Source organism: Musca autumnalis, unplaced genomic scaffold (genome assembly GCF_047663935.1).
Source record: "Musca autumnalis isolate F117 unplaced genomic scaffold, ASM4766393v1 scaffold_4, whole genome shotgun sequence".
Lineage (NCBI taxonomy): Eukaryota > Metazoa > Arthropoda > Insecta > Diptera > Muscidae > Musca > Musca autumnalis.
In genome coordinates, this window is record NW_027411977.1 from 21,516,276 (window position 1) to 21,804,633 (window position 288,358).

The 288,358-nt window shown below is 36.5% G+C and overlaps 1 protein-coding gene and 1 long non-coding RNA gene across 3 annotated transcripts; both read left to right on the forward strand.

Moving 5' to 3' along the window:
- The first annotated feature begins 62,987 nt into the window (after positions 1-62,987).
- On the forward strand, positions 62,988-201,562 carry bab2 (bric a brac 2). 2 transcript variants are annotated; one of them, XM_073987677.1, is made up of 5 exons: positions 62,988-63,540; positions 88,300-90,489; positions 194,116-194,176; positions 194,418-194,845; positions 200,416-201,562. In XM_073987677.1, exons 2-5 carry the CDS (start codon positions 88,441-88,443, stop codon positions 201,415-201,417), a joined length of 3,540 nt encoding a protein of 1,179 aa, XP_073843778.1. In that variant the 5' UTR covers positions 62,988-63,540; positions 88,300-88,440; the 3' UTR covers positions 201,418-201,562. The 2 variants fall into 2 exon arrangements, with proteins under 2 accessions (XP_073843778.1, XP_073843777.1); XM_073987676.1 differs by having other exon boundaries at positions 194,415-194,845; positions 200,416-201,561.
- Positions 122,550-126,629, forward strand: LOC141404264 (uncharacterized). Its single transcript, XR_012412979.1, has 2 exons — positions 122,550-125,375; positions 126,316-126,629. It is a non-coding gene; the product is annotated as an uncharacterized lncRNA (long non-coding RNA).
- Positions 201,563-288,358: the final 86,796 nt, after the last annotated feature.

Here is a 288,358-nt window from a genome sequence, read left to right on the forward strand (position 1 = left end):
TATTTGCATCGTTTTTGTAGTCTGGTACTTATTGCCGTTTTGTTATGGAGAGTCCAGAGTATGAGTGAAAAAAGATGATGGTTGTTTGCCATTTGTTTTGTTCATGAGAGAAGCAAATACAAAAACTACTCTGAGGGTTAACGCAATATATTCTCTTTGGATGATGTTATTGAAAAACATCCTCTTCCCGAATTGAGAAAACTGATTGACTGCCCAAAAACGTTGTAAGATATTTTAAACACTCGGAGCTAAACAACAAATTGTTGAAAATGTTAAAACAAGATATAAGAACACGTTGGAATTCAACATATCGTTGGTGTCATGCTTAAGTGTTCCATACCCCATTTTTGACATTTTGAGATAAAGGTACCTTACAAGGTTTTGAACCATGCTCTTTCAGATTTTTTGGTCGGTTTTTCTCTATCTCCTATAGTTTCTGAGATATTCAGATGCCAGTATGTTCCATATCCGCTTTGTGACCAAAAAAATCTTGTCGTTTTGTTCCATATCCATAAAGCCTGGCGTATGGAACAAAACAACTTTGAACTTTATAGTTCCATATCCATGTCGTTTGGCGTATGGAACAAAAAGGGACAAAAACGAATTGTTCCGCACCAAAAATGATGGCGTTTGGAACAACAAATTGCCCCTTTTTGCCAAGTTACGAATAATGTGGCGTATGGAACAAATTGTTTTAAAGGACTTGGTTTAAAAACTGAAGAATAATAGTTTCTAAATCAAAATATTTTTGAATATTTATTGTTATAAGAAAACGAAAATTTACCAATCGTTTAAACAAAAAAATCCCTAATTTAAAGACAAAATTTTAATGTAAGTCAAAAAAATTCCATTCGACTTGAAGCAAGTGTGGACACCGACTACAGAAACGGTATTATAAGAAAAACGCGTTTAAATGTTTTATGTTACCTTAGAAATGCAAAATATCAATCCGTTTTGTCCGATCGAAATTTTTACCACAAAAATAGTGATAAGTGGAGGCAATCCCTTAAACAAATGTTAAGGAAACCTATAATAATGGTCCTTATTGTATTTATATGAGAAAAATAAATGTTTCATTTAAAGTCCTGATTTTTAAACTCCACAGCAGCACTTCATATAAGGGAGGTGGAACGATTGATAAAAAGTGTTTTGGTTAAAATGTGACAAAACGTGTTCCATTTGACACAAACTGCCAAAAACATGAAAAAAAGATTGCATGGAACAATTCAGCAACTTTTTGCAATTATAAAAATTGGCCATAACTTCTAGACTATCACAGATATATGACTAAAATAAACTACTGATATATTCTATGATTTTAGTTAAGTAGAACTGAGCTCTTAAACTATTGGATTATTGCACCATTTTTATCCCGTATGGCCTTAAACATTAACTTAAGTTTTTCTGAAATCAGGCAAATTGCGTATGGAACACTTAAGCATGACACCGACGATATATTATGAGCATATACCAAGTCCAGAATGAGATTAAGAGTATTTTGCAAGAAAATAATGAGTTGGATCGTATATCTGACTTAAAGTTTTCATTTCTAGAACTTCTATTGGGTTTTCATAAAATATTAAAAGAGTGTTCCGATGCATTAAGCTCGAAAAAATACCCTACTATGCACAGTTTTGCCCTTTGGTCTAAAAAACTTTTGAAAGTCTGCTCAATTGATACCATTGACTCTTAATCCATGAAAGATTTGAAAGCTAAAACAAAACAATCATTGCTTAAACGCTTTGTACCAACAATGACACATCTATTATGGACGCTTTCATCTCCGTCGTTTAAGAAGATGATTTTTTATTAGCTAATGTAAAAGCAATGTTGCTTGATATACAGAGTGAGAACGAATTACACTGTGCAACAAAATGGAGATGAAAGTCTGGGACACGGAAAATTCCTCTTGGGGAAGAAATGCATTGGTGAGTATATTAAGAACTCCGAAGGACAGATCTGCCTTGAGTCGAACTTCCGCGTTATGGCGTGATGAGGGTTTTGCTAGAGACCCTGTAAGCCGTCAGGAATTAGCGTTATATCTTTGTTCACTGTTGCTCCAACTTATTTTTGAGATGACATGTCTTCAGTCGAATCGAATGAGGATTATTTTCGTAGAGCATTTCGTCCTTTATTTTAAGAGACGGTATAAAAATACCACTAGATGACGTTTTTCAGCTTCGAAATGTTCTGCAAAAATGTCGCTCCGAAAATTTTAGGTACGGCTCTCATTGATAACTAATCGAGTTTGTCGCGTTTTTATAGTCATTCTTGACATTTACCCCTGTTTGCTCAGAAAAAAACTGTGTTTTGTGTTTTTGTATGTTCTGTAACCAATATACATATGAATATTTTTTAAAAACTAATAAATGTACACCTAATCGATTTCTCCTTTTTTATAATTTCGTGCGTGAGTGTGCGTGTTCGTGTCTTCTCGAAAAACGCCGTGTTTGTGCGTGAATGTGCATAAAAATGTTGGTCCGTGTTCGTGCCTAATTTTTTAGGCACGCGCCCATCTCTAGTACAGACCCAAAAGGCAATAAACCCTAGTTGGGTTTTGTTGTGTCAGATCCAGCTCGGATTTTATGGCCCCATCTAAACATGGTTAAATATTGAGTTTTTAAAGAAATTCGGCGCTATATCTGTGAAACCAATGCGAATCTTCTTCTGACCTCTGAAGCAAATTTGTAGATAAGCACAAGAATGAAATGTTTGGAGAAATAATGAACTCGAAAAACAACATTTATTGCCTCAAATTTCAAAATATATACAAAAATGCCACAATTTATATACATTTCGCACCGTATCTCCAAAACCGTTAACTTTTTCTGAATATTTTCTTTTTGAAAAATATTCGCTGGAATGTAATACACAACTATTCAGAAAATGTCATTGTTGTAAAATGCCTCTATACCGTTCTTTTCAGTACATTTTTCTACGACGATTTAACAAAAATGTCAATAATATAGTGAAATCCGAAATGCGAGAATAAACTGTTGGTGTGAACTGTATTTGAAATACGTGTTGTAAAAGATATGATGCAAAATACCGCTGAAACAACATGAAGTTAGCATTTTAGAGTTTCAGAATGTTCTAAAGAATTGTTGAGAACTTTATTTGGAAGATTTTTGCGAAAGATTACTTGGTTCAACTCCCAATAGTTTAGCCGATACTGACCAGAATTTCAGCTATTATGTAAAATTTTCTATATTTTATAGATTTTAATGCCCTGGATGGAGTTTTTCTCCTTTTTTTAAAAAAAGATAAGTTCTACTAGTTTAGGGCTACAATATTGCTAAAAACAGCAACGCCAAATTCCTATTCGTTTCTGAGATAAAGGCCTGATAAATGCAAAAAAGTGTAAATTTAGCCCGGTTTAGATGAGGCCATAAAATACTGGATTTGACAGGACAAAACCCTACTAGGGTTTTTGCAGTCTAAATATGTACTTTCAAATAATGCATACTAGAAGTTGTTTGCATTTTCAGTGTTCCACAGTGTTAGTGAAAAAATTACTATATAAAAAAAAATTTAGTTCCCGTGCTCGAAATTAGCTCCTGTCCATAGGAGAAAGTCTTAAATCCCCGGCCGAAGGACGGCTATTTAAGAAAAATTTAAATTTTTAAAGAAAATTTTGTTCGCGTAGTGCGTAAACTCGGCTTCTTCCGAAAATAGTAAAACCCTCAAAATACCGAAAATCGGGAGGTGGCGTTATATGGGGAATATACCTAAACATGAATTTATGTTGGCAGTTTTTAATAGAGCAGTGTTGTGACCTCTAAGAACCTTAAATGTCAAACTACAGATTGTTCCATTAAAATTGTAGTTAAAATCGTCAAAATACCGAAAATCGGGAGGTACCGTTATATGAGGACCATACCAAAACATGGACCTATGTTAAACATGTTTAGGGAAGTTTCGTGACCACTGCAAATGTCAAATTACAGCTAGTTCCGTTATATGGAAGCTTTACCAAAACATGCACCGATATAGCCCATCTTCGAACTTAACCTGCCTATGACAAAAATACACTCGTGCAAAAATATAGAGTTCTGTCACAATTATTGCGGACGCTATAGTGTTTACAACAGACGGTCGTGGCTATATCGACTCAGAATTTTATCCTGATTAAGAATATATATAGGGTGACCCAAAAATAAAATTTATTTTTTTCGGATTTCCCACCCCCAATTTTTCCATTTGAACCGGATCAGATTTTGATGTACCTCCAATATGCAAATTTGGCTGATTTTGGGTATTTTGGGTCCCACCCAATCCGATCCGATTTTCAAAAATTTTTGTAGAAATTGGTTTTTAGCCACAATAAAGAACTGGTAAAGTTTTTATCTATCGGACCATAATTGTGGCGTTTAGAGAATTTTGGTGAAAATACGCCTTTGGTCCCATACAAATTACTATGGAAACGGGTTAAACTTAACCGATCGGCATAAACTTTCATATATAAGGTTTTTTGGATCAAATGGAAAAAATTTGAGGGGTATGAAATAAAAAATGTGTTTTTTTGGTCCCCGTAACATGTATACTATATAAAGTCGCAAATAATTATTTCACTGCGTTACAAACGGTAAAACAAACTTAATATACCCTATATACTATGGTGGAGGGTATAAGAAATCATACTGGGTTTGCTTCTTTTCATAATGCCAGAGGCTGAGGGTATACATATCTCTGTCGGCAAAGTCGGCTGATTGATTGAAATACTTCTTTTCCAAAAAAAACTTACGTATTTAGTGGGTTTTCTAAACAATATGGATAGGATTAAAGCGCAAAATTTTGCGGGGATATCGATAGAAAGGGCTTTTTTTAAACTGAGTTTCGAAAATATTTAGAGTACCATTTAGTGAATATTTTCGAACTTTTGTGGGGGAGGTTTTGGAAGGTCCACTCCTTCCACCTTCGAATTTCATCTAATATTCGGCAGCGAATGTATGTTGCTTCAACAAAAATCAAAGTGATCCGAGAGCAGCTCTTAAAGTGAATTTATCCAAAAATGTGTGTGGGAGGTCACCGACGGAGTGGACAAACATAGTCCATATTCGAACCTGACCTATACCTGGTAGATATGTTAGGATGTGTAAAGTATGGACCAAATCTGTTACTCCCAGAGTTATCGTACGCACAATTTTTCCGAACGTTTTTCAACTTTTGTGGGGGAGGTACCTGAAGGAGTGGACCGATATGGCTTATCTTCCAACTTAAACTAAGTTTGCACAAAATATTACCAAAGCCACATTTTGGACCGAAGCAGATCCGTTCGAGAGTTATCTTACGCTCCAACCACTACACACGGTGTCATAGGAGTTTTTTGCACCTTTCAAGCTATTTTCTCAGGAGGTATGGACTTGCCCCTGATGAAACTTGTATCGTTGTACGGGAGCAGTGAATACAAGTTGCTACAACAAAAATCAAAGCGATTCGATAGCAGGCCCTAAACTGAACTTTTCCGAAATGTTGTGTGGGAGGTACCCAACGGAGTGGACCGATATTGAAACCTTATCTAAGCCTGATACACATTTCACGATGTGCAAAGTACGGACCAAATTGGTTACTTCCTTCAAGAGTTATTGTGCGCACGGACCAAATTGGTTACTTCCTTCAAGAGTTATTGTGCGCACAATTTTTCCGAACATTTTCGAACTTTTGTGGGGGAGGTACCTGAAGGATTATACCGATATGGCCCATCTTCGAACTTAAACTAAGTTTGGACAAAATATTACGATAGCCAAATTTTGGGCCAAATCGGCTCATCCGTACGAGAGTTATCGTGCGCACCAGCCAGCCAGACAGACGGACGGACATTGCTAAATCGACTCCAAATTGTCTGAAACGGATATCGTACAAACATACTTGGGGTCTTAAACCATTATTTCGATGCGGCACATTTTGCCCGTATGATAGTGTATATACCTTTTCTAGCCTAAAGGCTGAGGGTATAATGAACGAAGACATTTCGTCGTCAAAGTTTTCTATTGGTCTCAAGTCAGGTGATTGGAGCCTTTGGGTCGGTCTATTCGTCCTGACACTTTGACATCTCCATGTTTTCTCATAACCTTTCGAGCGAATATCACATTTGCCATGAAAATTTGAGGCCTTCATAGGCGGCAATCACGAACATTCTTTGTATAAAACCTATAGAATTGTTTATCTGAAGAAGTTCTTTTTAAAAAAATCCAGAAAAATCGTTCATCTTTAGAAGACCTTACAAAGTGTTGTCTTGCACCTGAACTAAAACTGTCTTGACACATATAATATGTACGCCTGCGCCATCTACTGGTATAATTTGTTATTAATTTACAAAAATGGTTGTTGTATTAGCTGTACCATATACATTTTCCCAAATTGTAAAACTTAGTTGTCGTTTAATACAAGAGATGGCGCATTTAAGGGATATTTAATGAAAATGGGAAATTATTTGTTAAGTATGTACGGGGTGTTGCTTTCATTTCTATGATTTCTTGGAAATGCAGTGGGAGATTAAAACAGTAATCAATACAACAATACAAACAAATACGTTTTCATATCCTCAGTGTTTAGGTTGATGCGACACAAAATATCCAAATAATGGTTTTAGACCACATGTATGTTTGGATGAAATTCATTTCTGGCTGGCTGGAGCGCACGATAACTCTCAAACGGATCAACCGACTCGGTCTATAATTTGGCTTTCGTAATATTTTGTCCAAACTTAGTTTAAGTTCGAAGCTGGGTTCTATCGGTCCGCTCCTTCCGGTAACTCCCCCACAAAAATTCGGAAATGTTCGGAAAATTTGTGCGCACGATAACTCTTGAAGTAAAAAACCGATTTGGTCCATACTCTGCACATCGTGAAATTTCTACTAGACTTAGATGAGGTTCCAATATACACTCAATCGGTCAACTCCTTCGGGTACCTCCCACACAACATTTCGGAAAAGTTCAGTTTAGGACCTGTTCTCGAATCGCTTTGCTTTTTGTTGTAACAACTTGAATTCACTGCCCCCATACGACGGTGCAAGTTTTATCAGGGGCAAGTCCATACTTCTGAGAAAATAGCCTGGAAGTTGCAAAAAAAACTCCTATGACACAATGTGTAGTGGTTGGAGCGCACGATAACTTTCGAACGGATCAGCCGATTCTGTCCGAAATTTGGCCTTCGCAAAGCTCTATCCAAACAAAGTTTAAGTTCGAAGATAAGCCATATCGGTCCACTCCTTCAGGTACCTCTCCCACAAAAGTTTATAAATGTTCGGAAAATTGTGCGCACGATAACTCTTTAATGGTGTGATCGATTTAGCACATCGTGAAATTTCTACCAGACTTAGATGAGGTTCCAATATGGACTCAATCGGTCCACTCCATCGGGTACCTCCCACACAAAATTTCGGAAAAGTTCAGTTTAGGACCTGTTCTCGAATCGCTTTGATTTTTGTTGTAACAACTTGTATTCACTGCCCCCATACGATGGTACAAGTTCCATCAGGGGCAAGTCTATACTTCCTGAGCAAGTCCATACTTTCTGAGCAAGTCCATACTTTCTGAGCAAATAGCCTGAAAGGTGCAAAAAAAACCCTATGACACCGTGTGTAGTGGTTGAAGCGCAAGATAACTCTTGAACAGATCTGCCTATTCGGTCCAAAATTTGGCGTAATATTTTGTCCAAACTTAGTTTAAGTTCGAAGATAAGCCATATCGGTACACTCCTTCAGGTACCTCCCCCACAAAATCTCAAAAATATTCGAAAAAAATGTGCGCACGATAACTTTTGAAGGGAGCGACCGATTTGGTCCATATTCAGGTTTGAATATGAACTATATTTGACCGCTCCTTCGGTACCTCACACATAAAATTTCGGATAAGTTCACCTTAAGACCTGGGCCCTATTCCACGAAACAACTTATCGCTTTTAACTTTGCACTTATCCGAAAGTAGTTATTTTGAAAAGTGATATTTTTTTTTGTTCCACAAAATTACTTTTCAATTTCCCTTGCAGTTAGCAAAATTGTCTATCACTGTTCTTTTACCACAGTTATTGTGCTCTCTTGCTTAATTTTTCCGCCACCTTGTTAAGTCTCACAGTTCTCTTGCAAATTGTGAATGCTATTTGTTCCTCAGAACATTTTATCATCTTTGCATTATTTTTTACTTGGCAATAATAAATAAGACATGTAAAATTGAGACGAGAGAAAAAAATGAAAAGAAACTAAAAGTGAGTAATGAAAAATAAAAATAAAATAACATAAAATAAAATATACTAAAATGTAATAAATAAAAATAAAATAAAGTAAAATAAGATCAAATAAAATAAAATGAAGTTAAATAAATTAAAATAAAACAAAATAAAATTATGTGAATTAAAATAAAATAATATGAAATAAATTAAAATAAAATGAATAATGAACAAAATAAAGTAAAACCAATTAAAAGAAGTGAAATAAAATACTCTAAAATAAAATAAAACAAAACAAAATCAAGTGAAATAAAATAAAATAAAGCAAAATAAAATAAAATAATGGATTGAAATAAAATAAATGAAAATAAAATAAAATAATGGATTGAAATAAAATAAAATAAAACAAAGTGAATCGAAATAAAACAAGTAATAACGCGTTAAGTTCGACCGGGCCGAACTTTATACCCTCCACCCTGAGCTAATATAGAACAAGTAAAAAGTCGTTAAGTTCGGCCGGACCGAACTTTTTATACCCTTCACCATAAAATAGTCTTAATTAAAATGGAATAATTAGGGTCCTTTTACAATTTTAGGTGGAACAACTTTTCGACAATTGATAGACTCCTACTGCCTCCCACTATTGCTTAAATTTCACTGTGAACACAAATGTTGGGGCAGAGATAATTCCTTTTGGAGATGAAAGCTCTTGGTGTGTGTATATTAAAAACCCCGAAGGACAGATGCGCCGTGAGTCGAACTTCCGCGTTATAGCGTGATGAAGTTTTTGCAAGAGACCCTGTAAGCCTTCATGAATTAGCATTATATATTTGTTTGTTGTTTTTGTAGAGCACTAAAGCAACAGTGAACAAAGATACAACGCTAATTCCTGATGGCCCGCGGAAGTTCGACTCACGCGGATCTGTCCTTCGGGGTTCATAATATACTCACCAAGGCCTTTCTTCCCCAAGAGGAATTTTCCGTGCCCCAGACTTTCACATCCATTTTGTTCCACAGTGTTATCTAATCTAATCTAAAAAAATGTGTTCAGCTAGGTGAAAGGTACCACTTACGGGGCTATATCAAAGAGTCAACTTATCTTTAAATGTTTAAGCGGAAAAGTTTTATAGCTGCAGGGAACTTCAAGAGTCAAATTGAGGGTAGTTTCAGCAAAACAATGTAGACCCTCAACAATGGACCCATGTTGACGAATTTTAGTGAAGAAATTTCGTGACCACTGAATATTACCGAAAATCGAGGGGGGGATATACCAAAACATGGACCTATATTGACGATGTTTCGTTGGAGATGTTTTATGACCACTGAGAACTTCAAATGTCAAATTACAGCTATTTCGGTTAAAAACTGTAGCTAAAATTCTCAAAATACCGAAAATTGGGAGGTACCGTTATATGGGGGCTATACCAAAACATGGACCTATGTTGACGATGTTTGGTGGAGATGTTTCATGACCACTGAGAACTGCAAATGTCAAATTACAGCTATTTCCGTTAAAAACTGTAGCTAAAATTCTCAAAATACCGGAAATCGGGAGGTACCGTTATATGGGGCCTATACCAAAACATGAACCTATGTTGACGATGTTTGGTGGAGATGTTTCATGACCACTGAGAACCTCAAATGGCAAATTACAGCTAGTTCGGTTAAAAATTGTAGCTAAAATTCTCAAAATACCGAAAATCGGGAGGTACCGATATATGGGGGCTATACCAAAACAGGGACCTATGTTGACGATGTTTCGTGGAGATGTTTCATGACCACTGAGAACCTTAAATGTCAAATTGCAGATAGTTCGGTTAAAAATTGTGGCTAAAATTCTCAAAATATCGAAAATCGGGAGGTGCCGTTATATAGGGACTATACCAAAACATGGACCTATGCCCATATCCTTTGGGATATAAGTTTGTTGATCACTAGGAACCCTAAGTGCCAAATTATAGCTAATTCGGTCTGCAAATGTGGCGAAGAACGTCAAAATACCTCAAATCCGGAGGTACCGTTATATGGGAGCTATACCAAAGAGTGGACCGATATAGCCCATCTTCGAACTTGACCTGCCTATGGAATAAAGACCCTCGGGTGCAAAATTTTAGCACTCTATCTCGATTATTGCGGACGCTATAGTGATTACAACAGACGGACAGACAGACGGACAGACGGACATGGCTAGATCGTCTTAGAATTTTACGCTGATCAAGAATATATATACTTTATAGGATCGCAAATGATTATATCGATGAGTTAGAAACCGAATGACAAACTTAATATACACTCCATATTATGGTGGAGGGTATAAAAATAAATTAAAAATAGTCTCTCAAACAGTAAAATCGAGAAACATCGACTTGTGGGGTGGTTCGCGGGTGGAACTTCGGAATGGATTTGTTCGCAGGGTGAAATTTCGGAGAGTGGGAGTTCGAAGTAAGATGGTTGATTCAGAGGAGGTAATTCGGAGGGTGGAAGTTCGGAAAAATTAATTCGATCCTTACAATTTCTTGTCATAACCGTGTTTTCAATATTTCCGAACAAAATCTCCCGTCGTAACGTTTTTAAAATTGTACTTGCTTTAACAATGTACACTGGCAAAGAGTACGTTTGTCTCGCAAGTTTAAGGCAAACTTATCAAAATTTGGTCTGCAAAAACAAAATGCAGAGTTTTCTGTGGAACGAAAGATCACATTTTTTTAAAAATCTTAGCAAAATACACTTTGCAGTTACAACTTGTCACTTAGAAGAAATAACGTTTGTGGAACAGAAATCAAAAAGAGACCTACAATTTTTTGAAAACTAAGCAAACTCACCTTATCATTAGCAACTTATTACTTATCGAAAATAAGGGTTCTGTGGAACGCAAGAATTTGCTAATTGTCAAAAATATTGCTAAGTGCAAAATGAAAAGTTGATAAGTTGTTTCGTGGAATAGGGCCCTGCTCTCGAGTCACTATGATTTTCGTTGAAGCAACTTGCATTCGCTGCCTCAATTACGACGGTATATGCTTTTTCAGGGGCAAGTCCATACTTCGTGAGAAAACAGCCCAAAAGTTGTCCAAACTTAGTTTCAGTTCGAAGATTGGCAACAACTTCCTGTACTACCCTTCAATATTTAATGGTATGCACGATAGCCCTTGAACGGGGCAACCAAATTGGTCCAAACGTTGGATCTCCTAATATTTAGTCCAAATTTAGTTTAACTTCTCCTTATGGTGCTACCCCCACAAAAGTTCAACAATTGTGTCGATCTGTCCGTATATGAAAGTATAAATTCAAATTGACTAAGGGTATATCTCAGTATACCCTCAGCATTTATGCTAACGAGGGTATATACACTTTTGCACGGGCAAAATGTGTCTCATCGAAATAATGGTTTTAGACCACAAGTATGTTTGGACGAAATGTGTTTCAGACAATTTGGAGTTGATTTAGCAATGTCCGTCCGTCTGTCTGTCTGGCTAGTGCGCACGATAACTCTCGAACGAATGAGCCAATTTGGTTCAAAATTTTGCTTTTGTAATATTTTGTCAAAACTTAGTTTAAGTTCGAAGATGGGTTATATCGGTCCACTCCTTCCGGTACCTCCCCCATTAAAGTTCGAAAATGTTCGAAACCTTTGTGCGCACGATAACTCTTGAAGAGAGTAACGTATTTGGTCCATACTTTGCACATCGTAAAATTCCTACCAGACTAAAATGAGGTTCCAATATGGACTCAATTTGGTCCACTCCTTCGGGAACCTCCCACACAAAATTTTGGAAAAGTTCAGTTTAGGACCTGCTCTCGAATTGCTTTAATTTTTGTTGTAGCAACTTGTATTCACTGCCTCGCTTACGACGGTACGTGTCCCATTAGGGGCAAGTCCATACTTCTTGAGAAAATAGTCTGAAAGGAAAAAAAACCCTATGACACCGTGTGTAGTGGTTGGAGCGCAAGATAACTATCGAACGGATCTGCCTTCGTAATATTTTGTGCAAACTTACTTCAAGTTCGACGATAAGCCATATCAGTCCACTCCTTCAGGTACCTCTCCCACAAAAGTTCAAAAATTTTCGGAAAAATTGTGCGCACGATAACTCTTGATGGGAGTGACCGATTTGGTCCATACTTTACACATCCTAATATATCTACCAGATATAGATTAGGTTGGAATATGGATTATATTTGTCCTCTCCTTCGGGTACCTCGCACACAAAATTTTGGATAAATACACTTTAAGTCCTGCTCTCGAATCACTTTGATTTTTGTTGAAGCACTTGCATTCGCTGCCTCAATTACGGCAGTAGAAAACCCTATGGCACCATATGTAGTGGCTGGAGAGCTCGAACCGAATACTGCGTTCGTCCACACTTTGGATATTGTAATATTTCATCGAATATTACATGATGGCGGTGCTTCTAAGTCCACTTCTTCCGGTACCTCCCCCACAAAAGTTCGAAAATATTCGCTAAAATGGTACGCGCTATTTCTCATAGACGTAGCAGCTGAGTTGGTCAAAACTTTGGATCTCTAAATATTGTCGAGTTTATGTTCAAATGTTGACCCTATCTGTCAAATCCTTGTGGTACCACCCACACAAATATTCAACATTTTGGTGTGGTTAAGGATCTGTTCGAAGATCCTTTGGACATGTTACCCAAGGTTTTCCTAGTGGCCCTGTTTACAGCGTTTGTTATGTTTATCGTAGGCTAGTGTGATAAAAAGATCTATCTACCGATATCCCCGCAAATTTTTGAGCTTTAATCCTATCCACACTTTTGTCGATTCATACGCCCAACATTTTAAAAACCTCCCTAAATACATAAGGTTTTTTTGGAAAAAAGTATTTCAATCCACACAGGCTGAGGGTATATCTCTGTCGGCAAAGCCGAATGATACTTTTTTACTTGTTTCTATTTATTATTATTTAAAAATACAAAATTGTTTTTTTTTTATTTTATAGGGAGTATAAAATAGAAATCGCTAACACAGAAAAAAATTATTTATTTGAATACGTTCTTATATTTATTTTCACTACCGAAATGCATTCCACATATGTCACTTTGTTGATTTGATTGACTTTTATTTATTAATATTAATAAGCGTAAGCTTTTGAAATTATGCTTTTCACTCACATCAAGCAGTCACTTTCCGGATAAGAGGTAAACTAAATACGTAATGAGCTTAAATGCCATGGACTCTAAAACACATTTAGAATGTCATTTAAAAATGAATAAAAAACAAAGATAAGAAAAACACTAACATCCCGAAACAAAACTCTTTCGCTGCACCGAAAAGATGGTAATTCTTTCATACTTGGCATTTCTATTTCGTTATAATGTCCACTTTAGTCTGCGTTTGTTTGTCAGTCAGTTAGCCACTCCAGTCAACATAAAATTGTTATTTGTTGTCTAGCTAATGTCGGAACATCAGACATACTTTCATCCATTTTCATAACTTCAATCAAAATAAAAAATAAAATTTTCCTAATTTAGTTACACTCCAAATCAAAAGAACAAAAAAGTCGCATTGAGCCAAATTTAGCAACAAAAAAATAAAACTAAGAATGAAATGAAGTCAAAAACTATTCAATCTGCCCTTTAGAAGCATCACAAAATCGTTTGTCAGGCATTGTGATATATGTATACCTATTATATGACGAAATTTTCAACTTTAAATATTTCAATATGTGCTTCTCTACATAGTGAAGTTCTGTAACTATTTTTCGTTAGCGACAAAAATTGGTAAAACTTAAAACATGAAAATTGTTAATTAAAAGTTTAAACTATAAGAACGCCCCTACCAGAATTATCGGAGAGTGTCACAGTTTGCCACACATAACCATCATGTCATCTGGTCTGACAAATGCCCTCACCTGGCAACCTTATGTTCCTCTGGGATCAGACCATCTCCCCATAATTGTCTCCATCAGCAGACCGCCCGATTTCATCAACCCTGAACGGTGCACTTTTATCAATTATGGAAAAGCTAATTTTCCGAGTTTCAGAGAGTACACTAATCACCGTTTCAGAGATCTGCCCAACCTTTCTGATGTTCGGTTAGCAGAAATCACGTTCCGAGACATCATTATTGCTGCAATAAATCACTATATATCAGCTGGTCGAATACCCGAAGTGAGACCAAACTTCCCAGCAAAGGCTTCAAATGGATTAGCAAATGAGAGTAATGAGCTTCTTCGTGCCAACTCCAATTACACCAGAGTCAGGGAGCTGACGCTGGAAGTTAACAGGTTGCTCGATGAGCATAAGTGGAACAAGTGGCTAAATCATCTGAAGAGTTGCAACATTGCAGCCGGAATAAGTAATTTGTGGGCAATGGTTAAGTCACTCTCAAACCCTGGAAAGAAGGAAGATAGGATCTCAGTCACGTTTGGCGACGTTACGCTGCTCGATCCGAAGAAGTGCAGGAGTTATTTCCATCGACATTTTGTCGAGAACCCCGGGTGTGACATGGCGAAAGTTATTAAACTTTCGCTAGCCACCCATATTGTTCTCGAAGTCTTGAAAATGGACAGGATGGTCCCGCTATTGAATCCAGGCAAGGCTGCCAGCAAATGCGAATTATACAGACCGAGTTCGCTTTCGTCGCCCGTAACAAAGAGCCTTGATGTTTTAGTCCGTAAAGCGTCAAAAATAGCTATCCAGTTGCCGATCATCAACATGGTTTTCGTAAGCAGCACACGCACTCCATCTCCACACATATCAATCGAGGACTCAACCAGAGCAAGTCGTGTAAAGGAACTGTGATGGTGGCGCTTAAGTTATCAAAAGCCTTTGATACTGTCACTCCATGTCGTTTGAGGACATCGAACAGACAACGCTTCCGACAAGTTTGAAACGTTGGATAACACTATGCAACACTGAAAATGCAAACAACTTCTAGTATGGATTTTTTGAAAGTACATATTTAGACTATAAAAACGCTAGTAGGGTTTTGTCCTGTCAGATCCAATTCAGATTTTATGGCCTAATCTAAACCGGCCTAAATCTACACTTTTTTGCATTTATCAGACATTTATCTTAGAAACGAATAGGAATTTGGCCTTGCTGTCTTTAGCAATATTGTAGCCCTAAACTAGTAGAACTTATCTTTTGAAGAAACTACATAAGAAAAACTACATCTAGGGCATCAAAATCAATAAAATATAGAAAATTTTACATAATTGCTGAAATTCTTGTCAGTATCGGCTAAACTATTGGGAGTTGAACCAAGTAACCTTTCGCAAAAATCTTCTAAATAAAGTTCTCAACAATTCTTTAGAACATTCTGAAACTCTAAAATGCTTACATCATATTGTTTCAGCGGTATTTCGCATCATATCTTTTATAACATGTATTTCAAACACAGTTCACACCAACGGTTTATTCTCGCATTTCGGATTTCACTACATTATTGACATTTGTATTAAATCGTCGTTGAAATATGTACTGAAAACAATGGGATATAGGCATTTTACAACAATGACATGTTCTGAAGAGTTGTGTATTACATTCCAGGGAATTTTTCTAAAGATTTTTCTAAAAGAAAATATTCAGAAATATTAACGGTTTTGGAGATACGGTGCGAAATGTATAAAAATTGTGTAATTTTTGCATATATTTTTAAATTTAAGGCAATAAATGTAGTTTTTCGAGTTCATTGATTCTCCAAATATTGTATTTTTGTCCTTATCTACAAATTTGCTTCAGAGGTCAGAAGAAGATTCGCATTGGTTTCAGAGATATAGCCCCGAATTTCTTTAAAAACTCAATATTTAACCATGTTTAGATGGGGCCATAAAACCCGAGCTGGATCTGACACAACAAAACGCAACTAGGGTTTCTTGTCGTTTGGGTCTGTACTTTCAAAATATCCTCAGTTCGAATTGTTTGCACAAGATCACCTTAAAAATGTTGCACAGTGTAATCAATTATATGTATGGACGCCAGTGTTACGTGGAATTCAGGAACAAGAAGTCCGAGTCCCTTAAAATGAAAGAAGGAATTTCTCTATCTCTTCTGCATCCCATGTAACAGTGTATGTTTGTGTGTTCGTTCTTATGCTGGGCCTATCTCCAGTTCTAAGAATGTGGCTGCTTCGAGGGGATGAAACCACAGATTCACTGGAAATAGATGAGTATGTTTGGCGGGACCCATGCCGCATACTGGGCAGATGTCTTGCACTGCGCTCAATAAGAATTTATGCGACTGCAATATTCCGAGCGTAGTTGAGCCAAAACTGCTCTGGTTTGTCGTGGCAGCTATCACTCCTCAGCTGCGATTGATGGGGGATATAGTACGAGGACTTTATTCTCAGGTATATTTGCTTATGGCCTTAGCAACTGCGTCCGTGTGAATGCTATTTAAACCTGCTTGATATGCTTGTTAATCTAGGGTTATCTCCTGTATCGTTGGACCTCTCCCTCTAGAGCGTGGATATCCTTCCTGATGTACCTGAATGTGTCGGGCCTACCCACCAGATAGTGATTGGGATGGTTCTCGCGGTAAAACCCGAGCAAGTAGTGCAACGAAAGCATCTCATTGTGTTTCTGTACTGGAAAAATCCTTGCCTCTTCATGTATATGGTCCACTGAAGACTTGATCAGGCACCCTGTGGCTGCTTTCAGGGCGGCATTCTGACAGGCTTGCATCTTTTTCCACGTACCACATAATCCCCAGGACCAAACTGGAGCCGCATAGCTTACCACAGCCCAACCTATTGCGTTATATGTAGTCAGAAAGGTTTCCTTACCAAGTGCTGCCGGCTATGGGCTTGAAGACCTTGTTCCTACTTTTCAGTCTGTCGCAGAAAGCTGCGGCAGCGCGGACGTAGTGTCTAATGTGACCCCTAGAATTTTTGGGGCAGTTTTGGTCAGAATGCTGCTACCATCGACCACGACATTTAACTCTCTTCTATACTGCGCCGTCCATGTGGTGAACAGAGTGGCCGTAAATTTAGTGGCGGATATTTATATAATGTGGTAAGATCAGTCACACATTTGACATGAGGGAAGGTATCTGACGCCAAGATCGTAAAATCATCCTCATACCTTACGATCTCGATGCCGTCTGGATGGGGCTGAATATAGGAGAGGTAAACGTTAAACAGTTCCGGAGATATCACCCCACCTTGAGGAACTCCCTGTTTCACTCTAGGGGATTTGGACTTCTTGTTCCTGAATTCCATGTACGACTGACGTCCTCACATATATTTGACTATCCAACGTTTCAAGCTTGCCGGAGCATTGTCTGCTCAATGTCCTCAAACAGCGTGGAGTGCCTGACTGTATTAAAGGCTTTTGATAAGTCAAGCGCCACCATCACTGTTCTATTACACGGCGGTCTCTGGTTGAGTCCTTGACAAATATATTTGGAGATGGCCTGCAGCGCTGTTGTCGTGATGTGCTGCTTACAGAATCCATGCTGATGATCGGCAACTGAATAGATATTTCTGATACTGGGGAAGACTAAGGCCTCAAGGGTCTTTGAAGCGGGTGACAAAAATGAAATCGGCCTGTACGATTCACTTTTGCTGACATCCTTGACTGACTTCAGTAGCGGAAGTACCCAGCCCAACGTCGCTGAACGTGACTGAGATCCTATCATCTCTCCTTCTAGGGTTCAGAGTGACTTAACCGATGTCCACAATTCACTTATAGCGGCTCCAATGTTGCAACTCTTCAGAAGATTTAACCATTTGTTCCGCTTATGTTCGCCGACCAGCCTGTTAACTTCCAATTTCAGCTCCCTGACTCTGGGGTCATTGGCGTTGGCTCGACAAAGTTCATCACGCTCATTTGCTAATCCCGTCGTCTATGCTGGGAAGTTTGGTCTTACTTCGGGTATTCGACCAGCAGGTATATGGCGAGTGGCTGCAGCAGTGATGATGTCTCCGAACGTCCTTTCCGCTACCCGAACATCAGAAGAATTGGACAGTTCTCTGAAGCGGTGATTTGTGGACTCTCTGAAACTCGGCCAATCAGCTTTCCCATGACTGACGAATGTGCGGCATTCAGAGGTGATGAAATCGGGTGGTCTGCTAATGGAGACAATTATGGGGAGATGGTCTGATCCAAGGGAAATTACGGGTTGCCAGGTATCGTCATTTGTCTGACCAGGTGACACGATGGTTATGGCGAACTGAGACACTCTCCTCTTATTCTAGCAGGGGCGTCTTCATTGACCGAGCAAAACGTAGAGCTATTAATCTGCTCAGCCAGCGCTGTACCCCTCTGGTCGTTTCCGAGGGCCAAATGCCACATCTCATGATGCGCATTAAAGTCCCCCAGGAGCAGACGATTATGAACTTCCAAAAGCGGGCTCGTAATCTAAGATACAGCTATTACTCGGTGGGATGTATACATTCGACAACCCTATCTCGGCAGTTCCACACCTGACTGCTACCCCCATACATTACATGTACAGGTCATTAGAGATAGGCTCAAGCAAGGTAGGTATTTATTGAACAGAATGGTGCAATAGGAAAGCTAATCCCCCAACTCCACTTCCGCTGCGATTCTTCCTTAGCACATTGTAACCACCACAACGGTGCAAGCTACAATTGTTTTTGAGGTTGGTTTCATGCGCCGCCGTGACCTTTATATTCTCCCGACCGATGAAGTACACTATTTTCTCGATTTGGACCAAAAGAATCCGGAGCAGGCATTTACAAATACAAACATATGTGCACTGAGGTGGCAGCCGCTGGGCGGAACTCTGGTGTTGTGGTTCTGGGTCAATCCGGTACAAGAGAACCCGATGTCGAGGAATTGATTGAGATCGTAACGTATGCGAATGATCGTACGATCTTGGCGTCAGGTACCTCCCCTGATGTCATTTGTGTGACTGATCTTACCACATTTTTCCACGTAAGAATATGGAAATATCAGCCACTAAATCTACGGTCACTCTGTTCACCACATGGACGGCTGAGGTGAGAACAGAGTTGAATGTCATGGTCTGGGGACACATTCGACAGCATGCCACAGCTATCTGCTACAAGCTGATATGTAGGAACAAGGTTTTCTAGCCAACAGATAAAGAAACCTTGTTGACCATATATAACGCGATAGGCCGGTATGTGGTAAGCTATGCGGCGCCAGTCTACTCTGCGAATATAAGTGCAATGCAATGGAAAAATATTCAAACTTGTCAGGTTGACACCTTGAGAACTGCAACAGGGTGTCTCCTCAGGTCTTCAGTGGATCATCTACATGAGGGGGCAAAGATTCTTCCAGTACAGCAACACAATGATATGCTTTCGTTGCTGTACTTGCTCGTGTGTTACCGTGACAGCCAACCTAATCACCATATGATAGATAGTAATCGCACACCCAGGCATGTCAGGTGGGATCTTCATGATCTAGAAAGAGAGGTCCTACGTTACAAGAGAGAACTCCTATATCAACAAGTCGACAACAAGTGTAGTCGTAGATGCCATAAACTACTATTGTGTGAATACGAACCTCGGGGAACATCCGCCATCTATCGCAGCTGAGAAGCATCTGTTGCCAAGACAAACCAGAGTAGTTTTGGCTCAACTACGCTTGGGACCGAGAGACCGCGCATCATGTCCTTGTTAAAATAATGGGTTAGTAAGGGGGTTTGTAATGAGTATTTGGGGTATTGCCCATTTTTGATGCTTCCAGCTTTTGGGAAGTTATACGAGTCGTGCATTCTGAAACCCTTAACAAAATACTTAAAGTCAAATGAATCCTTAAGAACTACCAGTTTGGCTTCAGACTGGGACACTCGAAGTCCCTTGCCTTTACGATATTCTCCTCTATTGTGATGAGGGAGTTTGCTCGGGGGTTTGGAACTTTAACCGTAGGGCTTGACTTCGTCAGAGCTTTCTACACAGTGTGGCACGACGGGATATTGTCTAAAATGAAGAAATTCGGGTTTGATGCCCAGAAATCCAGATTAGTGGCTTCTTCAAGGGCAGGAGCTTTAAAGTTAAATTTGGCGAATCCTGCAAGTAGAAAATGTGATATTGGCGGTGTCTGGATCCAGAGCAAACACTGTGACTTCTCGCCTTAAAGCTTGGTTTGAGCACTTACATTGATATTTTACTAGGTGGGGTCTCAGACTTAACGTGGGCAAATGCTCAGCTATCGTGTTCACAAGCGAACCTCGGGTCGTACATGCGAATTTAAGACCATTTTACTATACAACTCGAAGATAAAGTCCGGTACTTCGAAATGGAGACCTATTGTTTGCTACACGATTTCGGTCTGGTTCTTTATCTCTTCGTGTCTGTTTGAAAGGCTTAGGTGATGGAACAGATCGATGTGAACTACTGGTTGAGTGTTAGACCAACAGTTCCGTCAAGTACATCATGTGAGACAACTTATGATGGAGCAAACTTGGAACGAATCGACTGTTATATATAGACTGATAGGATCCATCTTCGAACTTGAACAAAATTTGGAATCCTAATAGTTTAACAAGTAAAGTTGGGAAATATCGGGTACTTCATTTGAGAGTTATCTTCCGCACTAGCCATGTTAGTTGATGGTATATAAATTGGAAGAATTCGATTGTTAGCAAGCTAGATTTCCATTGTAAACAACCGGTAAAGTTGCTCCCATATAAATATCTGTACTTCCCGGTTTTTGGGTGACTTAGGGTATGAAAGATGCCACACAACAGTCCTGATCGAAATTAACATCACAAAGTCCAGGACTTATCTTGGTCCCTCTCTCATCTGAAGTAGACAGTGCCACATGTAACATGTGGAACTTCCTTTAACGGGTTAGCTAGCATATGCCGAACGTTCACCCATAAGAACGATAAAAAACTTAGGTCTGGGTGTCGGGTTAGTAACCCACCCCTGGAAAAAACATCGTGCTATGAAAAAACAAAGGAAAAGAAAACAAACCTTCTAAAGTTGATGAACCTCACAAACGTTTTAAGGACCGTGATCTGTGAATCTGCACCTGGAATGTTCTTACTCTTTATGGAGATAGTGCATCTTCTTCAAAATTAGCTTTATTTGCGCTCATGCTCCAACCGAAGACAACTACGAACAGACCACAGATATATTCTACGAGCGCTAAGAAGAAACATGTGACCGTAGATATTATTATTCATGGCGATTTTTATGGCAAAATTGGAAAGGAGAATATCTTTGGCGCACCAGTCAGGAAATTCAGTCACAGTGAAACATCTGAAAATTGAGTGAGGCTGATAGTCTTAGCAGCGACAAAGAAACATATTTGAACTACCAAATTTAAGCATCTTTATATTCATAAGGGCCCAGGCTTTACAATCAGTAGCAACGCGTAGCGTAACGTCTTTTCCGCAGGAGAAATGGAACAGCGGAAGTGTGAAAAAATCTAAATGTACAGAATTAAGTCCGAAAATTCTACCAAAGAGTGTAACAGACAACTGATGGCTTTGGTACAAGAACATCCTCCTGTAGAGAACAGCAAGGTAATTTCGTAGCTGACACAGTGTGCTCGGGATATGGAAATATCACTTTTCTGTTGGTATACAATACTAGCGTGAAGACGACGAAGATACCACAGGTCCAATCCCAGAAGATGGTATTGAATGTATACCGCCCTGCCGAGGTGAGGTAAATACAACAATAAACCGGTTAATAAATTTGGTACAATGTACAATGGTACAATCAAATGCCAAACGAAAGGCATGCCAAGTTAAAGAAAAAACAGGAAAAATTCTTACGTTTTACTAGGGTGTTAACTTTCTTTTGACTCGTGAAATTGTGGGTCATTCTGTTAAATCCTCATTTCCAAAACTGTAGAAATGGTAGAAGCATGCAACACTATTTTGGTTTCTTGGTATTTTGGCAAAATTGATACCGATATTTCTTTGGTATGTAATGCAAATAGAGATTTCATTTCTTTGGTGACTTATAGTGAAATTAATCTTTACAAATCGTTCAACTTTATTACGAAAATTCGCGTTTTGTGGAGAGTGTGTTTCTAGCCTAATTTTGTTCAGTGATGAGGCACATTTCTGGCTTTTTAGGTATGTAAAGAAGCATAATTGCCACATTTGGGAAGAAGAGCACCTTAAAGAGATTCAAGAGCTGCCACTTCATCCAGAAAAATTAACGGTTTGTGGGTCGGTGGAATCGTCAGACCCTATTTCTTCAAAGTAATGCCGGTTAGAATTTAATCCTCAATGGCGACCATTATTGCGCCGTGATAACCGACTATTTGATGTCTGAAATTAAAGTTCGGAATCTCGGCGATATTTGGTTTCAACAAGACTGCGCCACACTTCGGTGAGCACGTTTTGGACCAGTAAATTGGCCACCAAGATCGTCTCATATCACTCCGTTAGACTCTTTCCTGTGAGAATATTTAAAGTCAAAATTGTATGCGGATAAAGCCGCTTCGATTCCGCTCTTGGGGGAAAACATCAGACGCCACGAAAGCCACTTTCGCCAGTTACCAGTCGAAAAGTTTGAACGAGTAATTGAAGATTGGACTCAACAGATGGACCGTCTGAGACGTAGCCTCGGCCAATAGTTATTAGACATAATCTGCAAAAAATAAATGTCATCATAAATGTTGTTTCAAATGATAATAAACATTCCCCATTCAATATGATTTTTCTGTGTTTTATCTTTAAAGAAAATAGGAACCTCTAAATAGATCACCCTTTACAAATAAATGCTAGTTTCCAAGCTTAGCCTTTGTTCACCTACAAAAAATAACATTCTAATGTGCCTGATGATCGGACATAACCACCCGTGAAACGTAGCATAATGGTTGAATGTGACTCCGAATTTTTCAATGCACCTCTTAGGTCAACTCTAAGCTCAACTCGAAAGAGAACAAGTAAAAAAGTGTCAGTCGGCTTTGCCGACAGATATATACCCCCAGCCAATGTGAAGTGAAACTCTCACCTACGGACAGATCGAATGTATTTAAGGTCTCTTCAGAATTTTGTGACCCTTTTTGAACATTTAAAATGTGGATTAGGAATTAACTGCACTAAGACACAAATTTTGAACTTTTGTGGGGGAGGTACCCTTAGGGAGGACCGATATGGGCCATTTTAGAAGTTAAACTAAATTTTGACAAAATATTAGGAGATCCAAAGTTTGGACCAAATTGGTTGCCCCATCAGCATTTCAGTGAAATTTTGTAAATATTGGGGAGAAGTACCGGAAGTTGTGGACCGGTATTGCCCCATGAAACTAAGTTTGGATATAATATGACGAAGATCAAATGTTGGACCAAATCGGTTGAACAGTTCGAGAGTAATCGTGCTCTCCGACCGCCACATATGGTGACATAGGGGTTTTTTTACACATTTTGGGCTGTTTTCCGAAGAAATATGGACTTGCCCCTGAAAAAACTAGCGAATGCAAATCGCTTCAACAAAAATCAAAGTTATTCGAGAGCAGGTCTTAAAGTGAACTTATCCGAAATTTTGTGTGAGAGGTACCAGAAGTGTAACGTGACAAAATGATCACGTACATATTAGCAACAACATTACGGCCCACCACCTAACAACGCAATGGCATCCACACTGTTAAAACCCATACCTATACAACCAGTACACATTCACTATTGTGGGGACGGTGCGTTACAATGCATGTTGATTAATCACCAACATGAGAACAGCGGAGTAATTCTCAATCGCTTTGTGCGACCGTTCATTTAAGTATTTCAGTTTGTGGTGGGACTGTGAGACTTTCTACTACAGGGAGCCAGCCATACGGGCTTGAGTACAGTTGTGTGTTCGTAGTCCGACAACCGACACGGGAGTGTAGAGTGGTTGGGAAGTATTTTTCAGAGCTACCCCTTTTTGCGCGGTGGCCAATACATTCACTCCACCTTCGGGTGTTGTTCCACTCCACCTTCGGGTGCTGTTCCACTCCACCTCCGGGTGTTGTTCCACTCCACCTTCGGGTGTTGTTCCACTCCACCTTCGGGTGTTGTTCCACTCCACCTCCGGGTGTTGGTCAACTCCACCTTCGGTGTTGGTCAACTCCACCTTCGGTGTTGTTCCACTAGTCAGTACTCGTAGTATACTGTAGAGGTTAATTTAGAACTAACACTAACTAACCGCGACCCGAACAACCGAACCGAGTGCTGAATTACCGAGTGGTCGAACCCCTACAACACGAGAGTCGAGGGCCAGAGCAACCATACGAACACCGAGTGTCCGAACAGCTACAACACGAATCACCGAGTGGCCGAACTCCGAACACTGAATCACCGAGTGGCCGAACACATACGAACCCCGAGTGGCCGAACCCCTAACACCGAATCACCGAGTGGTCGAACACATACGAATCACCGAATGTCCGAAAACTGAACACCGAATCACCGAGTACCGAGTTGCCGAACACACACGAACTCCGTGTGGCCGAACATCTACAACACGAATCACCGACTGGCCGAACCCCGAACAACGAATCACCGGGTGGCCGAACACCGAATGGCCGTACACATACGAACCCCGAGTAGCCGAACATCTACAACACGAATCACCGAGTGACCGAAGACAGACGAACCCCGAGTAGCCGAACATCTAAACACGAATCACCGAGTTCCCGATTATCTTCAGATCGCCTACTACCGAACGACGAATCACAGAGTTCCCGATCATCATCAAATCATTTACTGGATCCAAGTAGCCGATCCCCCGCCAAGTATCCTTCTTATCGTATTTAAACATCAGTAGATTATACATTAGTTTTACATCAATAAATATTCGATTTAACCCCCCAGGAAAGGGAGATTACTCGTCTTATTATTCCGTAAGGTTTAGTGAGCCCTTATAGCGACCCTGGACTTGACTAAGTCTACCCCAGCCTACGACAAAACCACGTTACAGAAAGAGTAGACAAATATAGTCCATATTTGAACCTGATCTATATCTGGTAGATATATTAGGATGTGCAAAGTATGGATTACATCGGTCACTCCCTTCAAGAGTTATCGTGGGCACAATTTTTCCGAACATTTTTGAACTTTTGTGGGGGAGGCATCTGAAGAAGTGGACCGAATTTGAACTATGCTTGGACAAAACATTACGAAGGCCAAATTTTGGACCGAATCAGCAGATCCCATCGGAAGTTATCTTGCGCTCCAACCACTACACACGGTGTCATAGGGGCTTTTTGCATCTTCTAGGCTATTTTCCAAGGAAGTATGGACTTGCCCCTGATGAAACTTGTACCGTCGTATGGGGGGCAGTGAATACAAGTTGTTGCAACAAAAATCAAAGCGATTCGAGAGCAGGTCCTAATCAGAACTTATCCGAAATTTTGTGTGGGAGGTAAACGAAGGAGTGGACCGATTGAGTCTATATTGGAACCTCATCTAAGTCTGGTAGAAGTTTCACGATGTTCAAAGTATGGATCAAATCGGTTACTCCCTTTAAGAGTTATCGTGAGCACAAATGTTCCGAACATTTTCGAATTTTTGTGGAGGAGGTACCGGAAGTAGTGGACCAATATAGCCATCTTCGAACTTAAACTAAGTTTGGGCAAAATATTACGAAAGCCAAATTTTGGACCGAATCGGTTGATCCATTCGAGAGTTATCGTGCGCTCCAGCCATCCAGACAGACGGACGGACATTGCTAAATCAACTCCAAATTGTCTGATTTCGTCCAAACATACTTGGGGTCTAAAACCATTATTTCGAGGCACATTTTGCCCTATGAAAGTGTATATATACCCTCGTTAGCATAAATGCCAAAAAAACTTTACAAAACGCTGATAGTATCAGAGCTAATGTATGTTTCCGAAGTATAGGTACTTTAGCAAGCAGATAAGGTAGCGCTTGGTGTGTTTGAGAGAGAATATCAACGTCGTATTAACCGCGAGCTGTATCTGCTGTACAACCACATCAGTATAGTTAAACATATCGAGATACAACGATTGCGTTGGCTAGGCCATATCATTAGAATGAGCGATGATGAATCCGCTAAACAGGCATATAAATACGGGCTGCAAAACTGGAAGGCCAAAGCAACAATTAGAGAGGAATGGAGATCTTTTCTTAGTTCGGCTTATGGAACAAATTTTCTGTAGATGGCCAGATAAGTAACTAAGTACTCTGTACCACCGAATCGTTGTAATTTGCTATTTCTTAATGAAAATCATGCCTTTGATTGGAATCTGTCTTCCGATTTGGAATCTTGATTTAGATGGCAGTTAAGGTAAACCATAATTAGACTTTTGCAGATAGTTGAATTCTCTGAAGTACACTTTCTCAAAGGTGTATTTAAAATTAGCCGCCACTACTAGCTGTACACCTCACTAAGAGCAATTTATTACCGGAATATTGCAACAAAACAAATTTTAACATTTCTACAAATATTTCATAGCAGAAATGCATGTTTCGGTGCAGTTTTGAATAAATTGTTGGTAATTAACATTAAAAGAGATATCGTAACTTTAAAATCTGACGAAGACAAAAAGAAAACCAAATGAAGACAAATATAAGACAATATTCTGTAGAAAAAAGAAAGAATAACTGAAGACAAACTGGTCGGCTAGTCAACCATTGTGGCCACTTAAGTCGTGCATTTTTCTCCTAGTTCAATGTTCTGGTGCTGTACGGCATATACATGTGTACGTCTTTGGCCCACAACTCTTCTCATTCTCACACAAAAGGGAAATGAAAACTGTTTCCGCCTAAAGAATGGCTTCCGAGGAAATGTTAATGGGTAAAATGACATACAAAGCAATGGAAGAAAAAAAAACAACAAAAAATTGGCCGCAAATCTATGCAGAGCGGAGAATGGTACAAAGCGACATTTGAAAATTTGCATCACACAACCTGCAATGGACAAATTGAAATTCGACCAAAGGAATGGATGAAAGAATAGAAAAAAAAACCTCCAACTTAAACATTCTGAGAAAATATGTTTGCAACGTTAGAATAAAAGAAGAAGAATGCATAAAAAAACATGAAAACCAATCGACCACCTAACTCAGAGCGTAAAAAAACTAAAGAAATAACTTAAAAAAATGCTACAAACGAAGGACATCCGTTTCAAGAAGGAAAGAGTTAAAACTAAAAAAATAACCTAAAACAAAACCACTACAAACTGGATGAATAGAATAAAAAAAAACAACATCTAAAAATTATATAAAGGCAACACACTTAGGAGAAATAAAAAGACAGGATGTGGACAACGCTTTCACACACACACACATACCAAGGAAGCCAAATAATTTTCTCATTTTGCAGTGACGTGATTTCTTCACCGTTTTTCGCTAAACCACAGCAGAAAAATGCATCGCAGTTTGTGGTGCTGTAGGATGTGGACAAAAATTACAGTTGCATTCTCGTCCATGGAAAATAATGAGAATAGCGAATCATTACAGGAAGTTGCAAACAAATTAACGGATATTTTTTCTTTGCACCTTTTCCATTTATGCATTAAATTCTTTAGATGAACATCGTAAAAAGCATTTCTGTTTTTCATAGATTTCGAATAAATTTGCTTAAATGCTTTATATAATGTTATAGAATTAAGGTTAAACCGTTTCTTACCTGTATACTATACTAGCAAAGTGCCCCCTACTTCGTATGTGGAAAGAAAGTGGGGTACCTCCCACACAAAATTTCGGAAAAGTTCATTTTAGGGCCATCTCTCGAATCGTTTTTATTTTTGTTTTAGCAACTTGTATTCACTGCCTTCAATACGACGGTACAAGTTTCATTATGGGCAAGTCAATACTTCCTGAGAAAATAGTCTGAAAGTTGCAAAAAAACCCTGTGACACCGTGTGAGGTGGTTGGAGCGCAACATAACTCTAGAACGGATCCGCCGATTCGGTCAAAAAGTTGGCCTTAGTTATATTTTGTCCAAACATAGTCTAAGTTTGAAAATAAGCCATATCGGTCCACTCCTATAGGTACCTCCCCCACAAAAGTTAAAAAATGTTCGGAAAAATTTTACGCACGATAACTCTTAAAGGGAGTGACCGATGTAATCCATACTTTGCACATCCTAATATATCTACCAGATATAGATCAGGTTCGAATATTGACTATATTTGTCTACTCCTTCTGGTACCTCTCACACAAAATTTCGGATAAGTTCACTTGAAGACCAGTTCTTGAATGACTTTGATTTTTGTTGAAGCGATTTGCATTCGCTAGTAGAGGTGGGCGCGTGTCGTGCCGTGAGTAGTGCGTGTTCGTGCCTTCTCGAAAACCGCCGTGTTTGTGCGTGTCGTGCCGGAATACATTTTTGGCCGTGCGTGATCGTGTTTTTTTGTTCGACACGGTTTTGCACGACACGACCAAACACGATATGCACTATGTGACACGATCGTGCTAAATTTTTGGTCTCCCTTTAGAAGTCGTGCAAGAGACCATAATAACACGAAAATCGAACAAAAAAAAATTATTTGCTTCGTTTTTGTAGTCTGGTACTTATTTCCGTTTTGTTATGGAGAGGCCAGAGTATGAGTGAAAAAAGATGATGCTTGTTTGCAATTTGTTTTGTTCATGAGAGAAGCAAACGCAAAAACTTCCCAAAGGGTTAACGCAATATACTCTCTTTTCATAAAATATTCAAAGAGTGTTCCAAAAATTTTGCCCTTTGGTCTAAAAAACTTTTCAAAGTCTGCTCAATTAATACTATTGACTCAATTCATGAAAGATTTGAAAGCTAAAACTAAACGGTCATTTCTTATACGATTTGTACCAACAATGACACATCTTATATGGACATTTTTATTTCCGCTGTCTAAGGAGATGCATTTTTTATTAGCTAATGTAAAAGCAATGTCACGGTGCTCTTGAAGCAAATTTAAATGGAAGGTGCTTACACCTCGGATGTTTTTGCGGATTCTGAAACTACAATGTTCATAGATGAGAAAAATCAAAAAATTAAAAAAATTGCCGGAGCGCTTTTAAAATAAATCGCGATTCAAGTTGGCATTTTTAAGGGTTGTTTAGGTTTTCACGATTTTGCTTGGAAACCGCAGATCCTATTGAAATCGGACTAAAGAAGATGTTGTAGCCAAGAATTCTCGACAAAATTGGTCTTTCTGGTATTTTCGTATGTTTTACCGTTATTGAGATCTATAAGTTCAAATTGGGTCAATACATTGACTCTATCGCTTCCTTACAAAAAATGTCATACATGGTGCGCCTTAATTAACTTTAAGTGAAAACCGCATACACCTGGGAAGTTTTTACTGATTTTGAAACAGCAATGCTCATAGGCGAGAGATCAAAATTCACATTTTTAGGTTTTTTTTAGGTTTTCGCGATTTTGCTTAGAAACCGCAAGTCCTATCGAAATGAGGCTAAAGAAAATGTTGTAGCAGTGAAAATTTCCTACAAAATTGGCCGACTAACATTTTCCTATGTTTTACAATTTTGGAGATAAAGAGGTTCAGATCAAACTTTCCGATTTTTTTTAGGTCTTCAGGATTTAGCTTGAAAACTGCAAATCCTATCAATTGTAACAGAGAAACTTCTGTACAAGATTGGCTTTTGTAATTTTTTCCTAGGCTGTACCATTTTTGACATATATAAGTTTAATATGAGAATTTGCCGTCTTTACATTGTTTTATAAGGAGGCGATACAGACAATACATTGTCCCAATTTGAACTTATATATCTCAATAACGGTAAAATCTACGAAAATTCCATAAAGGCCAATCTTGTAGAGAATTTGCATAGCTACAACATCTGCCTTAGTCCGATTTAGATAGGATTTGCGGTTTTTAAGCAAAATCGTTAAAACCTAGACAACCCTTAAAAATTCCATCTTGAATCGCGATTTATTTAAAAGCGCTCCGGCGATTTTTTTAATTTTTGATTTTTTTCATCTATGAACATCCGCAACAATCCGCAAAAACTTCCGAAGTGTAAGCACTTTACATTTAAATTTGCTTCAAGAGCACCGTGATGTTACTTGATATACAAAGTGAGAACGTATAGTTTTCTAATGATGACCAGGAAATTACAATGCCACATTCACACGTATTTTCAGAGTTTTTGGATCAAAATTGCAAAAAGACGAAAAATGAAAAAGGCTCCAATTGATACAGAAATTGATACATATTATCGAGTGCCGTATCTGGCCAGACTGATGTTTTAAACTTTTGGAAATATTATTATTAAAGAAGTTATGAGTATTTCTTCGCATATTGTTTTTACAGAATTCTACTTTTTCAAGGCGCGAAATCTCTGGATCCGTTGGTCGAAAAAAATTCAGAAAATATACTGTAATGTCTTGTTGATGAGCAGCATCACCACAGCAAAAAAAAAAAATAAAGGAAATCCAATATCTCATATTGAAAAAAGTGTCCGATTTCACTCAGAAAACCCCATTGAATATTTTTGAACAAATAAATGTACACCTATACTGATTTCTCCTTTTTGTAATTTCGTGCGTGAGTGTGCGTGTTCGTGCCTTCTCGAAAAACGCCGTGTTTGTGCGTGAATGTGCATAAAAATTTTGGTCCGTGTTCGTGCATGTTCGTGCCTAATTTTTTATGCACGCGCCCATCTCTATTCGCTACCTCCATTACGACGGTAAAAGTTTTTTCAAGGGAAAACAGCCATATTTCTTGGGAAAACAGCCCGAAAGGTGTAAAAAACCCTTATGTCACATATATGCGGAGAGCACGATAACTCTCGTACTGTTCAACCGATTTGGTCCAACATTTTCGGTCGGATTTGGTCCAACATTTCCGCTTTACAACTTTCGGTACTTCTCCCCAATATTTAAAAAAGGTCACTTATGATAGGCCGTTATCACTTGAATGGGGCAATCAATTTGGTCCATACTTTGGATCTCCTAATATTTTATCAAAATTTAGTTTACAGTAATCTTAATTCCAAATTTCTGGTTTCCAGCTCTATCCGTACACCCAAATTCAAATTGTACTAAATTTAGTACTTTTCGAACACATAATTACGATTTTCCAAAACCACCCTCACATCTCAATCCTACTCTTCAATAGTAATATCCCAGCAAAAATTCGGATCCAGTAGTCATTACGTAACCCATTACAAAGTAATGTAAACAAGCTTCTTTTCCCATTACAAGTAATCTGAAAAGTAATGGGATACTTCTTAAAAAAATTACCAGGCTAACCTACTTACTTTGCTCCTCACTAAGTAATGAGGACGGTGGCACAGTGAGTGTGTGTCTGACTATAAATCCTAGGGTTGTGTGTTCAACGCTCACTGTCGGCACACGAGTTTTTTTTAATTAAAAAATACCAGTTCGTGGTGCACATGTGTACTGCACATTTAAGTTCTTAAGCAACCCTTAATGTTCGTGTGCGTGGCATAGTATGTAGTGTCTTTGGCTAGAAATCAGAGGGTTCGTGCGTTCAACTCGCACAGAAATCGAAATAAAATAAAATAAAATAAAAGTAAAGAAGTGTGATGAAATTAAAAAAAAAATCTCTACATCAACTGTTCTAAAAATAGAATTTTTTCAACTTACTTTTCAACTTCTAGTGGCCACAGAATAACTAGTTATTCTAGTGGTCATAAAATAACTACAAACTGAGTGCGACATGCCCTTGTAAAAATAATGGGGAAGAAAGGGGGTTTGCGAGTAGTTACGGCTGCCAAAAATCCCTTACAAAACCCATGATTTTGGGAGGACTTTTTTTGCTGGGATTGATTCCAAATTTCAAGTTTCCAGCTCTATCCATTCACCCAAATCCAAATTGTACTAAATTTAGTACCATTTAGTACTTTCGTACACATGAGTACGAATTTCCTTTCTTCCTTTCTATTTATAAACTCTTATTCCCAACCTTGCTTCCCATACCAAATTCCAAGATTCTAGTTATAGCCTTTCAAAATATACAATTGGTACTAAATTTTATAACTTTTAGTACTTTTCGTACACTTATCTTCACTTCATCTTTCTCACTCACTCACTCACATCCATTCCATTCCAAATTTCAGAATTCTAGCTCTTTCCGTTTGCCTAATACAAAGGGTACCATATTTAGTACTTTTCGTACCCTTCTAGTTCGAATTTCCAAAAACCCAGCCTTATCTCACCCCTACACACCAACATCAACCCACGCTTCAAGCTTCTATCTTCAGCCGTTTCGTCTTGGCGATGATCTGTCAGTCACTCACTCATCACCAAGCTCTTTTATATATAAATTGTAATTATAATATTTTACTACTTGAATAAATATATAAACAAATTAATTAATACATAAAAAATAACCGGATTTAATAAACCCACTGGGTTTCATATGTCAATTCCATTGCGTATACATCATATTATAGTATGTTTAGACTTTTAAATCCACTCCAATCCAAATTTCAATTCCATAGCGTTGGATATTATTTGACGTATACGCTATGAAATTGAAATTTGAAATCGAGTGGATTTCGTTAGTAGTTTAATCCTCATACAAAAGGTTAAACCCCGTTTGCACTTAACCGGATTCAATAAAACACACTGGGTTTCAAATGTCAATTCCATAGCGCATACGTAATATAAACCCTCATAAAGAAGGTTAAACGGGCAAAAAGCTCTAATGCAAACGCCGTTTTAACCCGACCAAAAGGTCTAATAAGTACGACGTTTAAAGTTTAGGAAATCCACTGGATTTCAACTGTCACTTCCATATACATACGTCGAATAAATCTATGCCAATAAATCAAGTGGATTTAAGTTGACGTATACACTATGTAATTCACATTTAATATCCACCATTTTGGAAAGCTAACGATAGTATCGATACTATCGCCATTTTTATAAGAAATATCGAAACTATCGAACTATCGATAGTTTGCCAGCTCTAATATTTTCCCCATTTGCACGACATTGATCTTATTCGGCATTGATCGGCGATTATTCCCCCCGTTAATTTCTGGTCAGAATTACTCATGGAAAACAGAGAAGATGTATATAGTTTTTCACTTGGCGAGGATGGGGTGCACTCATTGACGTGAGAGAGACGTCTCCCCTGTCCATTCTAGAATGTTTTTGAAATAATTATTATACTTTTAGTCAAGTTAATTAAAATTTTGTTTTTGTGTTTTAACTTTTTGGTTTATTTTCAATTTTGTTTTTCCTAACATTGGAACCGGTGCGTATGACTGTTATTTTAATATTTTCAATTAATAATAATCATACGCACAAAAACCCAAAACAAAATTTTTTAAAGTGGTTTTAAAAACTTCAACTATGTACTATAAACTAGCCATTTGACAACTGATTGAAAAAATAAATATGGTTTAAAAACAAAGCCACTTCCCTCTAATAATGTATGGCTCCGAACCCTGAGTACTTGGGCAAGTAGATAAGCAGTGGGTGCATGGTGCTTTAAGTTAAAAATTATTCGATAGATATAAAGAATGGTTTTGTCTAGCACCAGTCCCTGCCAGGGTCGACCTAAGGACCCACAAACTTTAAGAGAAACTTGAGTGCTTATAATTTCAATATTTATTTTACTACTCTGGTGTCTATAATACTACTATATGGATTGAATATGAATATGCTGATCAAGTAGTTGAATATGGATATGATGATTAAGTAGTTATTGCCTCGTCGACAATCGGATGGTCGTTGTCGCCTCGTTAGTAATCGGGTTGATGGTATCGGCTCGTTAACAATCGGGTGGTTGTTGTCGGCTCGATTGTGATAGGGTTGATGGTAATCAGGTTATCACCGTTAGTGTTCGGGTTGATGAATAGATTTGTCGGCAATCTTATATTGAGCTCAGTTCTGTGTTAGTCGGTGGCTGTTCACGGGGCAATCGGGTGGCTGTCTGCTCGTCAGTCGTCGTCTGTATTTTTTTGTTGTAGCAGCATTTAAACCTACGTAGAAGCATAGGTTTAATGCTGGGTCGGCAGCCGCTGGCCGAAACACTGTGGTTCCGGGTCAATCCGGTACGAAAGAATCCGCCGCCGTGGTATTGCGTGTTGTCATCGGGTGTATGACTTGGCTCTGTGGTTTTCGGGTTGCTGTGGGGTGGGGGGGGGGGGGGGGGAAGATATAGGTTAATGGAACTGATGAGTTGGGAGAATGCTATGAGCTAGGAGGTTGCTAAGAGCTAGGGGCGTGTAAGCGCAGGATCGAGTCGTGGCTAACTATTATAGTAGACTGCGGGCGTGCCACACGTCGCTTCCATACAAAAGTGAACAAAAATAGAAGGCGTTGATCTAGGTTGATGATTTTTTGCACAAGTACTTATAAGGGCACAGGAATGAAAAATATCAACTTTGGTCCATATCGGTTCAGATTTGGATATTGCCCCCATATATATCTTTTGCCGTTGATCGAGTAGCCTTCAAATTTACAACGATTTTTACCAAAATCGGTTCTGATTTGGATATAGCCTCCATATATAACGTTTTGCTATAACTCGGACAATTTTAATCGAAAAGCTTCCAAATTTAATATGAGATATTTTTTATGCTGCTGAGCAGTTTCACCAACTGTCGAAAAAAATATATGTATATATATATATATATTGCTATAAATCGCTCAATTTTTGATGACCACCCTTTAAATTTAACATGGGATGTATCCTCAGGGCCCTGTTCAGTTTTACCAATTTTGATTTGATTTCAAAAAAATCGGTACAGATTTAGATATAGCCACCATATATACCGATTTTGCTATAAATCGGTCAATTTTTGAAAAAATAGCATTTAAATTTAACACGGGATGTTTTCTTAGGACCTTTTTTAGTTACACCGATTTTGACATAATCCCAGCAAAAATTCGGATCCATTAGTCATTACGTAACCCATTACAAAGTAATGTAAACAAGCTTCTTTTTCCATTACAAGTAATCTGAAAAGTAATGGAATACTTCTTAAAAAAATTACAAGTCAAACCTACTTACTTTGCTCCTCACTAAGTAATGAGGACGGTGGCACAGTAAGTGTGTGTCCGACTAAAAATCCTAGGGTTGTGTGTTCAACGCTCACTGTCGGCACGCGATTTTTTTTAATTAAAAAATAACAGTTCGTGGTGCACATGTGCACTGCACAATTAAGTTCTTAAGCAACACTTAATGTTCGTGTGCGTGGCATAGTATGTAGTGTCTTTGGCTAGAAATCAGAGGGATCGTGTGTTCAACTCGCACAGCGAGCGAAATAAAATAAAGTAAAATAAAAGTAAGAAGTGTGATGAAAATAAAAAAATCTCTACATGAACTGTTCTAAAAATAGAATTTTTTCAACTTACTTTTCAACTTCTAGTGGCCACAGAATAACTAGTTATTCTAGTGGTCATAAAATAACTACAAACTGAGTGCGACATGCCCTTGTAAAAATAATGGGGAAGAAAGGGGGTTTGCGAGTAGTTACGGCTGCCAAAAATCCCTTACAAACCCATGATTTTGGGAGGACTTTTTCTGCTGGAAATATAGTTCTCATATACATTTTCGCCCGATTTTATATATTTAATGCACTAAACAGGAAATGTATGTGAAATATTGATTAAAATAGGAAAATGTGACGTAATTATTCGTAATTGAGTGACATCGGGCGAAATTATATATGGAAGCTATATTCAAACCTGAACCTATATGGACCAAAGTTGATATTTTTCAATTTTTCATTCCTATGCCCTCATAAGTACTTGTGCAAAAAAGCATCAACCTAGGTCAACAATAAAACTGAACAGGACCCTGAAGAAACATCCCATGTTAAATTTGAAGGCTATTCATCAAAAATTGAGCGATTTATAGCAAAATCGGTGAAATATATATGTGGGAGCTATATCCAAATCTGAACCGATTTTTGCGACAATTGGTTAAACTACTCAGCGACATAAGAAAATATCACATATTAAACTAAGAGCCAAGGTAATCAAAAGATATACTCTACGAAATATTAATAAATTATATTTTTTTTTATCAAATTTGAAACGGATCAACTTTATTATAATTAATTATTTTACTGAAATCCACTTATGTACTGTGAGTGTCAAAAATATTCGATTTTAAATTTCACCAATAATAACACCTCAGTATTTTAGAAGCCCATGCCCAATATCCAAAAAACTAAATACTTAAAAAAATTTTGGTCCTGTGGCAATTAGAAAGTGTATGTAATATGGATCCATGGCAACCCTATAAGCTAGAATAACAAAGAAAACGTTGTTAACCCTGATTTCTATGCGTCAAAAAAATACGGTTTTTGTAACTTTTGTTAAATATTTCGCCATTATCGAACTTTTTATTTTTTTATTTTTATTTTATAGCAAACGGATCTGTTGATTCGGTCCAAAATTTGGCCTTCGTAATATTTTGTCCAAACTTAGTTTAGGTTCGAAGATAAGTTATATCGGTCCACTCCTTCCTGTACCTCCCCCACAAAAGTTCGAAAATGTTCGGAAAACTTGTGCGCACGATAACTCTGGAGGAGAATATCCGATTTGGTCCGTACTTTGAACATCGTAATATTTCTACAAGACATAGATCAGGTTCGGGTGCCTCCCGCACAAAATTTCAAAAAAAAAGCAGTTTACGGCCTTCTGTTGAATAACTTTGATCTTTGTTGTAATAAATTGCATGCGCTGCCACCATTACGGCGGTACAAGTTTTTTAGGGCGCAAATCCATTCGTCCTGAGAAAATAGCCCTAAAGTTATGGAATCATGTAAAGTGGCTGAATGAAGCGCACGATAACTCTCGATCGGATCAGCCGATTCGGTCCAAAATTTGGCTTCCGTAATATTTTTCCAAGCTTTGTTTAATTTCGAAGATGGGCACTATCGATACGCAACTTCCGGTATCCCCCCAAGTTAAAAAATGTCACTAAATAGCTACGCGTTATATCTGTTGAGCGGAGCAACCGTACAAACTTTGAATCTCCTAACATTTTGTCCAAAGGTAGTTTTACTTCAGAAATGGTCCATATATTTCTTCATCCACAAAAGTTCAACATTTTTTTAAGGACAGTTTAGGATCTGTTCGAAGATCCTTGGGAAATGTATGTATGATATTGTAAATCGAAGAAAGTTTCAAGTTTACCATTTTTGAGATATAGAAGTTCAAATTGGCTGACTGTATCGTTTCCTTATAAAACAATGTCAGAACTTTTATTTTCCAACTTAAACATATACAGCACCGTGGCCTATATTCGTATTTCTAGTCTATTTTCTCTACTATTACCTTATTGAATGAAGCAGTTCAGTGCATTTAGGAAAAGTGCACTCTGCGTAATTTTAAATTAAAGCAATGTCGAATCAATTAACTTACATTTTATAAAAGTTATAAGCAAAGTGCCTAAAATACTAAATTTTTTGCCGGTAAAAATAATAGCACTATTTCTTAAATCAGGGTATTTGATGAATGTATTGGTGTAAATATTGATTGATTTCATATAAAACGTTAATAAATGAATACTAGACATTCAAATATTAAATGTAATATAATTTATTAACAATAACAATATTAAATCTAGAACAAACCGAGACTCCATGTCCTAACAAAGTTTTTGAAGATATTTTCCTAAAATGTTGTGAGAAATACTAGACCATTTTTTTTATCGTATTTTAATCGAATCTATCATTTTCTGTTGGTCAATGTCATAAAAACTGAAAAGGACACGCCATTACCTTAACTTAATAGCCCTTGAATCATTTCGCAGCTCACAATTTCTCGTATTTAACGACATTATCCTGGGTCTCATTGTCCTGAAATTTAATAAAAATCACGCTTTCTATTCCCTGTTGTATTATAATTACTATTTTGTGCGAATTTTACAACAATAGTTAGATCCAAAGACGTTTTATACTTCAGTTTTACATCCATACCAAAATGGGTGTGTGTAATCTGACTGATACACCAAATCCTCCAAGCCTGGATTTTTTTGAAAGTGAGAAATAAGTTATAACCAGAATTTATGGGTCTTCCGCCGTCGTTATGAGAACCTACTCTGAACTATAAAATAATTTTTACGCCCCATTCCCGAAGATATTATTTAGTTAATTCGTAGGCAGGATTACTTGACATTTTATAAAAGTTATTTTTTTCGTTATACCATGCAGTAAAGATAAGATTGGACGCTTTCATGGAACATACGGGTGCAAATATGTTCTATTGACTGTTCCCTAAAATTGTCCACGCAAAACTTTATTTCCATGTCCTTATTGGAGCAAGATAGCTGATCTTAAATATATCTCCCCTCGCCTTTCCAAATAATAGTTTCAATTATTTTATTTTTTTGAGGGTTGCGACATGTGCCAAGGATATCCCTCATCGGATTAAAAAAGGATATGCTCACACTAAATGTGTAATTTGACTTCATAAACCATCCTTTTACCGTGGTTTGGTAGGCAAATCTTAACATTTTTGGTCAATTTTTTTCTGTTTAAAATTAATTTTTTAAAATGTAATACAAGCTTGCAAAGAAAAAAGTTTTACTGATAAACCCTTCAAAACGCTAGTTAACTAATGGAAACTAAGATCGGTGCTATTATTTTTACCGCAGAATTTTCGAGTTTCATGAACTACTTATCTTATAAAATTACATCAGGTAGTAATATACAGGAAATATTATTTTCCTCAAAGAGTATACCCTCACTACGAAGTTTCAACGACGTGTCAACAAAATAATTTTAATAATATGAGAAATATAACAATATTATTGGAAATATGCATAGCGGTGCTATTATTTTTACCGTCACTGTATATCTAGAAAATGCTGCAACCTAGGAAAAACAAATTCGAAAGCCAGTTTTGTAGAGAATTTTCACTGCTATAAGATTTTCTCTAGTCCCATTTGGATAAGTCATACCGTTTTCAAGGAAATCGTAAAACCTAATAAAAAACCTGAAAATGTGACCTGAACTTCTATATCTCAAAAACGGTAAAACCTAGGAACAAATCATAACGGCCAATCCTCCAGAGAAAAAAAGGTGAAATTTGACCGCGATTTATTTAAAAATATCTCAAGCGATTTTTTCTTGTTTTTGGATTTTCTCATCTGTTTCAGAATCCGCAAAAACTTTCCAGGTGCACCGTATATGACATTGTTTTATAAGGAGGCGATACAGTCAGTGCATTGTCCCAATTTGATCTTCTGTATCTCAAAAATGGCAAAAATTATGAAAACATCATAAAGGTCGATCTTGTGGAGAGTTTTCACAGCTGCAATATTTTTTCTAATCCCATTTTCATAGGACTTGCCGGTTCCAAGCAAAATCATAAAAACCTAAAAAACCTCTCAAAATGTGAACTTTGATCGCGATTTATTTAAAACGCGCTTCGGCGATTTTTTTTCACAATCTGCAAAAACCTCCCAGGTGTAAGCACCTTCTATTTAATGTTGGTTCAAGAGCACCGTGTAACTTTTAAAGTGGAATTTTAAATCCCACTCAAGATCATTGGGTTCAGTTTTTTATACCCTACACCACTATGTGGGGAGGGTATTATAAGTTGGTTTGTAACGCATCGAAATAATGGTCCTAGACCCATACTTCTATATACCAAAATAAATGTCTCGACGAGCTGAGTCGATCTGGCTATGTGTGTCCGTCTGTCCATCTAAACCTTGTAATCACGCTACAGGGTGCAATTTTGATCGGATCGTCACCAAATTTTGGGTGTTGATGAGGGTCCCGGAGGGGAAGAAGCCTATTGATTTTGGTGAAGGTCGGATAACATTTAGGAGTCGGAATCGGCAAAAAACTTATTTGGGGAAAAAGTCAAAGTTTTTCTTTTATTTTTGCGATTTGAGTTATAATGACGAATATTACAGCTTTGGTTGGGGATCTTGCAAAAGCAAAGCCTGACTATGAAAGAAGATTATCCCACCTTTTCAATGATTCAAAGCGGGTTGGCGTACGTGGCCAAATAACGGAGATATAGCAATAGTCGGTAATACATCCCATTTTTCAATTATTTTCAAAATCGCGCTACAGGTCGCAATTTTGATCGGATCGTCACGAAATTTTGGGAGTTAATGGGGGTCCCACAGAGGAAGAAGCCTATTCATTTTGATGATGGTCGGATAATATTCAGGGGTCGAAATGGGCAATAACTTATTTGGAGAAAAGGTCAACGTTTTATTTCAAAGCCAATATCTCTGTTTCTTTAAGACGTATATCAAAAGCAAAACCTGGCAAGGAAAGTAGAAAATATCACCTTTACAACGATGTACATACAGTAGGCTATCGTAGGTGGTCAAACAACAGAGATATCGCAATAGTCGGTAATGCATCCCATTTTCCTTGTAATCACGCTACCGGTCGCAATTTTGATCGGATCGTCACGAATTTTTTGGGAGTTGATGCGAGTCTCACAGGGGAAGAAGCCTATTAAGTTTGGTGATGGTCGGATAATATTCAGAAGTCGGAATAAGCAAAAAGCTTATGTGGAGAAAAGTCAAAGTTTTTTTCTTGTGCGAATATCTCCGCTTCAGGTAGGAGCATTCCAAAAAGAAAACCCGCCAATGGTAGAAGAAAAGATCTCCTTTATATTGATGCAAAGTATGTTGGCGTAAGTGAGCAAACAACCGAGATATTGCAAAAGTCAGTGATATATCCATTTTTTTTCATTTTTTGTAATCACGCTACCGGTTGGAATTTTGATCGGATAGTCACTAGATTTTGGTGTAAAGTAGGTTGGCGAAGGTGGCCAAACAAGGGAGATACCACAATGCATCCAATTCTTCCGTTTTTTGCAATCACGCTACAGGTCGCAATTTTGATCGGATGGTCACGAAATTTTGGTTGCTTATGGGGGTCCCGAGAGAAAGAGGCATATTATGTTTGATGGCATTCGGATTATATTCCCTAAAATAGTGTGGTAATAGTGGTGTAGGGTAACACATGGTCGGCCCCGTCCCGACTATAGCCTTTGCTCACTTGTTTTTTTTTTAATTACACAATGACACAAAATAAATATTCAATCCATTATCCTATTCTCTATGACATCATATCAATAAAGAATATTTTCTTGTATTCCTTTTGAAGTGTTTTTCTTTTCCATAGCAATAATGGACGGGTGATGATAATGGTAGCAAAGTGCGTAAAATTGAGTTAACCCTTTTTCTTTTCTCTTTTTTGAATGTTATGCTTCTCTATATCATTGACTTGAGTAATGCGTCAGTTTATTTAATTACTCTATATTAACATTTATAAGAAAATAAGTAAGAAAAAATAAAATAACAAACGACCAGTAGGTATATAAACAAATTTCAGAGTATATAATTCAAATCTGTGGGTTTTTAACTGCCAATGGCAAACAAGTGGGCTGGAACATTACAAAAATGTGACACCAGAAATGTGGTGGTGTGTGTGTGCGTGCGTTTGTGTATAGCCGATCTAAAAATACGAATGAATATTTTTGTGGATAAATGCATATATTTATGTATGTGTGTGTGTGATTGTGCTAGGCTCCGCACAAACAAATATAATAAACACACACAAGGACATAGTTCTAGCCAACCTAAACGTTTTTATAAATATAACAAAAATATGTATGCCTATGTTTGTTGGTATGTGTAGAGAAAATCCAATGTGCAAAGCGTTTGTGTGCCTTGTATTTTACATTTATTTATTATATATATGTATATGGACACACAGCCGTATAAACATCATATAATATAAAGCTCTTTTATTCTGTGCCCTATGGCCTTGAGTGAGTGTTTGTGTGTGCGTGTGTAGGGGCTGCCTATATTTTTTGTACAAAATTGTTGTTGTTTGCATTTGAACACTTTTTTCATTACATTTTGTGAGAATGAATCACATGAGGGGGGAGTGTGTATATTGGGGGGCCAAAAACATTTGCATGCGTTCAAGAGACATTTCATTCAACCAAACACTCAGCAGAGTAGCACATTTCCTCTTTCCATTGGATTTTGAAACACACACACATCCACTCAAGTTGATAACTGTCTGTCCCATACAAGGCTCCCAATGAGACCCCCTATAATACAAAAACAATGCCATGACACAGAAGAGAAAGAAAACGAAGAAAAAAATAACAACAATGTGGCTCCACCTCTTATGTGACGTCACAGCACCAAGTATAATGCCTTGGTATTGGTTGTTGTTGTTTTTACTAAATAATTGTTGGTGTTTTTTAGAAATGGCTCCTCACTCATTCTCCAATTAAGCTCTCCTAATTTAACAAATTTGAAAAAATTCAAGAGAAATATAAACCTATTCTGCTCTCTTTATATGTCCCATATTGAGAGTCCCATAATGGGGGCCACTGGAAACTATTAAGAGAATTTTAATGACAAAGAGCAAGCAAGAATCCCAACACCCCACTCCACCCATATCAATAGCCAGCAATTGAGAAAAAACGAAACAAAATAATAACAACAACTAAAAAGACGACACACACTCTAAGCAAAGTCGTGTAAGTCGTGTGACTGACTGACTGGACTGGTATGGCGTGCAAGAAGAAATAAGGCGGAGCTTATTTCTTCAAATTGTGTGTGAGATATTTTCTTTAGGAACATTTCTTTACTCCTTTGACATTATTATTGCATATGAAGAAGGAAAAAAACGCACCAGGCATCAGAAAAAAACATTGGTCCGACGCATTTTCTCATAGGCTTGCATGTTGTATATAATGCATTTTTACATACATTTCGACTTGCGTTTTTTCCCATTCTGATAAGAAAGAAAGCCCACCAAAGCTGTCCAGCCACCCATCCAACGAAATATTAATTCGTTTGGCAATATGCAGGACATGCATGATTTTCAAAGAAATCAACAGCATGGCTGACTGTGTAGAATATGGACTTTCCAAATCCATCCACCACCCTCCTTCGCAACTCTTAAGCCTTATTTGATGCGCAAAATTTACGCAAAAAACTATTTTGAGAGTCATTTTTCCAACAGCACGTCTTATCACCGTTATTTGTTCTTGTACTTTCTTTTTTGCTTCCATACGCTTAGGAATTGATAAGAAAAACAAATATTAAAACATGTCAATGTTTTAAAAAGAGACTCTAAATTGATTGAATTTTATAGATAGTATAAATAGTGCGGGACAATATAAATTTATCTTATAACTTGTCGTTAATTAATTAAAAAATCGTTCATCCATAAGAACGTTAAAAACGTTAAAAAAGCAGCCTACTATAAAAAACGAAAGAAAAGAAAAACAACCCCCTCTAAAGTTGACAACCCCCGATCTGATCTGTGAATCTGCACCTGGAATGTTCGCACTCTTTATAGAGAAGCTGCAGTTTACAAGACCGATATAACTGCCATACAGGAAATACGATGGATTGGAAAAAAGGTCACAACAATACCTAAAGGTGACGCACTGTATTATAGCTGCCATGACACAAAGCACGAGTTTGGTTGTGGTTTTGTAGTTGGTCGGAGGTTAACACATCTGGTCTCCAGTTTCACCCCAGTAAATGAAAAACTTGCTACAATACGGATAAGAGCAACATTATTCAACATTAGCTTTATCTGCGCTCATGCTTCAGCCGAAGACAAGGACGAACAGGCCAAAGATATATCCTATGAGCACCTGGAAGAAACATATGACCGTTGTCCTGCCCATGACATTAAAATTATTCTAGGCGATTTTAATGCCAAAATTGGAAAGGAGAATATCTTGGCCCAACAGTCGGGAAATTCAGTCTCCACAGTGAAACATCTGACAATGGAATGAGGCTGAAAGACTTCGCAGCGGCAAAAAACATGGTAGTTAGCAGTACCAGATTAAAGCATATCGATATTCATAAGGGCACCTGGCTGTCTCCAGGTCAAAGAACAATAAATTAAATTGATCACGTTGTGATAGATGGAAGACATCCATCGAGCGTGTTGGATGTACGTTCGTTCCGAGGAGCAAACATTGACTCCGACCACTACCTTGTTGCAGCAAAGGTGCGTACCCGTCTAAACCACAGCCGACCAAAAAGAGGGCAAACACAATTCTGAATATTGGCAACTTTTGACAGTGTGTTAGTAAGGTTGTATGCACGCATGCTGCAAAACAGGAGGAGGCATTGTGACTCACAAGAGAGCCCATGTGCTCTAAGTGAGCGTAAATTTGTTATCGCTCACAGCCTGTGTAGATGCTAACACGTTGTGAACAACAACAAATTTACGCTCATTGAGAGCACAAGAGAGACCCAAAAATGTTCTCTGCCTCACTCTGCTGCAAAACAAAAACAAATCAAAACATTTTCTCTCTTCTGTGTGCTCTTTTGTTGCGTTCGGGACGTGTGTGTGTGAATTGCCGAAAAACTTCGTAACTTCAGCAGTACCAAAGAACGGCTTTGGTCTAAACGTTGCAAATAAAGCACGAACAGACACAACACGGTAGGCCGCAAACACAACAGATAGCCACTGCATATTCCACTCAACTGGCCCAATTGCTTAATGAAAGCACTCCTCGTCCCGATAACATATCGCAAAATCCATATTTGGATACCAGAGACCTTCACCAAAGAACCCATGGTATGACCAGGAGTGTCGTGCTGCTACCGATATAGGGCTACTCTGCAATCAGTAGCAACGCCTAGCCTACGAGAGAGGTATAGGGAGAAAAGGAGAGAGGAGAAATGTCTTTTACGCAGGAAAAAGAGAAAAATGGAGAAGCGGGAGTGTGAAAAAATCGGGAGTGTGAAAAAATCGAGTCCGAAAAACCTACCAAAGAGTGAAGTATCAAACTGATGGCTTTGGTACAGGCACATCCTCCTGTAGAGACCAGCAAGGTAATCTGGTAACTGATACAGATAGTGTGCTAAGGATATGGAGAGAGCATTTTTCCAAAATGTTGGTATCCAATAGTAGCGAAGTCAACGAAGATACCACAGATCCAATCCCAGAAGATGATATTGAATGTATACCACCCGGCCAAGATTAGGTAAAGACAGCAATAAACCGGCTGAAGAATAATAAGGCAGCAGGTGTCGATGGCCTACTAGCCGAGCTGTTCAAATCCGTAGGCGACACGCTGATAAGGTGTATGCATCAGATAGTTAGTACCATCTGGCAGGAAGAACGCATACTAGGGTTATGACATTTTTACAACTTCGTATCCCTGTATGATATTTTGATGAATTTTTCCCTAAGGTTCCATCAAATCTTAATAATAATGTGATTCGATAAAAAAGCTTTAAAAATGTTATGTTTCAGAATTTTGGAAAAATGTTTGAAGTCACTGGGAGCCTATATTCATCTTAAAACAATGTATGCATATGGGCACACAACATAACCTGTCACCTTTGGTTTTTCACTAATTATACCCTCAGCATTTATGCTAACAAGGGTATATGGGAAATGTTTCCAATTATTTCATATTCCATTTCCAAAAAATTGAATTTTTTCCTTTTCGCGCTACATTAACGATTTTTGGTACATAGGTTAAGAAAAAATTCCCCAGTACAAATCCGCTCGTGAGCAAATTTTTGGTTGTTGCGGACAAATGTTTCGCGGTTTTATTTCTGCTTTTAAGAAAAAATTATTTTAAAAACGCTAAATATTTTATTGAGCACAATTGTCACTAAAAAGTTATCACGAAGTGACGTCTTAAGTAGATTGCATAATATTTGTAAAATGTTACTTAGCATTCGCGGAATTAACAAATAATTGACAAACTCTTAAATGTAATCCGAATTTTTTGAAAGTATAGGTCCATTTACCCGTCAAAAATTGCAAAAAAATAACAGTTTTAAATAAAGACTCCACAGGGAATCAATTGAGACCAAACTTATAATCATCGGGATAGTAGTTAGGATATTATAGCCAAAATGAACACATATTTGTGTTACAAAAAACAAATTTTGGTTTGGAATAATAGTTTTCACATGTATTCTAGAGTTGAAAATATTGGAAAAATTCTATAGGAGTACTTATTTTATTTTTCTTGAAACTCCCAAGAAAATGGGCGGATTTTGCTTTATCTACATTCACATAGAAGGTTTCCCATTGAGGAAAATTATCGGGTTGATGAAATAAATCTTTAGAAATAGAGAAATAGAAAATATGCATTATTAAAATATGTGTAAATCGCATAATTATAAAAATCGTTTTGTCCGCATGAGATTTTCATGTACAGCAAGACCATATCTTTTAATTTGTATATATTTTTCAAAATATAACTTGGATGCTTAGATGTAGCATCGGATGCATCTAAGCATTAAAAAACCTATAAAACATCTCTAATTTGCGCAAGATACAATAAATTTTGTTCCGCATCCGGTTTCAGTGTCACCACGAAAGTCTACATCGATATATATCTATATCAAGGCGATCAATCAGGAACCGTGGATGTAGCATCACACACTATTTTTTGGGATAAAATTAATGTAGCTCCCTTATCAGTCCAGTTTTTAAATCTCTGTTTGCAAAAAACGAAGATGCTGCATTACTTTTTTCATTGCAGTAGAAACGGACCGCAGAATACGCGATAAAATGCGCGATATTTTCGAAAACAATTTTAGGTGATTTTCCTACCTTGGAATTTCTCGTATCTCGCGTTTTAGTACATGGAATTTCACGAGTAAAGATTTATTAGATTCGCAACGTAAAAATATAAAATTTGCAATCAAGTACGAGTAAATCGAATGACAATTGTAAAAATTAGGCCTGAAAAATATGATTTTTAGAAAAATGTTCGCACAAAATTTTCGTATTTGGATGCAGATTTCTGTGAAGCTGTGTAGGCTACATTCACGACACATATATCAAATAACTCAGAATCGTGAGATCTACAATCCTATATACGATTTTTTGAAAAACCTGTTTGCGGAACGAAATTAGAAGAAAATTTCAAAAAACACTTAAAATCTGGCTTCAAAATGTCAGCATCATTTAATGGTAGACGCAGATCAAATTTTGAGAAGTTATATACAAGATGTTCCTTATTTAGGGGTAGTTTACACTATATGTAAATGTAAGTATGTTTGGAAGAAATGTGTTTCAGACATTTTGGAGTCGATTTAGCAATGTCCGTCCGTCTGTCTGGCTGGCTGGTGCGTACGATAACTCTCGAACGCATGAGCCGATTTGGTCCAAAATTTGAATTTCATAATATTTTGTCCAAATTTAGTTTAAGTGTGAAGATGGGCCATATCGGTTCACTTCTTCAGGTACCTCCCCCACAAAAGTTCGAAAATGTTCTGAAAATTTGTGCTCACGATAACTCTCGAAGGGAGTAACCGATTTGGTCCATACTTTAGATGAGGTTTCAACATGGACTCAATCGGTCCACTCCTTCGGGTACCTCCCACACAAAATTTCGGAGAAGTTCAGTTTAGGAGCAACTCTCGAGTCGCTTTGGTTTTTGTTGTAGCAATTTGTACTAGCTGCCCCCTATCATCAGGGGCAAGTGCATACTACCTGAGAAAATAGCTTGAAAGTTGCAAAAAGCCCCTATGACACCGTGTGTAGAGGTTGGAGCGCAATATTGCACTCGAACGGATCTGCCGATTCGGTCCAAAATTTGGCCTTTTTAATATTTTGTCCAAACATAGTTTAATTTCGAAGATAAGCCATATCGGTCCACTCCTTCAGGTACTTCCCCCACAAAAGTTCAAAAATGTTCGGAAAAATTGTACGCACGATAATCCTTGAAGGGAGTGACCGATGTAATCCATACTTTGCACATCCTAATATATCCACCAGGTACAGATCAGGTTCGAATATGGACTATATTTGTCCGCTCCTTCTGGTACCTCTCACACAAAATTTCGGATAAGTTCACTTTAAGACCTGCTCTCAAATCACTTTGATTTTTGTTGAAGCGATTTGCATTCGCTACTTCCATTACGACGGTAAAAGTTTTTTCAGGGGCAAATCCATATTTCTTGGGAAAGGTGTAAAAACCGTCTATGTCACCATATGTTGAGGTCGGAGAGCACGATAACTCTCGAACTGTTCAACAGATTTGGTCCAACATTTGGTCTTCGTCATATTATATTCAAACTTAGTTTCATGTGGCAATACCGGTCCACAACTTGCGGTACTTCTCCCCAGTATTTAAAAATGCCACCGACTGACACTTTTTTACTTGTTTCATTCTCATATCATTACATACATATATGAGGAAAAGTCAAAATTTTATACGCAAACTATTGTAGTTTACCAGTAACTATGACTATTGCTGGATTAATTTAGATGTTTTTGTACAAAGCTCAAAAATTTAGCAAACAAATTTAATTTACGTGGTAGTTACGACCGCGTAAAGGAAAAAACAAAGGTAAAAACACGTTGAAGCTAAACATGTTTTTTACATTGCTATTCGATTTCTGATTAAACCATTCAAATGAAGGACATCTGTCCAAAGTAAAAGTAGGAGAATACAAAATGAAGATTACACTTCTAATGTATCACTTTCCAAAATTTCCACTGCATCCACCTTTTATGGATGCTGACACTTTGAAGCCGATTTCAGGTGTTTTTTGTATTTTTTATGTAACTGGGACGCGCATTCGGATATTTCGAAAAACCAATTATAGGATTAAAGAACTCGCGATTTCGCATAATCTGATATGTATATTGAGTATGTAGTCCACACAGCAGCAGAGTAATCTACTGCCAAAGGCCAAAATTTAGTGCGATATTTTTTCTAAAAAACCTATTTTTGGGTACAGTATTTACAATATCGTTTTGAGTGTGCTGGTACCCCGCGATATTTTAGTTTTTCGACGATCCGGATAATATGAATCACAGATCGTAAAAATCCATCTACTAGAACGGCGGAAATGGCTACTGCAAAAATTGAAAAATTTGCGAAAAATGTTTTTCAAAATATCGCTGACTAATTCGCGTTTTATGTGGATCGTCTCCATTTCAATGAAGAAAGTGAATCATCACTCGCGTTTGTGCGAAAACAGCGGTTTGAAAAATTTAGAGGCATGGGAGCTGTATCCGATTTATCCAAAAAATACTGTGTGATGCTACATTCACGGTTCTTGATGGATTTTATTGAAATATGTTTAGATCGATGTATTTTTTCACGGTTGATAGTGAAATCGGATGCGCATAAAAAGTGTATGCACTTTGTGCAAAATATAAGCGTTATACAGTTTGTTGCACACTAAACTGCAGACGATGCTACTTCTTAGCGGCCAAAGTAAATCCTGGCAAATGTGTACAAATTAAAAGAGAAGAATTCGCTGTATTGGTAAACCGCATGCGCATCAAGTGATTTTGAGGATTTCGCTATTTACACGCATTTCATAATGAACATTACCCGATACAATTTTATTTCAAGATTATACCCCATTTAAAGGAACCCAACATTTATTTGTAAGATATCCATATCTTCTGCTAGATGTTAGCGTGTTTTCGAGAAGTGATTAGAATAAAAAATGTGATTTATTGCGTAAAATTTAACTAAAATAGAAGAAAAACTCCGACCTATTTTTCTTACATTTTGATCAACTAACTCACAAAATAAATTTTAATAAATATTTTCTCTTAAAAAAATGTTATAAATTTCCTCAATATATTTTTTGTTTTTTGCTATAATATGCAAACTGCTAAACGGATTTGTATAGTTTTGGTTTCATTTGAATCTTCGCGATGTTTAGATAACGTACATATTTTTTATATATTTTTCAGATGCATAAACAGCTTGAATTTTATTGGAACAAGTTGTAAACTACCAATTGTTTTGAATGCTTTCCTAATTTCCGCGAAAATTTACAACTTTTTCACTAAAGTTATGGGACCTCAGTAAACATATAGTATTGTTACGAATGTAACTGATAGGTTTAAGTTAATTTAGTTTAATTTCCGTTAATTTAAAAATTTGAATTGTAACGTAAAGTTTTATTACGCAGTTACTTTATTTAAGCAACAACAACAAGTACCATGTAGAAATCTCTTCATCATTCCAGTTCTTTACCTTTCATTAATGTGCTTTTGTTTTGTTTTGCCACAATCATGTAATTATTGTTTAGTTTGTTACTTCTTTATTTCTTGCATTTGTTTGTTGTTGTAGTTACGTCATTACTTTGCTTGTCGTCCAATTGTATTCCCCCCATGTATGTATGTGAGTATGGTTGTTCGCTTAGTGCGAATGTGCGTCTGTGTGTTCGCTGCACAGATTCGAGGTGTTGCCATATGTGTCTTGAGGACTCTAGAACAGGGAGATTTTGGGGTATAAATAGCGGTAGGAAAGGCAAAATTGAGTTAGTTGTGTTTTTAGCGTTGAACTGAATAGATCGGTTAAAGAAGTGCTGCGTGCTAACTAGAGACAAGCTGTGCGCTTAGTAATTAAAGTCGATTACGAATAAGTGTAATAAAGTAAATAAAGCGTTGTAGAAACGTAATCTAAAACGAACCCTGTTTTATTTGGTACAAATCGTACTGGGGAATAAAACAACGTCTACACGGAGATTAGTTAAATCTAATTCCGTAACAGTATGTAGGGAGCCCCTAATTAAGAGAGTTTCTCAATATAAGGATTAGAGTCTTTTAAAGATTTTTTTCTTATTATCAGAATTGAAACCGCCATAACTTTTGCGCGCAACAACCAAAATTAGTATCTCGAACAGATTTAAGAATGGGATTTTTTCCCAATATATGTACCAAAAATGTTTCATGTAGCTTAAAAAAATTTTTTAATTTTTTTTTTATGGAAAACTAAAAAATGTTGTCTTTTCTTCATATGTATATTATTTATATTATATATAACCTTATTTCATATATCACAAAAATTAAATGGTTTGTGTGGGACCTTTTTATCTTTGGCAATCAATTTTCAATAACAACAATATTGTTTTTGTAAATTTATTAGTTGTTGTAATTCATGTATGTATATACCTTATATAAATTTGCCTTGTATATACCTTATATAAATTTGCCTTGGAATAAAGGTTATTTTAGCTATTAATAGGCAAAAGGTCATTCATTTGTGCAACAGGAAATAATTTTTTTGAGATTTTTTTTTTCGTTTCATAGTATTAAAAAACAAAAAAAAATTCAAGGTATAATAAAATGGATTTAACGTTATTTTAGGTATTAATATTCAAAAGTTCATTCATTCTCACTACAGGAAGTCAGTTTTGAAAAAAATGTCAAAAAGTCATAACCTTAACGCGTACCCGACGATTGTATTGGAACGTGAGCATCCTATGTCCAGTCCACAAAAAGGGAGATGAGACTGTGTGCTCCAATTACAGAGGCATAAGTCTGCTCCCTATTGCTTATACGATAGTATCTGGCATATTGTGTCAGCGACTAAAGCCTATGGTCAATGAAATAATTGGACCCTATCAGTGCGGCTTTGGACCAGGTAAATCCACCATTGACCAGATATTTACATTGAGAAACCAGATATTTATAAAAGAAAGAAATGCAGATCGACACCTTCCATCTTTTTGTCGATTATTAAGCAGCGTTCGACAGCCACGGTGCGCTTTAAGTAAATTTAAATGAAATGTGCTTATATTTTCTTTAGTCCCATTACGATACGACCTGCGGTTTCCAAGCAAAACCGTGAAAACTTAAAAAAAACCCTAAAAATGCGAAATTTGACCGCCATTTATTTGAAAATCATTCCGGCAATTTTTTTTGTTTTTTGATTTTTCTCATCTATAAACAATGTAGTTTCAGAATCCACAAAAACTCTCCACGTGTAAGCACCTTTCATTTTAATCTATACGTGCAGCCCTATACGTTCAAAGGTGTTCCAAGCCATGTCTGATTTTGGTATTCCCGCAAAGCTCATTAGGTTCGGTTAAAATAAGAAAAATCTCTTCAACATCCTGCTGGAAAAGGTCATACGAGACGCCATGTCATAAAAATGAGTGATGATGAACCCGCTAAAAAGGCGTATAAGTACAGGCCACATGGAGGTCCACGCAGATCTGCAAGGCCAAAGCTTCGTTGGAGCGAACAAGGGAAACGAGACATCAGAAAGCTACATATACCAGATTGGTTGAGAACAGAAGAAATCTTCAGTCTAAGAACAAAGTTACACGCAAAAAAAAATGTTTGGATCCAAACATATTTCTAACATAAATTTGTCTGCGTGTATCAACATATTTCTGGAACACTCTTAAATTCTTACATTTTACAATGGTAAAATTGTTATGGACCGAAATAATTTTGATCGCTAGTGGTCTATGTTAGAAAAAAATCAAAATTACTTTGATAGTGTATACTTTAATAAAAAAATCATTTCAAGGTGCGATTCGTTGCGATAAATGATTCACAATTTTTTCAGGCTACATCAAATTCCTAAATATTTCATATTCGGCTGGTACAAATTTAATTCTAAGAAACACAATTTTGAGCCGATTTTCCTGAAAACTTGGTATTTTTATTTTCAGAGTCCAACGAATATTTCAACCAAAAATTGTCAACATAGGTCCACTTAGGGGTATGAACCCTTTGCACCAAAAATTATAAACATAGGTCGAAGTTTTAGTTTAGACCCCATACAATGGGTTCACCCTGTTTAATATATTTAACGGTTTTTTTTTGGAAATTCAGTGTGAAAATAATTCTGAATATTTTGTGACAATAATTGTAAATAAAACTAAATATCAATACAAAAAGGACATACAAATAGTTTTGGCCCGAAAAATTGGATTTCAGACCAGTGTGCGCTGGTGTAATAGGAGACCCAGAAGCTTTAGTGTGTAAAACACGTGTGTTGTTGTTGTTAACCAACGAAGCAAACGAATAGGAAAAGAAAAAAATTAATGATGTTGTTCTTTTTTTAAGTTGTCTAAATAAAATCGTTGAGTAAAGACGGTAATGTGAGTGAATAAATCAGTGTTTTGTGTTTTCTTTAAGTAAACGTGCTTTTTAGTAAATTAAATGCCCGATACATTTTATAATTTGACATTTTATAATTGAATGAAAAAGGTGAATGGAAATATTTTATTGGACTAGGAATAAATCGCTTTTATATTGGTAATTACATCAATACATTTTTCATATACATACATACCAAATAAGGTACGACAGCCATGCACGTTCAAAAACGATCAACAACCGGGAAAGCAATAAGCCGATCACTAGAGGCGAGCAGTGATCGGTCTAGCAAAACGAATCGCCTATTCATTTATGACAAGTCTCTATGAAAACATTTCCTTATCAGCTGCTGACATTTCATACCCGTGGATCATAAGAAAGGAAACAGTCGTCCAGACGAATATTCTTTTTTGCTGCGAATGGTACGTCAATAAAAACCTACGGAATAACGATAATATCTCCTGCACTTGCTGATGTGTCTCATTCTATCATCGGAGCCGAAGTTTTCACGCATTATGAATTACTCGTGGATATAAAACAATATTAAAGGAGAAGTGAAATCAATTCCAGGCTACGGGGAAATTAAAACTCCGGTATATAACTACAAATATGATTTACTGTCTCAATTTCCTGACATTACGAACATATCGAGGCGCTCCTGTTTCGACAAAGCCTCGTCGGATTCCTCCTGATAAGCTAGCCATTGCAATGCAAGGAGGAGGTTTGGACCCACCCTTCGTCAATAACCTCAACGAAGAGGGAGCCTGACTCACCTGAGTTTATGAATTTGGCGTTATAGTTTCGCTCACCGGTTTACTAGTTTTATCTTCCGCTTCGTTGGCCGCCGGTTTAGAAAGACGGATTCGGTCAGTTGAAAGAATTATTTTTGGTTTATGAGGATACATGCCCTCAAATTTCCCCATAAACCCTAGTTTCATCCTAATCTCCGTAAAATCCTTCTCAGTCATCGTGTTGGGGTCCCTATGAATCTGTATATATACGAGTACACAGAAAAAATAATTACTGCATTTCAGGAATAGTGTTCAAAAAGTCTTGCCAAAGTGCAAATTTCTGCATTTCATAAACGCCTTTCATAAAGCAAGAAAAACAACAAAAACAACATCACCAACCAAACCAGAGACACATTTTGCTGTTTTTTATTACAGTGTTTTATTTAACTTGCTTTGGTGTGTGTTTAGTTCAAATCTGGTAACTCATTTTTAACACGGTTGCAGCTGACCAATCGAACTAAAACTTTGCACACTTTTCAAATTTGGATGACAATACACGAATATGAAATCAAAACCAATATTGGTCCATTTTTACACTGTTTTACAGTGTTTTATCTAATTTGCTTTTCAAATCTGGTAACTAATTTTTCACACAGTTGCAGTTGACCAATCGAACTTAAAATTTGCACACATTTCAGATTTGGATGACAATACATGAATAAGAAATCAAAACCAATATGGGTCCATTCCTACAGTGTTTTTACGGTGTCTAACTTAACCCCCTTTTCAAATCTGGTAACTGATTTTTAAAACGGTTGCAGTTGGCCAATCGAAGTAAAACTTTGCACACTTTTCAGATTTAGATGACAATACGTGAATATGAAACCAAAATCAATATGGGTCCATTTTTTCCTATATCCCCCATATAACGGTACCACCCGATTTCCGGTATTTTGCTTTTCAAATCTGGTAACTCATTTTTCACACATATGCAGTTGACCAATCGAACTTAAAATTTGCACACTTTTTAGATTTGGATGACAATAGATGAATATGAAATCAAAACTAATATTGGTCCATTCTTACAGTGTTTTTACGGCGTCTAACTTGACCCCCTTTTCAAATCTGGTAACTGATTTTTAACACGGTTGCAGTTGACCAATCGAACTAAAACATTGCAAACTTTTCAGATTTGGATGACAATACATGAATATGAAATCAAAACCAATATTGGTCCATTTTTACAGTGTTGTACAGTGTTCAATTTTACATGCTTTTCAAATCTGGTAACTCATTTTTAACACAGTTGTAATTGACCAAGCGAACTAAAACTTTGCACACTTTTCAGATATGGATGACAATACATGAATATGAAATCAAAACCAATATTGGTCCATTTTTGCACCTTTTTACAGTTTTTTTATCTAATTTGCTTTTCAAATCTGGTAACTCATTTTTCACACAGTTGTAGTTGACCAATCGAACTAAAACTTTGTACACTTTTCAGATTTGTATGACAATACATGAATATGAAACCCAAACCAATATGGGTTCATTTTTTCCTGTAGCTCCCATCCAGCCCACTACGATTTAAGGTATCACTCGATTTAAGGTATTTTATCGTCATTTTAAGCCCGTATTGGCTGTTTTAGGGTTCCCAATGGCACAGAAACGTACACATTAAAAATTATGGACATAGGTCCAGGTTTTGGTATAGCCCCCATATAGCGGTACCGCCCGATTTCAAGTGTTTTAAGGATTTTATCTTCATTTTTATACCGAATTGCGTGTAACTTGCCATTTGGATATCCCAGTGGTACAGAAATTTCTCCACCAAAAATTGTGACATAGGTCCAGGTGTTGGTATAGCTCCCATATTACGGCTCCACCCGATTTCAAGTGTTTTTTGTTCTAATTTTGGGGCCGAAATGGCTGTAACTTTGATTTCGACTTCCCAACTTCTTCACAAAAAATTGTGGACATAGGACCAGGTTTTGATATATATAAAGTTTGTTTCTACATTTTCGGCCTAAATTGGTTATGGGGTTCCGTTGAAAATGGAAAGAGCATGTTGAGAGGGGAAAGTTCGGAGGAGGTTGTTCGGCGGTGGTTTTGCGGAGGTTCGGTGGAAGTTGTTCGGAGTTAATGTGAATGTTGTTCGGAAGTTCCGAGGAGTTTGTTTGAAAGATCGGATGAGTTTGTCCGGAGGAGATTTTTCGGAAGTTTGGATGAGGTTGTTCGGAAGATCGGTGGAGGTTGTTCGAAGGGATGGTGTTACGAAGGTGGATGTTAGGAACTTCCACCTCCCTCCGAACTCCCAAACAACCTTCTCCGAACTTTCCCTTCTCAACTTGCCTTTTCCACATTCAGTCTAACCTGTTCACTACTACACACATCCACACACACACAAGCACACAAACGGTCAAAAAATAAATACTTTTTTCAAAATCTGAATCATGTACACAATTTTGGTGGGGAAGTCTCTGTACAACTGGGAACTGGAAATGCTAAGTTACTACCACTTCAGACTAAAAATTAAGACAAAATCCTCAAAACAACTTCAATCGGGTGGTACCGCTATATGGGCACCATCATTAAATATCATTTATAATCTCAAGTATATACAAATAAAATTGAAAATCTTAAAAATGTATTTACAAAAAAATTAAAAATAATTATAAAACTAATAAGTTTCAGTGTTCTATTTTTAAATGCACTAAAAACTAGAAAATAAGTATATAATTAAAAAAATTAAGTAACAGTGTTTTATTTATAAATGCACTTAAAAGTAGAAAATAATTTTTCATGATGGAATCTCTTAAATAAAACGCTTGCCGTTCAATATTGTCACCATTTTTCATTCAAATGCAAGCGTTTTATTTGAGAGATTCCATCATGAAAAATTATTTTCTACTTTTAAGTGCATTTATAAATAAAACACTGTTACTTAATTTTTTTAATTATATACTTATTAATTAATGTTTTTATTTTATTTTGTATTATTGTAGCTTACCGTTTCTACCGTATGTTTGGACAAGAGTCGGAGAAAAAAGTATAAAAAAGATTTTTGCTATTTTTACCATTAAGAACCGATCATAGATATTTCGCATGTTCCAGAAAGTTGTTAGTTGATGCCTTTGCTACACTATTGTGGTTGATTGTTTTCTTGAATTTTGAACGGTTTAGTATCTATGGAGCAGAAGCCGAGAAAAGAGCATAAACATCGAAATTGTTTTGCTATTTTGACCATTAATATCCGTTTCTACAGAGTTCGTATATTCTAGAAACATGTTTATTGAGATCTGAGGTAAATTTTTGTAGTTGGTTGTATGCTTTAAATTTGATCGGTTTAAAAGCTGTATAACAAAACATGAGACAACATTTAAAAAAAAATTTGACCATGGCGGTTTTGATTTTGCAGATGAAGTTTGATAGATTATATGAGTTCACAATTTTGTTCTTTAAGACAAAAGCTACAACTTTGTCTCTGAGATGAATTCAAATTTCCTAACGGTTTGGAAGATATAGCCTTGACTACATGACCCATTTTACATCAAAGCCTCAAACCTTTGGAGGTCTATAACCGCGAAAGTTGATGAGTTAGGGAAAAACGGCGAGACACGTGTCTTCTCGTTTTTTGTGTTCTATCACACTGTGAAGTCAGAATATGGTTATTAAAACATGACTCAAACAAGTAAAAAAAAGTATCAGTCGGCTTGGCCGACAGAGATATACCCTCAGCCTGTGTATATTGAAACAATTTTTTCCCAAAAAACGTACGTATGGACGTATGAACCGACAAAAATGTTGATTAGATTAAAGAGCAGAAGTTTTGCGGAGGAAGTACTTAAAGGAATGGATCGACATTGACCATTATGGAAATCGATCTCCAGCCACTACATATGGTGCCATAGGGGCGTTATACTCCCTTCGGGCTGTTTGCTTAAGAAGTGTGGATTTGCCCCTGAAAAAACTTTTACCATCATAATTGAGGCAACGAATGCAAGTTGCTTCAACAAAAATAAAAGTGATTCGATAGCAGGTCTTAAAGTGAACTTATCCGAAATTTTGTTTGGGAGGTACTGGATGAAGTGGACAAATATAGTCCATATTTGAACTTGATCTATATCTGGTAGATATAATAAGATGTGTAAAGTATGGACCAATTCGGCCACTCCCTTCAAAAGTTACCGTACGAAAATTTTTCCGAACATTTTTGAAATTTTGTGGGGGAGGTACCTGAAGGAGTGGACCGATATAGCTTATCTTCGAACTTAAACTATGTTTGGACAAAATATTCCTAAGGCCAAATTTTGGACCCAATCAGCAGATCCGTTGGAGAGTTATCTTGCGCTCCAACCATCTCACACGGTGTCATAGGGCTTTTGTGAAACTTTCAGGCTATTTTCTCAAGAAGTTTGGACTTGCCCCTGATGAAACTTGTACCGTCATATGGGGGGCAATGCGAGTCGAGAGCTGGTCCTAAACTGAACTTATCCGAAATTTTGTGTGGGAGGTACCCGAAGGAGTAGACCTATTGAGTCCATATTGGAACTTCATCTATGTCTGGTACATATTTCACGATGGACAAAGTATGAACCAAATCGGTTACTCCCTTCAAGAGTTATCGTGCGCACAAATGTTCCGAACATTTTCGAACTTTTGTGGGGGAGGTACCGGAAGGAGTGGACCGATATAGCCCATCTTCGAACTTAAACTTGGGCAAAATATTACGAAACCCAAAATTTGAACCGAATCGGTTCATCCGTTCGAGAGTTATCGTGCGCTCCAGCCAGCAGGACAGACAGACAGACAGACGGACGGACATGGCTAGATCGACTCCAAATTGTCTGAAACACATTTCGTCCAAACATACTTGGGGTCTAAAGCCATTATTTCGATGAGACACATTTTCATCGTATCAAAGTGTATATACATACCCTCCTTAGCCTAAAGGCTGAGGGTATAAAAATTACACACAGTGTTAGTTTTTAATATGGACTATATCGGACCACTCGTTAGGGTACACAAAATTTCGGGAGGGCAGTTTGAGATATGCTGTCAAATCGCTTTGAATTTTTTGCAACAACTAATATTTGCTGAACCTATTACGGCGGTACACGTTTTTAGGGCCAAGTCCATATTTACTGAAAAAATGGACTGAAAGCTTTAAATAAAAAATAATTTAAAAAAATTAATTTTCAGTGTTTTATTTAAAAATGCACATAAAACTAGAAAATAAATTGTCGCTTAGCCTCAATAAATATATTCTTTCTCATGATGGAATCTCTCAAATAAAACGCTTGCCGCTCAATTTTGCCACCATTTATAATTTAAATGCAAGCATTTTATTTGAGAGATTCCATCATGAGAATGAATATATTTATTGAGACTAAGCGACAAATTATTTTCTAGTTATAAGTGCAATTCTAAATAAAACACTGAAACTTATTTTTTTAAATTATTTTTTATTTTTAACTTTTTAGTAAATAAATTTTTTTTACCACTGAAGACAAAATTATGTTCAATTTAGGCCGAAAATTTAGATAAAAACTTTTAAATGTCTGAAATCGTGTAGTACCGTTATATAAATACTATACCAAAACCTGGACTTGTGTCCATAATTTTTGGTGGAGAAGTTTCTGTACCATTGGGAACTCCAAATGCCAAGTGACAGCCAATTCTGGCTAAAAATGAAGATAAAATCCTTAAAACACTTGAAATCGGGTGGTATCACTATATGGGGGCTATACCAAAACCTGGACCTATGTCAACAATTTTTGGTGGAGAAGTTTCCGTACCATTGGTGACTCCAAATACCAAGTTACAGCCAATTCGGCCAAAAATGAAGATAAAATCCTTAAAATACTTGAAATCGGGTCGTACCGCTATACCAAAACCTTGACCTATGTCCACAATTTTTGGTGGGGAAGTTTTAGTATCATTGGAAATCCCAAATGCCAAATGACAGCTAATTCGGGCAAAAATGAACATAGAATCCTTAAAATACCTGGAATCGGGTGGTACCGCTACTTGGGGCTGTAGGAAAAAATGGGCCCATATTCATGTATTGTCAACTAAATCTGAAAAGTGTGAAAAGTTTTAGTCCGATTGGTCAACTTCAACTGTGTCAAATTTGAGTTACCAGATTTGAAATGCAATTTAAATAAACTACCGTTAAAACACTGTAAAATGGACCAATATTGGTTTTGATTCCAAATTCATGTATTGTCATCTAAATATGAAAAGAGTGCAAAGTTTCAGTTCGATTGGTCAACTGCAACTGTATTAAAAATGAGTTGCCATATTTGAACTAAACAAACACCAAAGAAAGTTAAAGTAAGTTAAAACACTGTAAAAACGGCTTCGGCCACTTTCGAACTGGATACTGAAGTTGTTCCAAAATGTGCATAACGTAAGATTTCTGTAAGTCCATTCAAAAAATTCAGAAAAAGGGCAAGTGCGATATCTCTTGAACCGATCAAACGATTTGATCCATACTTTGGATCTCGTAATATGTGGTCCAAGCCTTGATCCCCTACAAAACTGTGTAAGTGCAATTTAAGGTCTGTGGGATCCTTTGCAAATTTTTACCGAAGCTACACTTTGTGGTCCTGTTCATAGCGATATTATGTTTTTCGTGGACAAGTCCACGCTTCCTCATATTGTGGTCCAAAAACTCTATATTATAGGATGACCAACTAAAATGACTGTTGTGGGCAATATCTATCGAAAGGAATGACTTCCAAAATAAGATCAACTTTGGAATGGGCAATACGGTCCATTCCTTTAGGTACTACCATCTCAACATTTAAGATTAAATCCATGTCGGTTGTATTGTGGACAAAATTATATGTTTAAAAAGGGCCAAAAAGCTCTGAAACCTCCCTCAATATTTAGTTTGATATGGTCCCCTTAGAAAGGGATCGCCCGAATTCCGGTATTTTAAGATGAAAATAATAATAATAATAATAATAATAATAATAATAATAATAATAATAATAATAATAATAATGATAATAATAATAATAATAATAATAATAATAATAATAATAATAATAATAATAATAATAATAATAATAATAATAATAATAGTAATAATAATAATAACAAGTATCGGGTGTTTTTTTAAGGCCGATAGAACTTGAAATTGTAAAAAATAACACAAAAAATTAAATTGTAATCAAATTTTTTTTTTGTTCGAAAGATCAATACGTGACATTAACATTTGAAAATGATTTCTGGCATATGGGCACCGCGGCTGTTCTTGACGAGGTGAATTGTGGACGTCCAATTTTTGGCCACTTTTTCGAGCACTGCTGGCCGTATGTCACGAATAACACGAACAATGCCAATGCCAGAAGAGGCCAATTGACAGGTCCACTTCTCGAAATCAACTTATCGCCAAATTTTGATTTCAATAAGTCGATGGTTGCGTTCGCCGTATGGCACGTAGCGTCATCCTGTTGAAACCACATCTCCTCCGGATCAATGTCATCCATATTTTCAAACAAAAAATCATTGATCATGGTGCGGTAACGATCTCCATTGACCGTAACGTGAGCTCCGGCCTCATTTTTGAAGAAATAAGGTCCGATGATGCCACCAGCGTGAAAACCGCACCATACGGTGCATTTTTCTGGATGTAATGGAGTCTGTAGGGTCTCTTGTGGATTGGTCTCACTTCATATGCGGCAATTTTGCTTATTAACAAACCCGTTAAGCCAAAAATGCGCCTCATCGCACAATTTTGCCCCATACAAATGACGAAGTCGTCTATAAGTTGCGCGAATCGACGACTGATTTTCAAAGTAAATTTGGATAATTTCGTAGCGTTGTTCAAGCGTGAGTCTATTCATGATGATTTGTCAGAGTATTCTGAAACAAATAAAAAAAAAGTTTCATCAAAATTTAAAAAAAACACCCTTTATGTAAACATTTTATGGTAGAAATGTTTCTTAGCCTCTTGAAACGCAAAATGCAAAGTTAAAACCGACTCTGTGGTCAAATGGGACTAATATGTACATTTAAAATATCTTAACATGGTACAAATATTTTTTAGCCTCTGGAGACACAAAATACCAAATTACAACCAATTCGGTGGTCTAATGGGACAAATATCCTAAAATTTTCATAAAACGAAGACGCGTCACGCGTCACTTTGTATGGGGGCTATACGAAAACGTGGACCTTCATCAATGATGCACAAAATAATACGTGTGACTGTAGTATTTGTGCCATGAATCGACGTTAGAGTAATGCTTTGTTCATAGCTGACCTACATAGCCCGCTTTCAATACCAAAAGTCCTACATACATATATCCGTTCGGAAGCTAGAGTAATTTCCACAGACGGACGGACATGACTATATCGATGTAGAATTACACGCTGATCAAGAATATATGTACCTATATAGTTTGTGGTGCCTACAATGATTATTTCGAGTAGTTACAAACGGAATGACAAACTTAATATACCCTCCATCCTATGGTGGAGGGTTTAAAAAACTGTCATACCGTTAAATTACCCTGTCCTCAAATAATGGTGATTCTATTGTATTATTCTAATTTACGTACATAAAAATAATATTATTAATACAATAATGAATTAAGATTTGCTAGAAAATTTAACAAAGGGTACAATTAACATAACACCACTTCATAGAGATCTGTGACCCCACAATATCTCAGAAGATATAATTAAAACAATTACCTATTACACTCTCCTATAGAAATTTCCGCTGTCTTTGCCTAATGAAACACTTAACTTTGACTAATTAATTACATTAATATCCGCTTGGCTACCGGTTCATTTAATTTATTTTTCACATAGACACGCCCCCTTTCTATACACCTTGAATAAAAAAAAGAATTAAACATTTTAATGCACGAACACGAAATGATAACGACACGAACGATCAAAATTATACACAATTGATCTCATAAATATATATAAAAGATGAGATAAAATTGAAAATAAGTTGATTTTTATTTAATTCGCTCTCTTTAGGGAGTAGAGCAATTTCTCTTTGTCATGTGTTAACACAAGAGAGAATTTTACCGTAACTATGTGTTTCATTTTCCATAATGTCCACAATGTAACGTTATGAAAAGGGAAACAGGAACCAAACACACACACGCAACAATATTCACTTGTTCATTTGTGGCGCAAATTCTTACAGGGGGAGGGCATGGTTGATTGCATGGATGGGAAAGAAAATGCCAAACAAAACAAAGATTATGAAAATATAACCAAAAAAAAAAAAAAACATGGACTGGTGCATGGGGCTTGTCACCCGAGGAATGTGTTACCCCCGTGTTAGAGAGAGAGTGAGTGTTGTGACTGCACTGGATTTGTGATGAGAGCCAGAGAGTGAATGAGAGCACATTTACTGAGACGCCATCGTATACATTGACGTCGCCACCTGGCAGCGAAGCCAGAACACACTGTGTTTTGACCACAATCGAGTTTCATTCATGGCACACAACGTCAGTTCACATTCAACCGTTGTCTCCGTCGTGTGTAACAGTTCTCTTTTGTAAGACTGTGTTGTGTGTATTTTGAATGGTGTTTGGTGTCTAACAAAATTAAGCCGCCTGCTGCCACACACAGAGCTCTCGAAGTAGCAAAGCGAAAACAACAAAGTAACGCGAGTGCAAGTGCAGTAAACAACAACAATTTTTTTGTTATGTTATTTAATTGACAAAACTAATTTGAAGAAACAACAACAATTGAATAAATAAACAAAAAAATAAAATAAAAACTAAATATAAACAATTGCTGAAAAATTATAGTTTTTCAAAGAAAAATATAAAAACAACAAACAAGAAGAAAAAGAAATTAAATGTTTTCAATGGAACAAAACAGAAAACACAAATAATTAAAATAAAACTGATATTAATTAAAAATAATTAAATAATAAAAATTACTGGGTGATTATTACATGTGAGGTGTGTTTTGTAAAACAATAAAATAAATAATTAATTAAAAAAAAAAACAAGGAACAAACATTGTCAAGGCGTTAAATTACAAAGTTGAGATGTGAGTGTTGAGTTTTCATTTCAAAAATTAAATTTTAAAAAATTATATGAAAATAAAAGAACAATAAAATTATTTTTTATAAAATTATATAAAAATAATAAAATTATATTGAACATAAAATGTTCAATTATAAGTGGTTGTTGTTTTGGGAAGTCCATTTTTTCCCAAAATTGTTTTTTTATGAAAATAAAATTTTCAAAATTATAAGTGGCTGGTTCTTCTTTTGCAAAGTCCTCTTTTTTCCCAAAAATTGTATTGTGTTTTCCATGAAAAAATTATTGTTTCAATTATTTTATGCATTTTTTATAGTGGGTCTAATGTGTTTTAAAATGGTTTAGTTTTGAGTTAACCATAAAATTCGAAATTTTTTGCAATTGTGCTGTTTTTTGTTTTGTGTTCTTGAAAAAAAGAACATCATTAAAATATTTTATTTATTTCCTTCTGCCTTTAAACATTAATTAATAATGAGACCATGGTTTAACTGTGTGTGTTTGTGTGTTTGTGTGCCTGCCTATGTGTGTGTGTTTTGGTGTCTTTCCTCATTTCCTACCCAGTATACCCATCCCTTGCTCTGCCAGTGGAACAAAAGTTCCTTCAAGAATTCTTTAAGAAGCAACGTAGAAGAATATGCAATGTGCGAAAACTGTAGCAACAACAACAACGAAGACGCGGCGACGATGATGGCGAAGAAATAAATTGTTGTTCACATAATGAAAATTTAATTTCTCCTGTACGAAAATCGATTTTAATGTAAAAACTCTGAAAAGACGCCAGCTAAACCAACCAACCAAGCAAGCACCCAACCAACTCCCCCCTCCAATTTAGTGGTGGTGCCATCATCATCAGGCAAAATGACGAAGAAGAAAAAAAACTTTTATTTTTATACTGTAAAATTCAGCTTCAGCAGTTATACATAAATTGTAATTTATTAATTTATAACACTACTCTGTGTAGCGCGCGAGATCCTTACCACCCAGCCATTTACACTAAGACACACAATACATGTACTATGTGGCGCCCAACGTGGGGCCCTTTTCTGCCACAGCCACACATTGCCTTAAAAATTATAAACTTTTGCCTTCTGCTCTGCCCAAGAAGTTGATGACAAACAACCGGGAACAACAAAGACACACTCAAACACACAGCATTTGTGCTCCCATCATTCCTCGCCTCCCTCCCCCTACCCCACAACAACCTTCTTAACATAACTCCAGTTATCAATTGAAGTATAACGATGTGCCCGCAATGTGTAAATAAATGTGGGTGGTAATAAATATATGTATATATGTAACAACAACAACGGCAGGACACATGAAGCAGCAGCAGCTGGGAGTTTGGGGGCGAAAAATAAATGTGCGTCTTGTGTTGGTTGGCTTTCCTTATTGTAAAGTACCTAAACTAAAGGAACAACTTTGTTATTCTTTTTTTTCATATTCAAGCCACAAGATGTAGCAGCAGCAAATAAATGAAGGAGAATATTTTCTTTTTTTTTTGACTGCTTGCTTCCTTCATTATTGTTGTACATCTATCTACATACTTAAACAAGCTTTTGTAACAGGAGCCCAGTTTTGTGAAAATATTTTCCCAAAAAAAACTGTATGCTGCCATCAAGGCCATGAAAAAAGTCAATGGCAGAAAAAAAAGCGCGCGCAAAAGTCGCAAATAAATGTCTTTATTGTTGGCATCCTCAATCCTTAAGAACAAAATTTTTAGCAGACCCATAACTTGTAACTTGCTGTAAACTAAGATGTTAAGTGCGTGTCATTTGCTTTGTGTGTGTGTGTGTGTGTGCGTGTGATTCAGGAAAAAGAAAGTTTTAGGAAAATTGTGACTCTCATTCTCCCTCCCATACCCTTATTAAGTGTTGACAATTAAGTGATTTTGATATTTTTATTGGAATGGTAAGCAAATAATTTATTATTTCGGCACTACTAGCGTGTCACCGATTATTGCGGATATTGTAATGGAAGAGTTATTGGATGCTTCTATGGAAAGATTGACGATCAAATCGAGATCGTGAAGAAAACTGAGATAGACAATACATTAAGTATTCTGAACACCTTTGACGAAAAGCTAAAATTTAAGCACGAAGAAGAAACTTAATGACGTCTATATTTGAAGGCAGTGACAATAAGACAAGGCAGCGAAATTACATTGGTATCCCAAAACAGATGGCATATGGACAATTCATTGATTTTTACTCTAAACATCCACAACAAATTAAAATAAATATAGTGCACACAAAAAAAATCACTTGGAAAAAAAAACATCTCACATTAAGCTCGACTTCAACGAGAAATTAATTAAAATTAATATTAAAATGGCAAAATTTTCAAATAAATAAAAAAAATCAGCTTGAGTTTGAACCCATGTCCTTGAAACACATTTGAAAAAAGTCTTATCGCGGGGTGTTGGTGTTCAGAACCAAACTCATAACTTCGTTGGAAGCCATACAGATTGAGGGGACAAATATTCACCACTGTAAAAACAAATTGCATTTGAAAGAGAAAAAGTTCGATTACAGAGCTGCCACTCCACAGCCGATATGTCTGATGAGCCGCTACCAACGGCGTAACTGGTGGTTGTGTGGGTTCGAATCTTCAGCCTTCATTTTTCACTTGCAAAAAACAATCGATCCTTAAGCTCGACTCCAGCGAAAAATTAATTAAAAAACTAATTTTTTCGTAGAAACTAACAATGCTTATTTTTCGAGTAATTTATGGACGGACTAAGAGGTACTATTCTTTTTAAATACCTTAATGAATCTTAGACCCAAGAAATTCGAAGGGCGTGAGTGAGAGATGAAGTGTGTCTCAAAACACGCCCGAATATAATTCCAGCAATCGTATGCATCTTTTTGAGATGAATTGGCTTTCTTCCTTAAATACCCTACTATTAGTCCACTTTATTTTTAACCCGAATCCTTTCTTTAATAAGTTTTTTTTTATTTTTGATATTCCATTTTTTTGAAATTTTTGATAATCCCATTGTTGTTGTTTTTATACCCTCAGCCATTAGGCTATGAAGGGTATATACACTTTCATACGGGCAAAATGTGCCTCATCGAAATAATGGTTTTAGACCCCAAGTATGTTTGGACGAAATGTGTTTCAGACAATTTGGAGTCGATTGAGCAATGTCCGTCCGTCTGTCTGTCTGTCTGGCTGGCTGGAGCGCACGATAACTCTCGAAGGGATGAACCGATTCGGAAGGGTGTAACCGATTTGGTCCATACTTTGCCCATCGTGGAGCGTGTACCAGACTTAGATCAGGTTTTAATATGGACTCAATCGGTCCACTCCTTCCGGTACCTCCCACACAAAATTTTGGAAAAGTTCAGTTTAGGAACATCTCTCGAATCGCTTTGATTTTTGCTTTAGCAACTTGTATTCACTGCCCTCTATACGACGGTATAAGTTTCATCAGGGGCAAGTCCATACTTCCTGAGAAAATAGCCTGAAAGTTGCAAAAAAACCCCTATGACACCGTGTGAGGAGGTTGGAGGGCAAAATAACTCTCGAACAGGTCTGCCGATTCGGTCCAAAGTTTGGCCTTAGTAATATTTTGTCCAAACATAGTTTAAGTTCGAAGATAAGCCATATCGGTCCACTCCTTCAGGTACCTCCCCCACAAAAGTTCAAAAATGTTCGGAAAAATTGTGCGTACGATAACTCTTGAAGAGAGTGGCCGAATTGGTCCATACTTTACACGTCCTAATATATCTACCAGATATAGATCAGGTTCAAATATGGACTATATTTGTCCACTCCATCCGGTACCTCCCACTCAAAATTTCGGATACATGTTCACTTTAAGACCTGCTTTCGAATCACTTTGATTTTTGTTGAAGCAACTTGCATTGCTGCCTCAATTGCGATGGTAAAAGTTGTTTCAGGGGCAAGTTCATACTTCTTGAGCAAACATCCCTGAAGTTCTAAAAAACCCCTATGGTACCATATGTAGTGGCTGGAGATCCATTCTTTTTAGTATCTCCTCCGCAAAACTTTTGATATTAAATCCTAATCAACATTTTTGTCAGTTCAAACGCCCAAAATTTTTAAAACTCCCTAAATACATGCGTTTTTTGGGAAAAAAATTGTTTCAATATACACAGGCTGAGGGTATATCTCTGTCGGCAAAGCCGACTGATACTTTTTTACTTGTTATATTTTAAAATAACGAATTTATTAGTGGAGAAAATTTGGCATTGTTCGCCCGAGTTTCGATCCTCGCCACGGGATGTCATCAGTTCCGTTGCTTTTTGTTTGTGTGGGGCATATCCACAAACAATTTTTATATAACTTCTTCAACAAAAATATTTTTATACCCAAACATCAATTGTCGGCTCGAAATATACGAGTGACCAATGAAAAAATCTCAATGAGAAGTTTTTCCTCGACAACCTCATATAACCCTAACGGAAGTTTTTGCAAAACTAGACAAATTTAGAATTTTCGCAATGGGGTAAGGCAGGGAAGACTATAGTTTCGATCCTCGCCAAGGGATCTCATTATTTTTTTCTGGATATTTTGCACGAATAAATTCATTGCTTTAAAATATAACGAGAAAAAAGTATCAGTCGGCTTTGCCGACAGAGGCATATCCTCAGCCTGTGTAAATTGAAAAACCTTTTCCCAAAAAAAACGTATGTATTTAAGGCAGTTTCTGATTGGGCTTATGGATTAGGATAAAATCTCAAAAGTTTTAGGGGAGTGAGTCTTGGAAGTGAGTCTTATTATGGGAGCCATTCCTCTCGATAGGACATTGTTAGGAAAAATAGACTTGCCAACGAAAAATATCATATCGCTAAGCAGGACTACTAGCAGTACTGCACCGACTTTTAACCGCACTTTAACAAAAATTTGTACCACCCTAACGAATGGACCGATAGGGCCTACTTTTGAACATAAATTAAGTATGGACCAAATATTTCGAGATCCAAAGTTTGGACCAAATCGGTTGCTCCGTTTATCAGATATTGCGCTTACCATTTTAGGGAATATTTTCGAACTTTTGCGGGGGAGGTACCTTCAGGAATGGACCTATAAGCATAATCGAATTAATCTAATATTCTAAGAAATATTAGGATTTGCCAATCTTGGACCAACGCAGTATTCGTTTCGGGAGTAGTCGTGCGCACCAGCCACTACACATGCTGGCCGTAGAGTTTTTTTTTACTGTTTTCGGGTCATTTTTCAAGAAGTATGGACTTGCCACTGGAAGAACTTGTGCCATCGTAGTAGGTGCCCTGGTGTGGGAGGCATCCCAAGGATTTTAGCGAAAAATGTTTAACTTTAGTGGGGGTGGTACCCAATATTGTCCACCTTTGAACTTAAACTACGTTAGGACAAAATATTACGCATGCCAAATTTTGGCATAAATTCTGAGGGTACAACAACAACAACAACAATGGAGTTAAGGCAGCCAATGTTCTAATATTATTTTCCATGAAAGGCTTTATCGTCACGATTTTTTGTAATGTAAGTGCATATTTTCTATCTTCTGAAAGTCATTTAGGACTCTGTGACCAATTTCAAGAAAATTAAGGGCGGTTTAGCCGTAATTTTTCAGGAGATTCCTCTGCCTTCCCTCCCAGTTCTTGGTTTTGGCTGGCTTATATGTTTCACGGAATCGATTATTTCTATATTTTCGTGACTTTTGCACATTATTTCAACCATATTCGACTAAATATTCAAAAATAAGCAAAATTTCCTTTTATATCTGCTGTTTTTATAATGAAATATGACCAGTTTTCTCTTTTCTGGGATAGCGTTTTTCCTTAGCGCTAAATTTTAGTAATTTACTATAAAATACAATATTTTTGCATACAGGGACAAAGATTCTGTTCGGAATTATTAAAATGTATACTAATATTGCAGAAAAAGTTCGATAATGACCAGTTTTTTGGCAAAATATTTAACAAAAGTTACAAAAACCGAATATTTTTGACGCATACAAAACAGGGTTAACAACGTTTCTGTGTTATTCTCGCTTATAGGGTTGCCATGGATCTATGTCACTTACACTTTTTGATTGCCACAGGACCAATATTTTTTTTAAGTATTTGGTTTTTGGATATTGGGCAGGGGCTTCAGAAATACTGAGGTGTTATTATTGGTGAACTTGAAAACCGAATATTTTTGACACTCACTGTATATCGTTATGATCGATTTTTACTTTGGAATTTTCAATCCATAAATCGGTACCGTTTTTTCTTCGTAATCCGTAAACTAAAACACATAATTTATGATCCGATTTCCTCAATGCTAAATATATTATGTCCCCAGCGAATTAAACGGAGGTAAGAGAAGATGCGTTGGCATTAAGCGGGGTACACACGATCAGTATTGACTGTCGATTTTTTCGGAATTATCGATAACTGTCCAACCGTCCAGCAACCACAAAATATTTTGTGGTTGCCTGATGACTGACAAAAGTGAACGGCCACACTTGCAAGCAACAGATTATTTGAACAAAACTGACAGTCAAAACTGATCGTGTGTACCCCACTTAATGAAAACGGTCGATTATAATCAATTACAACGGGCTTTCGGTTGTTAGGGAAAAATAGAAAGTCGATTTTTAGAACACTCTTAAATAAACGCCCAGCAAAAATTCGGATCCATTAGTCATTACGTAACCCATTACAAAGTAATGTAAACAAGCTTTTTTTCCCATTACAAGTAATCTTAAAAGTAATGGGATAATTCTTAAAAAAATTACGTGGCAAACCTACTTACTTTGCTCCTCACTAAGTAATGAGGACGGTGGCACAGTGAGTGTGTGTCCGACTATAAATCCTAGGGTTGTGTGTTCAACGCTCACTGTCGGCACGCGAGTTTTTTTTATTTAAAAAATAACAGTTCGTGGTGCACATGTGCACTGCACATTTAAGTTCTTAAGCAACCCTTAATGTTCGTGTGCGTGGCATAGTATGTAGTGTCTTTGGCTAGAAATCAGAGGGTTCGTGTGTTCAACTCGCACAGCGAGCGAAATAAAATAAAGTAAAATAAAAGTAAGAAATGTGATGAAATTAAAAAAAATCTCTACATCAACTGTTCTAAAAATATAATTTTTTTTAACTTACTTTTCAACTTCTAGTGGCCACAGAATAACTAGTTATTCTAGTGGTCATAAAATAACTACAAACTGAGTGCGACATGCCCTTGTAAAAATAATGGGGAAGAAAGGGGATTTGCGAGTAGTTACGGCTGCCAAAAATCCCTTACAAAACCCATGATTTTGGGAGGACTTTTTTTGCTGGGCGACTAACCGAAAATCGAGTTTTAAATTGTGCATGAAAACCGAATAATCGAAAACCCCAATATTTGCTTAAAAACAGACTCAGATAGAAATGTGTACCTTCCCCTTTATTTTTTGTCTATGAAACGAAAGCGACGGATGGCATATGTACGTACTGTGTAAGCTAAAATAATGCCTTGATGACTAGGACTACTAAGATCATATCACTCGTTGTCTAACACCTTTATCGGCACGCCCAACAAATATAGCCTGGAAGTAGGCTTGAAAATCAAATTTTGATAGGTTCGTAACCGAATAACTTTTAAACTGGAGTTTATTATGTAAAATTATTTATTATGTAAAATTACAATGCGCGATGTGACTAGTTCCTCAGCTGATGTTTCCGACATTAAGAAATTTCGATCATAAAATTCAACTAAAAGTTTGAATTTTTACAAAGCGATTTTCAAGTTTTTTTCCTACCAATTCAATGTCGACTAAAATCAGTTGTTATTATTGTTATATTATTAGGATGATGGCCATCATCCTAATTTAATAAATTTTTGAATTATTATTGAAATGATATCTAGCGGAGATTTTCTCCAAAAACAAAGCTCAATATGAAAAAATAGATTGATCAAAAATCGTATATCGATTGAAAATTAAGTTAATCTAGTTTTGGAACTTTTAGCCAAACCCTGATATATGAAAAAAATTTTTGCTTTTTTATCTGACTAGTAAAATTTGTATATTTAAGAAAAGTTTTAATTAAGAAAGGTTTAGAAAATAAGAGATATCCATATGTTGGCTATTTTGTTGCATATTTTTCGCACAGGTGGCTGAGATCATTAGGAGTATTCGATGCCGTCGGTATAAACGATTTACCTAGTCACTGTAGCATTCTAAAATTAGTAAATACCTCGGTACTTGTCCTGTTATTCATTAAAAATTACAACGTTTAAGACGCAAAAATGCTCGGTTCTGAATTTGTAGGTTCGTGTTGCTAAAAAACAACAACCATATGAAGCGCTGCTAACCTTTTTTTTTGTTAAATTTTGCCTGTTAGGGCGAAGATTATTTTTAATGATTTTTTATTAATTTTCTCGTTTAGAGTTAATCTTGATGATCGGAAATTATTTGCAAGTGAAAAAGGAAAGCCAACATGTAATGGCTTCTCTGTCCTAGAACTTTTCGTTTCTCAAATGCAAATGTGTTTTATAGATTTACGCGGATGTTTGGCCGCTGAAATGTATTTTCTTCACGACAAATGCTTTTTGCGCTGCCTTTGAAGTTATGAGGTTTGGCTTTGAACGCTAACACGCCGTGACAAAATTTTTTGATATGTTTTCAAGGACGTGGGTTGAGGTTTTTGTTTTTTTTTGTTTGGAACACAAAAAGGCAATCTGAAAACCAAGGGCTTATTATATATCCCGCTTTAGTCTGTAATCAAGAAATAGCTGATCTTGTGAGGCAAACTATCGAAATTAGTGACATTAGATAGTTTCGATATTTTCTTTTCAAATCATCGATATTTAGCGATAATATCGCTCTTTTACTGGTGTTTTTAATTTTTGAATACTTTATTTTTTATTCTTTCAATACAAATCGGGTTTAAATGTGGGGACAATAAAGAACTCTTCATAGGCTGCACGCTATCACACGGCTGAAAGAACTTAAATTGAATAACGACATATAAGGGTTTCCGCCTTGGTCAGTTAAAAATCGACTTTTTAACTGAAAGTGGACCAAAATACGCTTGCTTCCTGATCGTTTTTATGGCCGTTTTAATAAACATTGTTCCCAACGGAGGGCGTCATTCCAAAGCGTATCCTTTAAAAACGGTTGTTGAGAAAATCGATCAGGAAAATTCCACTTTTCGATTTTTCTCATAACCAAACATCGACTTCTAAAGCGGAGTACACACGATCAGTTTTGACTGTCAATTTTGCTCAAATAATCGATTGCTTGCCAGTGTGGACGTTTATTTTTGTCAGTCATCAGGCAACCACAAAATATTTTGATGTTGGTGGACAGTTTGACAATTATCGATATTTCTGAAAAATCGATAGTCAAAACTAATCGTGTGTACCCCGCTTAAACTGTTCAACCAAACATCCCAATAATCGATTTTTCGAAAGTCGACTTACACATACTCTGGGGGAGAATAAGTGATAACATATCAACCAATAATCGGCTTCGAGGGGCTCAGAGCACTCATGAACCCAGTAGATAAGCATGGACCCACAGTACTCCACCATAAGTCGGATGATACTAGAATCATTTTGTTGGATTTAATTTCCCATTTCTGTTACTTGTAGTACTGATAAGTAGACAGCGGAATCCTATGCAAATGCATATATGGTTAGGATGGTCGTAGAGAAAATCTGATTAGACAGAAACTAGTTTTATTACAAAATAAAAGGAAATAGGCCCAGACATTTTTGCCATATTTTGCATATCGTGCATATTTTGACATATTTGTATATATCTGCATAAAATGACCATATGCAAAAATATATTCAAGGATTTGTGGTCTAAATATCCCACCAAAATAGCTGAAATTTGGTATTAAGTCTTCGTTAGGGGTATGCAACTTTACAACAGAAATATGTCCGCATAGGTCGACGTCTTCATATTGCCCCCATAGAACGGTACCTACCGATATTCTGTATTTTGAAAGTTGTAGCCTCAATATCCCACCAAAATGACTGAAAATTGGTATTTAGTCTTCGTTGGGGGTATAAAACACTCCACCAGAAATTTTTCGGCATAGGTCCACGTCTTCATATAGCCCCCATAGAATGGGACCTCCCGATTTTCGGTATTTTGAAGGTTGTAGCCTCAATATCCCACCGAAATGACTGAAATTTGATATTCAGTTTTCGTCTTCATATAGCCCCCATAGAACGGTACTCCGGATTTCTGGTATTTTGAAGGTTGTGGCCTCAATATCCCTCCGAAATGGCTGAAATTTGGTTTTAAGTCGTCCTTGGGGTATAAAACTTTCCACCTGAAATTTCTCGATGTAGGTCCACGTCTTCATATAGCCCCCATAGAATGGTACCTCCCGATTTTCGGTATTTTCAGGTGGAAAGGTACTCCGGATTTCTGGTATTTTGAAGGTTGTGGCCTCAATATCCCTCCGAAATGGCTGACATTTGGTTTTAAGTCGTCCTTGGGGTATAAAACTTTCCACCTGAAATTTCTTGAATAGGTCCACGTCTTCATATAGCCCCCATAGAATGGTACCTCCCGATTTTCGGTATTTTGAAGGTTGTGGCCTCAATATACCACCGAAATGGCTGAAATTTGGCATTTTGTCTTCGCTGTGGGTATAAAACGTCCACCTGAAATTTGTAGGTCCACGTCTTCATATAGCCCCCATTGAACGGTACCTCCGGATTTCTGGTATATTTAAGGTTGTGCCCTCAATATCCCTCCGAAATGGCTGAAATTTGGTATTAAGTCTTCGTTGGGGATATAAAACTTTCCACCTGAAATTTATCGGTAAAGGTCCACGTCTTCATATAGCCCCCATAGAATGGTACCTTCCGATTTTCGGTATTTTGAAGGTTGTGTCCTCAATATCCCACCGAAATGACTGAAATTTGGCATTTTGTGTTTGATGTGGGTATAAAACTTTCCACCTGAAATTTGTCGGTATAGGTTCAGGCCTTGATATAGCCCCCATAGAGCGATACCTCCCGATTTTCGGTATTTTCAAGGTTGTGGGTGTGGTTAAACATTTCTCTATTTTATTGACTTGTCTGAAGAGAATTTTAAACAGAAAAATTGTACACACAAACATTTTTGTACCTATTATTGAAATATTTGTTGCATAAGAAAACATGTAAAATGCATAAATTTTGCATATGCAAAAATTTATGCATTTTGCATAATTTTGCATATGACATATGCTTCGACTGCAATGTAATCAGAAGCCAAAAATATGCCCAGTCTCAAAATTTGACAAGAATCGGACCAAAAATAGGAGTTGCATAAAATTCCGCTGTCTACTGATAATGTTCTAAGTGGCCCGAATAGCTCCCATATAACGGTACTCCGCTATTTTCTGTATTTTGAGGATTTTAGCCACAATTTTTAACCGAACTAGCTGTAATTTGACATTTGAGGTTCTAAAAATAAAAATCGTCAATATAGGTCCATAGTTTGGGATAACCCCCATATAACGATACCCCAATTTTCGGTATTTTGTCGATTTTAGATGCAGTTTTTAACTGCTGCTGTAATTTGACACTTGAGGTCACCACCAAAAATCGTGAACATAGGTCCATGTTTTGCTATAGCCCCCCATATAACGGTGTCACCTGAGTTTTCATTTGAAATTAGATAACTTTTTACGTATAAGGTGATTTCATAAAAAAAACATCACAAACAAAGTGGTTTAATAAGGCATTTGATAGTGGATTCGCGGAACGTGTTTTCACCTTATGTGTAAGATTTATCTAATCCTAAATAAAAGCTAATTAAAATATTATACAGTGAAACGAGGTTGTATTAAAGTAATCAACCTAATGCCCACCCGCATTATACTCTGAATACCCTGGTTCAATTCCCAGATCAGACAACATTACATACAATGGTGGCAAAAGTATCTCTCAGCATAATGTAGGCCACATTTCATGAGTAGTTTTCAGCCATCTAAAACTTCGGAGAACATTACGTACAACGGTGGCAAAGTACTCGTCTGTCAAAAATACCGCAGGCTACATTTCAGGATTAGTTTTCAGCCATCTAAAACTTCTCCACAAGTGGTGTCTTAAGACACTCTTTTCGGAATCGGCGAAAAAAAAGTTGGTCCCATATTATTAATTTAACATAAATTGGAGTGTTCACATTGACATGTGAGAGTTGTCCCCCTGTTCCTTCTGGGATGTTTGTTGGGAACATATGAACCAATTATTTCTTTAAGCGTTCAGGCAGTTTTGTTGTTTTCACAATACGTCTGATAATATTTTGTGATTCTTCTGTATTTTTTTAATAACAAATCCCGTTAAAAGTTAGGTATATTTCATTATAAAAAAACAGCAAATTTATTTCAACGAAAATAAATCTTGAAATTTTATATGGAATATTTTCATTTCATTTAATTTATTTATGAGCATTTAAATCAGGTGCTAAATATAAATTTAACACAAAAAAACAACAATCATAAAAGAAAGGTGGGCAGCTTTCTTCCGGAAACTGAGCGGCCAAAAGGCATCAACGATTTTTTCCAAGAATTTTGTATGTGTAATCTGGCATAAATTCGTTTTGAAAAGTATATTGATTGCCCGCCAAATTTTTTTAAATAAATTTGTCTTTTTGTTTTCCGATATGAAGAATGAAAAGAAGGTTGGCATCACTTTGTGTGTAAGTGTGTGGGGACAGCAGCAGGCCATCCATCCAATTCCAGTGTTTGGATAAAGTTTAATTTTTAAATAATTTTATAACTGTGTGTATATTTGTGTAATGGCTTTTGTGGTCGTGGTATGCGTGTGTCCTGGTGTTTTTGGTTTCCTTTGTTTTTGTTGTGGTTATTGTTTAACTTAAGGAAGATGATGATAAAAGGACCAGATAGAGAAAAGCAAGGGAAGTATGAGAAGAGTGACAGAGTGGTGTTTGGAAGCAAGAAAAATCCCCTCAAAACCAAAACTAAGAATATTTCCAAGGAGCTGTAGACGAAGGACCACCAGCAGCAGCAATACCAACAAAGACGACCGACCGACCGTCTACGTTGCCAGTTAATGCTGCCGCTGCACTACTTAATGTCGACACTTGTGTAATTTATGACGTGCAGCATTAAACATTAATAACAAAAAAATAAATATTTCACAAAACTTTATGTAGAATTCAACGACGCACACACAGGGACACAAACAGACATCCAAAGCAAAACACTCAAGTACAAAAATATACAGACATCCAGAAAAACAAAAAAAAGTATTGTAAAGCGACGGCGTAATGTTTACTGGGAAACCACACAATTCTGGCAGCACGTAAATGAAGCATGCCACACGCTTTTGTTGCTGCTGTTTTGCTTGGTTTTCGAACGTTCGTTCGTTCCTCTTTGGAGGAGTATGAATTTTGTCGATGGTTAATGCCAATGTTCTTGTTTATGAGTTCCATCGGTGTGTGTGTGAGTGTGCCTGCGTTTGTTCTCTTCTGTACTGACGCGTATTGTGAAACGAACGCACATTGAAAACCGAATAAAAAAGAAATAAATTTAATTAAATTAAATAAATTATTAAAATGCATAAATTTCTTACGCAAGGCGTAAGCTTTTGTGTGTTGTGCGTGTGTGTGTGTGCGCGAGCATTTTTTGTGAATGTTCAAAAGCGCGCGTGTATTCATAAATTTATTATTTATGAGACGACAGAAGGAGGAAGGCATTGATGCCGTCGCTTTTCATTTTTTTCTGCTTCGATGTTGTTGTTGTCGTTTTGGTTTGAGGTTTGGGGTATGAGAGGAGAGAGCGCAAAAGCTTGGTTTCCAATATCAGAAAATTTACCAGAGCAACCCAAATGCCAGCCCACTTCTTTTTTTTTTTTGGTTCACTACAACCAGCAATTATACAATGGACAATTATTATTATTTACTTTAGTTACTCTGTGGAGATAGTCAGTCAGACTGTCAGTTAGCCAGCGAGTCGATTGACCAAACCGTCGACGACTGTCACTCACTCCGACGCCCATTCAACTTGTCATTTATCCTTTTTTTGTTGTTTGAAGTCCCGTCGGTTGTTCGCTCATTCGCTCGCTTGTTCGATTGCTTCATTTACATTTTAATAATAATAAGCCAAGCGACAACAATCAGCAGCGGCAACAACAAAACAACATTTGTAGAAATTCACTGGAGTGATGGGATGTTTGATGCTCACCCAAAATGAAGTGAAGGGTACGCGGTTAGGGTGGTTTTTGTCATTTTATCCTTAATTATTTAAAATAAATATGGTATGTATACAAATAAATAAGAGAAGACGCAAAGTATTTCGCGTTGCTTCTGAATTTTGGGAGAAATGCAAAGAAGGCAAGTAAAATCAGCGCTTAGTTCGGCCGAGCCGAACTTTTTATACCCTCCACCATAAAAAAACCAGTAAGGAAAGGATCATAGTCGGGCGGGGCCGACTAAATGATACCCTACACCACTGTGAACATGTAAACAAGTAAAAAAGTATCAGTCGGCTTTGCCGACAGATGTATACCCTCAGCCTGTGTATATTAAAACCATTTTTTCCCAAAAAAGTATGTATTTAGGGGTTTTTAAAAATTTTGAGAATTTGAACCGACAAAAATGTTCATTAGGATTACAGATCAAAAGTTTTGCAGAGGAGATACTAAAAGGAATGGATCTACATTGACCATTATGAAAGTGGATCTCCAGCCACTACATATGCTGCTATAGGGGGTTTCTACACCCTTCGGGATGTTTGCTCAAGAAGTATGGACTTACCCCTGAAAAAACGTTTGTCATCTTAATTGAGGCACCGAATGCAATTTGCTACAACAAAAATCAAAGTAATTCGGTTGTAGGTCTTAAAGTGAACTTTTCCGAAATATTTTGTGGGAGGTACCGGATGTAGTGGACAAATATAGTCCATATTTGAACCTGATCTATATCTAGTAGATATATTAGGATGTGTAAAGTATGGACCAATTCGGCCACTCCCTTCAAGAGTTACCATATGAACAAATTTTCCGAACATTTTTAAATTTTTGTGGGGGAGGTACCTGAAGGAGTGGACCGATATAGCTTACCTTCAAACTTAAACTTTGTTTGGACAAAATATTACTAAAGCCAAATTTTGGACCGAATCGGCAGATCCGTTCTAGAGTTATCTTGCGCTCCAACCACCTCACACGGTGTCATAGGGCTTTTTTGCAACTTTCAGGCTATTTTCTCAGGAAGTATGGACTTGCCCCTAATGAAACTTTTACCGTCGTATGGAGGGCAGTGAATACAAGTTGCTAAAACAAAAATCAGAACGATTCGAGAGATGGCCCTAAACTGAACTTTTCCGAAATTTTGTGTGGGAGATACGCGAAAGAGTGTGCCGATTAAGTCTATATTGAAGCATTATCTAAGTTTGGTACGCATTTAACGATGGGCAAAGTATGGACCAAATCGGTTAGTCCCTGCAAGAGTTATCGTGCGCACAAATTTTCCGAACATTTTCAAACTTTTGTGGGGGAGGTACCGGAAGGAGTGTACCGATATAGCCCATCTTCGAACTTAAACTAAGTTTGGGCAAAATATTACGAGAGCCAAAATTTGAACCGGATCGGTTCAACCGTTCGAGAGTTATCGTGCGCTCCAGCCAGCCAGCCAGCCAGACAGACAGATTGACAGACAGACGGACGGACATTGCTCAATCGACTCCAGATTGTCTGAAACACATTTCGTCCAAAAATACTTGGGGTCTAAAACCATTATTTCGATGAGGCACATTTTGCCCGTATGAAAGTGTATATACCCTCGTTAGCATAAATGCTGAGGGTATAAATATATATAGGAGATATATGTATATCAATTTGAACTGATTTCTATATAATATGGTACACTTACTACTAGACAAAATTCGGTCACACACATAGCGTGTTTCGTGCAGCAAATACGTGAAATCGGGCGAAAATATATATGGGAACTATATTAAAATCTGAACCGATTTCGATATAATTTGGCATACTTATTTCTAGATCAAATTAAGTTACACATACCAAATTTCATCAAAATCGGGCCTATATAGTGTGTTTGGTGCCGCAAATACGCCGAAAATATATATGGGAGCTATATCCAAATCTGAACCGATTTCTCTATTATTTGGCACACTTATTTCTAGACCGAATTCAGTCACACATTCCCAATTTCATCAAAATCGGACGTATATAGCATGTTTGGTGCAGCAATTACGTCAAATCGGCCGAAAATATATATGGGAGCTATATCCAAATCAGAACCGATTTCGATGTAATTTGGCACATTTCTGTTTAGTTCGTCTTCAGTCACACATTCCATATTTCATCGAAATCAAACATATATAGCGTGTTTGGTGCAGCAAATACCTGGAATCAGGCGAAAATTTATATGGGAGCTATATCCAAATCTGACCCAATTTCGATGTAATTTGCCACATTTCTTTTTGGACCCAATTCAGTCACACATACCAAATTTCATCATAATCGGACCTATATAGCGTGTTTGGTGCAGCAAATACGTCAAATCGCCCGAAAATATATATGGGAGCTATATCCAAATCTGAACCGATTTCGCTATAATTTGACGCACTTATTTCTAGACCGAATTCAGTCACAGATTCCCAATTTCATCAAAATCGGACGTATATAGCGTGCTTGGTGCAGCAATTACGTCAAATCGGCCGATAATATATATGGGAGCTATATCTAAATCTGAACCGATTTCGATGTAATTTGACACATTTATTTTTAGACCCAATTCAGTCACACATTCCATATTGCATCAAAATCGGACGTATATAGAGAGTTTGGTGTCGCAAATACGTCAAATCGGCCGAAAATATATACGGGAGCTATATCCAAATCTGAACGGATTTCGATATAATTTGGCATACTTATTTCTAAATCGAATTAAGTCACACATACCAAATTTCATCGAAATCGGACATATATAGCGTGTGTGGTACAGAAAATACGTGAAATCGGCCGAAAATATATATGGGAGCTATATCCAAATCTGAACCGATTTTGATATAATTTGGCATAATTATTTCTAGATTAAATTTAGTCACACAATCTAAATTTCATCAAAATCGTACCTATATAGCAAGTTTGGTGCAGCAAATACGTCAAATCGGCCGATAATATATATCGGAGCTATACCCAAATCTGAACCGATTTTCACCAAAAGCAAAAGCTTTCTTTCTATGGATAAAAAAATTATATTCCCCAATTTACAGCTGAATCGGACAAAAAATGCGACCTGTACGTTGCGAACAAAAATAAATGGACAGACGGACGGACATGCATAAATCGACTCAGAAAGTGATTCAATGGGATCTATGGGTCTATTTCGTTTCCTTTTGTATGTTACATACAAACGCACAAAGACATAATACCCCTTACCGCACTGTTGTAGGGTATAAAAAATTGAAAGCAGTCTTCTGCGACTTCGTTTGAAAGATGTGGCTGAAAATTCAAAATTCTCAAAATCAGGTCTTTGCGTTCTACGGAGGCTATATGAAAACGTGAACTTTTACCGATACTTCTTTGCCGAAATGAATGAAAGGGAGACTAAATAAGATAATGTGGCAAAAGAATCAAAATACCTAAAATCGGGAGGTACCTTTGTGTGGGGGCTATATGAAGACGTGGACCTATGCCGAAAAATTTTGGGTGGAAAGTTTTATACTCGCAACGAAGACTAAATACCGAATTTCAGCCATTTCGGTGGGATATTGAGACCTTACTTACTTAGCTGGCCCATTACAGAACATTTGTTCCATAGACCGAACTAAGAAAAGTTCTCCAATTCTCTCTGTTTTTCGCTTCGCTTTCTGGAATACCGCACCTTTTCATTTCTTCATCCACTTGTATGCTCCATCGAAGCTTAGGCCTGCCGATTCTGCGTGCACCGCCGTGTGGCATGTATTCATACCCTTTTTGAACGGGTTCATCATCGCTCATTCTTATGATATGGCCTAGGCAACGCAATCGCTGCATATCGATACGTTTACCTATATCCATGTCTTTGTATAGCTGCTATAGGTCGTGGTTCATACGACGTCGATATTCACCGTCAACGCCGATATTCGGCCCGTGGATATTTTGAAGAATTTTCCTCTCAAACACACCAAGCACTGCCTTATCTGCTTGCGCAAGTACCCATGCTTCGGAGCCATACATTAGCACGGGTAGTATCAGCGTTTTGTATAGTGTTATTTTTGTTTGACGAGATGTGGCTGTGTTTTTAAATTGCTTAGTTAAACCACAGTAGCATCTGTTGGCCAATACAATTCTTCTTCTTATTTCACAACTGCTGTTGTTTGTTGTGTTTATGGCAGTGCCGAGGTAGACGAAGTCTTTAACTACCTCAAAATTATAGGTACCAACTTCCACAGTTGGTCCGAGCTCTATGGACGCTTTGCGCGTCGACACCATCAATTTGGTCTTTTCGCCGTTTACCGCCAGACCCACTTTCGCAGATTCTGCTTCGACCTTTCCTAAAGGTATCAGTTACTTCCTTTACTGATCGTCCCAACATGTCTATATCATCAGCATAAGCAAGTAACATGTGGCTATTGGTGTAGATTGTGCCATTTCTTTTGACATTTGCATCTCGTATTACCTTTTTCAGCAAAATGTTGAATAGGTCACACGAAAGACTGTCTCCTTGTCTGAAACCTCTTTTGGTACTGAACTGTTCGGAGAGGTTCTTTCCAATTTTAACTGAGGACCTAATATCAGTTAGAGTCATCTTACAAAGCCGAATGGGCTTTGGGGGGATACCAAATTCAGACATTGCACGGAATAACTTTGATCGGAGGGGACTGTCGAATGCTGCTGATATGTGCCGATCTGCATCTCTTGGGTCTTCTCTAGGATTTACCGCAGGGTAAATATCTGGTCAATGGTGGACTTGGCAGGTCTAAAGCCACATTGGTATGGTCCAATTTTTTCGTTGACCATTGGCTTTAGTCGTTCGCACAATATCCCTGACACCATCTTATAGGCAATAGGGAGAAGACTTATGCCCCTATAGTTGCTCAGGTTCCAATCGTCGGATACGCGTTCTTCCTGACAGATGGTGCTAGCTAGCTGATGCATACACCTTATCAGCGTGCCCTCCGGTTTTGAACAATTCGGTTGGTAAGCCATCGGCATCTGCTGCTTTATTATTCTTCAGCCGGTTGATTGCTGTTTTTACCTCATCTTGGCCGGGCGGTATACATTCTATACCATCTTCTGGGATTGGGGCTATGGTATCTTCGTCGTCTTCGCTGCTATTGGATACCAACAGATTTGAAAAATGTTCTTTCCATATCCTAGTACACTATCTGTATCTTTTACCAAATTACCTTGCTGGTCTCTACAGGAGGATGTGCCTGTACCAAAGCCATCAGTTGGATGCTTGACCCTTTGGTAGAATTTTCGGACTTCATTCTGGCTCCTGTACATCTCGATTTTTTCACACTCCCGCTTTTCCATCTCTCTCTTTTTCCTGCGGAAAAGACGTTTCTCCTCTCTCCTTTTCTCTCTGTATCTCTCTCGTGCGCCACGTGTTGCTACGGATTGTAAAGTAGCCCTATATGCCGCATTTTTCTCTTCGGTAGCAGCACGACACTCCTGGTCATACCATGAATTGCTTTGTGGAGGTTTCTGGTATCCAAGTATTGATTTTGCGGCTGTTTGCATGGAGTGGACAATATTTTGCCATTGTTTTGTTATGTTATCGAAACAAGGAGTGCTCTCATTGAGCAATTGGGCTAGTTGAGTGGAATATGCTGTGGCTATCTGTTGTGTTTGCAGCCTATCGATGTCCAACTTCCGCGTTGTGTCTGTTCGTGCTTTATTTGCAACGTTTAGACGGGTACGTACCTTTGCTGCAACAAGGTAGTGGTCCGAATCAATGTTTGCGCCTCGGAACGATCGTACATCCAACACGCTGGATGAATGTCTTGCATCTATCACAACATGATCAATTTGACTACTTGTTCTTTGATCTAGAGACAGTCAGGTGCCCTTATGAATATCGAGATGATTAAATCTCGTACTGCTAACTACCATGTTTCTTGCAGCTGCAAAGTCTATCAGCTTCATACCATTGTCAGATGTTTTACTGTGGAGACTGAAATTCGCGACTGTTGGGCCGAAGATATTCTCATTTCCAATTTTGGCATTAAAATCGCCTAGAACAATTTTAATGTCATGGGCAGGGCAACGGTCATAAGTTTTGTTCTAAGCGCTCGTAAAATATATATTTAGTCTGCTCGTCCTTTTCTTCAGTGGGAGCATGAGCGCAAATAAAGCTGATGTTGAAGAATTTAGCTTTTATTCGAATTGCAGCAAGTCCTTCATTCACTGGGGTGAAGCTGGATACCAGATGTTTTAGTCTCCGACTAACTACAAATCCGCTACCAAACTCATGCTTTACGTCATGGCAGCTATAAGACAGTGCGTCACCTGTAGGTGTTGTTGTGACGCCTTTCCCAATCCATCGTATTTCCTGTATGGCAGTAATATCGGCCTTGTACTTTTCAAGTACGCCTGCCAATGCGAAGACTGCACCTTCTCTATAAAGAGTGCGAACATTCCAGGTGCAGATTCGCAGATCATGGTCCTTAAAACGTATGCGGGGTTCGTCAACTTTATAGGGGTTCGTTTTTCTTTTCTTTCGTTTTTTCATAGTAGGCTGTTTTTTTAGGGGATGGTTACTAACCCGACGCCCAAACCCAAGTTTTTATCATTCTTATGGGTGAACGCGCGGCACACGTTATCTCACTACCTTTAACGGGTGTTAAAGGCAGTTCCCCAGGTGACACTACGGGGAGGTCAGTGTCCACTTGAGATGAAAGAGGGACCAAGATAAATCCTGGTCTTTGCCATGTTAAAACCGGTCAGAACCGTTCCTTGGTATCTTCCATCCCCTACGTCACCCATATACCACAACCTTAACAATACCGAAAATCGGGAGGTGACGTTCTAAAGACTTGAACGTATTCAAACAAATTTGAGGTGAAAAGTTTTACAGCCTCAACGAGGACCAAATATCAAATTTAAGCCATTTCGGTGGGATATTGAGGCAACAATCTTCAAAATACCGAAAATCGGGAGGTACCGTGTAAGGGGGACTATATAAGGAACTCAACCTGTACCGATAAAAGTTCAGTTGAAAAGTTTTATGCCCCCAACGAAGACTAAGTACCAAATTTCAGCCTTTTCGGTGGAATATTAAGGCCACAACCTTCAAAGTATCGAAAATCGGGAGGCACCCTTCAATGGGGGCTATATGAAGACGTCGACCTATACCGATAAATTTCAGGTGGATAGTTTTATATCCACAACGAAGACTTAATACAAAATTTCAACCATTACGGTGGAACCATTACCATAACCATTACCGTGCAAGGGGGACTATATGAGGACCTGGTCCTGCACCGACCCCAACGAAGACTAAATACAAAATTTCCATCATTTTGGTTGGATATTAAGGCCACAACTTTCAAAATACCGAAAATCGGGAGGTACCGTGCAAGGGGGGAGAAATGAAGACGTCGACCTATACCGACAAATTTCAGGTCTATAGTTTTATACTCCCAACAAAGACTAAATACCAACTTTGTGCCATTTCGATGGGATATTATGGTCACAACCTTCAAAATTGCACAATTTTTCAAAATACCGAAAATCGTGACCTGGACCTATACCGACAAATTTCAGTTTTATACCACCAACGAAGTCTAAGTACCATATTTCAGCTATTTCGGTGGGATATTGAGGCCTTGATCACAATGACTACTGCCCATTTAAATGTCAACACGATCCGAGATGGCTCTTAAACGGCTTAAACTGGACAATAGGAATGGACCGAAAGAGCCCACATTGGCAGTGGATCTCATTTTGTCATTATACCCTCAGCATTTATGCTAACGAGGGTATATACACTTTCATACGGGCAAAATGTGCCTCATCGAAATAATGGTGTAGACCCCAAGTATGTTTGGACGAAATGTGTTTCAGACAATTTGGAGTCGATTGAGCAATGACCGTCCGTCTGTCTGTCTGTCTGGCTGGCTGGAGTGCACGATAACTCTCGAACGGATAAACCGATTCGGTTCAAATTTTGGCTTTCGTAATATTTTACCCAAACTTAGTTTAAGTTCGAAGATGGGATATATCGGTCCACTTCTTTCGGTACCTCCCCCACAAAAGTTCGAAAATGTTCGGAAAATTTGTGCACACGATAACTCTTGAAATGTGTTCCAGACTTAGATAAGGTTTGAATATGGACTCAATCGGCCCACTCCTTCGGGTACCTCCCACACAAAATTTCGGATAAGTTCAGTTTAGGACCTGCTCTCGAATCGCTTTAATTTTTGTTTTAGCAACTTGTATTCACCGCCCCCTATACGACAGTAAAACTTTCATCAGGGGCAAGTCCATACTTCCTGAGAAAATAGCCTGAAAGTTGCACGAAACCCCTATGACACCGTGTGAGGTGGTTGGAGCGCAAGATAACTTTCGAACGGATCTGCCGATTCGGTCCAAAATTTGGCCTTAGTAATATTTGGTCCAAACATAGATTAAGTTCGAAGATAAGCCACATCGGTCTACTCCTTCAGATACCTCCCCAACAAAAGTTCAAAAATGTTCGGAAAAATTGTTCGTACGGTAACTCTTGAAGGGAGTGGCCGAACTGGTCCATACTTCACACATCCTACCAGATATAAATGAGGTTAAAATATGGACTATATTTGTCCACTCATCCGGTACTTCCCACAGACAATTTCGGATAAGTTCACTTTAAAACCTGCTATCGAATCACTTGATTTTTGTTGAAGCAACTTGCATTCGCTGACTCAATTACGATGGTAAAGTTTTTTCAGAAATAAGTCCATACTTCTTGAGCAAACAGTCCGAAGGGTGCAAAAACCCCCTATGGCACGATATGTAGTGGCTGGAGACACACTTCCTTAATGATCAATCCATTCTTTTAAGTATCTCCTCCGCAAAAATTGTGATCTTTAATCCTAATCAAAATTTTTATCGGTTCATAAGCCCAACATTTTTAAAACCACCTAAATACATAAGTTTTTTGGGAAAAAAATTGTTTCAATATTCACAGTCTGAGGGTATATCTCTGTCGGCAAAGCCGACTGATACTTTTTTACTTGTTTTAATATGTAACCATACAATTTTTTATACCAATAAATTGTATCATAGTAATCAGGACCAAAATACTTCTTTTATAAAAAAATTTCTCTCTGACTTTGAAAAGTCCTTAAAACCAGTGCTGCTCAAATATTTTTTTACATTAGCCGCTCTGAGAGCGTCATTTCTTTGCTAAACAACGGTAGATGAGAATAAAGAGCGGGTTTATTGTTTTTGAACATCCGATAACGAATATCGGAGAGCCTCAAAAACGGTCGTTTTGCCAAAGATTTTGAACTTTGGTGAGGAAGGTGCCGGAAGGAGTTGTCCAATAAAGACCTTTTTGGAATTTGTGAAATGTTTCGGCCAAATCAAGCCATTCATCAACCATTTTAGATGGTCACCGTAAAGAGAGCATTCGAACTTGCCGAAGTATAACTGATTCCCGAACAGCCCTTAAACACTTTGAAGGGAAAATTTGAGGGAGCTAACCGAAGCAGTTGTCTGTTATAGTCCATTTTCTAACTTTTTTTAATTTGAAATATTATCTTGTGCAAAGATTGGATAGTTAACGTACCCATTAGCCATTTAAGTTAATGAGCGTAGGATTTTTTGAGCCTTAATATCAGCAAGCATTGTCTTGTCCACTAAACAAATTATATAATTGCAATCACCATCCTTAAAAATACCAAAATGATTCTCGACAGCCCTTAAACTGAGTCTAAGCGAAAATTTTAATTGTTTGTGAGGGAGGTACATGCCGGATGGTGTTGTCCGATTCAGTCCATCTTCGAACCTAAAGTCCATTTAGAAGAAACATTACGATTTGCAAAGTTTTTGGCCAATTCGTATCCTTGTTGTGGAGGAGATACTCAAAGGAGATGTCCCGAACATAGCTTGATGAACGATTTCGGACAAATCGGATACTCAATTCATAAAATTGAAGAGCTTTCGGGTCATTATTTGAGGATGCACGGACTTGTCCACGAAAAAAAATGTTGTCGCCTTGAACAAAGCTTAATCCAAAATATGAACTTTGTGTCCGTATGTGTTGTCTAATACCGAGTTTATTGGAACTTTATGTACCTTAAAAGGAAATTGTACGAATTGTACGATTTTGGGCCATTATTTGAGGATGCACGGACTTGTCCATGAAAAAAATCTTGTCGTTGTTGTCGGGACCAAAAGGACTAGTTTCGTTGTAAAATGTTAACTGATCCTCGAACAAAGCTTAATCCAAAATATTAACTTTGTGTCCGAAGGTGTTGTCCGATACCGATTTTATTGGAACTTTATGTACCTTTAAAGGAAATTGTATGCTTTGCATAGTTAAGACTTAATTCCTTAGTTATCGACCTTATTAGTAATTTTAGTTGGAGGTCGCAAGCTTTTTTAAGTAAGTAATGTCCTAATTATCCCAGGAAAGCATTGTCTAGTTATAAAAAAATGCGTCATAAATCAGGACCTGCACTTAATTACCAAATTTTTAATTTTGGGGTGGGAGTTACCCCATGGAGTGGAGCTAATTATCGCGTTAATCGCCCAAAATTGATTTTTCGAAGAAAATTTTTCAAAAAAAAGTATAAAATTTCTTAATTATTTGTTCCGCTTCATTTTCAAAATGTGTTTACTTTTGATAATAATTTCTCAAAACTTCTTCCTTTATTTTCAGAAAATAAAAATAAAAAATAAACCCGCGAAAAATCCCAGTATATGGTCCCTCAAAAAAACCAACCAAAGCCTAGCAATAAAATGCCCCAAGGTAATCTAGGAAAATAATTTCAAAACAGCAGATAAACCCCTCAGAAAACAAATGGATCTGACAAAGGATATTTTGGATTTTACATCTAAGGTTGAGAGAGCAGAAATGGATATGGCCGAAGAAACGAAATTCATTATGCCAGTGGCCAGTGATTTTAATATGTTCAGTGAAACAGCAAATTGCCGAGGTTTTGGAGGTGGCAGTGGAGGAAACAGACAAGAATCCGAAGAAATATCTACTCCCACCACCACTGCAGCACCACTAAATGACAAAATGAATCCCACAAATGAAACAGAAACCACAACTCCTATAAAAACTCCGGCGGAAATCACGACCAAGCCCACAACACCCCAGCTCATAGAAAGTGTGGCCAATCAGGAGGCAATCGCTAAACCTGTAATGGCTGGTGACATCTCACCACCACCCAGACCCTTGACTTCCAGTGAGGTAGTGGGTTTCACCAATGCTTTAGAAGATCCGGAAATGCAACTGGATGCCACGGTGGCATTGAATAAATCGCGCTCCTTGCCAGCCTCACCAAATCACTTGACCACCACCACCCACCATCTGACAGAGTTGTTTGGTTTTGCCGCAATGAAAACGCTAGATGCCCCCGCTAAAATCGCCGACTCCTTGGAAGAAAGATTGCTAACAAATTTAATACCTAAAGTATTGCCCAAAGCTGCAACCAAAGCCATGCCGGAGGCGGCGGCAGCTGCCACCTCCCGCAACAACCAACAGTTCTGTTTGCGTTGGAACAACTATCAAAGTAATCTGACCAATGTCTTTGATGAGTTGCTGCAAAACGAATCCTTTGTGGATGTCACCTTGGCCTGTGAGGGCCACTCTATTAAGGCCCACAAAATGATTTTATCTGCCTGTTCGCCATATTTCCAAGCGCTGTTCTATGACAATCCTTGCCAACATCCCATTATAATTATGCGGGATGTACGGTGGCAGGAGTTGAAGGCCTTGATTGAATTTATGTACAAGGGAGAGATAAATGTTAGCCAGGATCAAATAAATCCCCTGCTAAAGGTGGCTGAAATGTTGAAGATACGTGGCTTGGCAGAGGTGAGCAGTAGCCGGGGTGCTGGGGCAGGTTCCCAGTTATTGGCTGGCGGACATCGTCCAATGTATCAAGAGGATGATGAGGAGGAGGAAGATGAAGATGAGGGTGAAGATCATGATGCCTCACCCAATGCCAAGAGACCCAGAATACAGGTATCACAAAAACTGTCAGCACCCCCTCCAAATATAACGGAACAGAGAATGCGCAAACGTTCCAGAGATGGTTTCTTTGTGGAGGATGGACGTGCCACACCCAAGTCAAATAATAGCAACAGAAATCGCAGTCGTTCACCTTTGGCTCAAGTGAGGGATAAGGAAAATTGTCCAACTGTGGGTGGCAACACTGGGGCCATAACCACATCCACCATTGTGCGTAATCCTTTTGTTTCGCCCAATCCTTTGGGTGCGGCAACACCAGTGGATAATGCAACAGCCTTAAATACATCCAACAACTCCTCCGCCGCCTCCTCCTCAACGTCTAGTTCGTCTGCAAACCCAGCTCCAGGCACATCTTCTTCCTCCTCTGCTGGTGGTGTGGGTGCTGCAGCTACTTCCTCCACAAATCCTCAAGCCTTAAATTATCGCCCATCCGATGAGCACAGCTTTTCCCCGCCAATGATGACACCACCCCAAGTTGGTAGTAGATCTACAAGTGGTCCCGGGAATACTGGCACCCCCTCATCCTTGCCCTCACCCTCAAGTAATTCATCTGGACCACCACAAGCGCCACCAATTTCAATACATCCCCATCCGGCCGCAGCTGCTGTGGCCGCTGCAGCTTTAGCAAACCCTCATCATCCGCATCATCATGCCGCCGCAGCAGCTCAACAATTGGCCGCCCAGCATCAACAGCTGCAGGCCGCTGCCCATTCCCATGCCATGGCCAGTGCCTTGGGTGCTTCATTGGCGGCGGCAGCGGCTGGAGCTTCCACAACCGCCAGCAACCCATCGGGTGCCGCTAGTTCTTCACATCATGATGATATGGAAATTAAACCGGAAATAGCTGAAATGATACGCGAGGAAGAAAGGGTAAGTCTCCAAAAAATATTACAACAACAACTTTCAGACCAACTGCTGCCATGTGACTTTCAATTATCTCCAGAAATAGTTAAATTATTTAAATCACACCGTTTAAATTATATTTAATAATGTTAGCGCGGGTTTATATTTTTTTACTATTTGTTTAACTCTCTCACCGTCGCAATTTTCTGTCGCCGTTGTTGTTTTTTATTTCTTAATAATTCAAAACAAATATTTACCTAAAGTTGATGATTGTTGCATGTTTTGTATCTTCATAAGTGAAGTGATTTAGACGACTCCATAGACATGTGTGTGGATTCCGCACACATGTGTAAATGTGTGTATATATTTGTGCTCATTAGCCTATTAGCCCAACTGGCAGTCTGACAATGCCTGCTTTAAGTAATTTTGTCATTAACTTGAAATTATTACCACATACTTTGACTCTCTCTCCTCGCCATGCCATACCATGCCACAATGACGGACTGAACACTGAAGCGTAACGCATTTATTGCCACACCAAAGTGTAGGTCTTGGCTAAGATTTTCACTGTGATTTTTAAGAAGAGCAGGGTGAAGAGAACACGACCCACAACCATAAGTAATTTAAAAAAAAAAAACATTATGTTAATTTGTTTATATTAAACTACAACAAATTAATTGACGAATAAAAAAAAAACTTAGCGGAACGTTGTGTTGTACTGTTTCCTTGAGAGTTGACTCTATGACATTGGATGTGTGTACTCGTAGAGTAACTCCTTAAGGTTCCCCAAAGACCCTTCATGACAGAAAGGGAAAATGATTTTTGGAGATCATTCTAAAATCTTCTTATTACAGAAGAGCCCTAGAAAGATTTCCGGGAGATCTTTAGGAGGTGTTCTGGCTAAAGAAGACATTTGTCTTTGGGTTCTGAGAAGTCATTCTAGTGTCTTCTCACTACAAAAGAGCCCTAGAAAGATTTCTATCTGTAGAAAAACTTCAGATGGTCACGCCTCCATATCAGACTACAGGGAAGGTCAGAAGGGTTTTTGACGTTAGAAGAGTAATCCATAGAAAATCTTCAATCTAATTGGTACTTTGACTCTTGGCAGATCTTTAGGAGGTGTTCTGGCTAAAGAAGACATTTGTCTTTGGGTTCTGGAGCTTCCGATTAATAGAATGTCTTCACAAGACTATAGAAAGACTCTGGAAGATCTTCTATTTTTTGAATTTCTTTTTCAGTTCATCTGTGTTTAGAAGACCCTCTCTATGACTACGGAGAGATTGTTGTAGAATAGCTCCAAAAGAGATATCCAGAGACCCTTTAAGGCTGAAAGGGAAACATATTTGTATAGATCTTTCAAAGAGAAAAGGCTCCAGAAGACCTTACGAAGTCATAAATGACCGTCTACAGATAATTTATTTCAAGTATTTTCTATACACAAGAATTTTCATAGGACAGTGTGAAAAGTCATTCTAGTGTCTTCTTACTACAATAGAACCCCAGAAAGATTTCTATCTGTAGAAGAATTTCAGATGGTCACTCCTCCATATCAGACTACAAGAAAGGTCAAAGGGGTTTCTGACGTTAGAAGAGAAATCCATCGAAAGTCTCCAATCTAATTGGTACTTTGACTCTTGGAAGATCTTTAGGAGGTGTTCTGGCTAAAGAAGACATTTGTCATTGGGTTCTGGGGCTTCCGATTAATAGAATGACTTCACTAGGCATTCCATCTATAGAAAGACTCCAGAAGATCTTCTATTTTTAGAAGTTCTTTTTCAGTTCATCTGTGTCTACGTGACCCTCTCTATGGCTTCAAATAGATTGTTGGAGAATAGCCCCAAAAAAGTTATCCAGAGACCCTTTAAGGCTGAAAGGGAAAAATGTTTGTATAGGTCTTTCAAATCGAAATCTCTCCAGAAGACCTTACGAAGTCATAAATGACCGTCTACAGATGATTTAGTTCAAGTATTTTCTATACAGAAGAATTTTCATAGGACAGTGTGAGACGTCATTCTAGTGTCTTCTTACTACAAAAGAGCCCCAGAATGATTTCTATCTGTAGAAGAACTTCAGATGGTCACTCTTCCATATCAGACTACAAGGAAGGTCAAAGGGGTTTCTGACGTTAGAGGAGAAATCCATCGAAAGTCTCCAATCTAAGTACTTCGACCCTTGGAAGATCTTTAGGAGTTGTTCTGGCTAAAGAGATTATTTGTCTTTGGGTTCTGGGACTTCCGATTGATAGAATGCCTTCACAAGGCATTCCGTGTATAGAAAGACTCTGGAAGATCTATTTTTAGAAGTTCTTTTTAAGTTCATCTATGTCTAAAAGACCCTCTCTATGACTATGGATGGATTATTGTAGAATGGCTCAAAAAGACCCTTCAGGGCCGAAAGGGAAACTATTTTTAAAGGTCTTTCAACGAGAAAAAGCCCCCGGAACACCTTACGAAGTCATAAATGACCGTCGAAATATCTTTTAGTCCATGTATTTCTATACAGAAGCATTTTCGTAGGACAGTATGAGAAGTCATTCTCGTGTCTTCTTACTACAGAAGAGCCCCACAAAGATTTCTATCTGTAGAAGAACTGCACCCTGTAGAGCAACAGTTCACCCATCCATAGAAGTCTTCAATTAAGGTTCGAAGGGCTTCTGCTCTTAAAGGACTAATCCATAGAAAGTCTTCAATCTAATTGGTAGTTTGACTCTTAGACGATCTTTAGGAGATGTTCTGCCTGTAGAAGATATTTACAAAGAAATTTATCTCGAGAGTACATTTAAAGGGGCTTTTACAGATTTTTCGATACATAGATGCCTTCACAAGTCATTCTGTCTATAAAAGGACTTTGGAAGATCTTCAATTTTTAGTAGTTTTTCTTCTGTGTCTGGAAGACCCTTAAAATGTTGGCTGCTTCTATGAAAAATCACATCTACCTATTGAGGCTTTTGGAAGGTCTTCTGTCTCTTGAAGGCCTTTGGAATGTCGTATGGCTAGAGTAGACCTTAAAAAGGTCTTTTGTTGTTTGAAGACCTGTAGAAGGCCTTCAGACTCTTGAGGGCCCTGAGAAGTTTCTGGTCTCTTGTCTTGACATGTAGAAGGTCTCCTGTCTCTGGAATGCTTTAAAAGGTTTTTTTTTTGCCTCTGAAAGTCTTTGCCTTTAGAATTTTTTCAGTCTAGCAAAGGCTTGTATCAAATCTTCTGTCTTCAGAACACTTTTATAAAGTATTCCGTCCACTTTTGGAATCACATCTACCTATTGAAGGTTTTCTGTGTCCCGGCGGCCTTTAGAATGTCGTATGGCTCTAGAAGATCTTGAAAAGGTCATTTTGTCGTTTGAAGATATTTAGAAGGCCTTCAGCCTCTCGAAAGGCCTTGGAAGGTTTCTGTCTCTTGAAAACCCGCAGAAGGTCTCCTGTCTCTGGAATGATTTACATGGTCTTCTGTCTCTAGAAGAACACTAGGAGGCTTCCTGGCTCTAGAAAACTTTGACAAGATCGTCTTCACAGTCTTCCAGAGGATCGTCGTTTCTACTCTTGAAAACCCGTAGAAAATTCTCTGTTTTTAAGACTTTTCGGAGGTCTTCAGTCTAAAAAAACATTTAAAAATTCTTCTCCCACTTGAAAATGTTTAGATGACCCTCTGCCTCTTGAAGGCCCTGTGAAAGTCTCCTGCTACCTGAAGACTTTTACAATGTATTCTGCCTATTGAAAATCTAGAGAAAGCCTTCTGCCTTCAGACCTTAAAAAGATCTTTTGGCTCTTGAAGGCTTTTAAAGGCCTTCTGTCCCTTGAAGTACTTTAGTAGGTCCTCTGCACATTGAAGACCGTTCAAAGGTCTTCTGACAAAAGAAAATCTTCAGGAGGTTTTCCGGTTTAAGAAGACCTATAGAACCTCGTCTGTCCCTAGAAGGTCTTCTGCCTATTTAAGAAATTTAGAAAGTCTTCTGCCGCTTGAAGGCCTTTAGAAGGTCTGCAGTCAAGGAAAGGACTGTATAAAATGTACTGCCTCCAGAAAACTTTTAGAATGTATTCCATTTATTGACAACTTTTAGAATCACATCTACCTATTGAAGGTTTTTGTAAGGTCTTCTGTTTCTTGAAAACCTTTGGAATGTCGTATGTCTTTAGAACATCTTTAAAAGGACTTTTTTCGTTTGAAGACCCTAAGATGGCCTTCGGCCTCTTGATGGCCATAAAAAGTTTCTGGTCTCTTTTCTTGACATGTAGAAGGTCTCCTGTCTCTGGAATGCTTTAGAAAGTTTTTTTGTCTCTAAAAAACTTAACCTTTAGAATTTTTTTCAGTTCTCATGAAGTATTCCGTCTATTGACCACTTTTGGAATCACATCTACCTATTGAAGGTTTTGTGAAGGATTTCTGTGTCTCGACGGCCTTTGGAATGTCGTATGGCTCTAGAAGATCTTGAAAAGGTCTTTTTGTCGTTTGAAGATCTTTAGAAGGCCTTCAGCCTTTCGAACGCCCTTAGAAGGTTTCTGTCTCTGGAAGACCTGCAAAAGGTCTCCTGTCTCTGGAGTGCTTTACACTGTCTTCTGCCTCTGGAAATACTCTATGAGGTTTTCTGGCTCTAGAAATCTTTGACAAGATCGTCTTCAGCCTCTCACAGCCTTCCAGATGATCGTCTATTCTACCCTTGAAAACCTTTAGAAATTCTACAGTTTAGAGAAGACCTTTACCAGGTCCTCTGTTTTTTAAAAACATTTCGGAGGTCTTTAGTCTCGAAAACACCTTTAAAAGCTATTCTACATCTTGACGACCTTTAGAAGATCCTCTGCATTTTGAAGGCCCGGTGAAAGTCTCTTGCCACCAGAACACTCTTACAATGTCTTCTGCCTGCTGAAAAGCTTGAGAAGATCTTTGCCTTTAGACCATCTATTCTACCCTTGAAAACCTCTACAGTTTAGAGAAGACCTTTACCAGGTCCTCTGCTTTTTAAAAACATTTCTGAGGTCTTTAGTCTAGAAAACCCCCTAAAAGTTTTACTCCCACTTGAGAAGGCCTTCTGGCTTTAGACCATAAACAGTTTTTTGGGCTCTTGAAGGCTTTTAAAGGTCTTCTGTCTCTTGAAGTACTTTAGAAGGTCCTCTGCACATAGGAGACCTTCAGAAGGTCTTCTATCAATAGAAAATCTTCATGAGGATTTACGGTTTAAGAAAACCTATAGAACCTCGTCTGTCTCTAGAAGGTCATTAGAAGACCTTCTGCCCATTAAAGAAATTTAGAAAGGCCTCTTGAAGGCTTTTAGCAGGCCTCGTACCTCTTGATGGCCAATCTGTCAATAGAAGACCTTCAAAAGATATTCTTTTCTTAGTAGACCTTTAGAGGGTCTTGTGTCTATACAAGGGCTTTTAAATAGAAGTCCTTTAGAAGGTCTTCTGTCTATAGAAGATATTTTTAAGGTATTGTGTCTCTAGAAGGCCTTTAGATGATCTTCTATCTTTATAGGACTTTTAGAAGGTCTTGTGTCTCTAGAAGACCTTCAGAATGTCTTCTGTCTATAGAAAATCTTTGCAAGGTATTCTGCCTCTTGGATACATTTAGAAGGTCTTCTTTCCATAGAATGTCATTAGTAGGTCTTTTGTCGGCAGAAGACTTTAAGTGGATATTTTGTCCAAAGTAGAACTTCAGATGGTCTTCTGCCTTTAGATGAACTTGGGATGATTTTCTATCTTAGGTAGACAGATGACCTTTACAGGGATTTCTGTCCATATAAAGCCTTCAGAACATCTTTCGAAGGTCTTCTGCCTTAGAGGACCATTCGAATGTTTAAGTGGGTCTTAAGTCCAAAGAAGACCTTAAAAAGGTCTCTGTTTATAAAAGACCTATAACAGGACTTCTGTCTTCTGCAGACCTTTAAAATGTCTTCTATCTATAGAAGGTCTTGCCCATAAAAGACCTTTGAAAGGTCTTCTGTCTATAGAAGACATTTGAAAAATCTTCCGTCCATAAAAGGCCTCTAAATGGTTTTTGACCATAGAATGCCTCTAGAAGATTTTGTTTGTGCATAAAAGGCTTTTGGAAGGTCTTCAGTCTATAGAACATATTTCGTCTTCTGTAGACAGACGATCTTTAGAAGTTCTGTATTTTAAATACCTTTACAAGAACTTCTGTCCATAGAAGGCCGCCTTCTGTCCATTGAAGACCTTTAAAAGTTCTTCTGTCCATAAAAGTCCTTTAGAGGATATTTTGCTCATAGACGGTGTTTGGTAGGTCTTCTGTCTATATAACATATTCTGTCTTCTATAGACATAATACCTTCCTATCTCTTGAAAACCTTTAGAAGCTCGTGAAGACATTTAGAAGGTATTTCACTCTTGCAAAATCTTTAAACTCAGTCTCCTGAAAACCTTTAGACGATCTTCTGTCTAGCAGACTTTGAGATAGTCTGCAGACACTAGAATACCGTTAAGAGGCATTCTGTCCCAAGGTGGCCTTTAGAAATTGCTAACGTGGATTTATAATAATTATTGAAGATAAACGCACAGTTTTATGAAACTGTTATACTCCGCATAAAATGTTTTTTCTTCATATAATTCTACAAAACTACTATAAATACCATTGATATAACGGGTTTGCCAAGGTATAACAGTTTGAAAAACCACCAAACTACTATTAATAACATTATATAACAGTTTGAAGAAACTGTTTTACAACATAATTATTCAATAATTCTGCTTTAGAATTACATCATACATAGTGCAATACCCACAGGACATGATACGGTGTTGTATAACAGTTTTTTTATAACTGTTATAAATTACTGTAATTACACCTTTTCAATAAGTAAATTCATTGAGCATTTTTTCAAAAAAACTAGCGGTTCATTTATATGAATATATGTATATAAGTTTTCGTACAGTTGAAGCTCGCAAATAATTCAATTCACTTTATTATGCATGTAATTGATTGGTAAAACCTATTATTGCCATTACCAACATAGTCTTATTTGTCTTCAGAGTGGCACTCCTTACGGTTGATTAGTTCAGGTTTTAGCAAGTGGACCTTCTCTAGGCATAAATTTCAATTTTTAATTTTCAGACAAGTCTGCGAGAAATCTGCAGTAATTCTGAACTACATATGCACGTTACGTTATATACAGCAATTTCGCAGAATTGTGGTTGAATTTTCCAGTTAGAGCTTAAAATTAGATATAACACAGTTTTTATGCCTTAGAACATGTATAACAGTTTTGTAGCTGGTATACAAACTGAACTTGATAGAGTTTAAAATTAGATATAACACTGTTTTTATGCCAAAGAACATGTATAACAGTTTTTTAACTGTTATACAAAGCTGAACTTTTAATTGTTCTCTCTTACAAATATTCAAGTGTTCGTTTAAATTTTGTATAACAGTTTTCAAGGGTGTATAACAGTTTTTGATAACTGTTATACTCTTGAAATTTTTATATATTTTTTTTTATTTAAAAATACTCGGGAACCCCGTAGATATGAAAAATGTTATCTAAGAGGAACTTTTGAATGCTCGAGGAGTTAAACTTCCGAAGAGGGCACAGCCAGTGAAACTTGGTCAGATGGTCTAAAACAATAAAAAGGCCTATGTGCCCGTTTTTGGACCTAGGATAGGGGCCAAGGAAGTCGACGTAGAGTCGTTGAAAAGGTCTAGCCGTAACAACCTGGCTACCCATTTGTGGTCTAAGTATGGTGTTAGGGGGTTTCGTAGTTTTGCAAACCCCAGATTCCCTCACAAAATTTCTAACATCAGTCAGAAGGCCTGGCCAATAAAAATTTGTTACTTAAAAAGTAATGAAATAGTGAATTATTAGATATTATTATCTCTGATTTTAAAAATTATACTATATTGAAAATAAAAATTTTTAACTGTCCTTGGTTTTTATAACTGTTTTACGAAGTTGAAATCATATTTTTCAACTATATAATTATTTAAGGCTTCGTTTAGAATTTGTATAACAGTATTCATGCATGTACAGTAGAATCTCGGTAATTCGTAATCCAAGGGACCGGTCATTTTATACGAATTATCGAGGTTTTCGATTTAGCTGGGTTAAAAGGCGGAGGAAATGCCTTCAACGACCCGACAGTTTAAACGAAGTACCGAGATTTTCGATTTATCGAGGTAGGAATTAACGCGATTCTACAATATAAAAGTTTTCAATAACTGTTATATTCTTGAAAATTTGAGTTTTTTGATTTTTAAATAAAATGAAAAATATTAATTACTTAAAAATAGTGATTTTTTTACAAATTCTTAGAATTATTGATTAAAGATTAATTAAAAATTTTAATTGTTCTTAGTTTTTAAAACTGTTATACATTAGCGATATGACTTTTTGAAGTAGGAATTATCACGATTCTACAGTATAACAGTTTTACATAAATTATATATTCTTGAAAATTTGAGGTTTTTTCGATAATAAAATGAAAAATATTAATTACTTAAAAAATATCTAATTTTTTACAAATTGTTTGGATTATTGATTAAAAATTAATTAAAAATTTTTAATTGCTCTTAGTTTTTAAATCTGTTATACCTTAGAGATATGACTTTTTGACCTTTTTTCTCAAAAATTATTTCCTGTAGCAAGAATGAATGAACTTTTGCCTACTAATGAATAAAGTAAAGTTTATTCTATTTAAGTATTAAAGAAGATCACGCATAAAATACTTTGAATAAAATTTTTTTGACAAAAATACTATCAAAAAAATTTCTTAAAAATTTGTTTCCTGTTGCACGAACAGGAAATCATAGTGATCTCAAAAGTTTGTCAAAAAAAAACTCATATAGAAAAAAATTTCAAATGACTTTGTGTGTGAGCTTTTTTTTATCGAATCACCTTATAATTAAGATTTTGCCTAATCTTACGTAAAAAACTCATAATGATATTATACAGGGATACGAGGTTGTAAGAAAGTCATAACCCTATTATCATACAAAAAACCGTAGTTGTTCTCTGTTATAATTATTTAGGGTTTTTTTGCATTTGTATAACAGTTTGAAGTATGTATAACAGTTTTTGATAACTGTTATACTCTTCAAAATTTCATATTTTTTATTTCTAGTTAGGGCTTTCTTTTGCATTTGTATAACAGTTTTTAAGTATGTATAACAGTTTTCGATAACTGTTATACTCTTGAAAATTTCATATTTTTTATTTCTAAAAAAAAGAAATATTCTAAATATTTCTTTACAAATTGTCATTATTATTACAATTTCGAACTGTCCTTAACAAACTCGTTTAATATTGGATCGTAGTAGAGCGTTTCTTTGCAAATTATGGACATTAGCTTTATAATCAATATCATAAAATCTTTTCAATAGCAAACTTATCTACCAATCACAGTAGTTTGCAAAATAGATAAGCAGATATTTCTTACTCCGTCCAACACTTCGGCAAGATTGTGTGATTGTAGTATGATAAAAAAATCAAGTTTATGATGCATATTTAAAAATATATATTTTTATTTAATCCCACCCCCTTATTTGAAGTATATTTACCGGTTTTGGAAATTAGAATGCAGTTTTACCAAGGCTTATAATAAGAAATGTTAAATAATAATGATGTGAATTGCATTGAAAATAAATACTTAATATTTGTTATTAGTTATGGTAATTTTCAAATGCATTGCTTCAGATTTGAGTAATAATTTCAATTTGAAAAATTAATTATTGAACTCCATATCTACAGCAACTGGTGTTCAAAAATAAAATTTTTGCACTTATTATAAGCTAAATATATGCACATTTATTTATAGCATCTGGACCTGTTTCAATACATGCCAATATTGATTGGAATAATTATTAAAAAATTAAAAATATATTGACAAAATTATCTTTTCATACTTTTTTTGGCTCGTGGTCAGAGAAAAATAAAAAAATTTTTTGTTTTTATTTTTAAGATTTTTCATTTTGCCAATATTTCGATCATAATCTATATATTGAATAAAAATACCTTCCAATGGTCTTATACAGAAGAGCTTCTGAGGACAAAATGTCCTCCAAGGGGCTTCTTGAGGCATTCAGAAAAAATGCTAAATATTTTCGAGATGTAAAAAGTCTTTTAGAGACAGAAGCCCCTCTAAAGGTCTCCAGACCCTTAAGTAATAACACTCAATATCAAGATGAATCTAAAATTGTGTACGTACAAGAGAATTTAGAAAACTGTATAAATATTATTTTTAATAAAAATATTTTTTTAATTTTTTGTATGTATGGTTGTATTCATCCCCTTCATTCCCCGAAGTACGAGACGAACGAACAGCATTTTGTCTAGCCGCTTTGTCAAAACATGATTCCAATAAACCAAATGTCAAGTAATACGCCAAGTTTTCTTACAAGAAAAATTTGCACACAAAAGTGAACAACAACCAAACAAATTTATAACAAGAAGAAAAATCATTGAATAAGTTTTTTTTGTTGTTCGTACAACACTCCTCAACCCCAGCCATGAAAACATACCGCGGTACACACTCACAACATTTCTTGGTGTTTGATATTCTGAAATCCCAGTATTATTTGACAGGGAACTCTTACGTATTGTGTGTTGCGTACATACACCTCTTTTTCATACTACTTACGTTTTCTTTACGAGACGGCGGCATTCATTCGTCGTATTGTCTGTCTACGTTGTTGGGATGATGACGTTTCTTGGACATGAATGAATGAGTGAATGAATTTTTATGAGAAACGGCGGCAAAAAAGGCGATGACGCTGATAAAGACGATAATGATGATGATGTTGTTATTTTGAAGATGACAACGTCGTCGGCGATGGCGATGACACTATATTTTTTTCGTATACTCATACCTCCTCGGAATGGCCAGAAATAAATTCATCGTAGCCAGAGTTTTGTGCAAAGTTGGTTTTTTTGTTGTTCATTCACAAAACCCAAACAATTTCTGTGTGGATGCATGAATGGATCACTTGCGGTTTGATAGGTTGGTTGGTTGGCGGTTTGAGAATTGCCTGGCTGGCCGGCCGGTTGGGTCAGTAAAATAAAGCCAGCCACGCGCTCGCAAATTTGAAGTCAATTTTATTTTGGGCTACTACATGCATATCGTAATTGTTTGTTGGGGTAATTTGTTGGTGTCCAAAAATTAGCTTGGAAGATAATTTGAAGGGAATTAGGGACTTGGCGCCCTATGGATTTTAATTTTTTTCTTTGGGGAAATCTACAAAAAATTGGTTCTAAATCCCATAAATTCATTTGAAAAATCGTATTGTCTTCCAAAAGAAATTTTTTTTTCAAAATTTTGAGAAAAAAAATCAAAATTTTTTCATTTTATTTTTTTTCTTTAGGGAAATCTACAAAAAAAATTGTTATCTAAATTTGTCAATAGACTTCATCCCAAAAATTCATTTGAAAAAATCCTCTATCGTCTTCCATAAGACCAAACTATTTTGAAAAAAAAAAAAAATTAAATTTTTTTTCATTTTATTTTTCCGTTTTTATATAAATTACCAAAAATAATAACAAATTTTTTTCTCAATACCATTCATCCCTTATTGCAACTTTGAAATCATTTGAAATTCTTAAAATTTCCTGGATGTTTGTAATTATTTTGATATTATTTTTTATATTTTATTGTTGTTTTAGTTGTTTCGGTTTTCCACATTGGGGGGTTGTTGGTTTTGTTAAGCAAATTATATGTACATATGGTAATACATAATTTTAAAATTGCACAGTGTTTCTAAACAGCGCAATATTTTTTTTGTCATATATATTTATTGACTAAAATCCCATTCTAGCAAATTTTAACTATTTTTTGTTGTATAATGGTTTTTATATCAGTATAACAGTTTTTATAACAGTATAACAGTTTTTATAACTGTTATACAATATGAAAATAACGTTCTCCTATATAAATTGCTTAAAAACTGGTTGTGTGGGTCAGAAATATGTTTTTGTTACTTTATAACAGTTTTAATAAAATTATAACAGTTTTTTATGACTGTTGTACAAAGTGAAAATAAGAAATTTCGATTATTATAATACAATATTAGCTTAAATTGTCATAAATCTTGTTTTCTATCACTGTATAACAGTTTTATAACAGTATATCACTTTTTCCTGACTGCTGTACAAAGTAAAAGTATAAACATTTTCAGTTAAAATAACATAAAATTTGAATGTATGGCTCAAAAAATGTATTTTGTCACTGTATAACGGTTTTTGTAGCAGTATAACAGTTTTTTTAGGATTGTTATACAAAGCGAAAGTAACGAAATTTCTATTTAAAATAATACAACATTAGGTTAAATAGCCAAAAATATTTTTTGGTCAATGTATAACAGTTTTGATTCACGTATAACAGTTTTATAACACGAATAACAATGAAAATTTTTTTTTCATTTGAAATACACTGACGCTTACTTGTCTAAAATCCTATTTAAAATCCAAATTTAATCGATATTTTGCAGTATAACAGTTTTTTATATGAGTATAACAGTTTTTATAACTGTTATACAATATGAAAATAACGTTCTCCTAATTAAATTGTTTAAAAACTGGTTGTATGGGTCAGAAATATTTTTTTGTTATTTTATAACAGTTTTAATAAAATTATAACAGTTTTTTATGACTGTTGTACAAAGTAAAAAATGACAAAATTTTCATTTGAAATACACAGCCGCTCACTTGAATAGAACCTCCATTCGGTATACATTGTATGGGTCGGAAATAGTTTTTGTCACTTTATAACAGTTTTAATAAAATTATAACAGTTTTTTATGACCGTTATACAAAGCGAAATTAGAAAGTTTCGATTTAAAATAATACAATATTAGCTTAAATTGTCATAAATATTTTTTTTTTATCACTGTATAACAGTTTTTTTAACAGTGTAGCTGTTTTTCCTGGCTGTTAAACAAAGTAAAAATAACGACCTTTTTATTTAATATAACATAAAAATTAGCTTGTATGGATAAAAAAAAATAGTTTGTCACTGCATAGCAGTTTTTGTAACTGTATAAAAGGTTTTTATAATTGTTATACAAAGTGAAAATAACGAAATTTCGATTTAAAATAATACAACAGTTGGCTAAATAGCTAAAAATATTTTTGGTCACTGTATAACAGTTTTAATTAACGTAAAACAGTTTTTCTGACTATTATAAAATGTAAAAAATGAGAAAATTTTGATTTATGATAACACAAAACTGATTTAAGTACCCCCAAAAGATGTTGTCAACGTATAACAATTTGTATGACCGTTGTAGAAAGTAAAAATGACAAAATTTTTATTTGAAATACACTGCCGCTCACTTGAATACCAACATTTTTGAACCTCCATTCGGTATACATTGTGTCACCCAAACAAAATAGTTTTTGTCACTTTATAACAGTTTTAATAAAAGTATAACAGTTTTTTATAACCATTATACTAATCGTAATTAAGAAATTTCCATTTAAAATAATACAATATTAGCTAAAATTGTCATAAATATTGTTTTTATTACTGTATAACAGTTTTTATAACTGTGTAGCAGTTTTTCCTGACTGTTATACAAAGTAAAAATAACTACTTTTTCATTTAGTATAACATAAAATTAGCTCATATGGCTTAAAAATACATTTTTATCACTGTATAACAGTTTTCTTTAACAGTATAACTGTTTTTAGGATTGTTATACAAGCTGAAAATAATGAAATTTCGATTTAAAATAATACAAAACCTGACTACATAGCCAAAACTATTTTTGTCGCTGTATAACAGTAATAGTTTTTATGACTGTTATACAAAGTTATAATGAGGATTTTTTTAAGATAACACAACATTGGGTTGAGTACACAACATGGCGTTGAAAAAGATGTTGTCACTTGCGCATAGTATAACAGTTTCCATAACTGTTATACAAATTTAAAATCCGGCATTTTCAAGTTATTTATTACAATAGACTTCTTGTTATTATGTCTATGTTATGTAGCAGTTTTTATAACTGTTATACACAGTGTAAAATATGTATAAAGCTAATTGCATCCGTTCTATTGTAGCAAATTATTTGAAAATCTGTTGAAATTGAAATCATGAATATTCCTACTGTTTTCGTAATACTGTACCCATTCTTAAACAATGCCAATAAACGACAACGACAATACAACTTTCAACTTTTTGATTCATAACAATGGACAGATTAAAAAGATATTCTGATAAATATTCAAAAAAGCCATATTACACCACTACCTCGCTCCCTTAACCTTAAGGCATACAGTTAAATGCTTACTTTCGAATCAACCACCCTTTGCATACGACTGTGTGCTGTAAACCTCCCAACACAATTCAGAGAGAATAATACAAATAAAAAATGTCGAGAAATTATAAATAAATATTTATAATAAATACAAATTATGTCTGTGCCCAAGCCAGCAGAGGCACACATGCTTCAAGTGTAAGAAAAATAAAAACGCATAGAATACACACAGATCAGACCCATTTACACAACAGAGACACCACCACCATTCTTCGTATTATTTTTATGATTACGATTTATGAGCTGTTCTCTATCATTTATATTTTTTGTTTGGTTGTAATAACACAACGAAGTCGAAGAAGTCAAGCCAATGTGCAATGAATGAGGAACGAATGTATTGAAAACATACGGGTAATGGGAATTGTTTGCAGATCCTTTATAAGGCATTTGCAGAGTTGGGTCATTGGTCAGTTTGTGTCAAGGCAAAGTTGTCAGAGAACACAAGGATATTGGGATTAGAACAAATCCCTTATGAAAATCGGTCGGAGATAAGCCGAACCAAGGCCTGATCGAAGTATGATCGCAAGTGCCCAACCAAAAAATTGATGCAAGTTTGATATTTTGTTCGGAAACAAATTCTAATCGAATTCCTATAGCAGGAGAAGTCCGAAAAGTTTGTCCGAACTCTAATTCAGGCGTAATACGGAAGGGAGATTCGATTTTTTGTGCGTTTACATTCCCTTTCTGCAAGGAAGGTTGCAGTTATAGAGCTTGTCTGACAGAAAGGGTGCTGCTATAGACCCTTTCTGAAGGAAAGATTGCTGCTATAGACCTTTTTCGAAGGAGGGGGAGCTACTATAGACCATTTCTAAAAGAAAGTGAGCTACTGTAGACCATTTCTAAAAGAAAGGGTGCTACTGTAGACCCTTTCTGAAGGAAAGGGTGCTGCTGTAGACCCTTTCTAAAGGAAAGGGTGGTGCTGTAGACCATTTCTGAAGGAAAGAGTGCTGCTATAGACCCTTTCTAGAGGAAAGGGTGCTGCTATAGACCCTTTCTAGAGGAAAGGGTGGTACTATAGACCCTTTCTAGAGGAAAGGGTGCTACTATAGACCCTTTCTAAAGGAAAGGGTGCTGCTATAGACCCTTTCGAAAGGAAAGGGTGCTGCTATAGACCCATTTTGAAGAAAAGGGTGCTGCTATAGACCCATTTTGAAGAAAAGGGTGCTGCTATAGACCCATTTTGAAGAAAAGGGTGCTGCTATAGACCCTTTCTGAAGGAAAAGGTGCTGCTGTACTCCCTTTCTGGAGGAAAAGGTGCTGCTATAGACCCTTTTTGAAGGAAAAGGTGCTGCTATAGACCCTTTCTAGGGGAAAGGCTGCTGCTATAGACCCTTTCTAGAGGAAAGGGTGCTGGTATAGACCCTTTCTAGAGGAAAGGGTGCTGCTATAGACCCTTTCTGAAGGAAAAGGTGCTGCTGTAGTCCCTTTCTGAAGGAAAAGGTGCTGCTGTAGTCCCTTTCTGAAGGAAAAGGTGCTGCTGTAGTCCCTTTCTGAAGGAAAAGGTGCTGCTGTAGTCCCTTTCTGAAGGAAAAGGTGCTGCTGTAGTCCCTTTCTGAAGGAAAAGGTGCTGCTATAGACCCTTTCTGAAGGAAAAGGTGCTGCTATAGACTCTTTCTGAAGGAAAGGGTGCTGCTATAGAGCCTTTCTGAAGGAAAAGGTGCTGCTATAGACCCTTTCTGAAGGAAAAGGTGCTGCTATAGACTCTTTCTGAAGGAAAGGGTGCTGCTATAGAGCCTTTCTGAAGGAAAGGGTGCTGCTATAGACCCTTTCTGAAGGAAAAGGTGCTGCTATAGACTCTTTCTGAAGGAAAGGGTGCTGCTATAGAGCCTTTCTGAAGGAAAGGGTGCTGCTATAGAGCCTTTCTGAAGGAAAAGGTGCTGCTATAGACCCTTTCTGAAAGAAAAGGTTCTGCTGTAGACCCTTTCTAAAGGAAAGGGTGCTACTATAGACCCTTTCTAAAGGAAATAGTGCTGCTATAGACCCTTTCTGAAGGAGAGGGTGCTGCTGTAGTCCCTCTGAAGGAGACGGTGCTGCTGTAGTCCCTTTCTGAATGAAAAGGTGCTGCTATATACCCTTTCAGAAGGAAAGGGCGCTGCTACAGACCCTTTCTGAAGAAAAGAGTGCTGCTGTAGACCCTTTCTGAAGGAAAGGTGTGGACACTTTCTGAAGGAAAGGGTGCTACTATTGACCCTTTCTAAAGGAAAGGGTGTTGCTATAGACCCTTTCTGAAGGAAAGGGTGCTTCTACAGACCCTTTCGGAAAGAGAGGGTGCTTCTACAGACCCTTTCGGAAAGAAAGTGTGCTTCTACAGACCCCTTCGGAAAGAAAGGGTGCTTCTACAGACCCCTTCGGAAAGAAAGGGTGCTTCTACAAACCCTTTCTGAAAGACCCTATTGACCCTTTCTGAAAGAAAGGGTGCTTCTATAGATCCTTTATGAAGCAAAGGGTGCTTCTATAGACCCTTTCTGAAGCAAAGGGTGCTGCTATTGACTCTTTCTGAAAGAAAGAGTGCTTCTACAGACCCTTTCTGAAAGAAAGGGTGCTTCTACAGACCCTTTCGGAAAGAGAGGGTGCTTCTACAGACCCTTTCGGAAAGAAAGTGTGCTTCTACAGACCCCTTCGAAAAGAAAGGGTGCTTCTACAGACCCCTTCGGAAAGAAAGGGTGCTTCTACAGACCCCTTCGGAAAGAAAGGGTGCTTCTACAAACCCTTTCTGAAAGACCCTATTGACCCTTTCTGAAAAAAGGGTGCTTCTATAGATCCTTTATGAAGCAAAGGGTGCTTCTATAGACCCTTTCTGAAGCAAAGGGTGCTGCTATTGACTCTTTCTGAAAGAAAGGGTGCTTCTACAGACCCTTTCTGAAAGAAAGGGTGCTTCTACAGACCCTTTTTGAAAGAAAGGGTACTGCTATAGGCCATTTCTGAAAAAAGTGTGCTTCTATAGACCCTTTCTGAAGAAAATGGTGTGCTATAGACCCTTTCTGAAGGAAAGGGCGCTGGTATGGACCCTTTCTGAAGAAAAGGGTGCTGCTATAGACCCTTTCTAAAGGAAAGGGTGCTGCTATAGACCCTTTCTGAAAGAAAGGGTGCTGCTATAGACCCTTTCTGAAGGAAGGGGTGCTGCTACAGACCCTTTCTGAAAGAAAGGGTGCCGCTATAGACCCTTTCTTAAGGAAAGGATGCTGCTATAGACACTTTCTAAAGGAAAGGGTGCTGCTATAGACCCTTCCTGAAAGAAAGGGTGCTGCTATAGACTCTTCCTGAAGGAAAGCGTGCTGCTAAAGGCCCTTTCTGAAGGAATGTGTGCTACTATAGACCCTTTCTGAAGGGTGCTACTATGGACACTTTCTGAATTAAGGGTGCTGCTATAGGTCCTTTCTTAAGGAAAGGGTGCTGCTATAAACCCTCTCTGCAGCCATAATGCACAAAGAATAAAAACATTGCTTCATTTCGGTGCAGAGTATTTTCGATTCGATCCAGTAGAGCTTCATACGAATAACTCATCTTGTTTGTTAAGTTTCTCAAGCGTTCTGCACACTTCTATCGTCAATATTAACAGACAAACTGGCGTTTCAATGAAAAGACAGACCTACAACAGCAGCAACATAAAAATATAACGCACCACTCTGGAAAACAAACAAAAAACAACAACAACAGCTGGACAGACAAACAGCAAGAAGTTATAATGACATACATACATACCTACATATAAAACACCAACAACCATACAATAAACTGCTACAAATACAACATAACGTCAGACAATTCGATGAATTTATGCCGGCCGCGTTATACAAACATATTTTATAATAATAACAGACTCAATTTTTCAACAACAACAAAAACTAATTTACGTGAATGTATGTCAGTGTGCGTGTGTATGTGTTAAATGTAATTTATTATATTTAATGTTGCCTTTTCTTAATGGTTATTATTATTTATATTTTTATTTATTGTATTTTGTATTATGTTTTTTGTTTCATTTTCTTCTTCTTTTTCGTTCTGATATTTATTTATTGTTTCGTTGTTGTGTTTTTCTTATATCATTTTTGTTGTTTTTTTCTATGTTTATTCATTTGGCTTAGTTTTTTTCTGTCTTACTTAATTGTAGCCTAGTTGCTATTGCTGCCGCTGTTGTTATTGTTTGACTTCTTATAATCTGCTGCCCATAAAGAAAGACCAACAACAACATCACCACAAAATATTCAGTTCAAACTGCTATTATAGTAACTAGTTTGTGTTCTGTGTGTTAACTTAACAAAGATCCCAGTCATTATACAAATAATAACATTAATATAATAAAACAAAACTCACACTCTGCCCTCTCTCTTCCCCTTTAGGTAGGGGAAAAGAAAAGGTGCAGCATCTCACCATGCTGGTTTTTAAGATTACTTTGTGTGGATTTCTTTCCATTTGGTATTTTTTCTTGGGAGAGCCCCTATAACAATTTCGGTCTCACATCTCATAGCAAATAGGGTGGGTGTGTGAATGTGCGTTATTGGGGGTGTGGAGTCTTGTGTTCTTTTTGTTATTGTTTATGTTCTTAAGCCCTTTTGCCATGTCTTTGCGCACCATAGGTGAGGTTAGTTCAATTAGTTGTTGAATGTTATTCTCACGTACGCACAGCGTCACACACACACACTCATACAATGGATTGAGAAGACCACACAGATCTGCCGGCATCTGTTCGTAGTATAAACAATTATTTTCTTATTTTAAATAAAGCCAAACAATATATTATTAATATTTATTTTATGTCTAAAGGTGAGAATAAATGTAAAGAGCTGAATTGAGGTCAAATTTTGTAAAAAAAATGCATTTGGTTTTGTAAAGATTTCAATATTTTTGGTAGAATTGTCAGCGGAAATAGAAAGAAAAATGCCTCACAAAAGAGAGTATAGCTCTGTTCCTTTACGTGCAAGAATCTTCAAGTTTTACAACTTTTTACTCGAAAAGCGTTTCTTTACTTCAGACACGATACAATTCATATGGAAGCAGATTACAACTTTTGCTACTTTTGCCGGTTTTATTACTTTCAAAAGTAATGGAACAGACCATATATAAACTTGGATGCAATAAAATATGTGTTATGTGCGCACAAATATCCCCAAATGGGATGAATGCACCTCGGTTAATATGAAATCAATCACATGGAGTCTATTTTTTTATATTCGAGTACGAACGGAGTGCCTTAAGACACCACTTGTAGAGAAGACATGGTTGAAATACTTAGGACATGGGATCGCTGTGCAAACACAAAATTTGCCGTACCGCAATAATTTAGACACTATTTATGTTAAGATCAAATCCGTTACAGATAATTTGGCATCGATTTTGTCATGTCCGTCTGCACAAGTCCTTCCAAGCAAAAATACCCCTTACAAAACCCCCTACTAACCCATTCTTTTAACAAGGGGATGTCGGTCGAAATATGTGGTTATTTTTTACCACTAAAATAAGTTGTTATACATGTAGTTACGACTATTAACAACTACTTATATATCTACTAATTTTAGTTCACATACTTCGAGTGACGCACCCTTGTTAAAATAATGGGTTAGAAGAGGGTAAGGGCAAGGGGTATTTTTGTTTGGAAGGAGTTGTGTAGACAGACATGATAAAATCGACGCCAAATGGTGTGCTGCTATAGACCCTTTCTGAAGGAAAGGGTGCTGCTATAGACCATTTCTGAAAGAACGGGTGCTGCTATAGACCCTTTCTGAAAGAAATGGTGCTGCTATAGACCCTTTCTGAAAAAATGGTACTGCTATAGACCCTTTCTGAAAGAAATGGTGCTGCTATAGACCCTTTCTGAAGGAAAGGGTGCTGCTTTACTGCCTTTGTGAAACAAAGGGTGCTTCTGTATACCCTTTATGGAAGAAATTATGCTTCTGTATACCCTTTATGGAAGAAATGGTGCTTATATAGACCCTTTATTAAAGAATGTGTGCCCTTTATGAAAGAAAGGGTGTTGCTGTAGACCATTTCTGAAAGAACGGGTGCTGCTATAGACCCTTCCTGAAAGAAATGGTGCTGCTATAGACAATTTCTGAAAGAATGGGTGTTGCTATAGACCCTTCCTGAAAGAAATAGTGCTGCTATAGACCCTTTCTAAAGATAAGGGTGCTACTATAGACCCTTTCTGAAGGAAAGGGTGCTGCTATAGACCCTTTCTGAATGAAAGGGTGCTGCTATAGACCATTTCTGAAAGAACGGCAGCACCCTTTCTTTCATAAAGGGTCTATAGTAGCACCCTTTCTTTCAGAAAGGGTCTATAGTAGCACCCTTTCTTTCAGAAAGGGTCTATAGCAGCACCCTTTCTTTCAGAATGGGTATACAGAAGCACCCTTTCTTTCACAAAGGCTGTAAAGCAGCACCCTTTGTTTCACAAAGGGGGTAAAGCAGCACCCTTTGTTTCACAAAGGCGGTAAAGCAGCACCCTTTGTTTCAGAAAGGCGGTAAAGCAGCACCCTTTGTTTCACAAAGGCAGTAAAGCAGCACCCTTTCCTTCAGAATGGGTCTATAGCAGCACCCTTCTTTAAGAAAGGGTGCTGATATAGACCCTTTCTGAAAGAACGGGTGCTGCTATAGACCCTTCTGAAAGAAATGGTGCTGCTATAGACACTTTCTGAAAGAAATGGTGCTGCTATAGACACTTTCTAAAAGAAATGGTGCTGCTATAGACCCTTTCTGAAAGGAAGGGTGCTGCTATAGATCATTTCCTAAAGAAAGAGTGCTGCTTTACTGCCTTTGTGAAACAAAGGGTGTTTCTGTATGCCCTTTATGGAAGAAATGGTGCTTATATAGACCCTTTATTAAAGATAGTGTGCAGCTATGGGCCCTTTATGAAAGAAAGGGTGCTGCTATATACCATTTCTGAAAGAACGGGTACTGCTATAGACCCTTCTGAAAGAAATGGTGCTGCTATAGACCCTTTCTGAAAGAAAGGGTGCTGCTCTAGACTCTTTCTGAACGAATTAAACAGGGTTCGGCATGTTTATGGCCTGTTCGAGGATGAATTTTCTGATTACAACGACATATTTTTTTCATGGACATAATGACCAAAAAGCTCAAAACGATTCCACGGTGATCAACTGAAATGATTGTTTGGCACTGGAACTATCGAAACTGGTATACGTCTCTGGAAACAATTGTAATTTAATAAAACTAAAGTTTGTTATAGAATTATAATCATAAACGTTTTGTAAACTGTTATACGTTACTAAAAAACTAATGTAGCCATTTATAAGTTGGTATAACAGTTTTTATAACTGTTATACACCACGAAAAATTCTTATACCATAATAACAATTTTATTTTTTATTAATTTTATGTTAAAATAGCAATTTATAAGTTTGTGTAACAGTTTCAATAACTGTTATACATCACCGAAAACTGTAATAGAATAACAACAATTATATTTTTATTAATTGCAAATAGCAACTTAAAAGTTTGTATAACAGTTTTGATAACTGTTACACATCAACGAAAACAATAATAATATTTTTAATAAAAGAAAAATTATAACGATATAATTTTTTTCTTGAGCAAATCCAAAATCTGAAAAATTGTGCGGTAACCAACTAAAATGGTTGGCATAACTATCGAAACTGTTATACGTCTCTTGAAATTATTTTAATTTAATAAATATAAATTCTGTTATAAAGTTATAATACAAAAATAGCAATTTTCCCAAATTATAATAATTTTGTAAACTGTTATACGCCAGTGAAAACTGTTATATGTCAATTAAAGAAAGTTATACTTTATTATATTGTCATAACTATCGAAACTGTTATACGTCTCTGGAAACGATTGTAATTTAATAAATATAAATTCTGTTATAAAGTTATAATACAAAAATAACAAATTTCCCAAATTATAATAGTTTGGATAACTGTTATACATTACGAAAAACTGTTATACAATTATAAAAAAATTATTTTTTAATAAATCAAAATAGAAAAATAATAAATTCACAATTATCGTTCAATATAAGAGTTATGTAAACTGTTATACATCCCTTGAAGTCACTATTCTGCACTAATATGACTATCAAAAAATTTGTCCGTAGACCTCCATAACACCAGAAAGGAAAAACACAGAAATTTTAGTTCATTTTACACCGAATAACCGTGAAAATGCTTATGAGCCGGGATTTTAAATCATTTGACCAAATTTTAATGGACAAAACATGGACAAATGAATTATTTTAGAACAGTTTCAATCTGTTAAACTTCACATTAAATTCAAAATAATTTTTTATTAAAAATATATGAAAAACAGAGTTACTCCATTATCCGGGAAAATCGATTATCCGTAATGCCTCCGGTCCCGACGATTACTGATAAACGAGGTTCGTCTGTACTTCACCTGAAGCTGTTATAAAATTACGTTTTATGTTATAATAAATTAAGTCCTAGGTAATTAAGTTGCAATTTATTAGCTTGTATATTAATTGTTATATGTAATTGGAAAGGGGTGCCACCGTGGTGCAATGGTATGCACGCCCGCCTTGCACGCAGAAGGTCGGTGGTTCGATTCCCCGGCCAGGCAACATCAAACATTTTTCAACGGTGGCAAAATACCCCTCAGTAATGTTGGCGACATTTCCTGAGTATTTCAGCCATGTAAAACTTCTCTACAAAAGTGTTGTCTTAGACACGCCGTTCGGACTCGGCGATAAACAGTAGGTCCCATATCATTGAGCTAAATATGATTGATATGAGAGAAGTCTCCCTTGTCCCGTATGGGATGTTGTGGAACAATGTTTTTTGTTTAATTGGAAAGTGTTATAAATTTATAAAAATTTTATGTTTTGTGTTGATGAGAGGCTTTTCATAAATAAAAATCCAATTCTCTGATTTTGAAGCTTTATTTTCCAATATTTCGATTGGACTCTCCAATAATCTTCAGAGAATTGAAACATAGTTGTGGTAACTTCTCCAAATCAGGAAGATAGAAAAATAGAAATTGTCAATTTCCGTTTTGTATAACATTGATATAAATTGTTATACATCATTGGAAACTGTTATAATGTATAAATATGATGATTGTTCGTAATTATACAACAATTCAAAGAAGTCCTAAGTATTTTTATGTTGCAATTAGTAATTTTTCAACAGTTCTGTTAAATGTTATACATCACCGAAAACTGTTATACAATTATAGGAATTTTATTTTTTTAAATGGAAATAGAAAGATTTGCATTCACAATTTTGGTTTCACGTAAGAATTATTTAAACTGTTATACATCACTGGAAACTGTTATAACGAAGTAAGATGACGTTTTTTTGTAATTATACGACATTTAAAAATAGTCCTAGGTAATTTGATGCTGGAAATACCAATTTAGAAGATTGTATAACAGTTTTGTTAACTGTTATACATCAGTGAAAACTGTTATACAATTATACAAATTGTATTTTTTGAAAAATGGTAATAAAGAATAGTAATTAGCAATTTTCGTTTTATATAAGAGTTACATAAACTATTATCACTGGAAACTGTTATAAAACATTAATATGATGTATTTGTAACAGTTTTTTGAAAACAGTAAAAAAACTGTATGTACCCTTGAAATTTGTACGACAATTAAACAAGGTTTAAATTATAGATAAACACAAACTTTGTCTTTTATAGACAGCAGTTTTCTGCAAATGATCTATGGACGGAGACATTGTAAATCTCTAATGGTCTTCTATGTAGAGAATTCACTTTATTTTGATTTCTATTGTATATACAGGTCTGATATTGATATAAGATACACGAAATGCCTTTTACAGAGAGAAGACCTGCTAGAAACCTTCCAGTGTGAGGAAATGGAAATCTTCTTGATAGATGAGATGAGGTTTGTTATTGATAAACATGGAAGCCATTACAGAGCTCTGCTGAAGGCAAAAGTCGCCGGGGAGTACTAAACTTTTCAAAGCACTTCAGAATCCTTCTACATACATACACAAGGGAGACTTCTCTCATATCAATGAGTGCACGCCGGCTCAGTGATGTGGGACCTACTTTTTATCGCCGAACGGCGTGTCTTACGACACCACTTGTAGAGAAGTTTTTCATGGCTGAAATACTCAGGAAATGTCGCCAGCATTACTGATGGGGAATTTTGCCACCGTTGTAAATTTGATGTTGCTTGGCCTGGGATTCGAACCTCAGACCTTCTGAGTGCAAGGAGGACGTGCTAACCATTGAACCACGGTGGTCCCCGAATCCTTCTACAAATAAAAAATTGAGGTCATCCTGATAACATTTATGGAGAAAACCTTCTTGATAAAAGACATTCTAAATTGGAAGCAGGGATTTGCACAACTGAATACATCTGTTACATTCTAAAGGTCCCCAAGAAGCAGTAAACTTTTCAAACGACTTGTGAAAATAGGACCTTTGGCAATAGTTTTCTGTATAGCGCAAACTGAGACCAAACCCCGCAATGTAAGTAAATTTGAAACAATAACCAAAATCGTAGCTCCTGTTTTAGGGTACATCATGGTTTGCCCCGCAGTCTATATTTGTAAATTACAACAAAATTGTCTTTATAAACCCAATTTCTAATGAAGAACGCTTCACGTGTGTTAAATAATTGTACATAAATACACATCTATGTATATCTCTTTGGTTCGACCACCCATTATGTTACACACTTATGTAAATGTTTATTTTATATCTTTATTAGTACTAATTTATATGTGTGTATAATGAATGTTTTACGTTTTTTCCTAAACTCATTCCGTTTAGAAATGTTTGTTTATGGGGGGAGTAGAGAAGAAAAAAAAAACCGCCACTGTCAAACGCATAACTTTGCCTCATTTGGTATTGGGAGCACAGAAAGTTTTGTAAAACAGAAAATATCTTCTCAGCAGCATCATCATCATCATTTGGAGAAATTCAACACCGGAAAACTTTCTTATTTCAAATACACAGACACACACACCACACTAATAAAGGACGAAAGTTTTATTGGTTTTGTTTTTTTTTTTTGTTGTTTCGTGTGTTTCTAGTTAAACTAAGTATGGGTTTTTTGGGGTAGGGATGTCGTTTATTGTTTTAGACAATGAAGAGGGGAATTAAGAGGCATTCTAAGGGAATAAATATAATTTTAGTTACAAGGTCTCTGTTCTATAATAGGGTCTTTATAAGAAGGTTTTTTTATTTGGAAAAGGTCAGTAGACAAACGACAGCTTTAATTTGCATTAACTGCCTTAATTCAAATTAATTCGTGCATTATCCACATTCTTAATGCACAAAATCAAACTGAATTTAGGTATTTCAATATGGCAATACTGTAACAGAGAGCCCATATTCATGTAAGAGAGACAGTTGTTTAGCAGCAATCAGCTGTTTCATAATTGCAGAATCTATCGTCTGTCAGGGTAAAATTAAATGCACATCTTAATGCAAATCAACGCTGCTGTCTGTTAGGATATATGTAACTAATTATTCCATTTAAGTTAAGAATATTTTATGGTGGAGGGTATAAAAATTTCGGCCCGTCCGAACTTAACGACTTTTTACTTGCTAAATTTCTTTTGTCTCCCAACCTGTTACTGCATAATTAATTATAATTTTTTTAAATTAAGTACACGTGTTATTTATTGACATATATTAATAGGAAAATATTTTTTACGATAACAGAAAAAAATAAAAATTAATATTTTGGCTAAAAGTGTCATAATCATCAAGATTATTATCAACTCAAGTATAATGATAATCGTAATAAAATAAATTCTTATATATTGCACAAATCTAACGACGAAAGAAACCACTTTCAGCGGGGCGCTTAGAACAATATTTATGACTTTATGACAATCATGGAATAGTTTCCTATTCATTTATAACATTTAAAACTATGCATATAAACTTATTGTTATATTCGAAAATAATATATAAAACAAAACGATAAGATTACTTAACAAATGGCCCGGGAAACTTTTGTTCGTTGGCTATCAATTGGCAATTTAGTCTTAATACCGACCCCAACCAACCCGCTAATACGATGGCGCAAACTGCAATAAACAAATATAACTATTCAGACGCTAATAAAATCATTAATAATAACAAAATAAAAATTCTAAAATTTCAACGATTAAAAAATTTTCTTAAACAAAAACAATTTATTTTGGTTGCTCTTTGCTTTGGCAGTTATTGTGACACAAATAATGCATGAGTGAGTAAGTGGTGGTGGTGGTGGCGGCGTGGTTGTCGAGGGGTCTAGGCAATAAAATATTATCTAAGTAAATATATAAATTTACAAATTGTTTGCTTCACTTGTTTATGATACCCCCTTTTTTAAATAAAAACAATGCAAGAAAAACTAATAATAAAGAGCTGGTAATAAAATTATATCTCCTTGAAAATCTACAAACGATAATAACAACAACTATATCGAATAAAAAATAAAACGAAACAAGGAAAAAAATTAATACTAATAAAACTAATTATTAAATGCCCAAATATAACTTGAAGGTAATTCAAGATTGTATATCAACAACAATTAATGATTGAGCAATTTTATTTTGCCTTAGATATAGATTTATGATCGCCAACCATACATATTTAGTTACAATAACAAATACATTTAAAATTAATAAAACAAATTATATATACGAGAACAAAGTATTAGAAAATACCCAAACAACATCGATTTGCTTGATAACAATGTGTAATAAAAATAAGGCAATAAATTATAGAATAGTTGTTTAATAGTTTAATCATCTGGACTATTTCAAGAATAATTACCAAATCTGAAAAAAACATTTTTTTTTAATTTAATTATTTTTTATAAATTATAAAATATAAATTATATCTGCAGAACACCTTCATTAGCGGAATTCTGTAAATCATTTTTCGAGTTACCGACAAAAATCGTTAAAATTAAAATCTGCATAATTTCGGTAATTAACGAAATTTGTCGGTAAGTTAACAACCAAAAGAACGTTTTTGCCAAGTCCTACCGATAGCAACAGTGATGTCAACTTTTATTATCACTTTTCAATCATAGTTTTACGTTTTAGTTTTAACGATTTTTGTCGGTAATTCAAAAAATGAGTTACAGAATTCTACTACAGATGGTCTTTTGCACATGGAAGACCTTTAGAAAGTCTTCTGTCTACAGATGTCCGTTTGGAAGTCTTCCGGCTATAGAAGACCCTAGGAAGATCTGGTTTGATCTTTAGAAGGTATTGTGTTTACAGAAAACTTTCAAAAGGCCTATTGTCTGTAGAAAACTTTAAGAAGGTATTCTATCTAGAGAAGACCTTGAGAAAGTCTTGTATCTAGAGAAGATCTTAAGACGATATATTCTCTATAGAACAAATGAGAAGGACGGCTGGCTCATTACAGAACATTTGTTCCATAGACCGAACTAAGAAAAGATCTCCAATTCTCTCTGTTTAGTGCTTCGCTTTTTGGAACACCGCGCCTTGTCATGTCTTCTTCCACTTGTTTGCGCCATCTATTCTTTGGCCTGCCAATTCTGCACCGTGCACCGTCATTTGGCTCGAATTTATACGCCTTTTTAGCAGGTTCATCATCGCTCATTCTTATACGCTTATCTGTACTGATGTCGTTGCATAGCAGATACAGCTCGTGGTTCATACGACGTCGATATTCACCGTCAACGCAGATCGGTCCATACATCAGCACGGGTAGTATCAGTGTTTTGTAAAGGGTTATTTTGGTTTGACGAGTTGTGGCTTTGTTTTTGAAGTGCTTACTTAAGCCAAAGTAGCATCTGTTGGCCAATATAAATCTTCTTTTTCTTTCACAACTGATGTCGTTTGTTGTGTTTACGGCGGTGCCGAGGTATACGAAGTCTTTTACTACCTCAAAATTATAGGAACCAACTTCAACAGTTGGTCCGATCTCAATGGACGCATTGCGCGTCGACAACATCAGTTTAGTCTTCTCGCCGTTTAACGCCAGACCCACTTTAGCAGATTCTCCTTCGACCTTCATAAAGGTATCGGTTACTTCTTTTACTGATCGTCCCATGATGTTTATATCATCAGCAGAAGCAAGTAACATGTGGCTATTGGTGTAGATTGTGCCACTTCTTTTGACGTTTGCCCCTCGTATAACCTTTTCTAGCAGGATGTTGAAAAGATCACACCAAAGGCTATCTCCTTGCCTGAAACCTCTTTTGGTACAAAACTCTTAGGAGAGATTCTTTCCTATTTTAAGTTAAGATCTTATGTCAGTTAGAGTCATTTTACAAAGCCGAATGAGCTTTGCGGGGATACCAAATTCAGACATTGCTTGGAATACCTTTGAACGTAGCGGTCTGTCGAAGGCTACTTTATAATCGACCAAGAAGGCGGTAGGTGTCGATCTGCATCTCTTGGGTCTTCTTAAGGATTTGCCCCAGGGTAAATATCTGGTCAATGATGGACTTACCAGGTCTAAAGCCGCATTGGTATGGTCCAATTATTTTGTTGACAATGGGCTTTAGTCGTTCGCACAATATCCCTGACACTATCTTGTAGGCGATAGGGAGAAGACTTATGCCCCTATAGTTGGGGCATAAAGTCTTATCTCCTTTCTTATGGACGGGACACAGGATGTTCAGGTTCCAATCGTCGGGTACGCATTCTTCCTGCCAGATGGAGCTTACTAGCTGATGCATACACCTTATCAGCGTGTCGCCTCCGGTTTTAAACAGCTCGGCTGGTAGGCCATCAGCTCCTGCTGCCTTATTATTCTTCAGCCGGTTTATTGCTGTCTTTACCTCATCTTGGCCTGGAGGTATACATTCAATACCATCTTCTGGGATTGGATCTGTGGTATCTTCGTCGACTTCGCTACTATTGGATACCAACAGTTTGGAAAAATGCTCTTTCCATATCCTTAGCACACTATCTGTATCAGTTACCAGATTACCTTGCTGGTCTCTACAGGAGGATGTGCCAGTTCCAAAGCCATCAGTTTAATGTTTCACTCTTTGGTAGAATTTTCGGACTTCATTCCGTCTCCTGTACATCTCGAGTTGTTCACACTCCCGCTTTTCCGTCTCTCTCTCTATTTTTCCCTCGGAAAAGACGTTTCTCCTCTCTCCTTTTCTCCCGATACCTCTCTCGTGCGCTACGCGTTACTACTGATTGTATAGTAGCCCTATATGCCACATTTTTCTCTTCGGTAGCAGCACGACACTCCTGGTCATACCATATTGAAGCCTCAAAATACCGAAAATCGGGAAGTAACGTCGTATGGGGGCTATATGAAGGTATGGACCTATACCTACCAATTTCAATAGGAGTGGTTTATACCCCCAATGAAGACTAACTACCGAATATCAGTCATTTCGTTGGGATATTGAGGCCACAATCTTCAAAATTACCGAAAATCTGGAGGCACCGCTATGGAGGCTATATGAAGGCGTGAACACTATACCGACAAAATTCAGGTGGAAAGTTTAACACTTCCAAAGAAGACTAACTACCAAATTTCAGCCATTCCGTTCGGATATTCAAGCGTTAACCTTCAAAATACCGAAAATCGGGAGGTAACGCCCTATGGGGGCTATATGAAGGCGTGGACCTTTACCTATAAATTTCAGGTGGAAAGTTTATCACCTCTAAAAAAGACTAACTACCAAATTTCAGCCATTCCGTTGGGATATTGAAGCCTTAACCTTCAAAATACCGAAAATCGGGAGGTAACGCCCTATGGGGGCTATATGAAGTCGTGGACCTATACCAATAAATTTCAAGTGGAAAGTTTAACACCTTCAAAGAAGACTAACTACCAAATTTCAGCCATTCCGTTGCAATATTGAAGCCTCAACCTTCAAAATACCGAAAATCGGGAGGTAACGCCCTATGGGGGCTATATGAAGGCGTGGACCTATACCAATAAATTTCAGGTAGAAATTTAACACCTTCAAAAAAGACCAACTACCAAATTTCAGCCATCCCGTTGGGATATTGAAGCCTCAACCTTCAAAATACCGAAAATCGGGAGGTAACGCCCTATGGGGGCTATATAAAGGCATTGAGCTATACTGACAAATTTCAAGTGGAAGGTTTAATATCCCTAACGAAGACTAAATACCAAATTTCAGCCATTTCTTTGGGATATTGAGACCACAACATTCTAAATACCGAAAATCGGAAGGTATCTTGGACCGATGTCGCCCATTTGCAATTCCAAACATCCTTGGAGTAATAGAAAATTCTATACCAAATTATAGAGCTTTATCAGGTTCGAATGTGGGCTATATTTGTCCGTTCCTTCGGGTACCTTCCACAAAAAATTTCGGATAAGTTAACTTTAAGACCAGCTCTTGAATCACTTTGGTTTTTGTTGAAGCAACTGTCATTCAGAGGCAAGTCCATACTTCTTTAGAAAACAACCCAAGATGTGTAAAAAAACCTATGGCACCATATGTAGTGACTAATGCTCTCCAGGTAACTCTCGCACTGATCAACCGATTAGGTCCAAAATTTGACCTTCGTCATATTTTGTCCAAACTTAGTTTCGGTTCGAAGATTGCCAATACCGCTCCACACCACCCAATATATAAAAAATGTACCTAAAATGGTATGCACAATATCTCTTGAACAGGGCAACTAATTTGGTCCAAACTTTGGATCTCCTAATATTTTGTCCAAATTTAGTTTAACTTCGAAAATGGCCCATATCGGTCCTCTCCTTAGGGTACCTCCCCCAAAAAAGTTGAACATTTAAGAAGTTTAGGGTCTGTTCGACGATCTTTTTGAAATTTATACCGATGCTGTTTGTTGTGGACCTGTTTAAAGCGATATTATGTTTTCCGTGGATATATCCATGCTTCCTGGAATACTGGTCCAAAAGTTATGCGGCGACCCACTGAAATGACAAGTGGACGCGATATCTATGGAAAAGATATGACTTCCAAAATAAGATCCAGTTCCATAATGCACCACGTCCATTCCTTTATGTACCTCCTCCGCAACACTTAAATGTCCAAAAAGGGCCACAAAATTCTGAAAAGACCCTAAGTACATTCGATCCGAAGATGAAATTTTCAATACACATAGGCTGAGGATATATCTCTGTCGGCAAAGCCAACTGATACTATTTTATTTGTTATGTATTTAGATTACAATTCTGACATTTTGTTTAGGATGCTGCTGAAAATTGTACATCAGTGGGATAACACTTCTCTCTTTAGATAAAAATGGGAAATTTCCCATTCATGTTTTAATGTTTGGTGCTTGTTCCCCCTCTACAAATACACCAAAGACATTCACACAAATTACCACAGGCGGCATTCATATATGGTCAATAGCATTTAGTAAAATCATTGAGCGTTGCATCTTCAAACCAACCAACCGAAAAAAGCTTTTCAATAAATTGTATAACTTTTCTAAATGTCGGGAGGAAAAAAATTCTAAGGCATTTCTGTTGAACGTTAAGTGTATCCGTTCACCATTGAAAGGCAGCAGCAGAAAAAAAAAACTGTTACAAAAGCATATCATCGAAGTTTTTCCGCAAAATTACATTTGCATAAAAACACAATTAGCAGCAGCAATGGCACCAAAGAGTAACAACGAGAACATCATGTTAGTTAAGGAGGCGTTTGGAGAGTATTGCCGTGTTTGAAGAATGGCTGGTGTTCCACAAGCAGTCTGCCATACACTTTCAACTGATCAAAGTAGTACTTGGAATGGGGAAAAAGGATGATGCTAATGATGACTAAACTACATTTCTATGTTGCACAAAAAGCGGTATGCGGTTAGCTGGTGAATGCAGGTGCTAAGAGTGTGGATGCAATAGAAAATTGTGGGTGTAGGAAGGTAGCAAGCATCCTTAGCATCAGTTGTTAAGGGTGGCCAGTATCTAAAATGCACTTGAGGGAGGATGTGGAGGTAAAGCATGTGCAAGAGAAAGTAAGCATTTGAAGGGCCTTAATTTCACTTTTCCTTATGAGTGATTTTTTTTTTATGTGGTAGTCTGTTGTGCGAGTGTGTGTTTGAAGAGTGATGTTTTATAATTGTCGAACAACAAACAACTAGACCGAAAGCAAAAGTAAAAGACACCAGGAAAGAAAGAAAGGAAGTCAACATCAATTGATGTTGGTAGTTTAGTGTTGAGTGGTAATCACTTATACCGTTATAGGAAAAAAATGTTTCTTCTTTTCACCAAAAGCAGTAGCTGTTAGGGTTAAGGCACAGTGAAATTTGCTGGTTGTACGGATCAGGCCATCAAAAACATTTTCTTTGGACTTCTTTGTTTCCTATGAAGTTGTCCTCTTTCCGTTCTTGTCCACCATAACAAATGCAGTTGGCCAAATAATTACAAATATTTTAATTTATTTGCTGCAGCTATGTCATCATCATACACAAAAAAATAACGCCATAAGTTTGCGCAACACTCCTTTAGTTGCTGCTTTCAAATAGAATTAACCGTTATATTCACATAACCTCATTTGTTATTCCATAAGAATATAACACATATATTAAAAATAATACCCATCATAATGATGACAATATACATACGTTGCGTATGTATGTTAGTTGGACTGGCGACGATCCATTCTGCCATACTACTCCAACTTGGTCACAGTTTAAATAAGAATGGAAAGTAATTATTTGTATTTTTATTGTTTACCATACTAAGATGAAAAACGCTTAAGACAATCATAAATGGTATGGTATTGAGGTAAGAGAGAAGGTGACAAAGGCGAGGGAAAGCAACATAAGAAAATGCAAATATTCGCATTCGTAAAATATATACATATGTACATATGTATTTATTTATGTGGAACTGCATAGTGCAAAAAAGCCAACACCAAATGGCCAGATGCAATAACGTCGACATGTAAAGCAATATCAGCACATAGCATAAGTAAGTTACAGTGATGCCAATTTGGCGTTTTTTGGTTTAAAATTATTATGAAGTCTTTAGGGCAGCGAAAATCAGGGGCAAAACACCACCAACGTAGGTTGAGTCAGATTTGCCACGGTGGAACCCACCCACCAACAAAAACTACCTGCAATAAACAGCTCGACTTACCGGCATATTTTGCGTGGGAGGCCCACGAGGGATTGGCCCTACAATTTTCGGACATTGTGGAGCTTATACCTCGATAGGCATTGACTTCCTCAAGAAATATACTGCTGTAGTCATGACGGTGGTAACTGAAGGACTGGTCCGACATATTTCATCTTGGAATTTGATGTAAGTTTGGAAGTCACTACTTTCGATAGTTATCGTGTACAACAGTCATTTAGTTGCGTGGGAGGCCCACGAAGGTTTGGCACTAAAAATTTCTGACATTGTGGAGCCCATACCTCCATAGGAATTGACTGGAATTTGATGTAAGTTTGGAAGTCACTCCTTTTGATAGTTATCGCGGACAACAGTCATTCAGTTGGGCGCAGAAGAATTTTTTGAGAGATTTTGGACCACTGTATTAGAAAGCATGGACTTGTCTACAAAAATATGCATATATCATTGTAAACAGGTCCACAAGGAGTAACCTGGCTAAAAATTTAAAAACAATACATAGTTATCGTGGCCGCCAGCCATTTTAGCAAGTTACTGAAGTCATTAAACTGTTCTTAAAACAAAAAGTAATTTTTTTAAGAAGAAGGTAACTACAAGAATTGTCCGATATAGAACTTCTGTAAACGTGATATAGGCTGTAGAGAAATATTACGATGTGTAAAAGTCAGTCCATCTTTTCGATAGCTTTTATGGCCACCAGTATCTCAGAATGCAATGAAGGGGGTAAGTACCTGAAAGATTGGGCCGATATAATCCACCTACGTATATTATGTTTGGAAGAAACAATATGATGTAGAAAGTCTGCGCCAAATCGGTTACTCCCTTCGAGTGTTATCGTTTTAACTACCCAAATAGGTCGTAACATGAGTTTCTTGGTGGAGGCCTCTGTTAGGCGGGTACTGATTTTGCACTTGTGTGCATCTAATGGACAACACTTTACCATTGCGCTTGCATTTAACGATACGATGGTAGTATCAATAAACCAGGTGAACTGAGTGAAGTTGGCTGCGGTTTTCATGTTATCATTGGGGAGGCTCCTTCCTCATTCGCAAGGTTTTTTTTTCATAGTAACATACATTATATATATCGCCGTAAGGTACAATTTCCATCGTGTTGCGGGGCAAATACTGGTCCACCACCTTTAGCGCATGTTCAATGTAGTTCCCCTGAAGACACCGTGACAATGTCCACTTTATATTAAAGAGAAATCAAAACAAGTCCCGGATTTCCCACTTTATAAAACACGTTTAGAAAGACTACTTTTTAAATAATGCCTTTTGTAGGTGTCCTGAACATAGATGATGTTTCGTCAATTGAAAATCCTTTGTAGGTCTTCTTCTATACAATACCAACTAATGGACGACAAAACCAACGACGAAGATAATGATGTCGACGACAACAGCGGCAACTAAATCGAGCAAAACTTTACCAATGATAGCATCAATCAAGCAAATGAATTGAGTGAAGTTGGCCGCGGTTTTCATTAGGAAACTTCATTCTTTTATTTCTAGACATTTAGAGCGTGTGAAGATCAATATCTACTTCAGATGGAAGAGTAATCACAATAAGTTCGGGGGTTTTTAGTCATTATAGAAAACAGATATCTTTTGTAGGCCTGCTGACTATAGAAGACATTTACCAGATATGTTGTCAATTGAAGACCCATTGTAGGTCTTCTTCATTATGAACGACGACGACAACAGCGGCAACCACATGGAGGAAAACTTTACAGATGGTAGTAGCATCAATCAAGCAAATGAATTGAGTAAAGTTGGCCGCGGTTTTCATGCTAACATTTCCTAGGCATTTTCGTAGTAATGTCCTTTAACCCAAGATTTTTAAAGTGTTGCCCAGTACATGTTGGCCCAGAGCGGCAACTACATCGACGAAAACTTTTCCGATCAAAATTAGTCATGGATTTTTTTTTTCATTATAGAAAACCCGTAGAAGGTTTTCTTTTTGAAATGATACCTTTTAAATATCTCCTGCCTATAGTTGATGTTGTGTATAAAATACATGTTGTAGGTCTTTTTCTATAAAATGCCAAATGATGGACGACAACAACAACGATGATGATGTCAACGACAGCGGCAACTACATCGAGGAAAACTTTATTGATGATAGGTGGCATCATTCAAGCAAATGAATTGAGTGAAGTTGGCTGCGATTTTGCTATGTTAACATTAGGAGACTTTATTCTTCCTTTCCTAGACATTTAGACCCTGTGAGGATCAGATGGAAGAGTAATCAAAATAAATTCTGGGGGTTTTAGTCATTATAGAAAACCTTTACCTTTTGTAGGCTTGCTGACCATTGAAGATATTTACAAGATATGTTGTCAATTGAAGACCCATTGTAGGTCTTCTTCATTATGAACGACGACGAAGATGAGGAAAACTTAACCGATGGTAGTAGCATCAATCAAGCAAATGAATTGAGTGAAGTTGGCCGCGGTTTTCATTTCTTAGGCATTTTCGTAGTAACGTCCTTTAACCCAAGATTTTTAAAGTGTTGCCCAGTACATGTTGGCCCACAGCGGCGACTACGAGCAAAACTTTTCCGATCCAAATTAGTCATGGATTTTTTTGTCATTATAGAAAACCTGTAGAAGGTCTTCTTTTTGAAATGAGACCTTTTAAATGTCTCCCGCCTATAGGAGACATTTACAACATGTTTTGTGTATAAAATACATGTTGTAGGTCTTTTTGTATAAAATACCAAATGATGGACGACAACAGCAACGATGATGATGTCAACGACAGCGGCAACTACATCGAGGAAAACTTTATTGATTATAGGTAGCATCATTCAATCAAATGAAGTGAGTAAAGTTGGCTGCGATTTTCATGTTAACATTAGGAAACTTCATTCTTCCTTTCCTAGACACCGTGTGCAGATCAATACCAGATGGAAGATAAATCAAAATAAGTGCTGGGTTTTTAGTCATCAGAGAAAACCTTTACCTTTTGTAGGTATTTACAAGATCTTTGGTCAATTGAAGACCCATTGTAGGTCTTCTTCAATATGAACGACGATGATGGTGTCGACAACAGCGGCAACTACATCGAGGAAAACTTTATTGATGATAGGTAGCATCATTCAAGAAAATGATTTGAGTGAAGTTAGCTGCCGTTTTATGTCAAGTCCAAACAAACAAATTGAGTGAAGTTGGCTGCGGTTTTCATGTTAATATTAAGGAGGTTTCTTTTTCTTTTCCTAGACATTTTCGTAGAAACGGTTGGGCCACCACCTTCAGCGAATGTTAATGACACCGTATGGGGATCAATGTCCATTTCAGGTGAAAGAGAAATACAAATTATTCCTGAATGTCCCCTTTTATACAACACCTTTAGAAGGCATTCTTTCTTAAATAATACATTTTAATGGTCTCCTGCGTATAGAAGACATTTGCAATATGTTTTGTAAATTGAAAACCTATTGTAGGTCTTCTTCCTTTCCCAGTCATTTTCGTAGTAACGGACTTTAAGCCATAGTTTTTATCGTTTTGCATGTTTGCCCAGCACTTTCAGCCGATTTTAAATGTAGTTCCGCAGATGACGTCGTGTGGAGATCAGTGTACACTTCAGATGAAAAAAAAAAAAAATAATAAAATAAGTCCTGAATTTCCCCCTTTTGTAGAATACCCTTAGAAGCTTTTCTTTTTGAAGTAAGACTTTTTGTTGATCTCGTGTCTATAGAATACATTTACAAAATCTTTTGTAAATTGGAGGTAGAAAATACCAACTCATGATATTGATCATGTCGACGTCGAGAAAAAACTTTAGCGGTGGTGTAGCTTCAATCAAGCAAATTTATTGAGTGAAGTTGGTTGCGGTTTCCTTGTTAACATTAGGGAGGTTCCTTCGTCTTTTCCTATTTATTTTCGTAGTAACGTGCAATAACCCAAGATTTGTATACTGTTGAGGAGTAGATGTTGCCTATAGAAGACATTTACAAGATGTTTTGGCTATAGAAGAATACCTATTGTAGGTCTTCTTCTATAGAATACCAATTGATGGCCACCTATCTGCAGTTGACATTTTGAAGATTTTTTTTCTATAGAAGACCTTTTGAAGCACTTGCTTGTATATAATAAACATAGAAGGTCTTCTGTCTATAAAAGTCACATAAAAGATTTCCTGTATAAGAAGTCAGTTTGAAGACCTTATTTCTCTAAAAGACCTATTAAAGGTCTATACAAAATTTTTAGAAGAAAACTTGAGAAGGTCTCTTTTATAAAAGCCCTTTTAGAGCTCTTTTTCCATAGGAGTCCGCGTGAACTTGTTCTATGTATTGTTGTTCTAAGGTTTGTTGAAGCTACCTTTATTATAATATATCCTTAAAAGGTGTGCTGTTTATAAAACGTATTTTAAAGGTCTTTTGATCTATGGAAGACCCTTTAAAGTGCTCGTATCTATAGAAAATATTTACAAGTTCCTTTTTTTCATAGAAACCTATATTTGTGTCGTTCATGAACGAACTAGTTAAAAAAAAAACGATTCCGTAAAATGAACGAACGGAACCACCTCATTCATTTATATCGCTCTTTTAGGTTATATTATCATGTTCATTTAGCTCATCTTCAGGCTAATAAAATGACTACTGATTATTCAAAAGAAAATGATAAACTGAAATGAACGAGAATAAAGCAACCATGGCACAATTACCAGCTGATCGAACTTGGACTGTCAAAATAAGTTGTTGTAAATTGAATTCTCATACAAAAACGCAACACATTTTGACATTTTAAGTGTACAACAAGGAGTTTTGTGGTTGTTATTGTTACGCGATGCATCTACCTTGGTAATTGTGCAATGGATCCAATGAACGAAAAGAACGACCTGCGGATCCTTTTGGTGAACGGAATGAAAAATATAGATTCGCTCAATATTATAGAGAAGCTATTTGCGGCCTCATGACCATTAGAGTTGGGCAATCTAGTTCCCAAAGCGGATCTATCTTTCTAGTTCTTTTTCCCAAAAGGAACTAGTTCCTTATTATAGTTCCGTAGTTCCGAGACCGATATAGTTCAACGAATTTTTATCTTTCATCGTTCTTTTCGCTCCAAATAGTTCTGAGACCGAAATGGTTCAACGAATTTGTATCTTTCATTGTTCTTTTAGCTCCGAATAGTTTCGATATTCAAATAGTTCAACGAATCTTTCTCTTTCCTCGCTCTTTTTGTTTCCTTCGTTCCAAATAGTTCCGAGACCGAAATGTTTTCATGGTTTGGTGGTCAACGTAAGATCGACGTAGGCGTTAAATTGAAGGAAACAGAAAAACGAAAGGAACTATATGAACTAAAGGAACTATATAAACACAAGAGATGGATATAGTTCCAATAGTTCCTTGTCCGGAATAGTTCCTTGGAACTAGTTCGTTCCGGAACTACACAACTCTAATGACCATAGAAGACCTTTCAAAGTTCTCCATTTGAAGGTCTTCATTTTATTTATATCGCTCATTTATATTAGATTATCTTGTTCAGTTAGCACCTCTCGTTCATTTAGCTCATCTTCAAGACTAATAAAATAAATATTGCTGATGAGAATAGAATGTAATATAATAATTAGCCAACGAACGCAAAGAACGACCTGCGGATCCTCTTGGAGATCAATTCGCTCGATGAACGTTATTGTGCAATACTATGGAAAATCAATTTACGACTTCATGGTCATGAAGAAGTTATCCGTTTGAAGGTCTTCAATCTGTAGAAAACATCTAGTAGGGTAATTTACACTATAGAAAGCAATTTTGAAGGCCTCCTGAACATCTTTTGGTGGTACTTTTTCTATAGATGATCTTTGGAACTAAAAGGTCTGCCGCCTACAGAAGACATTTTGAGGCATACGAGTCTCTGAAACATCTTTAAAAGGTAACTGTATACATAAAAGCTTTTCAGATCTCCTGTCAAGGGTAAGCCTTTGAAAGGTTGTTTGGCTATGAAAGATATTTGATAGATCTTCTAACTATAAAAGACCTTGGGAAATGGCTAAGACTCTTATAAGGCCTCCCATCAAAAGAAGATATATTATATTATAGAAGAACTTGTTGCAGAAAATATCGTTCGCTTACGGTAAGCGTTGCCTTCTAAAATGTTAAAGCTCTAACCCATTAATGCAATATAGAACAAGTATCATTTAGGGGCATCTTTCCAATCGGTTTAAACATTTTGCTATAGGTAGTGCCCTTGAGATATACCCTTGTAAAAATAAGGGGTTAGTAAGGACATTTGTAATGGATTTTTTGTCGGGTTATACCATAACTTTGGCTGCTGCGAAAAGTTGTTGGATTTTGTTTTAAGTGAGCCACACTGCATAAAATGTGTTCCAAACTTCCATGCATAGCTTGGAAAATATTCGCTTATGTTTTTTGTTTTTGCTTACGCGCGTTTCTTTTTCTTTTTTTTGCCTTTTTCTTCTTCTTTTTCTGCTAACCCATCAAATATTTACAAATGTTTTGTATGTCGCAAAGTTTATTAATTACATATACAAACTGGGCGCATAGACAGATAGCTATCCGCAAAACGTTCGGCGACGACAACGGCGATGATGATGATGTTGACGACGACCACGGCAACTACACATCGAGGAAAACTTTACCCACTAATTACCTAGTCCACAGTCACAACAAAAGTGCAAATAGTTGCTTAGCTTTTTGTTGTTGCTGTTGTTTCTTTTGCTTTCTATAACAATATAACAAAAACAACAACAATGGAGGGGGAATATAAAATAAAATAAATTGTTATAGTGTCTGAGCGCTATAACATTTTATTTATTTATTTGTTTGCGTTTGTTATTCTGCCCTCTGCTTCGACGGCGACGACAACTTGGTCGTCGTCATCGTTTGAATTTTTTGCCATACATTTGACTTATTTTTTTACAATATTTGCCCTGGTGTCTTTAGTTTGACATCAAATATTGCTGCAATATGGTGGAGTGGGGAGGGGAGAGGCAGTATGTTTGAGTCTTATTGGTTTCAAGAAGTGTTCCTGGGACTATGAAAACCTGAGGGAACGTAGAATTTGTTGGCCATTAAAAATGCTCTAAAAGTTATAGATCGTCTCTGGGGGCTTAAGGTACATTTATGTGCTATTCTACAACTTAGGACAAGTCCTGGAAAGGCAAAAGTATCTCTCGTCAGACAAAATGCACTCAAAATATATTTGCATTTTGACCTGCTATCTTCTTGGTTGACAGTGCTTTAACTATTTCATGCTTTCTTAATTAAAAACGCTCTATGGTCTCCACACGTTGTGACAACTCAAACAAATTTCAAAATAAATGTAACAACAAATGTCAACTGTGATCAGTTTATTTTTTCATTCCAACACATATTTTCTCAAATGACTGATCAGTTGGTTTGCTTTAAAATCATAACATACAAAAACCAATCATATAAATAAATGACATACCGTAGACCCCATCCCCTATCTCCCTCACCCACCATTTCAAGCCGCCGTACAAATCCATTATCCAATGTAGTGGTGATGAACTTCTTTCGAATGACGGCTGGTGAGCAAAAGATGAATAGCTTTATGTCTGATGGCTGATTGAATTTATTTTCTTATTAGACAAACAGAGAGGTGATAGTGTTGCGGGGAGAGCGATGGTAGGGGGGTTATAAATTTCATCAATCGTAAATCAATTCAGATTGCCTTCATTTCCAAGAATTATAATGAATAAATTGAAGGTATTGCTCTGCTCTGCCAGAGTCGTCATATAGCAACAAGAAAAACACAACAAACACACAAAAAACTAAATAAATGAACATTAAAATGAATAACGTATAGAAAACAAAATTATAGTTTTAATTACTATGACGTGTAGAATGTTGTTGTAATTATTGTTGTTGCTTTTTATTATTATTTATAATTTTTTACTACAATGTCATTACTTTTAAAGCGGGCCTGTGAACGTCAAGCCATAAATATTCATCACACACAGATAGTTGGAAACTCATACACACACATCCACACATTGCTACACCAATGAGGTTGAACAGTGGTAAGGGGACAGCAAATTGTAGGTGGGGGGAAGAAAACTTTAAGGGAAAGTAATAGCTATGCATACCCCCACTGCTGTACACAAAACTTAAGAATATTTTATTTGAAAATTTTGCCTATTAGGGTTAAGATAATTTTTAATATTAATTTTAATTAATTTCTCGTTGGAGTCGAGCTTAATGACCGAGGATTTTTTGCAAGTGGAAAAGGTAAGGCGAAGATTCGAACTCACACAACCACCAGCACATTCCACATATTTTACTTTTGCCCTCGAATTACAGATTTGTAGCTAAATACACTACCCACTGTGTTAAGCTTACGATCTTACACACATGATCTATGCCACCGTGCTCATTGCTTAGTAATGAGTAAAATAATAGTATTTTCTTTGTAAAATTTTAAATAACCCATAATTTTTCGCCTTGTGTTAATGCAGGAAAGAGGTAGCTGGTTTACATTATTTTATAAGGGGTTATTCGGCTTATGTTGATAGAACATGTGGCATTTAGTGGCATCTCTCCGATCGGGGTGACATGGTATCCACAGCTAGTCCTTGGTACTTTGAGCACAACTATGTATAGTTTTACGGGCAAAGGTCATACTTCTCGTGATATGGGTATTGAAATTTCGGAAATGTTTTACTTTAACACCATATTGGCCTTGGATTTTTGAAAGCGTTTTACCTTGGTGCCTCGATCACAGCGATGTATAGTTTTCCGGGGAGAAGTCGGTACCTCACGGCTAAAGGTCTTGTAATTTTAAAGGTCTTCGAGTCACTGAATAGATTTAGCAAGTCTGATACCTGATGAAGAGCTTTGGGAGTTCTTATATCAAAATCTTCTAGATATTTTAATGATACAATACCTCTTAGAAAATAGGTCCTCGTTTTGGTATAGCCCCATATAACAGCCCCCCCCCCTGTTTTGGAATAAGCCCCATATTATGAGGATTTTAGCTACACTTTTTAACCTAACTAGCTGTAATTTGACACTTGAGGTATTCAGTGGTCGAGAAGCTTCTCCACCAATATTCGACCACATAGGTCCATTTTTTGGTATTCCCCCATATAAAGGTACCAACCGATTGAAGATTTTTTTAGATAAATTTTTTACCATTTTTTAGGCATTTGGTCAAACAATTTTTGCACCTAATAGGAAACTAATTATTCCATTTTAGTTCAGAATATTTTATTGTGGAGTGTACGAGGGCGGTTCGGAAACCTCTTAGCCTATCAATGAAAGAGAATAGTTAGTTTTTCAAAAATATTTTTATTTTTCAATATAATCTCCTGAAACTTCAATACACTTAGTCCAACGCTTTTCTAGCAATTCTATCCCTTGATTAAAATAGTTTTCCTCAAGGTCTTCAAAATAGTGGTTTACAACTGTAATTGCATCTTCATTTGAGGTAAAACGCTTGCCAGCAAGGAATTTTTTAGATTTGGGAACAAGTAAAAGTCACTGGGAGCTAAATCAGGAGAATAAGGTGGGTGGTCAAGCAACTCGTACTTTAATTCGTTGATTTTAGCCATTGTTAAAACACTCTTTTGCGCTGGTGCGTTGTCTTGATAAAAATTATTTATTTTTTTTTGTGTTGTAAGCCAGGACGTTTTTCTCGAATTTGTACATTTAATTGATCCGAAAGGTTGCAATAGTACTCTGAATTTATTGTTTTACCCTTTTGCAGATAGTCAATCAATATAAGTAAAAAAGTATCAGTCGGCGTGGCCGACAGAGATATACCCTCAGCCTGTGTATATTGAAACAATTTTTCCCAAAATACGTATGTATTTAGAGAGTTTTGAAAATTTTGGCCGTATTAAACGACAAAAATGTTGATTAAGATTAAAGAACAAAAGTTTTGCGGATGAAATACTTAAAGGAATGGATCGACATTGACCATTATGGAAGTGGATCTCCAGCCACTACATATGGTGCCATAGGGGGTTTTTACACCCTTCGGGCTGTTTACTCAAGAAGTGTGGATTTGCCCCTGAAAAAACGTTTACCATCGTAATTGAGGCAGCGAATGCAAGTTGCTTCAACAAAAATCAAAGTGATTCGATAGCAGGTCTTAAAGTGAACTTATCCAAAATTTTGTTTGGGAGGTACTGGATGAAGTGGACAAATATAGTCCATATTTGAACCTGATCTATATCTGGTAGATATATTAGGATGTGTAAAGTATGGACCAATTCGACCACTCCCTTTAAAAGTTACCGTACGAAAAATTTTCCGGACATTTTTGAACTTTTGTGGGGTAGGTAGCTGAAGGAGTGAAGCGATATGGCTTATCTTCGGACTTACACTAAGTTTGGACAAAATATTACTTAAGCCAAAATTTGGACCGAATCGGCAGATCAGTTCGAGAATTATCTTGCGCTCCAACCACTACATGGTGTCATATGGGTTTTTGAACCTTTTAGGCTATTTTTCAGGAAGTATGGTTTTGCCCCTGATGAAACTTGTACCGCCGTATGGGCGGCAGTGAATACAAGTTGTTACAACAAAAATCAAAACGATTCGAGAGCAGGTCCTAAACTGAACTTTTTCGAAATTTTGTGTGGGAGGTACCGGAAGGCGTGGACCGATTGAATCCATATTGAAACCTCATCTAAGTTTGGTAGAAATTTCACGATGTGCAAAGTATGGACAAAATCGGTTACTCCCTTAAAGAGTTATCGTGCGCACAAATTTTCCGAACATTTTCGAACTCTTGTGGGGGAGGTACCGGAAGGAGTAGACCGATATAACCAATCTTCGAACTTAAACTAAGTTTGGACAAAATATTGCGAAACCCAAATGTTGGACCAAATCGGTTCATCCGTTCGAGAGTTATCGTGCGCACCAGCCAGACAGACAGACGGACGGACATTACTAAATCGACTTCAAATTGTCTGAAACACATTTCGTCCAAACATACTTGGGGTCTAAAACCATTATTTCGATGAGGCACATTTTGCCCGTATGAGAGTGTATATACCCTCGTTAGCATAAATGCTGAAGGTAAAAAATGGAGGGTAAAAATCTCCTGGAGGTCTCCTTCCGTTGAACGTCTTTCAAAGTTTTGAAGACCTTTATATTCGAGAGATTTTCCTAAAACTGACCTAAGACTCAATGATATTCGGGATTTTAACGTCGCCTCTGCGGTGATTACAACAACTACAATTTGAGCAAACACTGTTGTCAGTGCATGGTTTTTAAATTAGTGAGTGGAGAGCTCTATTTGCTTGCTCGCGAGTAAAGGGCTGCGGAATGCGGATTGATATGAGCGTCTCGAAGATAATCGAGTTACTGCTGTCGACTCAAAAGGGGTCGAGTGCCGATGCCAATCGTTATAATCGACTCTACGGTGATCGGATTAATATATACTGAAAAAAAATCCGGCGAAAAAAAATTATCATATTGAAATTCGATAAAATTATTTGATCACAAAGTTAAAATACAACGGATAAAATATTTCACATATTGACTAAAATATTTATCGATTTTTTATATTAAACTGATAAAATGGAATTTGTGGAATATTTTGATAAATATTTTGTCAATATGTGAAATATTTTATTAGTTGTATTTTTACTTTGTGATCAAATCATTTTTATCGAATTTTGTCAATATAAAAATTTTTTTTATCGCCGGATAATCGATAAATTTTTGATTGAATCTTTGAATTTTTTTATAAAATGGCTAAATTTTTTTTCTTTGTAGACCAATCGATGGTAATCAGGTTGTTGCTGCTCATGTTGATGTCATCGGCTCGAAGATAATTGGGTTGTTGCAGTGGGGTCGTAGGTAATGATACGGTATGACTCGGAGATAGTCGGGAGTGTTGCTCGGTTCTGAAGTCTTCGAATGTCGTCGGCCCGGAATTAATCGGGTCTTTTGCTATCGGGAAAAAGTTCGCTTAGTGACAACTACCTATGAGCTTTAGCGAAGGCTTATCTGACTGATATCAGTTGCCAAAACTTCGGGCGAGCGATATTCGAAAACTTCGTTCACCCAGTTTACAAGAGCGTACTAAGCGCTGTATTGAAGACTTGGCTCAAGGAATGTCTTTTATAGTAAAAAGTGCTTTTGGAGGTCTTTTTTCTATAGATGACCCTTCGAAGGTCCGTTTTTAAGACCTCTATAGGCAGGTCTTAGATATATTCTCCTGTCTATAGAATAGTATTTTGAAGATATACAGTCTGTGAAAGTCCTTTAAATGATGGTGAAACGATGTCCATTGTAAGGCCTCTCCCATCTGTGGAAGATATTTCGAAGAAGTCCTTTAAACGGGTTAGAATGAAGATATTTTTAGATAGAAGACTTCTCATAGATTTACTTTTTTACAAATGACCCTTATAAGGATTCTCCCATTTATAAAAGATATTTCCAAGGAAGCCTGATTTTTAAGGTGAAAATAGCAAAAAAACATTTGAAAATATTCAATTTTTACACTTTTTTCTCCAATTCTGGTCCAAAGATACCCAACCGCCCATAAATTAGGGATACCGTAAACAACTTTTTAGAACATATGAGGATTCTAGGAATGATTCTCAGGGCTGAAATTTAAGGGAATAACAAACTGTTAAAAACTCAAGTAAATTTGAAAGGTTTGGCATTTACGGACCTGAAGAGGAAAGAATGATCTAAAATAATCGAATTTTGAGCTTGAAGAAACGTTCCTAGAATCTTCATATATTCTAGAAAGTTGTTTATTGAAGTCTTAGGTACATTTTTGTAGTTGACGGTATCCTTAATTTTTGGGCGGTTGGGTATCTTTGGACCAGAATTGGAGAAAAAAAGTGTAAAAATTTAATATTTTCAAAAGGGTTTTGCTATTTTCACCTTATAGAACCGTTCATAGACATTTCGCATGTTCCAGAAAGTTGTTCATTGATGTCTTTGCTACATTATTGAAGTTGTGTGTTTTCTTGAATATTGAACGGTTTAGTATCTATGGACCAAAACCAGAGAAAACAGGATAAAAATCCCATTTGCTTTGTTATTTTGGCCTTTAAGAACCGTCCTTACAGAGATCGTATGTTCTAAAAAGATGTTTATTGGGATCTGAGGTACATTTTTGTAGCAGACCAAACCCGAGAAAAATGTTTAAAAGAAATTTGACTTTGGCGATTTTGACCTTGCGGGTGAAGTTTGATGGATTATATGTGTTCACAATTTTTATTCTTTAAGACAAGATCTACAACTTTGCCTCTGAGATAAATTCAAAACTCCTAACGGTTTGGAAGATATAGTCTTGAAAAATTACCCCTTTTAACATCAAAGCTTCAAACCTTATAACCGGGAAAGTTGATGAGATAGGGAAAAATGGCGAGACATGTGTCTTCTATTTCACGATAACTCTCGAACGGATGACCCGATTGTCCAAACTTAGTTTAAGTTCGAAGATTAGCTATATCGGTCCACTCCTTTCGGTACCTCCCCCACAAAAGTTCCAAAATGTTCGGAAAATTTGTGGGCACGATAACTCTTGAAGGGAGTAACCGATTTGGTCCATACTTTGCACATCGTAAAATTTCTACCAGATTTAGATGAGGTTCCAATATGGAGTCAATCGGCCCACTCCTTCGGGTAACTCCCACACAAAATTTCGGAAAAGTTCAGTTTAGGACCTGCTCTCGAATCGCTTTGATTTTTGTTGCAACAACTTGTATTCACTTCCTTCCATACGATGGTCCAAGTTTCATCAGGGGCAAGTCCATACTTCCTGAGAAAATGGCCAGAAAGTTGCAAAAAGCCCCTATGACACCGTGTGTAGTGGTTGGAGCGCAAGATAACTCTCGAACGGATCTGCCGATTCGGTCCAAAATTTGGCCTTAGTAATAGTTTGTTCAAACATAGTTTAAGTTCGAAGATAAGCCATGTCGGTCTACTCCTTTAGGTACCTCCCCCACAAAAGTTCAAAAATGTTCGGAACAATTGTTCGTACGGAAACACTTGAAGGGAGTGGCCGAACTGGTCCATACTTCACACATCCTAATATATCTGCCAGATATAGATTAGTTTAAAATATGGACTATATTTGTCCACTCATCCGGTACCTCCCACACACAATTTCGTATAAGTTCACTATCGAATCACTTTGAGCAAACATACTTCTTGAGCAAACAGCCTGAAGGGTGTAAAAAATCCCTATGGCACCATATGTAGTGGCTGGAGACACAATTCCTTAATGGTCAATCCATTCCTTTAAGTATCTCCTCCGCAAACATTTTTATCTCTATCCTAATCAACATTTTTGTCGGTTCATACGCCCAAAATTTTTGAAACCACCTAAATGCATACGTTTTTTGGGGAAAAAATTGTTTCAATATTCATAGGCTGAGGGTACATCGCTACAAATTTCTTTTGTTCAGAGACTCATAATGAAATTAGATTTGGAACATTTCTTCTTTTGACACAACCCCCAAAAAGTGAGGTATTTTAGGAGGTTTTGACTCAGTATGGAATATATTTTTATTAAGAGTCTAAAAGTTTTACAAATAATTTCTACCATAATATCTAATTTTGCAACGTCATTTTCTTAACAAAGTATTTTCCTTACATATTCAGTTTGATCTGGGACTTACAATGAAATTTTGTGTAGAATATTTCTTCTTTTAACACCTTTCGTCTAGAACTAAATTTCATGTTACTTTCATGCATCAAATCGAAAAAAGAACAAAAGAACAAAACAAATTTATTAAAAAAAAATATTTGGGTGTTTTGTTGGCAAATTTGATGTATATATTTTCTCGATATATATTGCAAATACATATTTCATTTATTCGGCGACTTATATTGAAATTTGATGGAAATTATTTTTTTCTTTGGCGTCTTCTAACTAGAATGAAGTTTTGTGGGACAAAACTTAATAAACTCAGATAAAGTACAATATTAACCCTTAAACGTGATTTTCCTTTTGGCAGATTCCTGGCGCTTAGGTACGATTTAGAGTTTTGGTGTATTCGGGGACCTATAGTAAAATTTTATGACAAATAATTTTGTAGAATATTTTGATATGATACGATCACGTTTTAAAGCAGTTTTTAAATGTTTTTGAAAAAAGGGACCAAAAAGACCCATTTTGTGACTCGTATGAGGGTTAGTTTTTTCCATAAGAAGATAGCCCGCATTGTTGTCAGTAATATTGTCAAAGACACTTTATACCTAAAATACAAGGATTCCAATGAATCTGATGTCGAATATTTCAAAACCTGTAGAAACGGGCGAAACTTGCCACGCCTATTTAGGTAACTTCCCGACATAAACTTTCAAAACACCGATACACGTGTCTTCTTTTTTTCGGTCTTCTTTCATAATCTGGCCGAATTATCTTGTAATTATTTTTTGTGTTATACAGTGTTATATATGCTCTCTGATATACATTTTAACTGGTATACATTTTATTTACTTGAATAATCTTAACATCAATTCTAAATTAAATTGCAAATCACTGTGATCTGCAATATAACAATTCACGTCAATATATTCCACCGTGTTGTTGTTTTTGTTGTTGTTGTTTCTATCCATAACCCAGCCATATTGATGTGGATTAACTTTAAAGAAAAACAACACATCACACAATTGTATCTATTGAGTAATGAAATCTATGATGAAGAGAGGGAAGAGGCTATGGAAGAGATATCCAAAAGATTGAATGAGTCTGCAGTCTACAACATACATACATATCCACATGTTCATGCATAGTACCTCCGAGCGGCATATTACAAAGCATCTTCTCTATTAAAACAAATACAAATAAAAATCGAAAAAAAACGCAGCAAAAGAAAAAAACACATACGATTTAGATTATTATAAAGAATAATTGCTGACAAAGCAAGGGGGAGAGAGGAGGGGGAACAAACGACGACGACGACGACTTTGTTCAAAGGGTAAACATAAAAATACATTGTGCGTAATTAATAGTATTTATTTTTAATTCATATTTTTATTACAGCCAACAACAAGAGGAACAACAACAACAGCCGCAGCAGCAACATCAGCAATGGAATATTTCATTTGCTAGTTTTAATAGTGCAAAGTTGTTGTATCTCCCTCCAACTCTTCCCTCCTTCCCGGTATGATGTCTGTTGTTAATACTTGAGGATATATAATTTGTTTATACAATTTTTAGAATTTAGCCGAACAGCAACATTTGTTGGTCGAACGGACGGTCGGTCGGTCTTTCTAATGTCTAATTCAATGAGTATTTGTTTTGTTGCATGTATTGTGTAGCCAGCCACATGTGGATGATCGTATGTGTGAGATTGTTGTTGTTGTTGGTGTATGGTAAACAGCATTCATTCTATCCAACAACCCAGCAAGCATTTTCTATCGCCCATTACCCGAAGCAGTCACTCCCGGGCGATAGAAACACACATCCGCGATATCGCATTCTAATTGATGTAGGCACACCGTACGGGAAGAAATGAACCACGCATTCGTTTCCTCATAAAAATATCGCCATCGTGACTCTCGACTCTGGACTAAAGCGATTCTTTCAAAGACAACGCATGAGACACATTTATGAGGAAACGAGTGCGTGGTTCATTTCTTCCCGTACGGTGTGCCTACATCAATTAGAATGCGATATCGGGGATGTGTGTTTCTATCGCCCGGGAGTGACTGCTTCGGGTAATGGGCGATAGAAAATGCTTGTTGGATATAGTACCTTTAGGCGACAAATAAGTACATTGTTTGAAAGATATTGTATATTTTACCATAAAATAGTGGCAATGACCAATAAATAAATAAATAAATAAATAAATAAATAAATAAATAAATAAATAAATAAATAAATAAATAAATAAATAAATAAATAAATAAATAAATAAATAAATAAATAAATAAATAAATAAATAAATAAATAAATAAATAAATAAATAAATAAATAAATAAATAAATAAATAAATAAATAAATAAATAAATAAATAAATAAATAAATAAATAAATAAATAAATAAATAAATAAATAAATAAATAAATAAATAAATAAATAAATAAATAAATAAATAAATAAATAAATAAATAAATAAATAAATAAATAAATAAATAAATAAATAAATAAATAAATAAATAAATAAATAAATAAATAAATAAATAAATAAATAAATAAATAAATAAATAAATAAATAAATAAATAAATAAATAAACAATAAATAAATAAATAAATAAATAAATAAATAAATAAATAAATAAATAAATAAATAAATAAATAAATAAATAAATAAATAAATAAATAAATAAATAAATAAATAAATAAATAAATAAATAAATAAATAAATAAATAAATAAATAAATAAATAAATAAATAAATAAATAAATAAATAAATAAATAAATAAATAAATAAATAAATAAATAAATAAATAAATAAATAAATAAATAAATAAATAAATAAATAAATAAATAAATAAATAAATAAATAAATAAATAAATAAATAAATAAATAAATAAATAAATAAATAAATAAATAAATAAATAAATAAATAAATAAATAAATAAATAAATAAATAAATAAATAAATAAATAAATAAATAAATAAATAAATAAAACAAAAATTAAAATCGTTTTTTGTTTTTTTTTCTAATATTCAAATTCACTCTATGATAAAGAAAATGAAATTTATTTTTTCTTATCTAAATATCACTCACATTATACACAATACATATTATTATTTTTTCTGCTTTTTATCATTCACAATTATTTAGTCACTGCACTTTTTTACATTTCAATTTATAAATGTTTAAATATTAAATTATTAATTTAATTTTTTCAATTTCACTTTTCCACGAACCTTTCGCACTTACAATATCAAACTGACTGATATTTTTCTTATTGTTGATATTTGCAAATACTTGGAGTAGCTGTAAAACTCTCACCTTATCTCTCTCACGAGAAGAAATAGTAAAACAATGTAAATTGTTTGTGTAAACAATCAAATGCAGAATTTTCATCTTCTTCTGTGACACTAGGTAGTTCTTGCAGATCGATCTAATTTGAACAGTAATACATTTGTTATTGTAAAATGAAAAAGTATCGCTCTTTTATAGAAAAGAAGTTCAGAAAGCGATTACTTTTGGTAGAGGAAGTGAGTAAGTCACTTCCAAATGCTAGCTGGGAAATCATGCCAAATATGCCAAAGCAAATAATTTGGTATTGGTGAGGTGATTGAACCGCCTTTTGCAGTATTCCTTCTTTAGCCATGTTATGCAGGTTGGTTGGATGCACCACCACACTACATGTGAATGAGTAGGGAGGCAATAATAAATGCAGGGGAAGTATTGTTGTGTCGCTTTTTTTTGGAAGACAGTGGTTCGATAGGGGTAAATAAATAATGGGGGTCAGGAAGCGCAGGATTTGTATACCCTACACCACTATGTGGCGAGGGTATTATAAAAGAAATGTTTACCAGTGAAAAGCTTATGTACAGGGGTACTGGTGTAGGGTGTCGGCCCCGTCCCGTCTATAGCCTTTGCTCACTTCTTTTTTTTTTCAAATTTTCAAAGGATTTGAATGGAGTATAATAAATTTAAATTTTTTACTAAATCAAATCATTCATGAAGGACTTTAAAAAGAGGATGTTGATAAAAAGATAAATGTCACCTTGATATCTCTAGTTTATTTTTCGCTCAACAATGTGCCTGTGTTTAGAATCAACTTAGGAACTTGAAGTGTTGATGGATGTCACATGCCTTCCCTTAAAAACGTTTAATTTTCCTCATTTTCCTACAGTATCTAGCCTGCAACTCCCTCCCATCTGATCATCATCATCACCAGCAGCCGCTTTGGCTTGGCATTAATTGTGAATTATTTAATTTTTTTCTGTATTTCTTGCATTTCTGTTTCATTTTCATTATTTTTATTATTAAAAATGTATCTCTGCCGACAATAAATGCGGTAATTTATGAAAAAATCAAATAAAAAGAAACAAAATTATGATGAGCAGAAAAACGCATATCCACCAAAAACACACAGCCTGCTTCACACAAGTCAAATTAACTCTATCGAAAAAAGAAACGAACGCAAGGAAAACGAAATCAAAACCATATACACAATTGGTCGGTTGGTTGGTCGGTCATATATAAAATGTGTGTTTTTTGTTTTTTTATAAATCTTAAGATACATCTGGATATGATGATGATGAAGTAAAGATGAATGGGGTAGACAATGTTGTAGACAAATGAAATGAGATTTATATTGGGGTGGAATGAAAAAAAATTATGGGTTGTGCAACACATTAAACCGTTAAAATATAAAGAAGCGCCAAGAGGGCTCAGATAAACTGATGCCTTGACGACATTCAAAAATAAGACCTATTTAGATAAAGTCTTCAAAATGAGCTCTGTCGGCATTAAAAAGTGTTCTATGGATACGATATCTTCAACGTTTTTCTATAGAAAGGAGACCTGCTAAAAGTTCGTCTATTGTAGGAAGTTCGACAGTAGACCTACATCGGACAGTATATCTTCAAAATATCTTCTACCGAAATAATTTCCCTACAAAAGTATTTTACAAAAAGAAGAGCTGCGAAAGGCCTTGCAAACAAAGAAGGCCAACTATAAACAGAAGATATGTGAAAGATCTCCGTCAATTAGAAAACCCTCAAAAAACTTTATATAGAAAGGAGATGTTTAAGATATAGAACATTAGCAAAGGGAAGAAGACCTGCAAAAAGATTTATCTGATTCGGTTAGAAGACCTGCATCTATATACATACATATGTATATATTATGTATTTTTGCATTACCTTGTATGAAAGACATAACATTTGCAAAAGGTCCGCTTCACATAGAAGACCTGCATCTATAAATAGAATATCTGAAAAGGACCTCCATCATATAAAAACCTTTAAATGGCCTTCTATAGAAATAGACCTTTAAAGGGCCAAATAGACATACAAAAGGCCTTCTATAGAAATAAGGGGTTTTCATATATCAAATACCTGGATAATGTATTCTCTAGATAAAAGCACTACAATATATCACCGTGGTACAGTACTAAGCACATCAGCCTTTCAGTCGGAAGCTCTGCGGTTTAATCCTCGACCGGAACATCAACATTTTTGGTGGTGGCAAGTCCCCTCAGTACTTCAACCATGTAAAACTTCTCTACAAGTGGTGTCGTAATACGCGCCGGTCAGACTCTATTGCCCTCTAAACCATCAAAATTATTTCTATACATGAACGACTTTTAAAGGCATAACATTTAGTAGGTATAATATTATGGTAGACGTACGTATGATGCCTCAGGGTGGTCAGTGTCAATAAGGGATAAAAAAGCAGCCAAGAAAAAAATTTCAAAATTTTCATTATAAATGCAATCTGGATGGGTATTATCATAACGGATCCCCCTTGATCACCCACTGTAATGTGCGATGTCTTTAGATAGCAGTCTAGTCAAAAACAATCACAGAGTCTTTGCAGATGTCTATGCGGGCTTTTCGTTGTGCTCTGTTCTATGAAGACATCAGTCAGCTCATCGATAAACACGTGCCTCTGGGAACGCTTCTGGTCTGCTATAAGTATGATTTTCTGGTGTTCAGGTCGTTTATAAAAACGACCTTCAGGTCGTCTATAAAGACGATATTCATGTCGTCTATAAACACGACCTTCAGATCGTCTATAAAAACGTCCTTCAGGTCGTCTATAAACACGATCTTCATGTCGTTTATAAACACGATCTTCATGTCGTTTATAAACACGACTTTCAGGTCGTCTATTAACATGGCCTTCATGTCGTTTATAAACACGATCTTCAGGTCGTCTATAATCACGACGTTTAGGTCGTCTATAAACACGACCTTCAAGTTGTCTATAAATACGACCTTCAGGTTGTCTATAAAAACGTCCTTCAGGTTGTCTATAAAAACGTCCTTCAAGTCGTATATAAATACGACCTTCAGGTCGTCTATATACACGATGTTCAGGTCGTCTATTAACACGATCTTCAGATCGTCTATTAACACGATCTTAAGGTCGTTTATAAACACGACCTTCAGGTCGTATATAAACACGGCCTTCAGGTCGTCTATAAACACGATCTTTAGGCCGTCTATTAACACGATCTTCAGATCGTTTATTAACACGACCTTAAGGACGTCTATAAACACGACCTTCTGTTCGTCCATAAACACGATCTTCAGTTCGTCTATAAACACGACCTTCAGGTCGTCTATAAACACGACCTTCAGGTCGTCTATAAACACCACCTTCAAGTCGTCTATAAACACCACCTTCAAGTCGTCTGTTAACACGATCTTCAGGTCGTCTATTAACACGATCTTCAGGTCGACTATAAATACGACCTTCAGGTTGTCTATAAAAACGTCCTTCAGGTCGTCTATAAACAGGATCTTCTGTTCGTCTATAAACACGATCTTCAGGTCGTCTATAAACACGACTTTCAGGTTGTCTATAAACACGACCTTCAGATCGTCTATAAACACGACCTTCAGGTCGTCTACAAACACGACCTTCAAGTCGTCTATAAACACGACCTTCAGGTCGTCTATAAACACGACCTTCAGGTCGTCTATAAACACGACCTTCAGGTCGTCTATAAACACGATATTCAGGTCGTCTATAAACAGGACCTTCAGGTCGTCTATAAACACAATCTTTAGATCGTCTATAAACACCACCTTCAGGTCGTCTATAAACACCACCTTCAGGTCGTCTATAAACACTTCAGGTCGTCTATAAACACGACCCTCAAGTCGTCTATAAACACGATCTTCAGGTCGTCTATTAACACGATCTCCAGGTCAGCTATAAATACGACCTTCATGTTGTCTATAAACACGAGTTTCAGGCCGTCTATAAACACGACATTCAGTCCGTCTATAAACACGACCTTCAGGCCGTCTATAAACATGACCTTCAGGCCGTCTATAAACACGACCTTCAGGCCGTCTATAAACACGACCTTCAGGTCGTCTATTAACATGACCTTCAGGTCGTCTATTAACATGACCTTCAGGTCTTTTATAAACACGATCTTCAGGTCGTCTATAAACACGATCTTCAGGTCGTCTATTAACACTATCTTCAGGTCGGCTATAAATACGACCTTCATGTTGTCTATCAACACGACCTTCAGGTCGTCTATAAACACGACCTTCTGGTCGTCTATAAACACGACCTTCAGGTCGTCTATAAACACTATCTTCAGGTTGTCTACAAAAACGTCCTTCAGGTCGTCTATAAACACGACCTTCAGGTCGTCTATAAACACGACCTTTAGGTCGTCTATAAACACGACCTTTTTAGGTCGTCTATAAACAAACCTTTATGTCGTCTATAAACACAACCTTTTTTAGGTCGTCTATAAACACGACCTTTTTTAGGTCGTCTATAAACACGACCTTTTTTAGGTTGTCTATAAACACAACCTTTAGGTCGTCTATAAACACGACCTTTAGATCGTCTATAAACACGACCTTTTTTAGGTCGTCTATAAACACGACCTTTTTTAGGTCGTCTATAAACACGACCTTTAGATCGTCTATAAACACGACTTTTTAGGTCGTCTATAAACACGATCTTCAGGCTTTCTATAAGAACGCCCTCTAGATCGTCTTTAAACGTGCCCCCGTCTTTCGAGATGCCCTTGTGGTTGTCCATAAAGAAGATATTTTGGTCATCCACTACGACGCGCTTTGGATCACATTTAGCTGCCCTTCTGGTCGCCTATAACACTTCCTTCTGGTTGTCTATAAAAACGACCTTCAGTACCTCTATAAAGTAACCATTTAGGTCGTCTATAAAGACATCTTTAAAGACGCCCTTTAAGTCGTCTTTCTAGGCGCCTTCGTGGTTGTCTACATTGAGGACATTTTTGTTGTCCTTTAAAACGATCACAAGTCTATAATGAAGTCATTATGCACGTAGTGTTCGAAACGCTGTAAGCATGACCTTCAGGTTGTATTAAAGCATCGTCTATAAGCACGACCTTGGGGTCGTCTATATGCAACACCTTATACCGTCTATAAAGATGCATTTTGCCGTCTTTCTAGGCGATCATGTGGTTGTCCATATAGGAGACATTTTGGTCGTCCTTAAAACCGCCTTTGTGATGGTCTATAAGGTAGTCCTTCGGGTCGTATATTTAACTGGTTTTCTGGTATACGACCTTCCTGTCTTCTGTAAAGATACGCTACTGATTGTCTATGAAGATGTCTATGTACATAGCTAGGTGCCATTTTGGTCGCCTGTAAAGACTTTCTTCGTCCAAGAATTTTGGAGAATGTTTTGGCATTTTATGAAGCCTATTTCGACGAAACCCGAATAAGACAATTTCAACTCGATTTAGCCATATAGCGTCCAGGACTGTCTGCCCATGTGACTGGCTGGTGTGTAATATGTTCAAACTTAAATCAAATTCGTAGGTGAACCATTTCAGTTCAATATTTGGGGTATCTACGTGACAGAAGTTCAAAAATGTTCCCAAAATGCTCAGACTATAACTCTCGGAGGGTGTAACCAATTTGGTCCACACTTTGCATACCGTAATATTTCTTACATACGTAGATCGGGTTCAAATATGGACCAATCCACTTCTTGGGGTACATCTCACACAACATTTCTAATTTTATCCAAAATATTAGTTTAGGGACATGTCTCGGATCGTTTTGATTTTTTCCAGTAGATTGTCTGTGCGGCCCCTATTGGACGGTACAACTAAAATGACTGATGAACACCATAACTTGCGAACTGAGTACTCGTCTTCGGCGAAAGTTCCAAAAATGTCTATATATAACGACATCCTAGGCTACCTCTCTCACAAAAGTTAACAATGTTTGCTTATGTTCATTTTAAAAACACTTAGAGGATAGTTTTGTTTACATCGATGTAATGTTGATCTTGGATTATTTTTTGGTTTGGAAAATTAGTCGTACTTAAAATTTAAAAGGAGAGCCCAAATAAAAACAATAACAACGGTCTGGACTCCAGACTCTGCAGTCATTGGTATGGGAGAGAGATTTTTGTCCTCAATGATCTTCCATTTCGATCCTTCCTAATATTTCAATATAATTTATGTTAATTCCCATATGTCTTAACAGAAATAAGCCAAGATGGTGGTAATAATGATCAAGACGAAGAGTAGGAAGATTCATTGGGCAAAAAGAATTTAAACGAAAACAAACAGCATTCTTATTTAAACACAATGAGATTGTTGTTTACTCTTTCATTTCTCTTTGAAGTTGGGGTCTGCACACCGGCATCGTCGGTCGTCCGCACGCCAAACGTCAATGCAAGAACAGTAAGAAGGCAATTGATTCTGTGAGGCTTGGCTGTTGCTGCTGCTGCTCATTCCAGATCCACAACATTCATCACACAATTTATCCATTTATAACAAAATAAAACATAAAAAGACGACAAGGCGACCAAACGACGGACCGACCAAGGAGACACCAAACGTAAAGGCAATTCTTCTTATTCTTGTATTTATTTATTTCATTATTTTCATTTCTTTGCACACACACTCACACACTCACACATTTTATTACTTTACGAATTTTAACACATCTGTTCGAATGCATTAAAATGTGTAATTTATAAAAAAAAACGGAAAATCAACAAAAAAAGGCAAGGCAATGCACACACAAGGATGGATGATTGTAGGCAGGCGGGTAGGCTGCTATTTTGTGTGTCTGTCCAAATCTTCGACCATTGGACACAAATGAAGATGCATTTCTTTCTTTCTTTGCATCTTTGTTGTTGATGATTTCTATCTTTTTGTTTGAATTATTGTAATTGTTGTCTTCCTCCTGCAATATTGTTATTGTATTTTTACAAGAGAATGCAGAATACTGCAGCCAGTCAACCGACCATCCATTGAAGCATTTAGCCCACCATACATCCATCAATATTTATTAGTTTATTACAAGGAAATGGAGTTTCTGTTGTTTGTTTGTCAAGAAATTCCAACAGAAAAAACCTCTTGGCGAAGGAGGTGGAGGAGGTAACTTCAAGGAGAGAGAAATATGCAACTCTGTGGAGGCGACCATGATGATGACGACGACGCTTGTAGCAAAGAATCAATAAATAATTAATGTTTAAACTCAATCAATATAAACACAGATGCCCACACATATACATACATTCATACAATATAAATATATTTATGGATGTGTGAAGAACCTAGGAATTATCAAACAAACCCCCTTCGGATCTTTTCTTGTTTGCCCCTAAACTATTTGGTACAGTTTTTTAAACTTTAATTTAAAAACATGTGGAATGGGGTTTTCAATTACAGGCCATGTGAGCCCTACCTTTGCAAGTACATATTTCCTTGTTGACTCCCTTAAATTGAAAATAAGGGACTTTGGTTTTCGTTTAGCCACTTCCCTAACCTTTAATAGCTCAACTTTAAAGGGCTATTTGCCACATACACATATAAATCCACAAAACCCTTTAATTAAAAAAATTTACAACATTGCTTTAATTAGCTACACATGTAGTGGAAAGAGGTTATTACTACTACTACCCCTCCTACCCCCCATCCTTCCTCCACTTAAAAACTACAGAAAAAACTTTAATATTAACGCCTTCATTTGTAATTAGAACTTTTGGCTTAATTACTCATTAATATAAAAACAACAGCAGCAACAATACAAAAACTTATTACAGAAAAAAAAATTATAATAACAATCAAGACATGAAGAAGTAGGAGAAGAAGGAAGAAGTGGAAGACGTAGCAAGAAAAAAAAAATTATAATTATTGTTGAGAAATACAATGAAAATTAAATGTAATGAAATGAAAAAAAAATACTAAGACCAAATGAAACTACTAAAACAACAGCAAATGCTACAACAAGAAATAAACAACTAATTTATAATACGAATAATAATAAATATTGAATAGTTTGATGAGCGTGTGTTTCAAGTACAATAGTTCGGGGGGCGAACAACATGATTAAGGGTTTTTTGTTATTTAGACAAGTTTTTAATTTAAAAATCATTTTCAATATTAAGAAATTAGAGCAGCAGAGCAGACAGAGGTTTATTTAATTTGTATATTTTTTAATTATATATTTATTTTTAATTATATTTTAAGGAATAATAATTTGGAAAATTACATACATACATACATACATACATTCATAAGTATGTTCCCACAATATCCCCGAAAGGGACATGGTGCACTTCTCTCATATCAATGTGTGTTCATATTGGCTCAATGATATGGGACCTACATTTTATCGACGAGTCAGAACGGGGCACATACGGGAAACACAGGGCAAAGGCTGCTAAAAACTCAAAATATAAAAATCGACCCCTATTTTTGGTCCAATTCATGTCAAATTTTGGGACTGGGCATATTTAAATTGCAATCGAAACATATGAAATATGGAAAATGCAACAAATATTTTAATAAAAGGTACAAAAATGTTTGTGTGTAAAATTTTTCTGTTTAAAATTCTCTTTCGACAAGTCAATAAAATAGACAAATGTATAACCACAGCCACAACCTTCAAAATACCGGAAATCGGTTGGTACCGTTCTATGGGGGCTATATGAAGACGTGGACTTATACCGACAAATTCAGATGGATTGTTTTATACCTTCAAGAAAGACTTAATACCAAACTTCAGCCATGTCGGAGTGATATTGAGGCCACAAGCTTCAAAATACCGAAAATCGTTCTATGGGGGCTGTATGAAGACGTGGACACATACCGACAAATTTCAAGTGGAAGGTTTTATACCCCCAACGAAGACTTAATACCAAATTTGAACCATTTCGGAGGGATATTGAGGCCACAACCATCAAAATACCGGAAATCGGGATGTACGGTTCTGTAGGGGCTATATGAAGACGTCGACCTATACCGAAAAATTTCAAGTGGAAATTGTTATACCCTCAAGGAAGACTAAAAACCAAATTTGGTTCATTTTGGTGGGATATTAAGGCCACAACCTTCCAAATACCGAAAATCGGGAGGTACTGTACTATGTGGGTTATATGAGCACGGCGACAAATTTCAGGTGGAAAATTGTATACCCCCACAACGAAAACTTAATACCAAATGTCAGACATTTCGATGGGATATTTAGGCCACACATCCTTGAATATGGCTTTGCATATGCTCATTTTATGCAAATATGTCAAAATATGTAAAATATGCAAAAATGTTTTGTGATAATACGAGTTTCTGTCTAATCAGATTTTCTCTACGACCATTCTAACCATATATGCATTTGCATAGTAGTTATGACCATCGGTAACTTTCTGCGATTAACCAATCCAACCCAAAGAACTCTGCCACAGTGAAAGCAAAAAAAGTACATGTTCGAATACTATAAAATTAGGTGAATATTAAAATAAAATTATTTTCGCGAAAAATTATATTTTTTGAGTTTTTTTTTGTACATTTCCTGAAATTCCAAATTGTTTTTGAATCTTCATTCTTTGATGATGGTGGCATGTCTCTTCTTTTATGCATATTGTTATACCCTCAGCATTTATGCTAACGAGGGTATATACACTTTCATACGGGCAAAATGTGCCTCATCGAAATAATGGTTTTAGACCATGTGTTTCAGACAATTTAGACAATTTATACACAAAATATTTTGTGGTTGCTGGACGGTTGGACAGTTATCGATAATTGCAAAAAATCGTCATTCAAAACTGACAATGTGTACCCAGCTTAACTTTGATTTCTGTTGAAGCAACTTGCAGTCGCTGTCTCAATTATAACAGTAAAAGTTTTTTCAGTGGCAAGTCCATACTTCTTGGGAAAACAGCCCCTATGGCACCATATGTACTAGTTGGAGAGCACAATAACTCTCGAACTGATAGACCGATTTGGTCCAAAATTGGGCCTTCGTCATCTTTTGTCCAAACTTAGTTTAACTTCTAAAATGACCCATATCGGTCCCCTCCTTAGGATACCTCCCGCACAAAAGTTCAACATTTGTGTCCAAGTGCAGTTTAGGGTCTGTTCGGAGATCCTTTGGAAATTTATACCGATGATGTACAGCCATATTACGTTTTCCGTGGACAAGTCCATGCTTCCTGTATACTGGTCCAACAGGTGCACTGAAATGACTAGTGAGCGCGATATCTATCTAAAAGATATGACTCTCAAAGTAAGATCCACTTCCGTAATGCACTATGTCGGTCCATTCTCTCCTCCGCAAAACTTTTGAACTTTAATCCTAATCCACATTTTTGTCGGCAAGTTCAAATGTCCAAAAAGTGCCTCAAAATTTTGAAAATACCCAATATACATTCGATCGGTCCGTAGATGAAAGTTCCAATTCACATAGGTTGAGGGTATATGTCTGTCGGCAAAGCCGACTGATACTTTTTTACTTGTTTATTCATATTTTTATTATAATTTTTAAGACAACTCAACTTTCAATGGTGAAAAACTACATGATGTTTTATGCGCTTTTATCTCGAATATAAGATTCAAACATAATACGCTACATATAGTTGCGCCAATCTGAAAGAATAACACATTTTTCTCAACTGAAATCATTTAAACCGTTACATTTTTTCTGCAATAAAATTGGAATAATTTATGTAAGCAATTTTAAAAAAAAATAAAAAATATTTTGGCTAAGTTTGCCAACACTGGTCTGTCTTATAACCGGGACTCTTATCAGAATAAATCAAAACTTTTGATATATGTATGTGTGCGCCATTCCGAAAAATCTATTTCGTGAGCAAACAAAATTAAAAACAAAAATAAAAAAATATTTTGGCAACGTTTGCCAACTCTAAGGTTATAAGACAGATCAAAAGTCTTATAACCGGGACTCTTATTTATCCGTATAATATTTATCAGAATATTACAAAAAGTCACCGTGATATATTAGAGATTTCGTGCAATTGAATAAGAAAACCGATTAAAAATATATGGACACTATATATAAATCTGAACCGATTTCAACTAAAGTTGGAACATTGTGTTCTAGGCTAGTTTTGATCGGACCTCATATCCGATGCTAATATGTTGCTAATATATTCTAAAAAAATTTTCCTTGGACCGAAGATATGATTTGTGCTAAATATTATATCAATCGGATTATAAATGAGCTTCTCAGGAGTTTTAATCAAATTTAAACATACATTTCCCTCTGTGATTGTTTGGTATCTTTCATTCCCATGGTTACCCGCTCCAGAAGAAAGAGTTTATGTTACCCAGCAAAATATACTTTACAAAACACCTTACTAACCCATTATTTTAACAATGGTTATTGTTTGACCACAAAACAAAAAGTAGTTAAATAATTATAGTATTAAGCGAAAGAAGCGTACTTGAAAATTTCTTCACGCAGAATATCAAATTTGGAAATTTGTTTGTAAAAAAAATTAAAGGGGGGTTTTCAATAATTATAGATGTCATATGCATGTGTGTTTTAGGACTACCATTTGATTAATGTTACTTGTATTAATTGAAGATCATGAGATTTTCCCATAATAAGGGTTAGTTTAGTCCACAAAATAGTCACTATCCGGTTGATGGTGGTGGTGGTTGGTTGTGACTCATGTCAACACATTTTCCCCTGTTTAATAATTCTTTTTGACAAACAGATGAATGTATGTACATATGTATGCCTGTATGTTTTTCTCATTACTTGACGTACAATTTTCTTGATATTTAAATATACATTTTATACATGTGTATCTTAGTTTGTATACATTATACACATGTGTGTCAGAGTTAATATTTTTTTATTTTAATTATAGACATTGCAATGCATTAAAATAATAAAAAAATAATTCGTAGCAAATGTTATTATTTGTTTGCTAGCCATCTAGCCGTTTTGATTGTTGGGAATCGGCAACGGGTAGGCTGGCGGGTAGTTGTTGATGGGCAGAGCAGTAAATTGCCCAGTGAACATGTTGTGGGAAATTTGAAGAAAAATACTTTTCAAAAGATTTAAATTACAAGAAAATATGTATTTATTTTAAATAAAGGACGAATTGGTTTATATAAGTCTGTTGGAGGCTCGAAAACATGACACGGAGGTTCGTGTCCCACAATTTTTCTATAGAAAAACATTGCTCTATAAAAAAACATGTGTCGCACAATTTTTTTTATAGAAAAACATGTGTCGCACAATTTTTTCTATAGAAAAACATGTGTCGCACAATTTTTTCTATAGAAAAACATGTGTCGCACAATTTTTTCTATAGAAAAACATGTGTCGCACAATTTTTTCTATAGAAAAACATGTGTCGCACAATTTTTTCTATAGAAAAACATGTGTGCCGCACATTTTTTCTATAGAAAAACATGTGTGCCGCACATTTTTTCTATAGAAAAACATGTGTGCCGCACATTTTTTCTATAGAAAAACATGTGTGCCGCACATTTTTTCTATAGAATAACATGTGTGCCGCACATTTTTTCTATAGAAAAAATGAAAACACACACTTTTTTTCTATAGAAAAACATGTGTCCCACAATATTTTCTATAGAAAAACATGTGTCCCACAATTTTTTCTATAGAAAAACATGTGTCCCACAATTTTTTCTATAGAAAAACATGTGTCCCACAATTTTTTCTATAGAAAAACATGTGTCCCACAATTTTTTCTATAGAAAAACATGTGTCCCACAATTTTTTCTATAGAAAAACATGTGTCCCACAATTTTTTCTATAGAAAAACATGTGTCCCACAATTTTTTCTATAGAAAAACATGTGTCCCACAATTTTTTCTATAGAAAAACATGTGTCCCACAATTTTTTCTATAGAAAAACATGTGTCCCACAATTTTTTCTATAGAAAAACATGTGTCCCACAATTTTTTCTATAGAAAAACATGTGTCCCACAATTTTTTCTATAGAAAAACATGTGTCCCACAATTTTTTCTATAGAAAAACATGTGTCCCACAATTTTTTCTATAGAAAAACATGTGTCCCACAATTTTTTCTATAGATAAACATGTGTCCCACAATTTTTTCTATAGAAAAACATGTGTCCCACAATTTTTTCTATAGAAAAACATGTGTCCCACAATTTTTTCTATAGAAAAACATGTGTCCCACAATTTTTTCTATAGAAAAACATGTGTCCCTCAATTTTTTCTATAGAAAAACATGTGTCCCACAATTTTTTCTATAGAAAAACATGTGTCCCACAATTTTTTCTATAGAAAAACATGTGTCCCACAATTTTTTCTATAGAAAAACATGTGTCCCACAATTTTTTCTATAGAAAAACATGTGTCCCACAATTTTTTCTATAGAAAAACATGTGTCCCACAATTTTTTCTATAGAAAAACATGTGTCCCACAATTTTTTCTATAGAAAAACATGTGTCCCACAATTTTTTCTATAGAAAAACATGTGTCCCACAATTTTTTCTATAGAAAAACATGTGTCCCACAATTTTTTCTATAGAAAAACATGTGTCCCACAATTTTTTCTATAGAAAAACATGTGTCCCACAATTTTTTCTATAGAAAAACATGTGTCCCACAATTTTTTCTATAGAAAAACATGTGTCCCACAATTTTTTCTATAGAAAAACATGTGTCCCACAATTTTTTCTATAGAAAAACATGTGCCCTCAATTTTTTCTATTGAAAAAAACTTGGTTGTCACAGTTTTTTCTACAGAAAAACTTAGTTGTAAAAATTTTTTCTACAGAAAAACAGGTGTCCCACATTTGTTTCTATAGAAAAAAATGAGTCCTAAAATTTTTTCTTTAGAAAAACATGTGGCTCACAATTTTTTCTATAGAAAGAACTTGGCTGTCGCAATTTTTTCTAGAGAAAAACTTGGTTGTCACAATATTTTCTATAAAAAAATGGTTGTCACAATTTTTGATAAAGAAAAACTTGGTTGTCACAATTTTTTCTATAGGAAAACTTGGTTGTCACAATTTTTTCTATAGAAAAACTTGGTTGTCACATTTTTTCAATAGAAAAACTTGGTTGTCACAATTTTTTCTATAGAAAAACTTGGTTGTCACAATTTTTTCTATAGAAAAACTTGGTTGTCACAATTTTTTCTATAGAAAAACTAGGTTGTCACATATTTTCTGTAAGTTGGATTTTTAAAATGACTCTTGAATTGTTTACTGGGTTGGGCCCAATTGTCTACGAGTATTTGCCGCCACCAGAGTTCATAACAAAATACAATACATTTAATTAATGTTTTTTTGTTAATATATTATTTCTATTGTTTGATGTTTATTTGTAAATACATACATACATAGATACATATGTATGTATGTAAAGGAGTGTGTTTGTGCATATGTTGCGTCTATGGGTATTTTTGTTGTTGCTTTAAAACTCGGTCTATGTTACAATTGTTGTAATTACAAGTTTTCGTTAGTTTTCCTTTGGAAAAGAAAATGAAAAAAAAAAACCGAGCCGTCATGATGACAGTGCGTGTTTTTCTTTGGATTTGTAATAATAGCAACAATAACACCAACAACAACAACAACTTCATTATTTACAAGAAATAGCAGCAACAACAACCACAATATGACTTGTTGTTCAGTAAGTGAAGGCTCAGAAATAGAGAAACAAAATGTGTGTGTTCGTTCGATTCGATTGCAACTTTGTGTTATTACTTTGATGTTTGTTGTTGTTGTTGCTGCTGTTGCTGAAACTGAAGGCGGTTTTAATTAAAATATTTTTTATTTTTGTTGCTGCTCTGCTCCTACCCTATTGGCAGGAAGTACAAAATAAAAACAATTATGTTTATTTATACATAAAATGTACATTTGTATGTGCATACATATTATATACATATGTTTATGTTTGAAGTTTAAAAGGCTTTCTTTAGTTATCTGATAGTTTTTTTTTTTTCTCATTCTCATAATTATTTTAAGTAGCATGAGTATGAAGTACCCCAGTGCCCTGCTTTAAATGTTGTTTTTACATTATTTTGTGTAATTAAAAACAATATTTTTTTATTTGTTTCAAATCTAATAAGTTTATTTTTACAACAATAACAAAAACGATAAGCAATAAATAACTTAATCACATACATACATATGTACATATGTATGTATGGCTAATTGCGGCAGTAAAAGAGTATGGGTATTTGTAATAATTAAAACGGAAATTGAAAAGAAAAAAAAAGGAAAAAAACTTAAAATTAATTTGCCCAACCTTCATTTCAATGAAGTTTCTATATGTTTATATTGACACGTTCATACATACATACAGGAGGGTAAGATTTTTAGAAACTGAATCAGTAGGCTCTTCCCACGGCTAAATACCCTCAGCCCCATAGATGGTCTATGAACTAATTTCTTATTTAAAAAAAAATAAATAGCATATTCGTAGGTGTAGCATTTCCAGTTTAAATTTATAGTTGGGGTAGGTATGGTAAACAGTGGACCTAAATAATATTCCGCTGACAATACGGTCCCAAAAAAAAAAACAGAATTCATCATGGGTGGGATTTTTTGCGAGATTTAGGACCATTATCGACCAAAGACTCTAAAATCTATAACGAGAGAGGTGTATAAGGGAGTGACCATAATTGTCGGACATTTCGGGCTCATATATCAGGAAGTATTGGTTTTTATGATCACAACAAATACCCGATATTAAAATTCCAGCACGATCCCAGACGTGACCTTAAACTAGATTAAAGAAATTAAAAGATGTATCACAAGGAATGGACCGACATAGTCATGGAACTGAATGTAAGTTTAGGAATAATTCCTTTCGATATTTGTCATGCTCAATAGCCCGTTTATTCGGTCACCAGATGATACTTTAGAGCTTTAGGACCATTATGTCAGAAAGCGTGTCCTTGCCCACGAAATTAACAACGAATTCTAATTACAACAATATATGTATGTATATTGTTGTAATTAGAATCACAAGGACTACGTTCGATGATAATTTCAAAACAATCCTCGAACAGACCTTAAATTGTTCCAAAGCGAAAAATGTTGACTTTTGTTAGGGAGGTACCGGAAGGTGTTGTCCGATGCAGACTTTCTTGCACGTTGATATACATTTGGAGGAAATCCGGTACTTAATTCGCAAGTTGTGATGCTCATAGCAGAGTTTTCTACAGCTTTTAGACCAGTATCTCTAGAGAAAAATTTTACCATCGTACACTTCTTCGAGGACAACCGCTCATAAAAAACTACATTTTTGCCGCAAATTTTGATTGGATATATCCGAGGGAGTAGGGTTATATCGTCTCCAAATTGTCTTGAACGGATTTTGTCCAAAATATACATAGGGTCTTATGCCATTATTTCGATGACGGGTCTGTGGCTTATAGAAGCCCACTTCATGGACTTCCATCATTAGAAGACCTTTTGATGTTCTTCTATCCATGCGAAACAACTTGAGTGTCTTCTAGGCCCTTGGGGGTCTTCTATCCATACAATAGTACTTTGGGGTCTTCTGCCTTTAGAAGACCACTTGATGGTCTTCTAGCTATTGAAGGTCTCGTGAGGGTCTTCAAGTTTTAGAAGACCACTTGTGGTTCTTCTATTTATGTTCTTCGTTCTAGAATTTCTGTTTAGGGTCATCCATCTATATAAGTTCACTTGAAAATCTTCTACCTTTAAAGGGCCACTTGACGGTCTTTGTTCTAGGTTCTACCTGCTATAAAATACCATGGCGTCCTCTACCCAAAGAATCTTTAAAAGTCCTTGCGCCTTCTTGCTATTGGAGAACACTTGAGGACTATATGCTTTTCCAAGGCTACTTGAAGATCTCTATTCATGGTCTTTGTTGTAGAATTTCTGTTTAGGGGACCAGTTAAGAGTCTTCTTACTTTAGAGGAATACAGGAGGGTCCTCTATGCTGGAGAGGCTCCTCGCAATTTGAAGATTTCTTGAGGGTCTTCAAGCTTTAGAAGATCACTTGAGGGCCATCTATCTATAAAAGACAGTTTAGGCGTATTCTACAGTTAGAAGACCACTCGAAGCTCTTCTAGCTATTGAAGTTCTGCAGAGGGTCTTCAAGTTTTAGAAGACACTTGAGGGCCTTCCATTCATCGTCTTCGTTCTAGAATTTCTGTTTAGGGTCATCTATTAACAGAAGTTCACTTGTAAGTCCTGTACCTTTACAGGGCCACTTGAGGGTCTTCCTTCCTTCTACCTGCCATAAAATACCATTTTAGGGTCATCTTCCCTTAGAATCTTTAGAAGTCCAATTGAGAGTCTTCTTGCTATTGAAGACCTGTTGAGGACATTCATGCGTTAGAAGGCCACTTGGAGATCTTCTATTCGTGGTCTTTGTTGTAGAATTCATGTTTAGTGTCTTCTGACCACAGAGGACCAGTTAAGAGTCTTCTTACTTTGGAAGAACGTCCTCTATGCATTGAAGATCACTTGAGACTCTCCTCGTCGTTTGAAGATCTCTTGAGGGTTTTCAACCTTTAGAAGACCCTAAACTGTCTTTTATAGATAGATGACCCTCAATCTATCAATAAAATACAGTTTAGGCGTATTCTACAGTTAGAAGACCACTCGAAGCTCTTCTAGCTAATGAAGTTCTCATGAGGGTCTTAAAGCTTTAGAAGACCTCATGATGGTCTTATATACATGGTTTTCGTTCTAGAATTTCTTTTTAGGGTCAACTATCCATAGAAGTTCACTTGTAGGTCTTCTACCTTTACAGGGTCACTTTAGGTTCTACGTTCTAGGCTCTACCTGCTATAAAATACCATTTTAGGGTCCTCTACTCTTAGAATCTTTAGATGTCCAATTGAGCGTCTTCTTGCTATTGAAGACATCTTGAGGAAGGCCACTTGAAGATCTTCTATTCATGGTCTTTGGTGTAGAATTCCTGTTTAGGGTCTTCTGACCACAGAGGACCACTTCGTACTGTAGAAGATCACTTGAGGCTCTCCTCGCTATTGAAGATCTCTTGAGGGTCTTCAAGCTTAAGAAGATCACTTGAGGGTCTTCAGGTTTTAGAAGACCACTTAAGGGTCTTATTTACAGGGTCTTCGTTCTAGCTTCTACCTGCTATACAATACCATTTGAGGGTCTTTTTCCCATAGAATATTGAGAAGTTCAATTAAGCGTATTTTTGCTATTAAATGCCTCTTGAGGACATTCATGCTTTATCCATAGAATTCCTCTACATTTAGAAGATGACTTGAAGACGATTTAGAAGGTCTTTGAGGGTCTTCTAGCTATTGAGGGCCTCCTTTGCAAAATTTCAAAGTTTTAGAAGTCCACTTGAGGTTCTTCTATGTACGATCTTCGTTCCAAATTCCTTTTTATAAATTTGCGTATAGCCATATGGAATGCCAGTGGTATTCTAAACCACATAAGAGAAGTTGAAGTGTTTCTTAAAATGCATTATATCGATATTTTATTAATATCAGAAACTCATTTTACCAATAAGAGCCATATGAAAATTAATGGTTATGATCTTATTTATACAAACCACCCAGATAACCGGGCTCATGCTGGATCTGGAATTTTAATAAAATCAAACATAAAATATAACATCATAGATGGAGTACAACAAAACTATTTACAGGCATGTACTATTCAAATACAATGTAATGAAGAATATATAATTGTATCGTCGGTATACTTTCCACCCCGACACAACATAAACTGTTGTGAATATGAATCATTTTTCAACTCCTTGGGTGTTAAGTACTTTGTAGGAGGAGATTTTAATGCAAAGCATCCGTGGTGGGGATCAAGACTCATTAACCCAAAAGGTAGAGAATTATACAAATGCATTGAGAAAAACAATATTTCTGTATTGTCAACTGGTACGCCAACGTATTGGCCAACAGATACAAGTAAAATCCCAGATCTACTAGACTTTTTAGTCTATAAAGGAATATCCAGCCATAGATTGGAAATAAGAGGATGTAATGATCTGAGCTCGGACCATTCGCCTATAATTATAAACTATCATGCTTCGATAAAAGTGAAAGAAAATGTGTACAAAATCATATCTTCAAGAACCAACATTCAACAATTTCACACGTTATTAGATAGACAAATAGACCTCTCTGTTAAATTAAAAACTGGCTCTGATATTGATATGGCTGTGGAGCATTTCTCAAATTCTATTCATAACGCAGCAGCGATGGCAACTGAAGCTGATAACAGCAGATCATCCAATATCAGCAATTTTCAGATATCTGATGAAATACGCTACTTAATAAGAGAAAAGAGAAGAATACGACGGCAATGGCAGTTGAGCAGAAATATAAGCGATAAACGTGATCTCAATAAAGCATGCAAAGATTTGAAAAAATTGCTATCTGATTACAGAAGCGAAAAAACATCAGAATTTATCGATGAAATAAACAATTCGAAGTATGATGAACATCTTTTATGGAAAGCTACAAAGTACATTAAAAGGCCAACGAGGCGTAATATTCTGATAAAAAACCCTGATGGTACTTTCTGCAGAACAGATAAAAGCATAGCGGACACATTTGCAGAACATCTAGAGAACACATTCACACCTTTTTCATTCAACAATCCTGCAGAAAAAGAAGATGTCTTAGAGTTCTTAAATTCCCCCTTTCAAATGGATTTTCCTATCAAACACATATCTCCAGCAGAAGTACAAAATGAAATATCTAAATTAAATAAAAAGAAGTCAGCGGGATTTGACCGTATTGATGGACAGGCCGTTAAACATCTCAGCCGCAAAGCTGTACTTTTCCTTACATTAATTTATAATTGCAGTATACGAATCGGACACTTTCCATCCCAATGGAAATGTGCCGAAATTGTAATGATCCATAAGCCTAATAAGCCTGAACATTTTACAACGTCTTTCAGGCCAATAAGTCTGTTAACAACATTTTCTAAGATGTTTGAAAAATTATTCCTTAAGAGATTAACTCCTGTATTGGAGAAAAATAACATTATACCCGATCATCAATTTGGTTTTAGAGCCCATCATGGTACACCTGAGCAAATTCATCGCATCGTCAAAACAGTAACCGAAGCTTTTGAAAACAAAAAATACTGTTCTGCTGTATTTTTAGATGTACAACAAGCATTTGATAGGGTATGGCATGAAGGCTTGTTATACAAGCTCAAAAAATTGCTACCAGCTCCATTTTATATCTTCCTAAAAAGCTACCTGAGCGAACGATATTTTTATGTGCGAATCAATGATGAAGTTTCAGATCTAAAGCCAATACAAGCAGGAATTCCTCAAGGAAGCGTTTTGGGACCTGTCCTTTATACACTTTTTACGTATGATTTGCCAACAAATGAAGATGTTACAGTATCGACATATGCCGATGACACTGCTGTGATTTCAACTAGCGAATGTCCTGTAGAAGCATCCACTCATATTCAAAATTACCTCAACGAATTAGAAACATGGTTAAAAAAGTGGAACATCAAAGTAAACAGCGATAAATCAAATCACATGACATTTACATATCGACGACAAACATGTTCTCCTGTATACCTCAATGGCAGTGTAATACCAGAATGTAATACAGTTAAGTATCTGGGAATGATTCTAGATAAAAGATTAACATGGAAACCCCACATACAATCTAAAAGAAAGCAACTTAACAATAAATGTAAACGATTGTATTGGCTTCTGGGACCACGATCGAAACTAAATTTAAACAATAAGATTCGACTATATAAGGCGATGATAAAACCAGTTTGGACGTACGGTATTCAACTGTGGGGTACTGCCAGCAACTCAAATATTGAAATTTTGGAAAGATTCCAGTCGAAGACATTAAGACTTATAACCAATGCACCCTGGTTTGTCAGTAACAAAGCAATAAGAAGAGACTTAGATATACTTTCTGTGAAAGATGAAATAAAAAAGACCAGCGAAAAATACCTGCAACGGCTCAGTGACCATGTCAACCCAGAGGCAATAATCCTTCTAGACAGCACAAATGTAGGGATAGGTAATGGAAAGCAATAATCGATTTTTCGACTTTTCGATTTTGGTCTAAAACTAAAAATGCGTTTTTTCGGTCTTGCAATTATTTCAGTTGTCTTAAAACTCGACTTTCGACTTTTTCATAACCGCAGAAAATCGATTATAATCGACTATTCGTCGATTTTCGAGTTTTCTTTTGAAACTGTAAAACCGCCAAAAGTGTAAAACCGCCAAGTCCACAATCTATGGGCAAACTCGAAAATCGATCACAAGATAATCGATTATGCGATTTTCCCTCCAGACAAAAGTCGACTACGATTTTTAGATTTTTGACTGCAAAAAGTCGATTAATCGATTAACCGAAAGTCGACTTACCTATCCCTACACAAATGAAACCAGAAGATTGAAGCGATCAAATGTACTAGATCTACCATTTCGCACTTTTTAAATTTTTGTAAATATGTATATTGTATATATAGCTAAGTTTAGTAAACTTTTTATATTGTTATGAAACTTAATGGAGATTCATAACATCTGTTATTTTTATAGTTAATATCAAATTTACTTATTGTTCCAAAACAGATTGTAAATAAAGTTGAATTAAAAAAAAAAAAAAAAAAAAAAAAAAATTCCTTTTTAGGGTCATCTATCCCTAGAAGATAATCTGTAGGTCTTCTACCCTGGAAAGACGATTCTTTCTAATTTTCTTTTTATATCGATTTTATATTCTGGACACAAAAGATCACCATGAGGGTCTTTAAGCTTTAGAAGTCCCCTTGATGATCTTCTAACTATTGAAGACCTCTTGAGGACGTTGATGCTTTAAAAGGTCACTTGAAGATCTTCTATTCTTTGTCATTGTTCTATATATCCATAGAAGAGCACTTGCGAGACTTCTTGCTTTAGAACACCACTTCTTCTACCCCTTGAGAGTCCTCTATCCATTGAAGATCACTCGACGATCTTCGAGCTTTAGAAGTCCACTTACTTCTACATTTACAATTCTCCTTGAGGGTGCTCTAACCAAAGAAGACCACTTGAGGTTATTCGAACTTTTGAAGTCCTTGTGAGGGTCATCAAGCTTTAGAAGGCAACTTGAATGGCTTCTATTTATGGTCTTCGTTCTAAAATGCCTTGTGGGGTCACCTATACATTGATGACCACTGAAGGGTCTTCGATTCGTAGAAGACCCCTAGAGGGTCTTTTATCCATTAAAAACAACTATAAAACCATTTAAAACCACTAGTATATCCATAGAAGATCACTTGCGAGACTTCCTACTTTAGAACACCACTTGTTCTACCTTTAGAAGATCCCTTGATGGTCCTCTATCCATAGAAGATCACTTGACGATATTCGAGCTTTAGAAGGGCAGTTACTGGTCTTCTACCTTTAGAATTCCCCTTGAGGGTCCTCTATCCAAACAACACCACTTGAGGGTATTCTAGCTATTGAAGACCTCTTGAGCTTTAGAAGGCAACTTGAGTGGCTTCTATTTATGGTCTTCGTGCTAAGATGCCTTGTGTGGTCACCTATCCATAAATGATCACTGAAGGGTCTACTATTCGTAGAAGACCCCCTGAGGGTCTATAATCCATTAAAAACCACAGCCTTCTAGCTGCAAAAGAGTATTTGAAGGTCTCCTCAGAAAAGAAGACCACATGAGAGTCTTCTATCCACAGAAGGTCACTTGGTCTTGTAACTATAGAATACTACCTTAGGGTGGTCTATCAATACGGACACTTGAGGGTCTTCTAAGTCCAGAAGATTATTTAAGGATCTTCTAGCTGCGAAAGATTATTTGAGGGTTTTCTGGTTAAAAAAGACCACTTCATGGAAATCGATCCTTGGAAGTCTATTTAAGGTCTTCTATCCGTAGAACACCTGATGTCCACAGAATCCCATGCAATGCTTTGCTATGGGCCGTAGACTACTTAAAGGTTTCCTGGCTACAGAGGCCTTGTTTCCTTCGAGTACCTCCCCCACAAAAGTTAAACATTTTCCATAATTTGGTCTGTACGGTAATTCTCGAAGGGTGTAATTGATCTAAACTTTGCAAGCTTAGATCAGGTCCGAAAATGGCTCACTCCTTCGAGGGCTTCGCATACATAATTTCAAAAATTTCCAGCAAAAGAGTAGGTTTTGGGTCTTTTAAAATTTTTAAAGTGAGAAGTATTCGCGGTCCTTATATTATATACTATTGTTGGGGATAAATCCAAGCTTCGAGCCCCCTACTACGGATGTATATTTATGTTGGGGATAAATCCATGCTCCGTGAGATATTTTTCCTAAAGCTGCGCAGGATAACTCTAGAAGATTTTATCTGATCCGCCTAAAAAATTTGCGCATTGTAAAAGTTCTATCAGTCTTACATGAAAGATGCGATATATCGGGTCACTCTTTCCGGTATCTTCCCCTCAAAAATTCAAATATTTCGAGTAAATTTGTAAGGTCACTTCGCATAGTTCTCCTGCTTCTAGCTACAGCAGTATTTTTTTTTCTTAGTAAAGTTCATACTTTCCGAGATATGGCTTGAAAGTTCTAAAAATTACTGTAGCTACAAATAAGGTTTCTTTATAACCCCAGTCTCATTGCTAAAGAGGGTATTGGTTAGACCACACATACGTTAAGGCCAAATCAGTTTCAGATAAGGTGGAATCGGCTGGCTGGAGAGCACGATAACTCTCGAGGGAAGTAAGCGATTAGCTTCAAACTTTTTACAGCGTAATATTTCATCCTAACTTAGATAAAGTCCGAAGAAAAGACCACATGAGACCATGAACCAGATGTTTGTGCACTAAATATTGTTGGCATAGATCACGGTTTTGACAAACCCTCCCCCCTATTTAACGCCCACATTCCTGCCTTAGCAAGGCTTTTCCCACTTTTGCCATGTAAACATTGATCAGAACCATTCCTAGGCCTTAATCATCACCATCTTCTCTCTTTCCTGGTTCGCCCTAAAAAGGATTACTCACAAAATAACTGTTTAACACATGCCACAATTGAGCCTATTTGTCATTTATGCATTTTCTTTTTTTATTTTCCGTCTTTGCTCGTGGCTTTACTTAGCGTTGAACTTCGTCACAGAAGCTAACACCGTATTTCTTTATTAATCATTCAATATTTGTTGCTGTTATTGGCAGGCTGTTGTTTTTGTAGGGGAGTGGTTGGGGCGGCCGAAAAAGGGGAGCAAGCAGCAAATAAAACAACAACAAAAAACAATAAAAGTTATAACAATAAATCGGTACACGTGCGTTCTGATTTGTATATTTTTTTTCGTTGTCTCTTATTTTGGGTTTTTTTTTGTTATTTTATTATTATTCATTTTTATTTTTTTCTTGACTTGGTGCTGTTTTTGGGATTTGTTGTGGTGGCTGTTGTTGTAGTTTTAATGTTAATTTGTTTTTTCTCAGTTTGAATACTTTATTTCATTTTGACGCTTCACTTTTGGGGGATGGGGGTGCCGCGAAGTTATTTTGCTTGTTGCTGTCTGTTGCGGCTGGCTGCTGCTGATGTGAATGACAAACTTTGTTTCTGTTTTTGATTTGGCCTGTTAACGATAGAATAGGAGTCGGGGGAATTTTTTTATTTATTTATTTTAAATAAATTTTATGAAGAAACCAAAGACGAAGAATCGACACAAAAATTGTTTATGACTTGGTAAATTTATTGTTTGCATTAATAATTCATTTATTTAAATATTAAACAAAAATATTAAAATAGATATACAACAACAGCAGTAATGGCAATAAAAAGGTAACACGAGCAAATAATAAATGAAGTTCAGGTGAGGTGAACGGGGTGGAGAGAGGCGACAAAGGTGTGAGCTATAAAACAACGCTTGCGCACATTTTTGTATAGAAAGATAAACTTAGTCCCCACAATTTTTTCTATAGAAAAACTTTGTGTCTCACAATTTTTTTCTATAGAAAAACATGTGTCCCACCATTTTTTCTATAGAAAAACGTGTGTCCCACAACTTTTTTCTATAGAAAAACATGTGTCGCACAATTTTTTCTATAGAAAAACATCTGGCGCACAATTTTTTCTATAGAAAAACATGTGTCCCACAATGTTTTCCATAGATAAACATGTTTCCCACAATTTTTTCTGTAGAAAAACATGTGTCCCACAATTTTTTCTATAGAAAAACATGTTTCCAACATTTTTCTATAGAAAATCATGTGTCCCATAATTTTTTCTATAGAAAAACATGTGTCCCACAATTTTTTCTATAGAAAAACATGTGTCCCACAATTTTTTCTATAGAAAAACATGTGTCCCACAATTTTTTCTATAGAAAAACATGTGTCCCACAATTTTTTCTATAGAAAAACATGCGTCCCACAATTTTTTCTATAGAAAAACATGTGTCCCACAATTTTTTCTATAGAAAAACATGTGTCCCACAATTTTTTCTATAGAAAAACATGTGTCCCACAATTTTTTCTATAGAAAAACATGTGTCCCACAATTTTTTCTATAGAAAAACATGTGTCCCACAATTTTTTCTATAGAAAAACATGTGTCCCACAATTTTTTCTATAGAAAAACATGTGTCCCATAATATTTTCAATAGAAAAACATGTGTACCACAATATTTTTTATAGAAAAACATGTGTCCCACAATTTTTCTGTTGGAAAACATGTGTCCAACAATTTTTTTCTATAGAAAAACATGTGTCCCAAAATTTTTTCTTAAGAAAAACATGTGTCCCCAATTTTTTCTATAGAAAAAACTTGGTTGTCACAATTTTTTTCTATAGAAAAACTTGGTTGTCACAATTTTTTCTATAGAAAAACTTGGTTGTCACTTTTTTTCTATAGAAAAACTAGGTTGTCACAATTTTTTCTATAGAAAAGCTTGGTTGTCACAATTTTTGCTATAGAAAAACTTGGTTGTCACAATTTTTGCTATAGAAAACCTAGGTTGTCACAATTTTTGCTAAAGAAAAACTTTGTTGTCACATTTTTTCTATTACAAAACTTGGTTGTCACAATTTTTCTATGGAAAACCATGGTTGTCACATTGTTTTCTATAGAAAAACTTGGTTGTCACAATTTTTTCTATAGAAAAACTTGGTTGTCACAATTTTTTCTATAGAAAAACTTGGTTGTCACAATTTTTTCTATAGAAAAACTTGGTTGTCACAACTTTTTCTATAGAAAAACTTGGTTGTCACAACTTTTTCTATAGAAAAACTTGGTTGTCACAACTTTTTCTATAGAAAAACTTGGTTGTCACAACTTTTTCTATAGAAAAACATGGTTGTCACAATTTTTTCTATAGAAAAACTTGGTTGTCACAATTGTTTCTATAGATAAACTTGGTTGTCACAATTTTTTCTATAGAAATACTTGGTTGTCACAATTTTTTCTATAGAAAAACTTGGTTGTCACAATTTTTTCTATAGAAAAACTTGGTTGTCACAATTTTTTTCTATAGAAAAACTTGGTTGTCACAATTTACACACAACCGAACCTAAATACCTGCCGCAGAAACCAATCTGATCCACATAATACAGTAGGGTGTCTCTTACTTTGGCACGTTTTTTTTAATGCTAATGTATGGGGACACAACCTTTGCCAGACAGAGTAGACAGAGTGGGAGAGAGAGTGAGAGTTATTGCTATGATAAGTCAATATTTTCAAAATATGAAAGCATCTAAAATGCCCTCCACCATTATGTTTCTAATTTGAAACCCTTTGCGGCCTAAGAAGAAAATACACACACACTTGACAACGTAAATATGTAAACAAAACTTTGTTACAAATTTCGTATTATCAATGTGTTCTCTCTCGCTTTTTTGGGCTGACTGGGTGATTGTGTTTCATTGACATTGTGGATGGGAGTATCAGGCAAATTGACATAATAAAAGTAAAACGTGTCTGAATAAATTAATTAATAAGTTAAGCTTCAGGCAAATGTTATAAAAATAAGTAAATAAATACACAAACAAAAGCTTCGACAACAACAACAACACGAACGCAAAAAAACAGCAGTAAAAACGTAACACAATCAAAAGACAATACAAAATGTCACTAATTAATAATCATAAAAACGCTAAACAAGAAATACTAGCAGGCCATGCGCAAAAAACAAAGATTTTGAAAATTAAATAAGGGCCCACATACCCACCCTATTATACAACGATTTGCTTATAAAAGTTCATATTTTTGTTTAAAAAATAATTTTAGCTTTTAAACAAAACCAAATATATTTTTTTAATTTTCAAACCTGTTTATTTTACCTGTAAACAATTACAAAATGTATTTCCCAAATTTTGGTTGTAATCCCACACCTCTGCTTATAAATATAATTTTCATATATTAATTTCATCAAAAACATTGACACCTTTTTGTTTTGGATCTGAAAACCTCAATAACGCAGTTTTTGTTTCTTTATAAATAAATTCAGAATTTATTTAAAAAACATTGTAAGCTATTTTTTCTCTCCGTTTTTGTTGATGTATTTTTTATTTTGGTTTGCATTTTTTATGGCACGTGTAAAGCATTCGAATTAGCCCTCCCTCATCTCGCTTGCCCTGCTGATGCTAATGAAAGCGAGTTTAAGATGTTTAAACAACAGTAAATGTCATTTGATATCATTGGCCTTAGATTACCACACTGTTAGAAATTTGTATAGGTATGCGAAGACAATAGAAAGCCGAAAGGGGTAAAATCTAATAAAATAATTATAATAAAAATAATGGATAAAATGAATATTTAAAAGTGCTTAATGTAATATATTGAAATGAATTGAAATAAAAAATAAATTGAAATAGAAATATATGTCTTTCAAATTTGTTTAATGAGAAAAAGGGTTCTCGATTTTTTTCTATGCGAAAATGTGTGTTCACATTTTCTCTATAGCAAAAACCTATACCACATTTTTTCTATAGGAAAACATGTGTTCATGTATAGAAAAACATGTGTTCCAAATTTTTTTCTGTAGAAAAAACATGTGTTCCACAATTTTTCTATAGAAAAACATGTGTTTCACAATTTTTACTATAAAAAAACATGTGTTCAACAATTATTTCTATAGAATAACATGTGTTCCACAATTTTTTATAGAAACACATGTGTTCCACAATTTTTTCTATAGAAAAAACATGTGTTCCACAATTTTTCTATAGAAAAACATGTATTCCACATTTTTTTCTATGGAAAAACATGTATTCCATAATTTTTTCTATAGAAAAAACATGTGTTCCACAATTTTTTCTATAGAAAAAACATGTGTTCCACAATTTTTCTATAGAAACACATGTGTTCCACAATTTTTTCTATAGAAAAACATGTGCTCCACAATTTTTACTATAAAAAAACATGTGTTCCGCAATTTTTCTATGGAAAACATGTCTTCCACATTTTTTTCAATAGAAAAAACACGTGTTCCACAATTTTTCTATAGAAAAACATGTGTTCCACAATTTTTCTTTAGAAAAACATGTGTTCCACAATTTTTCTATAGAAAAACATGTATTCCACAATTTTTTCTATGGAAAAACATGTATTCCACAATTTTTTTATGGAAAAAACATGTGTTCCACAATTTTTCTATAGAAAAACATGTGTTCCACAATTTTTTCTATAGAAAAACATGTGTTCCACATTTAAAAACATGTTATCTACATATTTTCTATAGAAAAACATGCGTTCCACATTTCTTCTATAGAAAAACATGCGTTCCACATTTTTTCTATAGAAAAAACATGTGTCCAACAATTTTTTCTATTGAAAAACATATGTTCCACAATTTTTTCTATAGAAATACATGTGTCCCACAATTTTTTCTATAGAAAAAACATGTGTCCCACAATTTTTTCTATAGAAAACACATGTGTCCCACAATTTTTTCTATAGAAAACACATGTGTCCCACAATTTTTTCTATAGAAATTGAGGGACACATGTTTTTCTATAGAAAAAATTGTGGGACACATGTTTTTTCTATAGAAAAAATTGTGGGAAACATGTTTTTTCTATAGAAAAAATTGTGGGAAACATGTTTTTTCTATAGAAAAAATTGTGGAACACATGTTTTTTCTATAGAAAAAATTGTGGAACACATGTTTTTTCTATAGAAAAAATTGTGGAACACATGTTTTTACTATTGAAAAAAAATGTGGAAGACATGTTTTCCATAGAAAAATTGCGGAACACATGTTTTTTTATAGTAAAAATTGTGGAGCACATGTTTTTCTATAGAAAAAATTGTGGAACACATGTGTTTCCATAAAAAAATGTGGAATACATGTTTTTCCATAGAAAAATTATGGAACACATGTTTTTTTATAGTAAAAATTGTGGAACACTTGTTTTTCTATAGAAAAATTGTGGAACACATGTTTTTTCTATAGAAAAAAATTATGGACCACATGTTTTTTCTATTGAAAAAAATGTGGAAGACATGTTTTTCCATAGAAAAATTGCGGAACACATGTTTTTTTATAGTAAAAATTGTGGAGCACATGTTTTTCTATAGAAAAAATTGTGGGACACATGTTTTTTCTATAGAAAAAATTGTGGGACACATGTTTTTTCTATAGAAAAAATTGTGGGACACATGTTTTTTCTATAGAAAAAATTGTGGGACACATGTTTTTTCTATAGAAAAAATTGTGGGACACATGTTTTTTCTATAGAAAAAATTGTGGGACACATGTTTTTTCTATAGAAAAAATTGTAGGACACATGTTTTTTCTATAGAAAAAATTGTGGGACACATGTTTTTTCTATAGAAAAAATTGTGGGACACATGTTTTTTCTATAGAAAAAATTGTGGGACACATGTTTTTTCTATAGAAAAAATTGTGGGACACATGTTTTTTCTATAGAAAAAATTGTGGGACACATGATTTTTCTATAGAAAAAATTGTGGGACACATGTTTTTTCTATAGAAAAAATTGTGGGACACATGTTTTTTCTATAGAAAAAATTGTGGGACACATGTTTTTTCTATAGAAAAAATTGTGGGACACATGTTTTTTCTATAGAAAAAATTGTGGCACACATGTTTTTTCTATAGAAAAAATTGTGGGACACATGTTTTTTCTATAGAAAAAATTGTGGGACACATGTTTTTTCTATAGAAAAAATTGTGGGACACATGTTTTTTCTATAGAAAAAATTGTGGGACACATGTTTTTTCTATAGAAAAAATTGTGGGACACATGTTTTTTCTATAGAAAAAATTGTGGGACACATGTTTTTTCTATAGAAAAAATTGTGGGACACATGTTTTTTCTATAGAAAAAATTGTGGGACACATGTTTTTTCTATAGAAAAAATTGTGGGACACATGTTTTTTCTATAGAAAAAATTGTGGGACACATGTTTTTTCTATAGAAAAAATTGTGGGACACATGTTTTTTCTATAGAAAAAATTGTGGGACACATGTTTTTTCTATAGAAAAAATTGTGGGACACATGTTTTTTCTATAGAAAAAATTGTGGGACACATGTTTTTTCTATAGAAAAAATTGTGGGACACATGTTTTTTCTATAGAAAAACATGTGTACCAAAACTTTTTCTATGAAAAACAATATTTTTCTATAGAAAAAACAATTTTTTCTACAGAAATACAAGTGTCCCGCAATTTTTTCCATAAAAAAACATGTGTCCACATAAAATAATAAAATGAATAAAATCTTTCAGAAATAATTTTTGTTTAACTCCTCTCCTCTCTCCGTAAATATGGATCTCAATGGACCCGTAAAGAAGGACTAACAAGATTCTATGCAAAATAAATAGACAAAACTATTGTTGGATTCACACACAACAAAAGGGACAACAGAAAGCCATTTACAATTTTTATTGCCATTCGGACTCTAAATAGCCCTGCCTATTTAGTTTGTGATTTTTTTTTTGTTTCCTATTTCATATTGTCTATTTTGTTGTTGTTGGACAAATTTAGATGTTGTAGTTGTAAAATAGTAATCAATAGAGGAGAGGTCCTGCTTAGCTACAAATGCACATAGCTCTCAGTCGTACCTATAGTTGGCTCATGAATGATTTGTGTTTACCTTTATAAAGTTGTTTTTTTATAAGAATTCTATGCAATTTACAAATACACACAGTTCCATGTGTATGGTTGTGTGTGTGTGTGTTCATGGTTAGTCATTCAAATAAACAAAAAAATTTAATGGCATTTTAAATAAGAAATTACATGGACTTTGAATATTTAATAAGAATTTCGGTTAAATACACAGGCACAAAATACCTATAACACACATACAGCCACAGTACCACCTACGGAATCGGCCAACAATGTATTACCACTACACCCAACACCACCCAGATTTTATTTTGCAGTTTACGGCTTTGCTGCTTCTTTTTTTGTTGTTGTTTTCTTTTCTAACAAACAATATTGGGGACAAAGTAACAGTGGAAGAGCAGCCTGGGGGCTACATGGGTCATATTAACACAGAGCGTTTTGTTGCTCCGCAAAGGAGGGAGGCTATTGCAGATGCATCTCAGTGTCAGTGTGTGTGTAAGTGGGGTTTGAAGTAAAGCTAAAGAAAAAAATTAAATAAAACAGAAGATCTGTTAACATTTTCGTTTTTTTGTTTGTTTTTGTTGTAAAGGACTCACACATAAAGTGATAAAGACGATGACTACTTTGGCCAAATGACAGAAGCCTGCATTTATTCTACAATCCCATACATACGCAACAGCATGTTTAGATGTGTTGACGACATGCATTTACGCAGTCAAAGAAAACGACCTACACTAACCAACTGACAGACCATTCCATAGTTTGGTTTGATGAACTGATGCAGCTGGTAGAGAACAAAATTTATATTGGCTTGGCCAAGCCTGTGGATGCAGACCTCCCCCGCCCAAAATCATTTTATGTTTACTTCGCATTCACTCAGCTGCATAAATGTGTGTAGGTCTGTCCGCTGGTGCATTCATACAATTGTTTCAATTCCATGCGAAACAAAAAAAAAAAACAAATGAATGAATGTGAAAGAAACAATTTTTGAGGAAAAGAGTGTGTGGCACTGTGGGCATTTTTACCAAGATTTTAATGGGTAGAAAAGGTTATGGAATTTTGTTCTATAAGGAAATTCGTTAACTGTGTTTATAAAGAAAATAACCAGAATTTCCGACAAGTGTTGTTATCGACAAATTTTTCTATAGTAAAACTGTTATCGACATCCATTTCTTTAGAAATACCAGTGATCGACCAGTAATTCAACAGAAATTCTTGTTATCGACAAGTGTTCTTATAGAAGTACTTGGTATCGAAAATTATTTCTATACAAATAGTTGTTATCGACATGTGTTTCTTTAGAAATACCTGTTATCGACAAGTATTTCTGTAGTAGTACATGTTATCGACACGTGTTTTATAGAAGTACTCGTTATCGCCTCGTTATTTCTATAAAATACTTGATATACTTACTTGATATCGATTAGAAATACTTGTTATCGACAAGTTTTTCTACAAAAATACTTTCTATCGACAGAAGTTTCTATAGAAACATTTGTTATCGACTAGCGACTCAATAAAAATACTTGTTATCGAGAAGTGTTTTTATAGAAGTACTTATTATCGACAATTATTTCTATAGAAAACTTGTTATCGATATGTCTTTCTTAAGTAATACTTGTTATAGACAATTATTTCTATGAGAGTACTCGTTATCGATATGTGTTTCTTAAGATATACTTATTATTATGTGTTTTTTAAGACAAACTTGTTATCGAAAATGTTTTCTACAAATACTTGCTATCGACAAGTTTTCTACAAAAATACTAGCTATCGACAAGTGTTTCTATAGTAATATTTGTTATTGACAAGTGGTTCTATAGAAATACATGTTATCGACTTGTGACTTAATAGAAATACCAATTATCGACAATTATTTCTATAGAACTAGTTGTTATCGACATGTGATTCTATAGAAATACTTGCTATCGACAAGTGTTTTATAGTAATTCTTGTTGTCGACTGGTGTTTATATAGAAATACCAGTTATCGACTAGTAAGTAGTCAATAGAAATACTTGTTATCGACGTGTCTTTCTTCAGAATAGCTTGATATCGATAATTTTTTTTATAATAATATTTGTTATCGACAAATGGTTTTATAGTAATACTTGTTATCGACACGTTTTTATAGAAATATTTGTTAGCGACAAGTCTTTTTATAGAAGTGCTTGTTATCGACAATTATTTCTATAGATATAGTTGTTATCGACATGTGAATCTTAAGAAATACTTGCTATCGACAAGAGTTCCTATAGTAATACTTGTTATCGATAGTGTTTGTATAGTAATACTTGTTATCGACAAGTGTTTCTATAGTAGTACTTGTTATCGACTAGTGATAAAATTGAAATGCTTGTTATCGACTGGTGATTCAGCAGAAATTCTTGTTATCGACAAGTTTTTTTTATAGACAATTATTATTAATAATTGTTATCGACAATTATTTCCATAAAAATACATATTATCGATGCGTGCTCTATTAGAAATACTTGTTATCGACAAGTTTTTCTACAAAAAGCTTGTTGTCGACAAGTGTTTCTATAGAAATACCACTTATCGGCCAGTAATTCGATAGAAATACATGTTATCGACAAGTGTTTCCTTAGAAATCCTTGTTATCGAAAAGGTTTTCAACAAAAATACTTGTTATCGACAAATCATTTTATAGAAATACTTATAATCGACAATTATTTCTATAGAAATTGTTGTTATTGAAATGTGATTCTTTCAAAATAATTTTTATCGAAAAATAATACTTGTTATCGACAAGTGTTTCTGTAGAGATATCAGTTATAGACTAGTAATTCAATAGAAATACTTGTTATCGACATGTGTTTCTTTGGAAATACTTGCTATCGACAGGTTTGTTTTAGGAATACTTGTTATCAACAGGTGTTTCTTTAGGAATACTTGTTATCGAAATGTTTTCTACAAAAATACTTTTTATCGACATGTGATTCTATAGAAATACTTGCTATCGACAAGTGTTTCTATAGTAATTCTTGTTGTCGACTGGTGTTTATATAGAAATACCAGTTATCGACTAGTAATTCAATAGAAATTCTTGTTATCGACTTTTTTATCGACGTGTCTTTCTTTAGAATAGCTTGTTATCGATAATTTTTATTATAATAATAATAGTTATCGACAAATGTTTCTATAGAATCGACAAGGGTTCCTACAGTAATACTTGTTATCGATAGTGTTTCTATAGCAATACTTGTTATCGACAAGTGTTTCTATAGTAGTACTTGTTATCGACTAGTGATAAAATTGAAATGCTTGTTATCGGCTGGTGATTAAACAGAAATTCGTGTTATCGACAAGTGTTTTTTTTATAGAAATTCTTGTTATCGACAATTATTTCCATAAAAATACATGTTATCGATGTGTGCTCTATTAGAAACACTTGTTATCGTCAAGTTTTTCTACAAAAAAGTTGTTATCGACAAGTGTTTCTATAGAAATACCACTTATCGGCCAGTAATTCGACAAAAATACATGTTATCAACAAGTGTTTTTACAGAAGTACTTGTTATCACCTATTATTTTTATAGAAGTACTTGTTATCGACAATTATTTTTATAGATATACTTGTTATCGACATATGTTTCCTTAGAAATACTTGTTATCGAAAAGGTTTTCAACAAAAATACTTGTTATCGACAAGTCTTTTTATAGAAGTACTTATAATCGACAATTATTTCTATAGAAATGTTTGTTATTGAAATGTGATTCTTTCAAAATACTTTTTATCGAAAAATAATACTTGTTATCGACAAGTGTTTCTGTAGAAATATCAGTTATAGACTAATAATTCAATAGAAATACTTGTTATCGACATGTGTTTCTTTAGAAATACTTGATATCGTCAGGTTTTTCTTTAGGAATACTTGTTATCGACATGTTTTTCTACAAAAATACTTGTTATCGACATGTATTTAAAAATCAATTGTTCCTTTAAAAATGCATCTTATCGAAAAGTGTTTCTTCAGAAACACCTGTTATCGACAATTGTTTCCCTAGAAATACATGTTAACGCCACTTTTTTCTACAGGAAGACTCTACAAAAGACATTTGCTCCATAATATTGGAAGGGAAAACGTTTTCTTTCACAGCTCTAGTGGTAATTATCCGAACCCACAGTGCATTTCATCTTGCATACAACATTTATATACCTCTCTGCGACAAAACGAAACGAAACGACACACACCTTTTGCAATGTCCTAAGTAACACACTCATTTAATATTTATTCCTCTCTAAATATTAAATATTATTTCGAGGGTTATTCTGCATTTCAAATAATCTGGCCATATTTCTTCTTGGCAAACAGTAACAACAACAGCAACAAAGAGATGGCAAGCATATGGATGGATGGATGGCTGGGGTATAGGGCCATTGCCTCAGCATCTACAGTGAATAATTACTTAGATGTAAATGTTGCTCATGTCTGTTTCTCTTGGAATATTTTTTGCGTATGTTAAAATATGTGGTGGTCCCCCAATCTACTAGGTTTTCCTGCATACATGCATGCCTGCCTTGCACTATTCAACATTTAACGTTACGCCAAGGAGTAATAGTAGCAATTGCAACAAGCCCCCCTGTTGTATGCTCAGGGGAAGGAGGGATATATATTGCCTCTGACAGCCACCCATTTACTTGCCTCTTGTCATCGTCATCATTGAATACCACCACCATTCATTTCACCATGGTACTTTCACACACAGATACACACGTCCGTTAAACGACAACGACCAAATGACAACAACGCATACAAGTGGAGCATTGTCTAAGTGCGTTGCAATCTAATGTTGCAAGCGTTGCAATTTTCTCCACTGCATTTTAAAACAGCAAAAAACCCCATCACCAGCAACAAGAATAAGGCCATGCATTTGTACATGTCCTGGCCGCCCTGGCAGCATCCAAACCACCATCCATCCATCCATTTACCTGTGTCATGAGGCCGACCCTACCTTCGCGCTTGGTGGCACTTTTACAAGCCAACAGAGAAAAATGCAATTCATGTCTTTTGTTTTTGATGCACACCATCATCATTCACAACAACAACAGCAGCAGTAGCAACAGCCAACTCGGAGGGTTTTCTATGCACTTCGTTGTTTAGTTATTAATAATTAATTTTGTTTTATTTTTGATACGCGTTTAACATTTTTATTTATTTTCCTAGAATTTTTTTCGTGTGTGTGTGTAAAGAATTCTCTGGGCTCAAGTCTTTGACCTATTGTGAGCGAGTGAAAGAGCAGGGTGAATGCTTTCAGCATTAAAAATATTTTAGATTGCCTTACTAAATCTCCCACTACACATCCTCCACCACAAAAAAAAAAACAATAAAGTTAATCAAGGATTAAATTTAAAATTCATAACTGTCAGCAAAAAACTGCTACAACTACAGGCAGCTTGTTTTGTCAACAGTCCGATTCGATCTTGGGTTAAACTAAACACAAATTTAAATGTTCAAACATTTTATTATTTAAGTAATGCAGCAGTAATGGACCAAATTAAGAACGGGGAAAACAAAATTTTCAATGGAAAAAGTTGTGGGAGGCACTGTTTTCTATAGATTGAATAAAGCAAAGTGAAAGAAAAGCTTTCTTATGGAAATAATATTTTCCAATTTTTTTTTTTTTTTTTAATAGAGAAATATGTTCCACATAGTTGAATATAAATAAATTATAGAAAAAATTGTAGGACACATGTGTTTCTATAGAAAAAATTGTGCGACACATGTTTTTCTATAGAAAAAATTGTGCGACACATGTTTTTCTATAGAAAAAATTGTGCGACACATGGTTTTCTATAGAAAAAATTGTGCGACGCATGTTTTTCTATAGAAAAAATTGTGCGACACATGTTTTTCTATAGAAAAAATTGTGCGACACATGTTTTTCTATAGAAAAAATTGTGCGACACATGTTTTTCTGTAGAAAAAATTGTGAGACACATGTTTTTCTATAGAAAAAATTGTGGAACACATGTTTTTCTATAGAAAAAATTGTGGGACACATGTTTTTCTATAGAAAAAATTGTGAGACACATGTTTTTCTATAGAAAAAATTGTCAGACCCATGTTTTTCTATAGAAAAAATTGTGAGACCCATGTTTTTCTAAAGAAAAATTGTGGGACACATGTTCTTCTATAGAAAAAACTGTGGGACACATGTTTTTCTATAGAAAAGATTGTGGGACACATGTTTTTCTATAGAAAAAATTGCGGGAAACATGTTTTTCTATAGAAAAAATTGCGGGAAACATGTTTTTCTATAGAAAAAATTGCGGGAAACATGTTTTTCTATAGAAAAAATTGTGGGACACATGTTTCTATAGAAAAAAATTTGTGGAACACATGTGTGTTTTTCTAAAGAAAAAATTGTGGGACACATGTTTTTCTATAGAAAAAATTGTGGGACACATGTTTTTCTAAAAAAAGTTGTGAGACACAAGTTTTTCTATAGAAAAAAATTGTGGAACACATGATTTTCTATAGAAAAAAGTTGTGGGACACATGTTTTTCAATAGAAAAGATTGTGGGACACATGTTTTTCTATAGAAAAAATTGTAGGACACATGTTTTTCTATAGAAAAAATTGTAGGACACATGTTTTTCTATAGAAAAAATTGTGGGACACATGTTTTTCTATCGAAAAAAAAAAACTGTGGAGCGCATATTTTTCTATAGAAAAAACTGTGGGACACTTGTTTTTCTATAAAAGATTTGTGGGACACATGTTTTTCTATAGAAAAAATTGTGGGACACATGTTTTTCTATAGAAAAAATTGTGGGACACATGTTTTTCTATAGAAAAAATTGTGGGACACATGTTTTTCTATAGAAAAAATTGTGGGACACATGTTTTTCTATAGAAAAAATTGTGGGACACATGTTTTTCTATAGAAAAAATTGTGGGACACATGTTTTTCTATAGAAAAAATTGTGGGACACATATTTTTCTATAGAAAAAATTGTAGACCCCATGTTTTTCTATAGAAAAAATTGTAGACCCCATGTTTTTCTATAGAAAAAATTGTGGACCCCATGTTTTTCTATAGAGGAAATTTTGGGACACATATTTTTCTATATAAAAAATTGTGGGACACATGTTTTTTATAGAAAAAATTGTGGGACACATGTTTTTCTATAGAAAAAATTGTAGAACACATGTTTTTCTATAGAAAAAATTGTGGAACACATGTTTTTCTATAGAAAAAATTGTGGAACACATGTTTTTCTATAGAAAATTTTGTGAAACACACGTTTTTTAATAGAAAAATTTGTGGAACACATGTTTTTCAATAGAAAAATTTGTGGGCCACATGTTTTTCTATAGAAAAAATTGTGTGACACATGTTTTTCTATAGAAAAAATTGTGTGACACATGTTTTTCTATAGAAAAAATTGTGCGACTCATGTTTTTCTGTAGAAAAAATTGTGAGACACATGTTTTTCTATAGGAAAAATTGTGAGACACATGTTTTTCTATAGAAAAAATTGTGAAACACATGTTTTTCTATAGAAAAAATTGTGGGACACATGTTTTTCTATAGGAAAAATTGTGAGACACATGTTTTTCTATAGAAAAAATTGTGAAACACATGTTTTTCTATAGAAAAAATTGTGGGACACATGTTTTTCTATAGAAAAAATTGTGGAACACATGTTTTTCTATAGAAAAAATTGTGGAACACATGTTTTTCTATAGAACAAATTGTGGGACACAGGTTTTTTCTACAGAAAAATTTGTGGGACACATGTTTTTCTATGTGGGACACATGCTTTTCTATAGAAAAATTGTGGGACACATGTTTTTCTATAGAAAAATTGTGGGACACATGTTTTTCTATAGAAAAATTGTGGGACACATGTTTTTCTATAGAAAAATTGTGGAACACATGTTTTTCTACAGAAAAAATTTTGAAACACATGTTTTTCTAAAGAAAAAATTGTAGAACACATGTTATTCTATAGAAAAAATTGTGGAACCAGGTTTTTCTATAAAAAATATTGTGGTACACATATTTTTCTATAGAAAAATTGTGGAACGAATGCATTTCGATAGAAAAAATTGTGGAACACATGTTTTTCTATAGAAAAATTTGCGGAACACATGTTTTTCTATAGAAAAAATGTTGGAACACATATTTTCTATAGAAAAATTTGTGGAACACATATTTTTCTATAGAAAAACACATGTTTTTCTATAGAAAAATTTGTGGAACACATGTTTTACGCATGTTTTTCTATAGAAAAAATTGTGAAACACATGTTTTTCCAAAGAAAAATTTGTGCGCCACATGCTTTTCTATAGAAAAATGTGTGGGCCACATGTTTGTGGGCTCAATGTATTCTATAGAAGACGGTGTGATAGCTAAGTAAATTTAAAACCGGGCGGAACCCGGTGTTTTCCTTAAGATACTAATTGAAACTTAAGGTGTTCTATAGAAAACTGAGTGGAATACCAACTTTCTTTATTGAAAATGTTCATCTACTCGAAACAAAAAAAATTTTTTCTAATTCATAAACTAATTACTTTCTTCGTGTTGTTGCTGTTTTCTTTCTCATTAAGGTGTGACCTAGGATTGTTGGATTTGTGCAATGCATATAATTAAAACGTAATCCAATCTTGTCTCCCGTCATTGTTTGCCATGGCCAAGATGACTCATAACAATATTAGTTTACAGTTTTGTAATTAGTTTGAAAAAAAAAAGATATTCCTTTGTTTTGTTTTAATTAATTTAATTTATATGAAATGAATTAAACGTGTCAGGGTATCCCTTCAACCACACTGCTAGCTTATACAGTATGACCTCATCCCGAACAATGGATGGATAATTGAATTTTACCCAGAACTTGAGGCATAATTCACAAACACATGCACATTGCGCACAAATAAATAAAGGAGGATCTCAAACCATTACAAGGAAAACCAACATCTTTATTCCTTTCCTCCCAACCATTACAAAAAAAAAGGATTTTCTTCCGTCTAAGACAGTGGATAGTATTGGCGACGTTGTTATATTTTGCCATGGCTGTTCTTGTTTTTGTTGTATTCCACCTTCGAATTACTTGTATTTAAATTGTAATCTGCCATTAGTCATGGTGTTATTTTTCCTGGTCTCCCATGCTTTTCTCTGCAGCCAAGCAGGTGGGGTTAACAATAATTTATGAACAGACACTTGGTGGCACTTCTTGGTACCTACCCTCCCCTCTGCTAACCATACCTTGGCTGTTGCTCGGCTATGCCAGTTGTGGCATGAGTAGAAGAAGGCAGCAAAAACTTTTGCAAACACACCCCATTCATATAATAATTTATTTAATTAACTTTTTTGTTTGTTGCTGCTGTTGTTGTTTTTGCCTTTCTTTCATTCTTGTTTTATTTTATTTTTTTCTGCTGCAACAGCTAGAAATTTTCTATAAAATTTATTGATTATTTTTTTATTATTCTTTAGACGTGAGTGAATTGAACTCACCGTCGAGTAGTATGTATGTGTGTGTGCGAGTAAGTGTGCACATGATGTGTTTGTGTGCAATTCTTTCCTTCATTTGGTATTACTTTTTGGGTTTGATTGTAATAAAATATAGATTTCCTCTGCTTGTGTTCTATTTCTTGTTTTGCTATTCTTTGCCTTCTTCAGCTTTCCTTCAGTTCGCTCAGTGAGATTGCAAGTTGGGGCCTCAACAACTTTAGGTTTGGTTAAAACGCTACTCGAGTCGTCGTCGCTCTGCCAGGCGTCTAATGCAATTTTAATTTTGCCACCACCACTACAACAACAATAAACAACAACACCACTTGAAACACTCAGGGAAAAATTAGAGAAATAAATTATAATATGAATGCTTACACAGACCAGAAAAGTTTAAAGGAACAATTGGAAGGAGGAGAAGCACGACCAAAAAAATTCTATGAATGGAGGTTTTTATATTTCTTCCTATAGATACATACATTTTTCTATAGAAAAACATGTGTCCCACACATTTTTCTATAGAAAAACATGTGTCCCACACATTTTTCTATAGAAAAACATGTGTCCCACACATTTTTCTATAGAAAAACATGTGTCCCATACATTTTTCTTTAGAAAAATATGCGTCCCACACATTTTTCTATAGAAAAACATGTGTACCACACATTTTTCTATAGAAAAACATGTGTCCCACACATTCTTCTATAGAAAAACATGTGTCCCACACATTTTTCTATAGAAAAATGTGTGTACCACACATTTTTCTATAGAAAAAACATGTGTCCACACATTTTTCTATAGAATAAACATGTGTCCCACACATTTTTCTATAGAAAAAACATGTGTCCCACACATTTTTCTATAGAAAAAACATGTGTCCCACACATTTTTCTATAGAAAAAACATGTGTCCCACACATTTTTCTATAGAAAAAACATGTGTCCCACACATTTTTCTATAGAAAAAACATGTGTCCCACAATTTTTTTTTCTAGAAAAACACGTGTCCCACAAATTTTTCTATAGAAAGACATATTTCCCACAAATTTTCCTAGAGAAAAACATGTGCCCCACAATTTTTTTCTAGAGAAAAACATGTGCCCCACAATTTTTTTCTAGAAAAACATGTGTCACAAACATTTTTTCTATAGAAAACAGGTGTCCCACAAATTTTTCTATAGAAAAACATGTGTTTTACAAATTTTTCTCCAGAAAAAACATGTGTCCCACAAATTTTTCTATAGAAAAACGTGTGTCCCACAAATTTTTCTATAGAAAAACGTGTGTCCCACAAATTTTTCTATAGAAAAACGTGTGTCCCACAAATTTTTCTATAGAAAAACGTGTGTCCCACAAATTTTTCTATAGAAAAACGTGTGTCCCACAAATTTTTCTATAGAAAAACATGTGTCCCACAAATTTTTCTATAGAAAGACGTGTGTCCCACAGATTTTTCTATAGAAAGACATGTGTCCCACAAATTTTTCTATAGAAAAACATGTGTCCCACAAATTTTTCTATAGAAAAACATGTGTCCCACAAATTTTTCTATAGAAAAACATGTGTCCCACAAATTTTTCTATAGAAAAACATGTGTCCCACAAATTTTTCTATAGAAAAACATGTGTCCCACAAATTTTTCTATAGAAAAACATGTGTCCCACAAATTTTTCTATAGAAAAACCGGTGTCCCACAAATTTTTCTATAGAAAAACATGTGTCCCACAAATTTTTCTATAGAAAAACATGTGTCCCACAAATTTTTCTATTGAAAAACATGTGTCCCACAAATTTTTCTATTGAAAAACATGTGTCCCACAAATTTTTCTATAGAAAAACATGTGTCCCACAAATTTTTCTATAGAAAAACATGTGTCCCACAAATTTTTCTATAGAAAAACATGTGTCCCACAAATTTTTCTATAGAAAAACATGTGTCCCACAAATTTTTCTATAGAAAAACATGCGTCCCACAATTTTTTCTCTAGAAAAACATGTGTCGCACAAATTTTTCTCTAGAAGAACCATGTGTCCCACAAATTTTTCTGAAGAAAATCATGTGTCCCAATAATATTTCTATAGAAAAACATGTGTCCCACAAATTTTTCTATAGAAAAATATGTGTCCCACAATTTTTTCTATAGAAAAACATGTGTCCCACAAATTTTTCTCTAGAAAAACATGCGTCCCACAAATTGTTCTCTAGAAAAACATGTGTCACACAAATTTCTCTCCAGAAAAACATGTGCCCCGCAAACTTTTTTATAGAAAAACATGTGTTTCACAAATTTTTCTATAGAAAAACATGTGTCCCACAAATTTTGCTCTAGAAAGTCATCTGGTCCACAAATTTTTCTCTAGAAAAACATGTGCCCCACAAACTTTTTTATAGAAAAACATGTGTTTCACAAATTTTTCTACAGAAAAACATGTGTTTCAAAAATTTTCTTATAGAAAAACATGTGTTTCACAAATTTTTCTATAGAAAAACATGTGTCCCACAGATTTTTCTATAGAAAAACATGTGTCCCACAGATTTTTCTATTGAAAAACATGTGTCCCACAGATTTTTCTATTGAAAAACATGTGTCCTACAAATTTTTCTATAGAAAAAAACATGTATCCCACAAATTTTTCTATTAAAAAACATGTGTCCCACAATTTTTTCTATAGAAAAATATGTGTTCCAAAATTTTACCTATAGAAAAACATGTGACCCACAAATGTTTCTATAGAAAAACATGTGTCCCACAAATTTTTCTATAGAAAAACATGTGTCCCACAAATTTTTTTCTAGAAAAACATGTGTCCCACAAATTTTTCTCTAGAAAAACATGTGTTCCACAAATTTTTCTCTAGAAAAACATGTGTCCCACAATTTTCTCTCTAGAAAAACATGTGTCCCATAAATTTTTCTCTAGAAAAACATGTGTCTCTCAAATTCTTCTCTAGAAAAACATGTGTTCCGCAAATGTTTTTATGGAAAACCATGTTGCCCACAATTTTTTCTATAGAAACCCATGTGTTCAACAACTTTTTCTATGGAGAAAATTGCCTTCCTATTTTTTATAGAAAAAAGTAACTTCCGGATTTTTTTTTGTATAGCAAAATGTATCTTTTTGGATTTTTTTTTTCTATAGAAAAAAGTAAATTGCGGGTTTTTTCTGTAGAAAAATGCCTTTCTGTAGAGCGAATAGGCTTCCAAATTGTTTTCTGTAAAAAATGATTTCCAAATTGTTTTCTACAGAAGACAGACAGTGCCTTCTGAATTGTTTTCTATACAAAAAAATGCCTGACGACTTGTTTTTTATAGAATAAATTGACTGATGAATTGTATTCTATAGAAAATATTGCCGTTCTAGTTGTTTTCTATAGAAAAAATCTATTTTTCTGTAGAAAAAAAATTTTCCTAAAAAGTCTTTCCTAATTTTTTTCTAGAAAAAAATATTTTCGAATTGTTTTCTTTAAAAGAAATTGCCTTACGAATTGTTTTCTATAGAAAATATTGTCTTTTTAATTGTTTTCTATTGAAAAAATGCCTCCCGAACTGTTTTCAACAGAAAAATTTTCATTCTAAATTTTTTGTCTGTAGAAAAATTTGCTTCCGGACTTTTTTCTATAGAAAAATAATTTCGCCCTAATTTGTTTCTAGAAAAACTGCTTTCCTAATTTTTTCTATAAAAATGTATTTGCCGGATTTTTTGTATCCGGATTTTTTTCTAATTGCCCCAAGGATTTTTTTCTATAGAAAAAGTTCGTTCCTAAAAAGTCTTTCCTAATTGTTTTCTGTAGAAAAAATTATTTCCGAATTGCTTTCTATAGAAAAATTGCCTTTCGAATTATTATCTATAGAAAAAAATGCATTGTGAGATTCTTTCTATAGAAAAAAATTGTATTTCGACAATAGCCTTTCCCATTATTTTTCATAGAAAATTGCTCCACAATTTTGTGTAGGTGAAAGGCCTTCTGTATGCCTTCTATAGACAAAAGATCCTCCCAATATTTTCCCTTACAACATTTTTGTGCTGGGTGTAAATTTCCGTGGCTTGTTCGAATCAATTCCCTGTTAAAATTTATATGACTGCATATATACATATCTATCTATATCTACATACGCTTGAAGTGAGCTTGCACACACACACGAATTCATTCCCTTAGATCTATGGCTTCTAAAGTGTACAAACTTTCATACAAAGAGAGAGACATATAAAATATAACACTTTATTTATAATTCATTCTCGAATTCACTGTTTCCGCCATTCTGTTACTTTAGTTAACAATTTAAGTGCAAGCATGGCTATGTACACAGACAGAAAACTGTGGTGGTCATAACAGTCACCAAAAGAAGTATGGGGCCATTCAAAAAGAAGTGATGTGGGAAAAGACGTGGAATTAAATGATTACAAATTATAAAAAAAGTTGAAAAAGATAAATTAGGAAGTTAAGTTTTACATGTTTTGTGTTATATTTTTATTTGACTCATACTTTTTTGCTTCACTGTTGTTGTGTTTTGATAAATATATATGTACATATATAATTTTATTTGGCCATTGGTATATATTTTTAAAAATTCCTTTTAATGGAGGGAATGAATTTTCTAAGAAAATTACAAGGAAAAGGAAACAGCACATCATTGTGGCACAAGTTTCTTCTGCGAAGAGGCAATGTAGGAATTTGCACTCTTCAACTAAGGAAAGCTGAAGCAGGGGTGGTGGGGCGGAAAGTAACCACATAACAACCTTTCGGAAATTGTTAAAAATTAATAAAAATACAACAAAAGTGTACGTCTCGGTTCAATCATAGTGCTGTTATTCGTGGAAATTCTATTGCAATTATAAGGAAAGAAAAATATTTTTAAATTTCATAGAACTCCTAAAAGTATGTGTTGGAATTGGAGAGAAGTGTTAAATGTAGGTCAAATTCTAAAGATATGGGAAATTTCTTTATATTTCGCCAAAGGAAAGCTTAAACAGTTCACATCGATCTTTGCCAGATTCGATGTCAGCTGTTTTCACAGAACTCCTAAAAGTATGTAATATATTTGAAAAGCTCCTAAAAGTAGGCAAAATTTGCAATGTAGATATTTTTTATATGCTTAAAATGAGTCACGTGTTTCCTCATAGACAAAGTGAACAACTGATTCAGATTATCCCTTTACATCTATGGTGTCAACTTCAAATACCCTCATTGCCTTTTCCCACACGGGTGGACATCTTGATTATCATATCAGCTGTGCTCCTTTACCAAATCTCCATTCTCACTATTAGTGCTAAATCTGATATATAATCTCCTAAGTCTTTCCATTTCAACTGTAATTAGCCGGTTAAAGCAATTTCTATGTTTAACCAGCTATTAGCTTATTTTTATTCTGGAAATCTTCTGTTTTTTGTTAAGATGCCCTTAAGTGCCTTAGTGGGCAAACCGGCCAATGGCCAGGCAATAGATGATGATGAATACATCATGCATAGAATATTGCAGCTACTGGGTAAAACATGAACGTCGACATGAGCGAAAGATATAAGTAAATGAAATTCATAGCCAGCCTTGTTGTTATTAACTTCTCTCCGGCAACAACAACAATTCCCAGGATACCCTTGGCTTAGTAGGTCGGTTGTAAGCAAAAAGAAAACACACTACCTCTAAAAGAGCAACAACAGCAACAACATGTTTCTCTATAAAAACAACTTTAAATTGATGTAGTCCATCCATCCACTAGTGTCCAGTGGCTGGTGGTGGTCAGTCAAACATCGTGATGCCGTCGACAACGATCATTGTAATGATGAATATATGACGGCTGTTTTGTTTTTGCTACTCTTTCTGCCTCTTTCGACGACGGCGGCTGAGATGCAAAAGCGAACATTTATTATAAATGAATGAATAAGTCAGGGATAGACAGAACATATCAAGGAACCCTTAGGCCCCAAATAAATGCAATGAACAAAAACCAGAATGCTGCTGGTGTTCACCATGGTCATGTGAAGAAGAACAAAAAAAAACGAATACGAAAAGAAACAAAATGGAAAATTATGTTTGGGGCGTTATAAACTTATCGACCAAATAAATAACAGCAAATAACATACATATGATGTACGTCTTGTATGTATGTTTCCGTTTAGGTACATAAGGCAATAACATAAAGGGGTAGTCGGCAAGTTTTAGTATAATTTAGTTTAAACCCTCTAAGAGGCCTAAGCAGATAAAAACACAAAAAACAACTCGAGGATTTGGTCAGTTGAGAAGAGGCATACAGTGGCTTAAACAAATTATATGGAAGACTTCTTTAGGTGCTCTATGTAGAAGACTTCTTAAGGTCTTCTATAGAAAGAAGATCTCCTAAATTGTTCCTAATATAGGATAACATGTATGAACCTTTTTAGACGGAACAGATGGGATAGAATACCCCTTCTCTAATCCACAACATGTGGATAAAGTATCCACAGCATGTGGATAAAGTAGTCACACCATGTGGATAAAGTAATCACACAATATATAAAATGTATCCAAACCACGTGGATAAAATATCTCCTGAATGTGGATAAAGTATTCACAGGATGTGGCTAAAGTATCCACAGCATATGGATAATTTATCCACATAATGTGGATAAAGTATCCACAGAATGTGGATAGAGTATCCACAGCATGTGGATAGAGTATACACAGCATGTGGATACTGTATTCAAAGCAGGTAGATAAAGTATCCACAGCTAAAGTATCCAGAGTATATGGATAATTTATTCACAGCGTGTGGATAAAGTAACCACACCCTGTGGATAAAGTATTCACACCATGTGGATAAAGTAATTACACCCTGTGGATAAAGTATTCACACCATGTGGATAAAGTATCCACAGAATGTGGATAAAGTACCCCACATATCCAGAATGTGGATAAAGTATCGACAGAATGTGGATAAAGTATCCGCAGTATGTTGATAAAGTATCCATAGCATATGGATAAAGTATCCACAGAATGTGGAGAAAGAAATCACAGAATGTGGAGAAAGAAATCACAGAATGTGGATAAAGTATCCACAGAATGTGGATAAAGTATCCACAGCATGTGGATAACGTATCCACAGAATGTGGATAAAGTATCCACAGTATGTGGATAAAGTATCCACAGTATGTGGATAAAGTGTCCACAGTATGTGGATAAGGTATCCACAGTATGTGGATAAAGTATCCACAGTACGTGGATAAAGTGTCCACAGTATGTGGATAAAGTGTCCACAGTATGTGGATAAAGTATCCACAGTATGTGGATAAAGTGTCTATAGCGTGCGGTTAAAGTAATCACAGCATATGGATAATGTATCCACACCATGTGGATAAAGTATCCACAGCATATGGATATATTATCCGAAGTGGATAAGGTATCCAAACCATGTGGATAAAGTATCCACAGTGTGTGGATAAAGTGTCCATAGCATGCGGATAAAGTATCCACAGCATGTGGATAGAGTATCCACAGCATGTCGATAAAGCATCCAAAGAATGTGGATAAAGTATCCACAGAATGTGGATAAAGTATCCACAGATTGTGGATAAAGTATCCACAGATTGTGGATAAAGTATCCACAGAATGTGTATAAAGTATCCACAGCATGTGGATAAAGTATCCACAGAATGTGGATAAAGTATCCACAGAATGTGGATAAAGTATCCACAGAATGTGGATAAAGTATCCACAGCATGTGGATAACGTATCCACAGTATGTGGATAAAGTATCCACAGTATGTGGATATAGTGTCCACAGCATGTGGATAAAGTGTCCACAGCATGTGGATAAACTGTCTATAGCGTGCGGTTAAATTAATCACAGCATATGGATAATTTATCCACACCATGTGGATAAAGTATCCACAGCATGTGGATAAAATATACACAGTATGTGGATAAAGTGTCCATAGCGTGCGGTTAAAGTAATCACAGCATATGGATAATTTATCCACACCATGTGGATAAAGTATCCACAGCATGTGGATAAAGTATCCACACCATGTGGATAAAGTATCCACACCATGTGGATAAAGTATCCACACCATGTGGATAAAGTATCCACACCATGTGGATAAAGTATCCACACCATGTGGATAAAGTATCCACAACATGTGGATAAAGTATCCACAACATGTGGATAAAGTATCCACAACATGTGGATAAAGTATACACAGAATGTGGATAAAGTATCGACAGCATGTGGATAAAGTATCCACAGAATGTGGATAAAGTATCCACAGAATGTGGATAAAGTATCCACACCATGTGGATAAAGTATCCCCAACATGTGGATAAAGTATCCCCAACATGTGGATAAAGTATCCACAACATGTGGATAAATTAATCACACCATGTGGATAAAGTATTCACAACATGTGGATAAAGTATCTACACCATGTGGATAATGTATCCACAACATGTGGATAAAGTATCCACACCAAGTGGATAAAGTATCCCCAACATGTGGATAAAGTACACACACCATGTAGATAAAGTAATCTCTACATCTGGATAAAGTATCCACGTCATGTGGATAAAGTATCCACACCATGTGGATAAAGTATCCACGTCATGTGGATAAAGTATCCACAGCATATGGATAAAATCCACACCATGTGGATAAAGTATCCACAAGATGTGGATAAAGTATCCACACCATGTGGATAAAGTATCTACAACATGTGGATAAAGTATCCACACCATGTGGATAAAGTATCCACACCATGTGGATAAAGTATCCCCAACATGTGGATAAAGTATCCACAACATGTGGATAAATTAATCACACCATGTGGATAAAGTATTCACAACATGTGGATAAAGTATCTACACCATGTGGATAAAGTATCCACAACATGTGGATAAAGTATCCTCAACATGTGGATAAAGTTTCCACAACATGTGGATAAAGTATCCACAATATGTGGATAAAGTATCCACACCATGTGGATAAAGTATCCACAACATGTGGATAAAGTATCCACACCATATGGATAAAGTATCCCCAACATGTGGATAAAGTATCCACAACATGTGGATAAATTAATCACACCATGTGCATAAAGTATCCTCAGCATGTGGATAATGTAGTCACACCATGTGGATAAAGTAATCACACCATGTATATAATGTATCCAAACCACGTGGATAAAGTATCCACACCATGTGGATAAAGTGTCCACGTCATGTGGATAAAGTATCCACAGCATATGGATAAAGTATCCACAGCATGTGGATAAAGTATCCACAACATGTGGATAAAGTATTCACACCATGTGGATAAAGTATCCACAGAATGTGGATAAAGTATCCACAGCATGTGGATAAAGTAATCGCACGCTGTGGATAAAGTATTCACACCATGTGGATAAAGTATCCACAGAATGTGGATAAAGTAATCACACCCTGTGGATAAAGTATCCACAGCATGTGGATAAAGCATCCACAGATTGTGAATAAAGTATCCCCAGCATGTGCATAAAGTATCCACAGCATGTTGATAAAGTATCCACAGAATGCGGATAAAGTATCCACAGCATGTGGATAAAGTATCCACAGAATGTGAATAAAGTATCCCCAGCATGTGCATAAAGTATCCACAGCATGTGGATAAAGTATCCACAGCATGTGTATAAAGTATCCAAAGCATGTGGATAAACTATCCAAAGCATGTGGATAAAGTATCCAGAGTATGTGGATAAAGTATCCACAGTATGTGGATAAAGTATCCAGAGCATGTGGATAAAGTATCCACAGCATGTGGATAAAGTATCCACAGCATGTGTATAAAGTATCCACAAAATGTGGATAAACTATCCACAGCATGTATACAAAGTAATCACACCCTGTGGATAAAGTATCCACAGCATGTGGATAAAGTTTCCACAGCATGTGGATAAAGTATCCACAAAATGTGGATAAACTATCCACAGCATGTATACAAAGTAATCACACCCTGTGGATAAAGTATCCACAGCATGTGGATAAAGTATCCACAGCATGTGGATAAAGTTTCCACAGCATGTGGATAAAGTATCCACAGAATGTGGATAAAGTATCCACAGCATGTTGATAAAGTATCCACAGAATGTGGCACCATGTGGCTTTATTCACATGCTGTGGATACCTTATCCACATGGTGTAATTAATTTATCCACATAATGTGGATACTATATCCATATGATGTGGATACTTTATCCACATGGTTTGGATAATTTATCCACATGGATAAAGTAATCACACCATGTAGATAAAGTATACACTTCATGTGGATAAAGTATCCACAGCATTTGGATAAAGGCGGGTGGGTATGTGAATTTATTATCGCCAATTTATTCCATTTCTATTTTATCAAAATTTGTTTGCGATTCGTAACACTGTTACCACCTCTGTGAACGGCAGCCAGGGGTATTAGGTGCATTACGAGGAAATTGCTTGAGCTTTTTACACGCTCACACATGCGGGCCATGCTTGGCTGTCTGTATGCACGAGTATAAGAACTATTTCTCCGTACATACATGCTACTAAGGTAAAGGCCATAAAGTATATGAATAATTGATATGAAAAATAAATGAAAAATATCAAAAACGAAGGCAAAAGAAGTCGGAAGCATTTTTATAGTTTCGTGTTTGTGCAACAACAACAGAAATGAAGCCGGAGCAAGAGCAGCAACAGCAATAATAATAATAATAACAGCACAAGCAATAAAATTGCAACAAACTAAAAACTAAACAACAACAAAAGCAACATCATCATGGCATGCCATTCACTCAGTTAGTCAGGCTGTCAGACATTTCTTCTTGGCCCAACCCAGCTCAGCCCAGCCACCTTTAAAGTCTTCTCATCATCACCATCAACGCCAACACCAGCAACAAATAGTTTTGTGCAAGTTCACAAAATTTATTGTTGTTGTGTAAAAAAGCAGGGGGTTTGGCTTGATGACGGACTGCTGGTTTACTGCAATTGCTCTGCTGCTGGTGAGTGTCACGTTCATGGGTTGGTCGCTTAATTTTTGTGCTCCTGGTGCTAAATTGTTGTGCAAAGATGGCGCTGGTATTGGTTACCTACCAGTCACCAGTCGTCGTAGTGAATGGTTGTTAAATGAATGAACATTGATGGCTAAGATGGACTACTACTTGGTCGCCGCTGCTTTGTTGCTGTTGTTTTATGTTAATGAACATTTTATACTCTCCGGTTGCCTTGGTGCAATGAAATGAGGAGAAGAGCAAAAAGTTGGCAATTCTTTTTGGTTTTTTTTGCTCCTTTGTTTAGCGAAGTGACAGTGTTGAACTTTAGTAATTTTGAGTTACTGTGTTGATGTTTAAATTGGCCCAGTAAAGGGACAACAAATCTCATAATCTCAAGCTGATAGAAGTCTTAAATGGCAATGAACAGATACACGATTATAGAACTGGACTTGAATATTGGTTATGATTTTAAGGGCTTGTTACAGACCAGGGTATATCCCTTAAAATATTCTTGAAAATTTCAGGATTATAGACCACGACATAGTACTGAAAATTGGCTTTAGAAATCTACGATTTCACACGGGGTATTGCCTTGAACATTTTCATAAAAGTCTATAATTATCTAGGAGGTTATGGCGGCGAAATTTGTTTAAAAAAATATACGATTAATGTCAAGGACAAAAATTGCTTTAAAAATCCATGATTATAGACGAAAATAAAGCACTGAAAGTTTTCACAAAGCTGCGCGATTAGAAATTTGATTAAAAGATCCATAAGTGGAACCAGGACAGGGCCCTCAACATTTAATAAGAATTCCACTGTTTTCTTGACCGTGTGTGTTCTTTAATGCATTGAGGAATTTTTGTTTTAATAAACCAAGCTTTTATTGTCATTTGCATTTAACTCCCATTATCCTTTTAATTATTCTTGACGATATTTGTGTCTTAAATATCTTCTTCGCTGTCTTTGCAAATAAGCCCATTTAGTGGGTGTCATAACTTTTCTCTTAAATGGCCACATATCCTTTGGTATTGAATCTCTAAGGACGTTTTTTTGTTTATATTTTAAAATTTACTATTATTGTCAGTCATTGGCAAGAATATCCTTTAACTTAAAATATGTACATTTTATATTAATGTCTCTTTTTCTGATTTTTTGCAGGCAAAAATGATTGAAAGCGGACATCCTTGGATGGCCGGGGCCACAACGTCTTCGGTAACTGGTAAGTAGGCTACATTTCTTGGCATTTTGCTTAGATTGTTTTTATTTTGCCATAAGGACAAAAGGATTTGCATGCAAATGGATTATTGTAATCATTTGTTTTAACATTTAACCGAGATAGATAGTCATTTGTTTTTTTGTTTCTCTTTCCACAATATGGTAACCAAATGTTTCCCGTTTCCGTTCTTTCTTTCTATTTTTCATTTCATTTTTTTCTCGGCTGCTTGCTTTGTCCTCAGCAGATAGCTATCAATATCAGCTGCAATCCATGTGGCAAAAATGTTGGAATACTAATCAGCAAAACCTTGTGCAACAATTGAGATTTCGTGAGCGAGGCCCATTAAAATCTTGGCGTCCGGAGGCCATGGCTGAGGCCATATTCAGTGTCCTTAAGGAGGGATTGTCGCTTTCGCAGGCTGCCCGCAAATATGACATACCGTATCCAACATTTGTCCTCTATGCTAATCGTGTGCATAATATGTTGGGTCCGTCGTTAGATGGTGGCACAGATCCTCGTCCCAAGGCACGAGGACGTCCACAACGTATCCTGTTGGGTATGTGGCCGCAGGAGTTAATACGTTCCGTTATCAAAGCTGTGGTATTTCGTGATTATCGTGAAATTAAAGAAGAAATGGGTGGTCTGCCGTTTGCCAATGGACAAGCTCATGCGGTAAGTTATTTTTTGGATTTAAATTAAATACAATATTTTAAAGATAAAAGAGAGAAGGAGGGGTAGTGACGTATTTTTTTCTGAAGTTCAATACAAACAGAATAAACCGCAACTATGATATTTATAAAATATTGTTCGAAAGTTCCTCTGCCCATGGAAGAGCCCTTTTGAAAGGTGTCATTGACATTTTGAAGTCTTCTTGCATCAGAAGATGATGATGATGCAGAAGACCTTTTAAATTGTCTTTTGCGAGTTCTTCTATTTATTGAAGACATTTCAAAGTATATTTTGTTAGGTCTTCTGGCTAAAGAGTCTCCCCATAGATGACTCTGGCTATTGTCGCTTTTCTGAGAATCTTTCTCTCCATAAATGGCTCTGTGTCCATAGAAGACCTTCTAAAGGGTCTTTTGACAGGTCATTTGTTCAATGAGTGATATTCTGATAGGTCTTGTGGCAAAATTGAACCTTGTAGGAGTCCTCTGAGAGGTTTTCTGTTCTTAGAAGACCGAATGGTTTTCTGAGAGATTTTCGGTCTATGGAACTTTGAAATGTTTTCTGAGAAGCCTTCTATTCATAGAAAATTTGGAGAACATTGAACGGATTTCTGCCTGTATATAACTTTGTAAAAGTTCTCTGTTCGTAGGAGAACTTCCGAAAGGCCTCCTAAAAGGTTTTCGTCTTCCGTCCATGCAAAATCTTCTAAGAAACCACATGTCCATCGAAGACCTTCTAAAAAATTGTCTGTCCTTACAAGACCCTCTAAAGATTTTATGAGATGTCTGCCGTTTATGGAAGACCACTGAAGTATCTTCAAAGCACCCGCCTGTCCATAGAAGATCTTCTGAGATATCTTTCATACATGCCAGACCTTTGAAGGGTCTTCTGTAAAGCCTTCTGAAAAGTCTTCAGCCCATAGAATATCTTCTGTTATGTTTTTGTCCGCAGAAGATCATCTGTTTCTGAAATGTCTTCTGTCCATAGAAGGGTATTCTGAAAACCCGCCTGCCCATGTAAGACCTTCATAGAAGTTTTTCTAAAAAGTCTTCGGTTCATAGAAGATCTTCTGAAAGGTCTTTTGAGGGCCATTGATGTGTCTTCTAAAAACCCGACGGTAAATAGAGGATCCCCTAAAGGTCTTCTGTCCACAGACCATATTCTGAAAGGCCTTCTAAAACTCTTCTGCTCATGGAGTATCTTCTGAAATGTTATATGATATGTCTTCCGTTCATTGAAGACCATTGAAAGGTCTTCTGAAACCCCGTCTGTCCATAGAAGATCTTCAAACAGATTTTCTAAAAGCACTTCTATCTATAGAAGGCCTTCGACAAGCTCTTCTGTCCATTGAAGATCTTCTGAAAGGTCTTCTGAGGTGTCTCCCATCAATGAAGGACCATTAAAGGGTCTTCCGAAAACCCGTATGTCCATAGAAGGTCTTCGAAAAGCTTTTTTGTGCATAGAACATCTTCTGAAAGGCCTTCGGTTCATAGAAGATCGTCTAAAAGATTTTCAGAAAGCACTTCTATCTACAGAAAGCCTTCGACAAGCTCTTCTGTACAAAGAAGATCCTCTGAAAGGTCTTCTGAGGTTTCTTCCGTCTATAGAGGACGATTAAAGGGTCTTCCGAAAGCCCGTATGTCCATAGAAGGTCTTCGAAAAGCATTTTTGTCCATACAACATCTTCTTAAAGGCCTTCGGTTCATAGAAGATCTTTTAAAAGATTTTCTGAAAGCACTTCTATCTATAGAAGGCCTTCGACAAGCTCTTCTGTCCAAAGAAGATTTTCTGAAAGGTCTTCTGAGGTGTCTTCCGTCAATGGAGGACCATTAAAGAATCTTCTGAAGTCCGTCTGTCCATAGAAGGTCTTCTAAAATCACTTCTGCCTGTAGAAGGCCTTCGGAAAGCTCTTCTGTCCATAGAAGATCTTCTGAAATGTGTTCTGAGGTATCTTCCGTCAATGGAGGGCCATTAAAGGGTCTTCCGAAAACCCGTATGTCCGTAGAAGCTCTTCGAAAAGCTTTTTTGTCCATAGAAAATCTTCTGAAAGGCCTTCGGTTCATAGAAGATCTTCTAAAAGATTTTCTGAAAGCACTTCTATCTACAGAAGGCCATTGACAAGCTCTTCTGTCCATAGAAGATCTTCTGAGGTAACTTCCGTCAATGGAGGACCATTAAAGGATCTTCCGAAACCCGTCTGTCCATAGAAGGTCTTCTAAAATCACTTCTGTCCATAGAAGGCCTTCGGAAAGCTCTTCGGTCCATAGAAGATCTTCTGAAATGTCTTCTGAGGTATCTTCCGTCAATGGAGGACCGTTAAAGGGTCTTCCGAAAACCCGTGTGTCCATAGAAGGTCTTCGAAAAGCTTTTTTGTCCATAGAACATCTTCTCAATCCCATGGCAGCGGTTTCTTACGTACCGGATTGACCCGAAACCAAAAGTGTTTTGGCCAGCGGCTGCCAACCCAGCATTATATAATGCTACAACAACAGAACATCTTCTGAAAGGCCTTCGGTTCATAGACGACCTTCTTTAAGGTCTTTTGAGATATCTTCCGTCCATGAAAGACCATTCAAGGGTCTTCTGAAAACCCGTCTGCCCATAGAAGACCTTCTAAAAGCAATTCTGTCCATAGAATGCCTTCGAAAAGTTCTTGTGGCCATAGAATAACTTTTGAAAGGTTTTCTGAGGTATTTTCCCTTAATGGAGGACCACTTAATGGTCTACCGAACACCCGTCTGTCCATGGAAGACCTGCTAAAATCTGTTTTGTCCATAGAACATCTTCTGGAATGCCTTCGGTCCATAGAAGATCTTCTGTAAGGTCTTTTGAAAGGTCTTCTGTCCATGGAAGACCATTCAAGGGTCTTTTGAAAACCCGTCTGTCCATAGATGGTCTTCTAAATCACTTCGGTCCATAGAAGACCTTCGACAAGCTCTTCTGTCCATAGAAGATCTGCTGAAATGTCTTCTGAGGTGTCTTCCGTCAATGCAGGACCATTAAAGGATCTTCTGAGCCCATCTGTCCATAGATGGTCTTCTAAAATCACTTCTGTCTATAGAAGGCCTTCGGAAAGCTCGTCTGTCCATAGAAGATCTTCTGAAATGTCTTCTGAGGTATCTTCCGTCAATGGAGGACCATTAAAGACTCTTCCGAAAACTCGTATGTCCATAGAAGTTCTTCGAAAAGCTTTTTTGTCCATAGAACATCTTCTGAAAGTCCTTCGGTTCACAGAAGATCGTCTAAAAGATTTTCTGAAAGCACTTCTATCTATAGAAGGCCTTCGACAAGCTCTTCTGTCCATAGAAGATTTTGTGAAAGGTCGTCTGAGGTGTCTTCCATCAATGGAGGACCATTAAAGGATCTTCTGAAACCCGTTTGTCCATAGAAGGTCTTCTAAAATCACTTCTGTCCATAGAAGGCCTTCGGAAAGCTCTTCTGTCCATAGAAGATCTTCTGAAATGTCTTCTGAGGTATTTTCAGTCAATGGAGGACTATTAAAGGGTCTTTCGAATACCCGTATGTCCATAGAAGGTCTTCGAAAAGCTTTTTTGTCCTTATAACATTTTCTGGAAGGCCTTATGTTCACAGAAACCCTTCTGTTGGGTTTTTTGAGATATCTTCCGTCCATGAAAGACAATTCATGGGTCTTCTGAAAACCCGTCTGTCCATAGAACCCTTCTAAAAACAATTCTGTCCATAGAATGCCTTCGAAAAGCTATTTTGTCCATAGAAGATCTTTTAAAAGGTCTTCTGAGGTATCTTCCGTTAATGGAGGACCACTTAATAGTCTTCCAAAAACCCGTCTGTCCATGGAAGACCTGCTGAAAGCTGTTTTGTCCATAAAACATCTTCTGAAAGGCCTTCGGTCCATAGAAGATCTTCTGTAAGGATTTTGAAATGTCTTCCGTCCATGGAAGACTATTTTGAAAGGTCTTCTGTCCATGGAATACCATTCAAGGGTATTCTGTCCTGAGAAGGCCATCTAAAAATAATTATGTCCATAGAAAGCCTTCGAAAAGCTCATAGAAGATCTTCTGAGGTTTCTTCCGCCATTGGAGTACCATTATAGGGTCTTCTAAAAACGTCCGTCTGTACATAGAAGCCGTTCAAAAAGCTCTTATTTCCATAGAAGACCTTCTGAAAAGTCTTCTGAGGTATCTTTCGTCAATAGAGGACCACTAAAGGGTCTTCTGAAAACCCGTTTGTCCATAGAAGGCATTCTAAGAGCTCTTTTTTCCATTCTATAAGGCCTTCGGTCCATGGAAGATCTTCTGTAAGATCTTTTGAGATGTCCTCCGTCCATAGAAGATCTTTGGTAAAGTATTTTGAGATGTATTCCGTACATGGAAGACCATTTTGAAATTTCTTCTGTCTATGGAAGAGCATTCAAGGGACTTTTGAAAACTCGTCTGTCAACAGAAGGCCTTCTAAAAGCTCTTCTGTCTATTGAAGATCGTCTGAAAGGTCTAGTGAGATGCCTTCCGTTCAGTCCATAGAGACCTTTTTAAGCACCTTCCGTCCATAGAAAACCTTTTGAAAGGTTGTCCATAGAAAACCTTATAAAAGTTTTCTGTCCATAGAAGATATTTTGAAAGATCCGTCCATAGAAGACCTGTGAAGGGTCTTTTAGGAAGCCATCTGTCAGTAGAAGATCTTCTTAATGGAAGACCTTTTGAAAGCTCTCTCGTCCATAGAAGACCTCTGAAGGGTCTTTTAGGAAGCCATCTGTCGGTAGAAGACTTTCTAAATGGCCTTCCGTCCATGGGAGCCATTAGAAGGGTTTTCTGAGAAACCTTCTCTTCGTAGAATACCTTCAAACAGATCTTCTGAGATTCATTTCGTTCTTGGAAGACCTTCTAAAAGGTCTTCTGAGAGGTCTTCCCTCCATGGAATATCTTTAAAATGTCTTTTGTCCATGGAGGAACTTTCGAAAAATTATTCGGAGATGACATCAGTCGATGGAAGTTCTAGTCAGGTCTTCTATCCATGATAGACCTTTGAAGGGTCTTCTGAGAGGTGTTGCGTCCAAGGAAGTCGTCTGAAGGGGTTTGGATAGGTTTTCTGTCAATTGAAAACCTTTTAAAAGGTTTCCGTCCACTGAAAACCTTAGAATGCTTTTTTGCTCATAGAAAATGTTTTGAAAGGACTTCCGCCCTTGGAAGGATCCATGTGTCCATGGATGACATTCTGAATGGTCACAGTAAATAACTTTTATTGTAATGTACAGAATATGGTCCTCTTGAGGTTTTTTGTTTTCCGATAAAAATGTCTTCTTCTATTTCTGAAGGAGTCTTCTTTATCCAGAATACATTTGACGACGTGTTGCATCTGCAGACAACCCTTTTGGAAAGGTTTTCCAAGGATATCTGTTAGTTATAAAAGATCATCTAGAGAGGTATCCTCTCAATATAAGAAGAATTTTTGGTTCCCCTGGCCTTACTTCCCTCCCTTCTCTCACCTTCTTTTCAATACATCTACATTTTACATTTGCTTTTTTAATTGCATATTTCTTCTTCCCATCATTTTCTCTCCCCCCATTTTCTTTGAAACCAACAAAAATATTTCCCCTTTAGGCCGCCTTATTTGGTGCCTCAGCCGGTAATGGAGCTGCATCTGCTGCCAATGGTTATCACAGTGCTGCCAAATTGGCAGCACAATCTGCTGCGGCAATGGGTGGTGGTCATCAGGACTCGCCTAGCCCGTTGTCATCAATGACAGAAAATCTGCGACGCCAAATATTATCCCAACAACAACAATCACCCATTAATCCAGCAATGAATATTTATAAAGCTCCAGCCTATGTACAACGTTCGGAAATTGAAGATCCCCTGACGGCGGCTGCGGTGGCCGGTAAACAACATGCCAACAGTGGAGCGGCGGGTGAACGTCGTGGTTCTGAAAATCTACCCGATTTAAGTGCTTTAGGTTTAATGGGTTTACCGGGCTTGAATGTTATACCCGCCTCGGGGGTGGCGGGTGGTTCCAATGCACGCTCAAATCACATGCATTCCAATGCAGCGGCTGCATTTAACCGTGATTTGGAAAGGGAACGAGAACGGAATCGTGAAAGGGAGCGGGAAAGAGAACATCGTGAAAGGGAGAGGGAACGTGAACGGGAACGTGAAAGAGAGCGTGAGCGGGAACATGAATTGAAAGAAGCCATGCAGGCCCGCCAATATGGTAATCAATCACATGGCTCAGCCTCGGGAGCAGGTGATATGCAAAAATCCAGTGGCATCACCTCACCCTATCAACATCATATGAAAAGCAAGGAACAGCTGGCTGCAAATTTTGCCTACAACAAACGCTTCCTGGACAATTTACCGCCTGGCATAGACTTCGAGGCCATTGCCAATGGTCTGCTACAAAAATCCTCTGCGGCGGCGGCAGCATCATCAGCCAACGCCAATAAAAGTCCACGTTTTGAAGATTTTTTCCCCGGCCCGGATATGAGTGATTTTATTGCCAATGCTGAGGCTGCAGCTGCCAGTGCCCCCTTTCCCGCCCAACGTGAGTACAATTTAATGAAAATCAAATTGGAACAACAGCCCTCAGAGGTGCAACATGAAGATTGAAATATGACCGCCGTTAATAGGAAATAATCTCTATAAGAGATTGTTTGTTTTTGGAAAGCAAACATTTTATATATAAATGTTGTTTTATTTTTTATTTAATATTTAAATTTAGTTTTTAAAGAAGAAGAAAAAAGAAAAAAAAAACGACAACAACAAAACAAATCATATGACTGCTATTTATATACATAGGTACATATAGAAATAAGATTATTATATATAATATTAAAAAATAATTATTAAACAATACAATTGCTTATAAGGCAAACATACACACATGCATACATATACAAATACACATACATAACTACCCAACGTTATTACTTAAGTAAGGTTGGCTAATTACAATTTGCTAAGGTAAACTACATATGTATTTAAACGATTATTACAATCGTTACAGTGGAAAATGTTTAATGTGAACTATAGGGGCAAATTTTGTTTTCAAATGATTGCCTTTAATTTTTTTTCTTTTTTAATAAAATAACGTATATAAATAAATTATATTTGGCACCCAACCCTCTTAGTTCATTTTTCATTGGCCCCTCTTGCCCCCCGTAAACATTTTTCTTTATTAGTTTTGTAAATATTCATAAATATTAATTGAGAGATATTTTTTTTTTTGTAAATAACTGAAAGTATTTTCATTTTAATTTTTAATAATTCTTATTGCTGATTTTGTGCATATACAGGGTGTCACAAAATGTGTACAATCGTTTTTAAACGGTATTTTTGCTCATTGACTTCATTTTTTCATTTTTCTAAATTTATCTATTTTAATTATAGTACTTTTGTACCACCCTGTATATGCACTTTCTTCCCTCTATTATTGTTTATCTTAAGTCGACTTTTTTTCCTACGTTATAAATAATAATTATTTTTAATTAAGTTGATTTATTTTTTATTTATATTCATTCATTTTATTAGCTTTGATTTATATTGCATTTTGTTTCCTATCTTTTTAAATATTCTTTGTAATCTATGAGTTGATGATGGTGATGATGATGCAGTCTACTGACGTCTTGTATGTCATGACACGGGAGAAATTTTTCCATGAGGTAAGAACGATATAAGTTTTATTACAAGAAATACATTTAAATAAGCAATAAACTTAAATCTAATAAAATCAAATGTAATATTCCCTCGGCAAAGAAACTTTGTAGTTACCGTTTGGAATGGAGATACATATGTATGTACATATATATGTATATATACTAGGGTGAGGCGTTTTGAACATCATAACGGGCCCATCGCGTTTCTGATTTTTGGGACTGCACTGAGCAAAAAAAGTCCACTAAACCATATGTCTACGGTGAAAATGGAGCTTCCCGATTTTTACTTGCAGGTTTCTTATTTTTTAGAACGGACAGTTTTATGAGAACGGTAAACAGCAACGACATTAACCTGAAAGCCATTTCGTTGGAATTCCACTTACTGAGGTGACAAGAAGAAACGTGTAATACAGGGTCAGGCACTCTTCACACACCCACAACTCTATTTAATAAACCAGTAAGGAAAGGATCATAGTCGGGCGGGCCGACTATATGATACCCTACACCACTGTGAATATGTAAAATATGGGAGATATATATCAATTTGAACTGATTTCTATATAATACTTACTTATCTGGCCCATTACAGAACATTTGTTCCATAGACCGAACTAAGAAAAGATCTCCAATTCTCTCTGTTTTTCGCTTCGTTTTCTGGAATACCGCGCCTTTTAATTTCTTCATCCACTTGTATGCTCCATTAAAGCATAGCCCTGCCGATTCTGCGTGCACCGCCATGTGGCATGTATTCATACGCGTTTCAGCGGGTTCATCATCGCTCATACTTATGACATGGCCTAGCCAACGCCACCGTTGCATCTCGATACGTTTAACTATATGGATGTCTTTGTATAGCTGATATAGCTCGTGGTTCATACGACTTCGATATTCACCGTCAGCGAAAATCGGCCCGTAGATCTTTCGAAGAATTTTCCTCTCAAACACACCAAGCACTGCCTTATCTGCTTGCGCAAGTACCCATGCTTCGGGGCCATACATCAGCACGGGTAGTATCAGTTATTTGTAAAGCATTTTTTTGTTTAACGAGTTGTGGCTTTGTTTTTGAAGTGCTTACTTAAGCCAAAGTAGCATCTGTTGGCCAATACAATTCTTCTTATTATTTCACAACTGATGTCTTTGTGTTGTGTTTACGACGGTGCCGAGGTATACGAAGTCTTTTACTACCTCAAAATTATAGGAACCAACTTCAACAGTTGGTCCGATCTCAATGGACGCATTGCGCGTCGACACCATCAGTTTGGTCTTCTCGCCGTTTACCGCCAGACGCACTTTAGCAGATTCTCCTTCGAACTTCATAAAGGTATCGCTTACTTCTTTCACTGATCGTCCCATGATGTCTATATCATCAGCATAAGCAAGTAACATGTGGCTATTGGTGTAGATTGTGCCACTTCTTTTGACGTTTGCCTCTCGTATAACCTTTTCTAGCAGGATGTTGAAAAGGTCACACGAAAGGCTGTCTCTTTGCCTGAAACCTCTTTTGGTACAAAACTCCTCGGAGAGGTTCTTTCCTATTTTAACTGAGGATATCGTGTCAGTTAAAGTCATTTTACAAAGCCGGATGAGCTTTGCGGGGATACAAAATTCAGACATGGCTTGGAATAACTTTGAACGCAGCGGGCTCTCGAAGGCTGCTTTATTATCAACAAAAAGCTGGTAGGTGTCGATCTTCATCTCTTGGGTCTTCTCCGGGATTTGCCGCAGGTTAAATATCTGGTCAAGGGTGGACTTGCCAGGTCTAAAGCCGCATTGGTATGGCCCAATTATCTCGTTGACCATAGGCTTTAGGCGTTCGCACAATATCCCTGACACGATATTGTAGGCAATAGGGTATGGACTTATGCCCCTATAGTTGGAGCATACAGTCTTGTCTCCTTTCTTGTGGACGGGACATAGGATGCTCAGGTTCCAATCGTCGGGTACGCGTTCTTCCTGCCAGATGGTGCTAACTAGCTGATGCAGACACCTTATCAGCGCGTCGCTTCCGGTTTTAAACAGCTCGACTAGTAAGCCGTCGGCTCCTGCTGTTTTATTATTCTTCAGTCGGTTTATTGCTGTTTTTAACTCATCTTGGCCGGGCGGTATACATTCTATACCATCTTCTGGGATTGGATCTGTGGTATCTTCGTCATCTTCGCTGCTATTGGATACCAACAGTTTTGAAAAATTTTCTTTCCATATCCTGAGTACACTATCTGTATCAGTTACCAAATTACCTTGCTGGTCTCTACAGGATGATGTGCCTGTACCAAAGCCATCAGTTTGATGCTTGACTCTTTGGTAGAATTTTCGGACTTCATTCTAGTTCCTGTACATCTCGATTTTTTCACACTCCCGCTTTTACATCTCTCTCTCTCTCTTTCCTGCGGAAAACACGTTTCTCCTCTCTCCTTTTCTCCCGATATCTCTCATGTGCGCTACGCGTTGCTACGGATTGTAAAGTAGCTCTATATGACGCATTTTTCTCTTCGGTAGCAGCACGACACTCCTGATCATACCATGGATTCCTTGGTGGAGGTCTCTGGTATCCAAGTATGGATTTTGCGGCTGTTTGCATGGAGTGGGCAATGCTTTGCCATTGCGCTGATATATTATCGGGATGAGGAGTGCTTTGATTAAGCAATTGGGTTAGTTGAGTGGAATATGCTCTGGTTATCTGTTGTGATTGCAGCCTATCGATGTCTAACTTTCGTGTTGTGTCTGTTCGTACTTTGTTTGCTACGTTTAAGCGGGTGCGTACCTTTGCTGCAACAAGGTAGTCTATGTTTGCTCCTCGGAACGAACGCACATCCAACACGCTCAATGAATGTCTTCCATCTATCACAACAAGATCAATTTGATTTCTTGTTTTCTGATCTGGAGACAGCCAGGTGCCCTTATGAATATCGAGATGTTGAAATCTGGTGAGGCTAACTACCATGTTTTTTGCAGCTGCAAAGTCTATCAGTCTCATACCATTGTCATATGTTTCACTGTGGAGACTGAATTTTCCGACTGTTGGGCCAAAGATTTTCTACTTTTCAATTTTGGCATTAAAATCACCTAGTATAATTTTAATGTCATGGACAGGGCAACGGTCATAAGTTTCTTCTAGGCGCTCGTAAAATTTATCTTTGGTCTGTTTGTCCTTTTCTTCAGTGGAAGCATGAGCGCAAATAAAGCTGATGTGGAAGAATTTAGCTTTTATTCGAATTGCAGCAAGTCTTTCATTCACTGGGGTGAAGCTGTATACCAGATGTTTAAGTCTCCGACTAACTACGAATCCGCAACCAAACTCATGCTTTACGTCATGGCAGCTATAATACAGTGCGTCATCTTTAGGTGTTGTTGTGACGCCTTTTCCAATCCATCGTATATCCGGCTTTGTACTTTTCAAGTACGTCTGCCAATGCGAAGACTGCACTTTCTCTATAAAGAGTGCGAACATTTCAGGTGCAGATTCGCAGATCATGGTCCTTAAAACGTTTGCGGGGTTCGTCAACTTTAGAGGGATTTGTTTTTCTTTTATTTCGTTTTTTCATAGTAGCCTGTTTTATCTAGGGGAGGGTTACTAACCCGACGCCCAAACCCAAGTTTTTAACGTTCTTATGGGTGAACGCGCGGACCATGTTAGCTCACTACCTTTAACGGGTGTTAAAGGCAGTTCCCCAGGTGACACCACGAGGAGGTCAGTGTCCACTTGAGATGAAACAGGGACCAAGATAAATCCTGGGTTTGGCATGCCGGTCAGGACCGTTCCTTGGTATCTTCCATCCCCTACGTCCTCAAGATCCCACCGAATTGGCTGACATTTGGGTTTCAGTGTTAGTTTGGGGATGCAACACTTTCAACCTAAAATTTGTCGCTAAAGTCTTTATATAGACCCCATAGAATAGTACCTCCCGATTTCGGTATTTTAAAGGTTGCGTCCTCCCATCTAAATGACTAAAATATGGTAGTTAGGCTTCGTTGGGGGGTATTTAACTATACACCTAAAATTTGTTGGTATAGGCTAACTCCTTCATATAGCTCCCTAGAACGGTACCTCCCGATTTTCGGTATTTTGGAGGTTGTGGCCTCAATATTCCAACGAAATGGCTGAAACTAGGTATTTAGTCTTCATTTGGGGTATAAAACTTTCCATATGAATTTTGTCCGTATAAGTCCTCGTCTTCATATAGCCCCCATAGAACGGTACCTCCCGATTTTCGGTATTTTGGAGGTTGTGGCCTCGATATGCCTCCGAAGTGGCTGCACTTTGTTAATGAGTCTTCGTTTGGGGTACTAAACATTCCACCTGAAATTTGTCGGTATAGGTCCACATCTGTATATAGGCCTCATAGAACGGTACTTCCCGATTTTCGGTGTTTAGATGGTTGTGGCCTCAATATCCCACCGAAGTGGGTGAAATTTGGTATTTAGTAATCGTTGGGTGCATAAAACTTTCCACCTGAAAGTTGTCGGCATAGGTCCACGCCTTCATATAACCCCCATACAAAGGTACCACCCGGTATTTTGAAGGTTTCAACTTCTTTAACACACCAAAAAATCTGAAATTTTGATTTTACCCTTCGTTGGGGGGTGTAACACTTTCCACCTGAAATATGTGGATATAGGTCCACGTTTTCATTTAGCCCCCATAGACTAAAACTTCCCGATTTTCGGTATTTTCAGGTTCAGGTTCATTATCCCACCGAGCAGGCTGAGGTTTGGTATTTAATCTTTGCACCTGAAAGTTGTCTGCATAGGTCCACGCCTTCACATAACCCCCATAGAGAGGTACCACCGGTATTTTGAAGGTTTCAACTTCATTAACACACCGAAATAGCTAAAATTTGGTATATATGTGGGTATAGGTCCACGTTTTAATTTAGCCCCCATAGAGCAGAACCTGACGATTTTCGGTATTTTCAGGGTTGTGACCTCAATATCCCACCGAAAGGGCTGAGGTTTGGAATTTAATCTATACAGCTTTTCACCTGAAATGTTACGGTACAGGACCTCATCTTCATAGAGCCCTCATAGAACGGTACCTATCGATTTTCGGTAGGTATTTTGAAAATTGTGGCCTCTTTAGTCTTCGTTAGGGGTATACAAGTCTCCAATAAATAAGTTACCTTTTGTTTAGATAATCAGCTGGGGTGCGTTTCAGGTATGCTAGTACTTTGAATATCGATTCCGGTGCTCCTAGGACGTCTTCCATCTGAGGCTAATGAATTTGGTATTTAAAATGGCTAGTAGATTTTTTGTTACACAACTTCAAAATCTTGTGTGACATTCTTCAGGGTACCAACCGTGTGAATGTGCCGTGTCTAAACCGAGTCGGCTGCTTGATAGGCCTCCAATATTTTTAATGATAGTTTTATCCAGAATCGGTTTAAAGAGTCTTTCAAGAAACTTTCCCCATGTGTCGATCATACATAGTGGTCTATAAGAGGATGGGGAGTTTGGGTCGGTTTTGCCGTTAGTAATGCATGCTAGTTGCTGTGTAAGTTTTTGAGTCTTTGAAAATTGACTACCGCAAAGAAGAACAAAAAAGAAGATGTCATGTGTTCCAGCGTTGTTTTCCCTATTACTTGCACTTTCGCGGTTATGGGCCCCAAAGTTCTGTGGCCTTGATGTCCAAAGGGATAATTTTGTCAGGCTCATACCTTTCATGCCGTTAAGAATTTTGATTTCGAGGCAAAGTTTTAGCTCTTGCCGTAAAGACAGAGATACACCCTCAGCCAATGTGAAGTGAAACTTTCATCTAAGGGCAGACCAAATGTACTTAGGGTCTCTTTAGAATTTTTGAACATTTAAACTTGCCGACAAAAATGTGGATTAGGAATTAACTGCACAAAGACACAATTGTTGAACTTCTGTGGGGGAGGTACCCTTGTGGAGGACCGATATGGACCATTTTAGAAGTTAAACTGAATTTTGACTAAATATTAGGAGATCCAACGTTTGGACCAAATTGGTTGCCCCATTCAAGTGATATCGTCCTAGCATTGCCCATATATCTAAGTTTGGATAAAATATGACGAATATCAAATGTTGGACCAAATCGGTAGAACAGTTCGAGAGTTATCGTGGCCGCTACATATCACATAAGGGTTTTTACACTTTACATGCTGTTTTCCCAAGAAATATGGACTTGCACCTAAAAAAACTTTTACCGTCGTAATGGAGGTAGCGAATGCAAATCGCTTCAACAAAAATCAAAGTGATTCGAGAGCAGGTCTTAAAGTGAACTTATGCGAAATTTTGTGTGGGAGGTACTAGAAGGAGTGGACAAATATAGTCCATATTCGAACCTGATCTATATCTGGTAGATATATTAGGATTTGCAGAGTATGGATTACATCGGTCAGTCCCTTTAAGAGTTATCGTGCGCACAATTTTTCCGAACAGTTTTGAACTTTTGTGGGGGAGGTACCTAAAGGAGTGGACCGATATGGCTTATCTTCGAATTTAAACTATGTTTGAACAAAATATTACGAAGGCCAAACTTTGGACCTAATCGGCAGATATGTTCAAGAGTTATCTTCCGCTCCAACCACGTCACACAGTGTCGTAGAGGCTTGGGGTCTAAAACCATTATTTCGATGAGGCACATTTTGCCCGTATGAAAGTGTATATACCCTCGTTAGCATAAATGCTGAGGGTATAAAAATCCATCTAACTTGATTTTGAAGGTCAAAATTGTCAACGTCTCTCTATAAAATTCCTTGAATTTTGAATAGTTTTTTTTTTTTTCAGAGTAAAACAAAATTCTAAATGATTCGGAAGATATGAGTCTGACATTATGGTACCTTTTGACATCAAGGAAAATGTCGGTACACGTGTCTTCTTTTTTGGTCGTCGGAAGTAGTTCTAGGCGTATAGTAGTTATTTCATTTATCACTTTTGTTCGGACTGGTATCTTCATGGGCTTTACGTTTATTGCAGCTGCTTTGAATTCTTTCATTTCGAAGAGTCGTATGTTTATATTTTCTTCGAGGTGGCTTTCACTTCGTTCATCAGTGGTGTAGGATTGTTTGTTACAACTTTTCCATGTATGCCGTGATCCATGGCTTAGACTTGATTTCCTTTCCAAGAGATTCCCCATTTTTTTGCTATCAAAATTTTTCCTGTAAGTTTCTTACGTTTCCAGCTTACGTAGGAATATTGCCTTCTTATTTGGTCTTCTACATTTGGGACACTCTCTTCATGCTCTTGCGATGTCTTCATTCCAACTGTGAACTGTTTTTTTCTTCGATTTTTTGGTCGTTCTTTGGACATGACCCTTTTCCTGCTTTTCTTGATTTCGCAAATTAAAAACTCTGCTGAACTGGAGGTAGTTTTCGTTTTATTTCACCTATTTAGAGCTTTTCCAGGGTAAGACTTAATTTTGTTTACCACAGGAAAACAATTTCATCAACCATCAACTCATATATTTCCAATTCCAATCTATATTGATTTTGTTTAGCTTTAATTTTTACTAGCTTTTACACATGTTATCGATTACGATAACAATTTGTAATCGTATTTAAAATATACATTTTTTTCAACGTGTCGACTACTTTCCTAAACTTGTAAACATAGCCCTCCCCATACGAATCATAATTGATTCTGTTTTTGTAAATATTAATAATAACAATAAAAATTTAAACACAAAAACAAATTGTACAAATCCTAGTTTTGTAAGACTTTAAAACTAATAGAGTGTAGGTAAACTTCCCCTTGTGGTAGCCATCCCCATACCTTTAACTAACTTGTGACACCATTTTATAAAAAAAAGTAAATTTAAGTTAAAACATTATTACTATTATTAATTATATTATCATTAATTATTATTACTATTATTACAACTATACCAATTATCATTAGAAACTATAAAGATGATAATGATCATTATTATTATGATTACAATAATGATAACAATTTTAAAATTAGATTGTGTAAAACAATAAATAAGTATTCACACACATGTATACATTAAATAAGTATATTCCAACACACACACATAGGCATACACATGCATCATACTTCTAAATGATAATAATATAATTGTATATGATGAATGGTTTTCTTTATTTGGTTTGTCCTTTCATAAAAGAAGCAAAAGAAGCAACAACAAGAATGATGTGCAACAAAGAAAGAAAAATTAAGTATATTTATAATAATTATAATAAACAACTAAACCACAATAATAACAACAACAAACAAAATATAATAGAAACAAAAACAAAGCAATTACATAATATATAGCAACAACAAAAAACGTGCATACATACATACATCAATGTGAAATAGTATTTAATTTTAAATATAAACAATAAACAAACAACAACCAACAATAATAACAATTATGTAAAGTGCTCTTTTGTAAATGACGTTACACATGTGACGTCATCTCTCAGCCACAGCAACATCAGTTAGCTTAGTTAGTTAGTAAACTGACAACAACAACCACAGCACTTTTTGCAACAAAAAGCTACAACAACAAAGCAAAAACAATTGTAATATGTATTAACTAGCATACAATAGCAGCAACAAACCAACAACTACAACAACAATAAGCAACCACAAAAGAATTACATTATAAATGTGTGAATAAAAAGAAAAAACAATTTTCAGTTCAGAAAACAAAAATAAAAATATCAAATCCCAACGACTTTTCATTTTCACAATGTTACGGGGTTCACCTGATAAGGTAAGTAAGGTTTGGAGATTGGATTTTTTTTCAGATTTGCGGATATTTGTATATTTAGGACAGTTTTACAGTTTTACCTTTTTTTGATCACTAAGCACCCTAAATGATAAATTACAGCCAATTTAGAGCGACAATGTACATAACAAAAAAAAAAAAAAAACATTGTTCCACAGCATCCCATACGGGACAAGGGAGACTTCTCTCATATCAATGAGTGCACCCCGATTCATGTTTAGCTCAATGATATGGGACCTACTGTTTATCGCCGAGTCTGAACGGTGTGTCTTAAGACACCACTTGTGGAGAAGTTTTTCAAGGCTGAATACTCAGAAAATGTCGCTAACATTGCTGAGGGGTATCTTGCCACCGTTGAAAAATGTTTGATATTGCCTGGACGGGTTATCGACAATGTACATAAACAAGAAAAAAGTCTCCGTCGACCTTGCCGACAGTTATATATCCTCAACCTATGTGAATTGAAACATTCATCTATTGATAATATCCATCACGGTGCCCTTGAACCAACTTTAAATGAAAGAAGCTTACACCTGGGAAGTTTTTGTGGATTCTGAATTTTTGCTTGGAAACCGCAAGACCTATCGAAATGAGTTTAGGTTGTACCATATATAAGTTTAAGTTGGGAAATTGCAGTCATGACATTATTTTATAAGGAGACAGATACTGTCAGTGAATTGTCCCAATTTGAATTTGTATATCTCAAAAATGGAAAACCTACGAAAATATCGTATAGGACATTCTTGTAGAGAAATTTCATTTTCTATTAAAATGGAACTAATTTTAATAGGGCTGGCGGTTTCCAAGCAAAATCGTAAAAACATAAAAAACACCTAAAAATAAGAAATTTGACCGCGATTTATTTAAAAAGCGCTCCGGCGATTTTTTTTTGTTTTTTCATTTTTCTCATCTATGAACATTGTAGTTTTAGAATCCGCAGAAACTTCCCAGCCCAGTAAGCACCGTCCATTTAAAGTTGGTTCAAGAGCACCGTGCGATTTCAATACCGACTATGCAACCAAAATCCTTTCCCCAATAATTATGCATTAGAGAGTTTTCAGATTTTGGGACATTTTGAACGTATGAACTTACCGAAAAAAAAACAAGTAAAAAAGTAACAGTCGGTTTTGTCGACAGAGATATACCCTCAGCCTATGTGAATTGAAACTTTCATCTACGGACAGATCGACAGAATGAGAAGATCGATATCGGCCATTTTAGAAGTTAAACTAAATTTGGACAACATTTAAGGATATCCGAAGTTTGGACCAAATTGATTACCCCGTTCAAGGGCTATAGTGCATACCATTTTAGTGACATATTTTAAATATTGGAGGGAAGTACCGGAAGTTGTTGCCCATCTTCAAACTGAAACTAAGTTTGGACGAAATATTCAAACCTGATATGCATCTGGTAGATATATTAGGATGTATAAAGTATGAACCAAATCGGTCATTCCCTTCAAGAGAGATGAAACTTGTACCGTCGTATGGGGGGGGGGGGGGGGGGGCAGTGTATACAAGTTGTTACAACAAAAATTAAACGGTTCGAGAGCAGGTGCTAAACTGAACTTTTCCCAAATTTTGTGTGGGGGGTACCCGAAGGAGTGGACCGATTGAGTCCATATTGGAACCTCATCTAAGTCTGAACGAAATTTTACGATGTGCAAAGTATGTACCAAATCAGTTACTCCCTTCAAGTGTTATCGAGCGCACAAAATTTCCGAACATTTTGGAGGTACCGGGAGGAGTGGACCGATATAACCCATCTTCGAACTTAAAATAAGTTTGGTCAAAATATTATGAAAGCCAAATTTTGGACCGAATCGGTTTATCCGTTCGAGAGTTTTCGTGCGCTCCAGCCTGGCAGACGGTCGGACATTTCTAAATCAATTCCAAATTGTCTGAAACGGATTTCGTTCAAACATACTTGGGTCTAAAACAATTATTTCGATGAGGCAAATTGCAATGGTGCAATAGGGGTTATTACAGCTTTCGGGCCATTTGCTCAGGGTGTACGGACTTACCGCCGTCAAAACTTGGGGGCAGCGAATACAAGTTGTTACAGCAAAAATAAATGCGATTCGAGAGCAGACCTTAAACTGAATTTTTTTTATATGCTACACCACACTGTGGTATTTTTGTTCGCAACGTACACGTCGCCCTTTTTTGTCCGATTCAGCTGAAAATTGGGGAATATAATTTTTTTAGCAATAGGAAGAACGCTATTGCTTTTGGTGAAAATCGGTTCAGATTTAGATATATAGCTCCCATATATATTTTCGGCCGATTTAACGTATTTCCTGCACCAAACACGTAATATATGTGCGATTTTGATGACATTTGAAATGTGTGTCTCAATTCGGTCTAAAAAAATGTGCCAAATTACATCGAAATCGGTTCAGATTTGGATATAGCTACCATACATTTTCGGCCGATTTTATGTATTTGCTGCACCAAATACGCTATATACGTCCGATTTTGATGAAATTTGGTATGTGCTACTGAATTCGGCCTAAAAATAAATGTGCCAAATTATATCGAAATCAGTTAAGATTTGGATATAACTTCCACATATATTTTCCCCTGATTTCACGTATTTGCTGCACAAAACACCCTATATCTGACCAATTTTGTCCAATGTGTAGCGGAATTTAGTCTAGCAATAACTGTAGCATATTATATCGAAATTAGTTCAGATTTATATATATCTGTCATATATATTTTTTCACAATGGTGTAGGGTATCATATGGTCGGCCCCGCCCGACTTTGATCCTTTCCTTACTGTTTGTTTTTTTTTAATTTTGTGTGGGAGTACACCAATATAGTCTATATTCGAACCTGATCTATGTCTCGTAGAAATATTACAATGTTACTACGAATCATATTGCTCAACATTTTAGCGAAAAGTTTTTAACTTTTGTGTGGGAGGTACCCGATGGGGTGAACCGATAAGGCCCATATTCGAACTTAAACTAAGTTTGGACAATATAATTGACAATAATACCTAAATGGCGCTGGGGCAATTGTATCTATTGTAATAAATTGAAAATTATTAAGAAGGCCAAATTTTTAACCTCATCGCTTGATCCGTTCGAGAGTTATCCAGCCAGACAGCCAGATCGACTCCAAATTATCTGAAATGGATTTCGTTCAAACTTACTTGGGCCCTAAAACCATTATTTCGATTAGACACATTTTGCTCCTATTAAAGTGATATACCCACGTTAGTCTAAAGACTGAGGGTACAAAAATAAAAGATACCTGAAATCGGTCGGTACCGTTATATGGGACCTAATACCAAAACATAAGCATATATCCGAAATGTTTAGTGGGGAAGTCTAGTGACCATCTACTGCCGACAGTTTTTGATTAGAAATCGTACAAAAAGACCGTAAAATTGTCAACAACATTTGGAAAATCGTCAACTGTCTCTGACAGTTTTATCAATGAGACTGACAACATAAAATATACAACCCACAACAGTAAATCTAACCCAATTTCACTTCCAAACCGTAATAAAACAGCTTTCACAAGATAATAATTTAAACAATACAAAGCAAATACGGATACGGAGGTCAGCCAAACTGTCATTCCAAACTAAATGATTTTAGAAAGATGTTTATGCATTAACAATCCTAAACAAAAATTTTCAGCTGATGTTTGAGGCAAAAACAATGAAAAAATTCCAGATATGAACCTAAATATAGCCATTCCGTCTAAAAATGGCATGGTTGGAACATTGTTTTCCTTAAATTTTTGAATTGTTTGTCAAAATATACTATTTTGACTAATGTGAAAAATCGCCATTTTGGAACATAAAATCGTTAAATCTTCATTTTTCAATTTTGGACCAAAAAATCATCAAAGTGGCGATAAATTGTCAAATTCGGCAACACTGCCTTAAATACCAAATTACATCTAATTCGGCCTGAAAATGTAGCTAAAACTTCAAAAATACCCCAAATGAGGCTGTACAGATACAGACACTGCCGCTCACTTGAATAGAACCCCCCTGCAAATTTTATTTCAACCACCATTTTTTTCAGAATGATATAAGTTTTATTAAATTTTGCTTCATGTGTTTGGAGTGAACTTAGTCATTCATTTGCATTTAAATCCAATTTGTATACAAATTATACAAGGAAAACAAAATAAAGTCAAAAATTTAAGTAAAAAAGATTTTCCGTTATTTAAGTTTATCGCCGACGGAGATGACATTATTCAAACCAACAACGACAAAGAAACACAAGAAGTAATGAGAACGAGATTCACAACAATGATCGACACACATTTGAACAAATTGAGAGAGAGTGAGAGAGATGAATTTATTAACGGCACAGTGGGACGCACACGCACATATTTAAAAAAGAATAAGGATATTGTTATTTTAAATGCAGACAAAGGTAATGTCACAGTGGCAATGAATAAAGCCGATTATAAACTAAGAATGATGAACATTGTTTCGGACATGATGACATATCAAAGATTAAATAAGGATCCCACAAATAACCTAATGAAAAAGAACAATGAATTAGTAGAAGAATTATTTAATGCAAACATAATATCGGCAACTGAAAGAAAATCTTTGAAAACTGACGTGGCGACAGCACCTAGACTAAATGGACTTCCGAAAATTCATAAAGATATTTATCCTCTCCGTCCGATATGTTCCTCTGTAAATTCCCCATCAATACAATTGTGCAAGTACGTGGTAAATATTCTAAAACACCTAACAAAAAACTCGAAATACAATATAAAGGATTCATTGGCGTTCAAGGATAGAATAAAAAATATCACAATTGATAACAAGGAGATGATGATATCGTTCGACGTCGTAAATTTGTTCCCCAGTATACGAGTGAACCTAGGGATACAAATAATTGAAGAGAGATGGGAAGAGATAAAAGAATACACAAATATGGCGAAGGGCTTATTTTTCCGTATTCTTACATTTTGCATAAAGGACAACCGATACTTTAAATATGACGACAAGATTTACAAACAGAAAAAAGGACTTCCCATGGGTTCACCAGCTTCTCCGATAGTAGCTGACATAGTTATGGAGAAACTACTTGACACCTCTATGGAGAAACTAATCAAAAAACCAGTAATAATTACGAAATATGTTGACGATCTTTTTGTGATTCTTGACGGCGATGCAATAACTAACACCTTGACGATATTAAACAGCTTTCATAAGAATATACAATTTACTATAGAAGAAGAGCGAAACAATTGTATACCATACTTAGACACTATGATATACAGAAATAATGGAAAATTGGAAATTGACTGGTACCAAAAACCTTCGGCATCTGGACGATTTATTAATTTTTACTCGAAACATCCAAGACAAATGATCATAAATACTGCAAAAAACCTAGTGAATAGAGTTCTTAACACGAGTGACCGAAAATTTCATGGAAAGAACAAAGTTAAAATCAAGGATATATTATTGAAAAACAGTTTTCCTATTGGATTAATTAATAACTTATTTGAACAACACGATCGGCCGAGAACCAAGAAAAATGAAGTAGAACGTACATATAAGTCTATGATTTACTTACCTCAAATATCAGAGAGATTTCAGTACTCTAATCTATGTATATGATAAAAATATATACAATATAGCCCAAAAACCCAACAACACCCTTAAGACACTTTTTACAAATACAAAAAACAAGATCGAAAACATGGAGAAACATAACTTAATATATAAGATTGAATGTGATGGAAACGAGCACGAAACATGTGGCCATATGTACGTTGGTACAACAAAGAATAAATTAAAAACGCGAATTTCGGCGCACAAATCTGACATCAAACTACGAAACCAAAATGCAATAAAAAAAACGGCGTTAGCAGAACACTGCAAGAGAAAAAATCACCAGCCAAAATTTGAAGAAGTTAAAATACTCCAAACTGAAAACAACTACAACAGGAGAATGACGTTAGAAATGTTACACATCAATAATCTACCAAAAACGAAGAGAATAAACTTTAAGAGCGACACAGACAATGCTGCATACTGCTACAGGCATTTAACACAGAAAAGAACCTGCAATAAGTAATTCAGATCAGTGCAATATTTACAAGCGACGATGATGGTGAAGCCCATCATAGTTTTGAAGCTAACTTGACACTTTTATTTTGATTTTACTTGTAAGCAAATTCTGTGTTTATTTTGTGTTTGTTTAATAATATAATATGTATTTATATGATATATTATATTGCTGTGATTATAATATCAAAAATATATTTTAATATTGTAGATTTCCCTGAGGATGCAATTCACGTACATTGCGAAATATTGGAAATGATAAATAAATAAACAACAAAAATAAGACCTCAAGCTCAAACAGTTCTGGTTTTTTATGGATATCAAAAAGGTCGAAGAAAACACAATAAGATGCATATTCACTCTATATTGAAAACGCAGTACTTTCAGTAGTAGTCAGTAAAATTATATCCCTCCTGATTAAGTATACACCGGTATATCCTGCTTTGGCAAGGATTCTTTAATTAATCAGGTGTAATGCCTAACAATGCTTGCTTTTTTCTTTCAACAAGTTTATTTTTGGAAGCGTACTGTCTCCTTTAGTCGGATATACGCATTTCTTTTCAAAAATTTAAGTTTTGATGACTCGAAGTGTACAAAAGTTTATAAAATCGTAATGAAATTGCCACTCGGGATATCCGAAAATGCTTCTCACTACTGGAAATGCCTGTTTTAGAACTCCTTTGTAAATTGTCGTGCGTATTTAGGGTGAAACAAATTGACGCCAAAGTCCTTCATAATAAGTAATGCGTTCCAGCACATAAAAAAAGTTTTTCCATTCAATAGACGCGAAAGCAATAGTTATATAGTTATGCAATTGTTTACTTAATGAGGAGAGTCCTTAATAATTATAAAGGACTTGGGCGTCAATTTCTTTCACCCTAAATGCGCACGACAATTTACAAAGGAGTTCTAAAACAGTCATTTCCAGTAGTGAGAAGCATTTTTGGTTCTATTCAAGTGAGCTGCAGTGTATATAGGGGCTTTTCCATAACACGGACGTATGGGCACCATTTTCTAAGATACCCAGCAAAATAAATTGGAGTAGTGCAATGTGGACTAGTTCTGTCACGGCATGTTTTGATGCAGTTCAAACGGAATCGTGAAAAAGACACTCCAGTCCTCACATTTTAACTGCATTTGGATGCAATCCAAAGAATCACATCCACTTGTCACATTTTAACAACATCCGGATGCAGTTCAGCGGAGTCGTGAAAAAGGCACTCCAATTCCTCACAATTTAACAGCATCCAGATGCAGTCCAAACGGAGTCGTGAAAAAGGCACTCCGTTCGCTACATTTTATTAGCAGTTGTTAGAGATCCCTACATGTACATAAATCAGTTTGTACATCTCTACAGGCAGCGGTATACAATTTACAAAAAGAGATAAGCGTGTTAACATTTCCAAACATTTGTTAATACAAACTAAATAATATTTAATTTGTGAACATTTTTCCGGTAACTCACGAGAAGAAAATTTCCGAATGGAGTGCTGTTGGAGTACATGTGGAAAACTTAACTGGTGATGGGAAGACAAGCCATTTAGCAGATGAAACAAAAACAGTACAGCTTGGATTAAATGGAGATCGGAGGAAACACGCATGTTTGCGATTGAATTCAATGGAGAATTTTCATAATTTGTGTTAATGTAATAAAGTTCTTAATATTTTTGTTTTACACAAATAATAAATGCATTTTTTGTTCTGGGATATTTTGTAATGGCTTGCACAATTTGCGCAGAATGCCTGTATCAAAACACGTGCTTTGGACTGCCTCCTATTCTACCCCAAAGGGTTAGTTAAAATGCTATGCCAAAGGGTCAGTTAAAATGCAGTGCCAGAGGGTCAGTTTAAATGCAGTACCAAAGGGTCAGTTAAAATGCAGTGCAATGGAGTGCCTCTGTCAGTAGTCACGCTCAGTCACGAGTGAAAATGCATAATTTGATGCACTTCCAGATCACTTGTACATATCATTTAACTACCTCTTTGGAGGCACACTTTTTATTGGGTACGTTATTTTGGCCACTAGGAGCCCTAAATGCCAAATTATAGATAATTCGGTATGAAATTTTATTTAATTTATATGTCCAAAACGTGGATACAATTTCTATCGTAGAAGTTTTTTTGAAAAATTGGAACCTCATATACCAAATTATAGCTAATTCTATCTGAAAACGTGGCCGAGAATGTCAAAATACTTGAAATCGGGTATTACCCAAATCGGTTTTAAAATGTAGCTAAAAACGTCAAAATACCTGAAAATCTGACCTTACCGTTATATGGGGGCTATACAAAAACTTTTACATATACAGCCCATATTCGACCTTGATTTGTCTATGGAATAAATACATTCGAGTTCAAAAATATAGCATTCCAGCGCAATTATTGCGGACGGATGATTAGAACAGGCGTATATGGCTAGATTTGCATTTAGACCTCACATATCTGCCATTGACCAGATATTTATCTTGCGACAAATCCTGGAAGTAGTCCAAGAGATGTAGATCGACACTTACCACATTTTGTTCCTTTCAATTCCTTCATAGATATTCCAAGCCATGTCTGAGTTTAGTATTCCAGCAAAGCTCATTCGGCTTTGTTAGATGACATTAACTGATAACCGATTCTCAGTTATTGTAACGTGGTTTTCTCGTCGGCTGGGGTAAGTTCAGTGGCGTCCAGGGTTTCCATAAGGACCCACTAAACCTTACGAAATTAAAATACTAGTACTCTCACTTTCCTGGGGGTTATATCGGGGATTTATTGATTAAATACTAATTTACAATCTACTTGTGTTTTAATGCGATAAGAATGAATCCAAGGGGTATATATTTGGATTAATAGTTGGTGTGAGGATTATGCGTTGAATTAATGTGTTCTTCTTCGGGGGAAACAGTGTTGTCTATGTTCGGGTGTGAATGGTCGGGAACACGATGTATTCGGTGTTCGGCTGCAGATGATCAGGAAGACGATGTATTCTGCAGATGATCGGATGAATGAATCTACATTCGGTGTTCGGCTCCAGATGATCGGATGAATGAATCTACATTCGGTGCTCGGCTTCAGATGATCGGGAAGACGATGGGTTCTGGGCTCGGCTTTTAATGTTCGGGAACACGATGGATACGCCGTTCGGGTGTTGATGCTCGGGTATCGGTGTTCGGTAACACGATGAGTACGGCGTTCGAGTGTTGACACGATGGATTCGTCGCTCTTGTGTTACTCTAGGTCTACGATTTCTACAATGAAGTACTATTACCCAAACAGTGGAACAGCCGACCCGAAGGCCCTGTAGAATTGAAAAACCCGAAGGTCCAGTGCCGTATGGACAGATGACTCAAAAGTCCTGTAGAACTAAAAACTCGAAGGTTCAGTGCCGAATTGAACAGATGACTCAAGAGTTCTGTAGAACTGAAATACCCGAAGGTCCAGTGCAATTTATTAGCCACCAAAATTTAATGGGTAGCTTCCAAAAAGTATTCCCAACTCAACGTGTTACCTTTAGTACGTGATCATATTGTTACGTTACATTATAATAGGGGAGAACTTCTCGACACAGTTTAGTACCAAAAGATTTTTCAAAAATGGAGACAGCTTTCTTGCGATTTCTTCTACATTCTGCAGTAAAAAATCGGGATATTTCATTCGATTATGTCGACGATATTGACGTCATGGGTCGATCAATAAAAGAAGTGATTAATACCTTTAGGAGTCCGATGAAGTGTGTTTGACAGCAAACGTCGATAAAACCAAGATGAGGTGTTAAAGACTTGGCCTAACTCGGCATCGTCATAAACACAACAAGCAACATCAGTTTTAAAATAAATAAAATAATAATAAAATAAAGTAAAGTTAAGCCACATATCGTTTAACAAAAATAACAGTTTACAATACACTGACGCCACCCATGCTGATGCATGCACGGTTCCGAAACCTCAGTAATTGCGCAAGCAGATAATGCAGTACTTGAAGTGTTTGAGAGAAAAATACTTCGAAAGATATTCGAGCTAGTCTGCGTTGAGGGTGAACATGGACGTGTTAGAACCACAATATAATGATATCAAACAACGATTGCTTTGGCCAGTCCATGTCATGAGAATGAGCGATGATGGTTCTCACCGTTCTTATTAGAACAGTATAACATGTTGCTTAAGGGGCTTTAAGAAAACTTGTCAATGTTCAGGTGTAGACCGCATATAAAGGTACCTATCGATTTCACGTTGTTTGAAGGTTTTTGTCAACTTTTCCATCTGAATCAGCTGTCATTGGATATGTTGAGTTTTTACCGAAAATTGCTGGTATAGATCCATATTTGGGTATAGCCTCCACTTATCGATTTTAAGTATTTTGAAGGTTTTAGCAAGGATTTCCTAAAGAAGTTGCCGTAAATTGCACAACGTTTTAGTAGAGATCCCATTAGGCAAATTTCCAACCGAACCAACTATAATTCGGATTCTCGAGGTCTCTGTCATCAACTGTCACTATTAATGCCAAAAAAGTTCATTATTTCGGCAAATTTATACTTCTCGAAAAAATTCTACAAACCTCCTAAATAAATAATGATTGAAAAGGTGAAATATGCACAGAACGAATATCAATCTGCCCATAGACAAAAGTCTCAATTTGTGATTCCACTTTGAATATCTGTTCTATAAAAATCAATGAAATCTAGCGAAGTACCACACACCCAACCACTATGCTACGATCGTTTCGCTGGTGGGTTAAGCCATCAAGCATATTTTGAATGTAAATGACTAGAAGACAAAGGCTGATTTTGATAACTTCTGTTTATACAACCATTTTTATAAATTTTTAGATATGAAGTATTTTTTGAAGTCTTTTTGTAAATCAAGTCTTGTCTAGGAATCATTTTCTCAATACATACACATGCACAATCGAAGAGGGGTTTCCTTCATGAATTTTAATGCCCTCCATTTCAGAAGTTTATGTTGATATCATATCAAGAAGTGTTAATATGATAGGTTGACAGTGGCTTAGAACGCTATAACCTCGACAACATTGTCTGTTTGTTGGAGAGGGCCCAGGTTCAAACCTCAGTCGGGGCAGCCGGGCTCTGCTGTGAGTTTTTATTTAAAATGTTGGGCGTATGAACCGACAAAAGTATGGATAGGATTAAAGCTCAAAAGTTTGGGGGCGATGTTAATAGATACCTTTGGTAAAAATGTCCAAAAGATGCCCTGAACGAGCCTTTACCGCACAAAAATGTTGAACATTTGTGTGGGTGGTACCATAAGGATTGGACAGATAGGGCCCAAATTTGAACATAAACTAAGTTTCGACAAAATTTAGATATTCAAAGTTCGGACCAAATCGGTTGCTACGTCTGTGAGGAATCGCGCGCACCATTTAGCGAATATTTTCGAACTTTTGAGGGAGAGGTATCGGAAGGAGTGCACCTATAAGCACCACCTTCGAATTTCATCTAATATTCGAAGAAATATTACAATATCCAAAGTGCGGACCAGCGCAGTATTCGGTTGGCGCCCTCCAGCCACTACATATTGTGCCATAGGGGTTTTTTTACAAGTTTCGGGCTGTTTTCTCAAGAAGTATGGACTTGCCCCTGAAAAAACCTTTACTGCCGTAATTGAGGCAGCGAATGCAAGTTGCTTCAACAAAAATCGAAGTGATTCGAGAGCAGGTGTTAAAGCGAATTTATCCAAAATGTTGTGTGTGAGGTACCCGAAGGAGTGTACAAATATAGTCCATATTCGAACCTGATCTATATCTGGTAGATATTTTAGGACGTGTAAATTATGGACTCCCATCAACAATTATCGTGCACACAATTTTTCCGAACATTTGTGAACTTTTGTAGGGGAGATACCTGAAGGAGTGGACCGATATAGCTTTTCGAACTTAAACTAAGTTTGCACAAAATATTACGAAGGCCAAATTGTGGACCGAATCGGCAGATCCGTTCGAGAGTTATATTGCGCTCCAACCACTACACACCGTGTCATAGGGCTTTTTTGTACCTTTCAGGCTATTTTCTCAAGAAGTATGGACTTGTCCCTGATGAAACTTATACCGTTATATGGGGGGGGGGGGCAGTGCTACAACAGAAATCAAAGCTATTCGTGAACAGGTCCTTAACTGAACTTTTCCGAAATTTTGTGTTGGAGGTATCCGAAGAAGTGAACCGAATGAGTCCATATTGGAACCTCATCTAAGTCTGGTAGAAGTTTCAGGATGTGCAAAGCATGGACCAAATCGGTTACTTCTTTCAAGAGTTATCGTGCCCACAAATTTTCCGAACATTTCCGAACTTTTGTGGGGGAGGTGCCTGAAGAAGTGGACGGATATAACCAATCTTCGAACTTAATCTAAGTTTGGACAAAATATTACGAAAGCTAAATTTGCGCTCCAGCCAGACAGACAGACGAACGGACATGTCTAAATCAACTCCAAATTGTCTGAAACACATTTCATCCAAACATACTTGGGGTGTAAAACCATTATTTCGATGAGGCATATTTTGCCCGTATGAAACTTTAGTATAAATGCTGAGGGTGTAAAAACATATTTTTCCAATTTGAAATATACTTAAGCCCACTATATGAATAATCAAAACTATTTTTTAACATTTTGTTTGGAAAAGTGGTTTTGGACACTATGTCATATGGCAAAGAATGTGTTTAAAGGAAAAAAACAAAACTAAAATATTCAAGTTTTTTATTTAAATTGTATCTTACAGAAGACCAGAAGTCCTTATAGAAGAGGGAGAGGTCTTCTTATGTAAGAGCAGTACGTCTTTTCATAGAAGAGCAGAAAGTCCTCTCATAGAAGGACAGGATGTCTTTTCCTTGAAGAGCAAAAGTTCGTCTCATAGAAGGGCAGGACTTCTCATAGAAGGGCAGGATGTCTCCTCATATAAGAGCAGCACGTTTGCATATAAAGGCCAGGAGGTCTACTTATATAAGAGCAGGAGGTCGTCACGTCTTCTCATAGAAGAAAAGGACGTTTGCATGTAAAAGGGCTGGATGTCTTCTCCTTGAAGAGCAAAAGGTCGTCTCATAGAAGGGCAGGATGTCTTCTCATATAAGAGCAGCACCTTTGCCTATAAAGGCCAGGAGGTCTCCTTATAGAAGAGCAGGAGGTCTTCTTATACAAGAGCAGGAAGTCTTCTCATAGAAGAGCAGGAAGCCATCTCATAGAGGAGCAGTACGGTTGAATATAGAAGGGCAGGAGGTCTTCTCATAGAGAGCAGAACGTTTTCTCATAGAAGAGCAGGACGTCATTTCGTAGGACGGAGGGATTTCTTCTTATAGAAAAGCGTAAGGTCTTCTCATTGAAGACCAGGAGGTCTACTTATAGAAGACATGAAGGCTTTTTTATAAAATATCTGGAGGACTTTTATGGAAGATCTGAGGCCATCTTTTAGAAAAACTGTAGGACTTTTTATAGATAACCTGAATGTCTTCTTATAGCAGATCTGAAGGACTTCTTGTAGAACACCTGAATATCTTCCTATAGAAGGGCTGGAGATTATCTTGTAGAAGACCTGGGGGCCATCTTATAGAAGAACCGGAGGACTTATTTTAGAAAATCTGCAGGAATTGTTATACAAGATCTGGAGGTTTTCTTATTGTAGATCTGGAGGTCTTCTTCGTATAGAAGACCTGGAGGTCTACTTATACAAGATCTGGATAGAAGATCTAGGGGTTTTACTATAGAAGATCTGGGAGTCAAACAAAGTGAAACATTTCCGTTGGGAAAAATCTATGCCTTATGGCATACTATGAAATATAAAAAATCTGGCATGTAGTTCAATAGACCTGGATCGGATATTTTTTCGTTTTAATTATTAAGGCAATGATTATCTACTAAATTAATTACAAAAAGTTAACAAAAAATAATATTTGTAAATAAATAATAAAATATAAAATATTTGTTAATAATGATGGTATTTTCATGCAAATTTTAAATCGAACGAGGAGCACTCGCTCTTTGAGACATAACAATGTATATGGTCCACCAATCAACATTTGTTGCCTATTTATTTTTAGAGAAAAAAGGGTACCCATAAGTATTTTGCCTTAAAATGGGCTTCAAAAACTGGCTATGTCATGTGGCATAGAATAATCGAAAGGGTTAATTTTAAGACCAAGTCCATTTCAGAAAACTTGAAGTCGATCTAGCTTGGTCCGTATCTCCGCCCATCTGTCTCTCTCACAGGGAGTAGCCGATTCAGTACAAATGTGCATATGTATTATTGTGACAGCGTGTTTTCACGTCCAAGATTTTAATTTTGATTATGACAGGTTTTTGGGGTCAACAAGACACTGGAAGCAGCTGGACCTTTCAAATTTCGTTCAGACGTTTATAATGAGAAAAGAGTCCACAAAACATTCTAAGTTTGTGCTAAGTTCAATCCACGGGGGCGCAGGATTGGTAAAGTTTTGGTGGTTTGGGGTTGTTGTAGCGAATGAGAAAACATATTTTATTATTTTGAGTTTAGAGTGACTTTTGCCACATACTTTTTCAATGTGAGTCGACTCAGCTTTGGAGATTCGACCGATATGAGTGTTTCAGCACATGTTGATAGAGAGCATAAAATAATGTAGCAAAATGTTATCAGGATCGGAATTTGAAGGGTATAGGTAAATTTTCTGTTCAATTTAACTGGAATTTGGCATTTAGAGTTCGGGATCGTTAGCAGACTTCCCTCCAAGAGATAATCGGTAAACTCTATGAAATCTCCCTATTCAGTAAATTTATGGAGTAGGGGGACTGTTAACGGATATCCACCTCGGCACAGGTCACTTCTTCCCGCAGCTCAAGGCGGATACGTTTGTACTGGACAAATGTGTATAGAAGGAAGACAACTCTCATTTTATTATTATTATTTATTTTATTTTTTTATTTATTTTGTTTTTCTGCAAAACTTTTTAGTAATCTCAACTTTGTAGGCCAAAAGTCTTGGTTAGACTTTGATCGTATCTTGTTATGGTCATTATAAAGACCCATAAATTAACCGCCACAGTTAAGACTCTCCTGTACGATTTTAACACTCAAAAGGTGTCCTCCATGGAGGAGGTAGCTATTGTACATATTTAACTAACAAGTTTTGATTACACTGTGCAACATTTTTAAGGTGATCTTGTGCAAACAATTCGAACGGAGGATTTTTTGAAAGTACAGACCCAAACGACAAGAAACCCTAGTTGGGTTTTGTTGTGTCAGATCCAGCTCAGATTTTATGGCCCCATCTAAACATGGTTAAATATTGAGTTTTTAAAGAAATTCGGGGCTATATTTCTGAAACCAATCCGAATCTTCTTCCGACCTCTGAAGCAAATTTGTAGATAAGGACAAGAATAAACTATTTGGATAAATAATGAACTCGAAAAACTACATTTATTGCCTCAAATTTCAAAATATATGCAAAAATTCCATAATGTGTGTACATTTCGCACCGTATCTCCAAAACCGTTAATTTGTTCTGAATATTTTCTTTTGGAAAAATATTCCCTGGAATGTAATACACAACTCTTCAGAACATGTCTTTGTTGTAAAATGCCTCTATGCCGTTGTTTTCAGTACATTTTTCAACGACGATTTAATAAAAATTTCAATTCAATGAAATCCGAAATGCGAGAATAAACTCTTGGTGTGAACTGTGTTTGAAATACCTGTGGTAAAAGATATGATGCAAAATACCGCTGAAACAACATGAAGTAAGCATTTTAGAGTTCCAGAATGTTCTAAAGAATTGTTGAGAACATTATTTGGAAGATTTTTGCAAAATGTTACTTGATTCAACTCCCAATAGTTTAGCCGATACTGACCAGAATTTAAGCAATTATGTAAAATTTTCTATATTTTATAGATTTTGATGCCCTAGATGGAGTTTTTCTTATATGATTTTTTCAAGAGATAAGTTCTACAGGATAAGGACTACAATATTGCTAAAGACAGCAAGGCCAAATTCCTATTCGTTTCTGAGATAAAGGCCTGTTAAATGAAAAAAAGTGTAGATTTAGCCCGGTTTAGATGAGGCCATAAAATCCGAATTGGATCTGACAGGACAAAACCCTACTAGGGTTTTTGTAGTCTAAATATGTACTTTCAAAAAATGCATACTAGAAGTTGTTTGCATTTTCAGTGTTGCATAGTGTTATTCTTTATTTGTTATGCCAACCTCGTATCCATTTAAAAAGGGGATACAAAATACAGGATGTAATCTTTTTCTACAATTTATTTACTTGCCGTTGTTATTATTGTTGGAAATTCCTTTTTTTCTCTCTCTCTCTTCTGCTCAGTAAGCTCATCATTAATTACTGGGTAATGGAGTTATAGAAGATTAGCACAATATTAAAGTGAAGGATTTGTGATGACAAAACCTTTTGTTTCGGCCACATTTTATTATCTCTGCGGTTGGTTGCCAACAATTCAACACCAACAGCAGTAACAACAACAAAAATATTTGCGGCAAAGGACACAAGTTGTTATAAAAAAGCAAATGTCAAACGAGCAGGAGCAACAAGTGAAACCCTTTTTGGACAAAAGGATACATGAAACATGAGGAAAAAATAGAACCAAAGGAATGAAAGCTGAAACAATTTCAAAACAAAAGGATGAACTGGTATGCCAGTTTGTTTTTTCTGTTACAATAAATGTTGAGGAGGCAAAAAAGGATACACTTGGCAAATAACTTTTCAAACTTTGAGTTACTCCTACTCGGTTAGATTTTCTGCCTGACTTGTGTATTTTGTTAAGTGTAGCTTGTTGTTTGGGCCCAACAATAGCAACAAAAAGAAGCATTATTGTTATGCGCTGTTGTTTCAGTTTTTTATTTTGTTTGGTAGAGAATTAAGCAAAATAATAAAGATAACCCGGCCCATCCATCCAGTTAACAGTTTTGTGGGAGTTTTGGAGTGTTACAAGTGTTGATGTTACCATCAACTTGACTAAACGATGGTGTTTAAAGCTCTTTGTTCTTCAAGTTGCCGCTGAATGAGTTAATAGCTCGTGAAGTCTTTGTTTACAGCTTGGTTTGGCTAGCAGTAGGAGTGACTAAAAAACAGATTTACTTAGGTTTGTACACTGAGTGACACTGTGCAAAAAGGGATTGTATGTACCTGACGCTGTCTGTGTGTTGCTTTGGCCACAATTGTTTACCAACACTTGTTTTTTGGGTAGCATTAGTAATTATCCAGATTCCTGTTGGATTATCCGGGTAGGATGACCTTTTTAAGAATGGAAATATTTTGTCTATTAATTGCCAATGAACCAATGTTGACCTGAGAAAATATCTGAAAAAGTGACCTAGAAATTGGCATTGTCATTGAGCGGCGAAGTATGGTTTAGGGCTAAAGGTGGTGGCGAATTAAATAAACGATTGGGTACAATACAAGGGAACTGGGGTAAGATTCTGGGTGTTATTGCCCGAGTGCTTTTGTCCGTGAATGGACGGAACGAGTTTTTTGGTTTGTTTCTGAGGACCAAAGAAGACACAATTGAAAATTTTTAGACGTTTGTGAGGGAGGTATCAGAAACAGTGGGCCTTATAACCCCCCGGCAGATCCTATCAACACAATCTACACGTATATACAGGGCTCGACATATCAATGGACACTTTTTCAGACAACTAAATATAATAATTTTTAACTAAGTTCATTTATTCCTTAGTCAAATATACATGCATATTTTTGCATAAAATAAAAGTTCAATACGAAAAAATAGTAATAATTTAAAAAAATATCTATGCTCTATCTATACCTAATATACGTATTATATATTACAAGGCGTCACTGTTAGGTGTTGTTGTCACGCCTTTCCCAATCCATCGTATTTCCTGTATGACAGTTATATCGGCCTTTTCAAGTACATCATCCAGTGCGTAAACTGCACCTTCTCTATAAAGAATGCGAACATTCCAGTTGCAGATTCTCGGATCATGGCCTTTAAAATGTTTGCAGGGGTAGTCAACTTGAAATGTGTTTGTTTTTTTTCATAGTAGGCTGCTTTTAAGGTATTAAAGACCGCTCCTCAGGTGACACCACGGGGAGGTCAGTGTCCACATGAGATGAAAGAGGGACCAAGATAAGTCCTGGGCTTTTTTAGGTGAAAGCCGATCAGGACCGTTGCTTGGTATCTTTCATCCCCTTCTTCACCTGATATATACCTCGTAGACATATTACCATGTTATTACGAGTTATCGTGCGCAACATTTTTAGCAAAAAGTATTGAACTTTTATGTGGGAGGTAATTTTATTTCCCCCCCCCAAAGAAAAAACTGATGCATTTTGGGGGGTTTTCAAAATTTTGGGCCTATGAACCGACAAAAGTATGGATAGGATTAAAGCTCAAAAATTTGCGGGAATATCGATAGAAAGGGCTTTTTAATCACAAACATAATATCGCTGTAAACAGGGCCACTAGGAAAACCTTCGGTAAAAATATCCAAACGATCCTCCAACAGACCCTTAACCACACAAAAATGTTGACCATTTGTGTGGGTGGTACCACAAGGATTGGACAGATAGGGCCCTAATTTGAACATAAACTAAGTTTCGACAATATTCAGAGATCCAAAGTTTGGACCAAATCGGTTACTACGTCTATGAGAAATCGCGCGTACCATTTTAGCAAATATTTTTGAACTTTTGTGGGGGAGGTACCGGAAGTAGTGGACCTATAAGCACCACCTTCGAATTTCATCTTATATTCGAAAAAATATTACAATATCCAAAGTGTGGACGAACGCAGTATTCGGTTCGAGCTCTCCAGCCACTACATACGGTGCCATAGGGGTTTTTTTAACTTTCGGTCTGTTTTCTCAAGAAGTTTGTACTTGCCCCTGAAAAAGTTGCTTCAACAAAAATCAAAGTGATTCGAGAGCAGGTCTTAAAGTGAATTTATCCAAAATTTTGTGTAGGAGGTACCCGAAGGAGTGGACAAATAAAGTCCATATTCGAACCTGATCAATATCTGGTAGAGATATTAGGATGTGTAAAGTATGGACCAAATGAACCGAATCGGCAGATCCGTTCGAGAGTTATCATGCGCTCCAACCACTACACACGGTGTCATGGGGGTTTTTTGTATCTTTCAGACTATTTTCTCAGGAAGTATGGACTTGCCCTGGCTAAAACTTACACCGTCGTATTGGGGGGCAGTAAATACAAGTTGGAGTGGGCCATCTTCGAATTTAAACTAAGTTTGGACAAAATAATACGAAAGTCAAAGTATGGACCGAATCAGTTGATCCGTTCGAGAGGTATCGTGCCCTCCAGCCAGACAGACAGACGGACGGAAATGGCTAAATCAACTACAAATTGTCTGAAACACATTTCGTCCAAACATACTTGGGGTCTAAAACGATTATTTCGATGAGACACACTTTGCCCGTATGAATGTGTATATGGTAAAAACCAAAAATGTTTTACAATCGATGAATCTGATTTTCACCCATTAAGAATTCGGGAACTATTAACATATTTTATATAGTATGACTGAAATTCTTTAAAATGAAGTGTTTTACGAGGGATCCCATAATGTCGACCATTAAAATTAGTTTTCGTGGAAGCTGTGTTGGCATCAATGTAGAAAACTGAGTAAAAATGGGTTGAAGCCAACAAGTTTTTTTATGTTCCTTTCCGATTTCTGGCTTAACCTTATATTTTATAGACCTATGCCCAAAGAGAGAATGACAGAATACTCCATGGGCATCATAATACTAGTGTATGATTTTTCGATATATCCACTGCATGCTGACTTTTTGAAGCCGGAATTTCGGGTTTTTTGAATTTTTTTTTAATAATCCGGATGCGCAACAAGATAACATTTCAAAATCATAATAGGATTATATCTCATGAGTGTGCTCCTTACAGTATCCTAGTAATTGGAGTCTAAAGGCCAAAATTTGATGCATGAATTTTCTTAAAAAAACATTTTTTTTTAAATTTACAAGTGCCATTCAATTTCTTTTGTACCCCGCGTGAATTTAGTTTTTTTACGCGACGGATTTACTGAGACCTTCCGCGATCGAACGCATCCCCTAAAACCGCGGATATAGATACCTTGGAAATACGAAAATCGGCAAAAATGTATTTTGACAAATTGGCGTATTAAACCGCGATTTTCTTTAACATTTTTTACATAAATGGAATCCTTTATACGCGATTATAATATGTGCGAAAACGCGTGTCAGATATTAGCGAGTAATATGGTTTTTTTTTACCAAAAATAGAATGTGGAGGTACATCCGCGGTTCTTAAAGAATCTACCCAGCAAAATTTGCAGGAAGGGGTTCCATGCGATGACGTGATTAAATGGCATCTTTTGCATTGGCTCAAACGAAGTCGTGAAAGATCCGATCTTTTCATTAGCATTTGAACCCATTCCTTCGATCAAATGAGATGAATTTTGTGTTTTTATTTATAAAATTGTTTCTAAATATAAAAGATTAATTATTTACAATAGGCTTGATGTTGTCGGAGACTCGAATCATAACCAACGTTATTAAAACTCTCTTCGTAATGATACTGACATTGCAAAGGGTTGGTGAAAATGACTTGCCAAAGCATTGCTGAATATGACATGTCAAATCATTGGTGTAAATGACATGCTTTGGATCCAAAAATTAATAGCATCTTTTGGGGTCCACGCTCATATAAAATTCATCGATGAAGATGCTAAAAAGATGACATGCCAGCTCACTTGCACCCATGATTGAATGGCATCTTTGCCATCGAACATTTTGCTGGGTATTTGAAATATGTGTATATAGACGTATTTTTGATGGGTGCTACTGAAACCGGATGCACATCAAAATCGTATGAAAATTGCACGATTTTTACCCACTTTAAGGTTTTTTGCTTTGTGTGTTTTTAACAAATTGCTCTTTGCGCGTGCCTCCGCTGTTTTTTTTTGTTTGTTTTGTTTATTGTTGAAGATTCAATCTCATTTGATTGCTTGCTTTTTTCTAATTTTTCGAATCAAACCAAAAAATAAATTTGCAACAATATTTTCCAACAATAAGTTTTTCTCTTTTGTTGTTGCTATAATATGCAATTTACCCAGCAAAATGTTCGATGCCAAAGATGACATTCAATCATGGGTGCAAGTGATCTAGCATGTCATCTTTTTAGCATCTTCATCGATGAATTTTATATGAGCGTGGACCCCAAAAGATGACGTTCTTTTCTGGATCCTAAGCATGTCATTTTAACCAATGCGTTGACATGTCATTTCCACCAATGCTTTGGCATGTCATTTCCACCAATGATTTGACATGTCATTTTCACCAATGCTTTGACACGTCATTTTCACCCATGCTTTGACATGTCATTTTAACCAATGCTTTGGCATGTCATTTTCACCAACCCCTTGGCATGAAATTTTCATGTCTTGTTTGGAAAATGGAAATGCTGTATTGAAATATGGTTTTCATGAAAAACAAAACTCTTTATTAATTCAAACGAATTCATGAAATAACTACAATTAATTTATCAGTTTAGTTTTTCAACAGTTTACATCCAAAATTGCAATGTAATCACCACCGCTGCAACGCAAAAGATTACTTCCTCCGTTCTCCGCAACTGATATTCTTTCACCTTACAAAAGGTTTTTTCAATTATCTTCCCATCACCAGTTCAGATTTCGACATGGACTCCAAATGCACTCCTTTAAGTATTTTTTTTTTTTTTCGTAAATTACTTTTATTTTATAATTTTGTTATTTTATAACAACATTTTGGTAATTTATACTCTTTTGTTTAGTGACGGAAATATGTAGGGATCTACAACCCGGCTTGCTTTAGGGATCTCTAAGAACAAAATGTAACGAACGGGGAGGAGAGACTTTTTATGGAAAATACCATTTATGCTTAATTAATTTATTTTTAATTGTTTCTTTCCAAAAGTAGTTTCTTCTTTATTTTCAGATTCTTGTTCCTTTTCCTTTCGGACTTTTTTTTCAAATTCCAAGAAGCGAGATTTGATTGATTTTATTCTATGTCAGATTTAGAACAGACAAGGGAACTTTTAAAATAGCAATGTGTGCTGTCCGATTCTATTTTTAGCTCGATGGTTGGGACTTCATATAATACCAATTGTTTAGAAGTTTTAGTTGTTTGATATGCAGGAAATGTAAGACAACATCACGACGACAGTTCTAACAACTTTGGTATGTTCCAGAAACTGCAAGAATCTACTTATTTTTACTACGATAACAATTTTTCCTTTATATTATCGGAAAAAATAGTAAAAATTAGTAGATTTTTGCAGTACTGGAACATACCAAAATGAAAATAAACAGGTGTGTAAATAAAAACACAAACATCATCTCTATTGGATCGAAGGAATGGGTACAAATGCTGATGAAAAGATCGGATCTTTCACGACTTCCTTTGCATTGGTTCAAATCCTAATGAAAAGATCGGATCTTTCACGACTTCCTTTGAACCAATGCAAAAGATGACATGAAATCACGTCATCGAAAAAAAACCCCTTCCGTCAAATTTTGCTGGGTTATGTACTCAATCTCTTTAAATTTGGTATCATATTTTTCTAAGCATTGTCTAGATTCCGCATATATTTTTTAATTTATTTTTTTAGGGTTTGTACGGACTCTGGGACAGGATAATTTGGTTTTACTTCAAAAAATTTTTATTATTTATTGATTTTCCGCGAAAATAATAATAAATTTAATAAATATTTAAACATCTACGAATAGATATGGAATGCTGTTAACGATTTACGCATACATAAGATATTTTTAAATGTATTTTCTTTATATGAGAATAAAACCCGCTATAACTTTTGAGCGTATCGTCCAATTTTGAACGCGAACAGATTTGAAACCAGTATTTTTTTCTTAACCTCTATGCCTAAAATTGTGGATGTGCTCGCTAAAAAAAATTATTTTTTTTCAAATGGAATTGCAAAGGAATTTTGGTTTTTACCATATTCCCTCGTTAGCATAAATGCTGAGGGTATAATTATCTGAAACCATTATTTCGATTAGGCACATTTTTCCCGTATGAAATTGTGTATACCCTCGTTTGCCTAAAGACTGGGGGTACAAACATTAAATATACCTGAAATCGGGCGGTACCGTTATGACGGGCTAATACCAAAACGTGAGCATATATCCAACATTTTTAGTGGAGAACCTCAAATGCCAGATTACATCTAATTCGGTCTAAAAAGGTAGCTAACACTCCAAAATACCTTAAATCGGTCTGTACAGTTATATAGGGGCTTTTCCATAACAAGGACCTATGTATGTCCACATTTTTTGTAGATACGATTTTTCACCACTAGGAGACCTAGAGGCGAAATAATAGCTAATTCGGTGTGCACATTTAACTAAAACGTAAAAATTTGCTGGAACCGGGAGGACCGTTACATGGGAGCTATTCCAAAACTTTGATTTATGTACTAAATTTTTGTTGTAGTAGTTTTTCGACCAATTCGAATACCAAATTATAATACCCTCAGAACCATCGCCCTCATAACTTCCACCCTGCGAACCACACCCTTCTCAACTTTCACTCTGCAAACAACCCCATTCCGAACTTCCAACCTCCGAACCACCCCATTCTGAACTTCCACCCTCCCAGCTTCGACCTTGCGAAACACCCCATTCCGAACTTCGAATCTCCGAACCACCCCACAAATCACTTAGATTAAACTTTATTTCAGAGTTTTTTATTTTATTTTTGTTTCATTTATTTTAATTTTACCTTATTTTATTTTATTTTATTTTGTTATATTTTATTTTATAGAACATTGGCGAACAATGCCAAACCTTTTCCACTAATGAATTAGTTGTTTTAAAATAATAAAACAACAACAATGGGATTAAGCCAGACTATTTTGAAGAAACAAAATTATTTTATTTTATTTATCACTTTTCAAAATTGCTACTTTTTGATAAGTTGTTTCGTGGAATATGGCCCAGTTTTCATAGTGCTATAGGATGGCCCTTTATCGACATACAATGATTTAATTTGATCAATGCACTCTTGTCGTGATTATTCACGTCGAAAGTTGTGAAAAAATTATCGGACAAAAATGTTCTCAAGAAAATTTCATTTTTTGTCTGCAAAGTGATTTTTTCAAGTTTCTGTAAACAACAAAACACGTGGTCGTATTACTAACTGTCCTGCGTACATTTAGGCCAACAACTTGTCAAATGGCGCCTGACAACACGCGGTGTTGCCTATGCCAGATAGTTTTCGTGCAGCCCTCGTATATATTCAGTTTTAAGTCTAGTCGGTATTGCCCAATTTTTCTCACTTCAAGGGTTTATTTGTCAAATTTTCGAGCAGAGATTGCTCTAATTTAATATTGTGTGTTGCCAGGAGTTCAAAAGCTCAATTCGGACAATTGTAAATATTGCTCCATATTTTGGAAAGAACTACGATGATGCCCCATATGAGCTCTTTTGAAGGGTGTATTAACAGTTGGGATATACTATTCCTGTTATAAAACAAAAGGGCATAGTACTTTCATAAACGAAAGGAAATAATTGTTCATTACAGTTCGTGGTGGAGGATATAAAAAGTACGGCCCGGCCGGAATTTAACGCCGTTCTTACTACTTTGCATATACATAGTTTCCTAACATATTTTAACATCTTCCTCAATTAGTTTTACAACTAACCATGCTTTTGGTTCTAGTAAATCCGTCTGTATCCCAAACAAGCATTTCATGTAATTGTCCATGTTATTTATATCCCGAAAATCAACATGAAATATCTTAATTTGCTGTTGAAAATCTATTAATCTCTGGCAGAAAGTTGTGGATCATTGTCAGCAGTGTCCCACAATGTCCGCAAAAGTAAAAACCGAAAACAACAAAAAACCAAAGCTAGGAAGCCCTTTTGACAATATTGATAAAATTGTTGGCTGGCCAGCTGGTTGTTTGGTTGGTTGGCTGCTGGTACTTAGGTCTGGTCGTCGACGGTCAGTTGATAGTTACTTGTCCTCCAGCTTGTTGTGGTGAATTAAAGTACAAAATGTCAAAGAAACTGACACCGACAACGACGGACAACAACTTGAGTGCGAAGGGAAAGTGAAAATAGTTGGCCATCGTTTGCTGTCCACAAATGGAACAGAGAAGAAGTACGAGGAAGTTAAGGCATTCCAATTTCAAGAACAATGTAAGGATGCCATTGAGGAGGATGGTGGTGATGATGACAACGATTACCATTACCCCCGGAATCAGGGGTTAACAAAGGCCAACTAGTTGAATTCAGTTGGCAGCAGCAGCAGCAGAATAAGTTTAGTGTTCTTTTCCAAATGCTTATGTTTTTGTTGTTGTTGATTCACTATCGTGGTTGGTAATCTTGACAATCATTTGTTGCTTCTTTTGTGGTTTATTTGTTGTCCTTTATATATGGATTGTGGTGTTGGTCTGTCTCGGAGACAGACACACCGAAGAGCGACATACTTACAAAGGCGTTACAAATTAGCAGATGATATAGATATGGAAGAACATGAAAGTCCTTGTTCCTTGTCTGCTGCTTTAGCAGCAAGTCCTTGTCATCATCACCAACAATGACCTTGCCAAATGCCCGAAAGAACAAGAAGTAAAATTCACAAATATATGTTTGTATAAAGGACAATGATGCTAAGGATAAGTATGTCCTGCCAAGTGTGGTGGAAGTGGAAAACGAGAAAAATATGTTGTAGTTGTTTTGTTAATTGTTAGTTATACTTTCTAGCCAAAGGTTGACAATGATACTTAGAGGAGTATGTTTTGTTTTTGTTTTTGCTTGTGGGGAAGGAAAAAAATCACACATAAATTATGTGACAAGAATACATATAGACTCAAACACACACCGACACACATTCTCTGATATAGGGGCTTGGCATTTATAATATCCTTATTCACCTACTTGCCTTAAGTCTTGTTAAGAAGGCACAACATGAGGAATCGTTGATTTTAAAAAGAAGTTAAATGAATTTTGAGAAATAAAACATGTAAATAGGCACTAAAGATTCTGCTTCGTATCATGACATAAGGTCATTTGGAGGGCAGTTCGAAGGTCTTCTATATACATATACCCAACAAAAAAATCCTTACTAAATAATGGGTTCTGAAGTATTTTTTTGGTAGTCGTAACTACTTACAAAACTCACTACTAATCCATTATTTTAACAAGAGCATGTCGCACTGATTTACTAGTTATTCTATGACCACTAGAAAAACTAGTAATTCTGAGGCGACTTACTTACTTACTTAGCTGGCTCATTACATAACATTTGTTCCATAGACCGAACTAATAAAAGATCTCCAATTATCTCTGTTTAGTGCTTCGCTTTTTGGAATACAGCGCCTTGTCATCTTTTTTGATCCACTTGTTTGCGCCATCTCTTCTTTGACCTGCCAATTCTGCTTGCACCGCCATGTGGCGAATTTATACGCCTTTTTAGCGGGTTCATCATCGCTCATTCTTTTGATATGGCCAAGCCAACGCAATCGCTGAATCTCGAACGTTTAACTATATTGATGTCGTTGTATAGCAGATGCAGCTCGTGGTTCATACGACGTCGATATTCACCGTCGACGCAGATCGGTTCGTAGATCTTTCGAAGAATTTTTCTCTCAAACATGCCAAGCAATGCCTTATCTGCTTGCGCAAGTACCCAGGCTTCGGAACCATACACCAGCACGGGTATTATCAGTGTTTTGTAAAGCGTTATATTTCTTTGACGAGTTGTGGCTTTGTTTTTAAAGTGCTTACTTAAGCCAAAGTATCATCTGTTGGCCAATACAATTCTTCTTTTTATTTCACAACTGATGTCGCTTGCTGTGTTTACGGCAGTGCCGAGGTATACGAAGTCTTTTACTAGCTCAAAATTATAGGAACCAACTTCAACAGTTGGTCCGATCTCAATGGACGAATAGCGCGTCGACACCATAACCTTGGTCTTCTCGCCGTTTACCGCCAGATCCACTTTAGCAGATTCTCCTTAGACCTTCATAAAGGCATCGGTTACTTCTTTTACTGATCGTCCCATGATGTCTATATCATCAGCATAAGCAAGTAACATGTGGCTATTGGTGTAGATTGTGCCACTTCTTTTGGCGTTTGCCTCTCGTATAACTTTTTCTAGCAGGATGTTGAAAAGATCACACGAAAGGCTGTCTCTTTGCCTAAAACCTCTTTTGGTACAAAACTCTTCGGAGATGTTCTTTCCTATTTTAACTGAAGATCTTGTGTCAGTTAGAGTCATTTTACAAAGCCGAATGAGCTTTGCGGGGATACCAAATTCAGACATTGCTTGGAATACCTTTGAACGTAGCGGGCTGTCGAAGGCTGCTTTATAATCGACTAAAAGGTGGTAGGTGTCGATCTGCATCTCTTGGGTCTTCTCCAGCATTTGCGCAGGGTAAATATCTGGCCAATGGTGGACTTGCCAGGTCTAAAGCCGCATTGGTATGGTCCAATTATTTCCTTGGCCATGGGCTTTAGTCGTTCGCACAATATCCCTGATACTATCTTGTAGGCGATAGGGAAAAAACTAATGTCCCTATAGTTGGAGCATAAAGTCTTATCTCCTTTCTTATGGACGGGACACAGGATGCTCAGGTTCCAATCGTCGGGTACGCGTTCTTCCTCCCAGATGGAGCTAACTAGCTGATGCATACACCTTATCAGCGTGTCGCCTCCGGTTTTAAACAGCTCGGCTGGTAGGTCATCAGCTCCTGCTGCCTTATTATTCTTCAGCCGGTTTATTGCTGTCTTTACCTCATCTTGGCCGGTTGGTATACATTCAATACCATCTTCTGGGATTGGATCTGTGGTATCTTCTGTGACTTCGCTACTATTGGATACCTACAGTTTGGAAAAATGTTCTTTCCATATTCTAAGCACACTATCTGTATCAGTTACCAGATTAACTTGCTGGTCTCTACAGGAGGATGAGCCAGTTCCAAAGCCATCAGTTTGATGTTTCACTCTTTGGTAGAATTTTCGGACTTCATTCTGTCTCCTGTACATCTCGATTTGTTCGCACTCCCGCTTTTCCATCTCTCTCTTTTTCCTGCGAAAAGACGTTTCTCCTCTCTCCTTTTCTCCCGATATCTCTCTCGTGCGCTACGCGTTGCTACTGATTTAAAGTTGCCCTATATGCCACATTTTTTTCTTCGGTAGCAGCACGACACTCCTGGTCATGGATTCTTTGGTGGAGGTCTATGGTATCCAAGTACTGAGTTTGCGGCTGTTTGCATGGAGTGGGTAATGTTTTGCCATTGTCCTGATATGCTAACGGGAAGAGGAGTGCTTTGATTAAGCAGTTGGGCCAGTTGAGTGGAATATGCTGTGGCTATCTGTTGTGATTGCAGCTTACCGATGTACAACTTCCGTGTTGTGTCTGTTCGTGCTTTATTTGCAACGTTTAGATGGGTACGTACCTTTGCTGCAACAAGGTAGTGGTACGAGTCTATGTTTGCTCGTCGGAACGATCGTTCATACAACACGCTCGATGAATATCTTCCATCTATCACAACGTGATCAATTTGATTTATTGTTCTTTGGTCTGGAGACAGCCAAGTGTCCTTATGAATATCGAGATGCTTAAATCTGGTACTGCTAACTACCATGTTTTTTGCCGCTGCAAAGTCTATCAGCCTCATTCCATTGTCTGATGTTTCACTATGTAGACTGAATTTTCCGACTGTTGGGCCAAAGATATTCTCCTTTCCAATTTTGGCATTTAAATCGCCTAGAATAATTTGAATGTCATGGGCAGGGCAACGGTCATAAGTTTCTTCTAAGCGATCGTAAAATATATCTTTGGTCTGTTCGTCCTTGTCTTCGGTTGGAGCATGAGCGCAGATAAAGCTGATGTTGAAGAATTTTACTTTTAATCGAATTGTAGCAAGTCTTTCATTCACTGGGGTGAAGCTGGAGACCTGATGTTTTAACCTCTGACCAACTATAAAACCGCTACCAAACTCATGCTTTATGTCATGGCAGCTATAATACAGTGCGTCACCTTTAGTTGTTGTTGTGACGCCTTTCCCGTTCCATCGTATTTCCTGTATGACAGTAATGCCGGCCTTGTACTTTTCAAGTACATCTGCCAATGCGTAAACTGCACCTTTCCTATAAAAAGTGCGAACATTCCAGGTGCAGAGTTTGTTTTTCTTTTCTTTCGTTTTTTATAGTAGTCTGCTTTATCGAGGGGAGGGTTACTAACCCGACGCCTAAACCCAAGTTTTTAACGTTCTTATGGGTGAACGCGCGGCACATGTTAGCTCACTACCTTTAACGGGTGTTAAAGGCAGTTCCCCAGGTGACACCACTGGGAGGTCAGTTTCCACTTGAGATGAAAGAGGGAGCAAGATAAATCCTGGGCTTTGCCATGTTAAAGCCGGTCAGGACCGTTCCTTTGTATCTTCCATTCCCTACGTCAGCCATTTGGGGCGACAAGAAGTTGAAAAATAAGCTAAAAAAATAAGCTAAAGAACAGTTCAGTTGGAATTTGTTTTCAATTTCAACACACTTTTTATGTATTTTTATTTTATGTTGCTCTACTGGATTTGATCATGCGAACTTTTGATTTTTAGCCGAACACACTGCACCATAGCTCGCCATCACGGGGACACATGTGTCCTGTACTGCAGTGACCTTGCTGTGTGAACACACACAATCTTAGTTGTGGTTAGTTTCAATGTTACTCTCACCACTCTTCGTCTTCTTTGTTTTAACAATGAATTAACGCCTGACAAGATCACCCATATACCTTAACGTGACTACAACAACAACGTTCGTACTCTCATCTGTCGTGGGTTAGACTTTCTCAGAGAGACTAATGCGCAAAATATTTTGAGTAACACCGGTTTAAACGCTGACATGTGCACCACCATCTGTGCTTTACTTTGTCAACAAACAGCTCGCTTTCCAACGGTGAGCGTTGAACACACAACCCTAGGATTTTTAGTCGGACACATACGCTCTCTGTCATCGTACTCATACGTAGTTATTTTTGTTTATATTACATTCCAATGGGTTACATAATGACGAACGGATCCGAATTTTGGTCTTCCACGGTCTTCTAAGAGAACTTTGAGTGTCTTCTACCCATATAAGATTCATTGGAGGGGTTTCATATAAAAGAACCGTTGAAAGTCTTCTGTCTATACTAATTGTATTGGAGGGTTCTCATATATATAAGACCTTTTTAAGGTCCCCTATCCGTTATATATCCGTTGTAGGTCTCCTATTTTTTTAGGAGGAGGTATTCTATATATAAAAGACCTTTTGGAGGTAACTTTCTGTAGAAGACCGCTTCTTTCTGTAGAAGAGCTTTTGCAATGGTTCTTTACACCCATGAGGGTTACTCATTATAGAAGACCCGTTACATGTCTCCTCACTTTATAAGGCCATTTAAAGTTCTCCTATCTAAAAAAATTAGGCGTTCTTCCATCTATAGAAGAGCATTTGGAGGATTTCTTTCTTTGGAGGATTTCTTTCTGTCTATAAAGATCCTTTGGATGTGTCCAACCTGTAGAGAACCCCCTGGATGTCTTCCGTCTATTGAATACCCATTGGATGTCTTCTTTTTATAGAAGAAACTTTGCATGTTTCCTGTCTATAGAAGACCTTTTAGAAGTCTTCTTTCTATAGAAGATCCTTTGGAGGTTTTCTTTAATAGAACATACTTTGGAGGTCTCCTGTCTATAGAAGACCCTTTAGAAGTCTTCTATCTATAGAAAAACCATTGGATGTCGTTTTTATAGAAGAAATTTTCTGTCAATAGAAGACCTTTTAAAAGTCTTCTTTCTACAGAAGACCCTTTGGAGGCTTCCTGTCTATGCTGTTTTTGAGGTATCTTTCTATAGAAGACCCGTTGGATGTATTTTTGTTATAGAAGACCTTTTGGAGGTTCTTTTTATATAGAATACCCTTTGGAGGTCTTCTTTCTATAGAAAAATATTCTTTCTACAGAAGACTTTTTGGAGTTTTCATATTTATAGAAGACTCTTTGGAGGTTTTCTTTCTACATAATACCCTTTTGAGTTTTCCCATCTAAAGAAGAAACTTTGCAGTACTTCTTCATATATAAAATCCTGTGAAGGTCTTCTTTCTGAGGAAGACATATTAGAGCTTTTCTTTTTATAGAAGACCCTTTCTGTGTATTCTTTTTAAAGAATACCCTTTGGAGTTCTCTTATATATAGAAGACCCTTTGGAGTTCTCCTAGTTATAGAAGACCCTTCTTCTTCTATAGAAAACCTTTTTGTATAAAACCCATTGGATGTCTCCAATTTATAGAAGAACTTTCGGAAGTCTTCCTTCTATGGAAGACTCATTGAAGGACTACAATTTAAAGAGGACCCTTTGAATGTCTCCTTTGTTATTTCTATAATAGATCCTTTGGAGATTTTCAATCTATAAAATACCCTCTGGAGCTCTTTTATTAATAGAAGATCATTGGAGGTCTCTTATCGGTAGCGGACGCTTGGAGCCCGGCGCTGCTCGTGGCCCTCTATTCCCCTCGAAGGGATAATTATACCCTCAGCCTTTAGGCTAAAGAGGGTATTTACACTTTGATACGACCAAAAATGTGCCTCATCGAAATAATGGTTTTAGACCCCAAGTATGTTTGGACGATATACGTTTCAGACAATTTTGAGTATATCTAGCAATGTCCGTCCGTCTGTTTGTCTGTCCGTCTGTCTGTCTGGCTGGCTGGTGTGCACGATAACTCTCGAACGGATCAATCGATTCGGTTCAAATTTTGGGTATCGAAATATTTTGTCCAGATTTGATTTAAGTTCGAAGATGGGCCATATAGGTCCACTCCTTCAGGTACCTCCCCCACAAATGTTCAAAAATTGTCGCAAAACTTGTGTGCACGATAACTCTCCAAGGGAGTAACCGAATTGAACCAAACTTTGCATATGGTAATACTACCTCTAGGCATACATCAAGTTCGAATATGGATTATATCGGTCTACTCCTTCAGGTACCTCACACGCAAAATTTGAAATAAGTACAGTTTAGTGACACCTCACGAATCGTTATGAAATTTGTTGTAACAGGATGTTCGTGTGGCCCCCGTTACGTCATTGTATTTTTTTTTTTCAAGGGCAAGTCCATAGTTCCCGAGATAATGGCACATAACCTCAAAAAAACGCTGCACTATGTCGCGAGTTCAAATAAACGGTGGCCAAATATAAAAGGAGTTGGCGTTGGCAGATGAATTTTGGTATAAATACTTATAGTTCACTGACAATGTCGAGAGCAAAAAATTGGGAAGGTCGGTCCACGTTTTGGGATAGTCTCCCTGCAACGGTACTTCTTAATGTTTCGGTATTTTAAATATTTTAGCTAACCAACCAAAATGGTTGAATTTCGAGATGCGGAATTTTCACTTTACAAAAAACTTTTCCGATAAAAATTATGGACATAGGTCCACGTTTTGATATAACCCCATATAACGGTACCTCCCAATTTTCAGAATTTTGAAGATTTTACATATGTTTCACGCCAAAAATACGCCGAAATTTTGCATTGAGGGTTCCCAATGGACCAAAAAACTTTTCTGATAAAAGTTATGTACATAGGTCCACGTTTTGATATAGCTCCAATAGAACGGTATCGCGCGATTTTCGGTATTTTCAAGGTTTTAGCCACATTAAACAACCAATGTAGCTGATATTTGGTATTTAGTCTTCGCCAGGTCTTGCGAAATATTTTTACAGAGAATTTTTGGTATTGGTTCACGTTTTGATATAACCCCCGTTTCGCTTCACATTGGCTGAGGGTATATATCTGTCGACAATGCCGACTGACACTTTTTTACTTGTTTTTTGTATATTTTACTCAAAAAAGATCGATTCTTATCCATTGGGTGCGTCGAAGTAGTATCGAGATGCATTTCTGGCTTTGTCCCTGCTTTGGAGGTCTTCTATCATTGAAGACTCTTAGCTTGTTAATTCCTTGAAGGCCTTTTGGAAGTCTCCCTATGGAGATCTTGTATCTATAAGGAAGTATACTATCTATATAGCATCATTTGGAGGTATTCTATCTTTACAAGACCATCTGGAGATCAACTATTTTCAGAAGATTTTATGAAAGTTTTCTCTTTACATATGACCCCTTGGAGGTCGCATATCTGCTTTGGAGTTCTTCTATCTATTAGGACCATTAGCTTGTTAATCTCTTAAAGACCTTTTGCAAGTCTCCCTATGGAGATCGTGTATCTATAGAAAGGTCTCATATCTATAGAACACATTTTATAGGAATTCTACCTCTAGAAGACACTGTGAAGGTCTTCTAGAGGTCTTCTATATGTAGATTATAGTCTTCAATCTCTTTCTGTAAAATCTTTTGGAGGTATCCTATTTTAAATGTTGTAAAACTTAGTCACCTTTCAAAATTACCGGTTTATTTTCTCCCAAAAAAAGAACTTTCCTTATGTTAAAACATTGTTTGTGTCTGCCAAGACCAAAACATGCCGTTTGCTGTCTTCCGTAGCAGAGTAACCGAAAACGACAAGGTCGTTGAGTGTAAGTATTTGTTGAAAGAAAACAATGGCTTCGACAATCAACAGCTTAACGCCCCAGAACAGTGGTGATACACACAGCATGGCACACAACTTAATGGGAGAACGAGCGAACGAATGAATGGCCAGATAAAAGTGCCAACGACACACCATACACAGACACACAAACCTCCACACACCTCCAAGTGGAAATTTCACCCAGTTGAAGAAACATTTTCGACTTGTGTAGACACTTGGCCAAAGTGAGACATCAGACACACAATAACATCTCCAGGAGAATCTCTGTGTACCGGCAAACAGACCAAAACCAAAGCAACGACGTCATTATCAAGGTCATCCAAGAGCTAAATGAAGTAAAAGTCGAAAAGGAAATTCACAGACACAGGCAAAAACATACAAACACACATCTACAATGAGATGGCAGCTAGCAAATGGTTGCTGGCAAATGGACGGACAAAAAGAAGGCAAGCCGGCAGACAGACAGACAACAAGAAGGGAAACCAAATGAATGTTAAGTATTCATGCTAAACACTTGAGCAATACAGCAGCAACAACAACAAGAACAACATTGTGAAAAGCAGGAACATCAGCATCCTCTACGACATGATGTTGTCGTAACACCAAGTAGCAGCAGCAGGCGGCAGTAGCAGCATTAGCTCATCTCAAGTTGGCATCCTTTTTGAACACAAAAGTTCACAAGAATAAATACTCACGCCAAGGGTGACAACCAAGCAGCCAGGCGTAATCTAACATACCAACTCTCTTTGGGGGGAACAGGAACAGTATAGGACTGGGTGATAACTTGACACACATTCCAGCAAGACCACCACCTCTTCCAACATAAACAGCAGTACGATTGCCTTTTTTTAATTTTCGGTCAACCGTAAAACCTTTGGAAACCCTTCAAAATAAACTAAAAAAACAAAAACATCCTTAAGGTTACCAGAAATGTTGTTATTATTGTCGGCATGGGCATGGGACCCCACTGTGTGTGCTTGGAAGTTGGATACGGAAGTTGTTAGGCTACGTGTAAGTGTTAAAAAATCTTTCTTTTGAGAATATTTTGTGTGAATCACAACAGTTCATTCGTTCGATTGTCTGTCCATTTTTGAGAAGTATAAACAAAATGTGGATGTATGAGTGTGTTTGTGGTATGATTTCGTCTTTCCAGCAATCAACACCAAAATGCAGTTACTCCAAGTGACAGTTTCCACATAATCATATATGGATGGCATCATGCAAATTTTCTAAACTTACATACATCTTGTGTGCATCCAAAGGAAGTCGTTCGTGTGTGTGTGTGTAATACAAGCGCACTCTACACAAAATATCTGTAGTGAATACTTGACCATAGGAAATCGTATCGAAGGTCTTTTGATTGAATTGTCTTTAGGACGATGATAGAAGAACTAATCTTAACAAGGACGAATTTCGAAACATGTTTACGAATACTTCAAATAAATGATTGCGGGTGTGTGTGTGTATGAACATATGCTAGATGAAGACATGCTGTTGTATAGGTGGATGTGTTTGGGTATAGGATTCAGATAAGTTGAAATAAAGAATATTTAAAAAATGATTTTGAGGACATTTTAGAATATTTTTCAGAAGTGGAATTGATTTTCTGATAATAAAAGGGAGTATTCAAGACCTATTAGAAATGGAACTCATTGAACTGTAGGTGAAAGTCAAGGTAGGTGAAAGTCCAAGTGAAATTAAAACTACAGATAATTCGATTGAAATCAGACTTTGGGAATAGGATGTGAACAATGGTTGTATGGATGAAAGATGCCAGGACTTATCTTTGTCCAGGATTTATCTTTGTCCCTCTTTAAACTCAAGAGAACACCGACTTCTCCGCTAAAGGCAGTGTGCTAACATATATCGCACAATAAATAAATAAAGAATGACAAAAACTCAGGTTGGGCGTCGGGTTAGTAACCAACCTCTATAAAACGTACTTACTTACTCAGCTGGCTCATTACAGAACATGTGTTCCATAAGCCAAACTAAGAAAGGATCTCCAATTCCCTCTGTTTGTTGCTTCGCTTTCTGAAATATCGCGCCTTTTTATCTCTTCATCCACTTGTTAGGCCTGCCAATTCTGCGTGCACAGCCATGTGGCCCATATTTATACGCTTTTTAGCGGGTTCATCATCGCTCATTCTTATGACATGGCCTAGCCAACGCAATCGTTGTATTTCGATACTTTTATCTATACTGATGTCGTTGTATAGCAGATACATCTCGGGGTTTATACGACGTTGATATTCACCGTCAACGCAGGTTGGCCCGTAGATCCTTCGAAGAATTTTTCTCTCAAACACACCAAGCACTGCCTAATCTGCTTGCGCAAGTACCCAGGCTACGGAACCATATATTAGCTCGGATAGTATCAGTGTTTTGTAAAACTTTATGTTTGTTTGACGAGATATGACTTTGTATTTAAACTGCTTAATTAAGCCAAAGTAGCATCTGTTGCCAATTCAATTCTTCTTTTTATTTCACAACTGATGTTGTTTGTTGTGTTCATGGCGACGACAAGTGCGAAATATGGGCCCTTTAGTGGACTTTTCTCATAACTTTTAATCTGAAGAACGTAGGTTACTTATATTTTCCAAAAATGTTTCTTTTAGTTGAGGGTCGTATGTGGATAAATATGGGCCACATAGACCTGCGGTTTCCTATAGCCCCCACATATAGGCGGTGCCGTTTTTACGTATTAGGTTCATTTTTCAACCGGTTTTTCTGCAAATTGGTATATTGGGATTTCAGTTGATGGAGAGCATATGTACAAAATATTGTTTATATCTGTTCGCGTATAGGTATAGCCCCCATTGAGAGGTACCGGCCAATATGACATATTTTAAAGATTCCAAGCACATCTTACAATCTATTTGTTTGCATTTTGGTATTTCATGTTCTCCGTAGGTAGAAAACCGTTTTGCGAAATATTAGCAACGTATTTTCTCGTTTTGCTATAGCCCCAATATGAGGGAGGCATCCCACTTGGGATATTTAAATGGTGCTCGGTAATTTTTGGCAACCGAGTTTGGTTTACTTTAAAATTTGTCTTCATTGAATAGAAAATATTCTAAAAAACAATTCAGAGCATAGATCCTTGCTTTGGCCCCTCCCCCCAAGCATTCACATACATACGTTAGTAAATGAAAAAAATTTTTTTTTGAGATTTTTTATTTTTAGTATAATGCCATTGATATAACATAAATTTAAGAAATTGAACGTTTCGAATGAGGATATGTTTATCTTATTACACGGTTCTGTCAATAAGTATATCACCTAAAAGCATCTGGTGCAACTATGCTTTGTTTTAGGTACTTAACGATGTCCTGAGAAAACTGCTCAAATTTGGTAATTTTTTCTATAAAATGTGAATGAAATTTGCAAGAATAGTCACAAAACTGTTAAAAGCAACATTTCTTAGTATTGGTGAACCCATTTTGGGATAAACGAAACCAACATTGACGTCTAATGCAGGTTCTTCTATCAAATTTTCACAAAAATATAGATATATGAATAGTCCAATGACTTTCTGAAAAGGTCGCATGTCTCGCAAACCTGCAGCTAATTTTTAGAAAAATGTCCTACATCTCAGGAAATGTGCGATTTATTCTGCAATTAGCAACAATACATAAAAAAACCTCAAAAATTAAAAAAAATATATTTAGGAGACTTTTAAAAAAGCACATTTTTGGGTAGCGAATAGCATCCAAACTAAATTAGATATCTATAAACGCCAAATAATCAAAAAATTTTCGAGAATTATAACAGCAACAAAAACTATGGTCAACTAACGTACCATTTGTTTGTATCACTATATTACTTAAGCAAAGCTAGAAGCAATTTTTTAAGAAAATAAATATTGTAAAACGAAAGTGCAACTTTTCAGTGCATTTCTAGTTGTTTCGCGGGGTAAATCGCAAAACTGAATATGAGGCATTAGTCATGGGATACTTAGCAATAGAATTCAACAAAAATCTCATTAGTTTTATGTACTTTAATTTTTGAGTAAAGTTCCACTACAGTTCCCATATTTCGCACTGTGCGACGCCGAGGTAGACAAAGTGTTTTACTACCTCAAAATTATAGGAACCAACTTCCACTGTTGGTCCGAGCTCTGTGGTCGCCGTTTACCGTCAGACCCACTTTAACACACTTTTTTCGACTTTTGCAAAGGCATCAGTTACTTCCTTTACCGATCGACCCATGAATTCAATGTCATCGGCATAAACAAGTAACTAATGGCTGTTTGTATATGTTGTGCCACTTTTTTGGCCTTCGCATGTCGTATAACCTTTTCCAGCAGAATGTTGAATAAGTCACACGAGAGGTCGTCTCCTTGTCTGAAACCTCTTTTGGTACTAAACTCTTCGGAGAGGTTCTTTCCTATTTTATCTGAGGTCCGAGTATTAGTTAATGTCATTTTACAAAGCCGAATGTGCTGTGCAGGGATACCAAATTTAGACATGGGGCTCAATTCTGTTTCTATGAAAATGGGAAATGAAAACTTTTATAAAAGAAAAAACTGTCAAATGAAAAAAAATATAAAGAAAATATTTTTCATTTCAAATGTTCATAGAACAAGAATCCAACCCATGGCTTTGGGGCTGTCGAAGACTGCTTTACAATCGACAAAAAGGTGGTAGGTGTCGATCTGCATATATTGGATTTTCTCCAGGATATGCCGCAGGGTAAATAGCTTGTCAATGGTGGATTTGCCAGATCTAAAGCCACCTTGGTATGGCCCAATTATTTCGTTGACCACAGGCTTTAGTCGTTCGCTAAGTATCCCTGACACTGTCTTGAAGGCAATAGGGAGAAAACTTATGCCCCTGTAGTTAGAGCCCCTGTAGTTTTTTGTGGACAGGTCACATGATGAGCAAGTTCCAATCTTCTGGTACTCGTTCTTCACTCGTTCTACACTTTATCAGCGTGTCACCTCCTATTTTGAACAGCTCTGCTGGTAAGCCATCGGCTCCTGCTGCCTTATTATTCATCAGCCGGTTTATTGCTGTCTTTACCTCATCTTGGCTGGGCGGTATACATTCAATACCATCTTCTTCGCCGTCTTCGCTACTATCGGATACCAACAGTCTGTAAAAATGTTCTTTCCATACCCTGAGCACACTATCTATATCAGTTACTAAATTACCAAATCTACAAGAGGATGCGCATGTACCAAAGCCATCAATTTCATGTTTCGCTCTTTGGTAGAACTTTCATACTTTATTCACACTTCCGCCTTTCCATTTCTCTATTTTTCCTGCGGAAAAGACGTTTTTCTTCTCGGTCGTGCGCTACGCGTTGCTACTGATTGTACAGTAGCCCTATATGCCGCATTTTTCTCTTCGGTAGCAGCACGACACTTCTGGTCATACCATGGATTCCTTGGTGGACGTCTCTGGTATACAAGTATGGATTTTGCGGCTGTTTGAATGGAGTGTGCATTATTTTGCCATTGTGCTAATATGTTATCTGGATGAGGAGTGCTTTCATTAAGCAATTGGGCTATTTGGGTGAAATATGCTGTGGCTATCTGTAGTTTACAGCCTACCGATGTCCAACTTCGCGTTGTATTTGTTCGTGTCTTATTTGCTACGTTTAGAAGGGTACGTACCTTTGCTGCATGAAGATAGTGGTCCAAATCTATTTTTGCTCCTCCATCTATGACAACATGATCAATTTGATTACGTGTTCTTTGACCTGGAGACAGCCAGGTGCCCTTATGAATATCGAGATGCTTAAATCTGGTACTGCTAACTACCATGTTTTTTGCAGCTGCAATGTCTATCAGCCTCATACCATTGTCACATGTTTCACTGTGGAGACTGATGTTCCCGACTGTTGGACCAAAGATATTCTTCTTTCCAATTTTGGCATTAAAGTGGCCTATCAAACATACTACTATGAAAAAAAATCTATGGGAACTATATCAAAACCAGTGTTTGAATTTGCTACCAGCACAGCAATGAAATCACTAAAAATATGCTACTGCTATGCTGTGCTGTTTTCAAAAACAAAATCGAAAACTGTTGCTGTGCTATGCTGCGAACATAAAAGTAGCACAGCACATGGTCTATGCTGTGCTACTGAAATCTGCGAAGCACATAGCATAGTCATCAAAATCAAAAACGAATGCTATTGCTATGCTGCAGACATTTTAACAGCATAGTAAACAGCGGCAGTCAAGAAAACAAAAACGAAAGGTATTGTTGTACTGTGCTATGAACAAAATCAACAGCATAGCATCAAACATTACCCAGAAAAATGTTTGATGGCAAAGAAGTATGTATTTGAAATATAACAGAATTTGCTATTGAGCTTGAAACCATGACTAATTGAACATTTCGATATTTTTAGCACACTACTATTCTTTTGACCGCAACTATTGCTCTGTTCCAGAACCTGCAACTGTCTACTATTTTTGAAATGTTGACACTTTTTCTTTATAAATTTGTCAAAAAAAAAAATCCAAAAATAGTAGATACTTTAGGTTCTGGAACAGAGCATATCTTTCTACCCTATGGATCTTTTATAGACAGACTACTTACCAAATAGCCAGTTATATAACAAACAGCAAATTGGTGGAAATATTCAACTGCTGCTCAACTATAAGAATGTATTTGTCTGAGTGTTTAGATACGCAAATAAATATATTTTACAGTAAGGGACATTTAGAATGTTTAACGGAAATTAGAAAAATGCATAACGATGGCTAATTATAAAAAAATTTGCACTAATCTTCTTGATTCTGGTCTTCAAAAAGGGACAATTTGTTTATAGCTTCGTTTATAAAAGCTGAATTTAGCTTTACTAATAATATGTCTTCTAGAGTTTCGTGATTCATTCGGTTTCGCCTGTTTTGTTAAAAATTAAGATTGTCAGAGTTTGAGCTCAATCGGAGTATATTAACACTTGCCACTGGGACCTCAAAGTTTCCATGGGCCCTTTATATAGCCAAAATTAAAATCTGACCCGATTTTCAAAAATTTTTGTGGGATTACTTGTTTAGTTAGTTAGTTAGCTGGCCCATTACAGAACATTTGTTCTATAGGCCGAACTAAGAAGAGATCTCCATTCCTCTCAATTTGGAATACCGCGCATTTTCATCTCGTCATCCACTTGTTTGCGCCATATATTCCTTGGGCTGCCAATACTGCGTGCACCGCCATGTGGCATGTATTCGTACGCCTTTTTAGCGGGTTCATCATCGCTCATTCTTATCTCGATACGTTTAACTAAATTGATGTCGTTGTATAGCAGATACAACTCGTGGTTCATGCCACGTCGATATTCACCGTCAACGCAGATTGGTCCGTAGATCTTTCGAAGAATTTTTCTCTCAAACACACCAAGAACAGCCATGTCTGCTTGCGCAAGTACCCAGACTTCGGAGCCATACATCAGCACGGGAAGTATCAGTGTTTTGTAAAGCGTTATTTTTGTTTGACGAGATGTGGCTTTGTTTTTAAACTGCTTACTTAAACCAAAGTAGCATCTGTTGTCCAATACAAATCTTCTTTTTATTTCAGAACTGATGTCGTTTGTTGTGTTTACTGTGGTGCCGAGGTAGACGAAGTCTTTTACTACCTCAAGATTATAGGAACCAACATCCACAGTCGGTCCGAGCTCAATGGATGCATTGCGCGTCGACACCATCAACTTGGTCTTCTCACCGTTTACCGCCTTCGACCTTTATAAAGATATCAGTTACTTCTTTTACTGATCGGCATAAGCAAGTAACATGTGACTATTGGTGTAGATTGTGCCACTTCTTTTGACTTTTGCCTCTCGTATAACCTTTTCTAGCAGGATGTTGAAGAGGTCACACGAAAGGCTGTCTCCTTGTCTGAAACCTCTTTTGGTACCAAACTCTTCGTAGAGGTTCTTTCCTATTTTAACTGTGGACCTCGTGTCAGTTAAAGTCATTTTACAAAGCCGGATGAGCTTTGCGGGGATACCAAATTCAGACATGGCTTGGAATACCTTTGAACGCAGCGGGCTGTCGAAGGCTGCTTTATAATCGACAAAAAGGTGGTAGGTGTCGATCTGCATCTCTTGGGTCTTCTCCAGGATTTGCCGCAGGGTAAATATCTGGTCAATGGTGGACTTGCCAGGTCTAAAGCCGCATTGGTATGGTCCAATTATCTCGTTGACCATAGGCTTTAGTCGTTCGCACAATATCCCTGACACGATCTTGTAGGCAATAGGGAGTAGACTTATGCCCCTATAGTTAGAGCATAAAGTCTTATCTCCCTTCTTGTGGACGGGGTACAGGATACTCAGGTTCCAACCGTCGGGTACTCGTTCTTCCTGCCAGATGGTGCTAAGTAGCTGATGAATACACCTTATCAGCGTGTCGCCTCCGGTTTTGAACAGCTCGGCTGGTAAGCCATCGGCCCCTGCTGCCTTATTATTCTTCAGCCGATTTATTGCCGTCTTTACCTCATCTTGGCTGGGCGGTATACATTCAATACCAGCTTCTGGGATTGGGACTGTGGTATCTTCGTCGTCTTCGCTGCTATTGGATACCAACAGATTTGAAAAATGTTCTTTCCATATCCTGAGTACACTATCTGTATCAGTTACCAAATTACCTTGCTGGTCTCTACAGGAGGATGTGCCTGTACCAAAGCCATCAGTTTGATGCTTGACTCTTTGGTAGAATTTTCGGACTTCATTCTGGCTCCTGTACATCTCGATTTTTTCACACTCCCGCTTTTTCATCTCTCTCTTTTTCCTGCGGAAGAGACGTTTCTCCTCTCTCCTTTTCTCCCTGTATCTCTCTCGTGCGCTACGCGTTGCTACGGATTGTAAAGTAGCCCCATATGCCGCATTTTTCTCTTCGGTGGCAGCACGACACTCCTCATCATACCATGGATTCCTTGGTGGAGGTCTCTGGTATCCAAGTATGGATTTTGCTGCTGTTTGCATGGAGTGGGCAATGCTTTGCCATTGCGCTGATATGTTATCGGGATGAGGAGTGCTTTGATTAAGCAACTGGGCTAGTTGAGTGGAATATGCTGTGGCTATCTGTTGTGATTGCTTACCGATGTCTAACTTTCGTGTTGTGTCTGTTCGTACTTTGTTTGCTACGTTTAAGCGGGTGCGTACCTTTGCTGCAACAAGGTAGTGGTCCGAATCAATGTTTGCGCCTCGGAACGATCGTACATTCAACTCGCTCGATGAATGTCTTCCATCTATCACAACATGATCAATTTGGTTTCTTGTTTTCTGATCTGGAGACAGCCAGGTGCCCTTATGAATATCGAGATGATTAAATCTGGTACTGCTAACTAACATGTTTTTTTGCAGCTGCAAAGTCTATCAGCCTCATACCACTGTCAGACGTTTCACTGTGGAGACTGAATTTACCGACTGTTGGGCCAAAGATATTCTCCTTTCCAATTTCGGCATTAAAATCACCTGGAATGGTTTTAATGTCATGGGCAGGGCAACGGTCATATGTTTCTTCTAAGCGCTCGTAAAATATATCTTTGGTCTGTTCGTCCTTTTTTCAGTGGGAGCATGAGCGCAAATAAAGCTGATGTTGAAGAATTTAGCTTTTATTCGAATTGCAGCAAGTCTTTCATTCACTGGGGTGAAGCTGGATATCAGATGTTTTAGTCTCCGACTAACTACGAATCCACAACCAAACTCATGCTTTACGTCATGGCAGCTATAATACAGTGCGTCACCTTTAGGTGTTGTTGTGACGCCTTTCCCAATCCATCGTATTTCCTGTATGGCAGTAATATCGGTCTTGTACTTTTCAAGTACGTCAGCCAATGCGAAGACTTCACCTTCTCTATAAAGAGTGCGAACATTCCAGGTGCAGATTCGCAGATCATGGTCCTTAAAACGTTTGCGGGGTTCGTCAACTTTAGAGGGGTTTGTTTTTCTTTTCTTTCGTTACTTGTTTAGCAACTTGTAAACTGTTTTCATCTATTGGACAATAAATGTGATCTGTAAAGTGATTTTGTGAAAATTCGCCAATACAAATTAAAATTAAAATTGGTCCCCATTTTATAGGGCCAAAGGCGAATTTTCACAAAATCACTCTATAGACCACAATTATTATCCAATCGATGAAAAAAGTACCATGTAGGCACCATGTGAGCAATAAACAACACTGAACAACTCATAGGGTCATTAATATAAGTTTTCTTTTACTATTGGATGTATTTTAAAATGAAAAATATACGAATTTGAAGACATTAAAAATATAATTTTCACATTATAAGTTAATGCCAAGAAAATTTTCCTTGAAATTGAATGATCCCTTTTATTATTATTTTAACCGGAACGCAAAAAAAAATCTGATCGAAAAATCCAAACTATAACCAAAGAAGGCTTATTTATAATAATGGGGGTTAGTGAGTTTGCTGGGATAACATTAATTATGCTATGCTATGTAGAAATGTTTATAGCATAGCAGAGCACGGCAATCGTTTTTCGATTTCATGACTATGCGATGTGCTATGCTACTTTTATGTTCGTAGCATAGCACAGCAACAGTTTTCGTTTTTGTTTTTGAAAACAGCACAGCATAGCAATAGCACTCGTTTTTATTTTTGATGCTGTGGCTATGTGCTATGCTGCGTTACTTTCACAGCACCACATAGACCTTGTGCTGTGCTGTGGAAAACTAGTAGCAATTTCGAACACTGATCAAAACATCGATATATATCTACAAATTTCTGGCAGAAAGTTTTTAGAATCAAAGGAGACTAAATACCAAATTTCCGATATTTCGGTAAAATAATGTGGCTAAAACCTTCAAAATACCGAAAATCGAGAGGTATGCTTTTATGGGGGATATAGGAAGACGCGGACCTATACTGATAATTCTCTTCTGGAATATGTTATAACCCCATTGAAGAGTCTTTCGGTGGAATATTGACGTCACAAGTTTCCGAATTACGAAAATCGGGAAATACCGTTCTATAGGGGCTGTTGTTGCCTTTGAGTGTGTCCGTATCCGTATTCCACAAGCAATCTTCCATTTGGTGTATCTCAAACCGAATCTGACTTCGGTGTGTGTGTGTCTTTGAATTGTTTGCCAATATGTGAACTTGAAGTCTTGTCTGGTTGTTGTTTCTTCATCATCTTCCTTATTCTTAGCCTGTAACTCCTTTCTGATGCTACAAATTTGGTTTTGTGTGCGTGAGTGTGTGTTTGGGTTCGTATGCACAGGATGTGCATTGTGTTTCAAGGAGGACCATGGATGGCATTTAATGTCCTTGTAGTTATAGTAAGCACACACATACACCCACTCACACACTTAGAGATAATGTTATGTGAACACTTGTCTAGTATGTTTGCTTTTGAACTCTTGGGGGTTTTCTTCACATGGGAGTAGTTGTTGCTTGGCATTGTTCGGTAGTTGTTAGAGATGCTTCTGCTGCTGCTGCAATTGCAGTTCCTTTAATTCGTCTACGAGTTTGGGGAATTCCTTTTAGCATCTCTTGGGAGGCATGGAGAGGTAAACGAAAGATCTGCTGCTGCTGTTGCTGCTTTGTTACGTCTTGCCTTTTGAGAAATTACAGATAATTTTTACCAACATGCAATTCGCAATTCGCACATACACACACATGTACACAATTGGTGAAAGTGAAAGCATTGGTGCAGCAATGGAAGAATTCAATACCTCCCAATGTGTGGATGTGTGTATGAGTGTGCGTCTTTGGTTGTAAGACCGGATATGGAGGCATAAACCACAGAATGTACTTGGGGTGGCCAACTGAGAAGCTGATATTTGTGTTAAGATGTTGTTGACTCCTTTTACAAACTGAGCAATACAAGTGTGGGTAGTTTTTTGTTGGGTTATGGACAGGCCGGAATAAAGAACAAGAAGAAGAAGCAGATGTATATATGGCAAGGACTTGCATTCTCTGCTTTATGTGAATCGAGATAAGTGATACACATACATGTACATATGTGTGGGTATGTGCTCCATTTCTGTCTACATAAGATGCACCCAACGACACACATGATTATGCTGAATGGCTGGCTGGCTGGTTGGTTGGTTTGTTGGTTGTTTGGGGAAATCCCAGACATAGTACGTCTTTTGGAAAGAAGTATGTAAATGTGTCTTTCATGTGTCTATGAAAGTCAGTCGTCGTCGTTTTCGTCTGTCTAGCACCAATGCCAAGACAAGGGAATTCCTCAAGGTTACTGGCACAGATTCACAGCAGACAACAATTTTGAGGAAGTCCCGACCAATGGCTTGGCATGGTTAAGATGGTGGTTGAACTGGAAGAAGTAGGTGGTTGACTTTTTGTTGTTTGGACACCAGGCGAAGCAACAAGTCTATTTGTGTGACTTGTCGGCTTCTTGGTCTTGGTCTTTTGCATATGCAAGTCTGTGTGTGTCTGGGTAAGTTAATAAGTGTGCCAAATCGTATAGGAAGAAGCAGAGGCAACAGCAGCAGACATTTATGGTGAATCATCATCACAATCTTTTGGTCTTCTTCTTCAATGAATTCTTACTCATTTGTGTAAGGAGTAGTATCAAGGATTTGCATAGCATTTGCTGCCAATGCCAATTATTTGAGAAAAGTCTACGTCATCAATGTTGGCATTTCAATTATGCTTATCAAGTAAGTGTGTTTGTGTATGTGCGTGAAGTAATGAAAGAATACATGAATGGATGGATTTTTCATTCTAATTTTTGGGTCATTGATTTCTTTAAGACTCTTTCGTTGTCCTTAATCCAATTATTTGCTCTCTGCACACACACATAGTCTTTGTTGTAGTTGTGATTTGTTAGTATGAGTATCTTTAAAATTTATTAAAAACGACATGTTTGTATTATTGAATATGAATACCCCCTCATGAATCCTTTTTGTTAATCGATATGGAAAAACAAGAACGAATAAGCACGAGGATAACATATATTGTATTTATCTGCTGTTTGTAGACATAAGAGCTTTATTAATAACTGTAACACAAGGCTACAAAATCAATTAAAGGATTGGGATAAACTTCAGAAACAAACAAGTAAAAAGTATAAGTCGGCTTTGTCGACAGGGATATACCCTCAGCCTACGTAAATTGAAACGTTCATCTACGGAGAGATCGAATGTATTTAGGATCTTTTCAGAATTTTGTAGACCTTTTTGGACACTTGAACTTCCCGACAATAATGTGGATTAGGATTAAAGTATAAAAGTGGTAAAGGAATGGACCGACATAATCCATTATGGAAGTGGATCTTATATTGAGAGTCATATCTTTTCGATAGACAACGCGCCCACTAGTAATTTTAGTGGGTCATCGTATAACTTTTGTACCAGCATGCCAGGAAGCATGAACTTGTCCACGAAAAATATAATATCGCTGAAAACAGGACCACAACGAACAGCATCGGTATAAATTTCCAAAGGATCTTTGAACAGACCCTTAACTTCACTTAGACACAAACGTTGAACTGCTGTGGGGGAGGTGCACTAATGAGAGGGCCGATGTGGGCCATTTTAGAATTTAAACCAAATTTGGACAAAATATTAAGAGATCCGAGGTTTGCCCCAAATTGGTTGCCCCGTTCAAGATATATTGTGCATACTATTTTAGTGCCCATCTCCGAACTGAAACTAAGTTTGGACAAAATATGACGAAGACCAAATTTTGGACCAAATCGGTTGATCCGTTCAAGAGTTATCTTGCGCTCCGACCGCCACATATGGTGACATAGCGGTTTTTCACACCTTTCAGGTTATTTTCTCAAGAAGTATGGACTTGCCTCTGAAAAAATCTCTTGCTGACGTAAAGGAGGCAGGGTATGCAAGTTGCTTCAACAGAAATCAAAGTGATTCGAAAGCGGTCCTTAAAATGAAGTTATCCGAAATTTGTGTGGGTGGTAGCCGAAGGAGCGGACAAATATAGTTCATATTCAAACCTCATCTATATCTGGTAGACATATTAGGACGTGTAAAGTATGGACCAAATCAGTCACTCCCTTCAAGAGTAATCGTGCGCACAAATTTTCCGAACATTTTCGAACTTTTGTGGGGGAGGTACCGGAAGGAGTGGACCGATATAACTCATCTTCGAACTTAAACTAAGTTTGGACAACATAATCGAAAGCCAAATTTTGGACATAATCCGTTGATCCGCTATCTTGCGCTCTACCACCACACACGGTGTCACAGGGGCATTTTGCATCTTTCAGGCTATTTTCTCAGGTAGTATCGACTTGCCCCTGATGAAATTTATACCGTCGTATGGGGGGGCAATGAATACAAGTTGCTGCAACAAAAATCCAAGCGATTCGAGAGCAGGTCCTAATCTGAACTTCTCCGAAATTTTGTGTGGGAGGTACCCGAAGGAATGGACCGATTGATTCTATTTTGGAACCTCATCTAAGTCCAGTAGAAATTCCACGATGTGCAAAGTATGGATCAAATCGGTTACTTCCTTCAAGAGTTATCGTGCGCACAAATTTTCCGAACATTTTCGAACTTTTGTGGGGGAGGTACCGGAAGGAGTGGACCGATATAGTCCATCTTCGAACTTTAAGTAAGTTTGGACAAAATATTACGAAAGCCAAATTTTGGATCGAATCAGTTGACCCGTTCGAGAGTTATCGTGCGCTCCACCCAGACAGACAGACGGACATGTCCAAATCTACTCCAAATTGTCTGAAACACATTTCGTCCAAACATACTTGGGGTCTAAAACCATTATTTCGATGCTGAGGATATAAAAATAAAACGAGTCGTTTTTGTCGACTGGGGAATAACATTAGCAGGAGTGCCAGACCTAAGTGTCCTATGAACAGATCCCTAAATTACAAAAAAAAAAAAAAAAAAAAAAATAACAAACAAACAAGTAAAAAGTCGTTAAGGCCTAACTTAACGACTTTTTACTTGTTATTTTTTTTTTTTTTTTTGTAATTTAGGGATCTGTTCATAGGACACTTAGGTCTGGCACTCCTGCTAATGTTATTCCCCAGTCGACAAAAACGACTCGTTTTATTTTTATATCCTCAGCATCGAACTTTTCATACTCTCCACCAGAAAATATTCTATAACGAGTGGTTTTACCAAAGGCTGATGTTAGCTCAGCCGCTGCCAGCGTCGACTCAAGGACCCACAAACCTTAAGTAAGATGAGACACGATGGAACTGTGCTTCAGAGTTTTATTTATATAATTTCGTAAACATAAGTTTCAGATAGTATGGAGATTAGTTGATGTTGTAGTATATGTTGGTAAAGTTGGGGAGCAGCCTCGGGTGGAATCGCTTCGAATTGGTCGGTATAAAGTAGGTGGTAATCGGCGGATACAAGATGGGGTTGGTCGTTGACAGTCGGTCGATAACACTCGGCTCGGCAATAGTGAAATCGGCAATCTTCCGATTTTCAGCCTTCGCTTGGCAATACTCGGATTGTCAATGGGTCGGTAGTTCTCGTTGTTGGGGTATCGCACGGCTCGGCGTTATTCGGATTGCTGTCGGATTGGTAGTCTTCGGGTGTTGAGTTCAGCTCGGTAGTCTTCGGGTGTCGGGATCGGTTCTGTAGTCTTCGGGCGATGAGTTCGGCTCGGTAGTCTTCGGGTGTCGGGATCGGTTCTGTAGCTTTCGGGTGTTGAGTTCGGTTCGTTCCTATTCGGTTTGCTGTTCTGTATTAAAAGAGTCGGATATAGTTAGACAACGGAGCGAACGAATCGCAGAGAGCGAACGAGACGCAAGGAGCGAACGAATCGGCAGGAGCGAAAGAATCGACAGGAGCCAACGTATCGTAAGGTCGGTGGCTGATGTAGTCTTCGGTTGAATGGAATAGGACTGCGGACAATTCCACACGTCTTCTCTTTCACGTCGGTTAACGCCAGCACTCGACAAATTCAGCGACGAAAACTAAACAACGTATCCATCTGGGTTTACGGAGTGAATTAGAATTATTTGTAAGACGAGACAACCAGGAAATACACAGAAGTTTAAATAATGTATGAATGGAGTTGTAATTATGCATGAAGTTGGGATTATGCATGCACTGATACGGTAGTTTTGTATTGATACTGGATGTAATATCAGAGGAGCGGTTTTGCAATGTAGCGGTCACGTTACAATTCTTAACTAGAATGAAATTATTAGTAGGAAATTATGTGCTCAATTGTAAGTTCAAAAAATGTTCGACCGCGGATACCCTAAATGCTTAAATTATCTAGTCTAATTTATAAAATGTGTTCAATCAGGTGGTAGCTTTATATGGGGGCTATACGAAAACATGGACTTATATTTACAATTTGTGGTTGGGAAGTTTCGAGACTGCACCGAACCTCATATGTCAAATTTGAGTAATTCCGTCAAAAATGTTTGCCAAAACCGTCAAAATACCGAAATTCGGGGGATACCGTTATATGTGGCCTACACCAAAACGTGGTTTTTGGTTGAGAACTTTCCTGACCAGTGATAACCTCAAATGTCAAAGTTAAAAATTGTAAGTAAACTCCTCAAAATAGCGAAAATGGGGATGTACCATTATATGGGGGTTATACCAAAACATGGAACTATGTTGGCGGTTTTTGGTTGAAAACTTTCGTGACCAGTGATAACCTCAAATGTCAAAGTACAGCTACTTCGGTTAAAAATTTTAGCTAAAATCCTCAAAATACCGAAAGTCGGGAGGTACCGTTATATGGGGGCTATACTTAAAAATGGGCATATGCCCATAATTTTTGGAATATACGTTTCTTAGCCACTAGGAACCTTAAATGTCAAATTATAACAAATTCCGTGTGAAAATGTGACTTAAAACGTTAAAATACCGAAAATCGGGAGGTATAGTTATAACAAAACGGCCTATAACAAAACGTAGACCGATATAGCCATTCATCCAACTTTACCTGTCGAAGAAGACGCATCTTCCAAAAATTTCAGTGTCCTATCTCCATTTTTGTGGATGCTAGAGTGCTTACAACAGACGGGTGGACGGGCATGCATAGATCGACTCAGAATTGTATCCTGATCAAGAATATATATACTCTATAGGGTAGCAAATGATTATTTCATTTCGTTACAAATGGAAAAACAACCTTACTATACCCTACATACTATGGCGGAGGGTATCAAAAAAATAATCGTTCGTACAGCGGTATCCATGGTATGTATCCGAAGGGTTTGCACGGATTTATCGATGTCAAGCTCCTTATAACTTTACTTGATGACTATGATTATTTAATCAACCCTCCTCCCTGCACTAGATGTAGTCGTCCTTTCTCCTCAATTCCTTCCCATGGCAGTTTTACTACTTTATACGCGGTACGCAGTTAAATTTCAGTTATTGTACTGTTCCCATATGGTGACGTTGGGGATGGAAGATACCAAGCAACGGTCCTGATTTATCTTATACCCTTTTTCATCTCAAGTGGACTCTGACCAACCCCGCTAAAGGTAGTAAGCTAACATGTTCACCCATAATAACATTAAAAACTTGAGTTGTGCGTTGGTTTCCCAAAGGAACATACTATAAAAACATGGAACAATACCGGAAATTTTCAGGTGGGAAGCTTTATACCACCAACGGAGACTAAATACTAAATTTCATCCGTTTCGATGGGATGTTGATGACACAACATTAAAAAACTGAAAATCGGGAAGTACGCATCTATGGAGTTATTTGAAGAAAGGGGCTTATACTGATAATTCTTTTCTGCAATATTTTATACACCCATGGCAATTTAAATACTAAATTTCAGTCATATCGGTGGCCACAACTTTCAAAATACCGTAAGTCGGAAGGTACGGTCCTATAGGGGTAATTGAGGACGTCGACCTGCACATTTCGGCAGGAATGTTTCATACCTCTATCAAAAACTTAATACCAAATATCAGCTATTTTGGTGGAGAACGAGCTATATGTAGAAAGTCGGGAGGTACCGTTCTATGGGGGCTATATTAAGACACGGACCTACACCGAAAAATTTCAGGTTGAAAGTTTTATACCCTCAACGAAGACTAAGTACCATCTTGCAGCCATTTCCGAGTTATAATGAGGCTAAAACCGTCAATATACCGAAAATTGGGATATACCGTTCTATAAGGGTACCCCCATGCACGGATACCGACCAATTTCTGAGCGAAATTGTTGTAGTCCAAAAAAGACTTAATACCAAATTACAGCTACTTCGGTGAAACAATGATACTACAAAATTCGAAATACCGATAATCGGGAGGTACCGGTCTTTCAAAACGTTGTACCGACAAATTTCTGAGATACATTTTGCTAGCCTGGAAAAAGAGTAAATACCAAATTTCAGCCACGTCGGTGGAATAATGAGCCTAAAACCTTCAAAATACCGAAAATCGGGCAGTGCCATTCTATGGGAGCTATATGAAGACGTTGACCTATACCGACTAATTTCAGGTGGAAAGTTTTATACCCACAACGAAGACTATGTACCAAATTTTAGCCATTTCGGTGCAACCCCTCAAAACACCAAAAATTAGGATGTGCCGTTCCATTGGGGTACATTAAAGCGTGGACCGATACAGATAAATTTCTGGGAGAAAGTTTTGCATCCCAAAAGATGACGAAATATCAAATTTCAGGCATTTTGGTAGTATAGTATAGGCAAAACCTTCAAAAATACCGAACATTGGGATATATCGTCCTATGGGCAAATGACAAATTTCATATGGAATGTTTTATACCCCAAATGAAGAGTAACCATCAAATTTCAGCCATTTCGGTGGAATATTAAGGTCACAACCTTCAAAATACCGACAATCGGGAGATACCGTCCTATGGGGTCTATATGAAGGCGTGGACATATACCTACAAATTTCCAGCGGAAAGTTTTATACCCTCAACGATGACTAAATACCGAATTTCAGCCATTTCGATGGAATATTAAGGCCACAACCTTCAAAATACCGAAAATCGGGAGGTACCGTTCTATGGGGGCTATATGAAGGCGTATACCTATACCGACAAATTTCATATGGAATGTTTTATACCCCAAATGAAGAGTAACCATCAAATTTCAGCCATTTCGGTGGAATATTAAGGTCACAACCTTCAAAATACCGACAATCGGGAGGTACCGTCCTATGGGGTCTATATGAAGGCGTGGACATATACCTACAAATTTCCAGCGGAAAGTTTTATACCCTCAACGATGACTAAATACCGAATTTCAGCCATTTCTCTGCGATAATGAGGCTAAAACCTTCAAAATACCGAAAATCGGGAGATATCGTCCTATGGGGCCTATATCAAAACCAGGACCTATATAAACATTTTATGTTAGAAATATTTCTTAGCCTCTGGAAATACAAAATACGAACTTACAACTGATTCTGTGGTCAAATGGGACTAATACATTCAAAATGTCTTAAAATGACGCGTACTATATATGGGGCCTTATATGGGGGCTATACCAAAACGTGGACCTATATAAACAAAATTTGGAAGGAATATTGTTTAGCCTCTGCAGACACAAAGTACCAAATAACAACCAATTCGATGGTCAAATGGGACAAATATCCTAAAATTTCCTTAAAACAACGTCGCGTATCGCGTCACTTTGTATGGGGCCTATACGAAAACGTGGACCTACATAGCCCGCTTTCAATACCAAAAGTCCTATAATAGATTTTACCAAAATTTCATCCACCTACTTCAATCCGTTCTGACGCTAGAGTGATTTCCACAGACGGACGGACATGGCTATATCAATGTAAAATTGTACGCTGATCAAGAATATATATAGTTTGTGGGGTCTACATGATTATTTCACACCATTTCGGTGTGATAAAGATGCTAAACCTTTAAAATACCGAACATCAGGAGGTAGCCTTCTATGGGGACTATACGAAGGTGTGGACCTATACCGACAAATTTCATGTGGAACTTTTAATACCTCAAGTGAAGACCATATAGCAAATTTCAGCCAGTTCGGTGGATTATTGTGGCCACAATATTCAAAATACCGAAAATCGGCAGTTACCGTTCTATGGGGGCTATATTAAGGCGTTGGCCTGTACCGGCAAATTTCTAGGGGAAAGTTTTGTACCCCCAACGAAGACTAAATACCAAATTTCAGCCATTTCGGTGGAATTTTGAGGCCACAACCTCTAAACACCGAAAATCGGGAGGTACGTTCTATGGGGTAAACCGTTATACGGGGCGATACCTAAACATGGACCTATGTTGACATTTTTTGGTGGCGTACTGTTGTGACCCCACAGGACCCTAAATGTCAAATTACAGCTAGTTCGGTTAAAAATTGTGGCTAAATCCCTCAAAATACCGGAAATCGGTAGGTACCGTTATACGGGGGGCGATACCTAAACATGGGCCTATGTCGAAATTTTTTTTGGTGGAGAAGTGTTGTGACCACTAACAATCTTCAATGTCAAATTACAGCTAGTTCGGTTAAAAATTGTGGCTAAATCCCTCAAAATACCGCAAATCAGGATGTACCGTTATATGGGTCTATACCTAAACATGGGCCTATGTTGACAGTTTCTGGTGAAATGGTGTTGTGACCCCTAAAAAGTTTAAATGTCAAGTTACGGCTAGATCAGTTAAAATGTTTAGCTAAAACTTGAAAGCCGCTATATACCGTTATATGGGGCTATACCTAAACATGAACCTATTATGTTGACGGCTTTTGGTAGAGTGGTGTTGTGTACCCTAAAAACTTAAATGTCAAATTACAGCTAGATCGGTTAAAATTGTAGCTAAGACCCTTAAATACCGAATATAGGGAGGTACCTTTATATAGGAGTTATACTAAAGCATGGGCCGATATAGCCCATATACTTACTTGACCTGCCTATGGAAAAAAGATACTCGGTTGCAAAACTATAACGCTCTAGCTCAATTTTAGCGAACGCTAGAGTGTTTGCAAGAGACGGACATGGCTAGATCGATTTTAGAATTTTATGCTGATTATGAATTTTTATACTTTATAGGGTCGGTATTTTAATGCGTTACAAACGGAAAACAAACTTACTATACCCTCCATACTATGGTGGAGGGTATAAAAAATTACCGTCTTTTGTTCAAAAAATCAAACAAAAAAATTAATAAAATCAGTCACGCCAAAATGCACGATTTTTATGTATTTAATAAGTTTACCAAAATATATCGGTCAATTCGTTTTCGATCTATCGTTGGCACCGACTTCAAAAATGCAATTTCGAGAAAAACGAGGTTTCGAGAAAACAACGGGTTCTCCACTTTGAACGGTCATCTCTGTTAATTTTGCTCCTATAGAAGTAATTTTTTTATAGTACCTGTACTTGTACCTGAAAGGGGTAACCCTTTAATCCATAATAATTCAAATCTAACCTAACTGTCGCTTGGTGTAATAAATATTTTATGCTTTGTTGTTATTTTTTTCGATTTGCTTCATAAACCGCTTAAGACGCAGCGATATCGATATTTGTAATAACAACAGAAGCAAATAACAGCAACGGCAACAACAACAACATCGAACAACCTGAGCACATATCATAAACAACGACTGCTACGGAAGAAGAGAAAAAAAAAATCGAACAGAAATAATAATAATTCCAATATTTAATCCAAATGGATGCTTAAATTATGGAGCTGGGAAGGATGGCTCTAAGAGACTCTTGGGGGGAGCTGGGGTGAAAACTACAATTGCACGATATATAAAGATAGAATGCAAAGTAGAGAGAAAAATATGAACACAAAAATATATGACGATGCGACCAACGACAACATATAGAAATAATAACAACAACAAGAACAGCTGTAGCAGCAGTTGTTGTTGCTGAAAAACAACAACAATATATATATTTTAATTAAAAATTCAATTTTAATCAATGCATTAGCAAAAATGTCTCGTCGCTGCTGATGTTGTGTTGCTACCTTGGAGGTGTGTGTGAGCGAGCGCACGAAAGATGTGTGAGAGGTGGCAGGTTTCGAAAGGCATTGGCAGCAACAAGGATAACGTCGTTGTATGTTGATGTTAGAAACGGCAGGACCACGATGTTCAGAGCAACGACAACGACGACGACGACATTGAATAGAAAACATGACTGGCAATCGTTAGGAGTAAAGATACTTGAAACCTGGTGTTCCCGAGGCTTCTTCCATTACTCTGGCACATATTGAATATCGGAAAAACACCAGCAGCAGAAGCAATAACATCAATGTGAGTTCTAAGCTTAACTCAACCCTTTCTCCCGTGAATGCATTGGCAACGACACCACCACGGCTTCAGCATCATCGTCATCATCAATTCGATGTTTGAAGTACTATTCAGCAAAAGCAATAATTTTCTGTTTTTTTTTTGTTTTTTGCTCAGATCCCCTCTCCGCCGCATCGCATCTCAACGTCTGTTTGCCCATATGTACACTCATGCATACATATGGATGTGTGTGTTGCTTCTGGCCAGGAGGGAGGAGAACAATACACAACGATGCCGGCTGCTATGGATAAGAAAAAAATCTATGGAATCACCATATTCTAATACAATTTTGTTTGTTTGTTGTACAATGAGAATGTATTCAAGTCCCCCGCTCCCTTTTATCCCCTGGTCCTTCTTCAGTCTGCAATCTCCTGCACATGCATGCATGTGGAAAAAAATGAATGGCTTACAACAAGAAAGAAGAGGTTGTAGGAGTAGAGGAAGCCAGTATGTGTTTGAGTGTGATTGAATTTAAGTTTTACTCACTAACGTCCAGAATGGGTACCCAAGTGAACGCACACACACACACTCACCCATTTATACATTGATGTAAACATACATAGCTCATATGCATTGGAACTAGCATCCAAGGAGAGTAGGTAAGCGGTGGGGAAACTCTTTTTCCAATTTTGTTGTTATGTTTTTTTTTTGTTGTATAAAAACTTGAAAACGTTAGTAACTCCGCCTATTTCTAAACGTAAGTTATTCGTCGTCATCGTCATCATCATCGTCGTCGTTATAGCCATCGACGAACTTTGGGGAACACATAATGTCTATGGGCCCTCGCCGTACAACGGAGATAGCTGTGACTGCAATGCCAACATCAAATTGCAGGCAAAGCAACCAGCCATATTTCCAGACACCAGGTATAGAGAGCTACACACACACCTACAAATGCTGTCTATGGGAGAATTGGTTAGGAAGATGCCAAGAGTCACCCAAAGTTGTAGAAACAGTAACTAGCCACCTTCTCCAAATGTTAGAAGAAATGAAATGTGTATTTTGTGTTTTCATCATACATAAGCTTCAATAGAATCTCCATAGGATGTGTGGGTGTGTGTTGAATTTACACACAAACATCCATTCACTCACTATATGACAATACGAATTCGATTGAATTTAATACGAATATTGTTTTTTTTTTCGTCTTTCCGAAATGCAGGCAGGCTGGCAGTCACACACGATGCATGCATGGACGAAGAAACAGTTTCGTTACCATAGCCATCGTCCTAGACATGGGCACCGAATAAAATTTCATTGACAACATGCCAGAGAAGGCCAAAGGATTCGAAAAAATCACCTCCATTCTCCCAACTTCGTAAGAGTTTTCTATCGTTGTCCTAACAGATGATGTGGATGGTAATGTGACTACTTTTCTTGCACTGCCTTGATTTGGGTGTGAGTGTGTGTGTGTTTGTTGATGACTTTGATGGTAGAAATATTGAAAGGGGCTTTTTCTAATACCAACGAACAGTGGTATTATATAGACAGAAAATTTCCAAAAATTCGATAGATTGAAGATCTCTTCTATTTGAAAATACTCGCTAAAAATCCAAGTTTGAAAAATATTCGTTAAAAAATCCACGCTTGTGGACCTGATGTTCGTTTGAAAAATATTCGTTAAAAAATCCACGCTTGTGGACCTGATGTTCGTTTGAAAAATATTCGTTAAAAAATCCACGCTTTTGGGTATGATGTTAGTTTGAAAAATATTCGTTAAAATCGTTTGAAAAATATTCTGTAAAAAACACGCTTGTTGGCTGATGTTTGATTAAAGAATAATCGTTAATAAATACACGCTTGTTGGCCTGATGGTCGTTTGTAAAATATTCATTAGAAAAAATATTATTAAAAAATCTATTGAAACCACAGTCCTTCAATATTCATTACACCTTCAAGAGTTGGATGGCACACAATCTAAATGCATATGCTGGTGGATGGTTTGTGTGTGCCTGTTTGTGGAAAAATGATCGGGTCTGGGAAGATTTCTGAAGCATCAATAATAGCCACCCAGTTAGAAACACAGTAGCTGTCGTAATGCAATACAAAAACGACGAAACCTCATTTCTTCAAAAGAAACGCAAACTCATGAGTGGAGATCCTCCACAAAAACACAACAAGGAGAACAACACAATCGGCCAGAGCTGCATAACCATCGTCCACAGTCATCAGAAACCCAAAGCAAATGCAAGGAACAGAAGAAGAAACAGATTTCTATGTTAAGGCCATCATTACACTGAAAGGAACGCAATAATTTTGTGAATTACCTTCAAGGGATCATCAGACCTACAAGCGTGGATTTTCAAAGAATGTTTTTCAAAGGACCATCAGACTCCCAAATCGTGGATTTTTAAAAAGTGTTTTTCAAAGGACAGTCAGACCCCCAAAGCGTGGGTTTTTAAAAAGTGTTTTTCAAAGGACCATCAGACCCAAAAGCTTGGATTTTTAAAGAATATTTTTCAAAGGACCATCCGATCCACTAGCGTGGATTTTTAAAGAAAAAATTAAAAGGCCATCAGACCGACAAGCTTGGAGTTTTATACCCTCCACCACACAGTGGATGCGCCCATATGACAAAAATCAAAAATATGATGTCTGTGTATTACAGTTTTACGAGGGCGGTTCGGAAACTTCTTAGCCTATCAATGAAAGAGAAAAGTTAGTTTTTCGAAAATATTTTTATTTTTCAATATAATCTTCAGAAACTTCAATACATTTAGTCCAACGCTATTCTAGCAATTCTATCCCTTGATTAAAATAGTTTTCCTCAAGGTCTTCAAAATAGTGGTTTACAACTGTAATTGCATCTTCATTTGAGCCAAAACGCTTGCCACCAAGGATTTTTTTTAGATTTGGGAACAAGTAAAAGTCACTGGCAGCTAAATCAGGAGAATAAGGTGGGTGGTCAAGCAACTCGTACTTTAATTCGTTGATTTTAGCCATTGTTAAAACACTCTTGTGCGCTGGTGCGTTGTCTTGATGAAAAATTATTTTTTGTGTTGTAATCCAGGACGTTTTTCTTGAATTTGTATATTTAATTGATAAAAAGCAGATAGTCAATCAATAAAATACCTTTGAAGTCCCAAAAAACCGTTGCCAAAACCTTACCAGCCGATTGAATTGTTTTTGCCTTCTTTGGGGCACTTCCTCCAGCTTCAGTCCAGTAAAGTGGTGGATCCATGTCTCATCAACAGTTATGAAACGACGCTTTAAACCCCTTTTTTTCGCTTAAAACGATCCAAAGAAGCTTGAGGAATGTTCATTCTTATGCGTTTTTGATCGACTGTTAACAAATGTGGCACCCATCTTGCAGAAAGCTTTTTCATCTGTAGTTCTTCATGCAAAATTAAATGGACTTGATCATTTGAGATGTCCATGATATTATCAATTTCACGCATTTTTATTCGTCGATCATTTAATACCATATCATGCACTTTAGCTACAATCTCTCTTGTTGTTGCTGTTTTTGGACATCCACTACGTGGTTCATCTTCAATGCTTGTACGATCACGTTTAAATTCAGCAACCATATCATTATGAATTTCTTGTCCCGATAAACCTTTTTTATGTAAATATTTAGTAACAGCACGCATTTCTAATTTTTCCATTGTAAAAAATTGCGGATGCGTCTTTTTTGAACACCTGTTTCTATATGAAGGAGTTGCCAGATCGAAACAAAATTTAACATGTGTTCATAACAGAGACGGAAGTTTCCAAAACACTTAACTTTTTTCTGTTTATACCGCGCTTTTTGTGCTTGGCTAAGAGGTTTCCGAACTGCCCTCGTATGAATGTCAATTAACCTTAAACATGCCATAGACCTGGAAAGTCCACCATTGACCAGATATTTACCCTGCGGCAAATCCTGGAGAAGACCCAAGAGATGCAGATCGACACCTACCACCTTTTTGTCGATTATAAAGAAGCTTTCGACAGCCCGCTGCGTTCAAAGGTATTCCTAGCCATGTGTGAATTTGGTATCCCCGCAAAACTCATGCGGCTTTGTAAAATGACTTTAACTGACACGAGGTCCTTAGTTAAAATAGGAAAGAACCTCTCCGAAGAGTTTGGTACCAAAAGAGGTTTCAGACAAGGAGACAGCCTTTCGTGTGATCTCTTCAACATCCTGTTGGAAAAGGTTATACGAGAGGCAAACGTCAAAAGAAATGGCACAATCTACACCAATAGTCACATGTTACTTGCTTATGCTGATGATATAGACATCATGGGCCGATCAGTGAAAGAAGTAACTGATACTTTTATGAAGGTCGAAGGAGAATCGGCTAAAGTGGGTCTGGCGGTAAACGGTGAGAAGACCAAGTTGATGGTGTCGACGCGCAATGCGTCCATTGAGCTCGGACCGACTGTGGAAGTTGGTTCCTATAATATTGAGGTAGTAAAAGACTTCGTCTAACTCGGCACCTCCGTAAACACAACAAACGACATCAGTTGTGAAATAAAAAGAAGAATTGTATTGGCCAACAGATGCTACTTTGGTTTAAGTAAGCAGTTTAAAAACATAGCCACATCTCGTCAAACAAAAATAACGCTCTACAAAACACTGCTACTACCCGTGCTGATGTATGGCTCCGAAGCCTGGGAAGTTGCGCAAGCAGACATGGCAGTGCTTGGTGTGTTTGAGAGAAAAATTCTTCGAAAGATCTACGGACCAATCTGCGTTGACAGTGAATATCAACGTCGCATGAATCACGAGCTGTATCTGCTATACAACGACATCAATATTGTTAAACGTATCGAGATGCAGCGATTGCTTTGGCTAGGCCATATCATAAGAATGAGCGATGATGAACCCGCTAAAAAGGCGTTTAAATTCGAGCCACATGGCGGTGCACGCAGAATTGGCAGGCCAAGGAATAGATGGCGCAAGCAAGTGGATGATGAGATGAAAAGGCGCGGTATTCCAGAGTGCGAAGCAACAAATAGAGAGAATTGGAGATCTTTTCTTAGTTCGGCCTATGGAACAAATGTTCTGTAATGGGCCAGCTAAGTAAGTTAGTATGCCATATTTTATGTACTAGTATTGTTTTGTCAAATTATAACTATATCTTTTGTTGGAAGCATCAACTACATATATATGTTCTGGAAAATAGTTAATATAAATAATTTATATAAATATTAATCTCGATTTATAAAATGGAAGTTGTTATTGAAGGTATTAGCATATTTTTTATATAAATACATGAATGTATTGTTTTCCCAGTATTGATAAATTTTTTTTTTTTTGTATCTTGATTAAAAGTTCATAAACATTTAACTACTATTGCCACCTATATCCGCCGCCATATTTGTACTTATTTTTAACTTTCGGTGTCTACATTTAAAAAGTATATTAGTTAGTTCCATCACTTTCCATCGCCACGTGTTACAATCAATTTTGTGACCTAACCTCAAAATGTGAACAATTGTTTTTAGGTTTTGGTACGGGTTTCTTTTCAGGGTTTAATGTTTTTATTTATGTTTTGTTGTTATTGGTAAATGTTAGTGTCAAAAATTATTTAAACATTTTACAACTTGTGTTAGGTGGTTTAAAACATGCAGTATTTACGCGGAATTTGCCAGAAATAATACAGAATGATGTATTTAGGCTGTAGAATAGCGTTACGACTTTTTTACAACCTCGTATCCCTGTATGATATTTTGATGAGTTTTTACCTAAGATTGCATAAAATCTTAATTATAGAGTGATTCGATGAAAAAATCTTTTTTTTCAGAACTTTTGACCATTTTTTGAAATCACTGTAAGCAGATATTTAACTGAAAACAAGAGCTAGGTGCGCACGACATAACCAAAATGACATAACGGTTTTTTCTCAATAATTTTACCATCGTATTATAAAATATATATCATTTTATATTATATATAACTTTATTTCATATATCATAAAAATTAAAAGTGGTTTGTGCGGGACCTTTTTTTAAAATTTAAATAAAATAAAAGTTATTTTAGTCATTAGTAGGCAAAACCCATTCATTCGTGCAAAAGGAAATAATTTTTTTAGATTTTTTGTTTTCAAAGTGATTTGTGCGGAACCTTTTTTATATTAAAAAATCGAATGAATACTTGATGCTTTAATAATTTTTGAGAAAAAATATCTAAAAGTCATAACTCTACTGTAGAAGTCAAAAATAAGCACATCGAAATGTTCAGGTACCGTCACACCACAAAATGTTAGAGATTAATCAAACGAGAGTAAATATCAGGATCTGCTCAAACCAAAGAGTAAAAATATGTCGTTTAGAAATTTCAATGCAACGTATTGAACATAATGGATGTTTGGAATTTAACTGTCTTTTATATGAATTGATAAAAAAGTTCTGACCCATTTGTGACTGGACGGAAAAAAATGCCTAATAAAAATAAAGCAGGCATACCAACAAATTTTATTCTTTGGTAGAAAATACTTAAGGTAAGGTCACATTAGGCAAATATAGGCTCCAGCGACCGGCAATATGCATCTGAGAGCAAGTAAGCATAAACATCATCGCATTATTTACGCTCACTTCCTCTCAGTAAGCGCACACTGCCAACAACATCCTAATACGCCTGAAGATCGGCTTAACCACCCGTGAAACGTAGCGTAATGGTTGGATGCGTGGGGCTTCGGTAGACTCCTAATTTTTCAATGTATTTCTTAGGTCATGAAAGTTCAACTCGAAAGAGAATTAATTAATTAATTAAATAAAAATTCACTATAAATGACCTTCGCCTTAATAATAAGGTAAAAATAAAATAATGCCTTTTCTTCTTCTTTAAAGTACATATCCAGATATCGCACACTAACTTCTGTCCCATTAAAAAAGCCTTTTAGTACTTTTTCCTTATTAAGTTTTCAATTGAACACATCTTTGACAACGTGGACTGATTCCGATAAAAATATCTATTTTCATATCTATCTTTAATGTTATTTGTATAATTAATTGAAATAAATAAATCCAAAAAGAAGAATAACTCGAATCCGAGATTATAAATTAAACTTGAGTAGAATATTTCCAATCAAAAATTCTCCACGACGCACACTGGTCGAAACCACTGATCTAGCGGCGCGAAAGTCAAAAAATCCAAGTATAAAATTGCGAAATATTTTCCATTGTATCGTTTACAGACACTTTGCAGACAAAGATTTTGTTTTTTCATTTTTGTTGTTGTAAATATTCACTCAGTTATTCACTATCAAATACAAGATTTTTTGTTGCATCGAATTTTAAAAAAACTGTTGCAAAAAAATTAGCTTCATATTTGTTTAAATGTTAAATAAATTCGTAATGAAAATGGACAAGATATATTTTTAATTAATAATTAAATTATAAAAATTAGTTTGGGGTCTGGAGGTACTTAGTTATATAGCAATAAATGTTCAAAAAATACAATTTTTTAGTGTTTTTATGGGTTGTACGCGCCTGTTCCATAGAGTGCATCTTGTAAACTTGGCCGAACTTAGGTCCGATTATTTTTTGGGGAATGAAATTGGACTCTCTGGATACTGAATAAACACATTCGGGCTGCAAATAGTTGCAAATCTTTTGATGACTGCACTTTTAAAATAAGGGATTTTGCATGAAATTCAAACAAATTTGGCTGTGCATTTGTATGGGAGCTAATTAAAAATATGGACCTATGCTGAAAAATGTGTGCAAGGAGGAATTCTACCCCCGGAGACAATATAATACCATATTATAGCTAAATATGTTATTAAATATGGGGTAACAAGTAAAAATTCAACGAATCGGGGGTACTATAAAAGGGGCTACATCGAAACATGAATCCGTATTGAAAATGTTTTGCAAGAAGATTTTATACGCAGTGAGAACACGGAATGCAAAACTACAGCCAAGTTGAATTAAAAATGTGGTCATGATATTCAAAATACCTTACCATGGGTTACATGGGGGCTATATCAAAACGTGGACCTATGTTCATAATTTTTGATGGAAATATTTCGTGACCACTAGGAACCCTAAGTACCAAATTACAGCTAATTTGCTACGAAATTGTGGCTTTAATCCTCAAAATACCGAAAATCGGAAGGTACCGTTATATGGGGGCTATACCAAAACATTAGCCGACATCGTTCATATTTGGCCCATTATTACCTACAGGTACAAGCTGAGTTTGTGCAAAATTTAAGTGACGTATCTCAATTCGTTTGCAAGTTATGAATTTCGCGCCGCTAGATCAGTGCTTTCGACCACCGTGCGGCGCCTTTTCTCCAAATTGATTGTATATGCAGCTTTGTAAGAAAAATTTAAAAACACCAAAACTTTACTATTTTACTAGAAGTGACAGAGTCCGTGGAAGCCAACTAAAAAAATCAGAAAATGACATTAAGAAACAAAAAAGAAAACATTTTTATCAGGAACCGGGAGATACAAACTACGACTCATAGACTCCGAACCCTACTCGCAGTACTGTTTGAGACTACGAAATCCATATGTGGAATTTGCAAACAATTTTTTAGCAACATTTTAGCAAAGTCCAGACAAAACATGTTAAATCGGAAAAACTCCATCTGATACCCCAATGGTTGTTGTTCCGGCTTATTTCTATCTTAATGGTAGGAGTAGATGTTTATGGACTTGATGACATTATAAACCTTCTAAGGACTATGCCCAAAGATTAATCACTTCTGTCGGCACAGCAAATGCAAACTTATGAAAATTCATAACTTTTGTTTTCTGAAAAATAAGTAATAAAGTATAAGCCGGATTTGCCGACAGAGACATTTCGTGGTCTTTTTGGACGTAAAAACTTTCCGACAAAAATATTGAAACATTTGGGGTATATAACCTCACGATTGTAGGCTTCGCGAATAAATGCTTATGTTGTGCTCATAAGTTTGACATCGATATAAGCGCAAAGGTTTTGCACTTTTGCGGAGAAGATACCTGAAAAAATGGACCCAATTCCGGAATTCATTGCTTTTGATAGTTATCGTGTCAAGAAGTCATTTTAGTTGGTTACCGTACAATTTAGAGCTTTTGGACCAATATGTTAAGACCGAAATTTTCTAATTGGTTTTCGAGGCGTGCTCTACGGAAAACCTTTGATATATCGTACATTTTGTCCAGTAGACATGCCATTGCATGCACTTCTATACGCCCAATACTGAACTCGTAATTTTTTGGAATGCAGAATCAGTTTAAAGTCTCAAGACTTTTATATTCAGTACAAATTCCGGCGACCTTTTATTATTTGATAATGAAATGCCATGGCATGAAGAAGTAATTTTGATTCTACTGGAAGTTTCTCTCAAAAGGAGTATTCAAACCAAAAAAATTTTATAAATTTCTTAGACAACTTGTTAATAATAGATTTGTCCTTGTACTTTCTCAGTAAATATTACTCAGTAACTTCTTTTTAGAGAGTAAAGCATTTTATACTCTTTCAAAGGAAAAAATTAAAAAAGTAAAAAGACAACATTCAGTAAAAATTTTCAATTTGATTAATATTTACAATTATGATATTTGAATATTTTAAACTTTTGACAACTGCCTAAAGCTACAAAATGTTACTGAACAAAATTCCTTCAGTAAAAATTATTATTACAAATTATCGAGTACGCAGACACATTTAACAATAAAATACCTTGTGAAGAATATAATTTTTCATTTTAAAAAAAAATATTTAAATATTTAAAAATAAAAATTATTTTGGAGAAAACACGTAATAATTTGTTCAAGTAGTTCAAAAACGTAGGTCCCTGGTCCCCAGTGTTTTAATATAATAGGTCAATATTTACTATTTTTGGCACACACCCACGTTCAAATACATCCACTGTGCACCCTAGGATGGGGGGTATATTAAGTTTGTCATTCCGTTTGTAACTACTCGAAATAATCATTGTACATCGATATGGCAATGTCCGTCCGTATGTCCGTCTGTGGAAATCACTCTAGCGTCCGAACGGATTGAAGTAGGTTTATGACATTTTGGTATATATTCGACTTTTGGTATTGAATTCGGGCTATGTATGTAGGTCCACGTTTTCGTATAGCCCCCATACAATGTGACGCGTCGTCGTTTTAAGGAAATTTTAGGATATTTGTCCCATTTGACCACCGAATTGGTTGTAATATGGTATTTTGAATCTCCAGAGGCTAAAAAATATTTTTACCAAATTTTGTTTATATAGGTCCACGTTTTGGTATAGCCCCCATATAAGGCCCCATATATAATACTCGTCATTTTAAGATATTTTGAATGTATTAGTCCCATTTGACCACAGAATCGGCTGTAAGTAATTTTGTGTTTCCACAGGCTAAGAAATATTTCTACCATAAAATGTTTATGTAGGTCCAGGTTTAGATATAGACCCCATAGGACGATATCTCCCCATTTTCGGTATTTTGAAGGTTTTAGCCTCATTACGCAGCGAAATGGCTGAAGTTTGGTATTTAGTCTTCGTTGGGGGGTATAAAACGTTCCCCCGGAAATTTGTAGGTATAGGTCCACACCTTCATATAGCCCCCATAGGACGGTACCTCCCGATTTTCGGTGTTTTCAAGGTTGTGGCCTCATTATTCCACCGAAGTGGCTGAAATTTGGTATGCAGTCTTTTTCCGGGCTACAAAAATTTCTCTCAGAAATTTGTCGGTACCGGTCAACGTTTTGAAAGAACGGTACCTCCCGATTATCGGTGTTTTCAAGGTTGTGGCCTCATTATTCCACCGAAGTAGCTGTAATTTGGTAATTCGTCTTTTTCTGGGCTACAAAAAGTTCCCTCAGAAATTTGTCGGTATACGTGCATGTTTTGGGAGGTACCCCCATAGAACGGTATATCCCAATTTTCGGTGTATTGAAGGCTTTAGCCTCATTATAACGCGGAAATTGCTGCGAGATGGTACTTAGTCTTCCTTGAGGGTATAAAACTTTCCACCTGAAATTCGTCGGTATAGGTCCATGTCTTCATATAGCCCCCATAGAACGGTACCTCCCGATACATATAGCTCGTTCTCCACCAAAATAGCTGATATTTGGTATTAAGTTTTTGACAGAGGTATGAAACATTCCAGCCGAAATGTGCCGGTATAGGTCGACGTCTTGAAATACCCCCATAGGACCGTATCATCCGATTTACGGTATTTTGAAAGTTGTGGCCTCAATATACCACCGATATGACTGAAATTTAGTATTTAAATTGCCATGGGTGTATAAAATATTGCAGAAGAGAATTATCAGTATAAGCCCTTTTTTTCAAATAACCCCATAGAAGCGTACTTCTCGATTTTCCGTTTTTTTTTTAGGTTGTGCCATCAATATCCCATCGAAACGGATGAAATGTAATATTTAATCTCCGTTAGTGGTATAAAACTTCCCACCTGAAAATTTCCGGTATTGTTCCATGTTTTTATATACCCCCCATAGAAAGATCCCTCCCAATTTTCGGTATTTTGAAAGTTTTAGCCACAATATTCAATGGGAATAGCTGCAATTTGGTATTTAGTCTTCGCTGGAGTTACGAAAATTTCCTCCAGAAATTTATCGGTACAGGTTAACGTTTTATACAGCCTCCATAGTACGGCGCTCCCGATGTTGTTAACTATCCAAATCCAGAATATCCAGGTTTAGGTCTAGTCGGTTTTGCCCAATTTTATGTATTTCGCTCAATTCGGAAAATTGTAAATATTGGTTCATGTTTTGGAAAGAATTCGGAAAATTTTAAATATTGGTCCATGTTTTGGAAAGAACAAAAATGTCGCGACATATTAACTGTTTTGAAGGGTGTATTAGTACTTTCATAAACTAAATAAAACTAATTGTGCCTATTTACTTCAATACAGTTCGTGGTGGAGGGTATAAAAAGTTTGACCCGGCCGAACTTAACGCTTTTATTACTTGTTAAAGAGCATTTTTCACAGGACCATCAGACCCACAAGCGTGGATTTTTAAAGAATATTTTTGAAGGACCACAGACCCATAAGCGTAAATTTTTAAGGAACATTTTTAAAGGACCATCGGACCACAAGAGTTGATTTTTAAAGAACATTTTTAAAGGACCTTCAGACCCACAAGCGAGGATTTTTGAAGAACATTCTTAAAGGACCATCAGACGCACAAGCTTGGATTTTTAAAGAATATTTTTCAAAAGACCATCCATTTTTTAAAAAATATTTTGTACTTGGGTTTCATTTTTTTCAGTGTATTTCCCTGCATGGTGTTCATGTGATGATAAAAGTAAAATTACCTATAAAAAATCGAATTTTCTGAAGTTTGATTGGAGGCACACATTCCACATCATGTGCATACATACACAGACACACATGCAAAAAATAAACTAACATAGATTCATTTTCTGCTGCCATGGATATTTGTAGGCAAAATTTGTTTCTTTGGCCATCAATGTGTTTCTGTTGTTTTTGCAACGACTTCGTAAACATAATTACGCACACATTCGCAAAAACTCATCTCTAGTCAATAGTTGATCCTTATGTGGAACAAAAGTTTCCCTCTCTATTCCTTGCATTAGAATTTTTAGAGGTTCAATACATACAAACAATATTGAGGCCTTCCTTACATACATATTCGTGTGTATGTACTTGGCTGTGGGCCTGTGCGTCTTTGGCTCGATGTGTGTATTTTTGCAACATCAACAACAACAATGTCCATATAGCGTTTTGCAAATCTTACATGCACGATGCACGTCCAGCATGGCGCTCGTTACTTCAATACAAGGCGATGCAAAAATCAATTCGTAGAACAATGGGCCTAAAGTCCAAAATAAAAAAAACCTGCACAGAAACAACAACAGCAATAATTCGCAGCATCATTTGGGAGAAACTCACCCAATCAAAAAATCTATTCCGAATTGTGTATAGCAAAGCCAAAGAATACACAGCCTGCTGTAGGAAGGTCTCTTTCCAATTACCCTTAAGCTTAAGCAAAAGATTGAGGTTTGGAGGTCTGTGTAAACGTAATGACTGTGGCTAGCACACACACACACACGCACCGCATTTTCCAAAGATGCCATGTTCCTGTTTCTCTAAACTAAAACAAACAGGATAACCGGAGGTACATTCAAAGTTTTGCTTGTTATTGGAGGCTATGCTGCACGTTCTTTCGTTGATAACCAAGGGTGCCACCCATCCATCTCCCACCATAGACCCAACCGTATAACACATGGTACAGCAACACCAAAACCATAGTGGACCCATGTTACCAACGCGTTAAAGAAACATCAGCCATTGTTTGGCTGACTGACTGGCTGCTGTTAATGAAGCTGGATGCTTGAATGCCTACTACCCGGTTTGGTGTTAGTTGCTAGACATATTCGTCACAAATCAAATCGGGAAAAAAGAAACACAACAATTCATTGCAAATATTCGTGGCTAGTTGTAGGTCCATTGTCTCACATAGAATAGAAACCATATCTAGAAGAAGAACAAGAAGAAGATTCAAACAAAAGAATTGCAACAAACATTGTCGTCCACCATGTAGTTACAATGAGTGCTGCTGCACCAACACATGCATGGAGGTTTGTTTGTATGCAGGACTAGATGTATGGATGGATGAGTCTGATGTTTGTTTGCTTGTTTCGGCACTGGCCGTCACAAATAACAAAATCAATCAGACGTTTTCTACTCTCATTGACGTATTCAAAGGAGCATTGCAGGCTGTGTGTATGTATATCTGCATGAGATACATCTACATACATTTTTAATTGACAAGGTTTCAGCTTGAACGGAATAAAGTAAGTTTTTTTGTAAGATTTGTAAATACATATTTTTTACAAGAATCATATTCGTTAATTTTTGTCCTGCAACAATCAGGGATATTTAAAAAATGTTCCAAATATTATGGAAACTCGTAGATTTTTTCGTCTTCTGATGAATTTTCTGGTGACCTTCTACCTCCATTGGAGATGATGTTATGGTAAAGAGGCTGTGCTTTATAGAGTAACTGTCTTAGATTCTAATAACAGTGCGCCGGTGTTGACCCAAGCATATATAAAACAGAGCCACTATCATGTATTTTTATTCAGTTTTAGATGGGCGTTCTCACAATCTTGACACGATGAGATTTAGTTAATATCAAAGGTCACAATTTCCTTATTTCAAAAAGCTTAGAATTAAGAAACTAAGAGTAACAATAGTAATACAACAGTTTAACCTTTTTATTTTTGAAGTAGTAGTACATTCGATATCTCATTGAGTAGCAAGCCTTGTTTCCAAAATCTTACCTTCGATAAGTGTTTTTACCTTGTGAACCTAAATATGTATTTAAAAGAAGAAACGCATCATCAACCTTCTATCGTTCAAGACAATGGAAATGGACCAGTGTCCAACAACAACAGCAAGGACTTTTAAATACTTCCTTACTTACTTAGCTGGCCCATTACAGAACATTTGTTCTATAGGCCGAACTAAGAAGAGATCTCCATTCCTCTCTATTTGTTGCTTTGCACTCTGGAATACCGCGCCTTTTCATCTCATTATCCACTTGTTTGCGCCATCTATTCCTTGGCCTGCCAATTCTGCGTGCACCGCCATGTGGCATGTATTCATACGCCTTTTTAGCGGGTTCATCATCGCTCATTCTTATTATATGGCCTAGCCAACGCAATCGCTGCATCTCGATACGTTTAACTATATTGATGTCGTTGTATAACAGATACAGCTCGTGGTTCATGCGACGTCGATATTCACCGTCAACGCAGATTGGACCGTAGATCTTTCTTTTTCTCTCAAACACACCAAGCACTGCCATGTCTGCTTGCGCAAGTACCCAGGCTTCGGAGCCATACATCAGCACAGGTAGTATCAGTGTTTTGTAGAGCGTTATTTTTGTTTGACGAGATGTGGCTTTGTTTTTAAACTGCTTACTTAAACCAAAGTAGCATCTGTTGGCCAATACAATTCTTCTTTTTATTTCACAACTGATGTCGTTTGTTGTGTTTACGGAGGTGCCGAGGTAGACGAAGTCTTTTACTACCAACTTCCACAGTCGGTCCGAGCTCAATGGACGCATTGCGCGTCGACACCATCAACTTGGTCTTCTCACCGTTTACCGCCAGACCCACTTTAGCAGATTCTCCTTCGACCTTTATAAAGGTATCAGTTACTTCTTTTACTGATCGGCCCATGATGTCTATATCATCAGCATAAGCAAGTAACATGTGACTGTTGGTGTAGATTGTGCCACTTCTTTTGACGTTTGCCTCTCGTATAACTTTTTCTAGCAGGATGTTGAAGAGGTCACACGAAAGGCTGTCTCCTTGTCTGAAACCTCTTTTGGTACCAAACTCTTCGGAGAGGTTCTTTCCTATTTTAACTGAGGACCTCGTGTCAGTTAAAGTCATTTTACAAAGCCGGATGAGCATTGCGGGAATACCAAATTCAGACATGGCTTGGAATACCTTTGAACGCAGCGGGCTGTCGAAGGCTGCTTTATAATCGACAAAAAGGTGGTAGGTGTCGATCTGCATCTCTTGGGTCTTCTCTAGGATTTGCCGCAGGGTAAATATCTGGTCAATGGTGGACTTGCCAGGTCTAAAGCCGCATTGGTATGGTCCAATTATCTCGTTGACCATAGGCTTTAGTCGTTCGCACAATATCCCTGACACGATCTTGTAGGCAATAGGGAGTAGACTTATGCCCCTATAGTTAGAGCATACAGTCTTATCTCCCTTCTTGTGAACGGGGCACAGGATACTCAGGTTCCAATCGTCGGGTACTCGTTCTTCCTGCCAGATGGTGCTAACTAGCTGATGAATACACCTTATCAGCGTGTCGCCTCCGGTTTTGAACAGCTCGGCTGGTAAGCCATCGGCCCCTGCTGCCTTATTATTCTTCAGCAGATTTATTGCTGTCTTTACCTCATCTTGGCTGGGCGGTATACATTCAATACCATCTTCTGGGATTGGGACTGTGGTATCTTCGTCGCCTTCGCTTCTATTGGATACCAACAGATTTGAAAAAATGTTCTTTCCATATCCTGAGTACACTATCTGTATCAGTTACCAAATTACCTTGCTGGTCTCTACAGGAGGATGTGCCTGTACCAAAGCCATCAGTTTGATGCTTGACTCTTTGGTAGAATTTTCGGACTTCATTCTGGCTCCTGTACATCTCGATTTTTTCACACTCCCGCTTTTCCATCTCTCTCTTTTTCCTGCGGAAAAGACGTTTCTCCTCCCTCCTTTTCTCCCGGTATCTCTCTCGTGCGCTACGCGTTGCTACGGATTGTAAAGTAGCCTTATATGCCGCATTTTTCTCTTCGGTGGCAGCACGACACTCCTCATCATACCATGGATTCCTTGGTGGAGGTCTCTGGTATCCAAGTATGGATTTTGCGGCTGTTTGCATGGAGTGGGCAATGCTTTGCCATTGCGCTGATATGTTATCGGGATGAGGAGTGCTTTGATTAACGACGCCCAAACCCAAGTTTTTAACGTTCTTATGGGTGAACGCGCGGCACATGTTAGCTCACTACCTTTAACGGGTGTTAAAGGCAGTTCCCCAGGTGACGCCACCGGGAGGTCAGTGTCCACTTGAGACGAAAGAGGGACCAAGATAAATCCTGGGCTTTGCCATGTTAAAACCGGTCAGGACCGTTGCTTGGTATCTTCCATCCCCTACGTCACTTTTAAATACTGTTTTTAAATGCCATCAGACCCACAATCGTGGATTTTGAAAGAATATTTTTTTATTCACCATCAGACCTACATATGTATGTGGATTTGTAAGGAATAGTTTTTCAAAGATGAAATAACCCACACTGAAAGAAAAATGCTTCGTTGTATCAATGAACGGGTTTCATTGATTATTTTTCATTGATGCTATGAAACGTTCCATAATTATAATGAAATGTTTCATTCATGCAATGAAACTTTACGTTATTTAAAATTCAATGATTTTTGGTTTCATTGCATAAACGAAACGGATTTCATTGATGCAATGAAATTTTTAATTTCTATAAATTTAAGAAAAAATTTATGTTTTGAATTCAAACTAAATAGAATGGGCAAAAAAATAGTACGCAAACGTCTTTAAAAAAAAAAAAAATGGGAAAAAATGTATGTATTCGATGTGTTTGGTTTGCTTTGAAAATTAATGAAACAGTTTCATTAAATAAATGAAAGAGTTGCATTATATAAATGAAACATTTTTGAAATTCTTTTTTGCGTTTTGTATTCTTTGTAAATCTGTTAAGTTATAAAATTTGTCTTCTAATTATTTTGTCTTTATTAAACAAATTAATTTTTTGACAATCATAAGAAGAACACATTTACATACATTAATATGTATGCATGAATATTTGCCAAAACTAGCAAAAACGTCATCAACTGTACAAAAATTCGCTACTGTCGCCGATTGGCGTTGGTATACATAAATATTTATCCACATTAAAAAGAATGCTCTTCTCAGTTCTTTGTTATTGTTTGTATTGTCGTTCATTGAATTCCATTTGTGGTTGTGTGTGAGTATTTAACAAACAGAAAAAAACACGTGTTGGCAAAACAACCACCGCTTTCTTAGCTACATCAAAAGATGTTCAAGAACATTGTTTTAGTTTGCACTAAACCACAGTCAAGTGTGGATAAAAAAAGTTATTTTACGTCTGGTGTTGTCAACTTTAAAATGAGGTGATGTGATGTGTTTAGCATGAAAAGAAAATGTAAATATTATTTTTTAGGTGTTCACTTGTTCTTTTAAGTGAATTTTTATTTATATTTTTCTTGTAATGGAAGCATTCAATAGAAAATCTAAAGATGAGTGGAATGGCGGAGAAACTGTTACCATTGGCCAAAGAAGCATCGCTTACATAGACAAAGAAAATTTTGTATTGTTGTATAGTTTTCTGTGCAACGGCGAAAGTTAAAGGTATGTTAATGTTTAGAAGGAAAGCCAGATAAATTATTAAAAATTGTTTTATGGTTTTCAATTTTGCTTACAGATGACAACGCTCAAAAGGATAATTAACTTCGCTGAAAGTAAGTAGAATTGTTTAATAATGTGAAATGAACATTCAGATATTGGCTAAATTATTTATTGTAGTTTTTATGTATTTATTTACTTTTTTAATTTTCATTTATAGTTGCAATGGAGATAAAAATAGAAAATCCAAAATCCAAATCCGTGGCCAATGAAGCACTACTCCCTTAAGAAAAACAAGTAAAAAAGTATCAGTCGGCTTTGCCGACAGAGATATACCCTCAGCCTATGTATATTGAAACAATTTTTTTCCAAAAAACGCATGTATTTAGGGAGTTTTAAAAATTTTGGGCGTTTGAACTGACAAAAATGTTGATTAGGATTTAATATCAAAAGTTTTGCGGAGGAGATACTAAAAAGAATGGATCTCCAGCCACTACATATGGTACCATAGGGGTTTTTTAGAACTTCAGGGATGTTTGCTCAAGAAGTATGAACTTGCCCCTGAAAAAACTTTTACCATCGCAATTGAGGCAGCAATGCAAGTTGCTTCAACAAAAATCAAAGTGATTCGAAAGCAGGTCTTAAAGTGAACATGTATCCGAAATTTTGAGTGGGAGGTACCGGATGGAGTGGACAAATATAGTCCATATTTGAACCTGATCTATATCTGGTAGATATATTAGGATGTGTAAAGTATGGACCAATTCGGCCACTCTCTTCAAGAGTTATCGTACGCACAATTTTTCCGAACATTTTTGAACTTTTGTGGAGGACGTACCTGAAGGAGTGGACCGATATGGCTTATCTTCGAACTTAAACTATGTTTGGACAAAATATTACTAAGGCCAAACTTTGGACCGAATCGGCAGACCTGTTCGAGAGTTATTTTGCCCTCCAACCTCCTCACACGGTGTCATAGGGGTTTTTTGCAACTTTCAGGCTATTTTCTCATGAAGTATGGACATGCCCCTGATGAAACTTATACCGTCGTATGGAGGGCAGTGAATACAAGTTGCTAAAGCAAAAATCAAAGCGATTCGAGAGATGTTTCTAAACTGAACTTTTCCAAAATTTTGTGTGGGAGGTACCCGACGGAGTGGACCGATTGAGTCCATATTAAAACCTGATCTAAGTCTGGTACACGCTCCACGATGGGCAAAGTATGGACCAAATCGGTTACACCCTTCAAGAGTTATCGTGCGTACAAATTTTGCGAACATGTCCATATAGCGTTTTGCAAATCTTACATGCACGATGCACGTCCAGCATGGCGCTCGTTACTTCAATACAAGGCGATGCAAAAATCAATTCGTAGAACAATGGGCCTAAAGTCCAAAATAAAAAAAACCTGCACAGAAACAACAACAGCAATAATTCGCAGCATCATTTGGGAGAAACTCACCCAATCAAAAAATCTATTCCGAATTGTGTATAGCAAAGCCAAAGAATACACAGCCTGCTGTAGGAAGGTCTCTTTCCAATTACCCTTAAGCTTAAGCAAAAGATTGAGGTTTGGAGGTCTGTGTAAACGTAATGACTGTGGCTAGCACACACACACACACGCACCGCATTTTCCAAAGATGCCATGTTCCTGTTTCTCTAAACTAAAACAAACAGGATAACCGGAGGTACATTCAAAGTTTTGCTTGTTATTGGAGGCTATGCTGCACGTTCTTTCGTTGATAACCAAGGGTGCCACCCATCCATCTCCCACCATAGACCCAACCGTATAACACATGGTACAGCAATACCAAAACCATAGTGGACCCATGTTACCAACGCGTTAAAGAAACATCAGCCATTGTTTGGCTGACTGACTGGCTGCTGTTAATGAAGCTGGATGCTTGAATGCCTACTACCCGGTTTGGTGTTAGTTGCTAGACATATTCGTCACAAATCAAATCGGGAAAAAAGAAACACAACAATTCATTGCAAATATTCGTGGCTAGTTGTAGGTCCATTGTCTCACATAGAATAGAAACCATATCTAGAAGAAGAACAAGAAGAAGATTCAAACAAAAGAATTGCAACAAACATTGTCGTCCACCATGTAGTTACAATGAGTGCTGCTGCACCAACACATGCATGGAGGTTTGTTTGTATGCAGGACTAGATGTATGGATGGATGAGTCTGATGTTTGTTTGCTTGTTTCGGCACTGGCCGTCACAAATAACAAAATCAATCAGACGTTTTCTACTCTCATTGACGTATTCAAAGGAGCATTGCAGGCTGTGTGTATGTATATCTGCATGAGATACATCTACATACATTTTTAATTGACAAGGTTTCAGCTTGAACGGAATAAAGTAAGTTTTTTTGTAAGATTTGTAAATACATATTTTTTACAAGAATCATATTCGTTAATTTTTGTCCTGCAACAATCAGGGATATTTAAAAAATGTTCCAAATATTATGGAAACTCGTAGATTTTTTCGTCTTCTGATGAATTTTCTGGTGACCTTCTACCTCCATTGGAGATGATGTTATGGTAAAGAGGCTGTGCTTTATAGAGTAACTGTCTTAGATTCTAATAACAGTGCGCCGGTGTTGACCCAAGCATATATAAAACAGAGCCACTATCATGTATTTTTATTCAGTTTTAGATGGGCGTTCTCACAATCTTGACACGATGAGATTTAGTTAATATCAAAGGTCACAATTTCCTTATTTCAAAAAGCTTAGAATTAAGAAACTAAGAGTAACAATAGTAATACAACAGTTTAACCTTTTTATTTTTGAAGTAGTAGTACATTCGATATCTCATTGAGTAGCAAGCCTTGTTTCCAAAATCTTACCTTCGATAAGTGTTTTTACCTTGTGAACCTAAATATGTATTTAAAAGAAGAAACGCATCATCAACCTTCTATCGTTCAAGACAATGGAAATGGACCAGTGTCCAACAACAACAGCAAGGACTTTTAAATACTTCCTTACTTACTTAGCTGGCCCATTACAGAACATTTGTTCTATAGGCCGAACTAAGAAGAGATCTCCATTCCTCTCTATTTGTTGCTTTGCACTCTGGAATACCGCGCCTTTTCATCTCATTATCCACTTGTTTGCGCCATCTATTCCTTGGCCTGCCAATTCTGCGTGCACCGCCATGTGGCATGTATTCATACGCCTTTTTAGCGGGTTCATCATCGCTCATTCTTATTATATGGCCTAGCCAACGCAATCGCTGCATCTCGATACGTTTAACTATATTGATGTCGTTGTATAACAGATACAGCTCGTGGTTCATGCGACGTCGATATTCACCGTCAACGCAGATTGGACCGTAGATCTTTCTTTTTCTCTCAAACACACCAAGCACTGCCATGTCTGCTTGCGCAAGTACCCAGGCTTCGGAGCCATACATCAGCACAGGTAGTATCAGTGTTTTGTAGAGCGTTATTTTTGTTTGACGAGATGTGGCTTTGTTTTTAAACTGCTTACTTAAACCAAAGTAGCATCTGTTGGCCAATACAATTCTTCTTTTTATTTCACAACTGATGTCGTTTGTTGTGTTTACGGAGGTGCCGAGGTAGACGAAGTCTTTTACTACCAACTTCCACAGTC

Bases quoted from the DNA above. Each gene is read 5' to 3' on its own strand.
- bab2 (XM_073987676.1), top strand. From the start codon at position 88,441: ATGGATCTGACAAAGGATATTTTGGATTTTACATCTAAGGTTGAGAGA. The intron at 90,490-194,115 runs GTAAGTCTCCAA...GATTTTTTGCAG, and splicing joins TGATACGCGAGGAAGAAAGG to GCAAAAATGATTGAAAGCGG. The intron at 194,177-194,414 runs GTAAGTAGGCTA...CTTTGTCCTCAG, and splicing joins CACAACGTCTTCGGTAACTG to CAGATAGCTATCAATATCAG.